General features: G+C 38.2%; 15 protein-coding genes and 2 non-coding genes across 32 annotated transcripts; 7 read left to right on the top strand and 10 right to left on the bottom strand.

Moving 5' to 3' along the window:
* Positions 1 to 223: 223 nt before the first annotated feature.
* fbxw9 (F-box and WD repeat domain containing 9) lies at positions 224 to 7751 on the bottom strand. Its single transcript, XM_088091293.1, has 7 exons — positions 7022 to 7751; positions 5898 to 6045; positions 3655 to 4675; positions 1955 to 2103; positions 1658 to 1861; positions 1512 to 1577; positions 224 to 1422 (listed from the first exon to the last, which is right to left on the bottom strand). The coding sequence occupies exons 1-7, from the start codon at positions 7141 to 7143 to the stop codon at positions 1348 to 1350; spliced, it is 1785 nt and encodes a 594-aa protein (XP_087947419.1). The 5' UTR covers positions 7144 to 7751; the 3' UTR covers positions 224 to 1347.
* Positions 7752 to 9078: 1327 nt separating this feature from the next.
* Positions 9079 to 18468, bottom strand: LOC121956974 (deoxyhypusine synthase-like). The gene is made up of 11 exons (XM_088069270.1): positions 18293 to 18468; positions 15702 to 15897; positions 14296 to 14352; positions 13797 to 13955; positions 13304 to 13425; positions 12937 to 13033; positions 12075 to 12161; positions 11898 to 12003; positions 10714 to 10817; positions 10072 to 10197; positions 9079 to 9756 (listed from the first exon to the last, which is right to left on the bottom strand). Exons 2-11 carry the CDS (start codon positions 15891 to 15893, stop codon positions 9661 to 9663), a joined length of 1146 nt encoding a protein of 381 aa, XP_087925396.1. The 5' UTR covers positions 15894 to 15897; positions 18293 to 18468; the 3' UTR covers positions 9079 to 9660.
* Positions 18469 to 20969: 2501 nt separating this feature from the next.
* LOC121956171 (transportin-2-like) lies at positions 20970 to 45568 on the bottom strand. Of its 2 annotated transcripts, none has more exons than XM_042504294.2 (25): positions 45420 to 45568; positions 42638 to 42737; positions 42027 to 42102; positions 41415 to 41564; positions 41030 to 41136; positions 38954 to 39087; positions 38383 to 38464; positions 38098 to 38220; positions 37456 to 37574; positions 37201 to 37261; positions 36345 to 36516; positions 36066 to 36218; positions 35216 to 35441; positions 34863 to 35034; positions 33951 to 34037; positions 33211 to 33318; positions 32960 to 33118; positions 32778 to 32865; positions 31409 to 31507; positions 30434 to 30529; positions 28151 to 28226; positions 27437 to 27536; positions 27166 to 27240; positions 25341 to 25489; positions 20970 to 24339 (listed from the first exon to the last, which is right to left on the bottom strand). In XM_042504294.2, the coding sequence occupies exons 2-24, from the start codon at positions 42734 to 42736 to the stop codon at positions 25382 to 25384; spliced, it is 2670 nt and encodes an 889-aa protein (XP_042360228.1). In that variant the 5' UTR covers position 42737; positions 45420 to 45568; the 3' UTR covers positions 20970 to 24339; positions 25341 to 25381. The 2 variants fall into 2 exon arrangements, with proteins under 2 accessions (XP_042360228.1, XP_042360229.1); XM_042504295.2 differs by having other exon boundaries at positions 45342 to 45498.
* On the bottom strand, positions 38838 to 38904 carry LOC121957339 (small nucleolar RNA SNORD41). The gene has a single exon (XR_006106756.1). It is a non-coding gene; the product is annotated as a small nucleolar RNA SNORD41 (small nucleolar RNA).
* On the bottom strand, positions 42866 to 42933 carry LOC121957338 (small nucleolar RNA SNORD41). The gene has a single exon (XR_006106755.1). It is a non-coding gene; the product is annotated as a small nucleolar RNA SNORD41 (small nucleolar RNA).
* Positions 45569 to 46516: 948 nt separating the features above from the next.
* il12rb2l (interleukin 12 receptor, beta 2a, like) lies at positions 46517 to 59632 on the bottom strand. Its single transcript, XM_042504687.2, has 15 exons — positions 59483 to 59632; positions 58952 to 59047; positions 53648 to 53795; positions 53369 to 53517; positions 53056 to 53198; positions 52310 to 52448; positions 51350 to 51426; positions 51010 to 51247; positions 50589 to 50783; positions 49798 to 49902; positions 49529 to 49672; positions 48837 to 48998; positions 48603 to 48672; positions 48012 to 48135; positions 46517 to 47895 (listed from the first exon to the last, which is right to left on the bottom strand). Exons 2-15 carry the CDS (start codon positions 59019 to 59021, stop codon positions 47554 to 47556), a joined length of 2106 nt encoding a protein of 701 aa, XP_042360621.2. The 5' UTR covers positions 59022 to 59047; positions 59483 to 59632; the 3' UTR covers positions 46517 to 47553.
* Positions 59633 to 60991: 1359 nt separating this feature from the next.
* On the bottom strand, positions 60992 to 63106 carry rln3a (relaxin 3a). The gene is made up of 2 exons (XM_042505708.2): positions 62578 to 63106; positions 60992 to 61793 (listed from the first exon to the last, which is right to left on the bottom strand). The coding sequence occupies exons 1-2, from the start codon at positions 62894 to 62896 to the stop codon at positions 61510 to 61512; spliced, it is 603 nt and encodes a 200-aa protein (XP_042361642.2). The 5' UTR covers positions 62897 to 63106; the 3' UTR covers positions 60992 to 61509.
* Positions 63107 to 65103: 1997 nt separating this feature from the next.
* Positions 65104 to 81233, top strand: rfx1a (regulatory factor X, 1a (influences HLA class II expression)). Of its 5 annotated transcripts, XM_088069206.1 has the most exons (19): positions 65104 to 65243; positions 68085 to 68465; positions 68899 to 69008; positions 69098 to 69193; positions 69406 to 69690; positions 70074 to 70171; positions 70286 to 70709; positions 71417 to 71598; positions 72366 to 72485; positions 72771 to 72904; positions 73100 to 73218; positions 74051 to 74157; positions 74279 to 74430; positions 75625 to 75722; positions 76512 to 76661; positions 77127 to 77335; positions 78373 to 78526; positions 78897 to 78942; positions 79039 to 81233. In XM_088069206.1, exons 2-19 carry the CDS (start codon positions 68105 to 68107, stop codon positions 79197 to 79199), a joined length of 3006 nt encoding a protein of 1001 aa, XP_087925332.1. In that variant the 5' UTR covers positions 65104 to 65243; positions 68085 to 68104; the 3' UTR covers positions 79200 to 81233. The 5 variants fall into 5 exon arrangements, with proteins under 5 accessions (XP_087925332.1, XP_042361475.1, XP_042361474.1 ...); XM_042505541.2 differs by lacking the exon at positions 69406 to 69690 and having other exon boundaries at positions 70286 to 70658; positions 71423 to 71598; XM_042505540.2 differs by lacking the exon at positions 69406 to 69690 and having other exon boundaries at positions 70286 to 70658.
* Positions 81234 to 84866: 3633 nt separating this feature from the next.
* Positions 84867 to 97588, bottom strand: LOC121956684 (far upstream element-binding protein 2-like). 2 transcript variants are annotated; one of them, XM_042505041.2, is made up of 18 exons: positions 97337 to 97587; positions 95079 to 95181; positions 94375 to 94434; positions 94103 to 94139; positions 93915 to 93967; positions 93722 to 93793; positions 93557 to 93614; positions 93190 to 93361; positions 92882 to 92980; positions 92697 to 92795; positions 92489 to 92591; positions 91234 to 91355; positions 90719 to 91012; positions 90508 to 90623; positions 89363 to 89451; positions 88803 to 89009; positions 87653 to 87840; positions 84867 to 87548 (listed from the first exon to the last, which is right to left on the bottom strand). In XM_042505041.2, the coding sequence occupies exons 1-18, from the start codon at positions 97463 to 97465 to the stop codon at positions 87540 to 87542; spliced, it is 2010 nt and encodes a 669-aa protein (XP_042360975.1). In that variant the 5' UTR covers positions 97466 to 97587; the 3' UTR covers positions 84867 to 87539. The 2 variants fall into 2 exon arrangements, with proteins under 2 accessions (XP_042360975.1, XP_042360977.1); XM_042505043.2 differs by lacking the exons at positions 84867 to 87548; positions 87653 to 87840 and having other exon boundaries at positions 88870 to 89087; positions 97337 to 97588.
* Positions 97589 to 98698: 1110 nt separating this feature from the next.
* On the top strand, positions 98699 to 105089 carry LOC121956725 (GTPase IMAP family member 8). The gene is made up of 6 exons (XM_042505097.2): positions 98699 to 98887; positions 99779 to 100501; positions 100834 to 101547; positions 101653 to 101774; positions 102628 to 103294; positions 103805 to 105089. Exons 1-6 carry the CDS (start codon positions 98827 to 98829, stop codon positions 104098 to 104100), a joined length of 2583 nt encoding a protein of 860 aa, XP_042361031.2. The 5' UTR covers positions 98699 to 98826; the 3' UTR covers positions 104101 to 105089.
* Positions 105090 to 105826: 737 nt separating this feature from the next.
* atad5a (ATPase family AAA domain containing 5a) lies at positions 105827 to 124638 on the top strand. The gene is made up of 22 exons (XM_042505476.2): positions 105827 to 106224; positions 107629 to 107692; positions 108382 to 110132; positions 111220 to 111298; positions 111458 to 111616; positions 112249 to 112393; positions 112884 to 113141; positions 113669 to 113817; positions 114144 to 114297; positions 114992 to 115312; positions 115546 to 115642; positions 115812 to 115894; positions 115981 to 116117; positions 116195 to 116372; positions 117003 to 117170; positions 117670 to 117903; positions 118013 to 118077; positions 118240 to 118429; positions 119602 to 119717; positions 119799 to 120637; positions 121432 to 121590; positions 122735 to 124638. The coding sequence occupies exons 2-22, from the start codon at positions 107642 to 107644 to the stop codon at positions 122811 to 122813; spliced, it is 5412 nt and encodes a 1803-aa protein (XP_042361410.2). The 5' UTR covers positions 105827 to 106224; positions 107629 to 107641; the 3' UTR covers positions 122814 to 124638.
* A 665-nt stretch (positions 124639 to 125303) lies between these two features.
* On the top strand, positions 125304 to 132729 carry adap2 (ArfGAP with dual PH domains 2). Of its 3 annotated transcripts, none has more exons than XM_042505697.2 (11): positions 125304 to 125590; positions 126799 to 126923; positions 127039 to 127130; positions 127701 to 127789; positions 128055 to 128167; positions 128927 to 129076; positions 129193 to 129276; positions 129854 to 129916; positions 130716 to 130793; positions 130900 to 131128; positions 132244 to 132729. In XM_042505697.2, exons 1-11 carry the CDS (start codon positions 125503 to 125505, stop codon positions 132267 to 132269), a joined length of 1137 nt encoding a protein of 378 aa, XP_042361631.2. In that variant the 5' UTR covers positions 125304 to 125502; the 3' UTR covers positions 132270 to 132729. The 3 variants fall into 3 exon arrangements, with proteins under 3 accessions (XP_042361631.2, XP_042361630.2, XP_042361632.2); XM_042505696.2 differs by having other exon boundaries at positions 125305 to 125590; positions 132241 to 132729; XM_042505698.2 differs by having other exon boundaries at positions 125305 to 125590; positions 126752 to 126923; positions 132241 to 132729.
* A 1040-nt stretch (positions 132730 to 133769) lies between these two features.
* On the top strand, positions 133770 to 160931 carry rhot1a (ras homolog family member T1a). 3 transcript variants are annotated; one of them, XM_042505057.2, is made up of 20 exons: positions 133770 to 134188; positions 137329 to 137387; positions 137588 to 137669; positions 137851 to 137894; positions 138885 to 138938; positions 139112 to 139164; positions 140588 to 140696; positions 142742 to 142843; positions 144434 to 144532; positions 144687 to 144795; positions 144943 to 145063; positions 145621 to 145705; positions 145892 to 146037; positions 146236 to 146336; positions 147325 to 147455; positions 148362 to 148445; positions 148579 to 148701; positions 149371 to 149573; positions 151468 to 151590; positions 154783 to 157133. In XM_042505057.2, the coding sequence occupies exons 1-20, from the start codon at positions 134152 to 134154 to the stop codon at positions 154847 to 154849; spliced, it is 1932 nt and encodes a 643-aa protein (XP_042360991.1). In that variant the 5' UTR covers positions 133770 to 134151; the 3' UTR covers positions 154850 to 157133. The 3 variants fall into 3 exon arrangements, with proteins under 3 accessions (XP_042360991.1, XP_087925561.1, XP_042360992.1); XM_088069435.1 differs by lacking the exon at positions 154783 to 157133 and adding an exon at positions 158091 to 160931 and having other exon boundaries at positions 133771 to 134188; XM_042505058.2 differs by lacking the exons at positions 151468 to 151590; positions 154783 to 157133 and adding an exon at positions 158091 to 160931 and having other exon boundaries at positions 133774 to 134188.
* A 115-nt stretch (positions 160932 to 161046) lies between these two features.
* On the top strand, positions 161047 to 168339 carry LOC121957058 (uncharacterized). The gene is made up of 11 exons (XM_042505565.2): positions 161047 to 161250; positions 161344 to 161421; positions 161638 to 161670; positions 162373 to 162459; positions 162687 to 162784; positions 164843 to 165063; positions 165970 to 166062; positions 166894 to 166980; positions 167067 to 167153; positions 167263 to 167328; positions 167787 to 168339. Exons 1-11 carry the CDS (start codon positions 161188 to 161190, stop codon positions 167822 to 167824), a joined length of 951 nt encoding a protein of 316 aa, XP_042361499.2. The 5' UTR covers positions 161047 to 161187; the 3' UTR covers positions 167825 to 168339.
* Positions 168019 to 174940, bottom strand: c18h17orf75 (chromosome 18 C17orf75 homolog). 2 transcript variants are annotated; one of them, XM_042505563.2, is made up of 10 exons: positions 174571 to 174939; positions 172957 to 173031; positions 172379 to 172504; positions 171595 to 171723; positions 171034 to 171094; positions 170778 to 170897; positions 170507 to 170571; positions 170149 to 170288; positions 169967 to 170070; positions 168019 to 169549 (listed from the first exon to the last, which is right to left on the bottom strand). In XM_042505563.2, the coding sequence occupies exons 1-10, from the start codon at positions 174711 to 174713 to the stop codon at positions 169334 to 169336; spliced, it is 1179 nt and encodes a 392-aa protein (XP_042361497.1). In that variant the 5' UTR covers positions 174714 to 174939; the 3' UTR covers positions 168019 to 169333. The 2 variants fall into 2 exon arrangements, with proteins under 2 accessions (XP_042361497.1, XP_042361498.1); XM_042505564.2 differs by lacking the exon at positions 172957 to 173031 and having other exon boundaries at positions 174571 to 174940.
* A 284-nt stretch (positions 174941 to 175224) lies between these two features.
* On the top strand, positions 175225 to 186308 carry znf207a (zinc finger protein 207, a). 5 transcript variants are annotated; one of them, XR_015774882.1, is made up of 14 exons: positions 175225 to 175380; positions 176497 to 176726; positions 177105 to 177231; positions 177799 to 177937; positions 178018 to 178200; positions 179335 to 179410; positions 179507 to 179577; positions 179741 to 179895; positions 180094 to 180186; positions 181534 to 181755; positions 181983 to 182130; positions 182795 to 182979; positions 183222 to 183302; positions 183845 to 186308. XR_015774882.1 is itself a non-coding variant. In XM_042505277.2 (12 exons), exons 2-12 carry the CDS (start codon positions 176686 to 176688, stop codon positions 182953 to 182955), a joined length of 1416 nt encoding a protein of 471 aa, XP_042361211.2. In that variant the 5' UTR covers positions 175225 to 175380; positions 176497 to 176685; the 3' UTR covers positions 182956 to 183837. The 5 variants fall into 5 exon arrangements, 2 of the variants coding, with proteins under 2 accessions (XP_042361211.2, XP_087925562.1); XR_015774881.1 differs by having other exon boundaries at positions 182795 to 183302; positions 183845 to 183902; positions 184421 to 186308; XR_015774880.1 differs by having other exon boundaries at positions 182795 to 183302.
* Positions 186309 to 190334: 4026 nt separating this feature from the next.
* On the bottom strand, positions 190335 to 193182 carry LOC121940471 (zona pellucida sperm-binding protein 3-like). The gene is made up of 8 exons (XM_042483244.2): positions 192679 to 193182; positions 192477 to 192592; positions 192300 to 192397; positions 191585 to 191762; positions 191391 to 191508; positions 191210 to 191295; positions 190622 to 190725; positions 190335 to 190504 (listed from the first exon to the last, which is right to left on the bottom strand). The coding sequence occupies exons 1-8, from the start codon at positions 193063 to 193065 to the stop codon at positions 190446 to 190448; spliced, it is 1146 nt and encodes a 381-aa protein (XP_042339178.2). The 5' UTR covers positions 193066 to 193182; the 3' UTR covers positions 190335 to 190445.
* Positions 193183 to 212298: the final 19116 nt, after the last annotated feature.

Raw genomic sequence — 212298 nt, 5'->3', positions numbered from 1 at the left:
TAAAATGTGTTAAGGTATATATGCGAATTATTATTATTATTATCATTATGATTTTTGTTATTTATTTTATCAATAATTGATACATTTGTCTAAGTTTTCCCCTTCACCAAGATTTTGTTATGTGGGATTAGACGAACGGGGTTTGTGAATATTTGTTCTTTTTATTTTACATGGAAAAAAAGTCAATAAACATGATTTGAAGAAAAAACAAGTCCAACACACCTCGCTTAAAAATATTTATTCTCTATCCTCCAACAGTAAGGAACTACACGGGAGAACCAGACTAAAGACTCGAGTAAACAATTTGAAACTTTAATAGCTGTTTTGTACAAACATCCAGCACGAAGCTGTTCCACCGTGACTTCTCACACACACATCGAGCCATAACTCAGACTCCAGATCTCAGGCCATTTGATGGCATCTTCTGCTGAAATAGTCTTTCAGTGTGTTTTAATGAATGCATCCATCAAGTATTGTGCAAATGATTAATAGTTGGATTAATCCAGGCAATTACATAGTTTTTTTAAACTTACTCACACACACACACACACACACACGGCAGACATACATACAAAAAGATTATACTGATTAGCACTGAGGAGTGTTTTCAAATAAATATCTTTGCAAATACAATCAGTGTGTCACAGGGGACTCGGTTACAAGTATTTCACTGTACATGACAAGTAACTGTGTTTGGTATAATGTCAGTTATTCTAACGGATTCATCAATTTGGGAGCATGTTAACACTACACACTGGTTTAAACACACAACATCTAAAAAACACAAAAGACAAACACCATGTCTTTGAAATGTTTGAGTACTGGCACAAAATGGTAATTATGTGCTTGAGACAAACATTGATTTACCGACAAAGACATTTCTTCATGTGTTCAGGTTTTTGTTTTTTCGTCTGTAGAGAAATCTCTTAGCGTCAAACAATAAATTAAAATAAAGGTTGATCTGAATACACCTTTCCAACCTTACCTCCAGTATTAAACCATATAAACACAAGAAGAAAGAATAAAAAATGAATATCAACTAAATTAAACAAATGGTAGTGAATATTTCCAACAACATTTGTGTTTGGCAGTGCGGCAAAATAAAATCATTTGTTTGGCCATATGTACCATACAGGACTCAACTGTCTATATTTGCAGTCCTACCTGCTTGTCTCCATCTGTCTTAATATAGCCAGCCTGCAACGCAAAAGAAGCTGTTTCTTTTTTGGCATTATATATTTGTTTTAAATTCCAAAATGCTAAAAGACCAGCACGGTGTTGATAGGCTTCAGGTCTCGTCACTACCTGCCTTCAAGTGTTGCCACATAGTTTACAGGTCTTGCACTTTTATTTTCTGGGTCTCCAGATTTCCACAGACGCGTCTCCTGAGGCCACAGCGAGGACTCCAGCCTCCACACTCAGCTGTCAGTTGAAGACAGAGACATGGAGTATGAGTGAGACAACAAAATCATAATAATAATTATCTACATATTGTAGTACAAAGCACTAACCCCGTTGACTCCAGCTTGGTGATTCAGTGTGCATAACGTCCTCGGAGGGGCACAGGGGATATGTACCTGCAATACAGTCAAGAATTTACAATCTATGACTTTAGTAGTTGGTTTAAAGAGTTAAAAAGGACTTTGGTTCATCCTACCTTAACAGTGCGATCAGATGAACAGGTGTAGAGGCTTCCAGGGGACCTGTGGATGCCAGTGACCAGTGCTGTGTGTCCCACATCAAACTGGGACAGAGGTTTTAAGCTCCCCGCCTGCATGGAAAAGGAGTGGAGCATGCCGCTGTTGTCTCCTGCCCAAACTTCACAGCCACTGTAGCTCATGGACAGCAGGTAAGAGCTCAGCTAGAAATGGAGGGTATGATTGGAGTTAGTCGTATCGAAGCATTTATGCACACAAATGCAAACTTAAGACACAACGTGTGTGTTTGCATCTACCCGAAGTTTCTTTAAGCCCTTGCCCGCCCTGCGGTCATAGACAGCCACAGTGCAGTCTTTACTCCCAGAGATGATGTACTTGTCATCTGCAGCTAGGCACATTACAGCGTTACCATGGAGACGAAGGCTTTTCACCAGGGGCTCAGCAGCTGTTAACAGAATCATGTCACAAAGTGATTTGCAAAGTTGCAGACTCCGGTCGCATCACCTGGAGTCGAGTCATAATTTGATTTCTTCAGACTCGAAAAAAAAAAAGACTTATCACTCGACTTGGACATTAACAGCAATGAATTGTGACTCAACTTGTACTTAAGCCCTTTGACTTGAAAATAGCCGAAGCTCAAAGATAAAAAAAAAAAAATCATTTTAAAAGTGTGTCACGAATCAATTAATTTACTGAATCAACTACCGTTAACAATATTCATTTTATAGAAAGTCGTCACTTAATTTTCCCAGATCCACTTTGTTTGAACCAAACTGAGAGCTTCCAGTCAAGCTGCTGGAAAAAAACATGAAGAACTAATCTTTTGTTACTAAGTGATGGTTGAAAAAAAAAACAATACAAAAGACAAAAAAAAATATGTTGTGGTCATTAAAAAACTAATTTCAGTGTGCAAAAGTTACAGTGGGAGATGCAACAACTTCCAAATTTGTTTGACATTTAATGTTGCACAGAAAACGTAAGTCAAGTAAGCAAGCAAAGGCTTAGCCAACGTTATAACGTAAGTAACTTTTTAACAAACTTGTTTTAATAAATGAATACAATTTTTAGAAGCATTCAGGATTTCTATAAATTAAATTTTGCAATATTTTTAACTCTGTTGAAGTAGCATTACATTAAGCAAAGAGCACATTATGACTTATTAAGGACTCAAAACTAAAAGTTTAGGACTTCCACTTTTTTCAATGTATCCAATATATGACACACATTTTGTATATCTTGTATACATTTCTTATTCTAATGTGTGTATATATTGTGGCAAAAACTGTAGCATAATGCACATATTTTTTTATATTTCTAAACATTTGCATACTAGTTTGTAAATTGTAATATAGCATAAGGCAAAGAGTTGTATTTTTTGTAATTATGGACTTTTACACACACATACGCGCACACACACACACACACACACACACATTCAACATATACATATTTTACAGCTTTACATTTTTATTGAAGCATAACGCACATTTTATTTTATATGTTTTATTTATATATTTATTGTATTATATATGTTTACTTACTGTTACTGACTTTCATATTTGTTATGTTATTTACTATTCTTTTTTTTATTTTCATCGTTATTATTTCATTATTGATTTAGAATTATATCAAAGTTAATTAATTTATGTCTTTTGGTTGGTCTTTAATCTGTTGTCATTATTGTAATTATAATAATAATAATTATTATTATTAGTTATTGTCATTGTTCATTTTATCTTTTTTATTTTATTTTATTTTATTTTATTTTGTCTTTGGGAGTGTGTGACTGTGTGAGGGGATGTTTATTTGTAGAATGATGTGTATTTTTTTCTGTGTAGTTAAAACTTTAAATATAGAAGTTTAAGAATTTTGACTCAAGAGTTATGTTAAGTGTCACTGCTCTAATATCACATTTTTAGACTCATGGCTTTTATCTGCACTTTCTGCACACTCAGCCACCAAATCAAAATGCATGTTAAATGTTTAACCCTCTCACCTCTGGTGTCATACATGCTGACTCTCTTGTCAAATGTTCCAGCCAGCAAAACGTCCGTCTGACAGGACAAGCAGAGGACAGCGGCCCCGGCCCTGATCAGGCCCCTCTCCGCGCCTCCTGCCTGGAGGTCCCACAGCCTCACTGTGCTGTCAAAGCCCCCCGAGGCCAGCTGAGGTCCCTGAGACGCCAGGCACCAGACCCAGCCCCGATGGGTGCTGAAGTCACCCTGCCCTCCCAGTGTGTGCAGCAGCATGCCGCTGGAGCCCGCCTGCAGATCCCACAGTTTAACATTCCAGTCTCTGGAGCCTGTGGCACAAACTGCCCCGTCTCCGCCCACAAGGAGGACTGAGTTGACCTGGGCAATGTGGCCTGAAGGTAGGGTGATGCACTCCAGCGCTGGGGGCGGGCTGGGACTTCTGGGGGTCTGACGTTGCTCCATCTCTATCTGTCTTCCATTATCTAGATTTCTGGGGCCTGCCAAGTCTTCCTGGTGATTTAGAGCACCATCTTGCCCCTCATTAGCATCAAACACCATCCTGTGGTCCCTTTCCTCTTCCATTAGTGCTGCTGCATCGTCCTCCAGTCTCTCCTCCAGCTCCTCTCTCAGTCTCGCCAGTTGGTCTCCACCGTCGACCGGCTGCATTTCCTCATTTTCCTCGCCTTCCATTGCCACCTCCATCCCATCATCGACGCCGTACGCAACCTCCTGCGCCTCCACTCCCACCCCTTCTACCTCATCCTCTCCGCCGTCTTCCTGTCTTTCTGCGGCTGGTTCCCCGTCCTGCTCCGCCCTTTGCTGCGGCCTCACTTGTTCCCTTTCATCCTCTTGGGTCTGTCTGGCAACAAGGTGTGCTTGTCCTGTCCAGCAGGTTATCATCTGCTCCATCTCCAGGCAAGCAGAAGGCCAGTCAAAGTCCTCCCTCGGCCCGACAGGGAAGCCAGCTCGGGAACCTATCAGTCTGCGTGCCCGGAGTTGCCAAGCGGTGTTGTCCTTCCCAACATTGCCCAAAGCATGACAGACCTAAAAAGATGAGGAAGAGGGCAAATGTCCGATGTCTGCGCGGCTGATTTATCCTCTGAAACCTGAGCGTATTGTCTTAATCTTTTTTTTAAAACATGAGTGGGATTAAAAAAAAACAAGAAAATGACCTGAAAAAAGTGCTTGCACAGAAATCATTTTAAATATATAATTATGATAATTATAAATATTATTCTCTGGACTTTTTTTTTTTTTAATTTTTAGCTTTTTAAAAGTAATTCTAATAAATAAGCAATTTTTTGCATTTTGTGGGACATTTCCTGGCAAGTTGCTCATTATCTTTTTTCCATATTTTCTAAACAAAAAATCCACTAAAATAACCAATTTTTTCAGTCTTCGAAGGTTTAAATAGCTTGTAAAAGGCATCTGAACATAGCAAAAGAAAACTGATGTCCATCCAGGTTACAAAGGGATAAGTCGTAAAAGTTCCCTGTGGAGTTTCTGACCACGAGTAGTGATATGGGAGCTAGTTTTTTTAAACAAAAGGATTCCCCTTCTGTTTTCTTTGTGCAAGTGCGAGGTCACATGTACATGCGTGGTAGGATGCACATGTGTGTGACAGAGTGCACATTCCTGCCAAGAGTTTTTAATCAACATGCCAGTAACATGCAAAGGAATACAGCAATGTGCTAAAAAGGCAGAGAAGAAGATGGCAAAAATTGTCCTGCAAATTGCAAGAAATTAGTAGATTTAGAAAAATAATATTTCTAAAGCTAGGAAAAATGTCCAGAAAGATATATTTCTAATTACCATAATTAAATATTTAAAATTATTTTACAGAATTATTATAATTTTAAGCTCTTTTCCCCACGTCATTTTCTTTCTTTTTTTTCGGGTCATTTTCTTGTACTTTGTACTAATTTCATGCAAAATTTTGGGTAGTTTCTCTTTAAATTGCTCATTGCACGTTTTCCATGTTTTTGAAATTAATTAAGTCAATTTGCTAAGGTTTCAAAGGTTAAAAAATACATATACACTTTTCTGTGTTTAAATTGACATGAAAAAATACTAAAAAGTAAATTTAAACAAACTTGACAAAGAATCTTATTTTTCCTGGTCAGCTGTGGGAGACAGAGTAAGATACTGCATAGTGACTTCGTAATACAGTGACTGAAAAGCACAAATAAGCAAGAAAATTAGCCAATAAGACATCTTTTAGTGGAATTCAATGAAAGTGATGGGCCAAAAGATATTTAAAACTAACCTTTGGCAGCACGGTGATGACACACTGAGCAGGAAGGTGTGATGCAATGTGAGTTACCATCTCCCATGGTAATGACAGCAAACCACTTGTCTCAGCAGAAGGTGAGGGGCTGACGTCTGATGAAGATGGAGGACCAGCAGGCAATAGACTGGAAGGAACGTGGAGATAAATATTAAAGTTATAGTTTATTTGATATGGACATCGCAGTAGCATCACAAATGTATATTTATGCACAAGAACCAGATATCCTGTGTTTTGTGTTTGTAGTAAAATGAAGTTAAAAGAAAAAACAGACTATTAAAAAGAAAAGAAAATGCATTCAAAAGCCCGTACTCACTCATCAGAAACTATACTCAAAATACAGCACACAAAAATATCAGAAATACATCACACAAAAAAACATCCTTTTCCACTATTCACTGTCTATATTTTTAAGGCAATTTTTTCACCATAATTTCATAATCTCTCATCTAAGATGGTGGGGAAAAAAGCTCACGATTAACTTTTTCATTCCCGAGAAATTTTTGCAATTTGGTTTTTTTTCACAATCAACTTTTTTTCTCCACCATCACCTTTTTTCACATCAATTTTTTCACCATCATATTTTTCAATATCCACTTTTTTCCACCATCTAATATGGTAGAAAAACTTTCTCCTAATTAACTTTGATTCCCACCTTCATTTTTTTTACTCCATCAATTTTTTTCCACCACCAAGTTTCTTTCATTGCCCTTTTTTTACAATCAGTTCTTTTACCATCTAAGATAGTGGGAAAAAACAAACAAACATTTCTCCTGATTCCCCCCCAATACCCTTCACCACCCAAAAAACTTTCTCAAATTTTCTTTCCACCATTAAGTTTTTTTCCCCCACAATTATTTTTTCAACACACTCAATTCTTTTTCATTCATTTTTCATCTTTTTCTATCTATTTTTCCCACCATCTTTTTTTGTCTCCTGATAAAGTTCACGTGTCATTTTATTTCTTTTTTCCTATTTTTTCCTCACCCTCTATGTTTTCCCCCCCATGTCCCCTTAGATTCTTGACATTGTCAACTTCATTGATAACCTCTCTCATTATGTGCCACTTGAATCAGTAAACTGGGTGTGACAGAGAGTCTTACCCCTGCAGTCCAGGTCCACGGGCCTCAGAGGTGGGAGATTTCCCCGGGTCAGGAGGGGGTCCACCCTGGTCCCCGTTAGTCTTTGCCTCTGGTTCATTCAGCTTAATCCTGAACTCAGACATCACCTTTTTCCTCTCAGCAAGAGACCACTACTCATTCACTGCAAGCCAGCATTACTTCACACTACCTCTATTTGCTATTGTCGCATGTATCTGTTTTAACACATAAAACCTGACATATTCTGACAAAAAATTACAAAGCGTTAGCTCCTGAGGGCTTAGCTTAGCGTCAACAACAGTGTTAACAATTGGTTACAATTCAGAGATACGATGCTTTAAAAAAAAAAAAAAAAAGCTTTAGCTAACGTTACCCGTGAATACAGTCCTTTTCTTTTCGGGTTTGCTGAATGAATGTATCTGCAACAAATGTGTGCTGAATAAATATTAAGACTCTAATTACTGAATGAACGACTAACGTTGATAAACAGACAGATAGCAGGTTAACGTTAGCTTAAAGTGCTGCTAGTTACTCATAACAAGCCCAGTCGTTGACAGTGATGGTCAAAAGTCGTCGACCGAGTTAGTGTGACAAAACGGTCACCTTCTTGATATATATATATATATATATATATATATATATATATATATAAAAACAAAATTAAGACTGAAATTTTATTTAATCCGAAATGACTGACTGTTGTCTAGGCGAACTCCTGACTGAACTACAAAAACATTCATCTTCCGGTGTAGTAGGATGTCGTCATCACGTCATCACGCTGCGTAGGAAGTTAGCGACTTTAAAAAAAAACAACAAACAAAAAACTTTCTCTATAATAAATTATTATTATTATTATTATTATTATTATTATTATTATTATTATTATTATTATTATTATTATTATTATTAGTATTAGTATTATTATTATCAAGAAGAAGAAGAATAAAATAAAATAATAAAAGAAAATGCATTCAAAAGCCCATACACACGCATCGGAAACTCCATATTCAAAATACAGCACACAAAAATATCAGAAATACATCCCACAAAAAAACATCCTTTTCCACTTTTCACCGTCTATATTTTTAAGGCAATTTTTTCACCATAATTTCATAATTTCTCATCTAAGATGGTGGAGAAAAAAAAGCTCCCCATTAACTTTTTCATTCCCCTGAGAAACTTTTGCAATTTGTTTTTTTTTTCACAATCAACTTTTTTTCAAGAAGAAGAATAACCTAACAATAAAAACATAATTAAAAAATTAAACTCAGATTTCTAAACTATATACACATATTATTTAATTTCATTTAAGAATATCATATAGTGTTTTACACATAAGAGTCCTTGCAGAAGTTATGATTTTAATGGGACTGAAAAAAAATTAAAATGATATAAAGAGAAAACACAAGAGAAATTTCATCCATCTACCTTACTTTTATTCATGACTTTTTCCCCTTTTTTCATCTGTCCTTCTGGCAACTTACTTTTTATTTGTCTTTCAATTCAGTTGTGACCATTTGTAATGGGAACATTTTGACTTGTATGCTTTTTGTTGATGTTTTTCATTGAAAATAGGTCATTTTTTAAGTACATGAGCAGAAATTAAAACTCAAGGTAAAATAAGGTAATTTTGTTTACATAGTCTACATAATTTAGGTTCTTGGTGGTACAAGTATTATCCTTAGCCTTGTTGGTAGTAACAAAGCAGTACATTTGACATATAGACATATAGATCCAGTATGCAGCTGCACAGGACTCTGAATCTTCAAATTTTGTTTTCAGGCCCCAAAGGGCCCTGGGTTGGCACAGACAATGCCTATGGCAAATAGTTATATATTATTTTAAGTCTTTCTAGTGACACTTACTATACTTTGAGTACATTATTAAAAATGACATAAATCATCAGTCCACATAAACACCTATTCTCCATTAAACAATCATACATAAAGCTGAGATCATAGACATTTAATTCGGACTTTTTAAAATCTAATTCATTTTATTTTTTTACTTTTTATCTCACAGTTTAAACTTTGTCAAAATTCACACACACACACAAAGTCTTCCGCTGCCACGTTTTATATATTAACAGAACAGCCAAATTACAAAAAGATGGAACAACAATAACAAAAAGCTAATTAACTTTGATTCCCACCTTCAATTTTTTTTACTCCATCATTTTTTTTCCACCACCAAGTTTCTTTCATTGCCCTTTTTTTACAATCATTTCTTTTATCATCTAAGATAGTGGGAAAAAACAAACAAACATTTCTCCTGATTCCCCCCAATACCCTTCACCACCCAAAAAACTTTCTCAAATTTTCTTTCCACCATTAAGTTTTTTTCCCCCCACAATTATTTTTTCCCACAAAAATGACATAAATCATCAGTCCACATAAACACCTATTCTCCATTAAACAATCATACATAAAGCTGAGATCATAGACATTTAGTTTGTTTCTAATTCATTTTATTTTTTTACTTTTTATCTCACAGTTTAAACTTTGTCAAAATTCACACACACACAAAGTCTTCTGCTGCCACGTTTTATATTAAACAGAACAGCCAAATTACAAAAAGATGGAACAACAATAACAAAAAGCTAATTAACTGTGTGTTTTTGATGAATATGACTCAACATCTGTTTATTGGTGTTTCCCTCCAGCTGCCATCTTATTAGCATGGGCTGCAAAGGTTTCTGCTACTATTAAGGGAAAAATGATAGAAGCGTCTGCAAACACCTAGAAAGACAGAAAAATTCAACTGTGCATTAAAACATTAGAGAATAAGTTTTAAAGATGAACATTTGAGGACATGTTTTTTCTTTCCTATTGTTATGACAAAGTTATTTAGGTTTAGTTTTTAGTTTTAGTTTAACATAAATAATCTCTTCTTTTATTGTACACAGTGACAGTAATTTTTCTAAAAATATAACATAATACATTATTATTTCATGGGTCACCATTTTTTACCAATTAAAAAACAGCCTTGTATGTAAGTCTCTAACATTAATAACTGAAACATTACTTTGACACATAATACTTGATATCAAATACCTTCACAGGTTTAGCATCTGCACTGATTTTGCCCCAGGACACGGCCTCGTCAGGACTGGCCCCTGAGTCACAACCATCAAACTCCTGAGCCGTGGTCACATACACTGCATGGTCCGCTCCGTTCCTCTGGAGGGAGACAAACCAGTGTGTAACTGCTGCAAATGCACCAATGCATTTACACAAACCGCTACAACAGCCACAGCAATGGAGGTGTAGACAGCGATCACTTTACACTTTCAACTGCTTTTTTCCCACAGCCCTTTAAGAGAAACAAGTATATATAATTTTTAATCAATATGAAACAAGCTTGGACCCCCTATAATGCAGCGAGAACTCCCTTACTATCTATTGCTGTCATTCTCTTTATGTCATTTTATTCTTTTTTTTTTTACTCTATTTTTAAAAGTGCCATATAAATAAAGTTGTTGATATTAATATAATAATAATAGTTCAATAATAATAATAATTATTATTATTATTATTGTTGTTGTTGTTATTATTATTATTATTATTATTATTATTATTATTATTATTATTGAATTCTTTGTTTATAGGTGCAAACAAGTCTTAAACCTGAGAGGCAGTAACGTACCAGAGTAATGTCGAACTAATTCAAAACAGTTGAAAATGCAAAATACTAACCCATGCATTGGCATTGCATACTTGGTGTTTGGACACACCTCCTCCCAGGATGATTATCCCTGTGCTGTTGGCAGCTACTGCAAGCTTGTTCAGTTCTGAAATATCTGGAATCAGATGCATTGTTATGCTCGTCATCATCACTAGGTGGGTTTCCATTAAAGATTTGCGCAAAAAATATTTCGAAATGTTGATGAAACACAATTGCAAGACGCCTGCGAGTCCATCGAGTGATGTTATGCAACTTCTTGCTCAATAACATTTTAAGAAGCATGGTGATGGATGTTCAAATTATTAGCAGGTTTATTTCTATTGCAACCACCGCATAGGCCGTCATTTTTTACAACAGAGGGCGACAAAGGCGTGTTATGTGAGCGATAATGGAAAAGGCAAGCCCCTTATACGTGGGAGCGAGCACGTATGAGGAATTTCTGGGGCGTGATAGTCCACAAGAGGAATTGTGGTTTCAAAACTATGGGGTGCCGTATAGGCCATAATTCACATTGCCTCTCACACACACCAAAAAACCTCTGATACACGCAAAAAAGCTCTCTCTCTCACACACAAAACCCTCTCACACACACCAAAAAAACCTCTCATACATGCAAAAAAGTTCTCTCTCACACACACAAAACCCTCTCACACACACCAAAAAACCTCTCATTCACGCAAAAAAGCTCTCTCACACACACAAAACCCTCTCACACACACCAAAAAACCTCTCATACACACAAAAAAGCTCTCTCTCACACACACAAAACCCTCTCACACACACCAAGAAACCTCTGATACACACAAAAAAGCTCTCTCTCACACACACAAAACCCTCTCACACACACCAAAAAACCTCTCATACACACAAAAAAGCTCTCTCTCACACACACAAAATCCTCTCACACACACCAGAAAACCTCTCATACACGCAAAAAAGCTTTCTCTCACACACACAAAACCCTCTGACACACACCAAAAAACCTCTCATACATGCAAAAAAGTTCTCTCTCACACACACAAAACCCTCTCTCACACACACCAATGAAACCTGCCTAATGATCTTGCCAGCAAGTATGTTAGCAGCATACAACTCCAAGCTGTTTGTTAGCAGACACCTTGTCACACTGGACATCATCCTCAGCCGAGTACACCACAGGGACAAATTCAGTTACAACTGATGAAGACTCCTGTACCTTCAACTATGTCAATTCTTAAGCCGGGGTTGTTCTCCGAGAAGAGGTAGAACATGTCTCCTATCGCTCCGTCTGTCAGTGCAGGGCAGAACACCGGGATGTTATTCTGAAACAGACATCAGGTCGCTGCTCAGAAACAGTGCAATCACCCAACAGCTGTTCCAGACGAGGACTCACCTTATAGGCCCAGTAATAAACAGATTCAGGGTTGTCGATCTCCTTTCCCAGTCGATGGATCACCTTAGACGGAGTCCAGTTGGTGCCCTGAGAGAAGTGGACATAAAAGAAGATAGTGTAAGCTTCAAATCTTTGAAACCTGGATCGACCTCAGTTCTCTTGTGTTGTGTTCAGACACCTTTTACAAGCGTTTAAACCTTTGAAACCCAAGTAAATTGGCAACAGAGAGAGAGAGAGGGAAAACCTTTAAAAATTAACACAAAAAAAGAAAAAAAAACGTATTTGTGATTATTGTAATTATGTATTTAAGATTATGTCATAGAAAAATGATTACAATTATTAATTTTTATTATTCATTATCAAAAAAATATGTAGTGCTTATTTTCAGGTCATTTCGTTTGCTTTTTACTTTTCTTTCTTTCTTTTTTCCAGGTAATTTTCTTGTAATTTTAATTACTGTCTTGGCAGTATTCTGGGTTATTTCTTGCAAAATTACTAATTTTCTTCTTCTAATTCTTCTTCTGCTGCTAATCGTAACTTGAATCCCTCCTTTGGTCTTCCAGTTTCCCTTTCTGAGTAAGGAATACAGATTACTGTCACCTGCTGGCATGGAGAGTTTTTCCTCTCACACAGGAGCAGAATGTATGTGTTAGTTGGTCGTTGGCTTTAGTTTTTAAGGTGTGTTCAAATGCATTTTTGGCCAAGACATGTAAAGCCCAAGAGTGATTTGATCATGTGTTATTTCAGCAAAAAATGTGGCTATCAAAAAAAAAGACTTGAGAACTATTATGAGTATATTACTGTCTGCACAGTAGAGCATTTTAGGGGAATAACGTTCAAATGTTCAAAACAGTCTTCACACCTGTGTTTTCTGCTCCAGCAGCATCTGCTTCAAGATCGGCATCATCCATCTGTCAAATCTAACATAGTTTTCTTCCACCATCAGAGTGTTTCCATTCCTGCAGAGTCCAAAAAAATGAATTTACCTTGACATAAGACAAAGAAGAACAGTAAACCCTTGCAATCGAGAACCCAGAACAATGACATCTTTGGCTTGAATTATCAATTATGAAAAAAAGTTTGGTTAATTCTCTCAGTCTACTTTGTAATTAACGTATTTCTGGTTCTATGGCTTTTAGAGGTGATCAGCTTTGAAATCATACTCTGTTCTCTGTTTTCGGCCAAATTGGAAAGGTGTCATATTCTGCTAATCTGACATGTTCTCTGACCTGTTATGACCTTTGTTATACAGATCCTTTCCATTCAGAGTAAAGGCTCCGAGGTAAACCGGGCCTAAACACTTGATCAGATCCTCCTCTATACCTCCAGCTGAGGTCACTAACACATCCACCTGCAAAAAGAAAGAAATATTCTGTATTAAGGAACAAATGTAACGTCTTATGTGCTGTTCTGTGAAAAAAAATTATCCTGTACATTCCTCTGATTCAAAAGTGTTTGCGAGGTTCTTTCAAGAATTGCACATAAAATGAAAAATGTTTTTTTTTTCTTCTTACCTGAAGTGCTAGTTATTAATCTAGATTGTTTTGGTGTGAGTTGCAGAATTTTGAAGATATCGACCTTCTCTCTAATATAACTAGATGACACTCGGCTTGTGGTGCAGAATTTGTTATAAACAGTTTCTTGCAGGAATGTGTTGTGTATAAAAAAGCAAAAAACAAGAAAAAGACTATGCTTATACTTCATAGTTGAGGAGGGTCTAACCATTTTGTGTTCAGCGAGGTAGCGGATAGTCTCTCTGATTCCACTGCTGATGAGGTTTGAGGTGTAGCTCAGGAAGATGGTGCAGCTCATCTGGCAGGGGCAGGTTGAGTGATCTTCCTCAACACTTCCACTCACCACCTCCACAGCTTGCTGATGGCTCTTTTTTTGTAGATGTGGAGCGCATTGGAGATTCAAATTTTTCATGTTGAACAAAATTGCAAAAATACATTTAAAATGCTTTGCAGGGTAATAAAAAAGCAAAAATGGCCTGTCAAATTTAAGGCCAAACACCCTAGATTTAAGCATACTTGCACTTAAAAGAAGCAAATTTGGCTGCCAGTGCAGTAAGCAAATTTTGCTTGTTAAGATGTCTTAAAACCAGTAAAACTGTGTGCACTAGATAATCCATTTATACTTAAAACAAGACTAACTAGATTTTTTAATCTAAATATAGGATTATTACACTTGGTTAGATCGGCAGTTTTTGCAGTGCACATACCTCAGCTTCCTCAGCACTTCCATTTACAACCTTCAGCGGCTGCTGACGCCTCTGGATCTGTGAATGGGTTAGAAAGAATAATGCTCATGAAGAATTAGGCCTAATTATTGTTACACATATGTATATTTGGTGAACAATAATGAATCCAGTTATTTTTGTACGTACATGATTCAGTAGGACAATGTCTTCAGATGCTATGTTTATTTACATTTCTAAAGGACTAGTTCTGATTTTTTTGAAGTAGGTTGAATGGGGTGCTTACAGTATTTATAGTCAGTGTATTAAGTACAGTAGATGTCTGTCAGCCTCCAGTTTAGAGAAGCAGCATGAGTGCTGACACAGAAGCTAAAAAATATACTGCTGTGGGAAGGGGTTAGCAGCAAAACTTAAAAAATAACAATAACAATCCCAAAAAAATCTATATCAAACCTGAGCAAATTGGCTTTATTTCTCTCAAAAACAGAAAGAAAGCCATGAGCAACAAAAAAAGAAATGACTAAAAAATTTGCAAGAAATAAGCAAAAAGTATGAGAAAATTACCTGAAAATTAGTTTTAATAAAACAAACAAACAAACAAACAAACAAGAACAACAAGGAAATGACCTGGGGAAATGGCTTTAAAAATAATAATTCTGTAACCTAATTTTAGATATGTAACATTGATAATTATAAAGATGATTTTTCCGTATTTTACCCTAGACATTTTCCCCTAGCTTTAAAAACCAAATAAATAAATAAATCATCTAGTTTCTTACCATTTGTGAAACATTTCTTTACTTGTTGCTCATTTCCTTTTTTCACACATCTTGGAAAGAAATTGCACCTATTGGCTTAGGTTTCATAGGTTTAAATGCTTATGATAGGCCTCTGAAAGCATTCAAAAATATTTAAACCTTTGGATAATTTTTTTCCAAAAACATGGGGAAAAGTGCAATGAACAACTTGGGAAAATATGTTTTTCAAAATGCAAGAAATTAGTAGATTTAGAAAATGATTTCTTTAAAAGCTAGGGAAATGCTTAAAAACTATATTTAGAATTATCATAATTTATATTTAAAATGAATTTGGCACCTTTTTTTAAGGTAATTTCCTTGCTTGGTTATATGTTTTTTGTGTTGATTTTCAATTTTCTGATACTCTTTTCACTTTTTTTACTTTTTTATTTGGGGGTTAATTTCTTCCTAAAATGCTCTTTGCCCTCTTACATTGTTTTTAGATGCAATCAATGAAGCCTTCTTCTCTAAACCAGGGGGAGTGCTGACAGACATTTAGTGTGAGTAATACACTGATTATGGACAAGTACCTTAAAAACATCTACACTACTCTTTTAACAAAAAAATAAAAAATAAATAAAAGGAACACGGCCATTCATCAAAGTTCACTTTGTGTAGCAGCCATCATCTCACCATGCTGTTGATCTCCTTGATAGCCAAGCCGACATTAGTAGCCTGCAAGCCGGTGTTGCAGTAAGTCTTCAGCAGCGCGCAGTAGTCCACTCCCTGGTTGAAGTCATACCCTTTGACCTTTGGTGTGTCCTCTGGCATGGGGGCGGTCTCCCTGTAGATAGTCCCGGATATTGGGTGGTAATGATGCGCCATTTGTCTGGAAAAAAAAGGGATAAAATAAGAATTTATTCAATACTCCCCATAACATTTGCCTTTTACAAAGTACTCTGAACCACTTTTTCAAAGTACCTGTATTAACCAAACTAATGTCTCCCTGGCATAGTTTTGCTGTGGTTCATCATCTTCCACCGAAAAGTAATTGTTACATTATAAAAAATGCGACCAATGGTTACTTAAAGAGACACGTGATATAAATGAATACTTAAGTAGTACAACTTTGATTAAAACAAATGAAGTATGTGAGCAAATCTTATTTAGATTTAGTAAATATCTCAGCAAAACAAATTTATATTTATATATATTATTTATTTATATTTATATACAGCTGTATATATCCATGTCCCAATCTGATTGAGTTATAAAAACATGTAAAACCTGACTAAAAACATTAAGACACTTGAAGTGCTTGCAACTAATGAATCTGACTTGTAGTAGACTTGTAGTATCGCTGGTAGGCTCCCTTTCCTCAAAGTAGTATTACAAATTGTCCAAAATGGAATAAGTACGCAGATAATCGAGTAAAAGTAGAAATAGGCTACTACAGTCTCAAAGTATTCTATGACAAGTAAAAGTCTTGAGTTGAAAATATTAGTTGAGTAAAGGTGCAGAAGTATTCTCAGCAAAATGCACTTAAAATATGCTATTAAATGTAAAAGTACCAATTATTTAAACTAGAATGGCTTCTTTCTCAGTGTAATGGAACATCATATTATTTTGTTTTTCTTTTTTTTGGGGGGGGTGGGGGGGTCACTTTATTTATAGATTTTGGCGTACAATATTATTATTAATATTATTATTATTATTGTCATTATTATTTCATCAGTCACTAACAAAAGCAAGAGCTACTGAGAAATTTTTAAAAACGAACAACTTATGGGACGCCCACCAGCGTAACAAATTGTCATATCTTATAAACTCCTCTTCTGTTTTCATGCAAAAATCTCACTTTGCAAAGTAACAAAGTAAAGTTTTCAGATACATTTTATAATGAAAAAAATGCAGTATTTTCCCCTGAATTGTAGAGAGGGAGAAGGAAAAGGCTCAAGTAAAGTACAGTTAAATTAATTAAGTAGAGTTCTTAAATAAATGTACTTAATTACATCCCACCACTGAATAAATGTCTCTGAATTGAAATGGAGTAAAGGTATAAAGTAGCATGAAATGGAGATACTCAAGTAAAGTACAGTAATATCAAAATTGTGCCCAAGTACAGAACTTGAGTAAATGTACTGTGTTTACGTCCCATCACTGCATCCTGTACTGTTACATAGTGTTTGTGAAGTATCACATGTTTGCTGAACTCTATACTTTATGATACATTTATGTGTAATACCTCCTTACAGAGAAACATTATGTATGTGTGACTGGTTGAGTCTTCATTTTTGTTGCAGGTGTCCAGTCCCTCCTGCTCGACAAGCAAAACACGTAAATCCTGAGTCACCGGTCCCTGATGTTCACCTCAGTGCCGTCAACCCAGCTAGCAGGCCACGCTGCCGCAACACTGGCTAACATTACCTTCAAGTTGCAAAACTGTTTTAAAGAAAACATTTTAATCTAATGTTCAAATAATGCCGTAATGCCATAATCTCTGAAAGATCAATTTGATACACCGTCATAAATAAGTCCTGGAAGTGAAGCTATCGATCATTCACAGTACTTAAAATGTAAATATAATATTTCCCAATATGGAAGTGTTAAAATCTATCTGCTTACAGTAAAGCACAGCACATAAATAAGGGAAAGAGATGAATACAACTCTGAGAATTTTTTACACATGCGTAGTGAAATGCCAGGCAGTCAAGGTTAGGCACTGCCAATCCTGATAAGAGAATGTAAAAAGTGTGCCACCCACTCACTTTGGGTGTGCCAAGTACAGCTAACAAACATTGAATTCAGTTCCCCCTGTGAAATTTAGTGTTGTGTTTTTCCAAACCGGTGAGAAGAATGCCAACAAAACACATATGAAGAAATCTTACTAGACTCACACACACCAAGGCAACATCAAATAACTCATGGCGATAAAGGCGGACTGTTTCTTAACCTCACGTCACCTGTGTCTCAACCAAAAAAAGATGCCCTTCAAAACACCCCGTTATTCATTATTATTGTTAATGTCTTTTTATTTATTGTATTTACTACTAATGAGAACAAGAGTTAATGGGGAATACACACACACAAAAAACAGAAACTTAGCTATATAAATGAGGCGCTCAAAGGCTCACAGAGCTGCCACTCAACTTCAGCTCGCTGCTCTGTGCTGCATACAATCAGCCTCTCCCTCCCACTTTCACTCTGTCAGTCTTCTGTCCTATCCTGTCTACACTTACTTCTACTATTCTGGTCTCTTTCATGAAGGTAGATTATAAGAATACCTGTGCAGATCTCTGAAGGTCAGCGCACCCCAAACCAAAGAAGAGACAGCACGGTTACAGCAGGAGGATGGAGGTAGAGAAGCAGACTCAGCTCAGCCTCTTTGAGCAACTTTTGATCTTGTTGAGAGGACATGTCACGGTCGGGGTGTATGCTGTATTTTGAAACCGGTTTGTTGGTGCATAAATCAATGAAGGACCGCCTCTAAAATTATGTCACATCCTTCAGTTGTTACTCAGTCCACGCGACCTCGATTAACTTTAAGATGTCAACCTGCTATTTTTTTTTTTGTAAGAAAACAGCTGCAGTATCAGAGCAAACTGTAGACCTGTTTTCAAATTTATAGGAGGGCAGGGTATTGGGAGCAGGTGGGCTGCAAGTCCCGGCAGGCTTGCCCACAGAAAATGTAATATCATTTTTAAAGATTTAAACCATTTCAGGCATATATTATGAAATATATATTGGCTGCTAGATTTGCTTCACAGTCCAGCCAAAAAAGGTGTTTTTTTTCCTTGTTTTAAAAAGAAATCAAACCTATTTGCTCAGTTTTTAAAGGCTCATTTAGTTTGTAAAAGTCGTTTGAACGCAGCACAAGAAAACTGATGCTGATCCAGGTTTCAGATGGTTAAGTTATAACTACGTAGATTTATTGCAGATTCCAACAGCCAGTATTACATTCGCAACAGTAAAATTACAAATGCATTTCTGTCTTTTTTATAGCCATGTCCTTTTGTTGTTATCGGTTCAGGAGCAACAGTGACACTAATATTATCAGCCAAACACGACACAAAACACAGGAGGCAATTAACTCTTTTAAAGAAGACCTGATGACACAAGACTGGAATTAAGTCTTTGTGGAAGATGTCTATGCAGCGAATTAAACACAAGTCCTCTAGTGAACAAAGTAAAGAAGCCGAAATTTTGCAGAAAAATCTGACTAACCAAGGGCATACAAGAAGAAAAATCTACTATAGAAAGAATTTCTTAAGAGAAGGACAGAAGGAGAACAACACAAATATAAGACATACAAAAACAAACTGACAAGTATCACGCGAAGCAGCAAAAAAGTTTTACAGGAGGAGGAAAATTGAAACAATATCAAAAATAAATGGAAGTTACTGAATGAAATTGCTAAAAAAAAAAATAAAACAGGAGATTCAGGATATCCAAATCCTGTCTAAATGGAGAATAATGTACCTGGTTGTAATATGGATTTAGTTGTTAATGAATTCAATGATTTTCTGGTTTGGCTGGGAAGACTGCAGAGACTAACAGTACAGATGTTGTAAGTACAGCCACAAATGTAATAAATTCTGTACTGTAAACTCTATACTTTAAGATACATTTATGTGTAATACCTCCTTACAGAGAAATATTATGTATGTGTGACTGGTTGAGTCTTCATTCTTGTTGCAGGTGTCCAGTCCCTCCTGCTCGACAAGCAAAACACGTTGTGAATCCTGAGTCACCGGTCCCTGATGTTCACCTCAGTGCCGTCAACCCAGCTAGCAGGCCACGCTGCCACAACACTGGCTAACATTACCTTCAAGTTGCAATACTGTGGGAACAGATGGGAGACATTAAACTATGCTGGAATACACATAGAAAATACATCAAGGCAAAAATATCAAAGTCAACTGTAATGTTACATAAAGTCTCCCGAAACTTCATTATACACCCTGTACTGTTCCTTTGTACTTCCATATATGACTTACTGTGTGGAAATGTGGGGAAATACGTATATGACAACCACAAATCCAGTTCTGATCATTCAAAAATGAACAATAAGATTTGTAAACAACACCCCTTTCAGAGGATCAACAAACCCACTCTTTATCTTTATCTCTCTTAATGTCCAGACATAAACCAGTTTAAAAATTCTGTATAAAAACAACATTTTCACGAGGTACGAGGATGAAGAGGGGCGTTTACAGGAGACGCACTTTTGCTTATCTGTTGCCTGCTTTATCTTTCTCTTTTTCTGCAAACAATGTTGAGAAATTGTAGAAATGAAATTTTAGTATGTGGGTGTATTTATATATTTAGTTACTTATTGTTTAGGTTTATATGAATAAGGAAGCTAGTCAATTAAAATTCATTGACTTATGGGAAACTTTATTTCCTAACTTACTTTCTTAAAAATGCTTTATGCTTTTATGATTTGGACTCTTCTTGTTGAATATCCTTTTTATATTTTTTATTTCTTTTTTTTTCTACCGCTGACCTGTTCTGCAACTTACTGCCAGAGTTATGGTATACTAGTGTTGTATAATGATTTTATTTCATTTGTGTATATATATATATATATATACGTGAATGTATGTATATGTACGTATGTATTTATGTTTGTATGTAGTATGTATTTATATAAGTTTGTATGCAGTATGTATTTATATACATGTTTCTCATAATTGTATTTAAATCTTAGCACTCTTATGTTAAGCACTTTGAGCTACATTTTATGTATGAAAAGTGCTATATAAAAAAAGCCCATATTTTTATTTTATTTATTGTCTGATTCTATTTGCCATGTTCAAAGTAAAGATCTACCCATCTATTTATCTACTGTACATTATCAGCTTTTTCAGGCATTTGAATTATTATGGTAATATAGGTAGTGAAACGCTCTGCAAGTTTGGTTGATCACACACCATAAAAAACTTTTAGACAACTCAAAGCTTAATAGAAAAAAAATTTATTTTCCCCTATTCACAAAAATTAAATAAAAAGGGATACATCAGATAACATCCCACCTGCACCACAGTTGAGCAAAGAAAAAGGTACTACATCAAATTCAATTGCCAGCCTTGATATCAGATTGAAACAAAGTTATGAATTAGTTTTCCACATTCTTCCCTAAGGTATGCACTGAGCACAGACTCTCTTTCAGTCCTACCACATCAAATTTGACAAAATCAAATGGTCCGCTATAAAACAACGAAAACAAATAATTCTTTAAATAAAAAGAATAAAAAAAGGAAGGAAAAAAAACTTTTAAAGTCCAAAAGAATTTGTGCACTGGTGCACAAAAAAAACAAACAAAAAATAATAAAAATAATAAATCAGAAATAAAATAAATTAATAAAAACAAAACCGTCACGAGCATCAAAATAAAAATAAAAATAAAATAATCTGTGGACAACTTGCATTTAAATTTACTTCTGTATGTAGCTTAGTGTATCACAAAATGATGAGGAGTGGTAAAGCCTCAACTTTTTTTTTTTTTTTTTTTACCAATTCTTTGTGGCACAGGAGCTGCATCCTCTGAGTGATTCATGTAACGAATGCTTCACCAGTCGCTGCTCCAAGAACTGAACAGTCCAGCCTGTGATCAGTGAGTGACTGCCTCACATCTCAAAGCTTGCCTACCAGTTAAAACATGGAAAAGATCTGTTTGAAGAAACTTTTACATTAACTCTAATTCTATAAAATACATCATCTACTGACGTGAGCTGATATTCAGGAAGGAAGAGGTCTTTTTTTAAGCCAATTAAGTATGTTTAATCAGCAGAGCCCGTCGGTGAATAAAATCGCGGACTGGCGGTTTAGCTCAGCACACGAGAAGAGAAACGGAAGCAAGAAATGTCAACAAACGGCTCAAATCAAAAGGGAGGGAGGTCAAAAAAAGCTTGTTATATACGGTAAGATTGTTTTTCGTTTGCCATTGAGCAATTTAGCAGAAACGTTTCCTGGTGGTTTGAGTTCTCGTTGACTGCTGCATTGGTAAATACGCAGTTTTTTAACATTGGATTGTGTTGTTAATGTGCTGACTTGCACCACGTCAGTCTTCCGGTTTCCCTTTTTTAAATGGCGGATATGGGCGGCCACCGTCTACTGGCATGGAGAGTTATTTCTTCTCACGCAGGCGCAAAATGATACCATTTCTTTGCTTTGTGTTTATGGGAAACTTCTTGGCCGACAAACAATTCGTCGCAGCTAGTTCATGATGTCGGTTTGGTGCATCTGGGCCTTCAGAAGATTTGCTCAAACTAAGTTCAAACTGGTGTTAACTGGCAGGCAAATGTTGATACTCCCCACAGCCACATCCACTCAAACTATGCCTCAGGATATAACTTCATCGGTGCTGGTGCAACATCACATCTAAGCAGTACTCACATACACACCTTTATGGCAAAACACCAACAGGCAAACAGCCATACACACTTCCATCAGAACCGTCCACTGGGGACAACGACTAAAAGATAAAGCTCGATAAAGACCACCACTCGCTCACAGAAGCTAACCAGTGTCAGGGGACAACTATTGGAGTCAGTGTGTTCCTGGGCAAATCCTACACAGTATCAACGGGTGAATATATGGCAACGACAATCATTAGTTTGATCAGAAGCTGGAGAAGTACCTTATTAGTCCAGCAGCAAGTTGCATTGCCATTGACAAAGCTCTTAGACGGTAGAGCCCTTCAAATGGACCGGTTATATAAAATGACTAAAAAAGAAAGAGGAGCAAGACTCACTGAAAAGCATGCAATGTTCATGACCAGGAGCAGCCTTGATGGCTCGAGCAGCCATCGTTTAACAAACAAACAAAAAAAGCATTGATGAGAAAGTCGGGGACACTCAAACACAGGTACGGATTGACAGATGCACTGGGACGTGGATGCAAAATACTGTAATTAAGATGTCTCCCTCCTCTTAAATCCTACTTCAGGAGGCGCTACATTATAAAACCACGTTAAGAGGCCTCAAGTCTTAGCTAGCCATTTTTACCATTGCTTACCATAATCATTATGCTTAAAGTTATCAAGTCATTAACAGTCCTAAAATCAAAAGAAACTATGTCTCAAGATCAGTATATTATTACTGTATGTCTTACATTTGAAATTCTAAATTTCTTACAAAAAAAGAAAAAAAAAGTGCATTTATATCAGTTATTCATTCTTGTTGATGTCTTATCGCCCTCAGTAAGTCTGTCTTGTAAAGTCCCTAAAAACGAAGCAGCAGCAGCAGCAGCAGCAGCAAAAAGGATTCTCGACTACAGTATTTGAACTCTTGATGCAGAGCAGGATTCTCCAAACTGACGTGAGGCTGATTCCTGCTTTAATTTACCTAAAGTTGGTCTTCACGCACAAAGCTTCCATTGAACTAAAGGGACATTGTTTCGACAATATGTATGAATGGGAGGACAAACAGAGCAAGCACCTGACAGCTTCGCTTTATGGCAGCCTCCCCGTACTGACGACAATTAATGAAATGAATCAAGTGAGCGACGAGACAGACATTCACTCAAACATGCGTCACTTCAGAGGTGATCATATGCCATGCAATAACTTGGTACTGCGGTGGTAAAACCTTAGAGGACAGACCTACTGCATCATTTTTTTTTTTGTTTGTTTTTTTTTTGTCTCGAGTGATGATCGGCGAGGAATTCAGTAACCGAGGGAAGAGGAAGGAAATTAAATTCAGCTAAATGTACGCGTGAAAAGAGTAAAGACCCATGTATATGCACACCAAATGGTTTATGCAATTTCACCAGAAAATGTGCAAACAATTTGTGCACATTTCCTGCACTGTTACATAGTAAAATGTTTTTGTTTAGCCTCTGGCACGAGCCTATTTAAACACATCTACGCGTGTGATTCTACGGACTAGGTGCATTGTGGTGTTTGGGACTGTGGCACCCTATGCTGGTTCAGATAATTCCTTTATTATGTACCTATCTGACACCCCCCCCCTCCCCTCCCAGCCGTTACCTATCTTAACAGAATAATCAAATCGAGGAGGGGGCGGTCAAAGCCAGCCTCACTTAACTAGGATCCCTGCGTGCTGTTGGCGAAAAGTCACTTTTGACTGTGTTGGATTGAGTGAGGCGTTTAGTCCGAGAGGTATATGTATATATCCCCAGTTTACCCTCCCACACCCACCACCCTCCTCCCACCCCTCCCTCCCTCAGAGAGACACACAGGGCGCGGGGGGAAAGGGGGCCATCCGCTGAGTGGAGGGTCAAGGCCAGTCACATCCCTCCAGCTCTTGTTTCTCCCCACAATCTGGGCAGTGCAATGAGTTCCCCAGTAACCCTCCCCTACATGAACCTGGGAACACACAGAAGAACAAAGACGAAAGATTAAAATCACATTATATGAGCAGATCTGGAGCTCACAGAGAGGCACAGTCTCTCCTAAGGTTGGGTGATAATAAACAAAAAAAAGATAATTATCTCAATACAAATAGTCTCCATAGCAATATAATAAACTGTTTGATAAATCCTCCATTTAATTAAACCACACATACGCCCACAGAGGGGGACAGTAATGCACCTTAACACTTTAAAATATTGTGACAAAATTAGTTGGAATATCATAATTTTATGAGGAATCAACTTTGTTTATAATTATAGTAATTAAGTATAATAATAATAATGTGGGGAAATTTTTGGACCAAATTAATTCAATTAGTAGTCAACTTAAAAATTTGTGTTCATAATTCAGTTCAAAACTAATTTTTAAATAAATAATTTTTTCTTTATGAGGATTTAACTAAAAAATATGTGTTCAGAAATATGGTAATTAAATACTTAATTACAATAATCATAAACACAAGTTCATAGCTTCGGTTGATAACCCATACAAGTTAATTTGTTCCAAGTTTTACTCATTATCTAAAAAAAATTCTTAATTGCCAAACGCTGCTTAGCACTCGTCATTTACCAAAAGAAGATCGAGCAATAAATTTAAAAAAAACAAAAAACAAAAAGGCAGCAACACAAGGTAACTGACCGACCGTCTAACTTTCACCGGTCACGTCATCTCTTCTTCTAGACGTGATTAAAGTCTGTCTTTTGTTATTGTTTGGTTTTAAAAAACGGTATACATGCTATAGGTAACATCTCTCGCCAAAAACTATGGTGTAATTTAGGACACCGGAAGGGGAGGGACTGGTTCAGGGTTAAAAAAGTGTAATTCTGGATCAGAAAATTAATTTGGGAACAAAATGTATCATTGCATGTCAATGAGCTGGGGTTTTCATCATCTCCAGAAGGGGGTCAGGGGTCTGGGGTCTGGGCTGTGTGTGTATGTGTGTGTGCTGGACTTACCTAACAGGTTGGTGTCCTCTGTGGACAAAGGGGAGTTTGGGTTAGACGCCGTAGCAGGCTGACAGGCGCTCCTTCAACAAAGGAGGGAACTGCTCCGAGAACTGCTGCCAGTTCTCTTCCCCGACCTGGTCCTTGAATCCATGCAGGATCTTGGGGAAACAAGCAAAAGAGAAAACTGTCACGGAGGCAGACTAGGCTCTCTATATGGATCTTTAAAATAGTTTTATAGATTTATTTTTGAGAACATGGCAAAAAGGCAATAAGCAACTTGGCATGAAATGTCTGAAAAATTGAATAAATAAATAGATAATTAAATAAATAAAAGGTGACAAGAAAATGGCAGATATTATCAAAAAAGAGGAAAAAATGACCAGAAAACAGTTTTTATATTTCTTATAATTATGTATTTTTAAAAAAAAAAAAAAGAAAAAAAAAAGTCTCTTGGTTTTTTACTTTTTTTTTAATTCTTTTGCTTATTTTCTTGTCATTTTCTTGTAAATTTTACTAATGTCGTGCCAATTTTGGGTCATTTGTTGCTCAGTTGCTCTCTTCTTTCTTCCCATGCTTTTGAAAGAAATCAAACTTGTTTTTTCAGGTTTTAAAGGGTTAACATGATTCTCCAACACAACAGTCAAAATACTCTGTAAAGGGGTCGTAAGCAGATCCAGTCTTCTCTCTCACTGAGAGGCTCTTATTGACCGACGCTGCTTGCATTAGATTTCACTTTTGCTTTTCACTTTCTCCAACACAGCAGCACTGACAGGTGGCTGACCTGATAAAGAGCAGCGCGAGCCAAAGTAGAGCGTCATCACAGAGGAAATATGTGAGAGATTCAGCCACATTTGTTCGAGCCTCAGTCAGACCCAGACTCAGACGAGGAGTCTGTTGTGTCTGTTGACTAGCAGAAATATCAGAATGGTTTTTCAAGTATATCAGATTCAAACTATTCAAACATAATTTCAGCTGGCATAAAGGGAGAGAAAGAACGCGGGGAGAAAATTAAAAGATGTGTATAGAGGTAAACAAAATTTGCATTGATGCACGTGGTTTTTAAGACTAATTTTACACAAAAAAAACAATACTGAGGGGAAAAAACATAAACCGCATGTCAATTATTTAGGATAAGATACAATTTTGCTTAATCATTTATTGTAACATTAAACATGACAGTAATGTAAAAGGCTATCTGTAAAAACTATTTTTGTTACCAATTCTTTTGCAATTTTTGATGCAACATAAAATCCTAATTCTGTCTTTTTTAAGACTGATTTAAGACTTTTTAATTCCAATTAAGACCCTTTCTTAGGATCAACTAATTAAATGCCTTTTAAAACTTCAAGTATCCGCGGGAACCCTGTATTAGTAACGTGTCGTTGCTGTTTGTCTCAGATTTTAGGGAAATGCAAAGACATCGCTTCCTTCAATAGAGAAATGTGAAAACACCCCTCTAGTGACAATCTTTGCGCAAACACAAGTCAGTATAGCGAATTTCAGACATTTTAGGGGAAATCAATAGAAAAACACATTTTTGAGTTGAGGGGGTCTTTAAATTTCACTTACGCTGCCCTGAATGTAAAAATACTACTTTTGTGTTTATGAATGACTGCTCTCTCTCCCCAAACAGCAAGCTCTGCACACACTTCTCAGATTCAAAAATGCATCCGCACAGTATAATCAGATTTCGAATGTCTGATAGATGATCATCACAGAGTGCGGCAGGCCAGCAGTAAACATGAGGAGCTGACATCTCAATGGTAACACTATTAATCTGAAACAAGGGCCATCCATCAGATGGACGTGTCTGACCAGGTGATGACGCACTCACCTTATAGAACATGTCCCTCAGGTCGTCCTTGGGGTTGACCCAGGAGGCCACAGCGTCACAGAAGAAAATGAAGTCCTGGACAGAGAGCGCACTTGTTACTTGTTAATTCAGAGCTCATGCAAATGAGTTTAAAAGAGAGATTCTGGATCAGAAAAAATTATTTGGGAACAAAATGTATCACTGCTTATCAATGAGCTGGGTGTTTCATCATTTCCAGAGGGACGGTCGGCTTCACGTGTACATTACACCGTTTTAAAGCGTGACACCTCACCTGCACCACTCCTGCAGGGTTAACACCGATCATCACGCAGATACCTCTGAAGGCCGAGTCCTTCTCCTCATTATCTCTGATGTTCCTCAACGATGTGCACCTGGGGAGAGGTACAACGACGACAAAGTGGGATATCTTAATTCAGCAATGCAGCTGCTGTGGGTTGCTATGATAAGCTTCCTTTCCTTTTTGTTTGACCCCAAAAGAGTTTTCCTACATGATGCAAGAAGAGGGGATTCTGGGATTTATACTAGAAAACAAAAGAAATGGAATATGCCTTATTGTGAAGCGTTTCCTACAGCTTAAGGCAAGTATGATTTAAGACTTTTTAAGACTTTATTAATGCCACTCGGAATGAAATTTAAGACCAAACTTTCAAAACCAAAATTGACAAAAAAGAGTATTTCGAATAAATATTTATCCTAACATAAAACATCATTTTTAGGTTTTGTTAATATGAGAAGCGTTCAGTTAATTTTTTTTTATTATTAAAGATTTTACAATGCAAAGTCAGAAAAAAAAGATTAATAAAATCCCACATCCCATGTCTTTGCATTTAAGACTTTTGAAATATTGATTTAAGACATTTTAATACCCCCATTAGGGCCTTTTTTTTTCAAATTAATTATTTCAATGCTTTTCAAAACTTTTTAAGGATCCACAGGAACCCTGTTAAAAAGCTATTCCGTGATGTCAGGTTAATAATAATCTCACCATGGTCTAATGAATTGTTGCAGCTGTGGTGCCACTTCCTGGGGGCAGACGTAACCCAGTCTGCCGATCGTGATGGCTGCAGACAGGAAGACACAAGAAACACATTAGGCATGTTTGAGATGAGCCAGGCCTGCGCACAATCAATTACTGCTGATTGCAGGACAATGCGTGACGGTTAGGCTGGAGATGCGATGTTTAACCTTGCGTTTGGGTAGATATCCAGCTGCGTCCTGCTGCATCACGAGCATTCTTGTTTATATACTTGCGTGTTATTGGAGAAAAGCTCTAGAGAGCACACGAGAGAGCTCAGGCCATATACGACTACTGGATGTGTGGGATGTAAACAACAGACATGGCGCTCGAGAAGGTTACTATCATGTTAAATAGGACAGAGAAGGTGACAGCGACGACAACATCGGGCCTCTAAATCCAGCCCGTCGGGACAATGGGGAGTTCGTCTCTCTCATGCTGTTATCTCTGTTTCAGCCGCTTGTCCTCTACACTGCCCCTGCTGTTTATATACATACTGCATCTCTCGTCTGTGTCGCGTTAATTTAGGAAGACGTGCACAGCCAACGCGCCAAGCCAATGCAGCTGACATGTGGCATCCATCATGTGTTGACACAGTTGACAGCAAGTGTATCTCCAGCTTTAGATTTGTATCAGGGATGTCAACTGGTGGCACCTGCTTCAGGCGCCCGATGTGAGGGGTTCAGCACTGCAGGCAACATGAGCTCTCCGCCAACTGAAACACCAAGGGCATGATGGGAAATACCTAGCTGTCTGCTGATCAAAGAGCTGATTTGCTTAATTTTGACCACAAAAAGCACAGATATTCAGTGCTAGATTGTGGGCTATGAGTCTCACGTGCAATGAAGATTTAACCTGTTAAAAACCACATCTTGTGTAGTTCATCTCCTATCCAACCTGTCTGTCGCTTTATGTCAGCGTCCTTCTGCTGCTGCTTTACCTTGTTAACATATAGGTGTGGCGCAGAAACTTGAAACACATCTTTCCAGCTAAACTCCCCCTGAGGCGTTCCACTGTCTGAAACACATGTCCTGATGAATACCAGTGTTTCCTCTACACTCCTAAATCCTACTCCCAAATCCTACCCGCTGCTCCTTCAACTGTCGTTTTTTTTTGGTTTTTTTTTTTTTTTTTTAAATTGCAAATACACCACCGCCGCATCACAGCACAGTCCTGCACTGCGTTGGGTGTCGCGAGTGCTGAGGCAGATAACTATCTTGCTCCGTATCTACTCTTTGGGGTAGATACCACCGCCCGCTCCCACCCCCCAACAGAACTAACTGGTGCCGACGTTAATTAGCTACTCGCATCCAGGCATCAGGTCGGAGAGTCAGAGGAGTGTCGGCTTGAAAATAGCGTGCAACTTACCGGAGAAAAGGTAGACTTATTAGCTTAAGAAAACTTATAATAGATTTTATTAGTTAAATAAACATTCGCAAAATATTGATGGCCAGCTAAGGCAGGGACGGTTTTTGCTATGGGCAATGTGGGCGACCGCCCAGGGCGCAATCTATTTGGGGGCGCACGAGCAACCGCAAAATAAATAAATAAATAAATAAATAAAAATCGCAAGTTTTCTACCGCTCATTTCCACGTCACGTTTGTGGAGTAGGTGCGGGGCGCCCTTACTATCATGTCAACTTTCTGCTGAGAGTCATGTCTACAGGTTGTGTGCGTCAGAAGAAAAGGCAGCAGGGAGACAGGAGGGCGATCAACTCACAACTGCAGAGGCTGAGAGCAGGCTGAGTTTAACTCTCAGAGGAAAAGCAAGGAGGGGGGTGAGGGATAGACTGACCTGTTATGATCCCAGCTGCTTCCAAATAAATTGTATTTCATTCATAAAATTAACATAGATACTTTTACATTTATTGCGCTATGTGAAAATGTAAAAACTGCCACAACTGTCGGGTCGCCCAGGGCGCAAAACTACCCAGGACCGCCTCTGAGCTAAGGTTACGTAGCTTAAGTTAATTGGGCCCGGTGCCAACTCAACTCAGTGTCGCTGACGTGAGTAAACTAATTGATAGCATTAAGCGATATACACGCCATGATGTATTTTTACATTCAGCCTTTAAAAAGCGATTTTCATGCCAACCATTCAATAAAAAGGGGCATTATGCTGGGCATAAAACTAAAATCTGCAGTCAAGTGTCATTTGTTTACGCCGCCACGGCTCCCCGGAGAGCCTGCCCCCGCTGCTGAAAAAAATCCTAGAGGAAACACTGAATACTGTATATATGACCTCATGTGTACCTGTGTTTTCCAGCAGAGTCTTGGGTGTGTTGGGTCTATTGATGATCTCCACTAGGTGTGGCAGCACCATGCCCACATAAGGCTGCATCTCTGCACCTAGAAAAACATCAGTGTAACCGTTCAGTTCACTTCAGTTCACGTACATTAAAACACAAAATGGTCTGGGCGCTGCAGGTTTCTGGTGACGTATTTATCTTTGTGTATCAAGTGCTGTTATCAAGTGCTGTTATGGGCAAAGGAGGCAAATGTCAACATCTACACAAGAAAAATGTGTTCTTATTTTGCAGTTGTTTGTCTAAAAGACGACTGGTTTGCTGACGTCCCTACACTCACTACATCACTTTTGGCTGTAAGGATAGCAGCGTGTCAATGGCTTCCCAGATATGCACGCAGGCGCACACACATTCACTCAGTCTGTGAGCAAAATGAGGATGGCTTTCTGTACAAAATGTAACAGCAGACAAAAATGGGAGAGGCACACATCATTTTGTGAAAAAGATTTACAACGGTTCTGCCTCTTCTGAGGTAACTGGAAAATTCCCAAGCTATTAGATCAGATCACGGAAAAAATTTTGGCTGTGCTGGCTACCTGCTCCAAACACCATGAAAACATGCTGCCTGTATGACAAATTTATTTAAGGAAAAAATCTGAATTTTCTGATAAGATTACAGTACAGGAGCAATAGTCTGGAGACAGAAAATGTTTTTTCCATACTTATTCAAACCCGGAAATGACTAAAATCACATTTAATACTTTTCCATACTGCATAGGAACTATAAGACTTTACTTTTTATTAATTGAGATGAAGCACTTGAATAGTTTACCTATGATGCCTACAGTGTTTTTTTATGTTTTTTTTTCCATCAGAGAGTTATTCTCAAGAGCTGAGCAGAATCAGCAGTCTTATACAACCAACAACCAAATGTATAAAAAAAAAAGAAAGAAACAAAAACATAAATGTGAAACCCACTCACCCATCTGCATGGAGATCTCTCCGATGGCCCAGGTGGCGTTATTACACACCGAGATAAACTCTGGGTTCAGGTTCAGCCCCAGGATGGGCATGAACTCAGCTGGAGGAAGGACATGGACACACACCGGTTACAAGAGTGAATTACAGTCACTTACACAAACACATCAAAAGACTAAGGCTAAAAGACAAATTAATGCTATAGGAAAAACAGCGGCTGGGGGTGGTTTACCAGTAAACCGGTTTTCAGATTGTCAGACATGAACTTGGAAAACATGTAACAGCAGCAGATTTAAGATGGCAAACTCAACTGTGCCACCTAGTGCAACATGAGGTGCGCCACATCTGGATCAGAAAATTTAGGAACAAAATGTATCATTTTGTGTCAATGAGCTGGGTGTTTCATCATATCCAGATACTGGGCACAGGTAGAAAATGACGATTATAACAATGCTATTTCTCACAGTATTTATGCTCGTTGAAATTATTTCCTTCATTGAGACTTAAGGCTAATTTATGCTTAACACCACATACAGTGATGGAGATGGACGGAGCCTTCTGTCCATTCTCTATGTTGACTTCATATGTATTTGTGCACATTTTCTGAAATCTTACATATAAAGACGAAACCGAGCATTCCTAACAGAGATCGTGAGGAAGTGTGGGGTAGTTCAAGCGAGATACAACTGCAGGCAATGCCAAACAAAAATGCAAATAATGGCAAAATGGGATGAATCTGTAATATATAGTAACATGAGCAAAAAATAAAATTCTCCCTCCACATGTTGGGGTGTTAAAAATGGCTACACGTTTTCAATGCTACCTTCATTTAAAGGCACGATGATACGTCCTCCTCCACAGTTGCCTCGTTGTTAGTATGAAGGCAGTAACGTTTTTACGGTATGAAACAGACACATCTATTTCTGTACGCACAGTTAGTCGGGACATGTACTGTCGTCTGTATTTGTGCACGTTTGTTAAAAGCTTACGGATACGACAAAAGAGATCAGTACCACCGGAGATTGTGGGAGAAGTGTGGTGCAGTTCAACGAACGGAGGACACAACAAAGGCATTTTAAAAATGGCAGATTGTACCAAATCGGTAATATAGTGAAAATAATTCACCCTAAACGTCACAATGTATTTCACGGCCTCACAGACCACGGCAGTTTATAATATTGCCTCTGTCATAAAGTACACTATTACAACCTCCTCAATCACCATCTCGTTTGTTGTTGTCTCACTAAATGTATCTATGCCAACATAAAAGACGCTTGGAAGGATGTGGGAAGTGACTTACAATTAATCTATTTTTCGTATATACAGGGAGTATAAATGAGCCTTTAGTCAGTGTAGTGATAAAGCACACTCACCAATACAGGGCTTAACATGGAGGAAGCATGCCTTGGTTAGATCACCCAGCAGAGCGAAGGAGCTTTGCCTCACCTCGGGCATAGTATCCTGCAGCACAAACACACCTTTGTGTTAAAAACGTGTTTGAATTCAGAAGAAACTGTCCTGATACATGAGAAACAACAAAACGCTCCTGTCCCACCTGCATGCACTGGAAAAGCAGGGTCATGATGTTCGAGCGGGCCACTAGCTGTTCCACATGACCCCCCAAACCCTCAGCCAGGCCGCTCAGCAGATCCAAAGCCACGATCATGAAATCCTTGTCAGGGGCCTCATACTGGTCTGGATGCTGGTTGTACATCTGCACCGACATGGGAGAGAGGTTTATTGCATATTCTTTACCTCTCAATCACTAAAAGCATATTTCTTTTGTGCATGTGTTTGCATTCTCACCATGGCCTGAGCTAGAGTCTTCTGGACTAGTGTGACACAGCGTTGATAAACTGGCTCACAGTAAGGCAGAAAACCACTCTGCAGGGCGGTGGCTACTGACGACAGACACTGGAAGAAACAAAGATGACTTGTAGAGACACAGAAAGCAGAGATGGTTGTCCTGAGGTGTATATCAATGAAAAGCAGTGAAGCGCCTTTATCAGTGTCATTGTTTTACAGAGAGAGAGAAACACCTTAGAGCAACGATTCCTTTCTGTGTCAGTGTGAAAGAGGCCATACATAATGCAAACCCAGCATGGGTCAGCGTCAGGGTTCCTACAGCTAAACGCAAGTGAGATTTTAGACTTTTTAAGACTCATTTAATGTCAATTGGAGTGAAATTTCTGACCAAATTGAAAACACAAAGCAAAAAAAAGCGGGAACTGACATCAATGCCTTTGGGGTTAGGGACAATTTTACTCAAATGTTGACTGAAAATATAAAACATGATTTTTGTTGTTGCTGTTGAAATGTAAAAAGTTAGATGATATACTTTAAATGTTGGGGAAAAAAACATTCTCTGCACACCAGACACGAGGTTAGACAAGGAAAAGAAAAAAAAGATTAATAAAATCATGTTCCCATGTCCTAAACATTTTTTTATTAATGAATTGAAGGCCTTTTAAGGCTTTTTAAGGATCCGTGGGGACCCTGTCAGCAAGTCAGTGTGCCTGATTTAATAAAATCAATCAACTTCTCACCTCTAGGAGTGGAAAGAGATCCTTGTCCTCATCTTTCAGCTCATTCCACTTGGCAATAAGGGGGGGCATCAACTTCTGAATGTACTCCTGAAAAACAATATCAATTGGTACCATGAGACTTTCTGCCTCCAATTTAAGTCTTTGACAAAACAAATGCTATTATGACAACATGATAAGATATCAAACATCTCCTTTCTTCCTGCAGTGGAAAACATTTAGGCTTTATGAACATGCATGACGTATTAGAGCCCGGTTACAATAGTCCTTCATGAGCCCATTTCAGTCAGACTATAACTCCTTTCAACAAAAAACTAAAAGCCCAAATTATGATGTCAGTTTCTTTTAAAACATTAAAAATATAAAAAGACAGAGAACAAAATTGTTTCTTATGTTTGTATTTGCTACATTACCAATTTTCATATTTTACAAGAAACCGTTTTTTTGTTTAATTTGCTGCTAAGAGCTCAGAATGTGGGTCACTCTGATATAGCACCATCATTGTTTAAAGTCCAAAAACATCATATGTTATGATGTATGTCTTAATAGACTAGGAAATCTCTCTGGTATTTCTTTTTTGCTGTATTGAAAATTTACAATACCGTGACACCACTGTATTGTATCTAAACGAACCGTGAAATTGTTACACCTCTTGTGAATATAGGTGAAGTTTTAGTAGTACGCACAATTTGAGGATGACGTTTTTAATTTTGTAATGCTTGTATATGACGAAAAAAAAAAAGAAACAAAAGACAATGCATTTAATAAATAAGTAGTACCACATATCAAAAATGCCAATTTTCCAAAATGTCGACTTATTCTTTTAAACTGTATTACTTGAAAAGATCAGTCAATTAACTATGGCTCCCTTTGGGGCAAAAACAACATTCAGGTCAAACTTTCGCAGGCACTTACAGGCTGATTAAGGTGGTGACCCACTGAGTCTGCCAGGGTTCCTATGGCATCGTAGAGAATGAGCAGATTCTTGTGCTGGTACTTTCCAAAGGCAAACACCAGTGTGTCGAGGATGAAGCTCAGGTAGGGCACCAGCTCTGTGCACGCCTCCTCCTCCAGGGTGGCAAATGCACTGAGACAAAACCGAGAAGGGTTCGGTTCAATATTTACAGATACCAGCCAGTCCAGGAACGTTACATGCAGGGTGTGGATCAGACAACGATATGGGAACAAAGTGTATCATTGTTAATCAATGAGCTGGGATTTTCATCATGTCCACATATGGAGGAGAGGAGATGTGTGAAGCTGCTCACCTGCAGGCGGCCTCCTGCACCCTCTTGTTGCCGTCCAGGATGCGTTTCAGGAGCTCCGTCATGAGGGGTTTGAGGTAGGAGTCGGGGGGCTGGGAGACCACCCAGTGTGCATAGCGACTCAGGGTCCAGCAGGCGATGGAGCGCACCAGGGCCTTTTTGTCACAGAGACACTGGATAAGGTGGGGGATCAGCTCTGGTAGGTAGGGCACCATACCCTGCATGCAGCCTGAGACACAGAGAGGAACGTTTAAGAAAATTACAAAGGGGCAAGGGTACATTATTGCTGTCCTGGTTTTGATACAACGATCTTCACTTTTTATGTGAACTACTGAGTGCAAACGTAATCCCAAGTACCAAATGAGTAAGACTCCTGGAAGCTTTGAATTGTTCTGACATGAGATAATTATCTGCACGTGCATCCTTAAAGATCCAACATGCATGTCTGTATGAATATGTGAGGACAGGGTTTAGAAAAAAAATATATTTACTAAATTCAATATAACAAGGTTATATCATATTAGTAAATTTAAACTGAGTCAGTGATATTTGTAGAGGTTACTCAAGATGAGTCATTGTGGTCACTCAAAATCCTGCAGCATCATTTGTACTGAGTCTGTTTTTTCCTAAAGTGGAAACTTTTTTTTGGGTAGAGGTTTGAATTACGTAAATCTGGATCAGAAAATATAGGAACTTTAGGTATCATTGTAAATCAATGAGCTGGGTTTTTCATCATGTCCAGATGCAAGACCAACTTGCTTCTCTACCTGATGATTTACAAGTAGAAGACAACAGACAGAGCTCATAGCTAAAACTGCAGTTTCGGTGAGAAATTTTGTCCTGTAAATCTTACCCTCGGCTATGGCTCCCAAAACCAGGATGCCAGACTCCTTGATGACCCAGTCTGGGTGGAAGAGCAGGCCTTTCAGGAGGGGCAGGAGGTGGGGCAGCAGCTCATCACGGAACACGTTGGCCAGCACGTCCAGCGCTGCAGCTGAACATTTTCCTACAACAAGAAGTAAAAGAGCAATTATAACCACGCCTAAACCTCCAACAGTCTGTTTAACACATGACTCGAAAGCAGAAGATGTTCAAGTCACAAACTCTGGAGCTGCATTTCTTCATCACTTACGCAGGTTCCAGTCGGACAGCGTGTCGTCATCATCGTCATCGTCTTCTTCAATGTCCTCGCCCTCCTCCCCCTCCCCTCCTTCGTGCTGCAGGGTGACAGTGCGCGACTTGTGGAAGCGAGGCTTGATGTCCTGATCGCTATCTGGCACTGCCTCGTCCTCTTCCACATCACCCTGAAAAAAAAAAAAACAAATTTAATTTTTGTTACATCATCCTACGTGCTTTTTCCAGACAGGCTCTTAAAAACAGATCCAGGGCCAGTTCTTGATCACTATTTTCCTCCTATATTATGAGAGCTGTGACTTTGAATGAACTTTTATGTTGTCTTTGTTTTGGATTTTGAGTCAGGATTTATTTCTTACATGGAGGAAAGGCATCAAGTTGCATGCATGTTTTTGTAACAAGTTATAAAAACTATTTTAGTCACAAAAGCAAAACCTTTCTCAATCAAAAGATTGTTAGATTAGTTTATCATTTGCTTATGTCAAACAAGAACACAACTATGAGGAAAGGACGTGTTTCAGACTTGGAAATGCGCACTGACAACAGTCTGTCAAATCTGGATCAGAAAATATAGGAACTTTAGGTATCATTGTAAATCAATGAGCTGGGTTTTTCATCATGTCCAGATGCAAGACAGACTTAGAAGTCCAAATCCATGTTGAGGATACACAGCCTGTTGGGAGGACTGCTGCTCTCCCAAATGATGTTTGAAAAATAAAACGTTCTCCAATGTTTCCATCGTCAGCATTATGAACAAAAATCATCCGAAACAAAAACATCAATTCATGATATAAGGGCTTATTTCTGTATAAGAACATACTATAAAACATTACAAGAAAAAAGAAAGAGCTCACCTTTAATAATATGATGTCTATCTCTGAATATTTCATCCCATTTACCAGGATAGGTGTCAGTCTATATCGAAGGGAAGAAAAAGAGGCGACTTTGGGTACAACAGTCAATAAATCTAATTTACAAGTTGATAAAGAAGAAGCTGTTTCTGAATTGTTGAGCAAAACCCTGAGAAGGTACATACAGATCATTTTTGTCATCTGGTGTATCAACACAGAATACACGTTACATTAAACAGTAGTTAATTTGCTACTCACTGCACCAGGTGTCCAGACAGCATCTCCTTACAGATGGGTTGCTCCGCTAAAGTCAACCAGAACTCGCAGGCCTCCAGAGCCACGTTCTCATCGGGGTCCTGGGTTCGCTGCAGCATGTACTGCAGGAGAGGAGAAAGTACAAGTTAGAAAACAAGAAGTGTAAGCTGACAAATCAAAACATGAGGACAGAGAGAAAATGACATTATTGGGCAACAGTGTGGTGAAGAGTTTTGGCAAATCTGGATCAGAAAACAGGAACTATCGGTTCAGAGAAATGCGAAATGTGTTCACACTGCAAGAAACAGGAACGATTGCTGTTTCTAGAACGCACTTTTGAAGAATTTCTGTTCCAGAGCAGGTACTCTTCCAGCATGAATCACAGTACATTTATGTCACTCAGTGTTCCTACACTGAGTGACATAAATGTACTGTGATTGGTCAAATACGAGCCAGCCCAGCACTGCAGCTGCCACTTTTAAAAACTCAATAGCAGTGTAAACAAGAGCAAACACTAAGCATAAACAACAACTCGTAACAGAAAACAGATAGCAGAAAACATGGACCAACAATGAAGTCCAGACTTTACACATCTACTTCCTTACAAGAGGCCCACAGCTGACTGAGCAGATGTGCAACACTTACCTGGATGATGCTGTGCATGTGGGGGATGAGGCGGTCAATGCGGACCTCCAGTAACATGACCAGGGCTCGGCACACATTCTTTCGAACCTCAGAGTCCTCATCTGCTGCCAGCGCAAACAAGCTCTAAAATGGAAGAGGAGAGATAACACGAGAAACAAATTATTTATACGGCAGGTGGAATAAAGAGGTTGTGTTGAACAAGAAAATAAAAAATTTTTTTTTTTAAAAAACTTAAAAACAAGGGAACGAGTTTTGGTGTACAGCAGTAGTTTTACAGCAGCTCACCTCTATGAAGGTGTCAATGTTGTCCATTAGGGCCTGGGCTCTACCAATGATGAACTGGTTCACACAGGCGATGGCATGGGACCTGCAGGGACCAGCAGGGGTATTGATAATGCCCGTGTAACATGTAAACAGTCAAATCGAAAAGAGGTCCGTGATGAAAAAGTGAGCAAAAAAATGTCATGATGTATCAGTTTAGCCACCTATAAAGATTTGACTGTATACCATCTTGTTTTGCAAATATATTTTGTATGTAAGAAAATAAAAAATGTAATAAATTAAGAAAAATAAATGAATAAATTAAATAATAGATAAATCATTAAAATATACATTGAAAATAAAATACTAAATTACAAAAATATTTCAGTGAGAACATTTCTAATTGAATCCTATAAGTAATTATTGCAAGCCTTTGAGTCATAATGTAAGAGGTAAAGTTACGTGACAGTCAGGAGTATCTGGATCAGACAGTATGAATACAAACACCTTCATTGTGAGTCAGATGTTATTATGCATCACATCCAGATGATAATGACAAACAACAATGAGAAATGAGTCTCTTTCTCTCCTGTACCTAATCTTAGGGCTGCAGTGCTTGAAGAACTGGAGGAATTTTGGTATCATAATGTTGAGGGGTCTGTTCAGAGCGTCGCTGTCCAGCAGCTCCGATGAGTCCTCGCAGATCTTCTGCAGTGCTCCAAACGAGCCCTGAGACACGGACATACACAGAGAGGCTGTCAAATCGAAACGCAAACGTACAGGGACACAGAGGAGAAACAAGACTGCATCAGAAAACTCGACTGAAGCACAAGTCCTGAGTGCACTGATTTCATCAATCTACAGAATTTTCTCAAGACGGATATTCTTATATGTCGAACACAGACCAGCTTTGAGAAAACAAGAGATAAGATAAAAATAAATAAGAAAGACAGAGAAAAATACCATGATGAAGCAACATAGTAAAGTGCATGTTTGAGATGGTGAAATGTGTGCTGACAACAGTCTGTTAAATCTGGATCAGAAAACATAGGAACTTTAGGTATCATTGTAAATCAATGAGCTGGGTTTTTCATCATTTCCAGATGCAGGATGGACTTTAAAGTCCAACTCCATGTTGAAGACACTCAGCCTGTCAAGAAGACTGCCGCTCTCCCGAATTATATTTGAAAAATGATTACATTGCAAATGTGTCATGTAGTGTCACCTAAATGTCTTAAAAACACCAAACATCATAAACAATCAATCAAACAATCAATCATGAATGTTTGACCTTTTTTTAACCCTTTGAAACCTGAAGCAACATCACTTTCCACATTTTTGCGTTTAAACCCAGAGCAAATTTGTGTGATTTCTTTCAATAACATGGGGAAAAAGGCAACAAGCAACTTGGCAAAAAATGTTCCACAAATTGCAAGAACTTTTCAAAAAATATTTTTAAAATGCTAGGGAGTGTCTGGTGAAAAAAGAAAAAAGCCAGGGAAAAAACTAGAATTATCATTATCATATTTAAATTATTTTATTATTTATTTATTATTTCACTTAACTATAATTTTTATGCACTTTTTCAGAGCCATTCCCTTGTCTGTTTTTATTTAAGTCCTTTTTATTTAATTAGTATTATTATTTGTCAAAATAATTATCTATTTACTAATTCTGAGGTTTTTACTATTTTTTGCCTATTTTTGGCTAATTTATTTTATTGGCTTCCTTCCGTGTACTTTGAAAGAAATAAAGCCAATTTGTTTAGGTTTCAAAGGGTGAAAAAAAATGCACATTCATGATTAATTCACACAGATGTTTTCACTTATTTCATCTCTTCATTGGAGGCCGTTACCAACTATGCTTGACTGACATCTCCTTCACCTGTTGGGCTGGGCAACAAACTTATTACTTTTAATAAATACTTATAATATTACTGATGACAAAACGTGAACTGAACATCTGTTCTTGCAACTTCAGCGTATTGGACTGCAATGTTTATTATAACTTCAGTAAATTAATGCTTCAGGTCGTGTTCACCTCCACGAGGTGCAGCCGACGTGCCTTCCTCAAGCCACTGCAGAAAGCTGCTTTGATTGAAATGAGATCATGTGTAAGACGAGCCAGTACAAAACACACCGGTATGCTTGCGGTGCAGACACGCAGGGCAATGGCGAGTCAAAAGTGTTTGCTTGAAGGGTTACGCTTTTCAAAACTCAACGCAGACAACGCTCATTGGAATATCTTATTGAAATGCAAAGCTGGCCAGGGCAGCACATCTGACCTAAAGTAAATGAAAACGTTTTAAATAAACAAAATGTTCGAAATAACTAATGTTGAAATTCATTAGTTTGGACTTGTTCTTCCAACTGATATTTCATTTTGTTATTGCAGAGAGTGTAAAGTGTGGACATGAAACATGAACTGCACTCAGCCCTACTCATTCACACATAAAGCACCTGACGGGTTGGAATATTTGCCCTTTTATCATTGCTACATGATGTTTAGGGACTTCATGTAATTCCCACATGCCTATAATCTAAGGTAAGCTTTGATGAAGACAAAAATGTGTGGGTGTGTAGGGCGTTAGTGAAAAGTGACAGCACAGCTTTCCATGGCATTGAAACAAAAAGGGAAAAGAAAATAAGGGCAGAGCAGTGTGAGTTCAGACCTCGCAGGTGTTGTAGTCCTCCGAGTTGAGCAAGTTGCAGAGCTGGGGCAGCAGCTCAGGCCATGTTTGTAGCTCTCCCTTGGAGGCAATAGTAGTGATCAGGATGCCTGTGGAGCAAGAGAGGAGGCAAAGACACCGGACTTCAGATAGTGAATTATAATTAACGACACCACGAGGAGCTGCCTTTGCAGCAGCTCTGGATCAGACAGTATGAATACAAATACCTTCATGGGGCACTCAGGTGTTTTTAATGTTTTATGCATCATCTCCAGAGAGAAGGGAAATGGGTGAGGGGAGGGTGCATTATTGGATGTGTGAAAGGAAGCGAGCCTACGAAAAATAATTAACATCTCACGCTGACAACACCCACAAAACAGAAACTCACCGATGGTGGCACGGATGAGCGGCGAGGGATCACCGATGTTGTTGAGACATTCCTGCTTGATGAAGTCAGCAACAGCTGAGGGGAAGCTCTGGTAGTGGGCCTTAACATTGTTCTTCAGTATCAGACCGCTCAGAGAGCGAGTCGGCTCATCTGGGGAGAGGAGGACGATGGGAGAATGGTACGATAAGCCGAGAGTGAGAGAAAGACAACCATTGAACTATCGATGTTTGTGTTGTTGAAAATATGGTTGTTCTGAAATTGGACAAAGGTTCCCCATTTTAGGTTTGCTTGTTTTTTTATATTTAAAATGCATTTGGGTAACAGGGTTCCTACAGCTTAAGGCCAGTTTGATTTAAGACTTAAGACTATTTTAATGTCACCAGGGATGAAATTTATGACCAATTTTACAGTAACCAAATATTTACTGTTACATAAAATAAATCAGTCCAGCAAAAAAGTTCTCTCTCTCTACTGACACAGTTGAGTGTGACATAGAGTTCATTCAGCTTTTAAGTTTATGGGGAGTATTCATGGAATTTTGAATATTGTGGATCAATGACTTGGGTATGTTGTAAATGGCTGAAAGAGAAAAAAACACATCTGGCTACTTACCTTCAGTTTTGAGTCGCGTGAGAACAAAGATGAGATAGTTGTTGAAGTCGGGGAATTGGTTGAGTTGTTCGAGTTTCTAGCATGGCAGTTAAGGACCATTACCCTTTGAGCTTCCAGTTCAGTAACAATCCTCTGATCACTATGCTAAATAATTCTTTAGTATTTTTTGCATATAAATGGCTCACCTAAATAGATTTTATATCAACCAGAATTTTGTAGTTTTTTTTAACAACAATTCTATGCATGAATAGTTAAATGTGTAAAAAAAATTCTGCAGCAAGATCCTGCAAAGTCTGCAACAGAAGTCTATGTATTGTAAAAAAAATGTCCTTAACTTTGCATCTGACTCAAGTGTCAGATATCAGAGCTTGCTACGAGCAAACAAACAACCGCCCAGCCCCTCCTCTCTGGGCAACTGCAGAAAAATCCTCATCATGTGGATGACACTTCAAAAACAGTACTATATCAGTAGTAATAATAAATCAACATGACACAGGTTAAAATCCTTTGCACTGGCAAAAAAAACATGTACCTTATTAGAAAGGCACAACTGAGTAAGTATTTAACTAGCACAACAATGCACACCCTCAGATTGCACTGTGGTAGGATACTTGTTGGACAGCTCTCTGCGTGACTGTGTTGGGCGACTGTGAGTCTTTGAGCAGTTGGAGGACCTGCTGAAGTCCCTGCTCATCTGGCTGCCACTCCATCCTGAAATACACAAACAAAACTAAAATTAATACAAGTATTCATTTAGTTGTATGCATATTTTCCAGTATATTCTTATAATGTACATAGATGAATAAGGAGCTAAGGAGAAATAGGTGTGTGAGTGGTCTCTGGATCAGACAGTATGAATACAAACACCATCAGTGGTAGTCAGATGTTTTTGATGCATCATCTCCAAAGTCCACACACATATCTACAGCTAGGAAAGCTTTGTATGACGACACAGTGCCTAGAGCAAAATATGAAGCTTTATTGGATGCAAAGTAAAGTCTGCTTACACTATTAGGACCCGTTATGCAAATTACAGGCTTTTCAAACTCGTCTGCAGAACTTCTCTACCACCAGACATTACAACCAAGTAGAGCATTTAAAGGGACAGTTCAACCTAGAATAAAAAACACATATTTTCCTTCTTATGTAGTGCTATTTATCAGTATAGACTGTTTTAGTGTGAGCTGCAGAGTGTTGAAGATATCCGCTGTCGAGATGTCTGCCCTTTCTCCATTATAATAGAACTAGATGGTGCTCAAAAGATCTTTTTCCAAGATCATTTAGAGATCTTTTTGTAAGCAATTTCATGTAGGAACTATTTTCTTTCCGCCACACTACACGGCCAACCAAATCACTGCACAGAAGGAAGTGTACATTTAAGTAAATAGTTCCTACATTAAACTGCTCACAAGGTCTGTGTATTATCTTGAGTAACTGGGTCATGATTTCTGGAAAGAGTGAAGGCAGACATCCTGACGGACAATATCTCCAACACTCAGCAACTCACACCAAAGAAATCTAGACCAGTGATACTTAACTTACAGCTAGTGGGCCAAATCTGGTCCCCTGATCACTTTCTAATTCACAATGAAAATAAAGCGATTCACACTAAAAATTGTCTTTGTATGTTCAGTATACATTAGGTTCCAAAGGTGAATAAAAATTTGTAAAAAAAAAAAAAAAAGTGCCTGTGGAGGATCCCCACCACCCCTGACAAAAGGTCCTAGCTAAGCCCCTGATGTCCTAAAAGCCTAGAGATTGCGTATGATCCTAGAAACATCCTAAAATCCTAGAAACAAGCAAATGTAGCTGCGTATCCCTAATTAAGACTAATAAATAGAACTACTGGTAACAGTTAAACATGTATATTTAATTTTGGGGTAAACTGTCCCTTTAACCTTACCACGTATCATAGGATGTTATTCAGTCTATATTTTTTCATTAATCACTGTGTCCATGTCATTTGACGGTCAAATGCTGAGCCCCTTTACAGTCACTTAAGTACAACAATAAAAATGCCCCTGATTGGTAATTTAAAGTTATTTAAACATCTGCAGATGCTAATGCATGCATTTATCTCCTCATGCTTAGATTACTGCAATTCTCTTCTCACCTGCCTGAACAAATCCTCATTACACCCCTTATAAACCATCCCAAATGCTGCTGCTCGGTTCCTAATAACCAAATCCAATAAATGGCTCCATATAACTCCAATTTTAACTTTAATTACGATTTATTTATTTTTATATTACTTGTTAAGCACTTCCTGACAAAAGTCTGTAAGAGGTGCTATATAAATAAACTTTGCTTACTACTTGCTGGTATTTTTCTTAATCTACCAAAGTACCAAGAGGTTGAAGAAGATAGGAGTTAAGGCTGAGGGTACAAGCAGGAAGAAGAGGGTGCACATGGTGTCGGTTTAAGGCGGACAGGGGGCCCACTAGTGGGGCAGTTTGAGAGATAAGATAAACGCAGCAGCTTTTGCCCTCGGAGTGCCAACATGCCAACACCTAAAATTATAATTGGAAATCGGCTTGCGGCACCAAAAAAATGAGGACATTAGACAACACGACCAGCTAAAATCTCTGTGACCCGGCTTAGCTGGTACAAGTTAATCCTGCCCCCAACCCCCACGCCACCCGGTCCGCTGCTCTAAGTTACAGAAATGTTTTAAATCTCAATGTTTTAACACCGTATTGTACATTACATGGAACCGAGACTCGCGATTTACCCGAGTGATTGTGTTTATGAAGGTTGTTTCAGTGTGAGAAAAGTTGTCGGCGGATAAGTTAGCTGTGTAGCACGGCCGCCATTCCTAGCTAGCAATCCGTGTGGTTATCCTCCACTTAAAACACTTTCCCGTACTTGATAGTTTGCTCTCATTTTAAGGTTCTTTATAAAACTATTTTTCAAATGGTTTCGCCCAGTTTGAGATGCCTATACACGGGTGACCTGATGCTACGAAAGTTGCCCTTCTTGCTCAGGCCCGGTCGGCAGGGCAGCTCCCGGCTAGGTGGTCACAATGTGCCCGGCATGAAAATAAGCAAATACCGCCATCTGCTATACAAAATGCCACCCTGTACCAATGTATCCTTTTCGAAATTAATGCCCAAAATATAAATTACCACTTTGAAATCGCAGTTAACACGCCGTTTGCAGCTTAAAATAGGTAAAAACTTGGTGAACACGTTTTGCAAGCTGGCGTTAGCCGCTAAGCCGTCTGAGCATAGTTTCCAACTAACGCTAATGCTAACCGTTTAGCATTAGCCACGCTAATGCTACATAACGGACAGTCGCTTTATATGAACACCTTACCCGGTGAGGCGGTCGTTGCGACGTAATATATTTCTAAAACTGTTAGTCAAAGTACAAGCGTACTGATAATGTACGTACAATATTGACTTGAAAGTTGAATTATCGTACTGGGCCGCTCTCCTCCCGTGCTTCGTAGCGGTTCTTCTTGTTCAAATGAGCACGCCGATTGGAATTGGCCTATGGCGGCTTCCGTTCAGTACACATTTCGCTAACTACGCGAGATTACAGGAGTCTCTGCTTTTTTTTTCTCTCCACATTTTAAAAATAATAGTTAATAATTAACCCTTTGGGACTATTTAGAGCTTTTTACGGGCTTTGAATTCTTCTTTTGTTAATATGTATAATTGTGGCTGTTTTCATGAATATGGCATATATTGCTAAAATATATGCCATATTTCCCATATTTATATTTATTATTATTATTATTATTATTATTATTATTATTATTATTATTATTATTATTATTATTGTTGTTGTTGTTGTTGTTGTTGTTGTTGTTGTATTTATTATTGCCATATTTTTGTATTTATTTATTCTTTTTTTTTTTTGTTTAATCTTGGTATTTCCAGCTCAGCTCCAACAATAAGTCTAAAATACACTATGAAAACAAATTTGTCATATTCATACTGTTAAGTGCCTTTTTTTTTTTTTTTTAACTGTGTCGTTGAAACCCATTCAAACAGCTTTTTTTAAAAGCATCAAACACATATTGTATTATTTCTGGGTGTCATTCTGGGCTTTTGCTTTTTTTGTGTGTTTTTTTTAAATCTAAAAACGCAGTGTTATCATGCCATTTAAAGGGTTAAAATTAATATTGTGATATCAATATTGTGATCAGTTGAAAATCAGAAAATTTCAGATAGGGGCAAGATAAAAAAAGTTTCTTTTTATAATAGTTTTTTTTTCTCTTTTTTTTTGAAATTGGACATTTTCTGATCCTTGATTATAGTGTAATGTATAGTGTAAATGTATGAACTTCAAACTGTTTATCTAGTAAAGAATTCAGGTGTTCACTATCTTAAGCTGCTGAGCTCATAGAAATAAAATTAGTCATTCCATTTAGTGTTTTATTATTGGATTGTGTGGTATGACTGTATGGGAACTGTGCTGTCACGGGCTGTACTATATTCCAGCAAGTTGTCTGTGCAGTACACTAAATTGATCAAGTAAAAAACTCTGTAACCAGATCTTTATTTAGTCACACATGAAAGATGCACATACTTTACAATTTACCTAAATAGGCACAAAAAAACATGAAATAACACTGGATATTTTATATTCAGTGGGTTCAAGAAAGCAAGGGTTCTTCAGGGTTTCTACACATTTTTACTAATGACTTTTCAAAACTTTTCTATAGTTTACCCCAATTTCATGACTTTATTCAAGTAGTAGGTAGGCCCACAAACATGCACTACCCAGGCATTTGACAATTAGTGCTAGCACTTGCTATTTTTACTCACAAGCTAGACATTCCTGCCAAGATGTAAATATTCAAAAGCTAATCTTGGAGCTCATGAACCAAAAATTAAAAAATAATAATATTTAAAAACTCTATAGTCCAAGGATGGTGCATTCAGTCAGTGTCTCCTTGTGGAAATAACAAAAAGGGGTGAGTTACCCAGGTACATTTTAAAAGTGAGTTTTCTGAGATCGTTATACACATGATCATGTATTTGAGAAATACTTAAGTGTCAGTGACAAATAATTCCTGATTTACTTCATATTGAGGCTCCAGGCTGGATCAGTATGTTTAATACAAAGAAATTATAATGTCTTGCACATCCAGTAAATTGCCAGTTTTTCTATGCATTTGGTTTATTTTTGCCTTATAAAATATACAGTACTACACTTGGTACACAGCCAGGCTCAACATAAGACGGAAATGGGAGGCTACACGAGTTGTTCCTGTTTTTAAAAAATAACAACAAAAAAGTCATGAAACAAACACTTACCAAGTTAAACAAAATACCCAAACAAACAAATGCAAACAGTGTAAAGAGAGAGTAGAGAGAGGGAATGCATCACTGTCATAAGCTTCTGAAGATTAATCTCTTCAATGACCTGAGTCCGCCACCTCAGTCCTGCAGAGAGAGGCTCATCGTCTAAATTCACATTTCCACATTGATCGTTTTTTTGCAAATTTAAAACAAAACAAAACAAAAAAAATACACGCTTTTGAGGTGAATGTCTCTGATGCAAGGTCGAGAAAATGTCAAGCTACCTGCACTTCCAAAGCACTTGGCATGAAGTGCTTTTCATAACCCGACGTTGGCTGTTCGTCCTCCTCTGAGCTCCACCCCTCCTCCCTGTCCTTCTCCTCATCTGAATCCAACATTTTGCTGTACTCTTCTCTTCCATATCTGTGGTCTGTCCTATGACACTCCTCTGTGACAGCTTCCTCCCTCTGATCATCTTCCATCTCAAAGCATCCGTCTCCAACCACTGGCCTTGTTAACCTGTCTGCACAGGGCTGGATTTCCAAAACCTCCAACACAGAGATCTCGGGATGCGGCTCATTGACGGGAATGCAGATACAAGCCAGCTGGTCATTAGCCTACAGGAAGATCACACACAGAACCCAAGATGTCTTTTTTGCATACATAATAATGAACTAGGACAGAATAAACAGATAACAACAAAGACGTCCTGGCATTTTGGTAAGTCTCTCACCTGGTACATCATGTGCTTTAAAATGTGACTGTTGCGGGCATCCGGCACTTTCTCATATAAAAATGTAGGCACCAGTGGACATGCTTTGTTTTCTCCATGACAACAATTGGCAGACACGAAAAAGCTTTAACAAAACAAACAAAAAAAACATAAGACGCCACACATAATCACATAAAGTCACAATGTTAAGGATCAATTAAGAGAACATGTCCATTAATGTATTATGAACATCAATGTTCACATCAACATTTTATGAAGCAGTGAAATTTGGGAGAATTTGAATTTAATATCCTTTTGATGTAAAGCAACAGAATGAATGTTTTATTCAATATTTTGAATGTTAACTGTGATTTAATTACTTTTTTTATCAATTACTGTAACTGATTACAATTACATTCTTTTGGTAATTAAATTATTTAACTAGTTGCATGTAACTCTTTACTCCACAAAACTGAATATTAGATGAGAATGCAAAACACCATTTTTTTTGTGTGACAGTCAAAGTGTTAAACAAAACAAGAAAAACAATTATGATGCACCACAGTCATAGATCAGACAGTCAAAGACAAGTTTTTTAAATGATCATCTTACCAGGATAAAATAACAAGAAAGCATATTAAGACTACAGAAATGAATCCAACGAGCAGTGGTATTGGAAGTACTGAAAAACAGGAAGGAGATGAAAGAAACAAACTAGTTTAGACAGTAATGATTAATCCACTTATGTTGTAAGAAATATCAAATTATACCTCTAAAAAACTCCAAACTCTTGATCATACAGCTTATCACATTTAACAAGAAAATAATGAAGATATAATACAATACCCAAGATTTCATTGAGATTCGTTTTGAAATTTACGGTGGCATTTTCTCCAGGCCCAGCTGAAGTCACAGCTCTTATTCGCACCTCATAATTCTGTCCTGGACTGAGACCATGCAGCTTAAAAGTCATATTTTCCTCCGGGGGGGATGCACTCACATTGTGCACTGTAGAAAAGACAAAGTGTGTGGAGTGAGGATAGACTGTATATTTTATTTATTATCAGTCTATGGGAGTGAGGTAAAGTAAAAAAAAATAGCTGACACAGACACGCCAAGCTAAGTATACAATTGTATAACTGCATTTAGTTTATTACTAATTATCCTAGTTTTTTTATACTATCATCATAGAGCCATTTAAGAGAGCTAAAAACAGATTACAGTCATGCTAGCTGCTCTGTGAGGCTACATTTAGGCACAGTAGTGCAAGCAAAATGCTATTGTCAACATGCTAACTGCTCACAATAACAACGCTAACGTGCTAAAGTGTAGCAGGTACAATGTTTTCACCTTTTTTACTTTGGCATGTGGGCATGCTAACACTGACTAATTAGTATGAAACAAAAAGTTTGTTTATTAAAGCTGAAAGGGTACAGTTGAAATCTGAAATTCTCACCCAAAAGTTAATACTTAATACCCTTTAGTCTTACACACTGGACCTTTAACTAATTTACTACTACTGTAAAGTTGCTCTGTACCTTTTTGTCCGTTTACTTGGTCTACTATAAATTGGTAGTACAGGATCACCCCATTCTGCATGGAGAGGGGAACAGGCTTCCACAAGAGGGTCACATGAGTGTCAGCAATGGAAAACACCTTAAATGATTGCACTTTGGAGGGAGCTGAAGAGTGACAGAGAAACAATACAGTTTTTTACATTTAAAATAAGGACAGACAAAATTACAAGTAAAAAAAAAAAAAAAAAGAAAAAGAAAATACAGGTCAAAAATAATGCATAAATACTTACTTCCTTCAAGTGAATATCCAATAACTGATGAGAGGTGATGGACTTTACTGCTGTGTGATATAGTAAACAATGACACCTGGTAGGGTGTGTTTTTTTTATATTGACCTGTAGGTGGAGACACACAGCAGAATTAAACAGGCATTTTGACAACAGCCAGCAAAAGTCCAACTTAAACCACATTTCCAACTATTTTTTAAAGAATTCCTTGTAACCATCTGGACTCCCTAAACATATTTACTTATTTGTTTTTATTGTATTTTTATTTACTTATTTTTGTCTATTTATTTTTTTGTCTGTCTGTCTGTTTTTGTTGTTTGGGTTTTTTCTTTTCTGTCTATTTGCTTATTTGTTTCTGTCTTAACTTGACAGGTTTAGTTGTCAGTAATTTGTTTACTGCTAGTATTATTGTTTATGTATTTTGTGTCCTTGTCTTCCCTGCTTTGCAAAAAAGTTCAATAAAAATATGTCTGAAAAAAAGAATATATTAAGTAAGTCAGTAAATCTATTCATATCATAGATATAGGTCACATAGTGCTTTACAAGGACAATATACAACAGACAAAAAAGAAAACTTACAGTGACTACCCGACCCACATATTTTGCACAATTCATAATAAACGGAATAAAATAAAATAAAATAAAAATAATGTGATTAAGTGATTACAGCTGAGAGGTGGTTTCTTTGAATGAATGTCTGTCACTTTCTGGGGCTACTTAAACAGATGTGTCATATGATCAATCTTTTCTTTTTATCTCATGTAATGCCATAGATGTATCCAAATCAAACATACCTTTTAAAATTCCTACTGTGTGGTTTTTGTTCACTTTGACCCAGTCAAACCCTTGGCCCGGAGGACACCCTGCTTGCTTGTATTGCACCACATATTCCTTCAGGTTATCAGAGAGCTGAGATGGCTCATCCCAGGACACAGTGAGGTTCTCTTTGTTCATCTTGAGGTGAATAGCTTGCTCATTTTTCCATTTACCTTGGAGGAGACAAACGCCTTGTTAGTTCTGATGAGCCGCATGAACAAAATGTAAAGAAAGTAATAATTAAAGAATCAGATTATACAAATACATTTTCTTCTAATTCCACCAGTTAGGAGCCGCATTTAGCCCTAAGGATGTTTTTTTAAATAGGCCCTTTGAGTTTTCAGTACTTTTACTTACTGCTTACACTTTTTACTCAATGACAGTCTGGGGAATTGATACCTGGTATTGGCACAGCGAGGTAAGAAGGCTCTGTGGCACCATGTGTGTTGTAGGCAGATACACTGGCTGTTGAAATAGCCTTTATAGAGGAATTGAAGCGGCATTGCGTCTCACTGCACACCAACTGGCCCCCTGGCTCAGACGTGGACAAATTGACCAACACCTCAGCGTAGTTACTGTAAGACAGTCTGACTTCATATCCTAGAATGAGACCGCAAGCCTGAGATATAGGAAGCCTCTGGACGGGACGGAGAGAAGGAGAGGGCAGTGAGGGGTGAGTCTGCAAAAAGTGACACACTGGTTCATTATTTCAGTCAGAGAATGATTACTGTTAGCCTACCTTCCAGGTAAGAAAACAGTCGGACGGTGCCTGAGACATCCCGCAGTCCATCCATACATCCAGCTCTCCAATCGGGGCTGAACAAGAAAGGAACAAATTAGTAAGAGGAGAAGGAAACCAGAGAGTTAATGGCAAGTCAGAATCAGTGCAGGTTTGGGGAACTGAGAAATTGTTGTTTTGTTTAGTGGGGGATGCAACATTGCTATGGTGAGTTAGATTAATCCTTTCTGTTTCATCTTAACATAATTACTGTCACCATAGTTTACGTACTGAAACAATAAATATCTGTATGGTAAATATGAAGATACAGCTAGCTGTTATTTTGGAATAAAGACAGGAGACAGGGAAGCAGCTCGCCTGGATCTGTCCAAAAAATAAAAGTGTAAAAATGACAAATCACTACTTAATATTTGGTTTTAATTTTCATTTGGTTTCACAATTACATATGCCATAAAGACATACATAAAAATGTGCGTTCCTGGGGCTTCCAGTAGCTCAGTGTGCAGGCGCACCACGTACAAAGGCAATGTCCTTGTCCTAAAGGCAGAAATGCCAAAAATAATCCCCCCAAAAAAGGTTATTGATACATCCAGTACAACAAAATAAAGGCGGAAATACAAAACACAATAAGAAGTCGTTATGGCCATACACTATCATAAAAAATACAACTCACAACATACAAGTTAGTATTATCCTGCTGGTAAGCTAACAGCTGAAGCATAGTGTCCATCCTCCAGTTCCCACCCCACTCACGCCTGGTTAACATGGTTGGCTCCGTCAGCACTGTTGTTGTTAGCACTGTTACAACCGTCAGCTGCTAGCACACGGCTTAGCCACCTCCATGCTGAGAACCGTGTTTAGACAACATGCATCTGATTCTGACCAGATAACCTCTGAATGCCGTATTCTGCTCCTTTAACTCAACAGCTAAAATGGCAGAAAACAAACAGGAAGACCCACCCGCCTCAAGGCTTTGTATCCTGTAGATTGCACTCCAGTCACTCGGCAAGCCTTTGGCACAGGAACAGCGAACTTGAAATTCATAAACTGTGCAGGGCTGGGGACTGTCAAATGTATATCCATGGAGTCCACTCTCTTCCTGTGCGGAAAGAAAAAAAAACAAGCATGAGCATAAATCCAGTGACAAAGCTTAGTCAGTAAACAATATACGTTTTTTCTCTTTTTAGGACAATAATTGACTGAATTCATTGATGCATTAGCTCAGTCTCCTCAATGCCAACATACTGCATTACAAAGCATGGACTACATTAAGAGAAAGAAAAGCAGTTTTCCCAGACATTTTCCTAGGCGACATTTCAAGACTTTCCCAAGACTTTTTAAGGACCCATAAAACATTTCATACATAATTTCCGCTGAGTGGTGTACACGAAGAGAGAGACAAAATGCGGGGACTAAATAAAGAACATGCGTGATGGTAAACAAAGCACTGTCACACATCAACGCATTTAGACACACATTGAAATTTAAACAGAAAATAAATTCCAGTTATTAAATAGAAGGTTATTCATGAAAAAAATTACTTTCACAAATTCATTACACACTACATAATTTCATGACTTTTCCAAAACTTTCAATAATTTTTACTAATTATGTGGCCTTTCCTGAAATGTAAAATTCCAAGTTTTCCATGACTGTGGGAACCCTGGGAAAGGAAAATGGTGAAAGAAAAAGCCTAAGCTGCACACCTCAGCCCAGACTTGGTCTGCTTCAGTCCGATATCGGACATCACAGTGTCCCAAAGAGATCTGCAGCTCATCACAGGAGAAAGCCCATTCAACCTCTAATGTATCCTGAAAGCTCCATGTGATGTTAGGAGGGGGCAGCTTCCCTAAAAACAGAAACAGATACACAAAACAATTTAAAATAAAAAATAACTTAAAATTAAAATGAATAATTTGAAGATAAACTACAAGTCCAAATAATTCCCATTAAAATAGGTAAATTATTGTGATTCAGGTTGTCAGAAAAGCTGACTGAGAATGTGCAGGACTGACTTACTGATATCATGTGTAATGTACATAGCCTTCTGAGAACTGGTAGAACCATGCTGGTTCTTAGCCAGGACCCAAACATGAAGTTCTCCATGGCTGAAGTGTTTACGATGGATAATCCCACTCAGACTGGTCCCATTGATCACATGGCCCTCTCTGAAGAGAACACAAGAGGAGCAGAACATATTCAGAGGGCTTCTCCCAAAGTTAAACAGTTGTTTGCTCTTTTTTTTATTGGAAAAGTTGTCAGATGTCTATGACTACTGATATATTTGGTTGTGTTTACTCATTTTTTGCTGGCTCCCAGTGCAGGCTGTAGTTGGTGGGGATCTGAGCATCCAGACTTGGATCCCATCTACAGTGGATATCTGCACAATTGTTTTTCTCGTCACATGGGATATAGCAGTCAGGAAGAGAGGGAGCAGCAGGAGGGGCTGGAGAAACAAAGAGCGCACAGGATAAAACCAAAAGTGATTGTTCATAGTTCACAGAACTTCAAAACTCACGTAAAAATGAAAAAGTGAGCTCAGTACTGATCCCCCACCCCCAGATGTGTCTGAGGGCACGTGTGAGGGAACAGGGAGGGCAAGGCATGAGAGCAGTGAAACATTAAGACAACATGCTGATAAGAAGAGTTAAAATAACAAAAATGTAGATGTATTCATCTTGCATCGTGCATTACTTTAGTGGATCATAACATATGCTCAGATTTAGCCGTGACAAAGACCAAGGCTTGTTTTCAGCCTTGAAAATTGCCCGAAATGCCTTTTGCTATGTGATTTTTTGATCACCTTCAGCTTCTACAGGCAGGCTAAGAGTAGTGAGGAGTCTGCAGTAAATGATGGTATAAATCAAAGCAGACCGGTCTTTTAACAACTGTGAATCACCGCAGCCAGGAGAGACCCTTGATCTTACATCATACATCATAAATATACACAAAAAATATTAAGGCTGATGGGTCTAGTAGTTTGTGAGATAAGGTGCAGAAAGACAGATATACACACATATACAACCAGTGGTGTAATGTAACAAAGTAATAATATGTTGTTACAGTACTTAAATATATTTTGTATCTGTACTTTAGTTGAATTTTGGTCAACTTTCACATTTGCTTCGATAAATTTCCCAAATAAAATGTACTTTTACTCTACTACACTTCCCTTAAGCACTGTAGTTACTTTCAAACAAAATGAGGAGAAAAGAACAAGGGACAGATTAAAGAGTGGGAGGGAAGGAAAAGCTGGATTTTATTCTTTTTAAGGTGGTTTAACTGATGAAAACATAAACGTCATAACTCTCAAAATTCTGACCGCTTGTTTTTTTGTTTTTTTTTTAAATTAACAGCTTTTACTTTCAATACATAAATACTTTTAATATCATAAAATGACTTTTGACACTTGAATACAGTAAACATCAGATACTTTCAAGACTTTTACTTAACATTCTTATTGGAGACTTTAACTTTTATTTTCTGGCAAGATATCTATACTTTTATTCAAGTATGGCTTTCAGATACTTCATCCACCACTGCTAATGACTGAATGCATGATCTCCACCAGGCATAGGCAAACAAAACAAAGCAAAAACGGTTTCAACTACAACTTAACATTACAATCTTTATGAACGTAGGATTTATTGCAGGGATGTTAAATTGGTCTGTGTTAGTTTAGCTGTACCGAAGCAAGCAAAGTTTATTTATGTCGCACTTCTCACAGAAACCAGTCACAAAGTGCTTCACAAACAAATTAAAATTAAATTAAAACTAACAAAACAAAATAAAAATTAAATTAAAACTAACAAAACAAAATAAAATCCAGATAAAATGATCAAATAAACTGGCAACATAGTACTCCAACCACGACATCTGAAAGACCATAAGGGTTTGGAGTTTGTTTGTTTTTTAAATTTGGCACATAGTGTGAGGAGCTCTTTAAATGTCTATTCTAGTGTCCAAAACAATACACGAAGATCCATTTGATTACTGATTGGGAAAAAGCTTTAAAATCAGAGTAGTGGCACATATTACAATGTCTAATCCAAAATTTTCCCACTATGAGTCACAACAAGCAAAGGTACTGACCCATCGTGACAAACTTCCAGGATACTGTGAGTCACAAAAACTACTTACCAAAATAAAAAGTGAATCCATACACACTTCTACACTGACATTTTTTTTAAGTGTCGATGTTTCAGTCACAAGAACCTTTCTCAAGACATCTTTTTCAACAACTCAAGACATTTTTTCTTTGAAATTGAATCTTTAGAAGTTTTGATTCCCTGCACAACAAAGGAGACAAAGCAAGTTGTGTGCGTGTTTGCCTTCTAGTCGCCACAAAGACAAATTATGAAGTGAATATACACCTAAAATCACAACAAATGTACGCAAGTGGCCTGAAGAAATCAAAATGAAAAATACGCGTTGCAACAATTAATCTCCAAAATCTCTCCAACACTTATTCCGGTCAGACGAGAAACAACACAGATATTAAAAAAAGAAAATATATATAATTCAATATTGATTTGTTGAAAGTCTTAGCAGTTTTGCTTGGGGAAATCAGATTTATTTTTTGATCATCATTCATTGCGTTTTAGTCAGATTCATATCATATTAGAAAAGAGAGAGGCAGTGAATACCTGAGATACAATTCAAAAATTGTAAAGGAAAGAATGAAGCCCGATCTACACCACAAGAGAAATACAAAGCATGTTTAGTCATTTGTGCAGCTGCCAGCACCTGCAAACACACACACACACACAAACCCTTTTTTTCTATTCATCACAAGACTGTCACCTCAAACCATTTCTTGAAAGCCTCTACACTTTTCGCAGTGATCAATTCAATGCCTGCACGTTGCAGGAAAACACACAGCCAGAAACTTTACCCAGAAACAAGCACTCTGATCAGTCTGGGTCCAAATGCCTGCACTCCTCCCTTGTCACCACTTCCTCTTTGATACAGACAGTAATGTAGTATTATTTAGGCTCAGTCTCCATATAAGAAAACCTAAAGGCATGTGACCTACATGTGTTAGCACAAAGAGCCCTTTATCAAAACATGTTAAGCTCAATGTAATGGCCTCAGTAAGCAGATCTGTTGCACACAAAACACCTGATTCTTTAGTTAGTTTAAAAAAAACTGCAGGAAACATCAACATGTTTTGTTGGAGGGAGGTTTTAGTGGTAGACAAAGTCTTAAACTTTAGCACTGATACCAAAGCTTAGACAAAGCCCTTCATGTTGCATTTTAGTGCTGCACAATTTGGTAAAAATGTGCAGTTGCAATTATACTGAACAATATTACAATTGTGATAAAATAAATAAATAAATGATATCATGAGTCTACCTTCTTGGTTATCAAGGAAAATGCAGAGAATAATAATAGTTTTGAAGTGTGTATTTCTCAACTCAAAACATACAAAAATTAAGTAGAAGAAGAAAAATTACAAAACCTTAAGTTTTTACAGTACTGTTTTCAAAATAACTTAATATTTTCCCCAAAAAGTAAGTTCTTCCATTAGCTGGCTTAAAGCTTTCTTCTTGGCTTTGGCTGCAGGTGGACTTTCCACATCCAGGCGTTCTTTTTATGCGGTTATGTATTTAAAAAATCGCAATTGCAGATTTTTGACTGCAACTGCAATTATATTAATCGTGCAGCACTATTGCATTTACACTTAAATATTGTATCCCAAGGCCTATACTTGCAAAATGTCACTCAGACTAACACATACTGACTGTGGTCACTCAGACTAACACATACTGACTGTGGTCACTCAGATTAACACATACTGACTATGGTCAGTATGACGCTAAAAAAAGACCACTAAAAGCCCATAAAGAAATGCAAAGGAGTTGCAAAATGGCACAAAATAACTAAAAACTGGCAAAACAACCACAACGAGACACTAAACAAGAACAAAGAGACACTCTACAACCACAAGGAGAGACAAACTGACTTCAAAGTGACAGAAACCGAACCAAAAATACAGAACCTCAGAAACTCAAAATTGCTAGTGAGACACAAAACACTCAAAGAAACCCAAATTACTACAAAACAGCAAAGACACACAAAATGACTACAAATAGAAAAAAAGCCAAGATTTCCTTAAAGAGACACAAAATTGCCTAAACAAGACACAAAATGACCAAAAAGAAACACAAAAGCAAAAAAGATGCATTAAGAAAAACACAGAGATGGAAAAACCACCACAAAGTCTGTGTGTCTTCCTCCTATGTAGGTGGGGGGGCCCTTTGCATACCTGTGCCCTGGTTCCCATTGTGTCATAGTCCGCCTATGGTTGTTGCTGGTTGTTGTGGAGCTAATCCGACATACTTTGTTAACTCTTGGGAAATTTATTCTTTAAAAAATGAATCATTTTTTAAAAGTTGATCTTATATTTTTTGTGTAAAATCTTGTACAGCAAAGAACTGTTGTTGTCCTTATATTATATTTGCCATGTTTGAAACTGAAATCTAACTAATTAACTGAGAAGTACGTTTAGAATCAGAATCAGAATCAGAATCAGAAAAAGATTTATTGCCAGGTATAGTTACCACAATACGAGGAATTTGTTCTGGTGTCTTGGTGCAACATAAATATAGAAAAAGAAAACAGATAAAATTGAAGATACAAATATAAAATATAAAATATAAAATATTAAAAGTACGAGTCTTACAGTGCAAAACAAAACAAGTAACACAAGTAACAGTGTAACAGTGCAAGAAACAGAACCATGGAATTAAAGTATATACAAGAATGGTTGGAGTGCAAGATATATATTGATATTTACATTGAAATTCACATTTATACAGGTTTGAGTGCAATTTTATGGTGTGGATGTGCCGCATGACCAGCAGCAGTGCCGGTGATGTACATTAATGAACACAGTAATCAGTGGTGTAGTGCTAGTTAATGGGGTGGGTGTACTACTGGGGAGATGAGTAGGTAGGGATGCAGCTTTATACCAGTTTCAAGGTATACAGTGGAATAAAAACTGATGGTTATCATACTGTGTACATTTGCTTATTTACTTTATTTCTTAAAAATACCACATCTCACCAGTATTGTGTTAATTTTGAAAAGGGAGACTTTTTACACACAAAAAGTTTCAAATATGATAAAACATTTCTTCAATCCCCCTAAAAAAACCTTCTGTTTTTACTCCTTTAAAAGTCATTGTGACTGATTATAATGGTAATTATTGTGTATATAGTGATCTTTTCTGAGACAGTAATCATAATATAAAAATGTAATACTGATGCAACCCTGTAAGTAAGTAACCAAGGAGGAAGTGTGTAGTCTCTCTGATTCCAGTAGCTCATTGACTGCTAGATGAGTATGCAGTAAATGACTAAAAAAAGGTGCTTATACCCTGCATCCCTGTGCAGATCCACCCTTTACTGTGTTCTATAAATGTAATAGAGTAACAAGGGCAATATTTTCCTCTGAATGCAGTGGCATACAGTGTAAAGTAGCATATAACTGAGCAGATTTTAAAAAACACAAGTAAAAGCAACTAAGATTAAGAAGACTTTCACCCAGTCAGCATTTGAATAACATGTAGTCTACCCAAGCAGTGAATAATAAGCCTACCTGGAGCAAAACAGTTGGGCACGTTGACCAACAAGATGGACAGTAGCCACCTTGTTATGAGTGTGGCCATTACATTTGGACCCAGGCCTCTAGTGTCTGTAGAAAACACACATATACATACATACATAGCATCAAAGACGGAAGTTGCAGCTTGTAACAGCTATATTACTCAAACTTGAGCACTTTTAAAGAGTTTTGGACACCGTAACTTAAATGTAGCGGGCGTTAGGAATCACCAGCACGTGCATCGAAACGTAAGCGACTGTACATCCTAAACTTTGACATAAATAGTCCAAATATCCACAGTTTGTCTGTGTTACAAATATTACTGTTGAAAATACTCAAATTGTAAATAGCAAACGCATATGTAGTATATCGCTAGTACGTGAAAGCACACTCAGTATTTGTGAAAGTAGCCCAATACCAATTCGTATTTTAAAAGTGTTCCGTCTCAAATTACAGCAAGTTGATTTGTTCTTTAAAAAATAGTTAAATATCAATACATATTAACCGTATGTTAAATTAAATTACCTCATTTTGAGAGACACTGGGATGCCCGTCGCGCATTACGCAGCGATATAAAAACACCGTTTAAAGAGAAACTTTTGTTGAACTTGTTCAAACGATCCGTTCAGCGTTTTTACCGGGTGGCCCCGCCCATTTCGAGGAATTTCCAGTGACGTGAACCCGCGCGCGTTTATGGCTCATTGACGCGCACAGCGTGCACACCTCTAGCAGCTACTTCCTGCTTTGTGGCTGCAGAGGGTCCAAAAACACAAGCCGTCTAGCCCAAATATATTCACTTAAAAACAACACAGGCGACTTTTCGACGTAAGCGCTGTTTTTGTGAATAAATTGGGAGATATCACACATGACAGAACAGGTACTGATACACTCAGCAGTGACATAATAAGTGGTGGAAGAAGTATTAAGTAAAAGTACTAAGACCACACTGTAAAAATACTATGTTACAAGTAAAACCCATGCATTGATAATAATACTCAAGTAAAAGTAAGTAGGTATAGCCAGGAAAAAAGTAATTCAAGTATTAAAAGTACAAACTACATAATACAGAAAAATCTTAAAACTCAGATTTATTTGAAAACAATAGAAAAACGCTGTCAAAATTAAACTTACTTTGAATAAAAAGCCTATCCAGCAGATCCATCTGTTATGGTAACCGTGAAAGGAAGCCAGCTCTGTCCTGGCATGTTTTCACCCATGGTGTGTGACAGAGAGATACCACAGTTCCCTCTTTACTGCTGCTTTCACGGTAACCAACACTGCTCCCAAATGCCAAAACTGACCATTATCAACCAATTAGCACTCATGTGCAATATTACTATATACCAAACTGTGCAATATTTATACTTTATTTGTGCAACAATGTGAATACAGCCATTCAACTTGTCTATTTTCCCTCAGTTACTGTTTTACTGTTTTAAGTCATCAATCATCATGCAGGTGCAATATTATCACTTACCAAACTGTGCAATATCTATACTCAATTTGGCTTTATTTTTATTCATATCATCACACAGGTGCAACATTATTGTAAGGCTACCTTCTTTCAGCCTCAACTTTTAAGGTTAAATTACATCAGAGCTGTTAGTAATGAAAGCATGGGATGTCTTTTCAGTTTCTTACTCTCTTTTTAATTACTGTATTTTATTTCTGCTTTCTATAACTCTATGCTTGGCATCAGAGTAAATGTAATAAACCACAAGGTCATGCAGATACTCTTACTTTTGATACTTCATGTTACTGTTAATAGCTTTTTCTGAACTTTTACCCAGTTTTAAATGCAAGACATTTACTTGCACTTGCAAGTAATTATGTTTAAATAAATGCAATAGGATGTAGATCTGGTGATTTCCTCCATCACTGAAAATCTCACTGTGTCAAAGTATGTTTTTAAAGAAGTTTTTGATGCATCATCAATTGTAAATAATGCCAGGACAGCAAATTTCGGGTAAAGTGAGACTATTTTCAGCCTTGGCAATTGAGGAAAGAAGAGATTTTGACATAAAAATGCAACGATTTGATTCTTTTAACACATTTTTATTATAGGTCTGAACCTTTTAGTGCTCTGTGTGTTGTGAGACAAATGCAAAATACCAACAATCTATTTCTAATTACAAACAAGATCAGACAGGAGTGACTTTTATGCAGTTGTTGTCAAATGATATTAACAGAGCATTTTATTCCTTTGAATTCTTAGATGCACATTTCAGCCAGTCATGAAAAAAAAAAACATTCATATTGTGTGTTTAGTGGTTGGGAAGGACAAAACAGCTTGTTCACGATTGACTAATTAAGACTTTTCATTACAAAGCCTAGAGGAAATATATATAAACATTTCTGAACACGTGGCAGCCCTTTCTATACACTTCATACTGTGAAAAATCAAACAGTTCAGAAAGTGAAAGAGACTGGATATGAAATGGCCCATAATTCATGAGTGGAAAAAGAGAGAAAAACTGGATGTGTGTCTGTTTGTGTACTTGTGTATTTAGTAAGAATGACGATGTATTGACTCAGATGGCGATGGCTGACTCTCAGCAGAGGGAGCTGATCTCGCTCTTACTGCAGCCCCACTTGCAGCAGGCGTTGGACAGGCCAACCACCACGTCCCGGCCCTTGCGGTCAGCCTTGCGTAGGGCTTCCAGGATTTCCTCAGTGATGAAAGAACGGGCCGGTCTGCTAAACGCTTCCTCGTGGTTGTCTCTTGTTGAGAAGGTTAGATCTCTGTTTCTTTGGAGAATGCCCTCCACCACAGGATTGGGACTCAAGCCCTCCGAGAACTCCTCCTGAAGGGAGCTGAATGGGTCCTCTGAAACATCTGCAGCAGTAAAATGGGCAAATGAGGAGTCATAGAACACTAATGCTTTTCTCTTACACTCAGATATTAACTAATAGTTTGTCCCGTCCACTATCTGCATTGGCATTGAAAGAATTGCTAAAAATGGCATGATAAACAAGGGAGTGAGTGTCAGAAGTCCCAGGAACATTGCTAACAGTCAGACAGAAATAACCTCTCAACATCCCACCTTCTACTATCTTCTCTTTACTCTTTTAATGTTAGCATGTACCCTTTCTTTTGTAAATCTGCATACTTAATTATGTTTTTCTATATTATTGCCCTGTAAATCACTCGAAATTGCCCTGTTGTATTGAATGTGCCATAAAAATAAAGCTGCTTTGCCTTACCTTGCCTTGTGTTTTATCTGAGTACATTTCAACGCAGAGACAAATAGCATTAAAAATACAAACAGATTAATTTTACAGGGTTGAGCTCCATTTATCAATATCACTTGCCTAAACCTGTTTAACACAAAACAGAAAGCCTACAGTATTCAGACATATCCTTACCCCGATAAAGACCTTCCCCTACTTCCCCTACCTTTTGTGTTTTTTATCGTCCACACAATCACAAATGAGCAATGGAGGGCGAAGACAAACAACAGAAATCCAGAAATCATAGCTTAAGATGATGAAAAAAGTTGATCTCATACATTAAATAAATATGTTCTAGTTACCAGATCTAGTCATATACATATTCACCAGATGACACCCTAAACCACTGTAGATAAGTCAGTAATGGGTGAAGATGTAGAGCCTCTCACCTGCACTCTTGAGTGACCGTCTCCACCGTGAGCCTCCGCAGGTGAAGATGACTGCCCGAATGAACTCACGACCACATAGCTTCACCCCATATGCTGGGTTGTCCATGGGCTGAACTCCAGCCACCAGCAGACAAACAGCCAGTGCCACGGCTTTCCACATAATACCCAAAGGAAATAAAGCAAAATAGAAGAGGTTAACAGCAGCTTCTTTCCCGTGGGCAGCACTTAGCTTTCTGTCTCCCTGTTTGCAAGAGCTATGACTTTGTAGGTGACCCAGGCGTGGTTTATAAAGGGGTTTGGAGCCCTGGATGGGAGACATGCATATTGCGCAAGCAGGCCTTCTCTGGAAGAAGAACAGATTGAAAGAGAGATACAGTCAGAGACCTTTATGGAGACAAAAAGAGGACCAAAGGTGGCATAATTAACGGATATGTCAGTGGCCCTGATGCTCTAATTGTGTTTCAGCATGAGAAGCACTTTTGTCACCTTTAATGTCCCCCGATATTATGATGTCATCAGATCCTGTTTACATTTGCTATGTAAACTATTCTATAATCGTTTAGGAGCATAGTGACATTAATATGTCCACCGAAGGGAGAAGTATGAGACCACATGGCATGAACACTTTTTAGAGCATACTGGCCAGATACAACTCTGTCTATTTGTTTCTCTGGTATATTATAACACTATAAATTGCTAAAATGGTAGATATCATGTTTTTTTGTCCCCTACAGATTCCATAGATTATTGTGTAATATGCACCGATGTTATTCGAGCTAAGTCTTTAAGGTGTAGTTAATACCAATCAGTAGCATAGGGATACTCATCACATAGAAGTCCTATACAGAGAGGTGCGTTGTAAAGGTAATGCCTGTCAAAAATAAAAACCTAAAAACATACGTTGAATTGAACCCATGAAATGAACTTTTCAGGTCTAATTACGCATGTTTCCATCAGTTTCCCTGATAAGATTTAACATCCCCTGACACCACTACAGGAATATATGCTATTCTAACCGATATCACAATTATTTACATCACTTGCCATTTTTAAGCCACACAAGACCCTGCATCACTTTCATATGTATAATTTTCCTTTTCTCTTCAAAATTGTATATTCTGTCATCTCTGCCAAAAGGTGAACTGTGGGGGACTGAGACAGGACTAGTGACATTTTCAAAGGCAGATAACATAGAAGTCTTATTATGAGTCAGACAAAAATAAAACACATTTTTATCTGTGTATCCACATAGTCAAAGGTCGCTCGTTTTCGGGAATTACAATGGGGGATGATGAATTTGTAATTAATGTGACGATAACAAGCAAACAAAATGGCATTTTAGGAGGGTGTCCACCCTGACATTCATTAACACAGTCACATAAGTGACCTGTGGAGGTCATGGGAGCAAAAGGAAATGCAATGGGCCATACATATAAATTTGTAGTGTATTGACACATAAATTTATATAAATGGTCATATACATATCCTATTGTATGATTTGTTTTAAAGGTCCCATACTTTAAAAAGTCTGTGTTTTATGTAATATTAAGCTGTTATAGGTGCTATACAGGTATATACTGTGAAAGTATAAAAACACTCAACCCACCTGTAGAAATACACACGGTCTGTATTCAGAAACTGTGCCTCTTAACAAGCCATCAGGAATTCTGTGAATTTATGATGTCACAAATATAAGCAACTATATAAGCACTTTAATACCCTTGTTATATTATTATTATTAGTAGTAGTGGTAACAATAGTAGTATATTTATATAGCACCTTTAAAAACGGAGTTTACAAAGTGCTTTGACAAACAAGACAAAGACGAGGCAAGAAGGGTTTCTTGCAGAGGCAACATGACTATAGGAGACAGATGATAAGGCCAAACTAAGGCCAGACAAAATATAAAGGAGACTCAAACAAGAGAGAAACAATTCTAAAACAAAAATAACAACAGCAACCCACAATAAGACTAAATACAATTCACAGAATATTAGCAGTAAACACAAAAATAATAGTACTAATAGTAGAATTTAACACAATCAAGACAGAATAAAAGAGTAAATTAAACGATAAACTATAATAGATTAATCAAAACAGACAAACTAAAGTTACACAATCCCTTACTATAGATAAGTTATACTATCCTGAGGATATTCATTGAGCGAGTTTTAATGCATCCAGATGTACCAGCCAGATGTATAATCACCAAAGACAAATTGTATTGTCTACAGCACTGTTTTAAATTTTAGATCAAGTTACTATGACACTATCAAATCACTCATTGCTGAATTTTGACAAGCACTAAGATAAAGCTATTACTTTCTCCGGCATAGCATCCGCCTTGTAAAGATATTGTAAAAATTGTATGTCTATGATAGACAGGGTCCTTCCACAAATGGGCGTGGAAGGCTTTGTAGTAGGATTTCGCTGCTCCTGTGACTTTAAGACAATTCGGCAGCTCTCATCCAATCAGAACGACGAAGGGGGAGGGAAGGGAGCGGGTGGGTAGCAACAGTTGCCCTGGTGAGGACGAAGCGCCATAGCCACGGTAGCCCTGGCGACAAGAACCCAGCAACGAGAATCAACAACAACAACAGCTGAATCCGCCATAAAAAATAAAAGAAGACATTTTACCGGTGGGAAACACATACGTGGATACAGAGGTGAAGCTTTTTACACACAGGAGATATTTTATTTCAAATAATGCTTCAACTGAACTGTGCTTTTCCCCCTTGTTGTTTCAGTAGCCATAACTGCCTCCTAGTGTTAGCTGACGTTAGCCTGCAAGCTAGCCGTCGTTCTGATAATCTGTCCTCAGTCCGTTTCTTGAATGGGGTCGTTTCTACTCATTCGAGTGACACTGAATTGTGCCTGCCATGACGACGCAGCCACAGATGCATACTCAAGCAGGCCGTTGTTATGGCGATGTCAAATGCAAAAGGTACAAAATGGCGGTTGTTGTAGAGACCAGTTAGCCTGCTGCCCGTGTTACCTTGCTAGAAAGCTAGCACCAGTGCTGTCACGACAGGCTTGTGCTCGCTGTTGCTCGCAGTTAACGGAACCACTAACGGACGCTCGTCTTTTTAACGGCAATTTACGTGCGTTCTGTGGCGGTTAGAAACGTTAGATATTTTTCAGCAAACGGCACAAAACGGACTCTCCAAAACCAAGTACATGACGTTAACTGACCGAAAGGGAGACCAAATTAGGATTATCAAGTTAAAAGTGTAACTACATAGACAGTTTGAGGTCAGTGTGGAGGTAGAGGAAGAGTAGAAACAGCATATGGCGACTACAATTTCGTGGAAAGTTGAAAGCAGGTGGCGGACATTTGATATCTAAAGGGGCGTGGCAAAGGAGGGCGTTTTGCAGGTGTTTTGCAGGTTTGCTTGTTGAATAACTCCACAGATTTGTAATTAGGTCATTGATTATGGGTGTTCATTGATATGTGCACGCGTGTGTGCGTTTGGTGCAAGTGATTACTTGGAGGCAGTCATGGGTGGGTGTGGGTAAAATTACATGGAAAGGTGGGCGGATTAGCAAGAAGGCAAGGCATCAAACTTAGATTAGAAGCTTTAAGCAAAGAACACAAATATGGAAAATGAATGAACAGTTGACAGCATTTCAAGATGAACAGGGAGAAAGGTAGAAATATGTTAGAATAAACCCAATTCCAGGCACAAACCTTTTTTTGTCATTGTTTTGAAGTGTGTTAATGTTATTTCTGTGATCTTAAAAGATCTGAGTGTTAGGGGTTTTCTCTAAATATTGAGATATACAGTGGTTCCCAACTGGTCCAGGCACAGGGTCCAGATTTCTCCTCAGTCATTGGTTCAGTGTCGACAAAATTCAGGGTTCCTGCAGATCCTTAAAAAGTCTAAAAAGGCATTGAATTCATTAATGTAAATATAAGGTCTTAATTAGTATTAAAGTGTCTTAACATGCTGAAAGTTTTTTTCTTGCAACATTTAATGTAGCTCATCTTATTTTTTACTTGAACAAAAAGATCATGTTTTATGTTGCAATAAACCTTTGAGCAAAATTGCCCCTAACCCCGAACTCATTGATGTCACTTCATTAGATTATTGTAAAACTGTTTTTAAATTTAATTCCAACTGACATTAAATCAGTCTTAAAGTCTGAAATCTCACTTGCCTTAGCTGTAGGAACCCTTTAAATTACCACATATTCAATTTTATTTTACAAAATGTATGAACCACATGGGGTTAGCACACAATGAAATGAAACATATTGCAAGAATAAAGTGCAGTTACTTAAAACTTAGTGAATAAATAGCACTGCACCCAAAAATTGCATATTATTGCTTAAAGATCAGTGACATAAAAATGCTGGAAAGGCACAGCATGTTAAAAGGCCAAATAATGCCAAGAACAAGGTAGTAAAATAGCTGAACAGCAGGAAACAGTATTTCAAAAATAAAAGCCCTGGCCCAGAAATTTAAAATAGTGTTGTTTGACATGTGAGGGAGTCACTTGAGGTCAGAATGAACCAGCAACCCACTTTTGGACTGCCACCCCCCAGTTGGGAACCACTGTCTCAGGGTGTCCTCTAGGATCAGGGAACTGGTGTGTTAAAAGTCCAGTTCTGGGATTTTAGGTGGGGTTAGGTTTATTTTCGGCCACAATACCCTCTTTTCTCGCTTTTTTTTTTAAATCATTTTTTTTCTTATACTCTCTCTTATTATTCATTCATGGTTCATCAATTAAATGTGTAACAGCAAATGTATGCTTCTGTACAAAGTGTTAGACCAACATGCACACATTTGTGTGCAAGTATTATACAGGTCTACATATTTTTTTGACGCTTTACTATTTTTATCTAAGGATAGGATGTCCATGCAATGACCTCGTAAATGTTTGTGACATACAGCATTACGACAGAATGCATTGTGGTATTAGTGCTATGTGGTAAGGGATTTTCCCAGCTTGTGCTGTGGGCATATATGTGTGTATGGCCATAGTGATCACATTACAGGTAATGAGACACTGAAATGCTTGTTCCCGTCAATGCTCCTCCCCCATCATCTCCACATGAACTACACCACCAACAGATCACCCACAGTAGTATTTTCTCAAACAGCCCTCTTACTCATTCATTTGCATCAAGGCAAGAAATGAGAATGTAGAAATATTTCAAGTGTGTCACAGACATGAAGCACAGGTGACCACAGATTCAAGTTACTAGAAAAAAAATAGATAAGAGAACAAATGTCACGTGCCACATGTGTTGGCCATGTCATTTTACAAGTAGAAGCTGTGGTTCATTGCATTATGCACTGCTAAATTCTCATAAATGGGAGATTTTTATCTCTCTTACCTTCAAAACTCATGAGTAGATATCCCCTACCCTGTCTCTATCTGTACGATCAAATATCTTAACCAAAATGAGCCTGGATATGAGTTCCAGGGTTCATCTTTGAGCGTGCAAAGTATCCCAAATATATACCAGAAATGCATAACCAGTCACTTGTTTCTTTTTCCCAGGGTGATTCCCAGCTCTTATAATGGCCACCTCAGGCTACGTAGGTGAGATCCAACCAGCAGCCCAACCTCAGGGAGCTGGTGTTACCGTTACACCGGGGCAACCTGACGCCAGCTCTTCTCCAGCAACTGCCCCTCAGTTTCTGGCTGAGATCCAGACTACTGTGGCCACTCCCACCGTTGTCACACCCACAGGCCAGACTACTCCCACTGATCAAGCCGCCGCCATTGCCACCCCAAAGCCTGCAGATGGTAGTCAAGCCCAGTCCACAGCACAGGCCCAGCCTGCTCAGACACAGTATGTGACTGCGGAGATCCAGGGCTCCCCCACACAGTCTGGAAATGCTCAAAGCACTCCTCAGTACATTGTTGTTACAGTCACAGGTGAGGGCTCAGCATCGCATGCCATTATCCTTTTCCCTGTCATCGTCATCTACCTGAACATTACTATCTGACCTGAGATCATGTTCCCTGTTCCTCTCTTCTTGTGGATGTATGTATCTCGCAGGTTATGCCACAATTTCATTACTCTCTAAAGGCTTTTGATGGATTAAAAAAAACCCCAAAAAGCAGAAAATCAAATCTGTTCAGAAAACTGGTAATGACTGGTAAAACTAATGGAAGTTTCATCGATAGTGTGCAGACTTCATTGACCCAACGTGACGTATTTTGTAAAAACATTTTGGACAATAGTTTTGATGTGCATTGGCCCGAAGTTTGAGACACTTTGCCTGAATAGTAGAACGTCCAATTGGTGCAATTATATCAATAGCTTTTGTATGTATTCATGTATTCACATCCCCTCTTTGTCCTTCAGAGGGCTCCCTTCACTCAAGTGACAGCGTGTCAGACTCTAGCCCCCCCCCAGCCGTGGTGCAGACAGGAGTTCCAACACAGGTTGTTCAGCAGGTACAGACAGCCCAACAGGTAAAATATGCACATACACACACACAAACACCACATGGATGTTATGTTTCCTTGACTCTTAAAACAATACTGTATCTTTATCTTTACAGAGGTCCGTGGTGCAGGCCACCTCCCAGATAGCCAAGACTGAGCCAGGCACCCAGCTCAGTGTCACCAGTCTACAGCCTGTCCATATCAGCCAGGAGGTAAGAGAAATGCGCAGTGACACAGCTCATCATGGATGTTAAAGTATGATTCTGATAATCATGTGTGCTGTCACTGACCAACACACATTTATGGAATACAAACAAACATCATAGCTTTCTAGCTTCCTGCCTATATGTGATGTCAGAAACTTTCCAATTGCCTCACATTTTGGCTCAGCATTGGTCAACTAATCACATCTTTGGTTGACCCTGCCTCTGCTGGCCTCCAGTTCTTCCCCAGCACTGGGGTGACAGCGTTAGTCAGGGATAAGAATCTAGAAGAATACCAGATGCATGATGAGATAGGACAGCCAGAGTGCCAGGCCGGGGCATCAGCAGGCTGCATAAGAGACTGCTGCGAAAAGCCCCTCTACCTCCCATTGGACCTCCTTCAGTATTACCAATCGCTCTACTTGCTCTCTGTGCCTGCCCACCCTGCAGTCACAAACTCAGGCCCTGATCAGCCAGCGCCACAGGCTACAGCTACTGCTTTCCAAGTAGGTCAGGGACACAAGGGTGACTGCTGCTTAATAGTTAAGGGAACAGAGTATCAGGCTGTAGCTAAGAAATGTATATGTTATAATTTCAAAAGAAACTGTATGTCAGGGTTTTCCGAGAATCTTAAGTCTTAAAAGGCATTGAAATCATTAATCTAAAAGTAAGGTCTTAATTGGTATTAAAATGTCTTAAATCAACATTTCAAAAGTCTTAAAATGCAAAAACATGGGATGTGGGATTTCATGATTCATTTTTTTCTGAATTTGCATTGTAACATCTTAAATAATTGGTCTTTTTAAAACATTTTTTTAAAAATTACAATTTACTGAGTGTGTGTATGTGTGTGTGTGTGTGTGTGTGCGTGCGCATGCTCACTCCATAGGTCCAGCAGCAGCTCACACCAGTGCCAGTTCAACATGTGTACACCAATCAAGTGCAGTACGTGGAAGGAGGAGACAACAACTACACCACCAGCACCATGTTAGAATAAAACCATCATTTTCTATCACCAGACACAACTTTTTCCTTTTAAAAGTTGGATTTCTCCAAGAGTTTTCTTTGTTTCTAACACTTCTTATCATGTCTTTCATGCAGCCGTTCCAGCACCTTTCCTTACACTGACACACCCCTGTACACCCAGACCACAGCTGCCCAGTATTATGAAGGCCAGCCAACTTCAGGTTCACAGGCCTCCACCCCTGGCACACCTCTAACCGTCTCTGTGACTACTGGCACAACGGGGGGTGTGTCCATGTTTGTTGCCCAGCCCACCAGCGCAGCAGGGGGAGGGGCCACAGTGGTGACCACAGGTGGCACCACCAATGGGGCAGGGGAAGGGGCAGGCACCAACGGTGGCGCAGCAGGCAGCTATGTGATCCAGGGGGGTTACATGCTGGGCAGCAGCAGCGGAGGGGCAGCAGGCAACAGTCAGAACTACTCACATACTGCCCGCGCCTCCCCAGCCACTGTGAGTATTACAGAGGGCGAGGAGAGTAGCGTGCCGTCGGCAGACAAGAAGGTATGCAGAGGCGCCAAGCGCAGGAATTTCTTCTCGTTTTGTTTTCATCCACACAACCCCCCTTTGGTGGCGCACACTGATGACGTCATAGTTTTGTCAAGTGGAAAGCACAATTAAAAATGTGGAGATTATGATCAGAAAATGTTGGCTGTGGGTGATTCAGTACTTTGATCACAGTAAAACTTGTCGTAGAACACAGTATTTTTAATTATGGTTTCCTCCTGAAAGAAGAAAAAACATGACCTCATCACTTTCATATCATTACAGTGCATGTGAAAAGGGGCATTTTTAATTTGCCTGAAATGCCCCACCACTATATTTTTCATCCTAAATTCATCCTATTGATCCCCATATGATAATAATAAACAGCCTATGTTTGGCAAACATCCCATCAGTACTGCAAGTCATTAATTCATTGCATACCAAAGTTGTATGCCACGGCACGCAAACAAACGTATTTGTGTTTCATTCCCAAACGATCGTCAGACTTTAATGTGAATGGATTTGTTTGTGTTTTTGTAGAATTCATTGATTTAAAGAATGTATGCGCATGAACTAACTGAAAAAAGTGGTTAATGCTAAATGTGGTGTTTGCAAGTAAACGGACATATTTTTGTGTACATGTAGTGTGTGTTGGTTTCCTGTTTGTATGTATTGGCTTTGCTAACTGCACCAGCTGTTTTCTTTTTTCTTTGCCTGCGTGTCAGGTACAGTGGTTGCTGGACAACTATGAGACAGCTGAAGGAGTGAGTCTGCCACGTTCCACCCTCTACTGCCACTATCTGCTGCACTGCCAGGAGCAGAAACTGGAGCCTGTCAATGCTGCGTCTTTCGGGAAACTCATTAGATCTGTGTTCATGGGGCTGCGCACAAGACGCCTGGGGACACGGTAAGATGGGTCATCAGACACCCAAACTCAGCCATAATAGTCCATATACACACTTAGGGATGCACTACAGCTTCCCTGTATGACATGACAGGGTTGTATATATAGAATCTGTTACTAAATTTTCTATATATATTATGGAGAGCGGGCAAACAGACAGGGACAACACGTTCTCCCACAATCTCCCGACTACAGCCTTGCACATCTGCAGCTCAGACACCCTCTTTTATATGCACTGTATGATCCATATATCTCAATTAGTGAACACCCAAGCTAAGTTTACTCTAGGAGAACAATGGTGATTTTTCTAGGAAAATCTATAGAGCCCTTTGAAAGCATTTTACAAAATGTTTGCCTAGTGTGAAAGAAATGTGGGTAGAGAAGAAGACAGACAGCATGTGTGTGGGTGAGTGAGTCTGATAAAGAAGCGGAGAGTGAGCAAGTGAGATTGACTTTTTAGAAATGTTTGGAAATATGGGTTTAATTAAACGGTACCATATGTTCGGTTACTGTATTTTTTAAATTAGATACTTATTTTGAAATCAGTCTGTACTGACACTGTTTACAGCGGGCATCACCACACGAATTTTAGTAGAATACCCTTGAGTCACAGTATGTAGCTTTGGGGGGTTACCAAAAGTTTATATAAACAGCCTAAATCCATGCTATTACATCTACTTATTTTCTCCTTTGCAGATTTATTATGGGAGACAGATTCACCTACACAGGTATAATTTCATGTAAAAACACATTTGATCTGTTCCTGACAGGGGTAATTCAAAATACCACTATTACGGGCTGAGGATCAAGGCAGGCTCTTCTCTTCTCCGTCTGATGGAAGACCAGCAACATCTGGCCATGAGGCAGCAGCCCTTCTCACAAAAACAGAGGTACACATGTAAACATCTCTACACACACGTCAAATATTCATCATTACATCACTGTAACACCTTTCTCCTGAATATCTGTTTTCATGTTTTTCTGAATCGATTTCCTCTGCACAGTTGTGACACTTTTACTTCTCTGCCTCTCATTTTATATTTCCATTATTCTAAATCCTCTCACGGTTTCAGACATCTGCTACATGTGACAGACTTGCTGTTTTGTTTCACTTTTGTGTCAGTCTAAATGTTTAATCTGCGTTATTGTATGTACTTTATGCCTCTTCGTTTCAGGTTGAAGCCTGTGCATAAAGTAGAAGGAATGACCAATGGCACAGCAGCAGGAGCCGGCCAGCAGCAGCAGCAGCAGCAGGGGTCAGGACAGGTGGACATCAGCACCCAGGTTCAGCAGTACCAGCAGTTCCTTGGTGAGTCCAGTGAACAAATTGCTACATTTAAAAAAGTAAGGATTAAGGATTAATGATTTGCCAGAAAGATTTATGACTCTAATGGTATGATTGTGAAAATGCAATACACAATATTATTTACAGTTAATTCTGATTACCCTCTGCATTGTTTTTAATGTGATTTCTCTTTGAGTATTTGGTGTTTTTGTGTTCCAGATGCATCCAGAGCTCTCCCAGAGTTCCCAGACATCGACCTACAGGGGAAGTCTCTGCCAGAGGGAATCGAGCTGGAGCACATAAAGAGCTTTCAGCTGCTGTACAGAGAACACTGTGAGGTAACAGACTGAAGGATCAGTTTGCTGGCAGGCACCCATTGAGTATTTATGAGGTTCCCTTTTCCATCTAGTCATTAGTGGGACAGTGGAGGGCTACTTTAAATAAAAGTACCCACTGTAACTAATAGATTAGGACAATACTAACCGAAAAATGAAAAGATGTGTTTTTAGAGGGCTGAGGGAAAAGATGTGTCCAAAAGAACTCATTGCAGAGTCAGGCCCATTAATAAATTATGTTCTTGTTTTCCTCACTTTGCGTCTGCCCATTTAACAGGGTTCCTGCAGATCCTTGAAAAGTCTTAAAATGCATTGCATTTATTAATCTAAAAATAAGGGCTTGGTTGATATTAAAATGTCTTAAATCAACCTTTCAAAAGTCTTAAAAATGCAAAGAAATGGAAAGTAGGATTTATACATTTCTTTTTTTCTGACATTGTATTGTAAAATCTCAAAAAAAGTTTGTCTTTCAATTCCAGGGAATTCCACGTACAGAGTGAGAAATACAAAACTGGTAGTTAAACGCACCAATAAAGGATAGATATTTCCCAATTCTAACTTTTTCACTGGACTAAAAATGTAATGTTTTACGTTACAGTACATATTTGGGCAAAATTGCCAGAAACTGTGTAAAAATTGTTCATTGTTCATGTAGTTTATTTTAAAAGTGGTCTTAAATTTCATCCTGAGTGGCATTAAAAAAGTCTCAAAAAGTATAAAAATGAATTTGCCTTAAACTGTAGGGACCCTGTTAAATCCTGTGCTAGGGCTGCATGTGCTCAGTTGTTTATTATCAGTAGCTGATGTTTAAGATGTCCTCTCTGTGTTCTGTCAGGCCATACTAGATGTGATGGTCAACCTGCAGTTTACCCTGGTGGAAACTCTGTGGAAGACCTTCTGGAGGTTCAGCCAGAGTCAGGCAGGAGATGCCACATTGGCTGTGTGAGTGGTCAACACCTGTAGGAAAATACTCAAAATTCAGTCAGACAGCTCTCCTATTGCAGTAGCAGTACAATTTTGTGGTAAATGCAGGTAATTAAAAGTGCCATGTGTGTGTTTGCAGTCATGACGAGTCAGAAAAGCGCCTCCCTAAGTCCTGCTTGGTGTTGCTGTGCAAGTATGACCCGGTGCTGCGCTGGAGCCGGGACTGTGACAACAGCCTGTACCAGGGCCTGGTGGAGATCCTCATCCCCGATGTCCTCAGGCCCATCCCCAGTAAGGCTCTACAAGAAGTGTGATCATGCATTAAAGCAGAGAGTAATATGCACATAGCAAAATATCATTATAAAAAAATTAAATGTAACATATTTTTTTTGGGGTGTTGTTCACGAGTGAGGGTAAAATGGAGCATGTGATGGACAGGTGGTTTTGCACGGTGTCAGCAGTGATGCAAACAGGAGCTTGCAGGAGCTGACAGGTTATGTACAACAAGATATAAATATTAGCAGGCAAAAAACCGTTATGCACATATGATGATATGATATAAGCATTAAAAAAAAAAGTCAGTTATAGACAACAAGATGTAAGCATTAGCAGACAGAACACTGTTATGTACAACAAGACATAAGCTTTGCAGACTGCGGATACAAATGGCCGAAATGATTTTCCCCTGTAGATTGGCTGAACTCAGCTGTAAGGATAGGGTGTGTAGCTCAGACATCCAGAAGGAGCTCAGAGCTAAAGAGGCCAGTTGAGGTAGTTCAGGTGTCCCATTAGAGTTTTTCCAGGCACTTAAAACTGGTACGAGGCCTCTGGGCAGACCCAGAACCCACTGGAATGATTATATATCTCACCTGGCTTGGGAACGCCTCAGAGTCCCTCAGGAGCAGCTAGAAAGCGTCGCTGGGGAGTGGGATGTCTGGAGTACCTTGCTCAGCCTACTGCCCAAATTGCTAAATTGAGCTACTTTGAATGAACCTTTAAGAAAACAACGGGCAGCCCGATATTTACACACAGTTCTACATTACGATGAAAAAGGTGTTTTCTCGGTTGAAACATCTGGACTCATGGACTGACTTTGTCATAGGAGAGCACAAAGCTTTTCCTTGTTGAATGCTCACTGCTCTGCTGTGGAAACTGACTCACTGGCGTTTGGACTTATTTCTTTTGGTTTCAATTTTAGTCAGACTTTGAATCTAACTACTTTCAGCACTTCTATGAAAGAGGATGGTTCTTTTTATTCTGCCACCACAGAAATATTTTCCATGTTCTAGGTCCTTTTCTACCATGTAAATTGGAAACACATTGGAAATCCAGTTATGCATAAATGGTACAGTGGCCAAAAAAATCTGTTTCTCCAGGAGATAATCCTTCATTCTGGTGCATTCTTAGTGGATTAGAAAATGCAAACATACTCTGACGTGACCAGCATTAAGGTCTCTTTTCCCTTTTTTTTCTTGCTACCTCAAGGTGCCTTAACTCAAGCCATCCGCAACTTTGCCAAGAGCCTGGAGAGCTGGCTGACCAATGCCATGATGAACATCCCGGAGGAAATGGTCCGCATCAAGGTACACTCCCCCGGATTAGTTTGCTGTTGGTGGAACAACATGTTCTCTGGGCCATGGGACAAGCTATGCAGGCTCGCAGGATCAGCCATTACATAATCATACTTTTGTTGAGACTGTTTGCAAACTTAGAAATTGCAAGTTGTAATACTTTGAAATTAGTACAAAACTTAAACTTTTTTTGGTCTCAGAGTTTACTTTACTTACTTTACTGTTGTTGTTGTGTGAACAGAGGTTACCGCTGACTTGACCTAAAATACAGTCCTATTATTTGCCAGCTCTGTGGTGTAGCTTTCGTGAAAATAAATGCAGCGATTTCTGGGTACATCATGCAAAACATTAGGAGTAGGGAATAAACTAACCAAGCAAGTATTCCTTTTGGAAACAATCTCATTATCAAGTTCTTTTTCACCGTGTAAATGGACCATTGTTATGTGCTTAAGTGAAGGAACAAGGTTATATAGGCCTGTTGTGCTTAATTTATGACAAGCCGCCTCGCATGCCCGGTCTACCTATTAAGGGACAGTTCCCCCCAAAATCACAAATACACATTTTTCCTCTTACCTGTAGTATTATTTATCAGTTTAGTTTTATTGAGTTGTGGAGTGTTGAAGTAAGAGGAAATACATGTATTTTTGATTTGGGGGTTAACTGTCCCCTTCAATGCTCAGGTCAGAGGTTGACATACAGTGCCCTGTTAAAAAAAGTTGTTCAGATAGTTGTACTTTTGCATGCCTTGATGTAAAATCTATTTTTATGTCCTCTAATCCATCTCTCCTCCTGGTCTCTCAGGTAACATCAGCCAATGCTTTTGCCCAGACGCTGCGACGCTACACCAGTCTTAACCACCTCGCCCAGGCAGCCCGCGCCGTCCTCCAGAACACAGCCCAAATCAACCAGATGCTCTCCGACCTCAACCGCGTTGACTTTGCTAACGTCCAGGTTGGTTTAGTCTCTGAAAGCTGTCAACTTTCATGTCATTTCACATGAATTTCAATGTGTGTTTGATCTTACGTAGATTGAGGTTTTGTGCCCGTGCAACCACATCTGCTGTAGTTTGTGGTTTTGATGAGTTTTGTTATTCAGTCGCAGCGTCAATTATTGTCTTTGTTGTAAATTTCCTTCTCAGGAAATGTAAACCAAGCTGTCATGCTTTTCCCAGAAGCTCATTGTCTTTCTCCTCTAGTGAGGTTTAAGCACGTTTTGATACAGAACCATGAACCTGGTGGCGATTTATCATCTTCCTCAAAAAGAATCTGACAGGAAGTATATTTCTGTACACGAGGACCATTCTGAGTCCTCTGTCTTAATATGACTTCCCCCTGCTGCTCTTCTGCTAGCAGAACTAATGCTCAGTGTGACTTCCTCTTACTAACACATTGCACCCATCCTGTCCACACTTTACAGGAGCAGGCCTCATGGGTGTGCCGGTGTGAAGACCGTGTTGTCCAGCGGCTGGAGCAGGACTTCAAGCTGACCCTCCAGCAGCAGAACTCTCTGGAGCAGTGGGCCGCGTGGCTGGATGGTGTGGTCTCCCAAGTTTTAAAGCCCTACCAGCAGAGCCCTGCTTTCCCAAAGGCCGCCAAGCTCTTTCTACTCAAGTGGTCCTTTTACAGGTGTGAATTAGCTACAAGCTTTTGTTGCACAGTAAATGAACACATTCAAGGTTCTTACAGCCACTGACAGTAGCTGACAGCGCTGCGCAAAGGCTGTCCCATTTGGTCCCAATTCCAACGCTCCTTCTTATGCAGCCCACAAATGCAGCCTTCTTTTCCCTCCTTTTGGAGGACACATCGCTACTATCTTTCGCAGCCTTCCAATTCGCAAGAATCCTTGCGCGCCCACGATCTTCAAAAATAATTGTTATAATGGCAGCACAGAGAGGATATCGGAGCATTGATTTAACTTAATGTGGGTTTTTACTCATTTGAAAACGCCAGATATGTTAAACTTAGAGAGACATTAAAATCTCTTAATTTCCTTCATAATACCTGACGTTAGTAATGCTAACACGTAGCCACCTAGCATACTAGCTATGGGAATGTAGAGCCAGCTCAGCTCGAGCCTTGACAGCAGGAATCAGCTGACGTGGGGGTAAGGGCGGGAACATCTGGTGACGCAACCAGGAAATCCTCCGAAAGGCTAGACTGTCCCATTTAACAACCATTGATGCGGCCTTCGGAGGTGCCTCCTTCGTGGACCACGTAGGCTGCGTCCTCCGAAGGATGCAGACCCAGAATTGGGACACAGCTGATGAATTGTTGTTGTGTGTGAATGTATAGACGTGTTCAGCTTTGAAGTCATGGCTGATATTAATAATATTAGTCAGAATGGTAGGAATTCTCTTATCTTGCATCAATGTTACAAAATCCTGATTACAGATAAAAAGTATCTACTTCTGCTCTTGGCAGATGAGATATGTAGTCAGTGAATTATGAGGTGATTAAGTATCTAAATTCAGAAGCAAAAGGTAAAATATTCACAGAGAGAAATGCAGGTCTTGCACTGCCTTGTGTGATCGCAATTTTTTTTCATTAATGCACAAAAAAATATAAAATCAGTTCATCAAACAAGGAAATGCCTCACAAAGGAGAGGAAGTGATATAGTTTGCAGAATATATGTGTAACGATGGCTGAATTTTCTGTTGTGCAGTTCCATGGTGATCAGAGACCTGACCCTGAGGAGTGCGGCCAGCTTTGGTTCCTTTCACCTGATCCGCCTGCTGTACGATGAGTACATGTACTACCTGATAGAGCACAGAGTGGCCCAGGCTAAGGGAGAGACCCCTATTGCTGTCATGGGAGAGGTACCTAAGCACACACAGGCAAACAAACTAAACATTCCCTCCAGGATATCAGGCTGTTTTTGTGATTGTTCTGTTGCTGTGTGACAGGTTTTGCAGCTGCCTCATGGTTAACAGACGAAGAGAGAGGGGCTGAGCGTATCAATAAAATGTGTGCAACTCTACAATGAAATGAGATTTTACCCGTTTGAAATAATCAAATTTGCAGTAACGTTGCAGTGATTGGACAAAATTGCAAGGTTGCGCAGAACTTATTGTGATTGGCTGAATTTGTGCTAACTGTTCAAATTGCAACATCCCAACATCTTGGAGGGACTGACTAAATGATATAAGCCATATTTTAAGTCCTAACACATTTCCCTTATGCTATCAGTTTGCCAGTTTAGGCCGGGGTCTAAACCAGCTGGATCCTGACAAAGGTACACTGTGTTTTTACTGTATTTTAGACCAACTACAGCCATGTTTCAAGCATTGTTTAAACCTAACTCATTATTATTTACTCTTGTCTATCTCAGAAGAGGAAGAGGAAGAGGAGGAGGAGAGTGATGAGGAAGGTCAGGAGCTGTCCCTTCCATCAGACGCTGCTGTGCTGGGAGACGAGTCTCTGGAGCCACCTGCCAAACTGGCCAGAATGGACCAGAGAGTCCTCTTTACAACTGGATCAGCTGACAACTAACCACAGGGTAACACTACTAGATGTGGGTTGATTATATTAATTACACACACACAGACACACACACATATACAGATGTACAAAGTACACTAATTTATACACTTGACACATGTATATAGATCTTGTAAATGTGTGTGCGCACTCTCGCTGCATACTGTAACTATCCCACCTGTCAATCAAAGCATTCAGTGCAGCTGCTTCAACCCCAGAGAGAAACACAGAGCATTTTAACCTTCAGTTGTATTGATCTGTAAAAAAAATCCTGGCATGTTTTTTTTTTGTAATCTCTCTCATTGCATTGCAACCTGTAGCCTTTGCTGTCTCCTCGAAACTCTCCTCACCCTCGATCCTCCTAAAACTGTCACTGCCATATCAAAGTGGTCTTGAAAATACTGTGATGTGTGTGCGTGTGCAAAGGTAACTTCTACAGGAGGAGGGTGCAAAGTGGACTTTCAACCGTAATTGGTTGCTGAGTTTAGTTGTTATTCATTGTAGGAAGCTTCTTCATTAAGAAGGGAAGAGACATTTGTGAGAGACAGCAGGCGGTTGGGATTTTGTGGGTGGGTTTGTCTTGTTTGTGTGTTTTCTGTCTGAGCACGGGGGTCATACCGCTCTGCTGTTACTTCTGGAGGCTGACTGTTTTTTTTGTGTTTTTTTTTCTCCATGATGGTACGTTTGTGCGTGTCTTGGTCGTGTGATTTTGAGTCATGCCAAGTGTTGACTGTTTTCCCTCTTGTAGATATTTTTTAAGGCATTCAGGTTTTGATTTGGGAGAGTAGATTTCCCGTTTTGATTTGATTCGCCTGTAAAGAAAAACGTGTTCTTGGAGTGCCTGTCGCAGCTGCTACACACACTTGTAAAGATAAAGCTGTGGATTTGGGGCTCCCATTAGTTGCTGCAAAAAATCCTCTCTTTCTAATGAACACCTGGTTCCATGAGAGAGGTACTGTATGTGTCATATTTTTGCTTTCGAAGTGCTTCATTCCTGTCCATCCAATAAGTTCCTCTGTGGCCTCATTTTCCTTGATTTTCATGCCTTATTTCAATCTTTTCCATGTGTGTGCCAAACCTGTTTGCTTTGATCCCATTGTTTTTAAATGATCTTTCTATGTTTTAAGGAGGACTGTGCCTGAGTAAGAACGGTGATATATTCTACTGTATATTTATCCACTATTTTGAATTTTGTTGTCACTAAGTGAACCTCTTGTGCAGTGTATGGTGCTGTGTTGTCACACATTGTAAACAACCTTTGTGTGCATTATTGATTTGTGATTGTACGTTCGGTTATCAATCCTAATATCATATCTGATGACTTTTCCACAAACAGGCTAAGGCCCTGCCTCTTTGCACATACTGACTATTGTCTTTCGAAAACTCCAACAGAGTTATCTGAAGTGTTTCTCATTTTCTATGAAGTCTTAGATGTGTTTTGAAACAGTGGTGGTGGGGTCACAGGCGTCAGATTTTGTGCGAACGTCTTGTACCAGTCTGGTGTGGTGAGAGGTGAGACGGCTCTTTCTGCGCAGTCCTCCACCGACACTCATCTCCCTCCACTGTGTTTTCATCTCACTGCGTTTCCGCCCTCCTGCCAATGGCTTTGTTTAGCTTCAAACATCCATATTCTTGAACACTGTTTGTCGAGATTGGTTGCTGTAAACATGTCATTTTTTGGATTATTTGAACACGTCTTTAAATAGCTGCGATGCATATTTTCAACAAGTATCGCCAGCCTCAAACCAGCACATCATCCTTTACATGGAGACTAACACTACCACAGCTGAGAACATATCACTCCAGTCTTTTAATGATCTACAGCGTATAGAATGGCCATTGTTTACCCAGTAAGACGAAATGTTTAGTCATTTTTATAGTGCATTGTTTCTTATGTACAAAACAAATTGAGAAAAAAAGATGTTCAGTGGCAGTGTTTTCTGAATTTGGTCTGCTATAAGTATGACTGTGCCTTTGGAGGTGGTAGAATGCAATTCAGATGTTTTTAATTTTAAAGATATAAATTAAAGAATTTTTAAAATTGCACTCTTGTAGATTTGTGTTCCTCGAAGTTGAGCAAAAGCATCTGTTTTGAACAGTACAGTCACTCATCTCTTTATGTAAGTGTGTCTAATATGTGGCAAGAAGATAGACACAGCCACACTCTTACGGAAATCTCACACTTTGGTTAAACAAACAGACTTCCTGGCTCATATACACATGCACAAACACAAACATATCCTCTTGTCTTTCATCACTTCTGCTGTAGTGTACAAAGTAGAACACCGGAACAGAAACCAAAAACACTCTGAGTCACTAAGTCTGCCTGCTGGTGCAGTAGTCTGTAACTCATCATATGTGTTGACAAATTTAAGTGTGTGATAACTTAAAGCGCTGCATGACAAGAGATAAAAGTACAAGTCATTATGAGATTTTTTTTGATGTAGCAGGATCAAGGACCAATGAAATTTCGTTTTTTGAACTTTGTTTAAAAAAGGACCAATAAATCTACCTTTTCCTTACCTTACCTTAAGCATGGGATATATAGCATATAGCAACTCAAACTACAGAAAAATTTGTTTTGCATGCCATAGGGGCGCTAAGTCAATTTTTCTGATATGTTAAGGCAGTGGTTTTCAAACCTTTTTTGTGTCAAGGGCCTCTAAATCGATACACAGTAGGTCTCAGGCTGCTATTTGATAAGATTTCTCACTGGGAACCTACATCTGAAAAGATTTTGGTTGCTAGATATGAGTAACCAGAATTTAATAGGTGTCAACAACAGTTCAGAATTTAAATGCGGAGGAAGTGAAACATATGATCAGAATAGTCGCTCTGGTGATTCTTACCCACATTTGACTCATTTCTGTAGTGAATTTAATAGTGAAAATCATCTATTCTCCTTTTTCTGGGACTCCTAGGAACTTCCTTCTTTGCAGCTTCCTTGAAAATCACATACTTTTAAAGTTTAACCTTTAACCTTCTGAAAAGTGCTTGATTAAAACTGAGAGGAGAATAGAATTTTACATTATCATACATGTAACCCAGTTAAAAAATAGTAAATTTGAAACCATTGGCTAAATAAGTAGAGTTCATAATAATTACATAATAATTTCATTAAGAGTTCATACTAATTTACAACAGATTAACAGTCATTTCATGTAAAAACACGGAGACACATTTCATGTTTAAAATCCATAACATACATTGTGGAATAACTTTAAGGAGGACAATATGTAGTTAACATATACCACGGAGGAAATGGGCCATGGTAAAGGAAAAAAAAGGTTCGATTTCGAGAATAAAGTCATAATATTACAAGAATAAAGTCATGATTTCAAGAAGAAAAAAATCACAATATTCTGAAAAAAAAGGTTTGAATAAAATTAAGACATTTTCCTCGTAAAATTACTTTATTCTCGTAATGTTATGATTTTTTTTCTTATAAAATTATGCCGTTTTATCTCATAAAACTACGACGTAGTTCTTGTAATATTACAAAGTTTCTCTTAATTTCACAACTTTTTTCTCGAGGTCGTACAAAAAAATCCTCATTGTGCCCAATACGTCATAAAGACGTGTTTGTTATGAGTTCGTGATTTTTTTGCTTTGACGTAGGCTAATTGGGAAAACTGTGTTCCCATTGGTTGAAGCTTGTGAGCTCGAGGGGAGCGCGAGAGGGGCGCGAGAGAAGCGTGATAAGACTATCAGTAAAGCAAGAGTGAGGGCGCGCCTGCGTACTATTGAGACCTTGGAGGAGAAATATAGACTTTGTTAGCAAAAACAAAGTCAAATGGACGTTCATACCAACTTGTGGACTAATTCCTTGATCGTCAACTGGATATTCGACGACAGGATTGTTTTTGCCGGTTTGTGTGAGGGCAGAAGATTAGTTTAGGGACTTTTGTTAGGATGTTTCAGTATGTAGCTAGCTAATTGAGTACCATAGTATGCTAAACGGGACATTCCTTAGCACAGTTGGCGGACATTAGCTAACAAAGCTAATGGAGGATATTCAAGAAAGTTTTTTTTCGTCAAGGGAACCTTACGGAAAACCACACAGTGCTGAGCTAATGGCCGCTCAGAGGTCCTCTGTTGGCGGATGGACTCAGAAGAACTTCTGTCTCCTTCTGGAAGGTTCCACTGCACTCTGGGACAACTAAGTACACCTACAGACAGGTAGACACCTAATCAAAAATCACTGAACAGGTACATTTGTTTTGTTTTATTGCTCTTAATCGAGTGAAACGACCGTTTTGTTTTGGGCCACAACCATACACTGCATATAATATTTATCCATAGTCTATAATTACAACATACAGGAGGCACTCACCAGGCCTTCCAGGTTTTCTTATTTTTAAATGTTTTGTATACCTTGTGTGTATGTGAGTGCAAGAGTGAAGGCCCACTAAGTAAAGTGCATTTGAATTTGTGAGGAAAGTGTACAGTTGAGTTAAAGGAGATATTTGTAATTTCCAGCCACCCAGTTCAACCAAATGGAGGGTAGTATTTCACCTTTTAAATCTACTACTGTGTCCATACAACCGCAATTCACTGTCAGTAGTCATAAGTAAAGGCAACTGGTAACTGCTGATCAAAATAAGGCTGCTATCTTATGATCTTAATGTGTGGCGTGTATAGTTATAGTTATAGTTATAGTTTACTTAGCTCAGTTTTAGCAGCACCACAGTAACAAGAAAACAGTCACATCAAACCATTTGAAAACTTTATTGTGAAGCATGTTGTCATTTGTTACACCAAAGATATTTCAGTAAAAAGCCAACGTTTGCTATAACTTACTAGTCGTTTTCCCAAAGGTTCTGCCATCGCTGTTATTTTACACAATAATTCACTGACACTGTTATTTCTATGCTTTATCGATTGACACCAGTGTTGTGTCGAGGACTTTTTCCCAGACATAACATCAAAGGTGTTATTTCTTCACCCTCTGTGATAGGCTTAGTTCATGTTTTGAATGTTTTAAACTATAATTATACCCAGATTTTACATATAGCTCCTTTAAAGGGTACATTATGTCATTTTTTAATTTCACATTCATTTTATTTTACATTTTCTAAGTAAGGGAATACATCTTTAACCATATCCCTGTATGGTGTTTGATTATTTCATTGAGAAGCATTTGGTGCTATTTTGGTGGAGGGGAAATCTGCACCAGGATGATTTAGTAGCCTGCAAAACCCTTGCTCCGGTTATTTTTTTGCTTCATAACAGTGATATAGTTGGCTGTTCAGAAAACAATATATCATCCTGAAAATAAAAAGAGAGTGCCTGATAAAGTACTTGAAAGTCCTTGAATTTGACTTGCCTCGGTCAGTACTAACCCTGAAATAGATTTCTGAGGTTTGGGTTTAAATGTTAATCCACATACATGTCTGGAAAGAACAACAGTGTCTTCATAAGATGTTGAACCAACGTGAGTTGCCAGACCAAACTGGACTCACAGGACCATTCTCACAGATTTTTTATTCAGTTATTTCAAGGGATCTTTAAAAACATTTGTTGTCAATAACTTGGATTTACCTTTGTGGGCTTGTCTGATTACTCTGAAGAAGACTTAAAGTGACATCTAGTGGTGACTTATCTCAACTCTGCTTTAGTCATGTCTATTTATGACTATTTATAAAAGAACTTGAAAGACAACAAAATGTTCAACACACATTTTAAAGTAATTGACATTTGCCCCATTTTAATTGAGAGTATTGCTGCTGGTGGTCATCTATTAACAATATCAACACTGCTGCCAAAGGCAGGCTCACAGCTGCCGTTCCGAACACAAGATTCATACCTGATACATCTCTGTAAGTCAAAACCAACAGCCTTATATTGCTAAATGTATGTACATAATAAAGTGAGACGTTGGAAGACTAAATTTCATTGTTACACAACGACTGTGGGAAGAAGACAAATTCTTGTTGGCATACATAAAATGACAAAGTTCAGTAGAAAGCAATCATGTGCAATCTTGAGATGAAACGAAATCACAGCGTGGCTCAAAAGTGTAGACTGTTACCTCACATGACATGTCCTGATTGAAGGAAAACCTGCAGCTGTGTGAACAACAGAACCTCCACATGACGGATACAGTATGCAGCTGTTTTAATGTGAAAGCCCACTTGCAGTATGTGTTGGTTTTTAAAAGGTCTTTAGTTTTCCAAGAAATGAAATGACAAGACTGTTTGCTCAAAGCCAGCCAAATTGAAAAGAAAACATCTTTCTATTTTGGCCGTTTGTCTACACAGTAAGTCGGCGTGTTTTTTAGCCCGAACACAAAAACTCCTCGGTTAAAAAACTGTCTCCTGAATGGGCACTTTAAGAGTCAAATGAAGCTGAACAGCAGATGGGCATGTGACAAAAATGCAAAAGAAATTGAAGCAAGGACAAAATTCTTGAAACATTTTTAAGTGGGAACAGACAAGTTTTTTGATTTAACATATCATTTTGAAGTAAATATTGATTGCACCAGGTAAGGGTTATAGAATAACGACACCATCTGTGTAGATTTCTGAGTAGATTGGTTTCCTGTAAGCCCCCCGTAAAATGCAGTTCTGTCTGGCACTGGATTCATAACAAAGACAGTCTGTCAACCAAGACAGGAAGAAGTTCGCTCCAGTAGCTTTCTGTAACTATCCCCAGTTAAGAGTATCAGTGTAAGTTCTGTGTAGTCACTATCCCAAGTCGTGGAAATGGTAGGACGAATGAAGTAACCTTAACTCTGCAAGGTTAAAGAAAAAGAGACCCCTTGACAGATAAGGCAAAGTAAGCGAAGAGGTAGAGTGATAAAAGCTGAGGTAAAATGAGTAAACGTTAGACAGCCATTCACTCAATGGAGAGAGTGCTAGGACACGGGAGATCGACATTTAGTTGGCATTCTTCTTACTAGATCAGTAAGCAGAGTTATGGACTCGAGTCACAACTTTCATTAACTTTGACTTAACAGAGATCTCAGATAATTTCCGCTTAGAGGTCGTAAATACCCAACAGGGGAGCTTCATATGGACTCAGCTAACACAAGCCCATTTGAACGCAGCATTAGCTCCCCAGATCCACTTTGTTTGCATCTATCTGACAGCATGCAATCAAACTAAAGTAGAGAACCATGAAGAACTTGCGTTATGTTCCTGAGCACCAGCCATAAAAAATGAAAGATGATTTAGTTCGATGATAAAAACTATGTGGTGGTCAACAAAAGATGAATTACAGTAAGTAAAATAAAAGTAAGTAAAATGACTTAACATTTTGTGCAGAGTGCATTATGACTCTTTTAGGACTTGGGATGTGACTTAAAAAAACAATGACATATAATACCCCACCTCTGTCGGTAAGGAACAAAAGTTCTGAAAAAAAAAGGCTCTGAGAAAAACTTAAAGTGATCTGGTTGCCTTTGCAAAAGTGGCACCAACAATAACAACGCTTTATGTCAGCAGGGGGAGTAAAAAGTTGTCTGTTTTCACTTTAAAATAAACCTTTGGACACTCGTGAGTATCTGAGTGCAAAACTGGATTCCCATCCTTGTCTCTCAAACAATATGTGTGTCACTGAAGGAAGACCGACTGAAGCTGTTCAGCGGCTGACGGGTTTCCTTTACTGGGTGCCTTACTTTCAAATGTTTAATCATCTACTTCTGTCAGCTCTCGGCAGCTATAAGTCAGCCCACATGCATGAATGAGCACTGTAGAAAATCTTGTACAAAATACTGCGAGTGAACATATTCATTAGCAAAAATAAAAACGCACACAAATTGAAATACCATGCAAGCCTCAGCAGATGGAAATGTGACAATTTAATTAAAAAAAAGAAAAACACTGAGCAAATCGAATGAGTTTAAAAAGGATTTCTCTGATGAATTATTACCTGTACCAGATTCACAATATGATTATAGTCCTAACAGCTATGTGCAGTCCAGTAATATATATATATATATAACACAGGGGTATGAAGTGCTTTGAAAATAGGACTTAGAAGTCTTAACAAGTTGATAAAACAACAATGAGATTGTTTTATTGGCAACTCCTCCGCCAAGCGTGTCAAGGCTTCCATGTTTACAATGGCATATATAAATGTATGTAGAGGCTTTGAGAAGCCGTTTACCTGTCATGACGGGATCATCAGTCTTCTCCCTCCCCTCAGCAGCAAAGCACTAGAACATTTGTTCAGTTCACATTTTTATTAAAAAGTATCCAGGTGGTTTTGGTGGTGAGGAAGGGTTTCATTTCCCCTCACAAGAAATCATTTTTTTTTAAAAAAAGAAAAAAGAATGAGGCAAGATCCTGGCCTTGAGTTCAGAGTCGTCTTCATCCTGGATTCTCTCCCAAAACCTTCTGACATGAACTCTCACTGCGTCTAAAATACAAACGGTTAAAAGGATCAACTTCTCACCATGCACTCTAAAATATATAATTTAAGATAGATAAAAAGGGAAACCAGGCTGTAACCTCTGTACCAACCTGTCCTTGCTGGGGAGTGGCTGGCTGTCCGGGGGCCTGTCCTGTCTGTCCGTAGTATGCAGCCTGCTGCCTGTAGTACTCCGCCCAGGCTGCGCTGTAGTCCGGCTGGCCCCCTGTCGCGGATGCTGCTCCCCCAGCGGCTCCTGGAGCCGCAGCTGCTGCCCCGGGAACAGAGCCGCCTGCCTGGGCTGGAGGTGACAGACAAAAGAGACATGAACCAAAACACCACTTCATTTATTAACTTTTTTTTTTAAATTAAACTTTTATTTTTATCATTTTTTGATTTTTCAAAGCAGAAATTTAACTGGTGAGGTTATAGTGAGGTTGTAGTGAGTTGAAAAAACAACCACAAATGACAAAAGTAACAACATTGGGTTATTGTGAAAATCCTTATTTTTCCAATATTTATCTCCCTTCTCCTTTTGAAGTCTAAGGGAGAAAGTCATTTTTTCCATCAAGTGAATGGAATTAATAATGCTGACAAAAAGATCAATAGTAGGAGGGGTCCTCTGCAACCAGCATTTTGTAATTGTTTTTTGCTGGTAGCCAAGTAGTCATGGCATGTAGGTTTGTTTTTGTTGTTGATCATGGCATTGCAAAAGCTCAAAATAATGGGTAATAATAATAAGGTAATAATTCGGTTAAGTGCAAACATTTTAAATGCAGCAACAAATTAGTGACAACTTAAACAAAGTCCAGTATAAAGCAATCATAAATGAAAATAATCAGGAATCATAATTCTTTCTAAATGTTAAGTGCAAATAGGAATTTATATTACAATATTAAATAATATTGCAGCTGAAACTATGCATGCACAAATGTAGTCTGATGTGAAACTGTGTGAACCAAAAACGTGAGTTTTACTTAAATAAATGAATAAAAGCAAAACTGATTGTTAAATTGTCAGCATTAAAACAAATTGTCATTGATCTGATTTTAGTACTCCTTATTTATATGATTTGTTGATTTGCTTCATGTTTTTTTTTTTTCTTGTATTTTGTGTTTCACAGCTGCACAACCAATATGCCATATGGGGGCAAATGAAGTGATTGATTATTCTGAGGAACAAAACATTTCAGCTCTATTAAAATCAACTGTTGGTTAGCTAACAGCAGATTAAGTTACAGATAGTTTTCTGTGGTGGTCTCACCCATCTTCTTGTAGTACTCCTCCCAGGCCTTGGTGTAGTCTGGCTGGCCCCCTGGTGTCTGTGCGGGCTGAGTCTGGTCCCCTGACGCTTGGGCCCCTCCAGCTGGGTTAGCGGGGTACTGGGCTGGCACAGCCCCCGACGGCTGCTGGTAGTATTGAGCGTAGTAGGCTGCCCAGGCTGCGTTGGGGTCATTGGCTGCTGCCTTGCCTAGAAAAGATGCAGGGTGGAGGGGGTGAGGTCCTCATAGGGTGAGGGTGAGCCCCTGCTACTGGCCTGGAGACCGGGCTTGGAGACCAGGGGGGAAACAGAGACAGGGTTAGCCAGGGCTGCTTACAGTGAAAACAGTGCATCTCATCACAACATTTCCATCAGTACTCCTGCTGAAGTTCCCAGATACAGAGAAAAATGGCATTACTCATCTGAAATGACTGGGAGGGTATAAAACCTACAGCCTGGGATGAAAGTACTGTTGTGGGGTCAATGTGAACATGCTAAAATGAGCCAAAATAAACATTGATCTCTGATAACCAGAAGATGCAGTGAAGTCAAAAGTGACTCACTGGGGTCATGGGGCGCCTGCGGCTGCCACTGTTGGTAGGTGTTGCTCCAGCCCTGAGGGGTGTACTGGTGAGGACCTGGAGGACCACCACTGAGGAGAAAATGAATGGTTTATTGTTAATAACCTCACATTTATCACCCTAACATAGTGCGAAAAAAATTCTTTTTGAAAGGGACAGTTCAACCCCTAACCAAAAATATATATTTTCTGTCTTAACTTTGTGCTATTTATCAGTCTGGATTGTTTTGGTCTGAGTTGCAGAGTGTTGAGGATATCAGCCTTAGAGATGTCTGCCTTTCCTTTAATATAATGTAACCAGATGTTACTCAGCTTGTGGAGCTCAAAGTGCCAAAAAAAACTCAACAGCAGTGTCTCTTACCAGAAATCATGACCTGGTTACTCAAGATAATCCACAGACCTAGTTATGAGTAGTTTCACGTAGGAATTATTTTCTTTCTACCAATCTACACCCACCAACTGTATCATTGCGCAGAAGGAAGCATGCGTCTGCTCATGGTAAGGGGTTGGTGCTTTTTACAGTGCGCAATCTAAACACGAATGGCGTCCTCCTTGGTTGAGATGTAATGTTAGCTTGCTCAGTGGTGCTTGGTGAGCTAGTAGATGCATGCTTCTTTTTGTGCGGTCATTGGTGGGTGTAGTTGTTGGTGTATTTCCACATGTTGTCCAGGGTATAGTGATAGCTAGCTACCAGACACAAGGTACCCTGCTCCTAAAACAACTGAAAACAAAATTCAAGTGTTTTTGGTCCCCCTATCCTGATCCGCGTGACTTGAACAGATGTTACAATGTATTATGTTTTTTTGGGTTTTTACAATGAAAAACAAAACAAAACAAACAAAATTCATTGACTTCAACTTCCCATTTCTAAGGATTTTAAGACTTTTAAAAACTTTAAAGATTAATTTAAGACACTCAACATCAATTAAGGCCTTATATTTAGATTAATGAATTTACTGCCTTTTAGGATTTTATTCAAGGATCAGTGGTCCAAACTTACACGAAAATAATCTAAATAGCACTACAGGTTAGAAGAAAAATATGTATTTTTATTTTTGGGTGTGAACTTTCCCTTTAAATGTGACCGTAAACTACACAAACAGCTGTACATTAGTTGTAGCTACTCACTGTGGAGGTCCAGGTGCTCCAGGCGGTCCGGGGTTGTATGGGTTGGGGTTGTAGGGACCCATTGGTCCAGCAGGACCTGGTCCACCCGGCCCCGGGCCCACAGGACACAGAGGACCCTGAATCACATGACATAATCACACATCAAATAAAGAACAACAAAAGAAAGAGTCAGTTTTCAGACATGTAACTAAAAACAAAGAGTCGTAAGTGCCTCAATCTTCTCCTCAATGAGCTGCTTGGCGTGATCGATCTGCTGCGGTGAGCCCCGAATGATAAACAGCTTGAAGTTGGGGTCTCCGTTGGGGGGCGGCTGTCGAGAGATTTCCACAAAGGCCCCCGTCTGCTGGTTGATGGACTTGACGTTCTCTCCTCCCCGGCCAATCACGAGTCCACACTTGTGGGCAGGAATAGAGAAGGTCATTTCACCTCCAGGGGGCCCCCAACTGCCTTGTCCCCCACCTCGGCCCCTGTTGCCTGCAGGCATGCCTGGAGGACCTGGGGGACCCTGTAGAGAGAGAAAATCTTTGTTCTATATCTATATATAGCATAATACTTCATTTTACCGCTGAGTCAAACATTATGCTTAAAATAATCTGCGGCCATACATTTACTGTTATCCTCAACTGGATAAGATGATACCGTAATACATTTTAGTTTACAAATAAACAAATGCATGTTTTAGATATTGTGACACTTCATGCGTGTGTGAGAGCGAGTGATCCATACCCCCTGTCCCTCCTCCCTGACCCTGATGCTCTGCAGCAGGTCGTTGATGATCTGGGCAGCGTGCTCACAGCGTTCAGGAGGACCACTGATGTGGGCGATCTTATCTGGACCTGTCCCGTCATCTGTAAGACAGATTTAAATCTGCACTGAGCTTTAATTTTGATCATTTTAATCACATTACTAGTGTGGGAGGTAGGGGTGTGCCATACCATATTGGCCACAATAATACTGGTACAATTTTTAATACAATGAGAAAAATCCATATTGTGATAACGGTAGTGTTCTGACTATTGACATAATGACATCACTGATACCAAAATTGCTAATGGCTCCATGGTGGAGGGGTTAAATTAAAAAAGGGGAGTGATTACATTGGTGTGGATTCAGCAGCATCTGATGGTCAGCACTAAGTGACAATTTTTGGTGGATTTTGTTTTGTCGTACAAATGTTTCATACAAAATTTGAATCACATTCTGAGTTACTGTTGATGTTTACAAACTAAGAAAATTTGAGATAATATTTGTTTCCTTTTACTCATTATTTGAAGGCAAACTGCTGACATGTAAAACTTAAACTTATTTTTTGTTGCAGTTGACTGTTCTTGAAGTTAATAATAAAATACTTTTTCAGTATTTTGTCAAATCATTAAGAATATCGTCCTTGAAAAAACTACTCTCAAATATCGTGATATTATTTTAAGACCATATCGCCCACCCCTAGTGGAAAGGCTACTTGTAATGCTGAAAATCACCCAAACTCTGAAACTCAAGACCTCACACAAGCCAGTGATCTGTCACCTACGAGGCCTGTACTACGAAGCAGGATTTGTGGTAGCAAGTTTACCCAAACCCGACCTAAAGCAGCGCTCACTGGTTCTTTTGGGCCATTTCAAAGTACTGTTGCAGGACTTTTGTATGTCATCTTCTACATGCGCATGTCAAGGTGCATCTAAGCTGATGTTTTTATTTTTCTTATTTTTATGGTGCACTTACAGATTATATTAATATGCTTGAGTCATTTTTGTAGTAACTTTATTTTATGTTCTTTTTGTATTTTATATTGGGTTTTTTTTGGTGTATGTTGTCTGTCTGTAACTTATGTTACTGTCTATCTCGGCCAGGACTCTTTTTTTTTTTTCTGGTCAAAAAAGCTTAAAAAAATAATTCTGGGTTAACCCTGGGTTGCAGTACTATGAGGCAGGTTCACTTTGTGGACTGTATAAATGTACCCATTAAAAAGTCAGCGGGGTCCCACCTTGTTTGAACTGTATCCTAACTCCAGCGTCATTCTGGATTTTCTTGATCATTTCTCCATTGCGCCCGATGACGACGCCGACTGAGTGTCTTTGTACAGGAATCTGAGAGGAAAACAGACATTTTTTAATTTATGTTATACATTATATTGTATTAGGTTCAAAGATAACTTATCCCACCAATAATCTTTCTCCCACAACAAAACTCACATCCAAGCCTCCTCCCATTCGGGAGCCAAAGTCATTTCTTTCACTGAAGCCGCCGTGGTCTCTCTCCCTCAGAATCTCCTCTACCATCTCCTGTGCTTGCTGAAAGAAAAACATGGTGGTTAAAATTAGTTGCAACTTGGCAGCACACGTGTGTTGAACTTGATAAGACAATTTCATAAACGCACCTGGACTTTGTAGGGATCTCCGATAATTCGCAGGGGCTTGTCAACGTTGGGTCCCTGAGAGGCATCCTGAATCAGGATCATCTTCACACCTGCACGCTCCTAGAATATCACACAATTACAGATTATGGTTATGTGCATCTTTACGACTGACATTGCTGGAGAATAATAGTTGACATTTTCGTGGTTGTAATTATGAAACTTTTTTTTTTAATAAAAGCAATGTTTTTAGCGTTTGAGTTCAGTAAAATGATCATATCCATCGAAATTATGACAGCTTAAAATGCAAAGGAAATAGCCATGCAGTATACCTGTAGCTGCTTGATAGTCTCTCCTCCCTTGCCAATGACGAGGCCAGCCTTGCCAGCTGGTATCATCATCTCATGCACCGTGCCATTCTGCCCGTTTGTGGACTCGTGATAAGAAGAAGGGGGTGTACCCCTCCCTCGGGATACTATCTCATCCAACAGCCTTTTGGCATTCCTAGAGGAAGGGAAAAGCGGATAAGTTACCCTGTCTAACAAAATCATGTAGTGAAGCTGATAACATGGAATATTCATTCTCATTAGCAATGTAAACAGCTTTGTAGCAATATTGTCTTTTTTAGGATATGGGAAAAAAACAACATTTTGCTCACGTAAATGTAGTCAATGATCCTATTTTTAGTCGAATACTTACTGTATGGAGTCCTGGGAACCTGTGAGAGAGACGCTCCTGTTTGGAAGTCCTCCGCTGTCTGGACACACATAAATGCACTTATGTAACACATAACTTCAACACAAAAAGGAAAATAACATCATAAACTATAATAAAATTTGTGGACAACTGTTATTCGGGCATTACCTGGAGCTATCTGAACCTTGCAGCCTGACTCCTGTTGAATTTTATTGATTTGTTCACCTCCACGGCCAATAACTGGGGATGAAGACAGACCAAACTGTGTTGTTATTGGTGGGTCACTCTCTATGGTGACATCTGTTTGTGTCTCATAATCGCAAAACAGAGTGGCATCATTATGTGTTAAAACTGCACTCACTGAGTCCAACCATGCTGTCTGGTACACTGTACTCCTCTGTGCTGGAGGTGGGCCTGCCACCAGCAAGCAATGAGGGAAAAAAAAGGCAATAAATCAGTCAACAGGAGACTTTCGTATCCCATGTTTTGTCATGATACAAAGGCCCCATTCTTCCACATAACACACAACTGACAGCTGTGAGATCTTACCTTTGTTGTGCAAGAGCGGCGAGCTGTGCACCAATAGCTGAGATGGGATGTCAAGAGAAAAGAGAGTAAGAGAACAGAGCGAGAGGTTTTAGATTACTGATGGACAGTGAGACGCAGAGGAGGGGAAGCATGGATAGGAAAGGGCAAAGGGGCAAACAGTTGGAACAGGAGTACTGTACAGCTGGAGGTCTATATTAAATAGTGCCAACTGTGAGTTATAAACATCACAAAGCAGAAAGTAAACACAGCATAAAATAGCAGGATGAACTCACACAATGCATTGGCTGAATCCAAGTCGCTCTGTGCAGCCAGCTTCTTGCTCTCTGGTTCATCTGTTAGGTGAGGAACCGACATATCGACATAGAAGTGGTCAACATTTATGCAAGGATATACACGAGTATCTAAATTCTTAAGTGTACATGTGTAGATATGTAAGTAAATGAGCCGATGTGGATATCAAAGTATTATCTTTGCTTTTTCTTTTAACAAAAACAATAAGGGAAAAAAAAACAAAGGTAGAGGAAAAAAAAGAAATGCTATTATTCTGTAAATTGCACTGTATCTGAGTTACACAGGCATTAGAATTGTAAGTATTAGAAAAAAATCTATTTTTGAAGCTGAGGTTGTAAAAGTCACAAATAAAAAAAAATTAAAAAAAATAAAGAAGTGGTCAACGTTTATATTTAATCATGATGATGCTTTTGTCTAAAGCCATGATTGTCAACTGGTAGCCTGCTGGCCACGTCTGGCCCTCAGAATATTAATTCAGAAAATGTGAGTATTTAAGTATTTAAATACTTAAATTAAGTATTTAGAATATCTAGTATTTTTTCTTCCTATATTGAGGCAACCCACAAAACAATTGAGATAAAAATTATTTTATTCTGAATGATTTACCAACTTCTGACTCCCAGACAAATCTAGTCTAAACTGCCGATAAATGAGACACAATCTCAAGTCTATAAAGGAGTCATACCTGCATCCTCCAGCTGTCGTTTCTGTGCCGTGAATGGAAAGCTATCCGATGCAGTGTTGTTGTTCATGGGAGGTCCAGCGTCACCTCCAATTTTAGCTGCAATCTGGAACACAAGTATAAAATTCATCATGATAATTGAGCTCGGGAAAACACTGGTTTTACTACTGCTTCACCATTGTGCCCAAATATTAACACTTATGTATAAGCTATAGGCTGCAGTATTACAGGGTATTTAGAAACCCTGAAACTTCCATCAAAAATATGAATGCTTCTATTTTTATTGTAGTGATAGAGATGCTGTATTGAGTCAATGAATTGTAGTGCACAGCACGCTCCAGTAGTCGGTCTCTACTGGTGGAGCCAGGCCCCTTGGAAGTGCACCAGGCCTTGAAGCCTATGTTCATGTTGGCCAAACCGTATGACTACAACTGGGAAACTTACACTGGGGAAAAAACAACTGTAAATCAGTGGATCATTATTTTTGAGGGTTCAAAATGACTCGTTGCACCAGCGTTTTGTGCAATATCATTTCGAAAGTCTAAAAGAGCTGCATGATGAAATAATTTTATCGACATTTAAGATGAGCACTTTTGCAAGACTAGCCAGCTCAACCGGCTGAAGAAGGCTGCTCGGCCGCCTTAAGATTTTTAAAACTTGCCCTTGGATGCTTGAAAGTAAAAACTGAGGAAATCCTGGAGTTGAAAACAGCCTTGATAATTCACTGTTGTCATGCATGCTGGTTAGTCAGAGCAAACGGTAAATTTTTGGTCTGTTTTAAATGAGACATGTAGAATAAAATGATTTAAGGGATTATGTCTATTATAAAATTACATTTGGTTTTTTTTTCTGATGGATGCAATTGTCCCATCCAATGTGTTCAAAGACCATTGGACATTTGAAAACACAAATTAGAAATTGTGTTGCTACAGTTTCTGGCTATGATATATGGCATAATTATGGTGATTTTAAAAGTAAACATGCCGTCCAAATCCGCCTCAGGTTTGGAGGGCACATTTTCTTAAAAAAACTGATGGTAAGATAAATACAAAATACAACAATTTAAAGTTGTATGCCCCTTCCTTAAGCCTAATTAAAAAACATAAGTCCCTCCCCAGTAGGGCTGCACAACTATTCTCATGTTTATCATGATCGTGGTTTTGGCTTTTCCACAATTACTTTAATTTTAATTAGAGTTTGACAGATTATCAGCCTGGCCAATTATTTTGGCCTATATTTGGCATTTTACTGGTGATCTGTAACAGCATAGTATTTTAAAGACCAGCGATAAAATTAATTAAAAATAAAGTGCAAAGAAAGTGTCAGCATGGAAGGAAGAAGAACTTGTATTTTTAAAACCTCAGGCTTTTTTATTAGGCTTTTTTATTTATTTATTTATTCAATATTTATATAAATGTGTGCTTGACTGAAAATTTCAGTTTTAATTAAACATTTGCTAAGGGCATGTAAACAAAGTTTTGTGTTTATTATTTACCAAATTCAAAATCCTGACAAAAAGATCTTCAATGTAATTGTAAATGAATTTCGGTTCCAAATATTGGTTATAGCTCTCATTAACTACAAAGAATCGGTATCGGCCCTGAAAAAAACAATAGCAGCTGACACCTAATTTTAATATAAAGGTTTGTTAGTTTGCAGGAATGTTGCACATCATGGGACTGAAAGCAGTGCTTATTTTTGTTCAAATGTGAAAATGCAATATAAATATTTTGTCTGCAAAAAAATAACTGTGATAAATAATCGTGATCTCAGTATAAATCACAATATTCCTCATTACCATTTTGGCCTTAACCCCAGAGTTTAGAAAACTATTTGATATGCTGTCCCCTTTTGGCACCACCCCCTCCCCTCTCATAAATAACGAACAGTCCCTCAATATAATACGTTGATGTACTGGTGTCTGCAGCAACTACCTGCAAGTCGTCATTCCGGCATTACTTTCATATTAACCAACCACACAGCTAGTTTAAACACCTAGTTTGAACTGTCATAATGTCCTCTCTTGATTTGATTTTGTCTATATCACCAGTTCAGGCTGTGGGTTTGTTTGGGCACACGAATAAAAACAGCTATCAACCAGCAGTGACATAATGTTAGCAGCTTTCTGTGCTGTCATGAACAGTCGTGAAATTGTGTGCAAATTCATCATATCAGTTCTTGTTTTGTGTGTCAAGCTGTGTCAACAATGTTAGCCCTAAAGCTAACTAGTTAGCTCGCCCTCCCTCCACACATCCCCTCACCTGCCGGGCCCGCTGCACCGCGTCCGCAAACGCATCTTTCTTGATGCCTCCCGCTCCGTTTCCGAGAGCCGCCTGTCCGCCGAGAGGGGCCCCTGCTCCGGGCGGCGGCACCGCGTTGTACTCCGACATGGTGACCAGAAGACAGGCGAGGGAGAGGGGGGGGAGGGAGCAAAAAACCGGGAGCTGCGCAGGAGCAGGACGGAAAGTCAGAGAAACTAACGGGTCAAGGAAAGCGCCGGAGACACGACGGTGGCCGGGAAGGTGCATTCGCGTTTTCGTACTCCCCACTTTGTTCACATATTAACCCTTTGTAACCTGAGCACATTTAGTTTCATTTCTTTCAAAATCATGGAAAAAGGGCAATGTGCAACTTAAGAAGAAATTAATGAAAAATGAGAAAAAATAGCTAAAAGTTAAAAAGAAAATTAAAGAAAATTACCTAATATACGCAAAGAATTTAAAAAAGTAAATTACATAAAAAGGGCTAAAATATAAACAAATAACTGTATTCTTTTGTTTGTGTACTTGCATGTTTACACCGGCGGTCTTGGAGAAACGGCATTTCAATTGTGTCCATGTCTTTTATTTATGACAGAAATGACAGTAAAGTTGACTTTGACTTTTTTTAAAAAGGGAATGAGCAACTTGGTCAGAAATATTTCACAAATTGTAAGAAATAAGTAGATTTGGATTTCTTTTTAAGCTGAGAAAAAAAGGGGAAAGCTAGCGAAAACTATTGATAATTATCATAGTTACATATTTGAAATTAAATTAAAGATTTATTTTTATTTTAAACACTTATCCCAGGCCATTGTCTTGTTTTTTAAACTTTCTTTTTAGTTTTTTTTTAATTAATCAATTACTTTTATTTATTTATCTCTTTAACTGATTTTCCGGTAATTTTATTGTACTTTTGAATATGTTATTTTGGTCATTTCTTTTGTTGCTCAATATTTTTGAAAGAAATTAAGCCACTTTGTTTGGACTTCAAAGGGTTAACCTAGTAGAAGGAGAGTGTGGTAACTGTACCTCTCAAAGGAGAACTCACAAATGCTCTGTTTCCAATCAGTCCTAAGGAGCCCATCAACCTGTAGTGTCATTGTTTAGTGGATAAATGTCTGTGTATCGTTTTTTGTAAAAAAAAATCTCATTTGTTACTCTCACATTGCAATATTTAATAGCACCATATTCATAATTATGTCATTGTTGCAAACTTATTTCTTTTCTCCGATCACCAAATTCAAAACTCTTAAACAGATAGAGGTAAGGTTACAGACACAGATAGAGGCAGGTCTACAGTACAGGCCACACCTTCTTCAACCTAGTCAATGAAAAACAGAGGAGGGTGTAGTAGTATCATATTCTGAGAAAAGTTGCATTTCTTGTTCTCACAGCTTTCAGTACAGATCTACTTCCCTGTATGCAAACTATGTCACTGGTGTTGCAACAAACTGTTGTTGATTTGGCCTGATTGTCAATAGAGTTTTCCGATGGAAGCGGAAAAATCAGCGGCATCAATGGAAGTTGATGTACATGCTTTTACCACCTCCGGTGAGTTGACTCATGTTTATAAGTCTTTTGAAAAATCATGCTCTCCGGCAACCAGTTGTGCAATTGCTAAGGCAGGACATTGCAGTGAATAGTTATGTTTTATTGTTTTTTAACAGGGACATTTAACTTTCATATGTCATATAAGAAGAAGCAATTGGGCTTTGAATCCATGTTAAAACAAGAAAATATTCTAAATAAGTATTTCGTCTGATTCGAATTAAACTTTACAGAATGAAATATTCTACTTCCCTCTGAGTTAACATCATTTGTATGTTGCTGTAATTCTGTAGGACAGATAATCAGGTCACTGGCTTTTGAGGATTCATGCAGGCATTATTAACAACCTGACATCAGATGCTCTTAATTTTATTCTGGATATATTGTGGAAATTATTGTTATTAACTTATGAAAACTAGTGCAGTCTAATACACCAGTCGAGCAATAACTGTGACCTCCATGCCTATACAGGAACACATCCTTATCAGTGATTAATTGCCATTTGGATCAATCAATGAATTTATTTAACAGAAATGACATTTACACTTGGCTGGTGATATTACATGTGACCCCTGACACACTTTATTTGAAGCAGGCTTGATTTAACAAGTTGAGGAACTGTACTGTTCCTCAGTCTGTCAGCCTGTTAAGTCAGAGTACGGCCTCTAACTTACCTCAGTGTACCTCAAACACTGAATCTAACTGACATGATTACTTTGTTACACTGCATGCACTTTTCATAATGTCTGATGTGATTTGTTGTGTTTGGTTAGATGTTGTTTTGTATTTGTGTATTTGTGTGAAACAGTTGTCATCATTGGACTAATTATAGAATTGTTTCTGATAATAGAGTGAAACCAGTCTATTGTAGATAATAGCGCGTCTCTCTCACAGGACATAGTCAGCAGCCCCCAGAGTTCAGGATTGTGTTGATCGGTGGGAGAGAATTAAATGGTGACTCCAGTAATAAGAGCGAAGCTGGAAACATCATACTGGGCAAAAGTGTTTTTGACACCAGCAGAAGAACTGCCCAGAGTGTTGCGAGGCAGCAGGAGGTCCATGGCAGACAAGTCACAGTGGTCGATACTCCAGGCTGGTGGTGGCACTACCCACAAGAAAACACCCCAAAGCTGGATCAGATAGAAATCAGGAACAGTGTCCACTTGTGTCCCCCGGGGCCTCACGTCTTTCTTCTAGTCATTCCGATTGAGTTAACATTTCCTAAGATCTTCAGACCATCACTAGAGGAACACCTGCAACTTTTCCCTGGAGGAGTGTTTGATCACACTATTGTGTTGTTCACTGCAGATGCTCCATGTAATTATAAAAATGTACAACACGTAATCAGTTTGTGGCCAGCTCTTCAGTGGGTTCTTAAACAATGTGGAAACCGAAAGCATGTCCTCAACATCAGTGATAGGCAGGATAGCACTCAAGTCATAACACTCTTCAAGAAAATAGAGGTGATGATGGCAGAAAATGCCGGCAGTCACTTTTCTGTTGACAGAGTTGAAGGGAATGCTCTGAAAGAGGAACTGGAAGAAATGGCTGAAAGAGCAACAACGAGGTTTGCTGAAGTGGAGACTAAAAGAAGGAAACTGAGAGCACTGATTGAAGGTGAGTCACATAATAAAAAAAACAAACAACTTGATTTTTTCACAGTGCTTGTTCATTAGCCATGCTTATTTCTACAGCAGCTCTTGCATAAAAGAAGGCTTGAATTGCTTCAGTTTTTATGTCTTTGTCTGCAGCAGTGATAGCTGTGGCCGCAGGCATTGTTCCCACTGATGTCTGTCCATCTGTCTGTCTGTCTGTCTGTCCATCCATCAGTCTGGCCTGTTCTTGTGTCGAAGGACACTCAAAGGAAAAGCTTGTTTGTTAACCTGACAAATATTATGATGCACAAAACTACAAGCATGAATATCTTTTTCGTTCCCCTTTTTGCATAGGTGGCAAACCCCCCCCAACACATTTAAAGATGGTGATGGTTGGAGCACAGTGGTCAGGCAAGAGCTCAGCGGGCAACACCATGCTGAGAAAAGATGCATTTGCTGTTCTTTACAGTAGAACAACAGAGCACTGTGAAATCAGCCACGGCATGGTGGCAGACAGGCAGCTCACTGTGGTAGATTCTCCTGGCTGGTTCTACAACAGCACCCTTCAGGACCTCTCTGAGATGGATAAACTGGAAATAGAGAACAGCATGCATCTGTGCCCTCCAGGACCCCACGCAGTGCTCCTCGTGGTCGGACTGGCATCTGCGTTTAATGCATCATACCAGAAAGCGGTCCACGAGCACATGAGTCTCTTCACAGATGAAGTCTGGAAACACACCATTGTTGTGTTCACTCGAGGTGACTGGCTGGGAGTGAAGACTGTGGAGGAGCGTATCGAGAGTGAGAAAGGTCTGCAGTGGCTTGTGGAGAAGTGTGGGAATATGTATCATGTTCTGGACAACACGGATCGCAGTGATGAGAGGCAGGTAACAGAGCTCCTCAAGAAGATTGAAGAGATGTGGGCAGGAAACAAGGATCCTCATTACAAAGTTGACCTGGGTCATGCAGAGCAGATAGAGGCAAGGAAAGAGGCTGTAGACAAGATGGCAAGAGGGATTAGGCGGATAACCCAAAGACAAACAAGAATACTAAGAGAGCTGTTCAGAGGTAATAATTTCATTCAATAAATTCCATCATTTAAACCATTATAGATATTTGTTACTTTTATTTGTATTAGCCTATTTGTCAACAAAAAATTTACATTTTCTCCAGGGGAGATGCAGCCAATCACTTACAAGAGGTTTGTACTTCTTGGCAGAAAAGAGTCGGGGAAGAGTATGGCAGGAAACAGGATCCTTTTTAAAGAGCTGTTTGGCACGGCTTGGATGAAGAAGGTAAGCAAATATACTCCTTATGTGCATTGACACACGCGGGTCCCATGGGATAACCTGCAAATCTGGTGGTTTGGGTTGGAAAATATTGTGGATTTTGGGTTGACGGGTCATGAAGTGACAAAGCAGCCCTCTGAGTATTTATTAATAACTTTCAGAGAGGTGCAATAATCCAACTTCCACCTTCTTCTCCCCTCTCTCCATTTCTTTCTCACACAGCAAGAAACGTTATCATCAGCACTGCCGGGCTCAGGCTTTCCGTTATTTGGCTTTTGACCAGGAATATCTGTTGAAGTCAGACATGTTTAAATATCTTTGGCCCCAATATTCAGCAAAATAATTTCCCTCTGCAAATATCAGTTGAATATGTGCTCCAGGATCGTCACGTAAACAAACAACTTTATCTATCAGGTGTGCGCTCATAAAAACGAACCATGTAAGTTATCAGTCGAAATCAAGAATAACCACTTAAAAGATAAGTGAGTAGCTGCTGTCTTCCTATTTGTACTTTTTAATATACATATATATATACATTATGATACTTATTAGAAATGACACATAATATAGCCAACAGCAAGTGGGTTGTTATTACCAGAAACTTTCGGCTCAGGTTTGGGGGTTTTGGGATTAGTGAGTTTACGGGTTTGGGTCATTGATTAATGCATAGGCTCTGTTCATGAGTCGGGTGAGGTCGACTGTTTCTCATATGGCAGGTTGGTGTGGGCTTTAAAAAACCTGCACATCACTAGCCTACTGCCTCAAGCGAAATGCGTTTCCACAAAAAGGTTTTAGGTGGATTACATTTGAATTGTCATGTCTGTTATGATTGTTTTGGTTTATATTTTGTTATTTACAGGAATTCCAGGATCAGAGAAGGCGCACGATGTGTGTAAAACATGAAACAAATGTTGCTGGAGTAAACATCTCAGTCGTCGAGGCACCAGGCTGGTTTACAGACTCGATGACACCCGACTGGCTCAAAAGTGAAGTTCAGCGCAGCATCTTCATGTGTGCTCCAGGCCCTCATGCTTTTTTCCTGGTTGTTCCCACCTCCAAAGCCTTTACAGAGAATGACTACAAAGCAGTGGTGGAGCTCTTGATGCCATTCAGCGAGAGAGTCTGGAGACACTGCATGGTGCTGTTCACCTGGGGGGACTGGCTCAAGGACAGGTCCATTGAGGAGCACATTGCGGCAGAAGGCAAAGCCCTCAAGCAGCTTGTGGAAATGTGTGGTTACAGATACCATGTTCTCAACTGCAATCGCTTTAGTGATGGGTTTCAAGTCGTAGAGCTCTTTGAGAAAGTTTTTGACACGATAACAAGAAACAAGGACCACTATTTCAGCGCTGAAGACCAATTAGGCAAAAAGCAGAAACTAATGCTGTCCTGGCAAGAGGAGTGGAACAGGAGGGAGCAGGAGCTGATAGACCGGATGTTGAAAGCCGTAGCACAAGAACCTGAAGAAGAAGCAGTACCATCTTTGAAGATGGCAGCTAGCATGGATGGAGCCTTTATTCCAACCAGTGAGTTTGATATTAATCCAAGAATATGTTTAGCTTATACCTCTGTGAAAACGAAGGCATTATGTTTTTGGATTGACTTTCCGTCCGTCCCATTTTCTTGAGCCAATATCTCAAGAGCACCTTAAAGGAATTTTTTTCAGATCTGGCACAAATGTTCCCCGTTGACTCAGTGGTTAACTTATTAGATTTTGGCGGTCATAGGTCAAGGTCACTGTGACTTTTTCTGTCTCATTCTTGTGAACATATCTTAAGACCGCCTTATGGGAATAACACAAACGTCCACTTGGACTCAACAATGAACTAAATAAATATTTGGTTTTCAAAGGTCAAGGTCAATGTGACCTTAAATCTTCTTTATTCTTGTGAAAATAATAGCTCTAAAACACCTCTTTGAGAGAAACTTGAATGGTTCGCGGAGTCATACAGCTGCGTGGTGGTAATTCTGCATTTTTTAAATTCCATATATGTGCATTGCTATCAAGACTTACACGAGTTAACTTCTGTTTTCAGTGAGCGGAGGTGTTCCCTCAGAGGTTGGGAGCACATTTTGGAGTGACAGAGCTCGTGCCAGGGTGTCTGAGTGGTTGAGCATTAGAGTTGGACACTCTGATGTCACCTCTGGGGTGGGCAGCCTGAGTGCCACGGCGAGTTATGTGGAGAAGTTGGATGAAAGCCATCTGACAGACGAGGATTATCAACCGATGACAAGGTTTTTCCCAGAAAAAGGCAAAATGAAGTTGGACACTGTTCTTGATGGCAGTGTCTCCAGAGACACTGTAGAAACCCGACGCAGGCACTCTTTTTAGTGAGAAAATATTTTTTAGATTATTTTAGCTGAAAGAGAGATGAACCAAGGACCCAAAATAATATATATTATATAAAACCATATCAACCGCAGGCTGCAGTCTTGACTAGTATTTGTTTTTCATAAAAAGGAGGAATTTTTAACAAAAAAAAGATCGAAGTCTGGCCAAGTAGGATGATTCGAGAAAGATAAAGCCTTTAATTCATCAGGCAAGAAACATTCAAAAAACACCAATGTGTATCAGCTTCTTTATACCCTGAAGATGGCGCAAGGCGATACGCATTGGTCACACCCTGAAGAAATGTTATTGCTTTAGTGTAATCTACATTTATCTTTAAAGATATTACCCCTCTTGCAACGTTGTAAATATATAACAGTGGCAAATGTAACTAAGTACATGTACTCAGTTTTATTGTGCTTTATAGACTGCATTCATACATACACATTTTGAAGCCAATATTGTGCTTTTTACACCATTATTTTTTTGACAGTTGAAGTTACTGGTTACTTTTCAGATTTAGGATAATTAATACAAAATATAAATCATTTATTAAATAATTATGTATCATTATGGATTACGCTACTTACACATTAATTAGTTATTATAATCCAGTTATATAATATATGTTATTTACAAATGCATCATTTTGCAGTATGAGTACTTTTGGTATATATATATTGACGCTTATATTTATGTAGGCCACTTTTCCTATATGATTTTGATTACAGAACGTTTTCTTGTAACCTGGTATTTTTACTCTGTCGTACTGCTAATCTGCTCAAGTAAATGACTGGATCACTTCTTTCACCACTGATAAATAATGACAAAGGTACATGGTAGATTTATTAATCATTTTTAAAAACAGTTTTAAATTTTTTTTTCATATTTTCATATTTGCAATTACAAGTAAAATTTATATAAGTACAACTTTACATTGTTGATGGCATGCCTATATTTGACAAATAGATAAATAAATAAAATTGGCAACACCTTAAACTTAGCCTGCTTATTCCAAGAACAATAAATATGTGTATTTTTACAAGTTCCATTATTTTTAAATATAGACTGTTATTAATATAGATGACGAAAGCTCTTTTTGTAATTATTTGGTGGAAATGCATAAACAATTGTTTATTAAGCATCTTCATGTTTTGAGCTGTTTTTCACTTTGATCTTAAAGCATATTTTTGTGAGGAATCTTTTATTTAAAAAACATGATTTGTTACTGATATTCAACAATATTAATTTCTTTATAAGTAAATTTTACATTAATTGAAATTCTTGAAAAAGTTACCATCTATCCTATCTTACATCCCATCAAACAGATCTAAGCATATGTATTTAAACCTGTAATTAAAAAAAACAACCTCAAAAATCAAAACTATTGATTTATGCAAACTTCTTTATATTATAACCTACCTGTTTCAGTCAATCTCTTGTGCAGCTATGCTGTTTTTGTTATTTTGAACTAAATTCATCTTTTTCCCCTGAAGATTTGTCATTTGATAACAAAATGTAAAAAAAAAAATAAAAATAAAAAATAAATAAATCATATATGTTTTTAATAAAAACAATTTCAAAAATATTCGGCGGAGCCAGCAGGGGTAGCTGTCACTTTCCCCCTCTACATTAAATTCTACGCCACACGCCATCTTTGTTATGGGCGAACTACGTCAGCCGATGACGGAGGCGTTTTCTCTCCTGTGATTGGTTGAATTCGGCCATGCCAAAGGTCGCGTATATTTGGCGCTCTTCGTTTAGGACGGGTCTGGCGCGTTTTTGAAAGAGCAAGACACGTCAAGAAACATGTATTTTGAATTCCTGCTCGAAACAGTTTGGACAATATCGGTTTAACGCGTTTCCCTGTGCGTTCATATATCCGTGGGTGACTTTTTGGAAATGTTTGGGGCACTTTGGGGACCTGTGAGGAGCGGAGCTGCTTTGAGAGAAGCGTCTACCGGCGGCTGCTAGCTTGTTGTTTTGCAGTGAAATTTTTATGTCTGGTGGCAACACACACAACTATCCGCCTCACACAATGAACTTTGCTTCTGTTTATTCACAAACACGAAGAAGTGAATAAAAAAAGGCCAGAAGACCGAAGTTACAGCAAGTTCAGTTTTGTCGGTGAGTGTTTCCCTCGACCTTTGTTTTTCTAGTCGCTGTCAGTTTGCATAAAAACTTGGAGCTAATGTTACACGGCGCCATGTCAGGAATATTATTATTTGTCACGTTGCTGTTCGTGAAACCTTTATGAAATTATTGAAATATCCTGCACACATAATCATTTCTATGCTGAATGCTTAACCAGAACTCTTCACTACATGCATAGTATGTATTTATGTTGCTTCACAAAACCCTTTGTGTTGTGCAGAGCTGTTTACAGTAGGTGTAGGGGGGGCGATGCCGAGAGTATTAGTAGTTAATGGGACTGATAACCAATCAATATGCATTTACAATGAAAATAAAAATATTTCTGTCAATACTTACAATTGGTAATGTAACATACTGCAACACAAAACCTTGTTCAAATGCCTTTAGCAAACGTTAAATTACAACTGAAATGCTCAACATCATATACAGCGAGTTCCGAGCAACCTTTTCATTATAAGTTAAGTTTGTTTTTCGCTGCCTATTTTTTTTTCTCCCTACATTAAAAAAAACCAGTCTAAATCTACTAATTTCTGCCATTTCGGCAGTTTTGTGGAATATTTCTTACAATGTTGCTCATTGCTTTATTGCCATATGACAGTATATATGGTATAAGACGAAGAATTATTATTACACTTAAAGGAATGAAAACATAATTTTATGTTTTTCTTTTTTTTTGTTGAACAACACCTTATTACTACACCTAAAACTTCAAACCATTTAAAAAAAAATAAAAATGGAAGTATGTGTAAAAGTCTCAGTTTGAAAATAGCTAAAATATATAAGTGAGATTCTTCTGATTGATTTTTTTTTTCATTACCTTGGGTAAGCAAACATAGAAGGTATGTTGATATTCAATTTTCAGACCAAAGTATAACATGAAACTGGTATACCGCTGCAACCCTAATGCATGGACACAGGCATAACAATAATGCAAAGTAATAAAATATGATTCAGCCTTACATATTATATTTCACATCATACAGACCTGTTTAATTTGAAATTTGCTGCTAAAGATCTTCAGGTTTCTCATCTGAAAGTATATTTACCCTCAGACACCCTGGGGCCTCCTCACACAGACTGTGAAGGACTCTAAAGCCTTTCAAAAATGCTAAACCATCACCATGAATAAATCTGTTATTGATACATGATGACATTCACATACTTTAATATTTAATCTTTATTCCACAACATTTATATTTTAGGTGTGTGTGTGTCTGTATATATATATATGCACACATAGAGCATTGTTTTTTTAACAAAGTGTTAAAACATGAAACCTTATTAAAAACTATAACAATGTTAGATCATAACTTAATACTTTATCTCAAACCTCTGCTCTCCTCTCCATGAGCATAACAGTGTTTCCTTTTGCTTCAGGTTGCTTCACATTATGGCTGGTGTTGTGGCTATGGCATCTGTCATTGAGGACTTTGACACTCAGGTATGTTTACAACACAGATTTAAGCCTTATGCATCACATGCAGTAGCTGTTTCAATGTGTTTTTATTCATTATTAAGCATTTTCATGTTTGATTAAAGGGATACTTTGCCCTTTTTTCATTTAGCTTTGCATCTTAAAATTGTGGGTTGTATATGTGAATGAACTGTAGTAAACCTCCTCTATCTTACCAGCGTCCAGATCTCCCTTATCATTTCTCAGCTTAAAATTTTAGCTGACTCTCGGGCTTTTGCTCGAAACTACAAATTGTACTTATAGACATAATAATATTTCTGCCACTACGATCACAAAGACTATAGAAGTGGATTGAGAGAGACACCCACTCTTTTAAACACACACCAAACTCAGTTTAAATAGTATAACTAGGCAGTGCTGAAAAAATATAAGTCAAGACTCTGTTACTGGGTTGCCTATTTCTTGCCTAAAATATTTTCAGATACACATTTTAGTGCTCTCTTAAGCTATAATATGAGAATTTGGGAACAAGAAGTGACGCCATGCTGTTGTCTGTATTGAAAAAACTGAGGCTAAAAAACTGAGATAAAACTGTTAGATAAGATAACATTTTTGAAAAGAATACGGTCTTTCTACTGCACAGACAGCCCAGCTTTTTTGAAAGACGATCTTTCCAGCAGTGAAATACTTCTCTAACTTTGTCACTCATTTTACAGCCTTGCAAGAAATCTCGCAAAGATGGTGGCAGTCCTGTTGTCAAGACAATCACAAACTATTTCTCACCTGTGCCCAAGCCTGTGGAGAAACCCTTTTCACCTCCTCGCTCCAACAACATCATGGACTACTTTAGCCGGAAGGCTCCATCCTCCAAAGAGAAGACCAGCTCACCTGAACAGTCGAAAGAGAACCATCAGACGTCTCAGCTTTCAGAAAAACACACCGGCCCAGAGGCAGCGGTGAAACAGCCTCCTCAGAGACGGAGTAGAAAGGCCAGCAAAGCTGCAAGAAAACTTGTGGAGGCTGAAGCCGTTAGCTCCACAGAGGAGTCGAGCTGTGTGATTGTAAAGGAACTTGCAGAAGCAAACAGCAGCTGTGGTGTTTTTGGCAGTGATACAGCAGCCCTGATGGCCCAGCTCAGTGCTGAGGAAAAATCAGAGAGGAATGCAACTAAAACTGTCGATGATGATCAGGTTAAAGAAGATGAAGATGGTTCCAAATTTAAGAACAACGTCAAACTTAATCCAGAACTGAACACTATTGAATTATCTCCAATTGTCGCTTCAAAAGATAAAGCAAAACAAGTCAAAGCCGCAGCGCGAAATTCTAGGAAGGCAAAGCATTCAGAATCGGAGGAGAAGGAAAAAGAGAGCTCCTTGTGTGATGTTAGTATGGAGGTCAATGTGGATGAGACCTCTCAGTTAAACAACAGCACGGTAACAATCTCCTTTGAGGATTTTGTGCGGAGTCAGGGCGGAGGTGAAGAGGACATGGAAGACGCACAGGACAAAGAGGATGAAAGTAAAATCACATCAGAGGCAGAAGAAATGGACACTGACCAGTTGGACATCTCAAAAGCTGAAGAAAAAGTTGGAGAGTCACCTTTCCAAGTCTCACCCCGAACTGTCACCATCCAGGCTGAAGTACATGTAGTCTCACCCAAACAGGACAAAACCAACGCAGGGCAAAAGTTGGCCTCCATCTTCAACAGAAGAAAAGGGGCAACGAGCCCTGCAGAGGTGGTATCGTCTCCTCATACAGAGACCACACACCAACCCCCGTCTGCCTCTCTGACTGTCAAGCGTAAATCCAACGTGGTTCTTCAAGAGGAAGATCTAGAGCTGGCCGTGCTGGAGAGTGAATCCACGCCCAAGTGCAGTGAGGCAGAGAGGAAGCAGTTCATGGCCGCCTTCAAACAGCCCAGCCTGGACGGGCCCAAAACCAAACCTGGTAAGAGCCAGGGCAAGAAGCAGCAAGGAGAGAAGGCTTTGGACGATGCAGACAAAGTTGCAGAAGAAGACGCTGCAAATCCAGCCTCTGTTGAGCAGGTCCCTGCAGTCTCTCAGGAAAACAAAGCAGCCAACAAGAAACCAGCAAGAAAAGCCAAAAAGAAACCAATAGAACAAACGGAGGCAGTCACCAGCTCACCCGCCGCTGCTCCTGTGGAAGAAACGGCGGCCACAGTAATCGAGATAGATGATAAAACAAAAGAGCCTCCCATCACTTCAACTCCCTCCGTCCCAGCAGTGAGGAGGTCCAGACGAGAGGCTGTAGTCAGGCAAGCACCTGAGTCCACCCCAACAACTCCAGTCAGGAAAACCAGGAAACACAACCAGTCAAAGGATGCTGCCGCCGCTTTACCCAGTGACAGCCCCGCAAAGGTGTCCACCCCAAAGACGCGAAAGTCCAAGCGTGGCGTCTTTGTAGCAGAGATAGTGTGCCCACCGGACTCAAAAGAAAGTCCAATCAGGTAAGACATATCCATTATGATTTAACTTTTTTTTAATTGTTATTCATTTAACCTTTATTTAAACAGAGAGGGCCATTGAGAGCAAGCTGTCTTTTACAAGGACGCCCTGATAAAATTACATGTAAAACAACAAAAGCACGCCACAGTATACATGGATAAAACGTGAGAAATGAGGTCGATATTAAAGTGCACATTAAATCAAAAACACACAATAGTCACTGCATTGTGTGTTTTTGTGTGTGTACCTGCATCAACAGGTAGTCCCAGAACATCAACACAAAGGATCAGTCGGAGAAAACACGTGCATTCACTGTACCCTGTCAGTCAGCGGGGATTTAAATTGATAAAAAGGGATTTGGGCGCCTAATTTTAAGAGCTTCTGCTGGTTGTTCTACTTGTGTGGGGCCTAATATTTAAAAGCCAATTTCCCGATTACAGTATTAACAGACTGATTTTCAAGGACAAAATAGTCTTGGGACCTAGTACAGCGAGACATTGTTGTATAATATCTGTAATACTATTATAAGGGATGTTCTGACCAAGTTTCTTTTGCCTCGATCCAAGACGAAGGAGTTTATATCAATGTACTTTTTTATCGGAGGCAGTGTCATAGACAGCTGTGGTCTGTGAGGTCTTTAAGTACATTGGAACATGTGCACTGCATTTTAGATTCCTTCCTTTTTAAAAGTGTCTGTCGTCTCCTACAATCGTGTGTCGCTACACTGCCCCACCGATCTCCGGTGGTACTGCTTCATTTCGTCCGCAACCGCAAGCTTTCAGAAAATCTGCAAAAACACGGATTAAATGAATGCAGAGCACAGACAGAAAACTCTATCAGTTTCCAGTATGTATTTAATGTTAAGTATAACTATTAAAATATATATATTGTAAATATAGTATAGTATAAATATTAAATATTATAGTATAGTATGAATATTAAAACCTTCATGAACGTTATGATTAGGATTAGACAGCATTAGTTTTAGCTCTGTGGCAGCTGAGAGTATATGTATGTGTCTTCAGTTTCAATTTTTAATGATGCTTTTGTTTTTTTAATGCTCTAATTCAATGTTTTCTTTTTCGTAAGGATTAAATTTACTAGAGTCCATCAGAATATGTCCATGACAAAGGCTGAAAGTGGCACAAACACTTCTGCGGCTACTAAAGTAAGTTTTTTTTAAACTTTTTCAGCTTGTATCTGTTTTTATTTTTATTTTACTTTTCTATTTAAAGCTTAATTTCCTGTATATTGAGAGCAAAGCTAACTGAAGTCAAATTCCTTGTTTGTGTAAGCGAAAGCTGATGCTGATTCTTATATTTTTCAGACATCAACTGACTCTAAAACAAGGAGGCAGGCAAAGAAGTTGGTGGAGAAAGCCAAAGTGATTCAGCAGAGTAAAAAAACGGCAGAGAAGGAGAAGGGCACCTTAAGGCGTTCGTCACGGACTGAAACCTCCACCAAGAGGAGCTACTGTGAAGATGAGGTACAGCTAAAGGCAAACAAAGCAGATTTCACAGTGTTGATGGGAAAGTTTACACTGCTGTTATTGTGATGGATGTGGATCTTTGTGTTGTATTGAAATTGATCAAATTTGTCAATGAGCTGGCTGTAAACATTGTAGACTCTGAGGGTCTTCTACATTGGCACAACAGCACACTTTCACAACACAAAAATACGGTAAAATCCTAATATATGTAAATTTAGTGTTTTATCTTTTGACATCATGAAATTGTTTTTACTATTTTTAACTTGCACACATACATCTTAGTTATGTAGGGGACTTTGTTTTGCTGTTTAAATGTGGGCGCTCTCGTATATCAGGTTATTCATGTTGCACCTTGATCACAAATTCTTTCTCAAGAGGGAATCATAAGACATCAATGAATACAAGCAGTAAAATACAACTGTCACACATCACAAATACGCAAGCATGAAACTGACTTAAATTCCCTCATAGATATCAGCTCGGACAATTTCAGGTCCTTCTGTGAGTTATTCCAAGAAGAAAGGGCACATTTTGAAAGCTTTTTTTTTTTTTTACCAAGTTCTGTTCAAACCTTAATTAAACTCGACTGATTGATTATTATTTTTGTCATTATATTTTTTCCCCCTCAGGATTCCATCATCTGCCTGGAGGATGAGGAGACTGACGCTCCTCAGAAAGCACCAGCGAAGATTAAAACCCAGAAGCCTTTACGTAGTCTCAATGAAGTTCTGGGAAAAGCCGCACCTGTTGGCAAAGACACTAAGGCTGTCCCAGGTAGTCTTTTTCTCTGTTTGTCATTTTGATGAAGGCTGCACCTGAGTCAGAATTAGGAATTCTTTTTGTTTTCCGTACAAAGTTTTGAAGTTTGAACGGGGCTCTGTGGGACTTAGAGTGTGACAGCAGCATTTATGAAGTGTAGTAAACTAGCTAACAGCGCTAAGGGCCGGTCGTATATATGCAACAACATTTTTACACACTAGGTATCAAACAAAAGCCAGAGATGGCAGCATATTAACTTGCTGTTAGCTATATTTTCACCACTTTTAAGCAGAAGAGCAGTCTCTCTCTCTTCCTCTGTGCCGCACAGCAAAATCTGGAGATCAAAACCAGCCCAGTACACTGCACAGCACACTGACTAGCAAAAAAACAGATTGCTCGACTTGAAGCAATCTCAGTCTACTGATGATTCGAATCTCCGACTTAAAGGGGAAGCTCTAATTTTGTTTTAATCTCATCTAATGATGGTGTGTTTTCTCTCCCACAGGCAAAGGGGCCTCGCTGAGCCAAGAGAAAACTGCTCGGAAGGCGTCTGCGGTGATTTCCATCTTTGACGACAGCAGCCGCGAGGGCTCAGAAAACTCCCAGGACGATGAGCAGTTCAGGGCGCGCAGAGAGTTTTTGAAGAGTGGCCTGCCTGAGTCCTTTAGGAAACAAATGGCCAAAACCGCTGCCACCAAGGAGGCGTACTCTCTCTCCTGTTCCTCCTTTCAACCAGTTACTCACATTAACCAACCTCCGAACGGTAACAAGTGCACTGATCATCTTCCTTTGACACTAACGCGATCACGGATAAATGGATACTAGCACTTTACTTGAGCATTGTTTTTTGCTGATTCTTAATATTTTTACTTCACCACAATTCAGGGGAAAATATTTAACTATTTAATTTACTACATTTTTTTGATATTAATACAAAACATTCTCAACAAATAGATTATGTTGTTTTATTACAGGTGAAGATAAACCTTTTTGTGATCCTGGGGTTAAATTCACAAGCTACCCAGCAGTTTATGAAGAAATTTAAATTAGTCCGTCCTTGACCACCTACAGCATTAATGTAATTCCAACATCAAAGCACTGATAATTATAATTTCATAATATAATATACATTTTTCTGAAGTGAGCTTTTGTGTCCTAGCAAATCTTGGTGCTGGACAGGGGTTAAATAATTAAGTTGTTTTTTTATGTATTATTTTCATTATTATAAAGGACTAGTAAATCCAGAGGGATGGAGACCCAATAAAACTTGTTTTTGTTGTTTATTGACAGATTGTCCTCTTTGGAGTCTACTGTGGCCTGAGTCTTCGTTACTGTGTCATCTGAAAGAGGTTTGGTGTCAAACTGTCAAACCACGTCTGTCTGTTAGTGGCTCCCTTTGTGTGAAGACACGACCCGCCCCGAGAGCCTTTTCTGAACGGGTACGTTGAAATGACTCATGATGAAGGTAACTACATAGTTAGATGTCAAGCAGGATCAGAATCTTAGATTAGTGTAGTTTATATCTGCTACCTGTCTTCCTGTATATTGTATTTAAAAGGCTTATAAAGAAAAACAATACATAAAAACACATTTAAATTCTTATTTCTGTCCAATTTGTTTGTATTTTTGTGCATTTTGTGGTTTGTGGTGAATTAAACCTTCTATAAAAGGCCCAAAACGGATGTGGTGTTTTGAGGATTTTCAGAGCTACACTGGTGATAAACATCAAACAAAATATTTAATAACAATGTTTTTCCTCCTGCAGGGTTCAGGCTGGAGGCCTGAGATCTCTGAAAGTGTTCGTCAGCTTCTAACGGAGGAGGTCGGCACCTCTAACCCTTCCTTTCCTGTTCAGACGTTCATCTCGCGCTTCCTGAAGAGACGCGCTGACCACCAACAGCAGCAGTGCACAGCCTCAGGTCAGTCTGACAGGCAGTTATTACAGGAGAAAACTTGCACTGCAAAGCATCAGGTTGCTTTTAAAGTTTTATTCAGACTGTTATTTACCCTACATTTATCTACTGACATGTTCAAGAAGAATTTTAAGTTATTAAATGTGTCCTCAAAACACAATATTCAGGCAGTATTTTAATTATTTTACCCTTTGAAATCTTGAGCAACATCACTTTTCATGTGCTGCTTTCAGATGCCTTTCACAAGTATTTAAACCTTTGAACACTTAGCTAATTGGTGTGATTTCTTTTAAAAACATGGGGGTAATGGCAATAAGTAATTTGGGGATGAAATATTCCACAAAATGCAAAAAAAATAGTAGATTTAGCTAGAGGAAAATGTCTCATGAAGAAAATTTTTTTAATTGGATTTATTTATTTATTTTAAGTAAAATGTAGATATTTTTTCCAGTCAGCGTTCCTTTACTTTTTTTCCTTTACTAATTCAATTTTTACATTTTACTGAACTTTTCTTTCTTGCTAATTTTTGGGCTGTTTCTTTTGTTGCTCATTGCCTTTTTCCCATGTTTTTGAAAGATGGCAAGCCAACTCGCTCAAATTTTTAGGGGTTAATCTTTACAAACCAGCCAAAAGAGAGACTATAAAAAAATTGAAATGAACAAATTCTTATTCTTAACATCCATTGCATGTTCCTCACTAGAACCAGAGGCTGTAAACAGAGTCACGAGCACCAAACTGCCTGCTGAACCAGTCGGAGGGAAGAGGAAGAGGACGGATGATGAGGGGGAAATGACAGGGAAGGTCGCTAAGAAGCAACGCGCCGACTGTGCAGAGGAGAAACTCCCCGAGCCTGAGCCAATGAAAAGGGGAGGCCGTACGAGACGATCTCGGAGATCAAGGCCAGAGGAGGAGGCGGATGAGAAAGAGAAACCTTCAGTCAAATCTGCTCCCAGCCCGTCTGAAGACGACTGTGTGGTTGTGACTGATGAGCCACTTTTGGGGGAGAATCCTGGAAATAAAGGTGAGGTATCACATTTTTTTAGTCTGAATTATCCAGGTTTTTTTTATAACTGTCTGTAAGCTTTGGAATCAATTAGGGCTCAACGCAACTTTGAATCATGTCAGCTGAATCAGTCGAATGTTAAACATGAATATTCAATGTGAATGGATCCCAAATCTTAACTTCATCTGCTGTTATATAGTAATTTGGCAAATACTTAAATCCTCAAACTCAGTCTTTGGTTTGTCCTGCAGATGTGGTGAAGGAGGACGTGTTATGGACAGACAAATATCAGCCTCAACACTCCAGTGACATCATAGGAAACACTGCCTCAGTGAGACGGCTGCACAGGTGAGAAACTAAAATGTCGAATGTCACTGCACCTGTGTAAAACAGCAGCCACCGTATCTGCTTTACACTGTGACTCTTAAATAGTGTCAGCCCATTTGCACAATATGGGCTTGTTGGGGGTACCGTTGACTTCTTATCAGTAACGTTGGGGTGAATGTTTTTTGTACAGCTGGCTAAAGGAATGGAAACTCCGCACAGATCGAGAAGAGAGAAAAAAACAAAAAGACAAGAAACAAGAGGAAGGCAGCAACGGTGAGAGATTAAAGAAATATTTTTATTTTTCTCAGTAACTCAGCTTGAGGAGTTGTGTTAACTGCATGTTGGCTCTTTGTCTCTAGACTCGGACTGGGAATGCGGGGAAGAGGACCCCCAGGATGACGAGGACACGTTGTGTAATACTGTGCTTATCACAGGACCCACTGGAGTTGGAAAGACTGCTGCAGTCTATGCTTGCGCCCAGGAGCTGGGCTTCAAGGTACAAAAGCTTCATCACTGGGACACGTGTGTAGAAAGTAGCATCTTCATTTCCTAACTTTTCTCTGGTCTTTCAAGGTGTTTGAAGTGAATGCTTCGTCTCAGCGGAGTGGCCGTCTGATTCTTTCCCAGCTGAAGGAAGCCACTCAGTCACACCAGGTGGACAGTCAGGGGGTCAACGCCCACAAACCCACCTACTTCAACAGTTACGGCACAAGCAGCAGCGCTGGCACTCTCAAGCCTGGATCCTCTCCCAGTATGTACAGAGCTAACACTGATAGCACAGTTTCTAATGAGCTGCCGGCTCGTAAGAGGATCTGTTTTATATGTATTTTGTTTGTGGTTGGATTTAAATAAAGCAGGAATATTACATTACAAGTAGAGATGCACTGATTTCAATTTTCTTGCATGTTTGTCGATTTTTTTTTAAAAAGTCTGACCTTTTGATTCGGATTATTTTTCTTTCTTTATTTTTTTCTTTCTTTCTCTGCTATTTTTGACAGCAGTTATATATAATAATAACAATAATAAGACCCTGACTATTCAATAACTTTAACTTTCTTGAGAAGTGCACCAGGGTACAGGACCTTTTCTCACTCTCACTCAAACAAATCTCTAAAAAAAAGTGCTTCAGCTTCTCTAATAACAAACAAAGCATTACAAAGCTGTTTGACAACCTGGGAATAAGAGCGGGTTGCAGCGACTGTGACAATAGTCGGTTATATGATCATCATATAGCACATGCATGTAAATGTAATTTGCACAGAATTGGCAGTATCTGAGAGGCATTGGTTGGTCACTGGTCATGGCCAGTCGAGCTGCTGATGCATCTCTAAATCAAGATGAATCCAAACTAAAATTAATTGCTGATTGCTTCATTTTCCAGGAAAGCTCAACTCTCCTCGTAGAGTCGTGTCCTCTCCAAGGAAACATCCCCAGTCCCCAAGATGTGCAAAAAGAGGAAGCCTGGCCCCAACCTCTTTAGCTAACTTCTTCAAAATGGGCCGACCCACCACCAAGGAGCCACCCAACACTAAGAAGAATGAACAAACTGGTAAATGTTTACGTGCATAAAGGGTTAACCATTAGGGATGTACGATAATCGACACATCATTGGTATCAGCAGATATTGGCTTTAAAATGAAATGTCAAAAATGGCAAACATGCTGATTTCTGCTTATATCGCAAACTGATTTTTTTTAGTTAACATGTACAAACATCAACTCTAAGATGCAGTATTTTTCTTATTTTGCCCAATGAATGAATGCATTGTATATTATGCCTTAATGGTGGCCATCACGATAAGAGTTTGCTTAATATGATGTTAATCCCTCTACAGAAGAGACCTGATGATCACTAAATTGGGTGGGACAAAGTGGATATATCTGTATTGGTTATTGATCATATAAGTCGTTATACTTTGGCATATCGAAAATCAGGAAAAAATATCCAATATTTTGCATCCCTAATAACCATTCAGAGTTTTTTTTTATCAGACTTTGATAGCAAATAATTTGCTTTTTCTTTTCTCTCTTCCTCATCTCTTCATGCAGCTCCTTCCAAGAAAGCCATAAAAGCAAATGAAGGTGCTAGTAAGCAAAAAGACCCTGCAGTCAAATCTACAACCCCTAAAGAGAAGAACAATGAAGAACAGAGCAAGAAGACGGCCACGTCGCTTATCCTGTTTGAAGAAGTGGATGTTATTTTTGAGGAAGACTCTGGGTTTCTAGCTGCCATCAAGACATTTATGACCACTACGAAGAGGCCAGTCATCCTCACTACCAGTGGTGAGTAAAAGGAGAAATGTCAAATGTCTTACAGTTTGGTGTGTTAAACAGATTTGTCTATTCTCTTGTTGAAATTTTGAATTTAAATCTAATCTTAATCATTTTGTAGATCCTGCTTTCAGCACCATGTTTGATGGCAACTTTGAAGAGATCCATTTCAAAACGCCCTCAGTGGTGAGTGAATCATTTCTGCAGTTTCACTCTTAGATCTTACTGACTGAATGGGTTCAATGTGGCTTTGATCTTTTGATGCTAATCATGTGGGAGATCATTTATCAGAAGTCTTTATTTTGTGCATCAGTCAGTGTTTCAGTTGTCTTTGTCCTCTTGGTGCAGCCGGATGTGGGCAGCTTCCTGAGGCTGTTGTGTCTGACAGAGGACGTGAGGACAGACCTGTTGGATGTCAGCTCTCTGCTGAGACTCAATGGATGTGACATCAGGCAGAGTTTACTGCAGCTGCAGTTCTGGACTCGCAGTGCAGGAGGCCGCCACGTAACCAGGCCGCTGACTCTCAGTGGCAAAAGTGGTAAGGAGATGAGAAGTGGTCAACCAGTATTGGTTTTTCAGGGCTGATACCGGTTATTAGTGGTTAATGAGACCGATTACCCATATTTGAAACTGATGTACATTTACCATAAAAATACTCCATACAGTTTATAAAAGGTTGCCATATTTTATAGAAAAAATGTGTCATTCCTTAGTGAATAAGTTATCCCCTCTAGAGGAATACAGCTGTTCACCTCTGAGAGCAACAGACAATGGGAGATTTGTCTTCTATCTCATTGCAATGTCTCATTTTTGGCGATGGCCAGTAGGATGTAATGTGTGTTTTTTAATCTGGATTTTTCAATCTAAGTTGAAACATCAAAGATATGATGGGTTATAGCGTGATTTGTGGTAAGGGTCGACTGACATTGGTTTTTCAGGGCTGATACTGACACTGATAATTAGTGCTTAATGAGACCGATAACCAATATTTTGAATCAATATGCATTTATGATAAAAATTAAAATATTTCTGTTGAAATTTAGAATTTAAGAATATAACAAACTCCAACACAAAACTTAATTTTAAATGTATTTAAACTTTATTTAAAAAGGACATTTTTAATCAAAACTGAAACTTTCTTCATATACAGCAAGTTCTCAGCAATTACTCTTTTCATAAAGTCAAGTGAAAATATTAATAAAAAATGAATAAATAAAAATAGCTTCCTGAGGTGAAAATTCCTCCCATACAGACACTTTTTTTTGCACTTTTTAATCAATTGATTTCATCAGTGATCATTAAAATAAAAAACAAAATTGACAACAAAAACAAATATCAGCCCTGATAATCAGTGTGCTCAGTAATCTGTCGAACCCTACCGTGTTGTACATCCATCTCATCAACTACCACAACACCACTGGTGAGCTTACAATATCACAAGCATCCAGCTGCTTTGCTAGATATATTTTAAATTGTGGAATGAAGTGCAGTTCGCAATCAACACAACATCTGTATTTTTTTTCAAACATCACCTTTTTTAACCTGGATTTTAACTGACTAGTAGGATTTGTCCTAGACAATATTATATTTATTTACTTTTTATTCCCCCCCTCTCTCTCATGTCATTTGTTAAAGCACACTCTGTAATTGTATTCAGAAAAGCGTAATACAATAAAGTTACTATTATAAATTACTTTTACCCTCTTACAGAGACTTGTGATGTGACCGTCCCACCTGCTCTCCCTCACTGTGAAACCGGCTGCACGGAGAGCATGCTGGGCCTGCCGAGGGCTGAACCTGAGAGGGACGTCTGGGAGCTGCTCAGGGTAAACGCCTCATTACACAGCTAAGAGTAAAAACATAGTTTTTTTTTTTAATTCGCAATTGATCAGTTTTGTTGTCAACAGAGTCAGAGTTTGAGGGAGGAGACGTGCTGGGAGCTGCTGGCAAACGGCAAACGACGAGGAGTGGACCTGCTTTATTCCAACATGGAGACTCTCTTACCGCTGCCACTCACACAGTTGACTATCTCTACCCTCAAACTGGATCAGCCTGAGTCTGTATCACAAGAACATCCTTCTGTTAATCCAAAAGAGCTGCCATCCCATGCCAAGTTACTGCACGCGGCAGAGTCGGCGGATTGCTCAGACGACGGCAGTCCAGTTAAAGTGTCCGACAGAATGAGGAAGAACAAGAAGCGTCACTGTCTACCCGACCAGGGTGGACTGGACTCGGACTCAGAAGACAGTTTTCTGTCTCTCTGCAAGCCGCAGGTCGCTCCTCAAGCAAAGGAAGAAGTCAGAGAGATTTTAGTTTCAAAGATGGTGAAGAGGAAACCACTGACTCCAGAGGAGCGAGCGAAAAGTCTCCCAGTCTCCCAGTGTCTGGAATCGATAGCTGACTTTTTAGACAACATGTCATACATGGACTCATCCTTGATTGGTTATTCAGAAGAGAGGGACAGTCACAGACGAAGGGCGTCGGTCGGTGCGGTGGTGAAAGACGGGATGACAGATGAGTCGAGGGTAGAGCCTGACAGAGGGAGCTGGGAGGATGTCTCGGAGATCCCGGCCGCTGTGGAGGCTCTGAGCTTCCACAGGTGCCGTGTTTCGGTAGCGGAGGCCTGGGATAAAGCTCAGCAGCTGAAAGGAGAGCTGCGAAAGGAGGCTGCAGAAGAACTCACCCTCCCTGTGGCCGCTCATCGTGAGAGTTACAGCTTCACTCAGGACGGTCCCTGTCAACCACAGTGAGTCTTACTCCTCTTTCTTTACGCATTAAGTGGGTTTCTTTTAACTCTCAGATTGCGCAAATTGAAATTGAGAATTTAAAACACGCTGAATGGAAACACGTCAGTTTTGACAAAAAACTACCCTTTATCGCTCAAAAGTTTTTATGCTGGCGTGAAGTGGTATATCAGGCGATTTGAAAAAGCCACATTTTTGCCAAACTGCTTTTACATGACATAATGCTGTGGCCATGCACGTGTCGGTAGGAACTGTCTCCCTCGGGCATGATGCAGCAGGCGCTGCAAGAGGTGTTATTGCATCGCATAACTTCAAAAGCTGAGCGGATCATCTAGAAGTTTTGAATCCACAATTCATCTATGAAATCGTGAACTATCGCCTCCCAGAAATCCCTCATAGGTGGCCGCTCCCATGTATAAGGGGCTTGCCTTTCCATTATCACTCCACAACACGCCTAAGTGGCCTTCGACTGGAAATATTGACGGTTGGTGCGGTGGCTGCAATAGAAATAAAACTGCTAATGTTTTGAACGTCCATCGTCATGCTTATGGGAATGTTATCACAAGGGAAGTCACATAACATCACTCAATGGAAATGCTGCCATCTCGCAGATATTGAAAATATCGCTTAAGTTTTGCGCAGTAATGGAAACCTGCCTTGTGTTGTCAACTTTTGTACCATATAAACTTCATGCGCTGTGGCCCGGTCAGGGTGTAATGGGCCAGAGACCGAATGAATACCAACCGTGACCAGATAACCAGTTCAAAGAGAGATAATGTGTATTTATATGTTCCAGGTTGGTCCAGCAGAGGAGAGAAGTGATGGAGAGTCTGATGTCCAGAGGAGTGTTTGGCGCTCTGTGCAACAGACCGTCAGCCGCTCTGGACTACTTGCCGACCCTTCGCACCATCTGCAGATCAGAGCAGCTGAAGGAGCAGGGCAAGGTTAAACGGAGGTGAGCACGCAGGAACAAGAGTTAGTTCAGGGGTGAAAACGTGTTACCTTTCAGGAAAAAATCAGATAATTGACTTGTATGACAAAATGCCAAGCTGGGGGCTGTTAATTAGCCTGATAAAGTTGAGCTGTATAGTGTTGTTCTAATCTTCCGACCACTCAAAGTGCTTTTACACCAAATATCACATTCACCCATAAACACATAGGGCCAGCCGATATGGCTTTAACAGAATATCACAATGTTTTTAGGCTATATCTTCATGAAATTCCTGGAAAAGCTTTGAAATATTAAAAAAAACTTTTCCAGGCCTGGAAAGGTCTTGGAATTAACACAAAGTTTTGAATATACATTGTTTGGGGTATTCTTGAATCCTTTGAAACCTGAGCAAATTGGCTTGAGTTCGATCAAAAACATGGGAAGAGAAATTATTAAAACGTACAAAAAAATTACCTGAAAATTATTTTTAACAACAGGAAGTTAAAAAAAGCCAACAACAACGGGGAAATGATCTGGGAAAAGTGTGTTTTGTAGTAATTTTGTAACATAATTTTGAAAAAAGTAATTATTATATAGTTACCCAAGCACTTTTTTCCCCCAGACAATTTTCCCTATAGTTTTTAAAACGCATTTTCTGAATCTACTGTTTGTTAAACATTTCTCACCAAGTTGCTCATTTCCTTTTTTCCTAAGTTTTTGGAAGAAGCCACATTAACTTGCTCAAAGTTCAAAAGTTTAAATGCTTGTAAAAGGCGTCTAAACGCAGCGCAAAAAAGTGACGTTGCTCCAGCTTTTAAAAAAAAAAAAAAAAATGTTGCACATGAAATATGTTGCATTTAAAATTTAGTGCTGTGCTGCACAAGAAAAGTGATGTTCATCTAGATTTTAAAGGGTTAACCTTTGTCACCTTGTTCCCTGCTGATAAATTTGCACCCGTGTGGTTTTCCTCTCGGCCGGCAGCATCAGGTCTTGGTTTTAAGTGTCTGCAGGATGTGGTAGCGTTTCTCATTACAGGCAGCCGGTACGTACACATGACTGGCTACAAATAAATGTGTAAAAGTAAAAGCTCAACTCTATTTGTGTGCAAGATGCAGTGCAAGCAAACAACTCATACAAATGCAAGTCTGTTTTTGTTTTCTTCCTCCAGGTTCCTGCACTACCTTGATGCGATCCACCTGGGTCTTGAAAAGAGCACTCTGCAGCACCTTGCTGACGACTTTCCCTGAACCACAGAGGAGATCAGACACGTCCACATGATCACTCAGAGGCCGCTTTTAAGGTCCAGAAGTTTTTGGCTGTTAAATTAGAAAAAAGCACACTTTTGCAGGTTATGTTGTGGTAAAAGGATGAATACTTAGGCAACAACGTAAATCAAGTTTTGCCTTTTGCCTCTTTATGATCCTGACCTCAGTATGAAATGAGCTGGGCAGATGTGTGTGTGCGTGTATGTGTGTGTGTGTGCGCACAAAGGACTGTTAAAGTGAAGTGTACACACATTGAAGATGGAAATGACTGAATCACAAAATACAGAAAACGTATTCTCACCTGAAGGCCGAACAGCTAAATCACCTCAAATGCCTGATTCAGCACATCCTCTGGTGCTTTCAAAAAAAATGCACTAAAGATTTCTACTTTACATGGTTTTTGTAATATTAAGCTGTGCTGGAGTGTGTGTGTGGGTTTTTTTTTGTTTTTTTTTGTACAGTAGTGTTTTATACATCAAAGCCTTTGCATCTTGCAAAGTGTTTTTTAAACATGTAGAAATTGCTTTTGAGGAGCAAGTATGTACCATTAATGATTTGTAAGAGATTAACATGTAAAATAGAATTTGTAAAGGCTCTGTAAAGCGTCATTCTCCACACAAAGTACTGTTGATACACTCAGGAGTTTGTTCATAAATGGAGGACAACTTTTGACAGAAAGTTCTGCCATATTTGTCAACCCTATATCCCCTTCATATTCCACAGTTTTGTTTTTTGTTTTTAAAAAACTTTTGTTTTTATCTTTTTTCATCCAGGCTTAAAGGAATACTTAACACCTTAATGATTATTTGTATATCAATTATTACCCTGTGTTGCGTTCTCACGTGCCTCTGCAGTGAACAGGGAATCCAAAGATGAAGAAAATTCTTGATGAATTGAAGTAAAAGGGTGCCTCAATCCTGGGCTTAAACTGTATTAACTATTTATCATTAAATTTTATTTTTTAGCCTCTTTTGCGCTGCACAAAAAAATGCTAGCACCCACTCATATCTCGCTTCGCAGCATTCGCACCGGGTTCAGTTGACTGCATGGTATTAATCACCTCTGGCTACGATCACTATTGATGAAAACACAACACTCGGGTGAAAGTGATAATTTCAGCCCCTTAACTGGTGAGATTCAATGACGCGCTGACACTTAATATTGTCTTTCTCCACCTAAGCAGTGCGAAAATATTGATCGAAAGTTTGAAGGAGAGACTGATAAAGTAAGTGATGTATAAAGAAAAGTAACCACCATTAAGTTTTCACAGACCTCTGTCCATGCTGCTTTCTACTGTTTGCAAGCCCGTCCGTGATGTCAAACGTGTCGCACCTTAAAACACTACCCACACACAAATAGGCATACTTGTCTGCTGCAGAGCTGTGTACACAGCTCTGCTGTGCTGGCAATTGGAAAGAGTTTATAGCCTTTTTTAGCAGGTTTAAAATACCCACGTGTTAATTTTGATGTCAAAGCGGTATTTAAAATATGTCCACAAAATTCTCGAGCTGTAACAGGTAGCGTATCTGGGCAAATGTGTGCCGTTTAAAGCAAAGTTAAGGCACACTACCTGTATACTGTTGCTAAAATGGCCCTGTGTACACCAGTATTTTCTCCATCTTTCTGTTATTCTTGTGGGGACGCTTGTGAGTAAAACAGTGTTCTTCAAAATTTAACGTAACAGGGTGAGTAATTGATACACAAATTATCATTTTAGTGTTTGAGGTATTCCTTTAATATGTAACCATTATTCACAGAGGGGTTTTGTTGTGACCAAATAAAGGTTTATAACAACTAAATAAATAAATAGTCTCACCATGTGTGTGCTTTGAAACCTGGATAATCATCAGTTTTCTTGAGGTGGGTTCAGACTGTCCCAAAAGTTGCAAGGAATGAGTAAAAGGTGACAAGAAAATTACATAAAAAATGTTTTAAATGTAGGTATATAAAAAAAACACAATTACATTAAAAAAGAGAAAATTAAGAAACTATATCATTTTTATTAATAGAATAATTTTAAAGTTATGTTACAGAAAAAAAGTATAAATATATAAAATAATATAGTTTTTTTTAGCACTCTTGGGATTTTTTTTTTCACTTTACATATTTTCAGGTAATTTCTTTAAACTTTCTTTTTCGCTAATTATTGTGCTACATCTTGTTAAGCTGATATTGCCATCTCACCATGTTTTTGCAAGAAATCAAACCAATTTTCAAAGCGGTTTTGACGGGTTCATTTCCAGTTTAAAACATTGCTGGTGTGTTCTGAGTTGACCTCGGTGTGGTTGATGATATTTTTAGGGGTCTTGCAGAACCTGAAATGTTTGCTTTGGCAGCCTGAGGCTTGTAAACACCTTAACACAGCGGCTGGACCGGTTTCAGGTGAGTCTGGCCGCGGAGGCATGAATGAATGCCCAATCAGCGATTGTATTTGGGAGTGCACAGTGCACAGAGCTATAAAGGACAACCCACTGTGACATGAGCTTTGTTTCAGAGGAGGGAGGTCCGTTTCTGCGCTGTGGTGAAACATCCAAAACTTCATCTGTCGCAAGTTCCAGTTTCCATGCAGCTTTTGTAAGTTTCGCCACGTGGGAAACTATGTGACCACCATGTTTGGTTTAGACAGCGGGATTCATTTTAGTTTGAGAGGACACCGAGACTTTGTGGTGAAATGGCAAACCATGAGCGAAACAAGAAGATGTTACTGGAACTGCTGAAGCTGCCGACCAACAGCCGGTGCGCGGACTGCGGAGCGGCCGGTGAGTGTGAAAGTTAGTCCACTGGTGTTTACTGTGACGTTAATGATGATAAACCACGTTCACAGGCTCAATTTGAACTTTAAAGCGCATTTCAAATTTATTTTATAGGAAACTGTTGTATTGTATGTGTTAGTGGTTCACACCCTAAAAATAATTAGTTCCCCTCTTGAACTGATTTATATTTTTAAAAGGTTAACACTGCAATTTAAAAGTTTTGTCATTGTTGTCATTTGTAAAGTTAATGATTTGTCATAAAAACAAGGCAAAATGACCAAGTGGGGAAAAGCCCCAAATTCATTGTTGTGGTAGTTTGGAGTATGGTACTTATCAACACTCAGGCCGATGTTTGGCATTTTGCCAATTATCTGTATCACATTTTATTTTAACATTTTAATTATGTTGCAGAATTATTCTTACTCTTCAAGAACTTTTTAAGGTTGTCTTCTGGTTGTTGTTTTTTTAATAACTTTTTTTTGGAGGGGGATAATTCAGGTTTATTTTCTTGTGCTTTTTCTGGCCTTTTTATCTGAATTTTAAAAAAATATTTGATCCATTTGCTGCAATGGCATTTGGAAAGTGTAGAACTGCACAATTAAATCATTTTATTCCCATTCAAGTTGGCAGAAGGCTTAACCAGATGTCAGATGCTCAGCTGGCGGAAATCTCAGCTGTGCTTGCTTTTTGGGCTCTACAATGTGGAGGGATCTGAGTAACTTCATACAGCGTAAATCAAGCTTTTTTTTTTTTTAGTTTAATGTGCCATTAAGCAACTTTTATTGGTATGTCCCGGTTTTAAACGCTGTTTACATGTCCCTTTTTACATCCATGGACCCACTCAGTAGATATGAACGGCACATTAAGAAATATGATGTAATGCACACAAATGTTTTTCAAATGAAGTGGTTTCTGATGAAAGTCATGCTGTGCATTTGGGTGTTGGTGGACACAATGTTTAAATGCTATAGACACCAAAAAAACTATAGAAATATTTTGAAATTTTAATTCAATCAAAAACCGGAAAGCATGATCATTTAACAGAATATCTGCCCATTTTTAAAATAAAACATTTTAAAGCAATTTATTAGTAGGGATGTCTTAATAGTCTATGCAATTGTTGTGTCTAAGAGGACACACATGACACTTAACACTGTAATATTCCAGCATGGGAATAGTTTATGGGACATGGGGGGCTCTTCTGCACACCTCAGATCCAGAGTGGGCATCCTACAAGCTGGGTGTGTTTGTGTGTCTGACCTGCTCCGGCATCCATCGCAGCCTGTCCAGCCGCGTCAAATCCATAAAGCTGGACTTCTGGGAGGATGAGCTGGTGGAGGTATAGTCCCCACTTTTCTCATTATTGCTGCAATAACCTATTAGTTCTTCAGGTGAATTTGCTTTGTCCAATGTGTAATGTTCACATATATTTTTTTTGGTTGGGACCTGAGAAGTTCATGAAATCCAGTGGCAATTCCAGCGCCCAAGATCTGTATGAGAAAGCTGTTCCACCGTTCTACTATCGACCCCAGGAAAATGACTGTATGTAAGTAAATTTCCAGGATGATGACATCCTTCAGATAACTGTGCCAACTGCTGACGGTGCAATGCCACAATAAATAGAGAGAAGTGCAACTACTGACTATAAAAACAAATGCATTTCTGCTCAGACACCTTTCACAAGTATTTAGATTTTTAAACCCTAAAGCAAATTGGTTTGATTTCTTCCAAAAACCTGGTAAAAAAAAAAAAAAGGCAATAAACAATCGGGCTAGAAATGTGCTATAAATCTGTAGATTTAAAAAAAATATTAATAAAGAATTTCTAGAGAACACCACTTCTAATTCAAATTATTTCACAGAATCATTGTACTTTTTAAAAAACATTTTCAGGCAATTCTTTCCATCTGTTTTCATTTGTTTTTGTTTTTGGCTAATTTTCAGGTAATTTTTCTTTTGTTTTTCTTTATTATTATTATCATTATTAATGATAATAATAATTTAGATTTAGTTTTTTTCTTCAAATTTCTAGCTATGTTTTGGGTCAGGTCTTCTTTAGTTGCTAACCTATTTGGCCTTTTTCCAATAATATCTGTATTTTTCTCCTTAAACTGCAGGGTGTTAAGAGAGCAGTGGATTCGGGCTAAATATGAAAGGATGGAATTCACTGGAGAACTCAAGTATCCACCACTTCCATACACCACAGGTGATATTTTCCACATTTTCCAACACACGTCAACTGTACAGCGTGAATCTGTGTCAGTCTGTCGGTGTAAAGCTAATGTGGTTCCTCACAAACATTCAGACTATTCAAGAAAAACCTGTTCTTTGCACAACAAAACAGCACGGAAGTGAAAGTTGAAAGCCTGCTGCTCTTTGTAAAAATGTTACGTCACTTTTTCATGTTTAGTAAGACGTGCTCATTGAAACACCTGTTTTTTTATTTGTTTTTTTGTTTGTGTTGATAACAGGTTTCTATGAAGGGATGCTGTGGAAGAAAGGGAAAGAGAATACGCAGTTTCTGAAGAGGAAGTTTGTTCTGTCAGAAAGAGAATTCACTCTGAGTTACTACAACAAGGAAGATGTGAGTTCCCTGCAGCTTTAAAACGGTTCAAACGTCGCTGTGAATGGCATAAATTAAACCGTTTAAATTCCTTAATGCTACAAGATGTGGAGTTAATATTATTCTTATTTATGTGTGTAATCCAAAAGCATATGTAGTGATTTGATTAGATGTCTTCCCTGCTTACAGGGACAGTTCACCCTAAAATGAAAAACTACATTTTTTTCCCCTTATACCAATAGAGCTATTTATAAATCTAGATTTTTCTGTTTATTTTTCTGAGATATCGGCTGTAGAGATGTCTGCCTTCTCTCCAATATAATGGAACTAAATGGCACTCCCATCCATAAAAATATTATTGTTCTTAAAAACTATATTTATGAATCTTCTAATTCTATATTTAAAATTATGTTACAGAAAAAACAACAGTATTTTTTTTTTTTTCTCTTAAGATCATTTTCTTATTTATTTTTATTTTTTACTTTTCCTTTTAGTTGCTTGTTTTCTTTTTCATACCTGTATTTTCTGTAACTTTTGGAGTTTTTTTTTTTTTTTTTTTTAAATTTTTGGGGCCTTTTCATGTTAAGTTGCCCATTGCCTTCTCTCCAAATTAAAAAAAATCAAGGCAATTTGCTCAGGCTTTGACACACCACTCATAGTGCCATGCTGCAATCATGGTTTAAATAAATGTACTGCATTCATGCTTATCAAACCACGTTGTTGTTTCCTTTCTACAAACTCTGAAGTGCACATCTTTATGTCTATATGTTTGTGATCCAGGAGTCCAAAGGTCCGAAAGCCGTAATCGCCATCAAAGACCTAAACGCCACCTTTCAACCGCAGAAGATTGGTCATCCTCATGGGCTGCAGATCACCTACCAGGAGAACGATCACACCAGAAACCTCTATGTTTATCACGAGAGTCCTGAGGTGGGACTTCATGATCATCTGAAGTATAAATAATAGCAAACCAGCAAGTCTTTTGTGCCGCTCATTGTCATACAGTAGGGCTGTGGAGAAGCTCAGGGTTTCTTCTTCTACTCTAGGAAATAGTCACATGGTACAACGTCATTCGTGCTGCACGCTATGCGTACCTGAGGACGGCATACCCAACTGGAAGCGATGAAGAAGTAGGTGTCAGACATCCTCAAAACCAACAAACTGACAAAGTGTTTCCTGCATGATAGAGCACACTAAATACTCAGAGGTCCAGTGTGTAACATTTAGGGGGAAATATACATTTGCAGAAGTGGAATATAATATTGATAAATGAAAATAGGAGTTGTTGTCTTTTTGTTACCTCAGGATGATTCATGTACGATTTCATACCGAGCGGGTCCTTGTCCATGGAGTCCACCATATTGTTTCTACAGTAGCTCAGAGTGGACAAATCAAACACTGGTTCCACATTGGGCCATTTACGTTTTCACATCGGCCACTGTGGTTCTACATGCTTGACACACAAGTTTCAGTTGGTTGCAATCTGCAGCCTCACCACTACATGACACTAACAGTGTTCATACGTAGAGTATGTTTACATGGACATGAATAACTTGTTTATGATCAGCATTTAAGCATTTAAACAGCATATTCCATTTATAAGAAACCTGAATATACTAGCTGGAGTACTAAGAACATAAAACTGCTTCTTTTTACTTTTTTGTTTTAAAAAACTAAAACTTGTGTACTTTTATGCCTCTTTGTCAGCTGATACCAAAGATAACAAGAAACTACCTCAAAGAGGGATACATGGAAAAGACCGGGCCTTTGGTGAGTTGCTAAATAAGAAAAAGTTAAACATTTACAGACTCTTTTATGATTTATTTGTACATTTATTTTGTCAGCACTCAACCTCTGCTTAATGTGCGTATGCATTAACCCTTTGAAACCTGGATTGACATCAGTTTTCTTTTACTGTTTTCAGTATTTAAACCTTCGAACATTGAGCAAATTGGTCTGATTTCTTTCAGAAACAAAAAGAGGAAATTGGTCCTACAAATTGTAAGAAATGAGTAGATTTAGAAAATTATTATTATTTTTAAAGTAGGAAATTATTTGCAAATCACTACATTTATAATTATCATAACTGTACACATACATTCTGTTTTTCAGCATAATTATTTAATTTGTTAGCATTTTTTTAAGGTCATTCTCTTTTTTTAAAAAACTTTTTTAAAAAACTTAATTTTCTTGTACTTTTTAAAAATAATTTCTTGCTTATCTCTGGGTCATTTCTTCTTAAGTTGCTCACAACTTTTTTGAGAGAAATCAAGACAGTTTGCCTAGGTTTCAAAAGGGTTTTGAAAGATTTTCAGGGTTTGCAGCAGAGTCAGAGATATTTATGACAGTACCTTTGAGTGTTTCAGTTCCTCCTACATAGTCACACACACACACACACACACACACACACACACACACACACACACACAAACAAAACACTTGAATGACATTTTTTGTAAGAATCGATTGTATGATAGAAAATGTTCAAATTTAAGCTGTAATTTTGCATGTGAAGCATTAAATATGTTATTTTCATATATGTATTTATTTAATCATTTATTTTTAACAGCAAACGGAGCCGTTCAAAAAAAGGTGGTTTATTTTGGACTCTCAAAACAGGAAGTTATTTTACTTCAAAGGCCAGCTGGTGAGGACTTCTCACTCTAACTCAGTGCTTTGCTGTAATGATGTTTGTCCAGCACTTTAACCATCGTTATGTTTGAACGTGTGTGTTTTCATTAATGTGGATGCAGGACGCCGAGGAGTTAGGGGTCATTTTCATCGGCACAGAGAAAAAAGGTTACTCAGTGAGGGAGTGTGTCCCAAAACATGCTCGGGGAAACAAGTGGAAGTGTGGAGTCATGGTGGAGACGCCTGAGAGACAGTTTGTCTTCATGTGCGAGCAGCAGAGGGAGCAGAGAGAGTGGCTGGACGCCCTCAGACAGGTCCTCTCCAGGCCCATGGCACCGCAGGATTACACCAGTAAGCTCAGCTAGAAAGTACTGCCGACATGTCAACACTGTACTGTGCTTTTTAATATTCACACATACAACATATTCCCCGTTCCTGCCGTGTGAAAGCTTCCAAGTTGATGCATTTTTTTGGTCTGCCTAATAATAATAATAATAATAAACTATATTTTTATAGCACTTTTCATATACGAAATGCAGCCCAACATGCTTTAGAACAAAGAAATTACATGCATCAAACGCTTCACATGAAAAGACATTGAAGACATGAAGACATAATAAAACCAGGATGTAAAATAAAGTATGAGATTATTGTACAGGGGTTGATTGAAATTCACAACACATAAAACCTTTTTATTTCCACATTATATCCTTTTGGCCATCCAGAGCAGCCACCACAGAATCATTAAAGGAGAACTTCACCCCTCAAATTATCATCTGATATCAGTCACTCACCCTGTGTTGCATTGAATTTGTAAAGAAAACTTTGTTTTTCTTGCGTAGCATGAAAAATCCAAAATCTGAGAAAATGCCAGCTGATTTCAACCCTCTAACACCTGGATCAACATCAGCTGTCTTAAGACGCCCTTTACTGGCGTTTAAACCTCTGAAACCGGAGAAAATTGGTTTGATTTCTTTCAAAAACACAGAAAAAAACATAGTGAGTAACTTGGCAAGAAAGGTCCCACAAACTGCAACAGAAAAACAAAAACAAACAAATAAACAGAAAAAAGTAAAAAGTGACAAAGAAATTATCAGACAATTAGCTTGGGGGTAGTAGATATTATCAAAAATCAGGGGAAAATCTTCAGAAAACTATAGTTATTACTGTTTTGATTACATATTTAAAATAATGTTTCAGAAAAAAATATTATATTTTTTTATTATATATATATATTTTTTTTTTTCATTTTTTTCTTTTACTTATTTTCATTTAATTTTCTTGTGACTTTTTACGTATTTCTTTTGAGCCATTTCTTAAGTTGCTCATCGCCCTCTTCCCATGTTATTTATATATATATATATATATATATATATATATATATATATATATATATATATATAAAAATAAAGCCAATTTGCTGTGGTATAACCCCACTCTAATTCTCTTGTGGCTCTTTCCAGTAGAAGCCAACATCAAATATAAAAGATGAACTCCAGAGAGGTCTGTCAACAGGATGATGGTGAGGAAACCACAGCTGAAAACACAAGTGACTGAACTACTGCAGCACAGCAGATGAACAGTGACCTGCTGTCGCTGCACTGACTGCTCACCTTTTGCTCGCAGCGCTGAATCTCGACTCTGGCTGTGCTCTCTGCCACAATGTAAATTAAACACCTCCATCCACTCACTTTAACTGACACTGGATCTGATGCTCGATCCTACTAGACTTAATGCTGTATCATGATGTAAAACCCACTTTTTTTAACCAATAAAAATATTCTTTTGTTACAGGATTTAAACTGTTAGATTGTGACAGAAGAAAGGACATACTTAACAGCCACTGCAGTCAACATGCTATTTTTTAAAAATTATGTTTCAGTTTTTGTTATATATTTTCCAATAAGCATACAATTTAAAATTTCATTCAAAAATAAATGACTTTTTTTAAAGAAACATTTGTGTTTGGTTTAAAATCATACATATATGTGTGTGTGTGTGTGTGTGTGTGTGTGTATTTATAAACAGCATTTTTAAAATGCTGTCTATGATTTAAATTTTTTTAGCACATATGACTTCAGTAGCACTTTTATTACAAACAGAACATTAGAAATCTATGATGGATGTGTTCATTATCCTTAAAATAAGTTTGAGCTGCCCATTGAAGGTTGGGATTGCAACTTATATTGATGCATAGTAACTTTTGAACTTTTTTTCTTTTGGAATGAAAAAGATAATATTTTTAAAAATATAAAATATTTATTTTCTATATAAGATTATGTATTTTTAATTTAATTTATTTTTTTTATACTTCACGTCAAGTGTGCTTAGCATTTCATCGACAGGACACACAAAATCAGTTTTAAAAAACAACAACAAAACAAACCAATACATGAATTACATAATAAACAAAAATAATAATGATATTATTATTAAAATAATAATATTAATAATCATAATAATAATAGATAAATAAATAAATGCAGTTCATAAATTAGAGCTATAGGCAAAAACAATCACATGTTGACAGTGGACAATTATTGAGTAAGAACTTAGAATAATTAAAATAATATATATACGTGTGTGTGTGTGTGTGTATATATATATATATGTGTGTGTGTGTGTGTGTGTATATATATATATATATGTATGTATGTATGTATGTGTATATACATATATATGTGTGTGTGTGTGTGTGTGTGTATAGGCACACACAATCACATGTTGACAGTGGACAATTATTGAGTAAGAACTTAAAATAGTTAAAATTATATATATATATATATATATATATATATATATATATATATATATATATGTGTGTGTATGTGTGTGTGTGTGTGTGTGTGTGTAGATATATATATATACCGCACCCTGCACCCCCCTGCTCTGATAAATGAATTACAGTCCCTTACTGGGGAGGGGCGCAGTTTTGCGGTTTCTGTCTTTGGCGCCAGAGAGCAGCATAACGCGTTTCTAAATTCCACATGAAGTTTGTCCTGTACGGCGTGCTGTATTTGCCGGGTACTGGAGGTCGGGCATGCCCATGAAACATCCACTGCGAAATGCTCTGCCAACGCCGAAAAGAGTGTGATTGACACGAAATATCAGAGACATGTGCCACAAACTACTCTTTAAATTATATTTACGCATGCGCTGCCTGGCTACAAGTTGAATATAAGCGCGTAGAAAACACGGAGGAGCGCCGAAAAGTGTCCGTCCGGTTTGTCCTACAAAGGCGCCGAGAGTTTGACAGCGGCAGGACCTCAGTGCGCAGGCCTGACGTTAGGTAAACTGCCGGAGGAGGACGGCGTCCAAAGGACTCCATGAGACAATAAACACGGTCCTTTCTGAAGAGGGAAGCGAGCTAAAACATGAGGAAGGACGTGAGGATACTGCTGGTCGGGGAGCGTAAGTAGAAAGCGTCTTTAGTCCCGGAGCGGTGAATGCTTTATTAGCTAACATGCTAGCGAGGCAGCTACAGGCTACAGCTAACAGATGAACCCAGCGAGTCTAACAATAAACAAAGCTGCGTGATTATAAGCGCTGCAAGAGGCTAATTAACTCATTATATAGTGTAAACTAATCACACGGTCACTAATTATTATAAAGTCTGTGATTAGGGACTGTTCGGTATTTATTAGAGAGGAAAAAGCAATGTTGGATGAAGTACCTGAAAACCATATTTAAGTAAAAAAAACACACATATCTTACTAGAAATTGACTTTGGAGAAGTTAAGTATTGCAAAACTTCAATTAAATGACTGGGCTTTGATCTCAATAGACTTAAATTAGTGACAGGTGAATTGCCTATATCAATTATTTGTAGTAACTGAGACAGAAAAGGGAGATTTGGAACTGATATATATTTATAATAAAATTTAAAATTTTTCTATCAATATTTGTAATTTGGTATATAGCAAACTACAACACAAAACCTTGCTTAAATACCTTTAGCAAATGAATAAAAACGTTCAATGTCATATAGAGCACGTTCCCAGCAACATTTTTAAATATTTTTTTTATAAAGTCAAGTGAAAATTTTTAAATTAAATTTTTTTTGTATTTATGTCAAATGTAGGTGGTATTGGAGCCGATGCAACCAGCAAACAATATGTATATTTTTTTATTACCAAAACAAACATCGAATTTATTAAGCCAAATGCAAATCCTAAAAAAATGTTGTGCTAAAGGACTGTCCTGGCTATGATAAATGGCATGATTCTGCATATTGTTAATGAAAATATGCCTTTCAAACCTACTAGTGGGATTTGGGGTTAGTGGTTATTTAAAATAAAAACAAAATACTACCATTTAAAGCTGATCTGAAAACTCATGCCCCACCCCAGCACTGCATTTATTTAATGCCTTACCTGTTTTGCACCACTGCTTTCCCCCCTCATAATCATGAACAGTCCCTAACCCTTACCAGAGAGAGAGGTGGGAAACATTATTCAATGGGGACGTATTTCAACACCTTCAGGTATGGAAGACATGTTTTCTTTACAGATCACCAAAATTACACTTTTTTATCATGTCCAGAAACTGTAAAAACAGAAATCATCTTTGGATTTTCAAATTCGTGACAGTCCTTGAACACAATGGCCCTCATTTATCAGTTATATTTTGTGTTCTTTAAAATGTCAAAAAATAGTTAAAAATCACGCTCTAAGATGATTCATTCAGTTCACTTTTTTCAGTCCAAAACCTCAAAATAAATTCTCTTTGCAGTCACATTAGACAAAGAAAAGCAACACGTCTTCCCCATATCCAGGCTGAAAGCTGAAAATATTTGGCATTGTGGAATTATGACATAAATGATAATTTGATTTGTTAAAATACTTGCTGATGAATTCTCTGTATAACACTGATGTGCTGTATTTTAAACAGAACTCTGGGTATATAGTCTGTAATTACAAGATCTTGACTTTTCCCAGGACCCTGAAGTAAAAGCAGAATTTCACAAAAAAGCTACCGAGCTTAACTGTGTTTCACCTGGTCCCTTTGTTCTCTGTAAAGCAAATGTCAGTGTTGTCAGTACTATTTATATTTCAGTTATGGCTCTGCAGGATGCCCCACATTGCCACATTAGGCGAGTTGGTACTGAGTGTTCCTGGGAGAGGTGCAGCCAAAATGCTACGTGCCTGCTCTGGTGCTGTTCAGCAGAGTACAGTTTGAGGGATCACATAGTGCCCGTCAAGACACTTAGGGAACTGAGGTGCTGCAAACTAGGGCGATTAATCAGTATTTGCATTATTGATTAATCTGACTGACAATGACCATTTCTTTGATTAAATAGTAGAGCCCGACCCATATATCGGCCAGTATCAGCCAATTAAAGATATATCGATATCGGCTTATTTGTTGTCCAATATGCACAATAAGAAACGTTTAACAGAACATTGTGTAGGACAAGATGCTTAGAGTAATTTTTAATTTTTGAATTCCCTATGAAGTTTACTGTTTCATGCACTGATGGCATTTTTGACAATAAACTTTATTGTTAAACTGTAAAATAACCTGCCATCAACACATATCTTTGTCAGGTATTAAACCATATCTGAGGGATAATGGCATTGCATATTTGAATATATATAACAGCAGATATATCAATGTATAATTTTTTTAGTCCTCAATATCTGTATCTGCATGGGCCCCAATTATTCAGTATTGTGGGTTTCTATTAAATAGTTAAGAAAGACAAGTTTCCAATTACCAGCATTTTGATTTTGTTTGACCAACAGACAAAACCCAAAAATATTCAATTTAAAATAATATAAAAACAGAAAAGTAGCAGCATTAACATTTCTGCTTGATAGATAACTTAAGAAATGAATTATCAAAATAGACTGATTATTGAATAACAATAGCAAACAATCTTCCAATACAGAAGAACCGACATGTACGAGCTGTTCAGATATTCATCTATTGATATATTATATAGTGACATGTTGCAGCAGTTGTTGTTTTGGGTGCTCTTCCCGTGCCTCTTTTATAAAAATTATAGGTACAGGTATTGTGTATTGATTTAAGAAAGTCTTTTTTAGTTTGGTGTGTATTTTGGTATGGTAGCTAATCACTAGTACTGCTGAAATGTTGGGTATACACTCAAATAGAATAATATTTCCCTTTTTATAATCAGAGATTTGCATTTCCCATGGAAAGAATGGAGACCCTGTAACTGTAGGGATATATATAACACTTAGCAAATTATAATAATTATAATAACAATAATAGAATAATACATTCTTAAATAACAGTGCAACTCTTTGGGCAGTCTGTCTATTACAGGCTTATTTTCAGGTTATATTTCTCCACCTTGTATTGTGGCTTTGCTCTGCACTGCAGTTTAGCGAGTGCTCGTTTGCACTTGATTGCAGCTCTTAACCCTCTTCAGCTGCTCTTATCTGTGCTCTGTCACTTAACACATTACTCCGACTGGCCAGTGTAAAAAATGTAAGAGAGGTCACATGTTAATGAACTATTGTCGGTAAAAAGATGCTTGTAATTCCAGATTTAAATAACAAATGTTTTTTCTTTTGCCTGTACAGCCAAGGTGGGGAAGACATCACTGATAATGTCTCTGGTCAGTGAGGAGTTTCCCGATGAGGTATGTAAAAACAAATCAGGTGATAGATACCGTAGAAATCATCCAGTTAGCTCTTAAGTTTCCACATGATGCTGAGCTTATATTTTGAGGTTGTATAGTTAATAATGTAGACGCGGCTGATATCAGACTCAAGACATATTTGATATTTACTGAGGCCTCCTTGTTGTCAGAAGTTTGGATTATTGTCCTCTGTCTTCCAGGTTCCTCTCCGAGCGGAGGAGATCACCATCCCTGCTGATGTCACCCCAGAGAGGGTGCCCACACACATTGTGGACTACTCAGGTAAACTCTCCACCTACTACACACACACACACACACACACACACACACACACACACACACACACACACACACACGGTCTGCAAGACTGATATTATTATTGATCCCCACGTATATTAAAAGAAGAACATTTGATGTAAACATGTAAACTAATGTACCGACGTGTCTTTTTCACACCTTTCAGAGGCAGAACAGTCAGATGAACAGCTGTACCAAGAAATCTCAAAGGTTGGTTTGATTTGATTTTACCTTTCATCTGGTCTTTTAATGTCTGTATCCATTTATTTCCAGTGTGCATCACAAGTTAAAGGGAGGATTTTCTCCAAAATAAAAATCCATATTTTTCATCTTACCTGTGGTGCTCTTTATCAGTCTACACTGCTTTGGTGTGAGCTGCAGAGTTTTTAGAGATATTGGCTGTAGAGATGTCCGCCGTCTCTCCAATATAGTGGAACTAGATGGCATTTGGCTCGTGGTGCTCAAAGTGCCAAAAAAGTACATTTGAAAATCTCAGACAGCAGTGTCTCTTTTCAGAAATCACGACCTGGTTACTCAAAAAACCCACAGACCTTGTTGTGAGCCTCTCATGTAGGAACTATTTTCTTGTACTAAACTACACCCGCCAACTGTGTCACGGCCCAGAAGGAAGAGTGCATCTGCTCATGTGCGAGAGGCTCGTGCTTGTGACAGTGTGTGATATAAACATTGGTGGCGTCCTTCATGGCTGAGCTGTAACATTAGCTCGCTCAGTGCTGCAAGGTGAGCTGGCAGTAGATTCATGCTTTCTTCTGTGCAGTGATACACTTGGTGGGTGTAGTTTGGTAGACAGAAAATAGTTCCTACATGAAACTGTTCAAGCTCTGTGGATTATTTTGAGTAACCAAGACGTGACTTCTGGAAAGAGACATTAAGACGTTAAGTTTTTCAAATGTATTTTAAAAAAATATATATATATCATTTTTTTTAAATTACTATTTTTTTTAGTTCTATATTTTTATTTTATTTTTATATATATATTTATATATATTTTTATTGTATTTTTTTCTTCTAGAGTGCTGTCTAGGTCCGTTATATTGGAGTGGAGACAGACATCTCTGCTGATATCTCAAACATTCAGCAACTCAAAACAAATCTAGACCGATAACTAACACTACAGATAGCACAACTCTTGATTTTAGGTGGAACTTTTCTTTTTAATATTGCTGTTTGTCTTTACAGGCGAATGTAATCTGCATAGTTTACTCAGTCAACAACAAGAAGTCCATTGAAAAGGTGAGCATGCTTTCTCTCTTTGCTCAGCACAGTTAATTAAATAAACACCGGCGGCATGTTTAGAATATAAAACAGGACACTACAGATGGTAATCTCAATCAGAAAAATGAATTTGACTTTGTAATGAATGTGTGTGCAGCGACAGCGTTTGATGTTGTGCTTTACTCCCCAAGGTGACAAGCCACTGGATTCCCCTCATCAATGACAGAACAGACAAGGACAGCAGGTGTGTGTTCACATCACTTTAACAGATGTGTGTTTGTGTGTGTGTGTCTTCCCTGTCGGTCACGTTAGCGAGTTGTAACTGTGTCTGCAAGCCTGAATTCAAAATACTGGGAAGTAGTGGGGCTGTACGCAACCCAGAATTATGCCAGTCAAGTCTGACTTGGCTGTTAAATACAAATAATCGACTATTTGTTCCTTTATATTGAGAATTCAAGTTTTAATGGGGTTTTACGGGACGTTCAGGGTGACAGTAACATAATATTGTAAATAAGGCAAGTTAGCCTCTGAGCTAATGCATGCTAACTATGCAAATGACAGATCAAACGAAAGCCAGAGGCTGTGTGAAGTTTCTGTGAGCTTTGAATTTACTGCTTCTTAGGAGAAGCCAGAACATAACGTTATCTCAGAGCTGGATCAGACAAGCGTCTCACAGTTACCTCCGTCTCACTCAAACTCACCCTGGGTCTGCAGCTGCCTGTACTGAAGAGCAGAAAGTGAGGAGTCCTCACTCTGCAGCTCACACTGGGGACTAAAATGTCCCCAGAAGTAAACTGCACACTGAATGACCTAAAAAAAACCAAAAACTGCTCAACTTGAAGAATCTTAGATAACTGAGGGGTGGGGCTGGATGATATGGTCCTAAATAATATCACAATATTTCAGGGTATTTGTGAGATATCAGTATTCTTGACGATATGAAAAAATACTGAAAAATATTTTTCTGTGAATTTAAAAAACAACTGCATCAAAATAAGTCTCAAAGTTTTATATTTCAACATAAATGTAACAGTTTTCCGACAGAAATTAAGTAAAAACTGAACAAAAACGATCTAATTTCTTTAGTCTGAGCAGAAACTCAGATTCTGTATAAAATAGAAATAGTGCAACAAAATAAAAAAATGTACCTGAAATGTATATTGCAATAATTATGATATGAATTTTTTTTGTCATATTAAAAATTATGCTGGTATTATAGTGAACGATGTGATATGGCACACCCCTACTGAGGGGTCTCTCTGACTGAATGATTCGAATTTTCGACTTTCAGGGGCGTGCTCTAGTTTATACATTGTTAGATAACGTACTTCTTACTGCATGTATAAAATATAGAATCATTAGTCTTTTTAACTTTACTAATTATTGTAAACTAAATGTGATTATATATTAGTATGATATGTACATTTTCCCAGGGTCCTTGTTGACATCAATACAGGTCTCGTTTTTGTCAAATTGCAATAATGTGAAACAGAAAACCAACAAACCTTAGAGAGTCTTCAGGCAGACATTTCGTAACATTTTGCTTAAAAAATGGCTTCAAGTTTAAATCTAGTATCGAGATAGCTGCCCATCATTTTTCTGTCAACTCTGATAAATCAACTCATCATGGCAGCTCTGTAATGTAGTAATGGATGCTTTTACTTCAGGGTACCACTGATCCTTGTGGGGAACAAGTCGGACCTGGTGGAACACAGCAGCATGGAGACCATCCTGCCAATCATGAATCAGTACCAGGATATTGAGACCTGTGTAGAGGTAAGAGATCAATACACACAAAACCTTTTGGATCCACTGAGGGCTGTTAGGAGGTCCCACTCAGTTAAATGTCAAAGAAAGAAAACACTTTGATGAAGCACTTGGGAGCGATGAACTGGCAGATTAAAAATGAAATCCAATACTCACAGTGACTGTCAGAGAGAGGCGGACTTTGTGCAGGACAGATCGGCCCCCAGCTGCTCTCGGGCTGCGCTCCAGCTCCTGACTCCACTTACACTTCGACTGAGTCATTAATAGCTTTATATTACTGAACCCCGCGCTCCAAGGCCACGGCCTGCTGACTGATGCACTGTGAGTGTGTTGAGAGGCTTGGCTGTTGTAGAGGAAGCTGTCTGCTGTCTGTTTAATTCAAAGTTCCTCTGTCGCATGAGACGGCTCAGTCATGCCCTCCTCAGATCATTTACAAGGTTAAATGAGGGAGACGAGGACGTGAGAGAAAGCACATAGAGTGAGTACAGTTGCACAGCTGGTGAGAGTTGGACCCAGGGTGTCCTACTTCTCTGCTTACATCTCTGTTTCTGTATAGTAGTTAAAGAAGTATGACGATGTAAACAGGGTGTTTGCAGGGCCTTAGAAGACGTAAAATGTCTTAAAGTCAGGTTTTTTTTTTTATCATTATCAGGCCCTAAAAGTAAAAAAATAATTTTAAATGTGATTTGGTGAGGTCTTAATTGCAACAAACATGTGATCTAATTTCATTTATCAAGCTCTTTTATGCAGAAGTCCAAATTTTTAATGTTGCAAATCTTTAAACCTGAACACAAGAGTGTCATTTTACTTTATGCTTTCTCTCTCCTGTTGACAAAATGTAATTAGTGATGCTCAGCTTACAGCCCGTGGACCAAATCTGGCTGCAGATAGGGTGCTGGGTGGCCCCCCAAATATTTTTTTAACCGTCCCAAAATCCTAGAAATGTCCTAAAATCTTAGAAATAACCCAAAAACCTAGAAACATCTTAAAATCCTAGAAATAACCCAAAAACCTAGAAACATCTTAAAATCCTAGAAATGCCCTGAAATCCAAGAAATGTCTTTAAATCTTAGAAATGTGTGAAATCTGAGATATTTCCTAGTACCCTAGAACTGTCCTAAAATCTGCGAAACCTCCTGAAATCCTAGAAAGGCCTAAAATCCTCGATATGTCCTAAAACCCTCAAAAGGTCCTAATTCTGGGAAATGTCCATAAAATCCAAGAAATGCCCTGAAATCCTAGAAATGTCCCTAAATCCTAGAACCACGTATAGGGATGCTGAGACTGGCCCCTGGCCTCCTGTCATTTTCATAAATTGCCCTCAAATAGAGCAAGTTGAGTATCCCTGATGTAGATTAACCTAATTTATTCTAATAACCTTATTCCACCATAAAACCTACACCTGCATGAGGTAACAGATATACTCACCTGTATACTCACCTGGTGAGTGTGCGCCCCATGATTCAGGCTGTGTATGTATCACAGCAGCCTGATTCGAGTCTGACTTGGAGCCCTTTACTGCCTGTTCTCCCTCTTTATTCTCCCCTCTTTTCCTGTGACTCTTAATCTGTAAAAACCCCCAAAACCCAACAAACTTGTCTGCAGTGGTTGAATAAAAAAAAATATGATTTGTTTGAAAATAAGTCCTGAATTTGGTTAAAAATTATATTGAAAAAATCTTAAGAAGCATCAGATTTAAGTGTCTGATACTTGTAGTATGTAGTATGTAGTATGTAGTATGTAGTATGTAGTATGATGTACCATGGTTTAGAAATTGGCTGTTAAAAGTTGAAGTCCTGTATTCAGAATTATACTCCTGATTACTCATTATTTTGTACTTTACTACTGGATTGTTATCATTGATGCAGTAACATCTTAGCTGCACTGTAATGTCTTGTAGGGATAATTATACATTTATATGTTGCTGGATTTCTGTAAAACACTGCATTGTATTTTACATGCTCTCAATAGTTGTTCTTTTTTAAATCTGCAAAGTAACTTGTAACTGCAGCTGCCAAATAAATATAGCAAACGTGCCCTCTTTTTTTTTTTAGTGCTCTGCCAAAAACCTGAAGAATATCTCCGAGCTGTTCTACTACGCTCAGAAGGCTGTTCTCCACCCGACCGGACCTCTGTACTGCCCAGAGGAGAAGGAGGTGAGCTCTCACAGATGCAGCAGACATCTTGACTTGTCTTAGTAGGAAAACGTTTGAAAATGCTCTATTCAAGGACCGTGAAAAGGATAATCCTAAGAGGCGTGTGAGGAAAGTTTCTGGAGTGGATGCTCCAGATAAAGAAGAAATTTGGCATTCAGAGGAGGGATTCGAGTCAAATAAAGACTTGAACAGAGTGCTCCTGGGCACGAGGAGATGTGACGAGCTCATTTAAAGGCATACGTCATAGTCCCTCTTGCAACTGCACACCGCTCAAATATTCAGTTTCACTGGGATTTACGTCACACTTCAGAAACTAAAATCACTCTGACTTCTCTTTCACAGGGACTCTGAATTGTGTCTGTTATTGTTGTTATAACACTGAAGGAAAATACAGATACTAAAACAAAGAAATTGAACGCTGGTAGTGGGTCATTAGATGCTAGTTGCCACGCAGCCGCACGTCAGCAGTCGCCTGGCCGCTCACACATGGAGCACATTGCTCTGCGCTGGCAGTGATTCTCCTTCTCTGCTCCTTTCTAATCACACGGAGAGCTCTGTGTGTGTGTGTGTGTGTGTGTGTGTGTGTGTGTGTGTGTGTGTGTGTGTGTGTGTGTGTGTGTGTGTGTGTGTGTGTGTGTGTGTGTGTGTGTGTGTGTGTGTGTGTGTGTGTGTGTTTTTGCCAGATTATGGGTGTCTGCTCTCCCCCTCCCTCTCTGTTTAGACACAACTGACAAGCAGCGTGGAACATTAATATATACTTTATATCATTCATAATAGAGTATTTAGTGTGTTTTCCTGCCATATTTTGCTCGCAATTCGCAGAAGAAAAAAAAATAGACCAGTCTCCAAAACTATTTCTGCAGATCATCAGTCTGATGTGGAGCTCAGGTCATCGGTGTGTCCAGCGTGTCCGGTCTGATTGTTCAACACGGGTATCAAAAGCAAGCAGCCGGTGCTCCGTGGAAAATCAGTACGCTTTGCAGCCATTTCAGGTCCAGTGTGGACCCAGCGTTAGGCTTATCTCGAGTCAGCATCAGTGTCTAGATCAAGCACAAGCTCCGTGAGCGGCCAGCCAAAACGGCGTGTGTTAAAAATGTTCTTTTTCCAAGTGTGGTTGTTTGTTGGTTCAGCAAGAAAACCATTTGCAGGTAGTCGTCTCAACAGCTAGCAGCAAAAGACAAGAATGCAAAGAGCTGTAGGTGCTCTTCCAGTCCAACAGCAGCTCAATAAATTTTACGCACTGACACCTGGGTCTCAACGTGTGAATCGATGGCCCCACCCACTGCCAGACAGTCAAAAGGAAGCAGGAAATTGATAATATAAACCTAAAAATAAGAACCTACTCACAGAAACCCCATGTATCATATTACATCACATAAAAATGATGATAAAAGGACCACTAGTGTCAGATCTTCATGCGATATTGGCAGGTATCCTGAGTTTAGATTTTGGAATCATACTAGGAGAGAAAAGGTTTGATCGGTGCATTCCTAAATTGAGCTGCCACAATTTTTACTGTTGATTTAAATCAGTCTCCATTATATAAAGACATTTAACCACCTAAACGATTACTTTTCTTCTGTGTTTCAGTTGAAGCCGTCTTGCATTAAGGCTTTAACTAGAATCTTTAAAGTGTCTGACCTGGACAACGACGGCATCCTAAATGACAATGAGCTCAATTTCTTCCAGGTAATGATTTTCACATCACTTTCACGACTACATTTAATATCGAAATTGTTGTTTTCATCATTAATAAAACGGCTGGACTGGTTTAGGGTGTTTAAATATGAATCAAACCTGAATCGGCTTTCATCAGCACATCGCTTGTTGTGTATTTCTACAGAGGACGTGTTTCAATACACCGCTGGCGCCTCAGGCCTTAGAGGATGTGAAGAACGTGGTCAGGAGGAACATGACAGATGGAGTCAAGGATAACGGACTCACACTCAAAGGTGAGAGACACTCCTGCGTTTCTCCTCTCCTTCCTCCACTTTGTCACTTCTTCATGTCAACAATTCCTCTCCCCTGCATGTCTCTTCAGTCCTTTCTTTTATGACAATTGTTGACCGTGTCCATGCCCCTGTAATTGACTGTTGCAGGCTTCTTGTTCCTGCACACCCTCTTTATCCAGCGAGGCAGACACGAGACCACCTGGACTGTGCTGAGGAGGTTTGGTTATGACGATGACCTGGAGCTCACACAGGAATACCTGTTCCCCATGTAAGTGCAGACTCAAAGCGTAGATTTAAAGCTTTGAGTCTGTAATAGGAAACTAATAGGAACATTTGTCTCCAGACAGAAACTGACAAAGTTAACGCTATTTATCATGATGAGTTGACCAGTTCTCATGTACTTATTGTGTTTAAAACATTGCAAACAAACACATTCAGTTTCAGTTTTTCTTTTTATTTGGTTTTTATGAAAATGTTAATTTTCTTTTTTCATGCTGAGAAAAGCTCAAGTGTGTGCCCAAATCTTTGTTGATGACATTGTGGTCAAAATATAGTAATATCTGGATTTTTTTGTATTGCATATAGATACCAGCATCTTTGTGTTGTTATATGTGCTTGAATTAATGTCTTTGTTCCTCTTTTGAAACCTGCACCGTCATGTTGATCAGAGTTTACAGATATGCTATCATTTCCTCTTCTCTGCTGAATTGTTCTGGTTGACTAATATGATTAGATGTGATTCCTCCTTTGTTACTTTATAAAGCAGAACCAGAGTGATCCAAGCTCTCTGATAAATGATTGTTTCTGTCCGCCGCTGTATCGCAGGATAAAGATCCCCCCAGACTGCACCACAGAGCTTAACCACAACGCTTACCTCTTCCTCCAGAGTGTCTTTGATAAACATGACAAAGTGAGTGGTTACACAGTGTTTCCTTTTTTTTTCTTTATTATTAAGGTATTGTTTATATTTATAAGGATAGACACTTTTCTGCTTAAACTTGTGTCTCTCTGTGCCAATTTTTATGCATTTTTTCCCCCGTCAGCCATGTTTTTTTATGTCCAAGTTTGTAAGTCAATGTATGTGCTCTTTATCCAGGACCGGGACTGTGCGCTGTCGCCAGAGGAGGTGAAGGACTTGTTCAAAGTGTTTCCCTACATGCCCTGGGGTCCGGATGTGAACCACACGGTCTGCACTAACGAACAGGGGTGGATCACATACCAAGGATACCTCTCCCAGTGGACGTTAGTGTGGAACAAATCTATTAATACACTCACACGTACACTTAAACCTATTCTAGTTACATACAAGCTGGATACATTACCACCCCTGTAGGATCATACATTATTATGAAGAATACACAGATCATTTTTTCAAAGCCGTGTTTATATTAATCTCTCGTGCTGTTGGACTCATCATGACTTGTGTGTTTTCTGTGGCAGGTTAACAACGTATCTAGATGTACAACGTAGTTTGGAGTATTTAGGTTATCTTGGCTATTCTATCATCTACGAACAAGAGTCCCAAGCTGCCGCCATTACAGGTAAGAGATTTTAGTTAAATTCATCTTTATTTTTGTGATTTATGCCAAAAATTAAAACCCATGTGTGTTGAAGCCAGAACCGGTCCCGTCCTCTCTGCTTCTCACCCTGCTAGTAACTGCTGTCTGATGCTGAAATGGGCGATGATATCAATCAATCAGTTCATGTATAATATCATAATATATGTTGGATTTACATTTTAAATAAATATTTCAATAAAAAAGCACACAGCGCTCACTTTTAAAAAAAAAATTATTCATGAATTTATTAAACAAATAGATAAATTCCACAGTCTGAGCCCTACACAACCTGGCCAATCAGTGCACATTTTTGGCTTGAACCTGATCCGACCAGTCGGGTTGAGATTGAGAATTTTTTTTATAACTGCATGTTGATAAACTAACAAAAACAAATAGTGAATAATAATGCACCAATTTCTGTTCAGAATAAAAGTATTGTACCGCTTCACAGAACTTGCAATGTTAATTTTCTTCTGTTATATTTACTAGGTCTACACAATATATCTTTTTCTTTTTTTAATCATAATTGTGATGTTTACCTGCATGATGAACACAATGTGAAAAATTGCGATGTTGCACTCAAAAATGTGTCTTATTTTAGTTGAAAGATGGTATCAATAGAAAACTACACTTTAAAATTTAACTTTTTAATTTATCTTTTTTATTGGTTTTAATTCAGCTAGCAAATTGTTGTATTTTAGCAGTTTCCTGAAAGCACCAGAAAGGCAGAACTGAGTACACTTCAATATGTTTATTTATTGCAACTAATATCTTTGTCATAATATTCAACAATGTTATTGCATATTTTCCTCATATGATGCAGCCCTAATGTTTATTACCTTTTTAAATTTACTTTGAGGTTTGATTTTCGTTAAGAGTTAATTACAAAAGAAATACACAGATTTTACTGCATGTTGCCATTGTTCATCATGTTTTTGCTTATAAAAACTGACATTCTGGCTTCTTTCAGTGACACGTAACAAGCGCATCGATTTGCAGAAGAAACAGACCCAGCGTAGCGTCTTCCGCTGCAATGTTTTGGGTGCCCGGGGCAGCGGGAAGAGTGGCTTCCTTCAAGCTTTCCTTGGCAAGAACCTGCAGGTTAGTGCAAATCATGACTCAAAAACTCCCCTTTTAAACTTTTATTTTTTATAGTTTATCTTGCTGGAAGGATGCAACAAATTAAACTCAGAGTTAGGCTGTCACAATAACCCCAATATTGCAATACTGCGCTATAGACATGCCAAGCACAAGGGATGGCAAGCAACTGCCACAACTGCTATGTTTGTGTTTTTTCCATATATCATGGGAGTGCAGCATATTTATCTGTCTTTGTCTGTCCTACAAATGTCAGCAGCATTACGTGAGCATTGTTTTTGTGCTGAGCGCGGCGCGTTGCTGTTTTTTTTTCTGGTCACTTAAGAGTTGGAAAAATATTAAACTTTGGGTAAAATGCTGCAACTGTTCACCAACAGCAACAGCTGAAGAGATATTGATACTTAATCCACACAGACTTACGTCAGCCCTCCCTTGATCCAAAACAGGAATTTCACCTTTACTTTTGTGAATATTCTGTATCATAGCAACCAGATGCAACCAAAGCATGTCAGCTGGAAACATGCTGCGCCTCTTAGTGTGCCTCACTACTCTGAGTTCTGCATTTTACAATGAACACGTATTTCATTTGTTTTAATGTGTGTCATTTTTTTAATGTATAAAGCAACGATATACGTCATGATAGCCTTACAATAATGCTTATCTACAAAAATTAGAATAAATGAAGTAATTTCCAAGAAAGACAAAAAATGATGCTGCTGAGCTACCGTGAATCACTGTGGGGAAAATTTCTACACTGCAAGAACCCCGACCCCAGAGTGGACTAAAGACAAACAAAAGTCAAAATGTCAGTGTGAGCACTTCATTAAACTGTGTGTAATTTAGTCAATTTCCAGAGTTGGAGCAAAATAGTTTTGACTGAAGTCTGACCTTGTTTATTTTCCACCACAGAAACAGAGGCGGATTAGAGAAGACCACAAGTCGTTCTATGCCATCAGCACGACCTATGTTTACGGTCAGGAGAAGTACCTGCTGGTAAAAAGCATTTACTCGATATCTGATTATTGGTATTTTGTTTATTGCACTTGGCTTTTTATCAGTATTAGTACTCTTGAAAATGTTAATCCCTCCGTCTCTGCACTCTTTCCCCTGTCTTGCATACCACAAGCTCCACGAGGTGATGCCAGATTTTGACTTCCTGTCAGAGACGGACCTAGCCTGTGATGTGGTCTGCCTGGTGTATGACATCAACAATCCACGCTCCTTTGAATACTGTGCCAAAGTGTACAAGGTATGTTTCAGAACATTGCAAAAAGCTCATCAGACACGCTTATCCTGCTATAAAGAAGCCGAGTACTGAGGCCTTAAACATGGAAAGCATTAGCATTTCAGCACCTCCGGTTCCCTCAGAGTCTGTTTCTTTTAGATGTATTTTTGTTTCGAAGCCTGAAAAAAGGTCTGTGGTAAACACAAGCTGAAGAGACTTTCATGTTTTGTTCTACAACAAAAAAAATATGTCAGCAAATACCCCACTACGAACTTTGAGGATTTTTTGTGTTTAAAAAACGAAGGCCGCTAACATGTGGCGAGAGATTCTGAAGAATGTCATCACATCAAGCCGTGCTGAAAACGTCTCTACTTCCTCATAGCAGTGACGCGACCATAGTGTAGTTCATCTTAGTCTAGCGATAGCTTTTTACTTCTGGCAATTGCATGTGGGCTTGCATTCCTTAAAGTGGCGTTCATTTGTGAAAATGATCTTGCTGAACAAAATGTGTATCATAAATGTTTTTTTACCACATTTTCTGCAATGATCCAAAATCCAATAGAAAAACCCCATCGGCTTTTAGACGAGGGAACCGGGGTGACGTTAGCTTCTGGGCTGCAGAAAACGCCATTCCTGGGGCACTGCATACCCACATGATGTAACTAATAACATTCAACGGTTGTGTTTGGGCAGCAATACTTCATAGATAGCAAGACGCCATGTGTGGTGATTGCCGCCAAGTCGGACCTGCACGAAGTACGGCAGCACTACAGCCTCTCACCGCACGAGTTCTGCCGTAAGCACAAGCTCCACCCACCCCAGCCGTTCACGTGCAGCACGACCGACGCACCCAGCAAAGACATCTACACTAGACTCACCACCATGGCCATGTACCCGTGAGTATCAACCCTCTTTGCGATCTCATCTAGTTAACCCTTTACACCTCTGTGACTCCTGCAACTGTATCCACCGTGCCCATCTTTTCCTGTGTGTGCCTGTCCACTTTATCCTCTCTCCTGGATGTGTGGATCAGACAGTCACTGTAGTATTAAAAGGTTACAGATTGGGAAAGTGAAAGTCACCATGCGCATTCTGTGTAACATGTAAATGTGTTTATTCTGCTCAAGAAGTTAAATGCTGGTCTCAATCAGTGTTTTAATTTTGGACGAGGACTTGAGTTGCTTTTGCAACCTAGCACCTAAAAAAATGCATGCATATTCTTTATGATAACTTTTAATTTACTGGTGTCTGTGTGTGCAAGTATGCAATTCTTCGAGGTCAGTCCTGTGGCATTATAGGTCCTGTTGGATGTCTTAACTGCTCAAAGCTTTCTGATCAGATTAGATTTCAGAGTAGATTAATTGGTGCTCAGGACATACCAACTTAATCTCATGTCAGCAGGTCAGAAATCCTTTTGTTTATTTGAAAGAGGCATTTGATCTGCTGAACTTTAGGACATGAATTTGAATAGTAAGTCTATCTACTGATCGAGGTTTTAGTCTGAATCAAACAGTGAATAGATGATTCAGAAACCAGTTGTTTTTTAAAAAGAACAACTCACCCCCAAATCAAAAATACATAATAGTAATAATAATAATAATAAAGAGTCTTTATTGTCCCCGAGGTGCAATTTGGTCTGCAACAGCAGTCAACACAACGAATTTGCACCGTAACAAAAACAACCAATAAAACCATAAATACATCTATTATCATACAGTAGATGTCATAAAAGTTAGTTGTAATGAATATAAAACATTGAAGGTTCATCAATTATTGAACAGTTCAAGGACATTGGGGCTTAAAGTTTGTTCAAAAACCCAATTGTTGAGGTCACGAGTGATCTGAGATATCCGTTCAGTATGCCCTCTTAGAGACGGTATATCTCCTCCCTGATGGCAGAAGTCGAAACCTTGCATGGAGAGGGTGATGTTGGTCAGCTAAAATGACTTTTGCCCTCTTAATGGCTCTCACTTGGAAGACATCATCAAGATTATGTTAGTGCCAGTGATTTTTGGGCAAAGTTTAATAATGCTTCCAAGCCTCTTTTTATTAACCATGCTGAGGTTGCTGTACCAACTAATCACTGCAAAGGTTAAAATTGACTCTAAATGATGAATAAAACCTTCTTAAAAGCAATCTGTCAACTCTAAAATCCCTTAGTTTCCTCAGAGAGCACAGCCTCTGATTGGCCTTTCTGCAGACGTAGACAGTGTTGGCCTCAAAAGTCAGTTTCTCATCCAAGATGGTGCCTGAATTCTTATATTGGCTCACTACATACTTTTCCTCTTAACTGTATTGCGTTTTACAATCCAAGCTGTTTCGATGTGAGTTGCAGAGTGTTGGAGATGTCTGCTGTCTCTTGCATATATATGGGATTGATTTTAATAACTTTAAAGTGTTTTAAGTGTGCATCGTGCAGCTATATTATCCAGGTAAATACATGCACTGGTCAAGACTCGGTATCGACAAATACTCAATATCAAATGACTGGGATCAGGGGCAAAAAATGTCCTTGATTAGGACATCCCTTTTTTAAATTTTATTTCCTTTTTTGCCTTTATGGACACGCAAAATTTTTTTATCTGTTGTGACTGTTTGTCCCTTTCTAAGTGATTTTCTTCTCCATGTGTCTCCTTCTCCTTAAAGTTTACACTGAGTCTACACTTCCTCAGGTTCTTTGATTTAGCCCAGTTGTTACCTGGCCTTGGCCCCCTCCTCTGTGTTTGTTGTTTGGTGCGTGTTATCTTTCTGTGGTGGTGAATACACGCATTTTTGTGTGTCTCTCCGCAGCCACGCCCGTCTCCGCTGCATGTGTGCCTGCAACAGGTGCACCTATTGCCTGTGTCAGAACCTCCTCAAGTTGGAGCTGCTGCGCAGTATTAAGGCCCAACTCCGCAGGGTCGTTTACAACAGGTTCATACATAGAATAAGCTCTAGTGTTTTAACATAGCCTCGTTCCTCCTCTCTGTGTCTCCCACCCTCTGGTCTGACCATCAGGGTGGATCACGGAGAGGCTCCCTTTTCACCCAAGCTCTCTAACACTGGTGATGGTGACAGCTCCTCTGTTTTCCCTCAGTGCTCCCCGTAGTCAGGTTTACACTGCATATCCACTGCAGAAACAAAGGGAAATACTGAATGTGGTTGAACATGATGATGGTGATAACTTGTGCCAAAACATGTTGGGGAAATTCTCCATTTGCTTGCAATTGTGTTGCTGCTTACGTAGCTGCTGTCGCCATGGGGATTAACCGTCTCACTCAGCTGTGACTCTGCAAGGTGATGCTTATTTACAAAGAATGATCTTTGGTTTTAAAGTTCAGAGTTACTCACTAAAGCCAAAGATCGGCGAGTCAGATTTTCTATTCTGGGATTCAGGGAAAAAAACATCATAAGGTGCAGAATAGCTAAGTGGCCGAGTCAGTAGAATTATATATTTTATATCATAAAATTAAGGAGTTATTGATCTAAGGGTCATTCATAGAGTGTATTATTCTTAAAGTAGTACTAAGTCACTTAAGTCTGCTCACAGTCAGTCACATGCTGCTGGTATTGAGCCTTATTGCTTCAGTGTTTTAGAAAAAATAATTTTTAAATTAAATTAAATTAAATTTGTATTAATTTATTCACTTTAATAAAAAAAAAAAAATTAATGTAAAATTCCATTTAATTTATAATGTAATTAGATTAAAATAACCTTAAATTATTTTGTATTTAATTAATTTTTGCATTTGATTTTTAAATTCTATTTATAACTCAATGTAATGAAATTAAAAAAAAAATTAAATTCATAATTTAAATTTAATATAAAGAAAATTATAGTTTGATTAAATCTATTTTTTAATCTAATTTAAAATGCTATATATATACATATATACATATACATACATATATATATATTATTTATTTATTTATTTATTTAACTAAATAGAATTTTAAAATTATTTATTTCTTGTGCTCCTGTATGTTTTTGACTGCTTCTCTCTGCAGCTTTTTAAAATGCTCTTAAAATGCTCTAAGCTTGGAGCTGTTGGTAACATTTAAGAGGAGTCCTGGTGGTGAAATACTACATGCCTCACATCCAAATAAAAGGAGAGCTGTGTTAATGTTATTCTCTCACTGAGTCATATACATAAAACACATTGGTTATGTCAGATGTTTTGGTCTCTGCTCCAGCTCCAGCCAGCCCACCCGCTCTCTGTACAGTTTGACACAGCGAAGCGTGACCATGCTGTGCCAGCTAACACACAGGCTGCTAGCCAGGGAGGTGACAGTGTGTTGAAATCTGTGTGAAAAACAAGCATGGCGATATTTGCTTGTGCAGTGCAAACTTAACTCCTAACACTAACACCCAAACACAACAAATAAGCTGTAAAATAAAAAAAAAACCATTTTGATTTCATTGACGGAAATGTTCTGAGTCTATATATATATATTATAAAATATTTGACTTTTGTGTGGTAAAAAAAATCAGATTACAAGTGTAGATTGTATCTATTAAGTGTTAAAAACTGACTTTTGACCCCTTCTTTAAAGAGTTGTTTGCACCCTCCTGTCCTGCAGTGGATATGCAAACTGTGAATCTTCCCTAACAAGCTAATTGCTTGCAGTCAAACTGACTAAAACCTGCCATCCTCTTAGGTTTTTGCTTCATTCAAACTGAAAACCTCATCAAAGTTTGCATGTCTGCATGTTTGATATGTGATTTCTTTTCAATCACATCGACTTTTGGAAAAAAAATCCTGTCTATTAATTTCTCTGTGGCACCAACCACGACTGTCAGAGTTCTTAATTGATTATTTATGATGTTTTCAGTCTCCCTTTATCTTTATTTTTAATCTTAACACTGAAGTCTACACTCACAGGAGACTCTTTATTTGAAAAGCACAGGATTTCCTTTAAAGCTGAAGTTGGCAGAAATCTGGTAAAGACAAAAAAAAGTGTGGCAGAATTTGAAAATACACCTTCCTCCTGCAAATCTTCCCTCACCGTCCAAAGAAGAGTATAGAAGAATAATATGTCTTTATTGTCATTGTACAAGTACAACAGGGGGGCAGTTGTTAGCAGACCATAAATGAGAAAAATGGTGCTGGCCAACATGACCCATAAACAGTATCTTGATACTTTAATTGTATATATCGAAACACAATATATATCTCAGTATTTTGAAATCTCCTCTAAACTATTGTAGAAAACAAAACAATTAAGTTACTAAACAAATTACATTTACAGTAAAGTTAAACTACGGATACAATAAAGTTCAGTAAAGTAGTGTTGTAATAAAGTTAGATAAAGTACCATTGTGATAAAGTTAGAGTATTATTATAATGAAATCAATCGAAGCGAAACCACTGTTGCATTTATTTTGAGGCAGCTGGCTCGTCTCAGGCTGAAGTGTTGATGATTTTGCTGCTTGTAACTGCAACGATGGTTAGCTGTTAGCAGGGGGTCCTTCTGCAGTCAAGTCCGTACTTTTTTGGGTTGCTTTGCAGTGTTGCAGTTGTTGCCAGCGCTGGAATAGAAAATTTCCTTGAAGCGTTCTCCAGCATATACACAAACATTGAAAATACTGATAAATGCAGAATGAAGATAATTAGTGCATTTACATATCAAGTACAGACACGGCTTTTCTATAGGATTTTTTAAAATAAAAGATAATGATAGAAAAAAAGTAGGAGAAAAAAAAAAAAAAAAACACAAAACAAAATAAAAAAAGAAACAAAGCGCCCAACCTAGACTCCCAAGAATTGAAGTTTTCAGCTATGGGTTGGATTTTGTAAAACTGAGCCAAGAGGAGGTGCAGAAGTCTAGTTTTCCCCTCAGTACACTTGAATTATAATATTCTTAATGATGGGATTTTTGCCCTGTGACAGCAGAATAAAACTGCCTACCCCAGCTTTAATTGTACGTTACTAAAATAAAAAACTGCTGTTCACTTGTTCTCCTGTGGGTTCAGACTTTCTAAATGTAATAAGCTTAAATGTTTAAAATTAAAATGTGTTCTTTTGATGTTTAAATTGATTGTATCGTTCTGTTTCACCCTGTCATTTCATCCTGTTTTTCCCATCTTGTATTTCCTGTCTTTGTGTTTCTCCTTCCACTCTATAGGTGTTCGTACACATGTTTTTGGCTGCCTCTCTTCCTCCTGCTCTTGCACGTGTTCACCCTCTGCTAATCTGTCTGCTGTTGTGTTGCATGGCTCACCTGTTCTCTACTTCTCTGGATAACCAAAGGCATGCCTCGGTCCTAAGCCGGGAATACGTTTCTCATCTGTCCATCTCTAAAGTAAAGAGAGCTTGGGGTTTTAAATAAGATGTGTGTGGGAGAGTTTATTGAATGCAGGGTTTGAATGGCTGTGTTTGGTGTTGGATTATGCAGAAGTGTTTTGTTTGTGAAAAAAGTGACCTTTTCTGTGCACAAAAATGATATAAAATGTAGGGCTTCTGTTTGGATGTTTGTGGACCCAGGCACAGCTACATACTGTAACGTCGCATCTTCCATTAACCCTTTGTCTTGATATGTTTTTAACCTCTGGGAGTTGTTGACGCTATTAATAGCATGACAGTTGATGGGCCAGCTCTGGCAGTGCAAGCGGCCGACACACTTTTGAATGCCTAACGTGTTTTCTGACGACTGGGTTGGCTGACTGCGTTTGATTATAGTCAGGGTTCCCACGGTCATGTAGAACCTGGAAAAAGTCATTGAATTGGACAACCTCATTTTCCAGGCCAGGAAAAGTTATGGAATTAGTAAATATAATTGAAAATTTTGGAGAAGTCATGGGATTTTGTAATGTTTAATAACCTTCCATGTAATGTAACATAACAGTGAATTTATTTTCTGTAAGTTAGCTGTTGACATACTGGATCTGTAACGCAGCAAGAAATATTGTTTCAGCATCAACACTGCGATGTGCAGTAGTTGCATCGAAAGACATACGATGACAAGTAAGGCAAATTAACAAAAACATGTTATTTGATGCTGGATACAAATTGGAAAACTTGAACAGTTCTCTTTTTCCATGACTAATACCAGCCCAGCCTTACCCTTTAAGACAGGATACGTGTATATCTGACGCAGTGCGGCGGCATTTGTCCTGTGAAGTGAGACTCTCCTGTGAATGTGTCGAAAAGTACAGTAACCAGGCCAACAAGTGCTGCAGATGCAGCGAAGTCCATGTTTTTACAAAATGGAAATAAATTATGGTACCTTAAAAAGTCATGGAAAAATCTTTAGATTTTGTCCATCAAAAATTTTAATTTTAAATGGTATGACACTGTAATCTAAGTCGTCATGAACAATGTACAATATTGAAATCTTAGGTCAACAAAATAGCAAGAACTTAGTGACAGTGTAGATGGAATAAATAAGTCTCTGCTTAGATATTTAAGTGCAAACCAAGATAAATATCCAATCAAAAAAATCCAGTTATGTGATAAATGCCATGCAGTGTTTGTAAAATATGTAAGGGCATCATCAGTGGTAAAAAAAACAAAACAAAAACTGATAGAGTTGAATAACTGGTGATGTAATAAATTGGAGATGTACTTAATTTCCAAAGAAATTCACATTTGTCAGAAAATGAAATGACCGCTTTGACATTTATTTTACGTGGTGACGTCGAGTTTCACTCTTGAAATGTGTGATGCGTCTGTGTGGCTTTTTGTGTGAAGTCTGCGGTGGCATTTGAGCAGGTGTGCAGTCATAGTCCAGCTCCTGCTTTAAGGGTTTGGTTTGTGATTGGAGTTCCTGACTGACTGGTCTGGGTAGAGCTGGTTGATATGGATGAAACCAGATATCACCTATTTTCAAATGAACAATACTTTTGGTGTAACTATTGATGAAACAAAATATTTAATTTACTGAAATTTTACCTGCCCAAAAGAATCATTTGTAATGTGGCCGAGAAACCAAATCAGCAGACTTTCATTCAACCAAAATTTAAATGACAGAAAGCCTTAGAGCACAAAATTTATTTGTGAACTTTAAGGTTGAATATTCAATTTAAAAAAAAAAAAAAAATAGGGCTGACCCAAATGCTTCAAAGCCTCAGCTGTTGCTATAATATTTTCCAAATCAGTATTTAAATGCTTTAAAGTTTAATTAAGTTTGTTATTTAACCGCTAAACTGGTGGAGGGGAATGGAAAGTGTTAGATACAGATGAGGCCAGTGTTGTCAGCACGGACATCGACTCCGGCTGTAAGCGTTTAAATCGGCAGTACGATGAAAAAAAAGCATATTATGAAATATAAAAATAATTGCAACCCAAGGCAGTGTTATGTTAAAGTATCTCCCAGCTCTACATACTGTATTTGAGTGTGTGCGTGTAAGCACACCCCGGTCAAGCGGGTGACTGGGTGTGTGTGTGTGTGTGTGTGTGTGTGTGTGTGTGTGTGTGGGTAAGGCTGCTGGGCTGGGTGGAGGCTGCGGGGGGCTACCTGCTGTCAGAGGAGGATTTCAGCCTGACGCAGCAGGTTTCAGCTGTCTCCAACGTGGAGGGGTCCATCTTTATGGAGGCCTCTGCTGAGCAGCCAATTCCCCCAGAAAGGTAAAGGCAAAAACCACAAACACAGAGAGAGAGGGATTTAAAATTCATTCATGTGGATCATGAACAGCTGTGTGTTGGATACATTCAACTATCCTCATATATATATATATATAAATAAATCTGCAGAAAATGATGCATTAAAATGACAATTTGCTATCTTACTGTAGACTCTGTATATGTTATATTTAAGAGCTAGATATGTGAGTGATGCTGATCTTCTCATTTAACTCTTTACCAGAATTCAAATTGTCCCTTTAAGGTTAAATGCAGCTGCAATCAATTATAGGTTGGTTTCTTTTTCCAGTAGAGGGAGCACGGGTGAGCTGTGTGAACATGGTGTTTTCGGCTGGTTTCTCTCCTGATCCTGCCAGAGTTTCGGCGTCCTAGTGTGTGTTTTGTAGGTTTAACTGTAGATCAGTCTCACTTGGGATAACTGCCTCCATTGCCATTTTGTCGTTGCTTGCTTTTATAGTTCCCCAGTGTGTTTCTTGCCAGATCAGCTGGATTTGTGTTCGGTAGGACAGGTGTTGACCTTATTTTATTCGTCATTAGTTATGTGTTTTTCTCTAGTTTTCTGCCTCCCAGCGCGAATCAAAGCAGCCGCTTCTCGTAGAGCAACACCTTTCCTTCATTTCAACTGTCAAGAGAAAGCATGTGTTCCTGTTTCAGGCTGGTACACCACAGGGCGCTGATGTTCATCATTTTTGGTCCTGATTTTAGGAAGTTTCCACTGGAGACGGAGCACATGACTTTGTCACTTGGCAACTCATCCCGCTGACGTTTTAACATTTGTGCCACAACCTTCATCATGTTGCCGTCTCTTTCTCTCGCTGCATTTTCCCCTCACCTGCTCTGTCTCTCCCACAGGCACATGGCTCAGGCCGACCTGAAGAACTCCACCTTCTGGCTCAGGGCGAGCGTCGGTGCCACGGTGTTTGCCGTGCTGGGCTTCGCCATGTACAGAGCGCTTCTCAAACAGCGGTGATCAGACAGCATGAGACAGCTACTTCCACTTCACAGTCCCTCTGTTGACTCTGACCCTTCCCTCCTTCCTGAAAGACTCAGACAGACTGGCTGACTAACCAACCGGACCCATCGCCTCAGCCCCCAACTCCACCTCATCCCCTTCCCACAATCCAACACAGGCAAGAAACAAATGAGCGAAATCATAGGTACATTTTATATGCATTTAAAACTGAAGAGTGCGGTTAAGATTTTTTTGTTAATGTTGTGGGGAAAAAGGGGTAGCTTATTTTGGAATTTTCACTTGTCCATCATTCAATTTGTAAATGCTGACATTCTGTGATCTGTTGGTCTAGTCTAGTCCAGGTAAGACACCATGGATATAGAAACGTAGATACCTCATTGACCACCGTATCGTATGTCAGCGTCGCCGACATTGGTCCAGGCAAAACCGGCTTGTAAACACATACAAGTGAACAGGGGAGCTGCTTTTTTTTTCTTGATCAAAAATCGCTATATTGTATATATTTATCAGATTTTGACGAGCAGTTTTTATATTTGTGAGTTTATGATCTCTGTAGAGTTAAAAAAAGAGAAAGGGTTTTGTCTCGGGCTGCACCCGACTCAGAATTATGTCAGTCAGATTTGGCTGTTCAAAACAAATCTTTCTTTTTTTCCGTATAGAGTTAAAGAATTTGAAAGCTGACGTTCACATAATAAAGTGAACAAGCCAAGGTTGCCACCTAAGCTCATGTGTATGAAGTATGCTAACGACTGATCAGAAATGTGCAACAACATAGTTTTCTGACACCTCATATCGAACAAAAGCCGGAGACTGTTTATAATAATTCATATTGTATACTATAAGTTAATATGAGCTGTACATTTTATCTAGAAGCCTGACGTGGAAACCACCCATGAACCCACACAGACCAGTGGGTCCGTCCTCTCTACCTGCTTGCTTCAGCCTCCCCTTTATGCGGAGCAAATGTGCCAACATTTTTACCTCTACAGATATTCTGTATTGTAGCATCCAGAAAGCGTCTCAGCTGAAAAACGCTGCACCTCCAAAGCTCTCGCAGCCGGGTGTGTCCTGAGGCGTGCCTGCCGTTTTAAGCTGGGAAAAAGCGTTTTGGTGGACAATCCCTTTTTACACAGATTGGGCCGCTACTTAGTCCCTTCTTAAGCCTCCTTTGCATTTTTTACACAGAACCAAACGACGGCAGCATCATGCTGCTCCAGTGTGTGATTTTAAAAAACATGCGGCGTTGCACAACCAATAGAGGCACGACGGCGTGACGTTTAACGCAGCAGCTCGGCCTCTCGTGTGATATTTAACATATGTGTTGGCAGCCCTTTCTAAACAATAACATGACAACAATTAGCAAAACTAAATTTATCTTCTGTTTTATGGCAGCTGATCTCATCCTCTGCTCGGAGGGTAAGGAACTCCTTAATCTCATTCTTGTCCCAGTTTGTGGACATTTGCAGCTGCTAGCTGTTAGCTGTTTACTTACTTTGAAAAACACATAACACATTGTCAAAAACATCAAACCGGTCCTGCCTCGATCCCACACTGCCGTCTATCCTGTTTATACAGACACCGTTTCAGCGCCGTTTCTACCTCCCATGGTGGCTTAAAGACGTGACAAGTCTTTCCCGCCGTTCCCAGACCTTACCTTATATACAGAGCGGCGAGGCGGCATAACGGGCGATATTCTTGCCTTGATCAGGCAGCTCTTTTGAGGGTCCAGCTGCCATTATAACCCAACTGTTGTGATTTAAATTGACTGGAAACAAAACTTTATTTTTCCTACTTCATGACCATAAACCCATGAATGTAATGTTATAAACTTGTTACCCAGAAAACCGCAGCTTCTCCATTTTCTTGTATTTGATTACAGGCCAGTCTTGCCTTCTTTAATACGGCGTTGACGATGACGTAGCACAGCAACAGGCTGCTGCAGTCTATACCGCGTCTACGTATGTGTGTCTACAGTCAGACACTGCTAGTCACTGGATGTTCTCAGCTGATCAATCCTCTTTTTTTCTCAGGTCAGTATTATTAGTTAGATGGTTGGAGACCAGAGAGAGGCAGCCATAAACAACAACACCACAAAGGGACTTGAATCTGTTATGTGTATATGCAGTATATTATGTATGTAGTCCTCAAGAATTTTAGGGTTGGACTTATAGACAGCATCACAAGCCAGACGCAACACCTGCACCAGGTGTGAGTGATACTTCTAACACTAGAAAGGTCATGGCATGCACTTGTTTATTTTTTTTGTGTGTTAATTTATTAACCAATTTCTTTGTCTTCTTGTCTGTTTTTTTTTTTTTTTTTGAGTGCACCGCATGAAACAGATGGAGGGATTTACATTTTCCATGTATTTTTGTATTTAGTATTATCAAAGCTGTCCTCATGGCGTGTCATGAATTTTTTTGTTTTTACTTTTCTGGTTTTCAAATAGAGCTTGATCCCTCATGTTATATTTTTATGAACTTAGAGGCACCATAGAGAAAGAGACTATGCTATTAACAACAGCCATTCAGCGCACCTCTCCCACCTTAAAACTATTAAAGTGTTTCTTCTCATTCTTTTTTCCAGCATTTACTATAAAGAGTTGTATGATCTGACACAGACGTGTCCTCGCGTTAATGGGTGAAATGACGGCCAATTTAACTGCAACGAGGAAAATAAACTGGTTTTAAATATCTGTAATAAATGGCATTTACACCCATTGACGTCTTTGTCCAATGGTCATTTCAAAAGAAGATGTGTGAAATGAATGTAAGAACAATGTTTTTTGTGGACTTTTATGAAGCAGAATAGAGAAGTGAGTATGCGCGATGGGGCTGTGAACGATACTGCTCTTAGCCTCCGTCAGGAGGAAGTCACACCACACACACACACACACACCACACACACAGATTCAAGTAGATAGTATATTCACACTGTGGCTTCCAGTTGTTTTACGTCTGTCTACTGAGCGCTAACATGTCTATAGATGGGACCAAATTATTGTTTGAAGGCTTCCTGCAAAAAAGAAAAGATACTATGGTAAGTTACAAGCTTTCTTGATATTTATTTTGACAATATGTTTGGGACACAAACTGAAAACTGACCTTAACTGTTGTTTTTTTCCGTCTATAGAAAATAAGATGGGTGACCTATTGGTTCAGGCTTCAAAATACAACCTTGTTCTTCTACACGCAGAAGAACGGCAGCGCTGTAAGTACACGTTTGTTGGGCTTTAAATACACACTAGTGTATCTGCTACTCTATCAAATATCTTGTCAATATCCTTTTTTGTGCCTCTGATTTCTGAAGCCAGACATACTCAGCTGAAGGATGCTTACAGTGCGAGTAGAAGTTCAGTTTGCTATTTTTTTTTTTTAAGATCTTACCGATTGAAAGGTTTTCATGTTGACATTGTTCTCTCCACAGTCACATTTGAGAGGCTACTACTACATTTACACGGTAAGTCCTCCACTTATCACTGTTTTATATATATCTATATATATATATATATATATATATATATATATATATGTGTGTAAAAAAAGATTAGCCATTGATTACTTACAGTAAGACCATTATTTTTTTGTATTACACTTTTTCTAGAATTTTATGCTAAAGGTCGGGTGTGTAGGATGTAGGGGCATGTATTGGCAGAAATGGTATATAATATTCACAGCTATGTTTTCATTAGTGTAAATCCACCTGAAAATAAGAATTGTTGCGTTTTGTAACCTCAGAACGAGACGTTTCTATCTACGTGAGGAGCAGGTTCTCTTCCATGTCTGCTGTTATTTCTACAGAAGCCCAGAACAGACAAACCAAACACCGGCACCAGACAGGGCTTTTAGCATTTTCGCGTGTTCTCCTACATGCTTGGCACACGGGAGAAGTTTCAGTCGGTTGCAATGTTGCAACCTCACAGCCAGATGCCATGAAATCCATCACACTATATCTTTAAGTATATTTTAATGCTAATAATTATGTACTTTGACTTAATTCTAATTTCGAATGCTAAATTTTACTTGTAACAGGTTATTTATCACTGTGGTATTGCTGCTTTTACTCAAATAAAACATCCGTGACTTCCTCCTCCACTGTTGCTTTGTCTCAAGCTGGGTGTCCTAAGTATCTGTCCATGTATCTGTCCACCTCATGGGTCAGGTGCAGTCAGTACGAAAGGTCCAGAGGGTGGACAGTAAGCGCTTTATGTTTGAGATCATCATGACCAATGGAAAGAGGAAAGTGTTGGTGAGTCACCACTGTGGTTTGACAGGAAGCTAATAAATCAGCAGACTGTGTGTGTGGCAGGTCTGGTTTCAGGGTGCCAATTCTGATCCTTTTCAATTGTGCCTCCAAACCATTTGTGTGTGTGTGTGTGTGTGTGTGTGTGTGGGTGTGTGTGTGTGTGTGTGTGTGTGTGTGTGTGTGTGTGTGTGTGTGTGTGTGTGTGTGTGTGTGTGTGTGTGTGTTTATAGGCAGCAGAGACAGCAGCTCTCAGAGAAGAGTGGGTACGACACTTGTGGCAAGCCATGAATCTTTCTACGTCTGTATTGTCAGAGTCCAGAAGCACACGGTGAGTAAGAAGAGGACTTTCCCTCCATGACAGATCTAAGCCTCAGTGGTGGAAGAAGTATTTAGATCTTCTTCTGTTTTTTTAAGTAAAAGTACTAATACCATACTGCGAAAAAACCACCACACGTAAATGTCCTGTTTCAGAACCTTATTACAGTAAAAGTAATGTTGGCAAAATGTACCATATGTATCAAAAGTGAAAGAAGTCACTCTGTTATAGTTTAGTTTATAATTATAGTTTTATTTTTGCACAATTAAAACAGACAAAAGAAGAAAAAAAAATTAAAATACAGTGCAGGGAGAGGCTTATTTAAAGCCTCCACCTAATGAAATTAACACAAGATTATTAAGAACTCAGAAGTACAGAAACATACAGAAAAAATACATAAAATAATACCAGTGATAGCAAACTACTAATAACCAAATATGTTTGATAATAACAACAAAAACAGCAATAATAAAATCCAATTAAGTGCAGAAAATATGAATTTGAGACATGTAAGATGATGTTAGTGCGATAAGTGTGTGTATGGGTATGTGTTAGGGGTATAATAGATTATACTACACTGATCCTTGAGCAATATCAAAAATACATCACAGTGAATGAGACATTTTTAAATATGGACAAAATACACCCATTGCAAAACAGAGGTTAAATGTTTTTTCAGGCATCTTTTGTAACACTTTATATGAATGCAGGTTTTTACCAGATGGAAAAAATCATTCCACAGTTGCGCTGCCCTAAATCTTATTGAAAACTGACCTCGACAAGTAAGAAATTTGGGAAGATGAAGAGCTGAAGAGTTACGAGTTAAGAGTTAGTGTGAATGCAACTGTGAATTAACTGTAAAATAAGTTCACTGCTGCTCTGCAGTCAAATGTTCCTTGTTTCACTATTATACATGTTTTTATATTTATATTTCTGCTGCATTAATGTGTCTGTTGTATTATACTACTCTACTTACTACTATAAATGTGTAAGGTCAGGGGTGCTCCTAGAATTTGAGAAATTCGGGGGCTTCGCCCAGTCCTCAGTCAGGGGATCCTTCACCAGAATTTTTTATTTTAATTGTGCTTTTTTTATGCACTCTGGTTCCTTATTTATCCTTGCAATATATATATTTTTTTTACTTTTCATTATAATTATGAGTTGTGATGAGAGCAATATTTGTAGTTGTCAGTAATTAGTATGGAGAAGAGGAAACTTCACAAATGCTATAATTAAAAATGAATTGACCAGAGTATAAAAAGATAGTTAAATGTATGTTTTTATTTCAACAGTGGTGGAATTTTATTTATTTATTTTTTTTAGGAAACCTTGTGTAACACCTCAGCCAAGGGACTACAGATGAAAAATAGCCCCCCAGCTAATTCATTCATACCTTGTGTATTTATTTTTGCACTTTTTAAATAAACCAAACCTAACTTAGTACATTTATTCAAGTACAAATATTAACAGAATGATCTGGAGCTTTTTAAAAATTATTATTACTGAAAAAAAGCGCCAGTGTATTTATATGAGAGGCTATTTATAAAACATTTGGCGCCAAGACCTGATGACGCCACTGTTTAAGGTTATGCTAATTTTCACTCCTTTATATATCGTTGGGTACTTGAATCTACAGCAATGTATCATATTCTATAACATCATCATATGTTTGTCCAGTGAGAACCGTATATCTCTAAAAAGCACTTCATGAGATCAGAATAACAGCCGTTTTCAGTTTTGTGACGAGGAATTTTCGATGCGTTTAAGTTGCGTAAAAAAGTAAAAACATTTCTAAACACATAAACATTTAATCATCAGAAATACGCAAATTCAGTTATTTGTTTTCACCAGGATGACAGGGAAAGGATGAAAGTTTTAAACTGGAACGCAACTAAAGCTTTCAGACATATGTGGTGGAGTAAAAAGTACAATATTCTTCCTGAGACTAGGGAAATCAAGTACAGTCCAAGTATCTTGAACCTTAAGTACAGTATTTAAGTAGATGTACTTGATTACATTCACCATTGCTAAACCCACACTCCAGGCACTGACTATTTCTCTTTACCTCAGGCTTGAAGTGTGTGAGCAGCGAGAGAGATTAAACAGCAGCGTACCCGTCGGCTCACACAGTGACAGCGTGATGGAGTTGCTGCCTGCTCGGCCCCTCTCTGCTCCTGATCCCACGGGCCACATCCTCCACGAGACCCCTGTCTGCCCGTCTGAGGCGCTGATCAGCGAGGAGGCCACGTACCAAAACACACTGCCACTCTGTAGCCACCAGCATCACAGTGGTAAACTTTAAAGTGATTTGCATATTTGCAATCATTGTTATAGAGTTACGTCTGTATTTTTTAATCTGGATGCTATTTTCCCATGTGTTTGTGTCAAATGGGCACAACAGTTTATGAAATTTATTAAATATTGAGCAGAAGCACAGCAGCAAAACAGGCTGCAATGTTTCATGGGTAAATGTGCACTCTTTTTTTGCCTCTTACAGGCTGAGACATTATGGAGACGATCCCTGCAGAGATGGACCTTTTTGTTTTTAGTTTAACCAGAAAAAGCCTCAAAATCAGTGTCCCCAAACCCACCAGACTCCATCTAAATAAACGGTCATTTTATAAACGTTAAAAAACACTACATTCAAAGTTGACAGAAACAAAATAAAACTCAAAAATGCTCCTGGTTTGTCCTTTCACTGTTTTCACAATCACCTCCTCTGGCTTAAAAAAAACCACCTCAATTCACCCGGTTAGATGTGATGCTGGCTCGATACACGCTAAAATGACTGTTTATTTAAATTGAGGGCTGGTGGGTTTGGCGATGGCAATTTTGGGGCTGTTCCGGTTAAAACAAAAAAGATCGTACTCTTTAACAAAAAGATCTATCACTGTAGGATCCTCTCTATAATGTTGTCAGACAGTTAAAATAACAATCTAAGCCTGTCAGTGGCAAAAACAAGCTCTTTAGTGGACGTACAGTGCACATATGCCTTGAGTGGTCACATTGAAACCTGTTTCGCTCCTGACTGCAGCAGTCTTGTTCCATACTGGACTAATTTCAAAAATCGTTGTTGCCATTAGTCACACAAACACATGGCAAAACAGGGTCCAGGTTGAAAATACTAATGTTGCTCTTTAAGTCTTGAACCGTTTGTCCTTTTGTCTGTGTGGCTCTAACTAGCGCTCTGTTCTCAGGTGAACATCTCAACGGTTCTCAGGGGTCCAGTGTGTTGAACAATGCAGAGTCCATGCAAGAAGGAGACTATGACATTTTACCACTCAGAAACAGTAGGATATTTTAATATACTTTGAATGCAGCATCTATTATAACACACAGTTACAGGATGGTTAAATGTCCAGAGTGACCCTCCTGCATGAGCAGGAAGTCACACACACACACACACCCCACTTGCGTAGAGACACACACACATGCTTGTGCACACAGCACCCTGTACATCTGTACTTGCGGGGACCCTCATTGACATAATGCAGTCTGTAGTCCAGTGGTTCTCAAACTTTTTTCAGTAATCGGTTAAAACCAAGGCTATACAAACAAGCACAGCACATCAGTGTATAATTTACTAGACATCAACCTTGATAAGCTGCACTTAAATTTTAGTGAGAACATGGACTTGTGCTTCATTGAACATCTCTGTCACTCTTAGTGGCAATGAAGCAACTTAAATAAATATTAAAAGATAAAGGGGTACACGTACCCCCATTTGATAAACACTGCCCATGACCTTTACTATCACAACTACATGCTCAAACCCAACCTTTACCCTAACCCTAAATCTCATTTATAACCTAAAACTAACCTAAACTTTCTAAGTTTGAACATCAAACAGGTCCTATAAGGTCTGTCTGAAGATGAGGACTGGCCAAAATGTCCCTACTTTCCAAAAAAGTCCTCACTTTCCAGATCTGAAACTCAAACTGGTTCTCACAAAGATAGATGTAAAAGTATAGATACATGGTACATGCACATTTTAAACTATCTACTCTTGTCTGTCAACTGAGGGACAACATGTCTGAAATGGGACTAAATTGTTCCTTGCAGGCTTAGAAGTCTGAGTTTTCCTTTCAGCGATGTGGTTCTAACTAGTCCTTTATTTTCAGGTCTCAATGGTTCTCAGTGGTCCAGAGGGTTGAACAATGCGGAGGACAGACCAGAAGCAGATTATGACATTTTACCACTTAGAAATAGTAAGATCTTAATATACTTTAAATTTACCATTTAATATAAGACAACATACATACTGGAACTAACGTGTTATGTTCTGTCTCTTTAGAGGTATTTGAGGTCAACGCTTCTGCAGGGACGGACGAGGGCGTGTACGACTTTCCCCTCTCATACAGGAGGACTGCTGAACATCCCAGTGAGATTCTTTTTGTTTTTCCCACAGTGGCTAGCTTTTAAATACTTGGTTATATCAAAATTTTGTGGAAGATTTATTGTTTGGTTTTTCTATTTTTCATCCATTTCAGACGCCACAGAGAGCATCTATGATGTGCCGAGCTCTCTTCTGAGGAGGATGCCTGATCACACTTTAGGTAAATCCTGTTTTATGTCATCGTCGCTCTTCACCGTGTCAACTCGTCTTTGTCTTTTTATGCCTCTGTGTCTGTTGTTTATCCGTCCGTCCATCCGTCTCATTCTGACAAACACCACGTCTCACCTTGAGGGAATTTCTGATTAGAACTGATTAGGTTTTGGTGGTTAAAGGTCAAGGTCACTGCGATCTTGTCTGTTTTATTCTTGTGAATGCGATATCTGAAGATCGCATGGTGGGAACTTTTACAAATTTGGCTCAAACTTGCAGACATGGATGTAAACTTGACAGACAGAGTGCAACTTGACTGGCGCGTGGAGGCATATAACTTTGCGGTGGTAATTTTAATAGCACTGTGGCGTAAATTTACACAGAATGGTTATCTAACAAAAGCCACATGTGCAACAGCTGCAAACACTTTTCTATCTCAAGCGTGCAGCTGTTTGTTTGTTGTTGCAGAAAATCAACCGGACGACGGCGTCTACTGGAGGATATGAGGTCCAGTTTGAGGACACCAGACAGGAGGGAAGCGGCAGCCTTGTCTGACTCACCATACATGCAAGTTTTGGACCAGACACAATTCTTCACACAGAAGGTGGTTGCTGCCTAATATCTCCTAAGTCTAAGTAACATTTTTCTACCCTGTTAAACTTTTAAATGCAAAACAACATGCACAGCCACAACAAACAGGTTAAGTTCAGGTATTTATTTCAGCTACAGAGAACCACAGTCATTTCTAACAATAGAGAACACGCTGTACAGAAATGTCAACACACGCTCTGTGGGTCAGTCACACTGTAGTTCACAACTGTAAAATGACTTATTGACACGTCACCTGCTTCACAGTTTCAAAGTATACACCACCAAACATATTGCTGTATTACACACTTTGGACTGGTTTGAATGGGAATGGTTTGAGCTTGGTTCAGAAAACCCGTTATGGGTTTAATTGAGCACAAAAACTTGTTGCAGGTACTCAAAGAAAGAAAAATAAAACCTAGGTATACCAACATTTACTGTGAGCACTTACATATTTTTATTCCACATATTTATTTCTTCTCTTTAGAACATTTTTTTTCGTGGGTAATAATATTGCAGAACATTTTAAACTAAACAAAGACTTTGTAATTGTTTTGTTCAGCTGGTGAATGCTATTAAGATTCATGTAAACAGAAAATGACATCCAAAAATTACACTGTATCTACAGCACTGCATTCACAGATAAGAATTCATCTATTATCACTTTATAGACATACACACATACAGTATTCATTGGGTGAAAATAATAGTAGTGCAGGTATTGGGTTGAATGTAAGCAAAAATAAGGCCTATGTTACAAGCAATGCATAAAAGTGATTTGTGCATTCGCAGTATGTCATAAAAAATAAGTGCAATCAAATCAAATTTTTTAAAAAAAGAGCATATTTGGACATCAACAAAGTAATAGATAATTCCATGCAAATGAGTAGAAGCTTAAGTTTGGATCAATTCTGTGTTGTGATCATTGTCAGTTTGCAAAACAATAGTAATATTTGGTTCTAAGTATCGTTACACACACTCAAGTAATTGCAACTGGAAAAGGAAAAAGGTTGGGGAAGTGTTACTCTATAACTACATCTAAACTGATATGCACACTGTCAATTCATTTTTACTATCATCTCCTATTAGCAACAAACCTTCTTTGTTAAGATAGGTGTAGTGATGTTAAGGAGTCATTAAACTATTTGTAGCCCCAAAAGAAAGACAGGTTGGTTGAGAGAAGCTGAGTGTCAGCTGACATGTTTTACAGTACATATTTCACATCTGACCGCCACTGTTGTAGCTGAGAGGCAGCAGCAGTGCCAGCAGAGATAACGTATGTTTTATAACTTATATCTAATTCTGAATCTGCCAGTTGGGCTGGAAGATTCAAAATGTCCCCACAGCTAAAATTATCTGACAAACTGATGTTTGACCAAAGATGTAGAGCTAAGTTTAGAGTACAGGCTATCTGTGCTGTTGTGAAATCAAGCCTGGGCCTGGGATTGTTCCCTGAGGAACTCCTCCAGCACTGTGATGATGCTGCAGGCTTCAGGCAGGTCGCTGTGCTCCGCCCGGGCGTTCTGCAGCAACACATCCCCATTCCCGCAACCCTGTAGGAACTGGCAGCAGCGAAACAGAGCGTAGTGACTCATCTCTGCCTGCCGCACAAAACGCTTCAGGCTGTTCATGTCCTGGATGGCCTGCGGAGTGTGTGATTAATAGAGAGGAGGAAACAAGTTTTAAAAAATGGGAAGTGATAAGGATAAAAGAGAAAAAGAGAGTAGCTTCCACATAAAACATTAGTTAATCTGTGTATCTACAAAGAGGAACTGAGAGCTGTTGTGCAAAGTTTGTCAATCTTGTGGGCTCGTGTGATTTTTAACAATAATATACGTGTTTGATAAGTTTAAAACAAAAGTATGCAGATTTGGAGCATGTATTATATCATTAAAGCAGTTTGCATCAGGACTTTTTCAGTTTTCTTTAAATGAGAGCTTGTGCCATCATTTAAATGACAAATTGAGAATTACAAAACTGTAACTGTCATGAAAATTTTAGGATCTGAAAACAGCTTCCAGAGCTTGATAAACTGTTATGGTCTGTTTATGTTTTCTCACCTTAAGTTTGAAGTTCTCCAAAATCTGTCTGAGCAGGAAAGGATTACAACGCTCTGCAGCGTTTAGAAATGCCTGAATCCAGTCATCACAGAAACGATTACTGACTGGGGGAGAAAACATCTTTGTCAAACTTTTAGACAGTACAGAAGTTTTTTCCCTCATTTTTAAAAGTACTGACTCACCAGTGTTTGAGAGTTTGGGTGGGCTGGTGGAGCAGTCTATGATCAGGTCGGAGAGTGTGTCCTCTGAGATGGCCTTACACAGAGACGCTGTCGTAGTGTCTTGTTGGGACAGGCCCTGCAAACTGGCTGCTTTGATGAACCTGATGCAGAACAACAGACATTTAACAGCTAACAAAAAAATGCTAAATACATTCTGTATGTAAAGCAAATAAACATGCAAATAAACAAAAAAAACCAAAAACATTACTAACATAACATTACAGATAAACATAGAAATAAACAAGAGAAGTTACCTTTTTAACAGTCTTAGGATGGGAGGATCTGTTAATGTAGCTATAAGGTCTGTAACCAAACTCACCTGGACACATCAGCCTTTGTCTTCTCGTCTGAGTTGGTGACCTCCACATGTGTGTGACTCAAAGCCTGTACACAGAAAATGTATATATTTAATATTTTCTTTAATGACATCATAAAAAATAATCATTTTCACGAAGCAAAACCCCTAAAAAAATATTCCAATATAGAGTAAGTTACAATATAAGTTGATTTTTTTTTAAGTATTAAACGGTGGTATATTCTTGAGGTGAAATTATAAGAAAAGCACCTTCATCAGGTGAAAAATGACTCACAGCATGCAGCAAGAAGCTGATGTTGCTCTGAACCAGCTGCACCACCCGATAAATGTGCATCACAGACTCCTCATACCACCGGCTCAGATAGGGACGCACCTCCGTCTCTAGGTTCTGCAGCTGACGCGCACGCACGCACACACACACACACACACACACACACACACACACACACACACACACACAAATCAATATTGCATTAACAATAACATGCTAAAATGTATGGAATAATTACATTGTTATTACATTCTCATACCTCTGGGGTCTGCAGGCTGCTGTGAAGGCCCTGGACATATTTATCAAGCTCTAATCTAAATGTGTATTGGGTCAAGGAATTGGAACTACTGTCCTTTAGGGAACTGCAGAGTGTACCTCTGCACGAGGACATGAAGAGTATAGAAGAGGATTGAGAGGAAGCCTAAAATGTTTTACACATTTTAGCTTACTGTTACTCTGTAATATGAGATACTTTGTTACCAGTAAGCAGTAACATATTGTTTCCAGATACGAAACTTGCATTACGTCATCCATCAGTGAGAGTGATCGTTGGTCTGGTGCGGCGCAGCAGTGTGTACTGTTAGATGTAGGATTTCTATCTCTTTAGCAAAAGTGAATGCCACAGCTCTTTTTCTCTGCTTACGCAGAAACAATTCCAAAAGTATTTGCACCTTTCTATATTTAGTCAGCCCAGGTTTGTGAAAATACATTTCTTTCAGCAGTGAAGTACTTCTGTAATGCAGAAGGACCTTGGATGGTGGTGAAGTAAGGTTGATTTCATGAGGAAACTACACAATAGAAAAACGTATTCAAAGGATATAAATTCAGTCCTTTTTCAGAGCCGCCCATAAAGCAGATGACGTATCCGTTTCCATCAGCATCAGGCTGTTCAGGAGACCGTTCCTGCTCCAGGAGACAGCAGTAGCAGCCGACTGCCTGCTCCGGGATACTGGGAGGAGTAAAATAAACAACACGTTTTTGTGTTAGCAAACTCATTTCTTTCATCCACCTCTGAGTCTGATTGCTTTTTGTCCTGGAGTAATTTCACAAACACTGTTGCCTGCAGGTGAGCGCTGCATCTCTCCTGCTCCCAGGGGCGCAGGAGGTTTGAGGTTAAACCTTCCACTGAATGCCAAGTTTATTTTTTTTATCTGAGGCATCCACTCCGAAACTTTCCTTCATACTTCTTAGGATTTTTTCACCATACTTGTCTCTGCTCCATCACTATGGGCTCTCCCCTTCCTGCCCACATTGAGTCTTGGCTAGCTGACGTAAAACGCATCATTTCCGGTGCACAGGTTGCAGAACAGTTGCAACAGTAACCACTACTCCGGTATACTGCGAAATACAGAGAGAGTTCGCTGGTGGCGCTGTGCTTAATCAGCTCTGTATGTAAAAGTTTTGGACTCTTTAATTCTGTTACTACAATGGAGTCAAACAAGCTTCATCCACTATGATACCATTTATAATCCGATGCTGATCAGTCCAGGGAGAATGAACATGGTCAGGTTGTTTTATCACAGAGCCTTGATCATGACCTCTTATTGGTTAGTGTGTAGCATTTCTGATGCAAAAAGTTGTGAGGGATTATGTAAAAATGTTACCTGAGCTCCACAGTGGCGATGTTGCCCATGCCTCCAAGCAGGGCTCCCTTGCTCAGCCTCCTTGAAATGTAGGTCCGCAGCTCAGGTTCTGCCTCCGATGGCAGGCTGCTGTCGATTAGCGTCAGGCTGTGGGGAGGACAGAAAGTGAGCACGGATACGAGCAGCCAGTAAAGGCAATGAGGGATTTGGAAGCCACTCAAGTCAATGGAGAACAGATGGAGAAAGCTGATGAGCATTAGCCACAACCAACACAACACACAACTGAGTCACACAGCTGCAACTTTGCAATTTTTGCTTCAACACTTGGACCCAGACATAATGGAATTTCATTCACTTCTCGCCAACTGTAGTTGACATATAGAAGTGCGCACACGTTCAGATAATGAGAGACCTAAACGCCATGTAACTCAGCCGCACAGCAATGACCAATCAGAACAAAATCACGAATGAAAATGTTGATTCCATGTTGATTGGATGTCCTGCGGCAGCTCGTGGAAACACCAATGCACAACAGTGAAAGCCAAAAGAGAAATGACCACTGAAGCAACGATAAGGCAGGCGGATCTCTCCTCTGTTACCTAAAGTCATCCTGACTGGTTGTGGAGTCTGCTCGTCTCTGGTTCCATGCCACATTTTCCCCAGAAGCCTCAGATCTAAGACAATTGACAGTTTACTCAGAACCTGGTTAGTTTGTAATGTGTAAATCTGATTTTACCTGCAAGAGTGTCACTGTCAGCAGGTTCAGGAGCTACGGACTACAAAAACAAAGGGACTGTTCATTATTTATGAGAGGGGAGGCGGTGGTGCAAAACATGGGAGGCACTTCAGACATTTTTTTAAGCACAGGGGTTTTTATGTTTTATGATTTTGCTCAGGTACACTCAGCTTTAAATGGTCGTATATTGTTTCTATCTTGAAACCTGGATAAACATCAGTTTTCTTGTGCTGTGTTGGCTAGTTTACACATTTTTTTGAAGAGTTCTTGGGATCATTTTCTTGTTTGTTCTTGTTTTTTACTTTTCTTTTTTTTTTTCTTTCTCGGGTTACTTTACTTTTTCTTTCTTTTTTTTTTTTCAACTTTTGTTTAAAACTTATTTCCTGCTTATTTCTGAGCCAGGTCTTGTTAAGTTGCTCTTTGCTTTCTACCAATGTTTTTGAAAGGACTCAGACCAATTTGCTTTGTGTTAAATTCCCCCAGAACCCCCAAATTTACAAATGGGTTTGAAAGACATGTTTTCTTTAAAACGTAACGAAATCATTGCCAATATTTTTGCATCTTTAGGAACTTTAAGCAGTAGTCAATTTCTTAAATCTAATCTAACGGCTGCCAGGCCAAGCTTTTTGATATTTAGCCCGCTACTGCCATTGTTGTGTGCGTTACAGTATATTTCAGAGAATGAACTTATGCTGCCAAAGCTGGCTGTGTGTGCACTGTGGTGTGTGAGTGTATGCCTGTGTGTGTGTGTGTGTGTGTGTGTGTGTGTGTGTGTGTGTGTGAGTGATGTACATGCTTACTTCATGGTTACAGCTCGTGTAACAGTGTGATTTGTGCGGAGGCTTTGTATTTTGCTGAGGAAATGAGCTGTTTGTTTTAGTAATAGCATCCTCTGTGCTGTTTGCTCATTGTATTGGCTCAATTTGGACATTTGCTGTGAATATACAAATAATGTTATTTATGGTGAAGACAGAATAATGCATTTATCCTCTGTCAGTCAGGAAGGCTCAGGAAAAAATAACTAGCTCTGGGGAGGGTCAAGGTGAAAAATAAAGACGATAAAGTCATACCACAGCCACCTTCCTCTTCTAATAAACAAAGTACAGTCCCTAAAGAATTTTTTAGGTTAAGAATCACAGGCTATAATAATTTAAACGGTGATACATAAAGAAACACTTAAAATAACAGGGAGCTGTTATTTTAAAATGACTGTGAGATGTCCTGCAGAATTTGGATATTTTTTAAAATTAAAGTCGCTACTGTGAACAAAAATAAACAGCCAAACGATATAAAATAATTAGAAAATTAACCAAAATATAAAAAATAATGCAAGTATTTGTAAAAACGTGTCACATTACATCTTGAAAGTAACACTCCTTGTAATTCTCAATTAATTACATTATGAACAGACATATGTTGCAGAGCTGTCGTTTTACAAACCAAAACAGAAAGTGGAGCGATTATTTTCGACCATTACCTTGTGCCTTGATAAAGATAAATGGTGTAGTAGCAGTTGAGCTGAATTTTCTGGCTGTATCCAGCAATTTCTTCGCTTTCATAATCATCTCTCTCCTCCACGTCAATTGAATCCTGGAAGGACGATGTTTGGGAGGTAAACATGATCCCACTGCTGCACGGAGCGAGCTAGCAGCCGGCTAAAATGTCAGGAAACAAGGACGTCTGTCTAGTGCTTAGCTGTACTGCCTTTGTAGATATTTATTACTGACGTTATCGATCCCTGGCTGATATTAATGTGTTAACAGAGCATAAGTTACTGTTAAAGGTATCCCTGTTATCGTTTGTGTGCCTTGCACGCATGCGCTATCCTTTGTGTACGTTCTCAATAACGTCCGTCTTGGATTTTCTTATGTTGGTTCCTGCCAAACGTTTCATCACGGAAGGTAAAAATTAACGTCAGCCTCCAGCTTTAAGTGTAATTTATCATGACCGCTTTGGTTTTTTAAATTACTGCGAAAAAATATTACGTTTTATACTTTTAAATTTAGGTGCTTTAACTTCCAATGGTACGAATTGCGGGTTCATGTTGACGTTGCAATATTGTAGTTCCCACCAAGAAATTTGATTGGACACGAGGCTTTCCAGGTGCTGACGTCACTCCGTCTCACAGATGTTCTGAGTCGTTAATTACTTCCGTTAGCCGTAGGGACAAACAAACTTTTCACGGTAAAATAGGGAAATGTCTCCACAAATAACGTTTGAGTTAAATACTAAATAGTCGTCAGAAAGTGGAATAAAGAAGCCTGGATACCTCACTGCAAATCACCAGGTAGGCTTTGCTCATATAACAGGACGTCGCAATTGTTAACGTTAATTTATCGGCATGTATGCCACCAAAGCAACTGTCAACAGACTTATTTCACTGGCCACAAAGTAAATGGAAACATTTTGTTTATACACTATAAAAAATGTCCATAAAATTATCAGCATAAACTGCATACGAGCATAGAACTGTAAATAGAAAAACGACGAAACGGTGTTCAATTTATTTATATTTTGTAAAGCATTGCACCAAACAAAACTGTTTTAAAGTAAGAATATCTGTTGATGTAGTGATTTTTTTATTTTTTATTTTTTGTAGAATTTACATATCACTGTAGTCTTTTACAGAAAGTGTATTACATTTTTCCAATTCATATTATGCTTTAGGCTACAGATAATTATGTAGCCTACAAATTGATTGTACAGTGGATTTTGAAACATCTGATTGTTATATTTGAATGTTCCTTAAAACTTGAACTTTCCTATTGATGTTTACTCTAAAGAATTGAATGACAAAATGTTTTTGGCATATATCATTAACTTAATTTGAGGACTTTTACACATATGGTGACTGCATGGAATCACAGAAATGTATTTTTTATTATTGTTTTAATACTGTATCTCTCTCTCGCTCTCTCTTTATATATATATATATATATATATATATATATATATATATATATATATACGCACTTATATGGGACACTTTTTGGTATATTACCAAGGAAATCACCTTAAACTCTAAATACGACCTTAAGTGTTACTTTTAGAGCTTGTATATATTTCTATAGAAATATATGTTGCTTGGTAAATTGTTTTAAATCAAGTTATTTTAGAAACTCTAGATGTTCAAACACATCAAAAACTCCTACCTCACTCGGATGACATGTTCAGGTAAAAATGGTCATGTTTTTTTTTTTTTTTTTAATGTTTAAATCCATTTATTTGATTCAATAATTTATTACATCAACCAACGATTCACCGCAGTGCTGATAATCAGTACAACAGCACTCCCTTTTGTGCGTTATCGCTCAAAAAACGTCAAATGTGGATATGTGAAAAATATGGGAGATGTGGTCGATGCGGAGGTGAATTCAACGGTACAAATTATACATTTTTATAGAGAAAGAAATAAAAAACGGATGACTACAGGCGGATAAATAAACAGTAGCCAGTTTGGGAGCACCGGGGGTCGCCTGCAGGCCGCAGTGTGTTGTTGGGGGTTGGAGCTGGAGCGGAGACCCGCCGCCATCTTCAGTTGTGGGTGTGTTAGCTGTTTACTGGACGAGCAGGCAGCGAACTGACAGAAATTATGGGAAGAAAGAAGAAAAAGCAAATGAAACCTTGGTGCTGGTATCCTTTCCAACATTTTACATTTAGTCTGATAACGTTATCTCGCTTTTATTAGGAACTGTGTGTGTGTTAGACAGCGGTATCCTCTGTTTACTAAGCTAACGTTAACTGTAAGTTTCTTGTAATGATAACTGAAACGTTAGCTGGCTCGCTATATGAAGCTAACGTCAAATTTTAAAGTTGATCGGCGTCGCTAAAGTTACATTAAAATACTATGACGGAATATTAAAAAACAGGCGGTGTTTTTCTCTTATATCGTGTTATGTGTTGTTAACGTGTTGTTTCCGAGTAAACAAATGTACGAAACGCCCAGCTGTACTGGGAACATGTCATTGCAATACAATTTCTGGGAGAGATTTTCCTAAACCGTTATCTCAGGTACTGTAACAGAGATTTTGATGATGAAAAAATCCTCATTCAGCATCAGAAGGCCAAACATTTCAAGTGCCACATCTGTCACAAAAAGCTGTACACTGGACCTGGGCTTGCAATCCACTGTATGCAGGTGAGGAGACAAAAATGCAAACCATCTGCACAAATGTTGTTGTTTTTTTACTCTGCAGTGCAAAAGTCTTGGGCCACAAAGAATACAGAGAACACATACAATGCATTAAAACACCAAAAAAAAAAAAAAAAAGTCAAAACAAAAATGTCTTCTTCAGGCTGAAGTCAATATTTAACCAGTTGAAGTTGTTTTATTCTTAAATATTTGTAGTATTAAGCGCAAGGCATCCATTTGACACACATACAACATGCAGGATTAAACATGACAACAGGATAAAAGATATAACATGGAAAAAGATAAGTCAAAATGTTAGATATGTAAGATATACCATTAAAAACACTAAACTACAAAACCACAATAAATAAAAACAGTCTAAAAACTATTAATATATAAATCATATGCATATCTCCTGTATGTTTCGTTTGTGTTTTAGGTAAGAGAATACTGAGAGGTGAATAAGTATAATCGTTATAACCTTGCTAAAATAACAAAGTTTAAGGTGGCCTAAAACTTTTGCACAGTACTGCACACTCACTAATTTCCTTATGGTTATTTCTTCTACTGTAGGTACATAAAGAGACCATCGATGGAGTCCCCAATGCTATACCTGGAAGAACAGACATTGAGCTGGAGATTTATGGCATGGAGGGTATCCCCGAAAAAGACATGGAAGAGAGAAGAAGAGTGCTAGAACAAAAGAACCAAGGTATTGGCATCAAAATACCTTAACGTGCTGTTGTGTTATGGTCTGTTCCAGAGACTTAATATGCTCTTTCCTATTTTCAGAGACTCAAAAGAAAAAGCAGAACCAGGATGACTCTGATGAGTATGATGATGATGATGAGCCTGGTCCCTCCTTCCAGCAGCCTGCTGCAGGTCAGCCACAGACAGGCTACATACCCCCTATGACCCAGCCGGGCCTGCCTCCTGGCTCTGGTGCTCCGGGGATACCACCGGGCAGCTACTCAGGTAGGAAACAGTCACTTTACTGGAAGTGCATCTGCAAAAACCTGTATAAATGTGAATTTCAATGTAAATATCAATATATATCTTGCACTCCAAACATTCTTGTATATAACTTTAATTCCATGGTTCTGTTTCTTGCACTGTTACACTGTTACTTGTGTTACTTGTTTTGTTTTGCACTGTAAGACTCGTACTTTTTATATTTTATATTTTATATTTGTATCTTCTATTTTATCTGTTTTCTTTTTCTATATTTATGTTGCACCAACCCACCAGAACAAATTCCTCGTATTGTGTTAACTATACCTGGCAATAAATCTTTTTCTGATTCTGATTCTGATTCTGAAAAAGCCAACTATTGCACAATCATGACCAATCTAAAAACAAATTCTAAGGCACTCTCTTGAAATGTTAAAAAGGAGTTAAACCTGACTAAGGCTTGTATGCCGAAACGTGTAGGAGTGTTTTATAGGTTCATCATGACCATGCCGTAGAAATAACGGCATTTTAACATTTCAAGAGAGTGCCTTGGAATTTGATATTTGATTGTTTATCCCAGTACATCCCGACCCAAAGGGCACCTCGAACAGACTGACTTTTGGGTCCGGGAAGCGCTCCTTTTCTTGCATTTTTGATTATTGCACAATCATGCTGTTTACTAAGAGTGATTATACAGGGCGACCTTACAATCACAAGGTTCTGTCTGACATTTGTGTCAAAATTGAGCTCTTATTCTGTGAAATGCGAGGTGTACACTGTGGATTTAAGTCACATGCATTTTTGGACTTTTTTATTAAGGGAAAAAAACCCCAAACATAAATTTACCTTAAACAGATTAAGAACATACCAGGTGTAATATATTCTATGCAGATTTTAAAAAACAGCCACTTTCTAGTTACGGCTTCCCTGTCAGCAGTGCTAAGAATTCTCCTCTTTTTAAAAACATCCTTACTCATTCCCTGAAGTTTTCCTACAATGATAAAAATGCAATTTAAGCAGACATTTTTATTTTTTTTTTATGTCATTTTGAAATATTAACATAACATTTTGATTTACATAAAGACATAATATAAACAAACTATTTTGTGAGTTTCAGATAATCTTTTTTTAATTATTTTTTATTTTTATTTTTTTAAGGAATCCCCCCAATGATGCCAGGTGTGCCACCAATGATCCCAGGAATGCCCCCTGTAATACCAGGAATGCCTCCAGGGTAAATACTTAGAATCACTAATAAAGACTCATTTTTATGAACCCCATCCTTATTGTATATTGGTATTAAACATAGATGTTTTCCATGTGTATGTAGGATGATACCAATGGGTGGGATGATGCCTCCAGGTCCAGGGATGCCTCCAATGATGCCTGGTGTGCCACCAGGTAAATCCCTGCCAGCGTACACCTTAAACAAACCCCTTACTTCCACATTATTGCTTTGATGCAAATTATTAATTTTATCAAAACTTCGTTAGTATGTTGTAACATGGCTGTGGAGAACTTGTACTTGTTCCTTTGTGTAATCAATTTCTTCTGCTGGTGTTAGGCCTGCCTCCTCCGATGGGCCACCGTCCAGGCATCACACACATGGCTCAGGTTCCTCCTGTTGCAAACATGCTGACTAGACCTGCTGTTCCCGCTGCCACTGTCCCCTCAGCACAGCCTGATGTTACAAAGCCTCTTTTCCCCATCGCTGGACAGGTAAAATCACTATGCTGCTATTAACCACTTTAACTCCTGCAGCTTTCTGACGGGTCAGATCATTACCTTCTACACAAGGAATATCTGAGCAGCTTCTTGTGCTCACACAGGCTGACATTAAAGGGAACTTTACTTAGAAATTCCTTCTTTCCTGTAACTGAAGATTTTTTTATTCTTTACTCTTTTCCTGTGCTACAGATGGGCAGTCGCGCTGCAAGTACAAGTGCAGGCTCATCGAGCGCAGACTCTCAGTCCGCCTCCCCTAAAGCTCTGTTCCCTATCACATCACAAGTACGCAGCCGTCTGCCTGCTCTGCTCTGCCAACCTGCAGCTTTACGATTGGCATGCACACATAGTTTGCCTGCTGTGGTGCACTCGGGCAGATTAATTCTATTTTTTTTGCCGAAGCTGTTTAAGCCAGAAATGGTGAAACCAGACCATTTACGGGGGTCAAAACACTTAAAAAAAAGTCTGTAAAGTCTAGCAACATGCCTTTGTTTGCTTTTTCTTTCACTACAAATCTGCATTTATAACATACAATTGAAACATTCGCTTACTTACTTCAGCAAAATCAGAAAATGGAGAGTTATGCAGATTTGTAAAGTGGGCTTCTTATTTCTGAACTGCTGTGGGCAAAATGTGGCACAGCATGCTCTTATTATATTTCACAGACGAAATATATTTCACTTTAGTCATACTTTATAGGGTTACCCTCCCATGTGCGCAACAAAAGTGGTTTAACATGTTAGAGAGATAACTAAATTCAGATTATAGACTTGACTTTAACGTGTGATTGATTAAAGCCTGATATACAGGGGCTAGGTTGTGATCTTCACTCTTTTTTAGGGTTTTAATTTGATTTACTCACTAAAATCTCTCTCTTCATACTGTTCAGCTGCTAAAATCAAAATATTGACATGGTTATTTAGGCTGCTTTTACTTAGTAAAAAGTTTGACACAGACTTTTTTGGCCCGGGTTCACGTCTCAGACTGCTGCTCCACCCTCTGATTGGTGGAGGTAATTGTTGTTCTCTGAAATGGACACCTGCAGGGATTATTATTTTGTGGCATATAAAAAAACACCATCATTTGAAGTGATAACTGATGCCAGTGAATAATAGTTAAATATTAGGCAATAACAGTGATTGGTCTTAAATAATTCAAATGTATTTCTTGAATATACTGTATATATGAAGACATTAAGTAGTACTTCATATTTATCAAGTTTTTTGACTTCATGTGTCACAAGCAGTTCTGAAGACATAATTTCCCTTGTACTTGGCACTGAAAAAATATGTAGGTGTAAATCACCTTGATTCTGTTTCTTTACTGCTTGGCTTTCACTGAGGTTAAAGTGAAAAAAATAGGTTTTTCTGATTTGGGTGAGCTGATCCTGTAAAGAAAGAAAGAAAGAGAAAGGAGATGCAAACATTGAGGAAAAGAGGAATACAGAGACGGTATGATTCAGTCCATCCTGAGACTTTACAAACAATAACCTAAATGCCGGCTTTAAATTGACTAAAATATGAACTCAATAATGGGAGTAACCTGGAAGTATGACTAACAGTGTCCCTCTTGTGATATTTAAATGCCTCTCAGCAGAGTCTCTGTAATGTGATGTCTTCTCTCCCCCCTCAGAGCCAGCAGTCAGGGTCCCCCCACCCTCCCCCCTCTACCTCCTCTGACCCCTCAAAGCCCACATTCCCGGCCTACACGCAGGCCACCGTAGCTGCGGCCAGTCCCAATGCTGGCAGCAGTACGGTCTCCAAACCTCCCTCCACTGTGACCAGTAAGCCTGCCACCCTCACCACCTCCAGTGCAACCAGTAAGTTGATCCACCCTGATGAGGATATCTCACTGGTGAGTAGTCAAACTGCAGCGTCCTCTCTTTATAGTTTTTACAGAAAGTAGCACTTTAGGAAAAAACAGTTAATCAAAGCTAAAAAGTTACTTTCTGTCATCAAAGTCAACAAATGGCTTTTCTTGAATAAAAAGTCTTGATTCATTTTCTTGTTTCTTTCATCTGGTTGACGTAGACAGTTTGAGCATCAAATTATTCATCCTCGTTTGCTTTCTGTGTCTTGTAGGAAGAGTTGCGCGCTCAGTTGCCGAGATACCAACGCAGTGTTCCCCGCCAAGGCCAGACCACCGCCGCCACTCCGTCAGTGGGTCCTGTGGGTCCTGTGGGTGGCATGATGGCTCCTCAGCAGCCCGGCATGAGGCATCCCATACCTGGTATACATCACCTGCCTATTTTATGCCTTTTGTTGGTCAACTTTGTTTATTCCAAGCTATTCTTAGCTAGGATGAGAATCTCTGTAAAGTGTCATTATTATATAAATCACTATCTAAGAACCTTTTGGCTCCGGGGACGGAAACATCAGTCTGTCGGTCAGTCATTCACCAGTTTGGCCGAGACTGAAACATCTCAACAACTACTGGATGGTTTGTCGTAAGACTTTGTACAGACATTCATGATTTCCAGAGGATAAATCGTAATGACTTTTCCTGTTGCCACATCATTGGACCAAAGTCTCAAATTGTCCAATACTTGGTGGATGACCACATACCTGCAAAACTAACATTCCCATCAGCCTCAGCTGCATAATGCTAAACTATGATAGTGAAAATGGTAAACAAACTGGCTAAGTATTAGCATGTTAGCATTGTCATTGTCAGTATATAAACAAACAGCTGTAAATATTTATCTTGAGGCAACATTGTTCCTACAGGAAAACATCAAAATAAGCATTTATATATCATTTACTTACTATGTGCTACATCGAGTTTATGAAGAAACGTTTTGATGTAGTTTTGCTGTTGTAAAAACGCAGCCCCCTTTTTGCTCCAGTTCATCAATAAATCTCTCCATTTTAGCTAACAAACCTGTGTTTTGCAGGCCAGTATGGTCCACCTCAGGGGATGCCAGGCTTCATGTCAGGAGGGATGCCTCCATATGGACAGGCCCCTCCTGTGGTTCCTCCGGGGTACCAGGGAGCCACCCCACGGCCACCCATGGGCATGAGACCCCCCGTCATGTCTCCTGGAGCCCGCTACTGAAGCCTGCCTTCCTCTCTTCAATAGGTTTGGACACTCAACCCTTTTCTAATGTCCTCAGCTGCTAGTAGACAAACCAGTATTGGTATTATAGTACCACAAAGTACTGTTTATTCTACTACTGAGCTATGAGGAAGAGACACTGAATAAACAGCATTCAAAAGAGCATCACATGGGAAATATTTACACTGTACCTAACCAAGACTATGAACTGTTGTTTCAAACCATCTCTGTTCTGTGGCTTTTTTTCCTTCTCATGTTTCATTCAGGTGTATAGAAGTATAGTAGATATGGTTCGTAGTGTTGTGAAGGCGCTGGAGTTACATGGGCAGTACTCACCATTTATCAAGGCAAGTTTTATGTAAATACATTTCTGTTTCTGTAAGCTAAACAGTGAGGCCTTCACAGCACGTAGTGCTGTTGGACTTTGTGTCCCCAACTTTGTTTGGTGAGGGCTTCAAATAACTGTTTTCTGCATTTATTCTGTTTCATGTTCATAGTTTTATTTAGGAAATGCTCCCATAACGTTAAATAGTTGAAGTACTAAATGAAATGGTATATGTATTGTTGTAAAACTGTATTGTAATAAAATGTGGCAAAAATTTAAGACTCTTCTTTGCGGGACGTTAGTAGGAAAACAGACGTCACAGCAGGTTTGTACCACAAATCATAAACATGGTGATTGTGCTTTAGTTGTCTTGAAGATGATCAATAACAGTAATGTCTGTAGTTTTTTTGTTTAATTAAAAATGTTGGTAAATGTTTTCTTTTGGCTATAAGCAGTAGATTAGAAATTGATGCTCTGTACATGGCGAGTGCACTTGTACAGCTGCATAACTTCGGGTCGCTGCTGGCTGTAGTGCTAAAACCCAGATTTCTCTTCTCCCTGTAGCGATGCCATGGGGGACTGGCTGAGGCCCTGTCTCAGTGTAGCCCTGTTTCAGCCTGAGGCAAGTCTCACCATTTTCTGTCTTTTCATTCATTACCAGGGGCCCTCACAGCGTACATGCTGTTGGATCTCAATGTCCCCAAACTTGCAGCAAGTTTGGTGAAGGCCCTTGTTTGTGTTGTTGCGTTTAGACACCATTTTCTACATGTTAGCTCTTATGAGTTATGTTTTTTTATTGTTAAGCTCTTTTGTGTCATTGAACCTGTATTCTTTCTTCCTGGTTTGTGAGAACATGGGGAAGCTCAGTTTTCATTTAATATCTTCATACTGAAAGTATGGAGCTTTTGAATGAAACTGTACTTCTTGAAAAGCTAATTTAACTAGTTTAAAAGTCCACCTGAGTTAACTTTCTGAAATATTTATGACTTGGTCAAAAGTCAAATAATTTGCTTAAGACATAAACAGTCACCTGCAGCTGTATAAATACATTAAGTGTTTGTTGGGAGGTTTGTGATGAACAAATGAGTTTTCATATGCTTGTGAAATGGCTTCACCACTTAATCCTGTTTGTTCCATCAGCTTTCCTCACTTGATCATTTGAATTTAACTACTTACATGAAGGAGAATCCCTACCAGTAACAGGTTAGTTAAAGCTGTAAGTACCACTGCTGTAACTTTAATTTCCTGCGACCTGTGTTTGTGTGCACACATAACGAGATCTTAAAGGGATAATTCAGACTTTTTCAACTGGGGGCATATTAGGTACTTAACCATAGTCATTGCATCACCTTCAGTACACGGCAGTTTGCACGCCCCCACTTTTGAGAAACAGGCTGGAGTCTGACACAAGGCGGGTTTCCACTACAAAATTTAAGCAATGTTTTTGAAATGTCGTCCAAACACAATGTAACAGAACACACAATGTTTTGCGACTTTTCTCGTGACGTTTTGCACATCTCCTCTCGCAGTAACGTTCCAGGAAGCATGGCGATGGATGTTCAAAACACTGCAGGTTTATTTCTATTGCAGCCACCGCACCAGCCGTCATTATTTCCAATCGAAGGTGACATAAGCCGTGTATGCAATACACGATAATGAAAAGGCGAGCCCCTTAAACACGGGAGTGGCCGCGTATGAGGGATTTCTTGGAGGTGATAGTCTGTGATTTCAGAGGAATTGTGGATTCAAAACTTCCAGATGATCCGCTCAGCTTTTGAAGAGTTGTGCGATGCAGTAACACCTCTCATAGAGCCTGTTGCATCGTGCCTCAGAGAGACAATTCCTAAAGACATTAACATAGCCATAGCATCATGTGACCTATAAGTAAGTAAGTGTTTACATTGCACTTTTGTGAAATGTTTATTTTGAATTGCCTGAAATACCACTTCATGCAAGCATTGCTATGAATGGGAGATTCTGTTTTCTTTTGAAGTGACTTGTTTCCACTGGGCGTATTTTATATTCGCAATTTCATTTTGCACAATTTGAGTGTTAATGGAAACCCGCCTACTAAAGCTAAGCAGTGTACCATTGTGAACTACTTTAGCCACCTAAAAAAGTCCCAATTAAAACAATATGAATTTAAGTATATACTTAATTAAGGTTGTTCTCTTCAAAGCCAGTTGAGAAAAACAGTGATTTAACGTCACTGAACACAGGAGCTGCTGCTCAGCTGCCTCGCTCAGGTTTTTATGTTATTGTGTGACTTCAGCGTTTAAAATGTTTTGCTTCAAAAATCACAGATGTCACAATAACTATCTGATCAGGGCGGCGTTAGACCAGCAGCTCTGGTGTGCAGCAAGCTAAAATTACATTTTTTTTTCGTTTGGTGGCTTTGGAGAGAGCATAGATGGGAAATTGAAGCAGTTAACAGCTAACTTGTTGGAACGAGCTGTCTGACGGATATTAAAGCAATAAATACCACCTGCCATCTACTGTAGATAAAACACTGACCATGGATAAGTACCGCATACAAACCCACTTCAAGAAAATCTAAACTGTTACTTCAGTTTCTGTCACCTAGAGGTGAAAAACAAAGAAAAATAGCCGCCGGCCAAAAGGCTTCTTAAATCATACTTAACTTCAGTGTGCAACACATTTCTTTCCACTAGTTCTATTCAATGTGATCATCTCTTTGGCGCAGTTTTTGGTTTAATTAATCTTAATTTAAACTAATGATTTAATGCTTTACACGAGTAACACAGGCAGAGTCTTCATTGGTAAGTATGATTTCACAAATTCCGTTTATTATATTAAGAGCACGGGAAACTTAAGGCGCTATCCCATCCCCCAGCTCAGAGGTGGTCCATAGTTTGTATTTTGCTCTGTATTGTAGATTTGAAGTTTTGCACATTTTCTTTTGGTGTTTTTTACTGTACCATGACTGTATTTTCAAATGTCCATTTTCATTTGTATGGAGGTACAATTTCTTTTCTAAACTTAAGAATAAAGAATAAGTATGGTGCCATTTTCTTGTGTTTTGATTTGTATATCTATCTTTTAAATGTAATTTAAACAGAAGAATGTAAGATAGAGTAAAAATTAATCGGTTAAGACAGAAATGGTAAAGTCACGCTATAACCCCAATTGCAAATCAGGTTTATTGGCAACACTTACAAACTTTCAGCTGTTTGCAAAAAACAAATCAAACAAGAACAATTTAAATAGCTCACCACAGCTAATATTATAAGAGATTTCTCCAGATTCCACACTAAATGCCACTTTTAATAACTACTGCAGTCTTAAAATGATTCAGCCCCTTTATGGCGAGTGTACTCAGTACTCAGAGGGACCTTTTTGCTGTTATGACCTGATGCATTGCCAGACACCAGCTTCTGGCAGCGTTCCTGAGAAATCTTAACCCATTCCTGTTGGCCAGCGGCCTCCAGTTCACTAATATTCTGAGGTTTGCGTGCTGCAACTGCCTTCTTCAAATCCCACCAGATATTTTCAGTGGGATTCAAGTCAAACGACTTTGACGGCCACTCTAGAGTCTTCCAGGACTTTTTCTGAAACCAAGCCTTGGTGGACCTTAAGGTGTGTTTGGGATGACTGTCCTGTTGGCAGGTCCACTGACGCCAAACCTTCATCATCCTCACAGACAGCAGGACATTTTCTCCAAGGATATACTGAAACTTGATTGAATCCATCTTGCCCTCCACACACTGCAGATCCAGTGTCGGAGGAAGCAAAGCAGCCACGGAGCATCACCGAGCCACCGCCATGCTGCACTGTAGGCATGGTGTTCTTTTCGACTTAGACTTAGACTTAGACACGTTTATTTATCCCACTTGTGGGAAATTAACTTGTCACAGCAGCCGTGTGTACAGAAAAAAATATATAAAAATATCAATATATACAAAATATAAAATATAAAATATACAAGAGTGCAAAAATAGGCATGTGTCAAGACGAAGAAAAAAAAATGTACAGGTTGTAAATACAAAAGTCAGAGAAGACATGTGCAGAGATGCAACTTTTGATTGTAGTGAGTCCAGGTTATTGTTGGCTCAGGCTGGTGTTGTATAGCCTGATGGCCGATGGAAGGAAGGACCTGCGGTAGCGTTCCTTCCTGCAGCGTGGGTACTGCAGTCTGCTGCTGAAGGAGCTGCACAGGTCTCCCACAGTCTCATGAAGGGGGTGAGAGGGGTTGTCCATGATGGATGTCAGCTTGGCCAACATCCTCCTCTCACCCACCTCCTCGATGGAGTCCAGGGGACAGTCCAAGACTGAGCCGGCCCTCCTGACCAGCTTGTTCAGCCTCTTCCTGCCCTGCTCTGTGCTTCCACTGCCCCAGCAGACCACAGCATAGGAGATGGCTGATGCCACCACCGAGTCATAAAATGTCCTTAACAGAGTCCTGCTCACACTGAAGGACCTCAGTCTCCTCAACAGGTGGAGACAACTCTGGCCCTTCCTGTACAGGACATCTGTATTGTGTGCCCAGTCCAGTTTGTTGTTGAGGTGAACACCCAGGTACCTGTACTTCTCCACGATCTCAATGTCCAGGCCCTGGATGTTCACCGGTGCAGGCTGAGGTGGTTTCCTCCTGAAGTCAATCACCACCTCCTTTGTCTTGCTGGCGTTGATGCTCAGGTGGTTCCGTTCGCACCAGCAGACAAAGGAGGTGATGACCTCCCTGTACTCCAGCTCGTCCCCCTCTGACACACATCCAACGATGGCTGTGTCATCGGAGAACTTCTGGATGTGGCAGCTGTCAGTATTGTGGGTGAAGTCTGATGTGTAGAGTGTAAACAGGAACGGGGGAGAGCACTGTACCCTGTGGAGCCCCCGTGCTGCAGACTACCACATTTTCAGGGTGTGTTTCATTCCTCCTCCTCCAGGCATACCGCTGATCCATAGGCCTATGGGTCATTCATGGTGTGCGTCATGAAGACCTTCAGTGTTTAGTATGCTCCTTACTGTGCAAACTGAAACCTCAGTGCCTGTTGCCACCAAGTCTTGCTGCAGGTCTTTTGCAGTCACTCGAGGGTTTTTGATCACCTGCCCCCTCAAGAATCTGGTAGTTACGGTTGATAACTTCCTCTTTCTGCCTCTCCAGGTAGTGTAGCCAGTGTTTCTTTAACTTAGAACTTGTAAACTATGCGTCCAGCAGCATCTCTATGAACATTCAGTACCTTTGCTATTTTTTGCATCCTTTTCCATGTTTGTGCAAGGCAGTGATCTCTCGACTTCTTCGACAATTCTCTTGACTCAGCCATATTTCTGACATGCAATCAAACGCCACCGTCAACAAACCCGAGCCTGTCAAGGTATTTGATTCTAACTCAAGCACACCTAATGCAGATAATGAAGCCCTTGTTTAGTTGCATCAGGTGTGCTTGAGACAACACCTGATTTGCAAATGTGTGCTCTTGTGAGAGATTCTATTCAGAGTTGAATAATTTTGAGACTGCAGTAGTCATTGAAAGTGGCATTTAGTGTTGAATCTGAAGAAACAACTTATAATATTAGTTGTGATTAGCTATTTAAATTGTTCTTGTTTGATCTGAATATTACAAACTGCTTTAAGTTTGTAAATTTTGCCAATAAACAATTTTCAATGGGGTTTGAATAATTTTGAGTGCAGCTGTGTATGGATGTACTTTGTATGCCACTTTTGCAGAAGTGAGACTCCCGTTTTGGCTGCCTCAGACAAAATAAGTATTACGTTGCATTTTAAGAAAATATCGATTGAAGATAAAATTTCATTTTCTTTTGTGAAAACCATTTGATCCCCCAGCTATAATTATTCAGGCATTAGTCATTGGACTAAAGGCTACTTCATCATACACTCTTACTATGGCATGTTTTTTAAAAATTTTTTAAAATTTAAAAAAAATTTTTTTTAATGGCATACCATACTATGACTTGTCTGACCAATTTATGCTATACTATACGTTGAAATTTTGCCCCCCCAGAAATGTTATGGCATACTATACTTTGTTTTTCATGACATTCTTCTGCATACTATACTATGAAATTTTGTGACTTTTTTTTCTTTACTTTTTATGACATACTGTAAGACTTTTAAAGACACATTTATGGTATACTATACTATGACACGTTATATGGCAAATTATTGACTATGGCATTTTTAACTACATTTACATGACACTTTACCAGAAATTCATGGCACACACTACCAGGACATATTTTTCTTCTAGTTTTATGGCATACTATTCCATGACGTTTTTATGGCATACGTTAGTATGATATTTTTAGGCCATACTATTTTTCATTTTTACAACACTTCAGTGGCATATTAGTATTTTTAAACAGCATTTTATGTGCATGCTATGCTATTGTTTTCTATGACTTTTCTACATTTTTTTATGGCAAATTGTACTAAGGCATTGTTTTCATGATGTCGACCTTTTTTTTTTGGGCAAACTATACCATGACATTTTTAAACACATTTTAATATATGCAGGTTTGAGTTTTGCAAAACCAAAAAGCCCAAGGAAAAGTTGATTCTTCTTTTTGTTGTCGAGTTACACTAATTTCTCAGTATTAAAAGGAGACCTGCATTGTAAAGTTATCCACCAGAATCTTTTTACTTCAAAAATATATGGCACAGATGCATGACAGCTACTGAAAAGTGGCTTATGTAGTAGCTACAGATTTTACTAGCAAGGTTAAGGTAAACTGGTATTCTCACACCAGCAAACATTAACATTTTCTTACAAATATTGGTGTTAAAGTTCATTATCCCCCTTGTGATTAACCTAGTTGTTGTAAAGTTTGTACTTATTCTATACAATGAATTCATGCAGTGCTGCAGTTCTTCTTTATACCACTGGAGGACAGTAAACATACATAAGTATGTCATAGTAGCCTAGACTCAATTTTACTGTCAACTTCACAGTGTCAAGTCAGTTTACCCACCACTGCTATACCATTTTCCCTTAAAACACGCCCCACCCACCAAAAAAACAAAACAGCAAAGTCAAGAATAATACAACAAGTAATTGAATTATTGCAAAGACCAGAATTTAAGCACTGACTCTTTATTCAGGATGATTTTAATATCACCATGCCAAGAAAATTATAGGGACAACCTTGAAGTATTGGCTGTTAATTGTCCAAATTTTACTTTCTTTGCCTATTTGCCGGGGTAAATCAGTAAAGGGCCAAGAGTTACAGTTCCACATGCCACGATACCTGAAAAAAAAAAAAAAGAAATCAAGATATTCTTATGAGAGCATTTTGTTGAGACTTTTGAACAAAAATACCACATGTTCACTGGTTATAAAACTCTTGTGAGGATCTGCAGCATACCTTTAGGGATCAGATGTCTCAGGCTTATGTTATCGTAAGGAGAACCTTTTGAACAGGAACTGTCACAACATCGACAGACATCACTGCCATCCACATTTATCCATCTGATGAGAAAAATATACCAAATGATTTACAATACCTTTACAGTTTAGCTTTAAAATAAATATGTAGACATATTGCAGTTGTAACATTTTTAATATTAGCTCAATTTAAAGTGCATACTACTCTGTAATTTGTTAGATCTGAAATTAGACAATAACCAAAGGTTAGGGGGCTGACTTTAAGCTTTAATTTTAAGGGCATTTACACCAAAATCCAGCGTGGAAATTGTAGCCCTTTTTATATATATATGCGCCAGGGGTAATGATAACACCCCCTTACAGTTACAGTTACAGCTCACAGTTAATATTTCAGTCAGAAATGCTGGAGTAGAGCCAAATAATCGAAATCATTTCACAGTTCAAATACTGATTTGACGACGTGCATTTGTGAATGATCCGCCAACTGTATCTGAACTTTCCAAACCCGTGCAAGGCTTTACGTGCTAAAATGAGGAGCTACAATGTTCAATAGGAAATTGTTTTTTACCTTGAATGTACATAATTGCAGGCCTTGTCGGTGGGGCTTCTCTTCCACATTTCATCGGTCGCTTTCAGCTCGCAAGTGATAAATAACTAAAAACGGTGAAGAACACAGAAATGCCATTGTACGATCTCAAGAGCATTTCAAATTATTTTTTAAATCCTGCAGGTTAGAAAAGGTAGCTCACTGAGTTCCTCGAATCCTGGTGAAACAGGAAAGTATCAAGCTGAAGTTGAAGTGAAGATGCTCTCTTCCTGGGTTGGAACAGCGCCTTTGATCCTTCCTCTTTTGCATCTGTGAAGCATCTGACAGGAAAAAAATATTCTCATGCAAAGGCAAAGCCAGTCGGTTATTCCATACTGCATTTTGAGCTTCTCTTACCCATAGTTTTCGATGAAGTTGTATCTTGGGACTGATGAAGCATCAGGTGACAGAGTGGCAACACAGCTGTCGATAAAAAGACGTTTTTGTCCTGAATCAGGACCAGTGTAAGATGCCTCGAGGTGCAGGAGGTCTCCAAGATAGAAGACAGTAGAGAGCCTCTCACTTGTCCAGTCATCTACATTTAGATAAAAAAAAACCCAAAACAATGAGTACATGCAGTAGTGTATGGCTCAAGTACAAATTTGAGGTCCTTGCACTTCGGTACTGCCATTTAATGTAACTTTATACTTCTTTCCACTGCGTCTGCATGACGAAATAGGACTTGAATTATACTGCACAAGTTGTGTAAGAGTTTGTGATCAGATGTCTTGGTTGTAGTTTTGCTGTTGTTAAACACGGACCCTGATCACTGTAGAATTTTTTGTGGTTCAGTTGTCTGTTTACTGTGAAAGCATGCAAGAAAAACAAAGTTTTCTGCATGAATTCAATGTGACATGGGTTGGGTAACTGATATACATGTGATCATTTTGTGGGTGAAGTATTTCTTTAAGTATATTATGCTTGAATCACTTAGGTGAGGTTTTGAATGCAGGACTTTAGCTTGTAGTGGAGTATTTTCACAGAGTGGAAATGGTGCTTTAAAAGATCTGAAAACTTATTTCACTGCCAATTAAATTCACTCTTATCAAGAGAAGAAAGTGTGCACATGTACCGGTCATCAGCTTTAAAGTGAAAGCAGCTGCTGAATGCTCTGCAGGAGTGGAGAGGGTCATGGGTGTCTGATGAGGGCTACTGCTCACAAAGTGTGTCCTGTCCCAGAAAATTAACAAATTAGCCAAAAAGAGGCCACAAAACATGCTCTCTTAACATAACAATGATAAAATCTCACCTTTTGTAGTGACAGGAAACAGGAACTTCAGCCTGAGTCACCCTTGTAATGCCGTGGTAATGGGCAGCAGGTGAAATTCTCAGCTTGTTTGAGTAAATCACAGAGTCCTCAGATATCTTGAGATAAATATAAAAACATTAAAAATCAGTGTCAAAAGTATAACTCGGATGGCCACAGATAAATCAATCAGTCAGCAACTTACAGTTAATTTGGATCCACAGTCTTGCAGTCCAGCTTCAATGATGTATTCAGAGTCACCAGCAGTAAAAGCTCGGCACAGACTGTTCTGTGAATGCTCAACTTCTCCCAAAAAAATCTCTGCAGCAGACAAAAAGCGTCCATTTTTATACAGGTCAGGCTTCACCATAATGATCATGGATGCTTCTGTGCAGTGTAGACTGACAGGGGATCTGTCAGGGATTTTTGTTCCACTGATGTTTTCAGCATCAGCTCTTAATGGTGCAGATTTATATTCCCTTCCCTCAGCATCGATCATGGGTCCATCTTTCAAAGCTCGAATTGCATCTGCAACACTAAAAGCACATGCTATCAGCAGTGCCAGAGAGGCTGAGTGACCTGTGATCGACATTGTGGCCTTTTCTCTTAATAACAGTACAACACAGTGTTTTAAATAACATGCAGATTTCGAACACTTGAAACAGTCCTCCCAGTACCTCAAAGACAGCCCAATTCAGACTAATCAAAATACCTTGAGAGGCAGCTGGAGGCAATTACTCATTAACTGATGTGGGCGAGGTAAAGCTGTAGTCACACTGACATACATGCATGTAAGGTTTGCATGTGAGTTTTTATGAGATATACAAGTACAAGTAAGGTAAGTAGCACATATAGTAGTAAAAGGCATAGTACACATAAAAATTAAAAGAGAACTTTTCACATTAACAGCAGTTTTTTCTGAAATTGCTTGTGGTCCAAGCAAGCAATTTTTCATGCAGGTCCAATGAATGTCCCAGGAGGAAGTCCCATCTTGAAACCTGAAACTAAATCTACTGAGGAGAGAGACACACGAGATCATCATTTAGACAATTGTAAGAAGCGTTGCTAATGGCTGAAAACCGCATATTATAGCTTGTAGAGACACATCATAATATGACATGTCGAAAAAATGGCTGAAAAACACTTATTATAGCTAGCAGAGAAACGGCATAGTATATCATGTCAAAAAAGGGGCAAAAATGTAATGAAACAGCATGTTGAAAAAAAAGCTAAAAAAAGTAAAGTATAGTATGGTAGAAAATCTGAAATTTTGAAATGTCCTGAAGATGACCAAAAATTGCATGTTATATCTTGTAGTGATGCGTCGTCGTATACAAAGTGGGAATAAAGACCACAAATCTCATAAATTAGCATCAAAGAATGGAATACTATAGTATGTCGAAAAAAGTCTTTGACTGCTCCCAAAAATGGCTGAAAATGACATAAAAGGACTTGTAGAGTTGCGTCATAGTATGCACAGTGGGAATAAAGGCCAAAAAGGCCAAAAACCTCATAAATTAGCATATCAAAAAATGGCAAAAAAAAAAAACCCAATAGTATAGTATGTGAAAAAAGTCAGTTTTTCACTGCTCCTAAAAACGGCTGAAAACAGCTTAAAATACCTTGTAGAGATGCATTATAATATACACAGAGGGGAAAAAAGGCCAAAAAAAATTTAAATTACCATATCAAAAAATGGTGAAAAAGGCAAGAGTATAGTATGTGAAAAAAGTCAAATTTTGACCACTTCTAAAAATGGCTGAAAACAACTTAGAATAGCTTGTAAAGATACGTTATAGTATACACAGTGGAAATAAAGACCAAAAAAGGCCAAAAACATCATAAATTAGCATGTCAAAAAATGGCGAAAAAAGGCAATAGTATAGTATGTGAAAAAAGTCAAATTTTGACCGCTCTTAAAAATGGCTGAAAACAACTTAGAATAGCTTGTAGAGATGCGCTTTATTACACACAGTGAAAATAAGGTCCAAAAAAGGCCAAAAACATCATAAATTAGCATGTCCAAAAAAATGGCGAAAAAGGCAATAGTATAGTATGTGAAAAAAGTCAAATTTTGACCCCTCTTAAAAATGGCTGAAAACCACTTAGAATAGCTTGTAGAGATGCATTTTAGTACATACAGTGAAAATAAGGTCCAAAAAAGGCCAAAAACATCATAAATTAGCATGTCCAAAAAAATGACGAAAAAGGCAATAGTATAGTATGTGAAAAAAGTCAAATTTTGACCGCTCCTAAAAATGGCTGAAAACAATTTAGAATAGCTTTTAGAGATGTGTTACAGTATACACAATGGAAATAAAGACCAAAAAAGGCCAAAAACATCATAAATTAGCATGTCCAAAAAAAATGGCAAAAAAGGCAATAGTATAGTATGTGAAAAAAGTCAAATTTTGACCGCTCCTAAAAATGGCTGAAAACAATTTAGAATCGTTTGTAGAGATGTGTTATAGTATAAACAATGGAAATAAAGACCAAAAAGGCCAAAAAACTCATAAATTAGCATGTCCAAAAAAACTGGCGAAAAAGGCAATAGTATAGTATGTGAAAAAAGTCAAATTTTGACCGCTCCTAAAAATGGCTGAAAACCACTTAGAATAGCTTGTAGAGATGCATTTTAGTACATACAGTGAAAATAACTTCCAAAAAAGGCCAAAACCTCATAAATTAGCATGTCCAAAAAATGGAGAAAAAGGCAATAGTATAGTATGTGAAAAAAGTCAAATTTTGACCGCTCCTAAAAATGGCTGAAAACAACTTAGAATAGCTTGTAGAGATGCATTTTAGTACATACAGTGAAAATAACTTCCAAAAAAAGGCCAAAAACCTCATAAATTAGCATGTCCAAAAAATGGAGAAAAAGGCAATAGTATAGTATGTGTAAAAAGTCAAATTTTGACCGCTCCTAAAAATGGCTGAAAACAACTTAGAATAGCTTGTAGAGATGAGTTTTATTACACACAGTGAAAATAATGTCCAAAAAAAGCCAAAAACATCATAAATTAGCATGTCCAAAAAATGGAGAAAAAGGCAATAGTATAGTATGTGTAAAAAGTCAAATTTTGACCGCTCCTAAAAATGGCTGAAAACAACTTAGATTACCTTGTAGAGATGCGTTTTATTACACACAGTGAAAATAAGGTCCAAAAAAAAGCCAAAAACCTCATAAATTAGCATGTCCAAAAAAATGCCGAAAAAGGCAATAGTATAGTATGTGAAAAAAGTCAAATTTTGACCCCTCTTAAAAATGGCTGAAAACAACTTAGAATAGCTTGTAGAGATGCGTTATAGTATACCCAGTGGAAATAAAGACCAAAAAAGGCCAAAAACATCATAAATTAGCATGTCCAAAAAACTGGCGAAAAAGGCAATAGTATAGTATGTGAAAAAAGTCAAATTTTGACCGCTCCTAAAAATGGCTGAAAACAATTTAGAATAGCTTGTAGAGATGTGTTATAGTATACACAATGGAAATAAAGATCAAAAAAGGCCAAAAACCTCATAAATTAGCATGTCCAAAAAATGGAGAAAAAGGCAATAGTATAGTATGTGAAAAAAGTCAAATTTTGACCGCTCCTAAAAATGGCTGAAAACAACTTAGAATAGCTTGTAGAGATGAGTTTTATTACACACAGTGAAAATAATGTCCAAAAAAAGCCAAAAACCTCATAAATTAGCATGTCCAAAAAATTGGTGAAAAAGGCAATAGTATAGTATGTGAAAAAAGTCAAATTTTGACCGCTCCTAAAAATGGCTGAAAACCACTTAGAATAGTTTGTAGAGATGCGCTTTATTGCACACAGTGAAAATAAGGTCCAAAAAAGGCCAAAAACATCATAAATTAGCATGTCCAAAAAAATGGCGAAAAAGGCAATAGTATAGTATGTGAAAAAAGTCAAATTTTGACCGCTCCTAAAAATGGCTGAAAACAACTTAGAATAGCTTGTAGAGATGCGTTATAGTATACCCAGTGGAAATAAAGGCCAAAAAAGGCCAAAAACATCATAAATTAGCATGTCCAAAAAAATGGCGAAAAAGGCAATAGTATAGTATGTGAAAAAAGTCAAATTTTGACCGCTCCTAAAAATGGCTGAAAACAACTTAGAATAGCTTGTAGAGATGCGTTTTATTACACACAGTGAAAATAAGGTCCAAAAAAAGCCAAAAACATCATAAATTAGCATGTCCAAAAAAATGGCGAACAGGGCAATAGTATAGTATGTGAAAAAAGTCAAATTTTGGCCGCTCCTAAAAATGGCTGAAAACAACTTAGAATAGCTTGTAGAGATGAGTTTTATTACACACAGTGAAAATAAGGTCCAAAAAAAGCCAAAAACATCATAAATTAGCATGTCCAAAAAATGGCGAAAAAGGCAATAGTATAGTATGTGAAAAAAGTCAAATTTTGACCGCTCCTAAAAATGGCTGAAAACAACTTAGAATAGCTTGTAGAGATGCGTTATAGTATACCCAGTGGAAATAAAGGCCAAAAAAGGCCAAAAACATCATAAATTAGCATGTCCAAAAAAATGGCGAACAAGGCAATAGTATAGTATGTGAAAAAAGTCAAATTTTGACCCCTCTTAAAAATGGCTGAAAACAACTTAGAATAGCTTGTAGAGATGCGTTATAGTATACCCAGTGGAAATAAAGGCCAAAAAAGGCCAAAAACATCATAAATTAGCATGTCCAAAAAAATGGCGAACAAGGCAATAGTATAGTATGTGAAAAAAGTCAAATTTTGACCACTCCTAAAAATGGCTGAAAACAACTTAGAATAGCTTGTAGAGATGCGTTTTATTACACACAGTGAAAATAAGGTCCAAAAAAAGCCAAAAACATCATAAATTAGCATGTCCAAAAAAATGGCGAAAAAGGCAATAGTATAGTATGTGAAAAAAGTCAAATTTTGACCGCTCCTAAAAATGGCTGAAAACAACTTAGAATAGCTTGTAGAGATGCGTTATAGTATACCCAGTGAAAATAAAGGCCAAAAAGGCCAAAAACATCATAAATTAGCAAGGCCAAAAAAATGGCGAAAAAAGGCAATAGTATAGTATGTGAAAAAAGTCAAATTTTGACCCCTCTTAAAAATGGCTGAAAACAACTTAGAATAGCTTGTAGAGATGCGTTTTATTACACACAGTGAAAATAAGGTCCAAAAAAGGCCAAAAACATCATAAATTAGCATGTCCAAAAAAATGGCGAACAAGGCAATAGTATAGTATGTGAAAAAAGTCAAATTTTGACCGCTCCTAAAAATGGCTGAAAACAACTTAGAATAGCTTGTAGAGATGCGTTTTATTACACACAGTGAAAATAAGGTCCAAAAAAAGCCAAAAACATCATAAATTAGCATGTCCAAAAAATGGCGAAAAAGGCAATAGTATAGTATGTGAAAAAAGTCAAATTTTGACCGCTCCTAAAAATGGCTGAAAACAACTTAGAATAGCTTGTAGAGATGCGTTATAGTATACCCAGTGGAAAAAAAGGCCAAAAAAGGCCAAAAACATCATAAATTAGCATGTCCAAAAAAATGGCGAAAAAGGCAATAGTATAGTATGTGAAAAAAGTCAAATTTTGACCCCTCTTAAAAATGGCTGAAAACAACTTAGAATAGCTTGTAGAGATGCGTTATAGTATACCCAGTGGAAATAAAGGCCAAAAAAGGCCAAAAACATCATAAATTAGCATGTCCAAAAAAATGGCGAACAAGGCAATAGTATAGTATGTGAAAAAAGTCAAATTTTGGCCGCTCCTAAAAATGGCTGAAAACAACTTAGAATAGCTTGTAGAGATGCGTTTTATTACACACAGTGAAAATAAGGTCCAAAAAAAGCCAAAAACATCATAAATTAGCATGTCCAAAAAAATGGCGAAAAAGGCAATAGTATAGTATGTGAAAAAAGTCAAATTTTGACCGCTCCTAAAAATGGCTGAAAACAATTTAGAATAGCTTGTAGAGATGCGTTATAGTATACACAGTGGAAAGAAAGGCAACAAAAGACCAAAAACATCATAAATTAGCATGTCCAAAAAAATGGCGAAAAAGGCAATAGTATAGTATGTGAAAAAAGTCAAATTTTGACCCCTCTTAAAAATGGCTGAAAACAACTTAGAATAGCTTGTAGAGATGCGTTTTATTACACACAGTGAAAATAAGGTCCAAAAAAAGCCAAAAACATCATAAATTAGCATGTCCAAAAAAATGGCGAAAAAAGGCAATCGTATAGTATGTGAAAAAAGTCAAATTTTGACCCCTCTTAAAAATGGCTGAAAACAACTTAGAATAGCTTGTAGAGATGCGTTTTATTACACACAGTGAAAATAAGGTCCAAAAAAGGCCAAAAACATCATAAATTAGCATGTCCAAAAAAATGGCGAACAAGGCAATAGTATAGTATGTGAAAAAAGTCAAATTTTGACCGCTCCTAAAAATGGCTGAAAACAACTTAGAATAGCTTGTAGAGATGCGCTTTATTACACACAGTGAAAATAAGGTCTAAAAAAGCCAAAAACATCATAAATTAGCATGTCCAAAAAAATGGCGAAAAAGGCAATAGTATAGTATGTGAAAAAAGTCAAATTTTGACCGCTCCTAAAAATGGCTGAAAACAACTTAGAATAGCTTGTAGAGATGCGTTATAGTATACCCAGTGGAAATAAAGGCCAAAAAAGGCCAAAAACATCATAAATTAGCATGTCCAAAAAAATGGCGAACAAGGCAATAGTATAGTATGTGAAAAAAGTCAAATTTTGACCGCTCCTAAAAATGGCTGAAAACAACTTAGAATAGCTTGTAGAGATGCGTTATAGTATACCCAGTGGAAATAAAGGCCAAAAAAGGCCAAAAACATCATAAATTAGCATGTCCAAAAAAATGGCGAAAAAAGGCAATAGTATAGTATGTGAAAAAAGTCAAATTTTGACCCCTCTTAAAAATGGCTGAAAACAACTTAGAATAGCTTGTAGAGATGAGTTTTATTACACACAGTGAAAATAAGGTCCAAAAAAAGCCAAAAACATCATAAATTAGCATGTCCAAAAAAATGGCGAAAAAGGCAATAGTATAGTATGTGAAAAAAGTCAAATTTTGACCGCTCCTAAAAATGGCTGAAAACAACTTAGAATAGCTTGTAGAGATGCGTTATAGTATACCCAGTGGAAATAAAGGCCAAAAAAGGCCAAAAACATCATAAATTAGCATGTCCAAAAAAATGGCGAAAAAAGGCAATAGTATAGTATGTGAAAAAAGTCAAATTTTGACCCCTCTTAAAAATGGCTGAAAACAACTTAGAATAGCTTGTAGAGATGCGTTATAGTATACCCAGTGGAAATAAAGACCAAAAAAGGCCAAAAACATCATAAATTAGCATGTCCAAAAAACTGGCGAAAAAGGCAATAGTATAGTATGTGAAAAAAGTCAAATTTTGACCGCTCCTAAAAATGGCTGAAAACAATTTAGAATAGCTTGTAGAGATGTGTTATAGTATACACAATGGAAATAAAGATCAAAAAAGGCCAAAAACCTCATAAATTAGCATGTCCAAAAAATGGAGAAAAAGGCAATAGTATAGTATGTGAAAAAAGTCAAATTTTGACCGCTCCTAAAAATGGCTGAAAACAACTTAGAATAGCTTGTAGAGATGAGTTTTATTACACACAGTGAAAATAATGTCCAAAAAAAGCCAAAAACATCATAAATTAGCATGTCCAAAAAAATGGCGAAAAAGGCAATAGTATAGTATGTGAAAAAAGTCAAATTTTGACCGCTCCTAAAAATGGCTGAAAACCACTTAGAATAGTTTGTAGAGATGCGCTTTATTGCACACAGTGAAAATAAGGTCCAAAAAAGGCCAAAAACATCATAAATTAGCATGTCCAAAAAAATGGCGAACAAGGCAATAGTATAGTATGTGAAAAAAGTCAAATTTTGGCCGCTCCTAAAAATGGCTGAAAACAACTTAGAATAGCTTGTAGAGATGAGTTTTATTACACACAGTGAAAATAAGGTCCAAAAAAAGCCAAAAACATCATAAATTAGCATGTCCAAAAAAATGGCGAAAAAGGCAATAGTATAGTATGTGAAAAAAGTCAAATTTTGACCGCTCCTAAAAATGGCTGAAAACAACTTAGAATAGCTTGTAGAGATGCGTTATAGTATACCCAGTGGAAATAAAGGCCAAAAAAGGCCAAAAACATCATAAATTAGCATGTCCAAAATAATGGCGAACAAGGCAATAGTATAGTATGTGAAAAAAGTCAAATTTTGACCCCTCTTAAAAATGGCTGAAAACAACTTAGAATAGCTTATAGAGATGCGTTATAGTATACCCAGTGGAAATAAAGGCCAAAAAAGGCCAAAAACATCATAAATTAGCATGTCCAAAAAAATGGCGAACAGGGCAATAGTATAGTATGTGAAAAAAGTCAAATTTTGGCCGCTCCTAAAAATGGCTGAAAACAACTTAGAATAGCTTGTAGAGATGCGTTTTATTACACACAGTGAAAATAAGGTCCAAAAAAAGCCAAAAACATCATAAATTAGCATGTCCAAAAAAATGGCGAAAAAGGCAATAGTATAGTATGTGAAAAAGTCAAATTTTGACCGCTCCTAAAAATGGCTGAAAACAACTTAGAATAGCTTGTAGAGATGCGTTATAGTATACCCAGTGGAAATAAAGGCCAAAAAAGGCCAAAAACATCATAAATTAGCATGTCCAAAAAAATGGCGAACAAGGCAATAGTATAGTATGTGAAAAAAGTCAAATTTTGACCCCTCTTAAAAATGGCTGAAAACAACTTAGAATAGCTTGTAGAGATGCGTTATAGTATACCCAGTGGAAATAAAGGCCAAAAAAGGCCAAAAACATCATAAATTAGCATGTCCAAAAAAATGGCGAACAAGGCAATAGTATAGTATGTGAAAAAAGTCAAATTTTGACCGCTCCTAAAAATGGCTGAAAACAACTTAGAATAGCTTGTAGAGATGCGTTTTATTACACACAGTGAAAATAAGGTCCAAAAAAAGCCAAAAACATCATAAATTAGCATGTCCAAAAAAATGGCGAAAAAGGCAATAGTATAGTATGTGAAAAAAGTCAAATTTTGACCGCTCCTAAAAATGGCTGAAAACAACTTAGAATAGCTTGTAGAGATGCGTTATAGTATACCCAGTGGAAATAAAGGCCAAAAAAGGCCAAAAACATCATAAATTAGCATGTCCAAAAAAATGGCGAAAAAGGCAATAGTATAGTATGTGAAAAAAGTCAAATTTTGACCCCTCTTAAAAATGGCTGAAAACAACTTAGAATAGCTTGTAGAGATGCGTTTTATTACACACAGTGAAAATAAGGTCCAAAAAAGGCCAAAAACATCATAAATTAGCATGTCCAAAAAAATGGCGAACAAGGCAATAGTATAGTATGTGAAAAAAGTCAAATTTTGACCGCTCCTAAAAATGGCTGAAAACAACTTAGAATAGCTTGTAGAGATGCGTTTTATTACACACAGTGAAAATAAGGTCTAAAAAAGCCAAAAACATCATAAATTAGCATGTCCAAAAAAATGGCGAAAAAGGCAATAGTATAGTATGTGAAAAAAGTCAAATTTTGACCGCTCCTAAAAATGGCTGAAAACAACTTAGAATAGCTTGTAGAGATGCGTTATAGTATACCCAGTGGAAAAAAAGGCCAAAAAAGGCCAAAAACATCATAAATTAGCATGTCCAAAAAAATGGCGAAAAAGGCAATAGTATAGTATGTGAAAAAAGTCAAATTTTGACCCCTCTTAAAAATGGCTGAAAACAACTTAGAATAGCTTGTAGAGATGCGTTATAGTATACCCAGTGGAAATAAAGGCCAAAAAAGGCCAAAAACATCATAAATTAGCATGTCCAAAAAAATGGCGAAAAAGGCAATAGTATAGTATGTGAAAAAAGTCAAATTTTGACCGCTCCTAAAAATGGCTGAAAACAACTTAGAATAGCTTGTAGAGATGCGTTTTATTACACACAGTGAAAATAAGGTCCAAAAAAAGCCAAAAACATCATAAATTAGCATGTCCAAAAAAATGGCGAAAAAGGCAATAGTATAGTATGTGAAAAAAGTCAAATTTTGACCGCTCCTAAAAATGGCTGAAAACAATTTAGAATAGCTTGTAGAGATCGTTATAGTATACACAGTGGAAATAAAGGCCAAAAAGGCCAAAAACATCATAAATTAGCATGTCCAAAAAAATGGCGAAAAAAGGCAATAGTATAGTATGTGAAAAAGTCAAATTTTGACCCCTCTAAAAATGGCTGAAAACAACTTAGAATAGCTTGTAGAGATGCGTTTATTACACACAGTGAAAATAAGGTCCAAAAAAGCCAAAAACATCGTAAATTAGCATGTCCAAAAAAATGGCGAAAAAAGGCAATCGTATAGTATGTGAAAAAGTCAAATTTTGACCCTCTAAAAATGGCTGAAAACAACTTAGAATAGCTTGTAGAGATGCGTTTATTACACACAGTGAAAATAAGGTCCAAAAAGGCCAAAAACATCATAAATTAGCATGTCCAAAAAAATGGCGAACAAGGCAATAGTATAGTATGTGAAAAAAGTCAAATTTTGGCCGCTCCTAAAAATGGCTGAAAACAACTTAGAATAGCTTGTAGAGATGCGTTTTATTACACACAGTGAAAATAAGGTCTAAAAAAGCCAAAAACATCATAAATTAGCATGTCCAAAAAAATGGCGAAAAAAAGGCAATAGTATAGTATGTGAAAAAAGTCAAATTTTGACCGCTCCTAAAATGGCTGAAAACAACTTAGAATAGCTTGTAGAGATGCGTTATAGTATACACACAGTGGAAATAAAGGCCAAAAAAGGCCAAAAACATCATAAATTAGCATGTCCAAAAAAATGGCGAAAAAGGCAATAGTATAGTATGTGAAAAAAGTCAAATTTTGACCGCTCCTAAAAATGGCTGAAAACAACTTAGAATAGCTTGTAGAGATGCGTTATAGTATACACAGTGGAAATAAAGTCCAAAAAAGGCCAAAAAACATCATAAATTAGCATGTCCAAAAAATGGCGAAAAAGGCAATAGTATAGTATGTGAAAAAAGTCAAATTTTGACCCCTCTTAAAAATGGCTGAAAACAACTTAGAATAGCTTGTAGAGATGTTTTATTACACACAGTGAAAATAAGGTCCAAAAAAGCCAAAACATCATAAATTAGCATGTCCAAAAAATGGCGAAAAAAGGCAATAGTATAGTATGTGAAAAAGTCAAATTTTGACCGCTCCTAAAAATGGCTGAAAACAACTTAGAATAGCTTGTAGAGATGCGTTATAGTATACACACAGTGGAAATAAAGGCCAAAAAAGGCCAAAAACATCATAAATTAGCATGTCCAAAAAAATGGCGAAAAAAGGCAATAGTATAGTATGTGAAAAAAGTCAAATTTTGACCCCTCTTAAAAATGGCTGAAAACAACTTAGAATAGCTTGTAGAGATGCGTTTTATTACACACAGTGAAAATAAGGTCCAAAAAAGGCCAAAAACATCATAAATTAGCATGTCCAAAAAAATGGCGAAAAAGGCAATAGTATAGTATGTGAAAAAAGTCAAATTTTGACCGCTCCTAAAAATGGCTGAAAACAACTTAGAATAGCTTGTAGAGATGCGTTTTATTACACACAGTGAAAATAAGGTCTAAAAAAGCCAAAAACATCATAAATTAGCATGTCCAAAAAATGGCGAAAAAAAGGCAACAGTATAGTATGTGAAAAAAGTCAAATTTTGACCTCTCCTAAAAATTGCTTAAAACAACTTAGAATAGCTTGTAGAGATACGTTATAGTAGACACACAGTGAAAATAAGGCCAAAAAGGCCAAAAACATCATAAATTAGCATGTCCAAAAAATGGCGAAAAAGGCAATAGTATAGTATGTGAAAAAAGTCAAATTTTGACCGCTCCTAAAAATGGCTGAAAACAACTTAGAATAGCTTGTAGAGATGCGTTATAGTATACCCAGTGGAAATAAAGGCCAAAAAAGGCCAAAAACATCATAAATTAGCATGTCCAAAAAAATGGCGAACAAGGCAATAGTATAGTATGTGAAAAAAGTCAAATTTTGACCGCTCCTAAAAATGGCTGAAAACAACTTAGAATAGCTTGTAGAGATGAGTTTTATTACACACAGTGAAAATAAGGTCCAAAAAAGCCAAAAACATCATAAATTAGCATGTCCAAAAAAATGGCGAAAAAGGCAATAGTATAGTATGTGAAAAAAGTCAAATTTTGACCGCTCCTAAAATGGCTGAAAACAACTTAGAATAGCTTGTAGAGATGCGTTATAGTATACCCAGTGGAAATAAAGACCAAAAAGGCCAAAAAACTCATAAATTAGCATGTCCAAAAAAAATGGCGAAAAAGGCAATAGTATAGTATGTGAAAAAAGTCAAATTTTGACTGCTCCTAAAAATGGCTGAAAACAACTTAGAATAGCTTGTAGAGATACGTTATAGTATACCCAGTGGAAATAAAGGCCAAAAAAGGCCAAAAACATCATAAATTAGCATTTCAAAAAAAATGGCGAAAAAGGCAATATTATAGTATGTGAAAAAGTCAAATTTTGACCGCTCCTAAAAATGGCTGAAAACAACTTAGAATAGCTTGTAGAGATGCGTTTTATTACACACAGTGAAAATAAGGTCCAAAAAAAGCCAAAAACATCATAAATTAGCATGTCCAAAAAATGGCGAAAAAGGCAATAGTATAGTATGTGAAAAAAGTCAAATTTTGACCGCTCCTAAAAATGGCTGAAAACAACTTAGAATAGCTTGTAGAGATGCGTTATATTACACACAGTGAAAATAAGGTCCAAAAAGCCAAAAACATCATAAATTAGCATGTCCAAAAAATGGCGAAAAAAGGCAATAGTATAGTATGTGAAAAAAGTCAAATTTTGACCCCTCCTAAAAATGGCTGAAAACAACTTAGAATAGCTTGTAGAGATCGTTTTATTACACACAGTGAAAATAAGGTCCAAAAAGGCCAAAAACATCATAAATTAGCATGTCCAAAAAAATGGCGAAAAAGGCAATAGTATAGTATGTGAAAAAAGTCAAATTTTGACCGCTCCTAAAAATGGCTGAAAACAACTTAGAATAGCTTGTAGAGATGCGTTTATTACACACAGTGAAAATAAGGTCCAAAAAAAGCCAAAAACATCATAAATTAGCATGTCCAAAAAAATGGCGAAAAAGGCAATAGTATAGTATGTGAAAAAGTCAAATCTTGACCGCTCCTAAAATGGCTGAAAACAACTTAGAATAGCTTGTAGAGATGCGTTTTATTACACACAGTGAAAATAAGGTCCAAAAAAGCCAAAAACATCATAAATTAGCATGTCCAAAAAATGGCGAAAAAAGGCAATAGTATAGTATGTGAAAAAAGTCAAATTTTGACCGCTCCTAAAATGGCTGAAAACAACTTAGAATAGCTTGTAGAGATCGTTATAGTATACACAGTGGAAATAAAGGCCAAAAAGGCCAAAAACATCATAAATTAGCATGTCCAAAAAATGGCGAAAAAGGCAATAGTATAGTATGTGAAAAAAGTCAAATTTTGACCGCTCCTAAAAATGGCTGAAAACAACTTAGAATAGCTTGTAGAGATGCGTTATAGTATACACAGTGGAAATAAAGGCCAAAAAGGCCAAAAACATCATAAATTAGCATGTCCAAAAAATGGCGAACAAAGGCAATAGTATAGTATGTGAAAAAAGTCAAATTTTGACCGCTCCTAAAATGGCTGAAAACAACTTAGAATAGCTTGTAGAGATGCGTTTTATTACACACAGTGAAAATAAGGTCCAAAAAAAGCCAAAAACATCATAAATTAGCATGTCCAAAAAAATGGCGAAAAAGGCAATAGTATAGTATGTGAAAAAAGTCAAATTTTGACCGCTCCTAAAATGGCTGAAAACAACTTAGAATAGCTTGTAGAGATGCGTTTTATTACACACAGTGAAAATAAGGTCCAAAAAAGGCCAAAAACATCATAAATTAGCATGTCCAAAAAATGGCGAAAAAAGGCAATAGTATAGTATGTGAAAAAAGTCAAATTTTGACCCTCCTAAAAATGGCTGAAAACAACTTAGAATAGCTTGTAGAGATGCGTTTTATTACACACAGTGAAAATAAGGTCAAAAAAGCCAAAAACATCATAAATTAGCATGTCCAAAAAATGGCGAAAAAAGGCAATAGTATAGTATGTGAAAAAAGTCAAATTTTGACCGCTCCTAAAAATGGCTGAAAACAACTTAGAATAGCTTGTAGAGATGCGTTATAGTATACACAGTGAAAATAAAGGCCAAAAAGGCCAAAAACATCATAAATTAGCATGTCCAAAAAATGGTGAAAAAGGCAATAGTATAGTATGTGAAAAAAGTCAAATTTTGACCGCTCCTAAAAATGGCTGAAAACAACTTAGAATAGCTTGTAGAGATGCGTTTTATTACACACAGTGAAAATAAGGTCCAAAAAAAGCCAAAAACATCATAAATTAGCATGTCCAAAAAAATGGCGAAAAAGGCAATAGTATAGTATGTGAAAAAGTCAAATTTTGACCGCTCCTAAAAATGGCTGAAAACAACTTAGAATAGCTTGTAGAGATGCGTTATAGTATACACAGTGGAAATAAAGGCCAAAAAGGCCAAAAACATCATAAATTAGCATGTCCAAAAAATGGCGAAAAAAGGCAATAGTATAGTATGTGAAAAAAGTCAAATTTTGACCGCTCCTAAAAATGGCTGAAAACAACTTAGAATAGCTTGTAGAGATGCGTTATAGTATACACAGTGGAAATAAGGTCCAAAAAAGGCCAAAAACATCATAAATTAGCATGTCCAAAAAATGGCGAAAAAGGCAATAGTATAGTATGTGAAAAAAGTCAAATTTTGACCGCTCCTAAAATGGCTGAAAACAACTTAGAATAGCTTGTAGAGATCGTTTTATTACACACAGTGAAAATAAGGTCAAAAAAAGCCAAAACATCATAAATTAGCATGTCCAAAAAAATGGCGAAAAAGGCAATAGTATAGTATGTGAAAAAAGTCAAATTTTGACCGCTCCTAAAAATGGCTGAAAACAACTTAGAATAGCTTGTAGAGATGCGTTTTATTACACACAGTGAAAATAAGGTCTTAAAAAGCCAAAAACATCATAAATTAGCATGTCCAAAAAATGGCGAAAAAGGCAATAGTATAGTATGTGAAAAAGTCAAATTTTGGCCGCTCCTAAAAATGGCTGAAAACAACTTAGAATAGCTTGTAGAGATGCGTTTTATTACACACAGTGAAAATAAGGTCCAAAAAAAGCCAAAAACATCATAAATTAGCATGTCCAAAAAAATGGCGAAAAAGGCAAGAGTATAGTATGTGAAAAAGTCAAATTTTGACCGCTCCTAAAAATGGCTGAAAACAACTTAGAATAGCTTGTAGAGATGCGTTATAGTATACACAGTGGAAATAAAGGCCAAAAAAGGCCAAAAACATCATAAATTAGCATGTCCAAAAAATGGCGAAAAAGGCAATAGTATAGTATGTGAAAAAAGTCAAATTTTGACCGCTCCTAAAATGGCTGAAAACAACTTAGAATAGCTTGTAGAGATGCGTTTTATTACACACAGTGAAAATAAGGTCCAAAAAAAGCCAAAAACATCATAAATTAGCATGTCCAAAAAAATGGCGAAAAAGGCAATAGTATAGTATGTGAAAAAAGTCAAATTTTGACCGCTCCTAAAAATGGCTGAAAACAACTTAGAATAGCTTGTAGAGATGCGTTTTATTACACACAGTGAAAATAAGGTCCAAAAAAAGCCAAAAACATCATAAATTAGCATGTCCAAAAAAATGGAGAAAAAAGGCAATAGTATAGTATGTGAAAAAAGTCAAATTTTGACCGCTCCTAAAAATGGCTGAAAACAACTTAGAATAGCTTGTAGAGATGCGTTTTATTACACACAGTGAAAATAAGGTCCAAAAAAGCCAAAAACATCATAAATTAGCATGTCCAAAAAATGGCGAAAAAGGCAATAGTATAGTATGTGAAAAAAGTCAAATTTTGACCGCTCCTAAAATGGCTGAAAACAACTTAGAATAGCTTGTAGAGATGCGGTTTATTACACACAGTGATAATAAGGTCCAAAAAAAGCCAAAACCATCATAAATTAGCATGTCCTAAAAAATGGCGAAAAAAGGCAATAGTATAGTATGTGAAAAAGTCAAATTTTGACCCCTCTCAAAAATGACTGAAAACAACTTAGAATAGCTTGTAGAGATGCGTTTTATTACACACAGTGAAAATAAGGTCCAAAAAAAGCCAAAAACATCATAAATTAGCATGTCCAAAAAAATGGCGAAAAAGGCAATAGTATAGTATGTGAAAAAAGTCAAATTTTGACCCCTCTTAAAAATGGCTGAAAACAACTTAGAATAGTTTGTAGAGATGTGTTTTATTACACACAGTGAAAATAAGGTCCAAAAAAGGCCAAAAACATCATAAATTAGCATGTCCAAAAAATGGCGAAAAAGGCAATAGTATAGTATGTGAAAAAGTCAAATTTTGACCGCTCCTAAAAATGGCTGAAAACAACTTAGAATAGCTTGTAGAGATGCGTTATAGTATACACAGTGAAAATAAAGGCCAAAAAGGCCAAAAACATCATAAATTAGCATGTCCAAAAAATGGCGAAAAAAGGCAATAGTATAGTATGTGAAAAAGTCAAATTTTGACCGCTCCTAAAAATGGCTGAAAACAACTTAGAATAGCTTGTAGAGATGCGTTTTATTACACACAGTGAAAATAAGGTCCAAAAAAAGCCAAAAACATCATAAATTAGCATGTCCAAAAAATGGCGAAAAAAGGCAATAGTATAGTATGTGAAAAAAGTCAAATTTGACCGCTCCTAAAAATGGCTGAAAACAACTTAGAATAGCTTGTAGAGATGCGTTTTATTACACACAGTGAAAATAAGGTCCAAAAAGGCCAAAAACATCATAAATTAGCATGTCCAAAAAATGGCGAAAAAGGCAATAGTATAGTATGTGAAAAAGTCAAATTTTGACCGCTCCTAAAAATGGCTGAAAACAACTTAGAATAGCTTGTAGAGATGCGTTTATTACACACAGTGAAAATAAGGTCCAAAAAAGCCAAAAACATCATAAATTAGCATGTCCAAAAAATGGCGAAAAAGGCAATAGTATAGTATGTGAAAAAAGTCAAATTTTGACCGCTCTAAAAATGGCTGAAAACAACTTAGAATAGCTTGTAGAGATGCGTTATATTACACACAGTGAAAATAAGGTCCAAAAAAGCCAAAAACATCATAAATTAGCATGTCCAAAAAAAATGGCGAAAAAGGCAATAGTATAGTATGTGAAAAAGTCAAATTTTGACCGCTCCTAAAAATGGCTGAAAACAACTTAGAATAGCTTGTAGAGATGCGTTTTATTACACACAGTGAAAATAAGGTCCAAAAAGCCAAAAACATCATAAATTAGCATGTCCAAAAAATGGCGAAAAAAGGCAATAGTATAGTATGTGAAAAAAGTCAAATTTTGACCGCTCCTAAAAATGGCTGAAAACAACTTAGAATAGCTTGTAGAGATGCGTTTTATTACACACAGTGAAAATAAGGTCAAAAAAGCCAAAAACATCATAAATTAGCATGTCCAAAAAATGGCGAAAAAAGGCAATAGTATAGTATGTGAAAAAAGTCAAATTTTGACCGCTCCTAAAAATGGCTGAAAACAACTTAGAATAGCTTGTAGAGATGCGTTATAGTATACCCAGTGGAAATAAAGGCCAAAAAAGGCCAAAAACATCATAAATTAGCATGTCAAAAAATGGCGAAAAAAGGCAATAGTATAGTATGTGAAAAAAGTCAAATTTTGACCGCTCCTAAAAATGGCTGAAAACAACTTAGAATAGCTTGTAGAGATGCGTTATAGTATACGCAGTGGAAATAAAGGTCCAAAAAGGCCAAAAAACATCATAAATTAGCATGTCCAAAAAATGGCGAAAAAGGCAATAGTATAGTATGTGAAAAAAGTCAAATTTTGACCACTCCTAAAAATGGCTGAAAACAACTTAGAATAGCTTGTAGAGATGCGTTTTATTACACACAGTGAAAATAAGGTCCAAAAAAGCCAAAAACATCATAAATTAGCATGTCCAAAAAAATGGCGAAAAAAGGCAATAGTATAGTATGTGAAAAAAGTCAAATTTTGACCACTCCTAAAAATGGCTGAAAACAACTTAGAATAGCTTGTAGAGATGCGTTTTATTACACACAGTGAAAATAAGGTCCAAAAAAAGCCAAAAACATCATAAATTAGCATGTCCAAAAAAATGGCGAAAAAGGCAATAGTATAGTATGTGAAAAAAGTCAAATTTTGACCGCTCCTAAAAATGGCTGAAAACAACTTAGAATAGCTTGTAGAGATCGTTTATTACACACAGTGAAAATAAGGTCCAAAAAAGCCAAAAACATCATAAATTAGCATGTCCAAAACAATGGCGAAAAAGGCAATAGTATAGTATGTGAAAAAAGTCAAATTTTGACCGCTCCTAAAAATGGCTGAAAACAACTTAGAATAGCTTGTAGAGATGCGTTATAGTATACACAGTGAAAATAAGGTCCAAAAAAGGCCAAAAACATCATAAATTAGCATGTCCAAAAAAATGGCGAAAAAGGCAATAGTATAGTATGTGAAAAAAGTCAAATTTTGACCACTCCTAAAAATGGCTGAAAACAACTTAGAATAGCTTGTAGAGATGCGTTTTATTACACACAGTGAAAATAAGGTCCAAAAAAAGCCAAAAACATCATAAATTAGCATGTCCAAAAAAATGGCGAAAAAGGCAATAGTATAGTATGTGAAAAAAGTCAAATTTTGACCGCTCCTAAAAATGGCTGAAAACAACTTAGAATAGCTTGTAGAGATGCGTTTTATTACACACAGTGAAAATAAGGTCCAAAAAAAGCCAAAAACATCATAAATTAGCATGTCCAAAAAAATGGCGAAAAAGGCAATAGTATAGTATGTGAAAAAAGTCAAATTTTGACCGCTCCTAAAAATGGCTGAAAACAACTTAGAATAGCTTGTAGAGATGCGTTTTATTACACACAGTGAAAATAAGGTCCAAAAAAAGCCAAAAACATCATAAATTAGCATGTCCAAAAAAATGGCGAAAAAGGCAATAGTATAGTATGTGAAAAAAGTCAAATTTTGACCGCTCCTAAAAATGGCTGAAAACAACTTAGAATAGCTTGTAGAGATGCGTTTTATTACACACAGTGAAAATAAGGTCCAAAAAAAGCCAAAAACATCATAAATTAGCATGTCCAAAAAAATGGCGAAAAAGGCAATAGTATAGTATGTGAAAAAAGTCAAATTTTGACCCCTCTTAAAAATGGCTGAAAACAACTTAGAATAGTTTGTAGAGATGTGTTTTATTACACACAGTGGAAATAAAGGCCAAAAAAGGCCAAAAACATCATAAATTAGCATGTCCAAAAAAATGGCAAAAAAGGCAATAGTATAGTATGTGAAAAAAGTCAAATTTTGACCCCTCTTAAAAATGGCTGAAAACAACTTAGAATAGCTTGTAGAGATGTGTTTTATTACACACAGTGAAAATAAGGTCCAAAAAAGGCCAAAAACATCATAAATTAGCATGTCCAAAAAAATGGCGAAAAAGGCAATAGTATAGTATGTGAAAAAAGTCAAATTTTGACCGCTCCTAAAAAT

This window comes from Plectropomus leopardus, chromosome 18 (genome assembly GCF_026936395.1).
Source record: "Plectropomus leopardus strain MGB_pleo_1.0 chromosome 18, ASM2693639v1, whole genome shotgun sequence".
In the NCBI taxonomy this organism is placed as follows: Eukaryota; Metazoa; Chordata; class Actinopteri; order Perciformes; family Serranidae; genus Plectropomus; species Plectropomus leopardus.
This window is presented reverse-complemented; position numbering and strand designations above follow the sequence as displayed.

What these genes read in the sequence shown, in the direction of transcription:
- fbxw9 (XM_088091293.1), bottom strand. Translation starts at nt 7,143, where the DNA reads ATGTCTGAGTTCAGGATTAAGCTGAATGAACCAGAGGCAAAGACTAAC. An exon ending in CGTGGACCTGGACTGCAGGG is followed by an intron (nt 6,046 to 7,021) that starts GTAAGACTCTCT and finishes CGTTCCTTCCAG; the next exon opens with TCTATTGCCTGCTGGTCCTC. An exon ending in CATCTGATCGCACTGTTAAG is followed by an intron (nt 1,578 to 1,657) that starts GTAGGATGAACC and finishes ACTGTATTGCAG; the next exon opens with GTACATATCCCCTGTGCCCC.
- LOC121956974 (XM_088069270.1), bottom strand. Translation starts at nt 15,893, where the DNA reads ATGGCGCATCATTACCACCCAATATCCGGGACTATCTACAGGGAGACC. An exon ending in TATGCAATGCCAATGCATGG is followed by an intron (nt 10,198 to 10,713) that starts GTTAGTATTTTG and finishes GTCTCCCTCCAG; the next exon opens with AGGAACGGAGCGGACCATGC. An exon ending in CAGATGCTAAACCTGTGAAG is followed by an intron (nt 9,757 to 10,071) that starts GTATTTGATATC and finishes CTGTCTTTCTAG; the next exon opens with GTGTTTGCAGACGCTTCTAT.
- LOC121956171 (XM_042504294.2), bottom strand. Translation starts at nt 42,736, where the DNA reads ATGGAGTGGCAGCCAGATGAGCAGGGACTTCAGCAGGTCCTCCAACTG. An exon ending in ACATTGACACCTTCATAGAG is followed by an intron (nt 38,221 to 38,382) that starts GTGAGCTGCTGT and finishes CTTCCATTTTAG; the next exon opens with AGCTTGTTTGCGCTGGCAGC. An exon ending in TGCTTTTCCAGTGCATGCAG is followed by an intron (nt 32,866 to 32,959) that starts GTGGGACAGGAG and finishes TTTGTGCTGCAG; the next exon opens with GATACTATGCCCGAGGTGAG.
- il12rb2l (XM_042504687.2), bottom strand. Translation starts at nt 59,021, where the DNA reads ATGGCCACACTCATAACAAGGTGGCTACTGTCCATCTTGTTGGTCAAC. An exon ending in GCCCAACTGTTTTGCTCCAG is followed by an intron (nt 53,796 to 58,951) that starts GTAGGCTTATTA and finishes TTGTTTCTCCAG; the next exon opens with CCCCTCCTGCTGCTCCCTCT. An exon ending in CCAAGTAAACGGACAAAAAG is followed by an intron (nt 48,999 to 49,528) that starts GTACAGAGCAAC and finishes TCTTTTCTACAG; the next exon opens with TGCACAATGTGAGTGCATCC.
- rln3a (XM_042505708.2), bottom strand. Translation starts at nt 62,896, where the DNA reads ATGTCTCCCATCCAGGGCTCCAAACCCCTTTATAAACCACGCCTGGGT. An exon ending in ACGGTCACTCAAGAGTGCAG is followed by an intron (nt 61,794 to 62,577) that starts GTGAGAGGCTCT and finishes TTACTGCTGCAG; the next exon opens with ATGTTTCAGAGGACCCATTC.
- rfx1a (XM_088069206.1), top strand. Translation starts at nt 68,105, where the DNA reads ATGGCCACCTCAGGCTACGTAGGTGAGATCCAACCAGCAGCCCAACCT. An exon ending in CATTGTTGTTACAGTCACAG is followed by an intron (nt 68,466 to 68,898) that starts GTGAGGGCTCAG and finishes TTTGTCCTTCAG; the next exon opens with AGGGCTCCCTTCACTCAAGT. An exon ending in TGTACAGAGAACACTGTGAG is followed by an intron (nt 73,219 to 74,050) that starts GTAACAGACTGA and finishes GTGTTCTGTCAG; the next exon opens with GCCATACTAGATGTGATGGT.
- LOC121956684 (XM_042505041.2), bottom strand. Translation starts at nt 97,465, where the DNA reads ATGTCGGAGTACAACGCGGTGCCGCCGCCCGGAGCAGGGGCCCCTCTC. An exon ending in GGATTCAGCCAATGCATTGT is followed by an intron (nt 94,140 to 94,374) that starts GTGAGTTCATCC and finishes ATCCCATCTCAG; the next exon opens with CTATTGGTGCACAGCTCGCC. An exon ending in GAGATCCCTACAAAGTCCAG is followed by an intron (nt 92,796 to 92,881) that starts GTGCGTTTATGA and finishes TTTTTCTTTCAG; the next exon opens with CAAGCACAGGAGATGGTAGA.
- LOC121956725 (XM_042505097.2), top strand. Translation starts at nt 98,827, where the DNA reads ATGGAAGCGGAAAAATCAGCGGCATCAATGGAAGTTGATGTACATGCT. An exon ending in GCACGGCTTGGATGAAGAAG is followed by an intron (nt 101,775 to 102,627) that starts GTAAGCAAATAT and finishes TGTTATTTACAG; the next exon opens with GAATTCCAGGATCAGAGAAG. An exon ending in TGGAGCCTTTATTCCAACCA is followed by an intron (nt 103,295 to 103,804) that starts GTGAGTTTGATA and finishes TTCTGTTTTCAG; the next exon opens with TGAGCGGAGGTGTTCCCTCA.
- atad5a (XM_042505476.2), top strand. Translation starts at nt 107,642, where the DNA reads ATGGCTGGTGTTGTGGCTATGGCATCTGTCATTGAGGACTTTGACACT. An exon ending in CATTAACCAACCTCCGAACG is followed by an intron (nt 113,142 to 113,668) that starts GTAACAAGTGCA and finishes GTTTATTGACAG; the next exon opens with ATTGTCCTCTTTGGAGTCTA. An exon ending in CGAGAGCCTTTTCTGAACGG is followed by an intron (nt 113,818 to 114,143) that starts GTACGTTGAAAT and finishes TTCCTCCTGCAG; the next exon opens with GGTTCAGGCTGGAGGCCTGA.
- adap2 (XM_042505696.2), top strand. Translation starts at nt 125,503, where the DNA reads ATGGCAAACCATGAGCGAAACAAGAAGATGTTACTGGAACTGCTGAAG. An exon ending in GGGAGGATGAGCTGGTGGAG is followed by an intron (nt 126,924 to 127,038) that starts GTATAGTCCCCA and finishes GGACCTGAGAAG; the next exon opens with TTCATGAAATCCAGTGGCAA. An exon ending in TTTACTTCAAAGGCCAGCTG is followed by an intron (nt 130,794 to 130,899) that starts GTGAGGACTTCT and finishes ATGTGGATGCAG; the next exon opens with GACGCCGAGGAGTTAGGGGT.
- rhot1a (XM_088069435.1), top strand. Translation starts at nt 134,152, where the DNA reads ATGAGGAAGGACGTGAGGATACTGCTGGTCGGGGAGC. An exon ending in GTGAGGAGTTTCCCGATGAG is followed by an intron (nt 137,388 to 137,587) that starts GTATGTAAAAAC and finishes TCTGTCTTCCAG; the next exon opens with GTTCCTCTCCGAGCGGAGGA. An exon ending in CCAAGCTGCCGCCATTACAG is followed by an intron (nt 146,337 to 147,324) that starts GTAAGAGATTTT and finishes GGCTTCTTTCAG; the next exon opens with TGACACGTAACAAGCGCATC.
- LOC121957058 (XM_042505565.2), top strand. Translation starts at nt 161,188, where the DNA reads ATGTCTATAGATGGGACCAAATTATTGTTTGAAGGCTTCCTGCAAAAA. An exon ending in TAGCCACCAGCATCACAGTG is followed by an intron (nt 165,064 to 165,969) that starts GTAAACTTTAAA and finishes CTCTGTTCTCAG; the next exon opens with GTGAACATCTCAACGGTTCT. An exon ending in GAGGACTGCTGAACATCCCA is followed by an intron (nt 167,154 to 167,262) that starts GTGAGATTCTTT and finishes CATCCATTTCAG; the next exon opens with ACGCCACAGAGAGCATCTAT.
- c18h17orf75 (XM_042505563.2), bottom strand. Translation starts at nt 174,713, where the DNA reads ATGTTTACCTCCCAAACATCGTCCTTCCAGGATTCAATTGACGTGGAG. An exon ending in ACCAGTCAGGATGACTTTAG is followed by an intron (nt 172,505 to 172,956) that starts GTAACAGAGGAG and finishes TCCTCCCCACAG; the next exon opens with CCTGACGCTAATCGACAGCA. An exon ending in ATCGCCACTGTGGAGCTCAG is followed by an intron (nt 171,724 to 172,378) that starts GTAACATTTTTA and finishes TACTCCTCCCAG; the next exon opens with TATCCCGGAGCAGGCAGTCG.
- znf207a (XM_042505277.2), top strand. Translation starts at nt 176,686, where the DNA reads ATGGGAAGAAAGAAGAAAAAGCAAATGAAACCTTGGTGCTG. An exon ending in TGTTCCCTATCACATCACAA is followed by an intron (nt 180,187 to 181,533) that starts GTACGCAGCCGT and finishes CTCCCCCCTCAG; the next exon opens with AGCCAGCAGTCAGGGTCCCC. An exon ending in CTGATGAGGATATCTCACTG is followed by an intron (nt 181,756 to 181,982) that starts GTGAGTAGTCAA and finishes TGTGTCTTGTAG; the next exon opens with GAAGAGTTGCGCGCTCAGTT.
- LOC121940471 (XM_042483244.2), bottom strand. Translation starts at nt 193,065, where the DNA reads ATGTCGATCACAGGTCACTCAGCCTCTCTGGCACTGCTGATAGCATGT. An exon ending in ACCAGGATTCGAGGAACTCA is followed by an intron (nt 191,296 to 191,390) that starts GTGAGCTACCTT and finishes CACCGTTTTTAG; the next exon opens with TTATTTATCACTTGCGAGCT. An exon ending in GAGACATCTGATCCCTAAAG is followed by an intron (nt 190,505 to 190,621) that starts GTATGCTGCAGA and finishes TTTTTTTTTCAG; the next exon opens with GTATCGTGGCATGTGGAACT.